This window comes from Tinamus guttatus, unplaced genomic scaffold, assembly GCF_059628265.1.
Source record: "Tinamus guttatus ecotype Peru unplaced genomic scaffold, ASM5962826v1 Tinamus_guttatus_pri_ptg000368l, whole genome shotgun sequence".
NCBI classification, from domain to species: domain Eukaryota; kingdom Metazoa; phylum Chordata; class Aves; order Tinamiformes; family Tinamidae; genus Tinamus; species Tinamus guttatus.
In genome coordinates, this window is record NW_028288902.1 from 2627348 (window position 1) to 2871140 (window position 243793).

At 41.3% G+C, this 243793-nt stretch overlaps 3 protein-coding genes across 4 annotated transcripts; 2 read left to right on the forward strand and 1 right to left on the reverse strand.

Annotated features, from left to right (window-relative positions):
• Positions 1–28488: 28488 nt before the first annotated feature.
• Positions 28489–44193, forward strand: DBX2 (developing brain homeobox 2). Its single transcript, XM_088530360.1, has 4 exons — positions 28489–28801; positions 36897–36992; positions 41113–41300; positions 43333–44193. The coding sequence occupies exons 1-4, from the start codon at positions 28489–28491 to the stop codon at positions 43651–43653; spliced, it is 918 nt and encodes a 305-aa protein (XP_088386486.1). The 3' UTR covers positions 43654–44193.
• Positions 44194–51477: 7284 nt separating this feature from the next.
• Positions 51478–55397, reverse strand: LOC104576840 (prolactin). Of its 2 annotated transcripts, XM_010224246.2 has the most exons (4): positions 55173–55397; positions 54954–55061; positions 53483–53662; positions 51478–52054 (listed from the first exon to the last, which is right to left on the reverse strand). In XM_010224246.2, exons 1-4 carry the CDS (start codon positions 55368–55370, stop codon positions 51860–51862), a joined length of 681 nt encoding a protein of 226 aa, XP_010222548.2. In that variant the 5' UTR covers positions 55371–55397; the 3' UTR covers positions 51478–51859. The 2 variants fall into 2 exon arrangements, with proteins under 2 accessions (XP_010222548.2, XP_088386489.1); XM_088530363.1 differs by lacking the exon at positions 53483–53662.
• Positions 55398–98065: 42668 nt separating this feature from the next.
• Positions 98066–235844, forward strand: NELL2 (neural EGFL like 2). Its single transcript, XM_088530377.1, has 20 exons — positions 98066–98260; positions 98331–98465; positions 115308–115458; positions 125530–125703; positions 125821–125917; positions 129765–129837; positions 130002–130084; positions 130893–131021; positions 132318–132420; positions 152297–152388; positions 154622–154724; positions 156961–157089; positions 167869–167994; positions 195051–195173; positions 197407–197502; positions 218753–218893; positions 228269–228462; positions 229437–229613; positions 231788–232012; positions 235069–235844. Exons 1-20 carry the CDS (start codon positions 98218–98220, stop codon positions 235117–235119), a joined length of 2445 nt encoding a protein of 814 aa, XP_088386503.1. The 5' UTR covers positions 98066–98217; the 3' UTR covers positions 235120–235844.
• Positions 235845–243793: the final 7949 nt, after the last annotated feature.

Genomic DNA, 243793 nt, shown 5'->3' on the forward strand with positions numbered 1-243793 from the left:
ATGGTGATATCCTTCTCCAGCAGTCTCTTTTCTGCCAGACACTTACGCAGTTACTTTAACTCATAGATGTAGGGTCCACATGGGTGAATCTCCCAAAGTTCTGTGTGTTGGAGTAGAGTTGAAGTGGATTCAAAGTGTCTTATTTCTGTATTTTGCAGTCCTTCCTCCTGGACTGCCTGCTTCTCAAAGATGTGTGATATCTCTGTTTTCTCTGTGGCTTAATCTGATTCACTGGACTCTGCAAATCCATTTGTAAATAAATGGAATTCAAACAGGATATAACCATTATGCAGGAGTAATTTAGGTGTTTGATTTTGCCTGGAAGGGAAATTATGTCTCAAGGTCTATAATAAAAGGGAAGTGGTGCTCACACGTCCTAACATTGTCTCTCTGAGTCCTAGCGAGGACTCCTCTGACCTGATACAAAACTGCAGTTATACATTGACATGCTTCTGCTTGGAGTATTGGAATATGGGACCCTTCTCACAGAATCACACAATGCTTGGAGCTGGAAGGGATCTCTAGAGATCATCTAGCCCAACCCCCCTGCTCGAGCAGGGACACCCAGAGCACGTGGCACAGGGTGGCATCCAGTCGGGTTTGGAAGATCTCCAGAGAAGAAGACTCCACAACTTCTCTGGGCAGCCTGTTCCAGGGCTCTGTCACCCTCTCAGGAAGAAAGTTATTCCGCATATGGAGGTGGAACTTCCTGTGTTTCAACTTAGCCTGTTCCCCCTTGTCCTGTCACTGGCCACCACAGAGAAGAGCCTGGCCCCATCCTCCCTACAATCACCCCTAAGGTACGTGAACATGTTGATCAAATCTCCTCTCAGCCTTTTCTCCAGACTAAACAGGCCCAGCTCGCTTAGTCTTTCCTCATAGGACAAATGGTTCAGTCCCTTAATCATCTTTGTGGCTCTCTGCTGGACGCTCTCTAGAGGCTCAATGTCCTTCTTCTACTGGGGAGCCCAGAACTGCACCCAGTACTCCAGGTGCGGCCTCACCAGAGCTGAGCAGACGGGCAGGATCCCCTCCCTCAACCTGCTGGCAACGCTCCTCCTGATGCAGGCCAGGATCCCATTGGCCTTCTCGGCCAGGAGGGCACATTGCTGACTCATGGTTAACTTGTTGTCAACCAGGAGTTCTGTACATAATCATATAGGGAAATACTGATTGTTATGTATATGGACCTTCACCCTGATCCATTATTCTTATTTCTAAAATATATTGCAATTTAGTATTACTTAAATAGTGAAAAGTTTGAGAATTTTCCTGGAATTGAGGCTTGGCATACTTATTCTTCTCCTTTTATTGCTCTTGTCTTAATTCAGTCTAAACAAATAGTTGTTAGTTTACAATTACTTGAGAGATTATCTAAATTTAGGATACTGTGACTGGGGAACAGGCAGAGATTTCTCCTGAGTTCCCTGTATTACCTCTACCCTTGAAACCTTTTGTGGGCAGAACTCATTACTGTTGTTGTACTGAAAAAACGATAGTTAGTAGAGATACCATCATACCAGTGTAGAGAAATCACCCCTCTTCCAGTCATACAACAAGCTGCTGCAGAGAAAGGATGCTGTTTTACTGTTGACACTATAGCCCTGAGCAGATGCAAACCTTTCAGTTGGGGGTCCCAGACCTGCAGCCCTCACCATTATCGGCGGAGCTGAGAGGAGCCGAGTCAGCCTGGCACTCGCTGCTCCTCTGCCAGCGGCAGCCGCGGCCCCAGATTTCCCTGCACTTGGGTGAGAGAGGGAATAAGCACCGGCCTGAGAGGCTGTTGCCAGCTGCCTTGTCTGGTGGCGTTCGTGCACTGCCTTGTGTGCGCAAGGCTGTTACTGGAAATGCACTTACTGAGCCCTGACACTGTGAGGAGTGGAGCACAAGAATAGGCTACTGCTGCATTTTCCTTCTGTCATCTTTGTCAGGCGGAAGATTGCACTATGCTTGCTGTCGGACTAGGGTAAAATGACATATGTCATTAATCTAAGTAATTAACATGAGAACATACATTAGACACTGCATCGCTTCAGAGGAGGCTTCCTATAAAGCTAGACTTTTGTGTGCTTCTGACTTTTGCATCCCTTTTCTGTTCTTTGCATCACCAGAAATCAGATGTACCATTTATGATAAGAGTAGTTCTGGACTCCGTGAGAATAGTTATAATAAAGATTTTACTGACTGCTGGGGAAGAGAAAAAAAATCAACTAAAAGCTGAATGATACACGAAATAATAGACACAACTCATTGCTGGAAGTAATCATTACAAGTATAAAAGAACTCAAGATCCAAGTTGCATGTGATCAGGCAATTCAGTACTGCATGTTCTGGAAAGTTCGCTCCAGCTGTCTGGAGGTGTCAGGCCTCTTTCATTTGTTTGTGTCAGTGTAACCCAGGTAAACAGCAGGGTTTGGGGATTTACAATAAGGCAAGGAAGGGTAGCATCTGGTTAAGTGACTGTTTTATTAAAAACAGTAGTATAAAGCTAAGGAGTGATCCAGAAGCTATGCATCTACTGAGAGAAATAAAAGAAAAGCATAATCTTTGCCTACAATTGAGATATTCTGTTTCTGTTCCATAACACACTGATTGTGTTCACATTGCACAATAGATGTTCAAAATGACTAGTTCCTTTCAAAACTTTCAGAGACATATAGGTCAAACCTTCAAATCTAAGAAAGCAGATATAACCTATACCTTGGGATATAGGCTGGAAGAAAATTTAGCATGCCTAAACTTCATATTCCTGTTCATATTCCTTGCAAAATTCATATGTTGTGAGGTTTATTATTTTTCAAAGTAGATTGCATATTTTACACACACACACACATATATACATACATATGTATAATTATTTTTTCTGAGGGATTCTTATTGCTCACAGAGAAGCTGGGAAAGAGGTAAAACAATATCTGGAGTCCTGTCTTTCAGAGTCTGTGATTTTTATATTTTTAGTGCATTTCTACTGCATTCTAGAGACACAGTTGAGCATGTGCCTCTGCATCTTGATGGCGGCCTCTTCTTCGGTTAGAAACCCCATGACACGTGGGTTTCTTGCAAAGACACTGATGTCTTACGCAAACAAGACAAGAAGAGCAAGAAGCCAAGCATCGCACTAGCCTGAAAAACCTCATGGGTAAAGAAAACTGCACGGTGGGAAGTATCAGACAGGGATTAAATTGGCTGCCACAGCTCTCATGCTCTAAAGACTCTACAAGCTGAAGATGTTATCTTTTTCCACAGTTATTGCTGGGCGCTATCCGCATCACCTGTCCTAGTTATCATGAGACACACAGACTGATCCAGGCTGTCTAAACAGACAGTAGAGACCATAGGCCCTGTTCAGTCAGGGCACCTGAAAGCCATTACTTAAAATCACACCTGAAAATTCATCTAGAATACCTGCATGATGTGAAGGAAGCTCTGTAGGACTAACACATGTTCAAGAAGTGAGAAAGCAGGGTTTAAGCCTTCCTCAGAATTTGTGTTACATAACTTCATGATTTAATTCACACAATATTTCCTTGATGCTTTCTCCCACTTCTCAGAATCATTTGTGACTTCATAACATATTTTATTTATACGTTAGTTACATTGATTCTCATTAAATTTGAATCACCGTTGGATTGTTTCTTTGTAGTCAAGTTTTCCTAAAGATGGAGTTTGAATTTTAATTCTTTTTGAATTGCTGGCTCCATAATTTGCAATAAAAAGCTGAAATTCCTGCAGAGTTGTTGCTTTCTTTCAAGAGTGCCACGTATGTTCACCAACTGTGGTTGATATGAAGTTGAAAGTCGCTTTGTTCTCCTGATCTGATAGTATCTAGGCACTTTGCTCACATTGGTGTAGGGAATAGGTAATACTGACCAGGATCTCTGGGTATTAATGCAAAGGATGAAGTCAGTTAATTCTGAAAACGGAATGGAGTCCCAAGTCAGGGAAGCAGTTTTGAAAATGTGACTTTAAGTCCACTCACTATTGATAAAATTTAAGCTCCTAAGTTGCACAAGTATTCCAGAAAATTTTAGCCTTTATGTACTGGAACGGAATTTCTGTTCAGCACGGTGGCCTAGCAGAGGCAGTTCTTCCTGGCTATAATTTGGTTGAATTGCTCCTGCTGTGCCTTGCCACGAGTGCTCATAGGAAGAAGTACCAGGTTCATCCACTGACAGCTTCTCCACCGAAGGCTTTGGGCAGAACCAGCTAAGCCTTCACCTGGGAAACCAAATTAGATGGTGTGAGTTCTGTGAGCTTTCCTCCCCACTCATGATCACTGGACTCAAAGTTTTAAAACACAGAGAGACAGATTAACAACACAAGAATAAGGATTGATGTTGCAAAATAAAATATTAAATCACAAACTTTCAAAATTAGAGGATGGAGAATATTTCTGTGAGAGCCAGCAAATACTAAGGTCAACAACAATACTGGTGAATATCAAATCACTCATGCGAAGTGTCTACACATGGGGAGTCTTCTTTATAGCCAGAGGAATATTTTATTTTTTTTGAAGTACTATTACTAATTTTACCAATATTTGATTTGCTTTTTTTTTCTGTTTCCTGTTTCAAACACCATTCATCTATGTGGAACCTTATTTCAAAAGGATGATACATGCTCGTCACAGAGTAGCTGGTTCCTAAAGTATATTATTGGAAGAGTTATGCTCTCAGAGTCAGTCATTAAAAAGGGAAAATGATTCACATGCCAACAAAAATGGTTTTTTTTAAAGCCTTTTTTGCCCCCTTCGGAGAGCTTATCAAACCACTATTTACATCTTCATTTTTATCTTTCTAACAAGATAAAGTGGAAACAATAATAAAAGCTCCTTATCTACAAATGAAGTTAAATATAGAACTATTTGAAATGCAGTGTTACGGAGAAAATAAGGCGATTTCAAACACAGTGTTAAGCAGTTCTGTCCTTACTAAAGTATGACTATGGAATAATTATTTATTAAACAAGAATTGCTGATCCCTGATGTTCCCATGTATCTCCATTCACTCCTTTGCTTTCGCTAGCACCTACTGCTTCATTGTTTCACATTAAAATGAATGTTAGAGTCAAGAAGGCTTAGGCCCCACATGGGGTCAGCATTTAGCACATTATCTAAATGAATTAGCATTTCATTTCATTACTCAGATGAAACATTATTTGTACCAATAAACATTTCAGGGCTAGATCAAAAATGAGAAATCCCATTCACTTCCCACCAAAATTGTTGTCAGGAACTGATCTGCCACTGCTGGAATCTCAGCCACAGAATGAATAAATTCTTCTTCTCATATGCAAATATTCTCTTAGTGTGAACTGACAGAGAGGTTTTCTACACATAGATTTTCCAAGGTCCAAGACTAACAAGAAACTCAGATGAATATTATTGACTAGATATGACATTTAACACACATTAATGTAATTAATCATTAACAGCATGTAGGTAACTGTGATGGTTATAATACAAGGATGCACTGCAAAGTTATTTCATACTTGGGGGACTTTCAAAGTCCCACATGATGACATTGATATAGTGCTACCACTCTGTTATAATCTCTGTATATTATTTAAGTGTAACAAATACCTCATTCATTGCCTGCCCTAAACTTTGCATTTGGTGACATTCTTGCTGCTGTGTTAATATCAGGTCTATTAAGCTGGACCTCATGGTCCATTACCCTTTCTTTAGGCCTGACCCCATGAAGTTTAAGGGTCTTGAGCACAGTGTGAAAAAGCAAAGGGTTTCACTCTCACCCAAGGAGCTCATTAGGACTTTATAGAAACACAAGAAATACTCGCACAGTAGCAACATTGGCGCTGAGGGATGCTCACCAGACCAACAGCCTGGTGTCAGGGCGCTCATTGTTCCCTCCGCGCAGGCCGCACAGCAGCTCTGCAGGCCTCGCTCCTGTGTAAGGCGGCGCGGCAGCCTTTGTACGCGAGCTTCGCCTACCAGGTCCTGTAACACCCCTTCCTGAAATCCTCGCTTCGCTTGGGACAGTAGATTGGAAATGAATTGACAGAGCTGGCTACACTTGTGGATCGCTGCGGAGCAATTTGGCGGTTGCCTTTGTTTGCTGCGTGGAGGCAAATAAACAGCCATTCACTGCACGTCTGTGAAAGGCCTTTCTGCAAATGACTTATCGACCAAGGACCAGGTTCCGCCTTGTTTGCCTACCTTGAATAATGCTTCTTTCCTCCCGGCTTTCAGTTGAGTTACTAAAGCCGAGAATTGCTCTTCTGCCATTAACAGAACAAGTTTGTTGGTCTTGGCAATTATCCACCTGCCTACCTTCCTCTACAAAGTGTCAACATCTGTGGTAAAGCTCCCGCGTACCCTCGGTGGACAGTGACAGGGTTCACCGTGGGTCTGGGCTCAGCGTAAAACATCCCCGTGTGCTCGATAAGGCCTTCGCAGTGCTCAGCCTCAGCGCCTCAGAAGGCAGGTAGTGTCCTGCCCGTGTTTTCCTCTGTGCCTTGGCATTCAAGGCTCTGAGGTGAAAACTCAAAAGTATTGATTTTTAAATCATTACGTTTTTTTGAAAGCTTGCGCTCAGTCCCTTGGGAAGTACAAGGCAGTTTGCTGGGCACTAGCCTTTAATATAATTTTCAAAATTTCCCCACCTTCTTTGCAAACCAAAGGGACTCACTTGACATCAAACTTTAAGGGCTTTTTATTTTCAAGGAAACAAGAAAGTTGTGCAGATAAATTTATCTGGCAAGGATTCCTTTTAATATTTCACCATAAAGTATATTTCCCTTTGGAGATCCTAAACAGCTTCATGATGATTTCCCACATTCACAGAACAAGATTTTGATCTAAGGGCGACTGACACTAGAAGAGCTATGGCTTGGTTCTTTGCTGGATGTGGGAAGCCGAAGTAATGAAATTACAGTTTACATATAAATAAAATCTAGATAGGGTATTCATCCTGTTATCTTAAGTTGACATACATTATGGTATTAAATCAATGAATAAATATATGACAAGTATTTTTCTCTGTTTTAATAAACCTGCAACACAAGTTTAGCACTGCATTATACCTATATATCTTCAGTGCCAGCAAAACTAGCTTTGTTAGTCAAAGTGAAATTTTTCTACTTCGGCACTGCTATGAGATTAGATAGTTTAGCCCAGTTGATGGATGCAAAGTAAAATAAATAAATAGAAACAAAATAGTATGCTAAGGAAATGTCACCTGTCCACACCAAAACAGATTTGGCACAATGCAGGAATGTTGCACATTTTCTGAAGTTTATATTTGGCTCCTGGTCAATGCGCTCTCGTTGTCTAACCAGGTCTGATTTAGTCATATCACTGTATAACTTACAAAATCCTGTGCATGGTTCATTTGATAGCCATTAAAAACCCAAATCCTGGGTCTTATATAGCCACTGTTTGGTTGGGTGTAGTCCCTATGCCATCTCCACGTAACTGCCCCCTGCACTATATTACAAATATCAGAATTGCTTAGCTCCAATGCTCAGCTTTTTTGTCACAGCTTGCTGAGCCAGATTAGTTAATGTCATTTTGCAAGGAATTATAGAGGGAGAAAGAAGTGAGAAACAATTCTGTGTCTTCGAAAGTAATTAGCAGAATTAAGAGAGATGCTGGGAAGGGCATAATTAGGGGACATGATAAAAAAGGGAAGAAATCACTGGTTTTCTGGGTCGCATTCATTGTGAACAGGGAGTTGTTGATGCCACCTAAACCTCAAAGAAGCTGAGACAACCAGGAGGGCCAAAGAATAAAATACAGAGACCATAAGCAGCAATCTCAACACACCCCAGAACAAGGGCATCCAAAACAGCTCATCTGGGGATTCCTACTGTCTTCAGGGCACAGTCAGTCAGTCAGTTTATTCTATGCAACTTTCCACCACGGACTGAATTAATCTGATGTTGCTGATACTTGGACTGAGGAAAACACTCACACAACCTATTTTTGCATCTCCGCTTTGGGGATGCAGAGAAAAAGGGCACGGGGGAGGGTGAAGCAGCATTTTAAACCAGCCCTGTCATTTCTGCAGTGAATATCTGACTGTGGCCTCGGACTTTGGCCTTTGGCCTCCAAATATAGCTAATGTGAGAGATGCGGTCAAAACACTGCAAACAGGAAGGCTCCTCAAGCCATTGCATCAATAACGGAGGATTTTGGCTTTGTTCCCTCACATGCAGTGTAAACAAACACATTCAGAAAGGGGACTCCCAGCTGCCATTTCTTTTAATTATGAGAGAGAGAAAAAGTTAAGTCAGCAGTTAATTGAACTGAACCCACTAAAAGTCATTGTTCTTTAACAGCAAAATTATATGGCTTGAGGGCTTGTTAGATAAAATCTAACATAAAAATCACCAGCAAGTCATTCACTATTTTAATGTTTCCTGAATGGTTTTATTGGCATTCTTAAATGGGCAGAGGTTGTACATTATTCTTTTAATGTTTTTCAGGGCGTAATATTTTCATATAAGACAAAATCATTACTAAAAAGAAAAAGCTACGGCTTTGCCCTGGCTTCTACTATGTTCACCAGGATTTCACTCCCATATACCCAGGAGAAGGCTTTGGTGAAAGTGGAGAAGCTATAAACAAGTGTCATATGCACACAGGCACAAATAAAGTAATAATGTATTGAAATCTTACAAACAGGATGGTCCCACCACTGCTGTGTTTCAAGGGTTTGTGCTCTACATGATAGTGCTGCTAAACTTCAAGGCTTGCATCAGACTTAATTACTTGAGATGGATCTGCAGGGTTTTAAATACTATCACTGTAATAGTCATAATGCACTTACAGCTAAATAAAACCCACGCTAATGCTTATATATACATATACAGCCCTATGCACAGTGGATCATGACCTCACCGATCCCTATATTTTCCAGTTATATTAACATCAATTATGAGAGTAATAATAATGTAATGTAATAGCATATAATGATAACAACAATAATAGGACAACTAGAATAAGTGTAGAACAGTTCGAAGCTTTCTGGGATTACCTCTAGGAAAAACAAACCATGTGCTTAGGTGCAATAAAGAATCATATAGGAAATTGAACAGACTCCAGAGAAACAGCAGAAAAACATCAAGTAACCAAGGGAATGAGATGGGCATAGAAGGCTTCATAAGAGTAATAGGCTTTGTGAAGTGGTGTCAAGTGGCAGGTAATCATAAAGGAAGATTTAACTAAGACCAAAATAAATGATCATGGCATGAGATCTGCAAAGAAAGAGAGATTTGTTTTATCAGGTGCAAGAGTCTGAGTAGGGACTCTAAAAAGCATAAATGATACTAGGATATTAAAAATATCTCTTCAAGCACCGTTGTGAAAATATAGCAGTGCACAATATGGTTTCAGTAGCCAAGCAGAAAAAAACAGAAAACAAACAAAAAAGTGTCTGGACCTCAAATCGTCAGAATAACCTTTTTGCAAGTTAGACATAGCAGTAAGAAAAAACCTACAGTGACAGCAGCTGTTGAAGTATTGTCTGTAGTTGTCAAAGAGACGATCCTGTAATAGTGATCAGCAATATCAAGTAGCTTGAGAAAATGGAAAATGGTGCTCCTGCTGAGGTTGACATGAGGACAGCCAGAAAAGCACATACTCGGAAACCCTGCAAGTAATCTATTTTGTGAGCATTTCTGATCTTTTGAAATTGCATTGCCAATTGGAATAACAAATTGCAACATCATCATTTCCTACAAAGGGAAATTTCAGAAAAGTGTTGTCCCTGAAACATGGAAATAATTTTACTGGAATAATATGTTTTGATGGGATTGATTATATTATCTATTATATGATCAAAACAGAGTATTCCTAGTAGCAAAACATAAGTTTTCTGTTTTGTTAATGAATTTTAAGACAGAAGTGATTTTTCTATTTCCAAGTGAGTGTTTTCCAACCAATAACATTTTGTCAGAAAATGTCTGGCTATCTCAATTGATTTTAATAATGGAGAAGCAACAGTTATTACATGATGTCCTAGATACATTGGGCCTTCTTTCTCAAAGTAAAATAAGCATTTTCACTTGGGTGTGCAGGGAGGAAAGAGGAGAGGAAGCAATGGCATACAAAGGAGTGGGCACTATGCAAACACCTGAGCAGATTGCAATCTCAGACCTTGAATTGAGTCATTGATCACATCCTTTTGACCTCTATTTCAATGACCTGAGAGGGTGGGTTAAATAGAGGTTACTGGGTGCAGCAATAGTGCTAGTATATGGTTAATGCAAGAGTTCTTATAGGCAGGACAGACTATCAAACAGTGCTGGCTAAATAAGACATGATAAACATGTCAGAGGCTCATTCTCTGGTGTTTGTATCTCTTTTTAACATCAGGATGTAATCCTAAATTTCTCTTGATGTTTCAGTTAACTGATTTTCTCCTTAACATGTGCTACCTAGCTATGATTTGTTAAAAAAAAAAGAACACACACACACACAAATTATTTAAGTAATTAATTAGAAGCAGAACTAGAACTAGAAACATATGAACAGATACACACTAATCAGCATGGATATATAAAGGGAAAATTGTATTTAACTAATGTGATTAACTTCTGCACAGGTAGCACAATGAAAACTGACAAGTGCAAAGTGGGAGACATCCTAAGTTGACTACAAAGAGGCTTTTTGATTTAGTATCACATAAAAGATTGATATGTACTATCATCAAAAATGGTATTAATAGTGACATTTTACTCTGGGGAAAAATGGCTTAAATGAAGTAAGAGAGCACTAGTAAGTGGGTATAAATTGAGAAGAGTCATAAGAATTGCAATTAGATATAGCATTTTTATCCAGTAATATATAAACACTCTATAGTGGATATGCATTTGTGCAACACTGAAGAAAGTGGTAAAATTTTAGTAAGATTTTAGTTGAGAGATGAAAGTATTGGAAGAATGAGCAGATAATTTTAAAGAGGTGAATCTTAGACTTTTATTGTCAAAATTTTTTCTTCCATTTCCCTGAAAATGATCAGAAAAAAGGGATTTCAGTGTAATAGCAGAAAATTGATTATGTTTGATGCCTGTAAAAAAGGAAAATATCTTGTTTGTTTACTATTTGATTGTTTGGAGAGCAAATGAGAGAGTAAATGAGCAAAATGGAGAGTATCTACAGCTTTGTACACTAATCGGGCCTCACATTAAGAAAATGCAATTGAAGAATGAAAAAAACACAGAGTGTAGCTAACAATAATAGAAATAGAGTGTATCCACATCGGTGGAGCTTCTAATGTACAAAAACAGTAACTAATTTCCTTCTAACCTGCAAGACACGAAAAGAAGAAAACCAGAACTCCTTATATCCTGTCCTATGTTTTCAACACAGCAGTTTTAAGCATACTGCCTCATGTCCTATGACAATATGAATCCCATCAATCTTAAAATATTTGAAGTATAACCTGAACCTTAAGTGAAACTTTAACAGTATTAGCATCATGTCAGGAAACAGCCGTCAGCACCTTAAGATAACAGACACTATTCTGATTTAAAAGAAGTAGTTACACAATATATGATGGTCTCTAATTTTGACTAATGGATTTTCTAAAACGAGGGCCAAAATTGGCTAAGATCCAAACAGTAAATGAGGCAGGACTTTTGTTTTTATATTTCATTTCACCAAACCTGTATAACTATGAGGTTAGGATGAAAAACACTAATGCTCTATCATAGCAGTTATAAAACAGTCACTTCCTAAAGACACAAATACCCTTGTACTGCCTACAATGCTGGCTATGAGGAACCTTAGCAGAACCCCTCTGAAGGTTAATCACATGCTTTCAACCAGATCATCATTGGATGTAAACTTTAAAGTATGGATGCAGGCACCTATGTCCAAGGAGGTGACCCAACAAGACCTCAGTTAGGCTCTTGGGCAACTGCAAAGCCGGTGTTTCCAGCAGTTTTGTCCCCTCTCATGTCCGAGCCCTTCCACGGCCTGTGCTACTGGCCGAAGCTCCTGTGCCCTGAGCCCAAGGCCTCTTGCAGCCCACATGTAGGTTTTCTTCTCACCCACGTCGCTAGAAGGGCCTGTTTTGTTTGGCAGAGTCTGTGTGTGTCCAATAGATGGACAGCTTGTAAGCTAGAGCCTGTTTTGGTCAGGCGGGACAAGCCCCAGTCCCTTGGGCCAAGTGCTCCATGCTCGGAGCAGCTTGGTGGCCCTTTACTCAACTCACTCCCACTGATCAATGTCTGCCTTGTTTTGGGGGTCCAAACCGGAGTGCGATAGCTAGACGTGGTCCAACAGGTGCTCAGAAATGGGGGATAATCACATGCTGGGACCTTCTCTTGGACATGCCCCCTGTTCGTGCAACCCCGGACGCTGCGGGTCTCCCTTGCAGGCCCAGGCCCAGCTCGCTGCTGACAGAAAGGAAGTTTTGACACAGCGAGACACCATTTTGTACAGAGGCCTCAAACACGGCGGGACAACTCGGTCCCCGGAAAGCCGGTGGCAAAGACGTCTCTGTGTCTGGAGGACAGGCAGGGCCACCCAGAGCCTCACTAGGGCTTGAGGGTTCATTTTCAGGAGCGCATCGCATCAAGGAGATGAATCTGCATTCATCAGTATTCAAAAGCAACCTTTATTTTTGACATTTACATTTCTTGTCTGTAAGCATGACTCAGCAAGACTGATATTAATGCAAAGGGTGGATTTTTTAGTGTCTACTGCATATTTTTTTAATATGCAAATTTGCACAATTAATTAACTTCCTTAATTGAGGAAAAAAAAATCAATAATCTGCAGGGAGCTCCTTCTCAGCATGCCAAGTCAGGTGGGCAAGTACTGCAGTACTCTCTGCTCTGCTGTTTTGTACTATTGTTTAATTGCAAGACAGGGGAAATTTTCAGAAGAGAGTAAGTTAAAATTGATGGAATTATTGGTCATTTTTCTCATTAATCTTAGCAAACTACGCAGATTTCATTGCTGAGGCTAAGTATATTTGTTTTACCTAGCCTAAACCCCAAAGTTACTTTAATTCGAAATTGTCTTTTCACCTGACAATCAAAGAAATCCTGGGTTCCTGGAGGGATTAAGCCAGGAAGCAGTTTTTAACAACAACAAATTGAAACGTTTACACAAGGAAGTGTTGCTTTTATAAGTGATGGGAAACTTCAAATTTGATTACAAGCAACCTTTGGCTTCCTATCTGTTCAACAATAGGCCATGTTGTTAAGGGCAATTTCCATGCACAGCATGTGGGTCCCATTTTTTCATCCTTAGACATGGTTGTTTACTGTTCAGAACTGTTTATGCATTTTAATCAGGCTTATTCAGCAGTCCTTAATAAATCACTACTAAGTGAATGTACCAAAACAAGAACTATTATGCAGGATTTGTTCCCCTTATGCAGTATTTGCTGCCCTCAGGTTCCACTGGATATAAAAATAAAGAGTAAACGGGCAATTGAGTCAAAAGAATAATTATTAGACATATGATTTTAATGCCTTTTGCTGAGCAGTTGCCTCCAGCAACTTCCGTTCGCTCCAGGAGCCTGACTTTAAATTCAGCCCAGGCAAGAATGACTTAACAACTGGAACCTGCCTGCAGCTCATAGCACTGAAAGTCCTTTTGATGGGATGAAGCTGACAGCCCAGTTCCTGCCTGGCCGGCATTCACATGCGACAACACTGTATTCGGACAGATAAGTGCTTAAACATTCAGGTATCTCAGGCTTTGGAAACAACCGAGGAGAAGGCGCTCGGTGCGCAGAAGGAAACGTGTCCTTTCTGTCATTCACATCAGCAGCAACCAGGAAAATATACTGCTTCTACAGTCGGCAAATAAAAAATTTCCAGAGGAAGTTTAATAAATGCTAATGGTTTTCTGTGTTAGCGCTCGTTCACTAAATATAACAAACTTCCAGGAAAAAAAAAAAAAAAGAAAATCTATGTGATTTTAAATAAACTATGAAAGAGCAATTAGTCTTGAAAGATTTTTCCAATCCTGCTTTCACTGGATTTTATTGGATCACTAGCTCTTCCTGTGAAAAACAGGGGAATTTTACAGACCTATAGATCATGTGCAGGAAAGATGTGACGCAAATGGCATCATGCCCTATGCATGTCAAACAGCAATGGCTGGGAAAAACAACGTAAAACACAACAACAGAAAAGGTTTGTAACACACTGAAAAGACTTTCCTGGAAAGTAGCAACTTAAATACAAAATATCATTTTGGAGAATATTTAGCAGGCTTAAATTTTCCTTGTCTAGTCTGTTATCCCCACTGAAGTCCAGGGGATAAATTAGGGTAAGTAGATTTAAGCACTGTTATCTTTGTCTGCAGAAATGCTGTTTTGCCCTGGGTCAGGGTGCTTGGTCAGCCTGCTCCCTGCATCACTCTCAGCAATAAAAGCTCTGTCAACTGCTCAGCAGGAATCCAACCTGCTCTCCTGCATGCTACAACCCTCCCTGCAGTGCTCAGCCCTCCTTCTCCCCTTCCCAAATATTGTTTGTGAAGCGCTTGTGCATAATATTGTGCACAAATATTGTTTGTGAAGCAGGGTATTTGGGAGGTTTGCTTCAGCTTCTTGTTGGTTACCATGAAAATGGAAAGTTCCTTTGTGAGCAGAAAAAGGGTGAAACAACCCCAACAGCTAAATCGTGAGATTTCCTTTGGGAAATTTTAAGGTCCAGTTCTCCAAAAGCCTAACTCTTCTGAACGGTCATCTTGACTTCAGTGGTGCTCAGCCACCATGGTCAGCAGGACGCGTAACCTGCCAGCTCGCTGGCCTGGGTGGCCTCGAGCCTTTTGAGAGTACCAGGCTGAAATACCGCTATTTTCTTCAGTGACACCTTGGCTAGACTTGCACAAAAACATTGTGAAACGTGCTCAGTTACTAATATCAAACTGGCAATTGCACCAGGCTTCCTTTGAAAATGGATGGACGTTATTCTGCTTGCAGAAAGAGAAAAGATGTTGGCTTTGGGCAAATGAATGGCTATATTCAACAGCCAATGCTTATTTATTTCATTATTTGTCATTCAGCAAAATGTTGGCACATCTCTGTTTTCTTACATATAATTTGAAAAACACATCTAGCTCAGACCCTATTGTCCTCTTTGCTCTGAATTTCAGAATCTTTTCTTCTCGTATGCCAGTAATAGGCTCTCTCAGAGAGCAGAAAAGATCCCTGATGTTAGAACATCAGGGATTAGAGCATGGTAAAGGCAGATTGCCGTAAGGAACAGCCCAGTACTTTTTATGCCGTGTCACTTGAGTGGCACTTTTTGCCTGCCTAATGGACCCTAGAAGTGGATGGTAAATGCTGGATGGAGACCTTGCTTTCAAGATTTTACTTTCTTCACAACTGAAAAAAATATTTGTGTTTTTCTTTTCCTTGAAATTTCATTATGGTACCTAACACTTCAGCTAAGAAGACGGGAGTCATCGAGGCCAGCCATTTGGGACCCAACCAAACTGTGACCCTTCACATCAGAGGGTAAAACGCTTCTGGATGCAGTGACCCATCTCCACGTGCTCCCCTGCACTGGGCTGCTAAATTTAGATCAAATCTGTAAGTCAGTGAGAGCACACAGACCAACATGTAGTCTTTTTTTTTTTCATTTTGATTCTGTGCTGTTTTGGGAAAACAAATATTTGCAATGTTTAAGGAACTTAAAAAAATAACTGAATTGGCTCTGTGTCAAAGAAAGCGCATACAGCAAAATGGCACATATTGCTCCTAACAGCCTTATCAGGGCAAGGCGAAGCATGGAGGAGCAAAGAAGCCCACGTCTATTTAACACACGAGCTGTAATGACAGTATGTCTTCTCAGCAAAGTTAAAAGCTTATAGAGAACTGGCCTCCTCTTAAAATCCTTGGGCTTGTTGGTGGAGCCCTCCATGTCCCAGGTTATACTGTAAACTTTAGAGATTCTCACCCTGCAGCCTTTATTCAGGAATAAAGGGGTAATTTTACCTGGTAATATGAAGGTGTCTGATTTCTCTTTCAGTGATGTATGTTATTGTAGGGTCCTTTTAGTTCAGTATAAAAAAAAAAAAAAAACAAACAAGCGAAAAAAACCCCACAGTATATTAATTAAAATTCTCCTCTGTCCTGAACATACTAAAGCCTTGGAAACTGTAGCAGCAGCAGAGGATAGAAAATAAGGAGAAGATGGACCATGGGAGAGAACTGGCCAAAGAAACCTCCTGGCAAGGGAGCAGGATTGAAGGAAATGGTGATTCTCACACCTTCTTTAAACTACCTAAAGCTAAAAATTGCTAGAAGAACATCTAATGATACAGTCTTTTGGTTAAAAAAAAAAAAAAAAAAAAAAGGAAAGTATGATCTGTGAGAGGATCCCGGCGCTCTGCCCACCTGGTGGTCCGGAGCACTATCGGGGTTTCAGCACACTAAGCCGATACCCCAAACCATTCCCCGTGCGCGACACTCGCACGGGTCTCCAACGCCACCACCCCCAGGAGCGCAAAGGCTCACGGAGCAAACCGGGCAAAAGGCCCGAGACCTGCAGAAAGGACCTCGCTCTGGTTTTTCCATCACCAGATTCCTCAAGTAGCAGCACTGCTGTGTGGACAGTAAATCATACCAAAGTATACAAGGCGATGCTGTACAGATTATTGGATAAGCTCTGTATTACACATCAGCAGAGTTGGAAATATGATTTATTCTTAGGAACTGTAGGGTACGGCGCTCGGAAGATCTCGCGATGTACGGGAAGAATAGGGAACTAAGGCATATGCCATATTAGGTAAAGAGCAACGCTTATTGGCTATATAGGCATGCTTCCGCCTTTGCTACCTTTATAAGGTCCAACCTGCGTATATTAAACGCCATTTGCAGCATCCTCATATTGGTGTCTGTGCTCTCTGGCCCAGGCACGGGTGGGACGTGCCTGGCCGCCTCGGCGGACGGAGTCGATTGCCAATGTCAGGCAACAAGTGGTGACCCCGACGTGATACTCCGAGGCGGCGGACCGTAGGCGGCGGACCGTAGGCGGCGGACCGTAGGCGGTCGAGGGATCCGCGGATCATGGAAGGGATAGTCAAGGTCGTATTATCGTGTGCTCGTGAATGGGGGATTTCTATGAAATCGAACGCAGTTAAGAGCTGCATTGAGCGGCTCCTTGAAGAAGGGGCGGTTAACAGTGCCGGGGAAGTTTTATTCCCTCAGCACTGGCAGAGATGTACCACCGCCTTAACGGAATATGGTATGTCTAAAGGGAGTGCGAAAGATCTAAAGACGTGGGGAGTGATACGGCAGGTCCTCCAGAGAGCAAGGGAGGAGAGGGAGACTTGGAGGGCAGCACGGGAGGCGCTCGGGAAGAGCGAAGCAGTGGGAGTGCAGACAGAGGCTGATGAACAGACCCTCTGCAAGCTTTCAATCTGGTGCAGAGAGAATGGGTTCAAAGCCGAACACCACCTAGTATTCAAACCCGATGTGAAAGCCAAAAGCAAAGTGGCCATCGGAGCCACAGCAGCCTTTGCAAGCACTTCAGGACCGGGACCACCACGCCACTGAAAACCGCTGGTGTTTGGAGATCCATCGCTAACCCCCCGGCCCGTGCCTGCCTCTGTGCCTGCACCTGCGGCGCCTACACTGTCTGTGCCCCGACTTCCGCTTGTTAGATTGCCTTGAAAAAAGGAGAAAGGGGGGCTGGGGAAGAGAAGGCGAATGAGATCAAGGAAACTTACGTTGCTGAAGGCTTGATGAAAGCCAGGAGGGAGGTGCAGAGGAATTTGATCTGTCTTTAAAAGTGGGGGTTGAAGAACTGTAATGCTTTAAGTGAGGACGGAAACCGTTATTAGGGCTATTATTTCTATTTGCTATGTTCATCTCTATTATGTGTTGTATCCTTTGTATATTGATGCCGACACGAGGTATGGTTGAAAGGTGGAAATTTGTATGATCTGTAGAGTCATAAAACTATTGTGAAAAATAGGATCCAAGACCCTGAGAAAGAAGATGTTTGCCTGCCCAGGCTGAGCGATAAGGAGTGCGGAGGCGGCTGCCCAGCCAGGCTCAGAGCCGACCTCCTCCAAAAGCAACTGAAGGCGGCTGCTCGACCGGGCTTGTAGCCAACTTAACTGCAAACATCCTCTAAATTAGTTTGAAGGTCAAACACCCGAGAGGGAGGGAGATGAGAAAGGCAGGACCCTCAGACTGACGACTGGGCCAATTTACTGACATGCGCACCTGCGCACCCAGGAGGGAAGGTTATGTGACTGAAGGCGGAGTTTGTCCGCCCCCTGGTCTGCCTGCTGGCACGTACTGGCCCTACGTGGCAGGATGCACCGGGCATAAACAGACAGTGCAGAGAGAAAGGAGGGGTGAGACTCCTAACACTGAGACCCACGTTGTCTCTGCGGGGACGCCCGCTGAGTTGGGAGCCTGTCAGCAACCCTCTCATCTGCCAACTCAAGAGAATGTTCAGTCTCAGTGTCCTGCCGACAAGTATTACCTCATGAGTAATTAGGCATACTTTGCTTCTTTAACGTGCTTTCACCTGAATAGCCGTAGCCACTTTGTTCTGTGTGATTATTGCCGAATCCCAAACCCATTCGCAACCTAATTGGTAGCGAGGATGGGATTAGGCAATTGAGACAGTGGAACTCACTAGTGGAGTGCACAGCTACGTGAGGTCGTGCCACTGGATGGAAATTGTGTTTGTGCTGTTTGTATCTGTGGTTTTTAGATCTTTATTGTGTAATATATATATCAGCAGAGAGGGCTAAATAAGCACAACAAGAAAGTCCAGAATTTGAAAGTGGGAAAGTCAGGAATAACTCAGACTACGGCGTCCCCCCCACCTCCCCCGCCCACCCACCCCACCGATGGAGGACTGGGAGCCGTACTCTGACTTGTATCCTTGGAAAGAGACTAGGGAAGTACTTCAGCATGGGAAACAAGAATGAAGCGACAGCCAAGCTCCAGTGCAACTGACACGGAAGGACCTGCAACAGTCCTTACAAATTGTAAAAGCCTCAATGCTACTGGAGCGGGGGCCTCCTTAATATACAGAAATCCCAAGCAATTTCTGGGGAGGAAACCAAATTGAAGCTATGCAAACATAAATAGAAATGGAAATCGAAAACCTTTCAAAATGATTCGGACATCTTAATAATCGATTTAAAAGATTGTTTTTTCACCATACTATTACATCCTGAGGACCATGACATAGTGGAACATATGAACCAAACGCTGAAACGCCAGCTACGAAAAACAAAAAATTGGCAAGAGCAGAATATGTTTTAAAATTTTGAGATTGCCCCAGGATAGCCTAGTCCCTCTGATGGTCAAACACAGGGCGGGGCTAAAGGGAGGCCTGACAGAAGTAAAGTCGGGTCCGTGTAAGGTGATGCTGAGAGACTGGAACACGGGAAACTGGATGGGACCCTTGGGCTTAATAACCTGGGGAAAAGGGTATGCTTGTGTCGTTACAGATACTGGAACCAGATGGGTGCCAGCAAAATGGGCGAGACCTTGGCTGGAAGCAAACTCGCATACATCAAACGTAGCAGGCAGGCAGCTGGTACCCTAGCTGTGGAAAGTGTGAGCCTGCAGAAGAACAACATGGGAGGAAGAGGTGTTACTGTTATTATTAGCGGTATATTGTGGCTTTTAGGAGGTAATATTACTTTTAACGCTATTATAGAAGCTGATGCTACTTTTAACACTAATGGATATGTTATGCTACTTAGGCGTATTGTTAATTATACCCAAATTAAGAGTTGTTGGCTTTGTGGGACAGCGGATCAATTGATGCACTGGTGTTAGGTATTCCTCAAAGCAACTGGACAGACCTGAATCCATATAGCCTACTCAATACATCATATCAGTGCACACAGGAGAATGTATGGGCGGGCACGCCAATAGCCATCATGCTGGAGGAGGCGCTGCAACAGCACAGCACCACAGCCTCCATAGTCCATGTGAGAAGTCATGCCAGTATACAGGGATATTATCAGGAAGGCAACAATAAAGCTGATGCAGCAGCCAAGGGTGTATGGACAATAACACAAGCTCGTGCTATACACGAGCACCTCCACATAGGAGCGAGAGCCCTTGCAAAGCATTGCAACATTCCCCTTGCAGCAGCCAGGGATGTGGTAGCCACTTGCCCGTATTGCCAACGATCGACTCTATGGGGTGCTGGGGTAAATCCCCGTGGCCTAAAGGCAAATCAAATCTGGCAGTCAGACTTCACATTATGCCCTTTATTCAGACCACGACCCTGGTTAGCAGTTACAGTGGATACATGCAGTGGACTGATCATAGCCACACAACACCAGAGGGTTACTGCGCGTGCAGCTCACCAGCATTGGATAACGGCTATAGCATGGTTAGGCGTTCCGCGAATAATCAAAACAGATAACGGCTCCTGCTTCACAGCCCAATCTACGCAAGACTGGGCTGACAAATGGGGAATTCAACTGCAGCACGGAATTCCCCATAATAGCCAAGGACAGGCAATTGTAGAGAGAGCAAATCAAACCCTCAAACAAAAAATCAAGATCCTTGGGGAGGGGGAAGGTCATACCCAAAGAATTCCCAGTATGAAGCAACCAGAAATTTTGATGCGAGCGCTATATTCGCTGAATCATTTCATTCGTGGAGATGAGAACAAGGCACCAGTGGATAGGCATTGGGCGGTCGCAGCTATAGAGGATGGGCCCCCAGTTCTGGTCAGGTTCCCAGAGAAAGGGATATGGGAGTCTGGGTGGAACTTGGTAACCCAGGGAAGGGGCTACGCGGCCGTAAGACAGCAGGAGGTAGTGAAATGGGTACCCGCAAGGTGGATAAGACCGAACCTCAAAACTCATGGCAACTATGAGCTTACCCCTACAGGAACAGCTGGTGGGACGACCCCCACAACCCATACACCTCAGTGATGGAGGATTCGACTGGACCCCGACCTACTAAGAAAGCACCTTGTCCGGTTGAAAAGGAAATATTGGAGAATAGCAAAACAAACGATCGACATGGCAAGACGAGGAAAGGGTCTCTTTGCGTTATCCTGCTGATACAGGTTGTATGGAGTCGACCAGGAAACACAGAATCCTAGGCCCGACAATGGGCGAGAGGCGCATCCCATTATTGCCTCCCCACCGGGGTGGAAAAAGGGGAAAGTCCTGATCTCAACCTGTGTTGAAAATGTTGCAGTTTGAAAGCCGTAGTGGTAATGGTGGTGGGGGGGGGGAAGGAGGTATCAAAAAAGGTATCGGATTCACGAACAGTCTGTCAACTGCAGGTCCAATTGCCCCCCCGCAAACAAATAGTCGAGTTCACAAACAGTGTGATTTATTCAAGTGCAGCATTTACAAAGCAGGTTTCGATGTTAGTAAAGGAAATTCTCTACTAGAGCATGGGGTTTTTAGCTAGCTCTGATGTACAAATGTGCAATCATCACTCACCCCAGAAAATGGGAGAAGACGTCCAGTCTCGAGTCTCCTCGGGCAGCGTCCCGGCACAGGGGGAGGGAAGGGGGCTCAGCCTCTCGACTGACCCAGGAGTTACGATGAATTCTTCCCTCCAGACTTTTCATCCTTAGTTCACCTTTTATACTTTCTTTACATTCAGGTGGAGCTTGAGTGACTAAAGTCATACTTAACCTTGTTGTTGATTGGTGGAAAAGTTTCTCGCTTTCATTTAAAGGTACAGTCAACCGAAAATCTAAAGCGCATGCTCAGTGAGGGGTGGTCGTACCTCGGAGGCGGGTAACTTCTGAAATGGAGGTACGGTTTTCACATTATAATGAGCAAAGTTTAAGCAAAGTTCATCATTTGCCACTTTTGCTGGCACAGCACCGGACTTATTATCGTATATCTCTCATTAGACGGCTACTGTGCAGCTTATCAGCAACCCAGCAAAGGGAGTGCAACAGAGTTTGGCCGTGGAGCTTTCATCCCGCTCCATCCTCCGTTACTCCCTTTCGCAGCTGCGAGGAGGGCAAATTGCGTTGCCCAGGGAACCGTGGAGGAGCAGAGTCCGTGCATACCAACCATCCTGGAAGTGGCAACTGTGCAGCACCCCAAGCAGGCCTCTGTAATGCCAGAGCTATGTGAGGCCCTAGTTTTCCTCTCAGTTCCTGCTTTCAAACAATTCTTCTACAAACGCTCCTTCCACACAATTCACTAACATGCTTTGCTTTTGTAAGTTTTGCGGCTCCGCTAACAGATAACGCTTTATGCAAATTAATGGCACAAAGAGCAGCAAATCTCACAATACTGCCTAGTGGGACAGTGTATGGGGAATCATGGTCACCATATGGGTCATATGTTAATGTGACATACCGCTCCCATCATGTGAATTTCATAGGGTACCTAGAGATAGTCACTCAGAAGGCTCAAAAATGGGAGGGAAAGATTACATCAGACCCCTCTGCCACCTATGAAAGTTATAATACAATAAATATAGGCAGAGGTGTGGGAAGATTTAGCTGCAGGGATGATGAAGGAAACAGGGAGTGGATTATACCCGAAGACTTGTTAGACACTCAGGTACAAGATGGACGAACGGTACTATAATTCTCCCCACCTGAAACGTTTCCTGCTCTAGAGCGCTATGCTTGCTGGCTGCTGCATACCTACCACCAGACAAAATACCCCCAACCCTTGTAAAATTTTTTGCCCCCATGTCACCTGATGTCTTTTTACCGGGTAATATGAGCGAGGCACCATTCCTCGTCCTGGTGAATGCTAATATTACTTGCCTCGGCCCGATTTTAGGATCAACAGGGCTATACAAAATTCAAAGCTCGACCCGTCACTTGTTGCGGACGAATAAAGCAGTAAACACGTTGTCTCAACAGATAGCGGCAGGTTTTAGGGATGTCAACAAGATACTCAAAGCACATCACGAGGTCATCAACGTAATCTTCGAGATTCTCCAGGTGGCGGCAGGCCGGTCCAGAACATTCAAAAACCTAAAATTTTGTTGCCTGACCACAAAAGACTACGAGAAGATCGGCAAGAGGTCGGAGGCCATTCAAAACGTAGGATCAGATCTGCTACAGGTGATAAGATGTAACCCAGGAAACTGGAGATGGCTTGAGAACATAGGCAACAGTATCTGGACATGATTACTATCCTGGCTCAATTGAATTGATTGTGGAAGCTTGGGTTGATTATCATTATGGTATTGATTGGTGTCTTTTGCAGCATGCCTATTTTGTCATGTATAATCCACTATGTATTGCATCAGCTACGACGCTCACAGAAACAAGGCAGTCACAATGTATGCTATTAGCAGCTTGTTCAAAGTAGTGATATTTAGGATATTTAGATTAACTTGGGGGGGGGGAGATGTAGGGTACGGCGCTCGGAAGATCTCGCGATGTACGGGAAGAATAGGGAACTAAGGCATATGCCATATTAGGTAAAGAGCAACGCTTATTGGCTATATAGGCATGCTTCCGCCTTTGCTACCTTTATAAGGTCCAACCTGCGTATATTAAACGCCATTTGCAGCATCCTCATATTGGTGTCTGTGCTCTCTGGCCCAGGCACGGGTGGGACGTGCCTGGCCGCCTCGGCGGACGGAGTCGATTGCCAATGTCAGGCAACAGGAACATAAGTCATCTTCTGCGAGCTCACTGTACGTTTCATGTGCTGCCTTCTTTGCATCCAGAGCAGTAGATCCTGCTGCTATCTAATTAAATGCAAATTACAAGTTGCAATATATAAGCTCTCTTTCACCTGTTCCAGTTTATTCCGTACATCATGTCACATAAGTGAAAAACTAACAAGTGTGAAAATGGAAGGCACCAAATAAAACCCCTGAGGACAGAAGCTGCCCTGTGTGGTTTCTGCGGGGGGAAGCACAGTTTCGAACACCGCAGGCACATTCCCATAGCTAGATTTCAACATGTGTTACAATCACGCCTGGAAGCCGGGGTGCGGGTTGCAGGAAGGTTTTGTGCACATCTGCAACATAACTGACAAGAAATCCATTTCTTTTCACACTTCCAACATTTCACTTCTGTGTATATTTTCTCAACTTGCTGAGAGCTAATGCCAAGCCAGATTTGAGGGAAATGATTCCAGTCATTCAAAATTGAAAAAGCTTTTTATGGACCTGGATTGAAAGATTGCTAATTCCATCTGTATTTGTCGAGAATGACGGTGTTCCTCAGCCCAGCAGTTCCCGGTGAACACTTATGTTCAGCCTGAAGTGCTGTGAAATGCTTTAAATATAAACTTCTCAAGGGCTTGTCTAACCTGGCAAAGTTTATATCGCTTTTGGAGTCTCAGGGCTATATAAAAAGCACTGAGAGGTAGGAAGAGAAGCGCCAGAGATTAAACAGAAAATTAAAAATTGACAAATTAAAATGGCAATAAAAGGATGCCCCGAATGTTCTAATCTCCTCACTTGGGTATGTCCCAGCGTGCAGGTGTGCAATTCACTTGCTGTGGGGAGGCTCTGTCCCACGCTGCATGCGCCGCGGTGCTGCCCTAAAGCATCCCCAGCCTGTGGATTGCTTGCAGGAGGACCGCAGCCTTCTTGTACAGGACTAATCTCCATGAAAACGCAGCAAGCAGCACATGTTCTCTTTCACAGCATAAGCCAGTGCTTCCAAGCCAGCTGAATGGCTAAATAACTGTCATTTGTTACAAAAGAGCATGAGAACACTCAGTAAATAGCCCAGTAAAGAAGCAACCCAACTAAAGTGTCTTGCAGACAACAGTGAAATATTCATAACCAATACATTGGCCTAACGTTTTAAGACTATCATTGTGAGCAGCATTAGTGCTGACCATTCCACTGCTATCTTCCATTTGGTAGAAGACAGCTGGAAGGAAAGGCTGCCGGGAGACGGCTTCACAGCAGGGAGAGGAAAGCAGGGAGGAAAAGCCCAGGCTGCATGTGGGACATCCAAACATAAAGTGCGCAGGCAAGTGACACCCACCAAAGTCTGCCCAGTGAAAGTTACACCAACATTTTTTTTTTTAGTGTAAACTCTGCCTAAGAAGCCAGTTTACACGAGGTGAGTGCTTTACAACACACAGGTGCTGTAAACACACAGGTACCTTCTGTCTGAGCTGTGCCCTAAGCTCCATGGTAGCTGAAGCAGCAGTTTTAGCCTACCATAGGTTGTGTTATGGTACTAAAACTTGGAAAAAAGTCCATGATCAGAACTTTAATTCCATTTGCAGACACCAGCTTTGCTCCTAGTTTGCTCCTGGGCTGCTGCTGTCGCTGTTGCTCTGTGGTGCCTGCAGTGTGGTCCTCAGCAGGGTCATCTGCACCCAGGTTGGCATAACCTGACAGGGAGCTTCCTTCTCCAGCAGTGACACTCACCCTCCTCATATATAATCATCACGATTATCACAAACATGTCATTCTTGAGTGGGAAACGGAAATTTAGAGCAATAGCTGGCTAAAAGCCTACAGCAGTTGTGCAGTGATGACACCTCTAGCCTTTGCTAGGCAAGCTTAGCATTATTTTGAAGACTGTGCTTTCACAGACTGCTGTCTGTCATGCTTAGGACAGGCAGAACAGCATGAGGCACTTCTCCAAGAGTGCAGAAAATGAGTCTCACTTGCAAAATGCCAGATGATTATGTTATTAGAAGTGCATTATGATGATGACTAAGCCCAGGGAATTTGGTGACAAAGAACTTCACGGTCACTCCCAGGAAGAGTACGTGTAAGATTCGTGCATTATTCCTTTGACTGGAATATGTCACCCCAAAGCCCACAGGCAGAAAAGGAGAAAGGGCATGGCATTTTTTTTTGCTGGAAAATCAAAGTTGGAAAAAATGAATTAAAATAGATGTCACTAAAATGTCATATGCAGAATCCACTAAAATTACGACAGGGTTAGAGCTGCCTTAGCACGCCTCAGCAAAGAGAGCATTAGAGAAGACCTGTATTCAATGACCTCATCTCTGTCTCCTGCGAATGGGTGTTTCTGTATCAAGATCCCTGTTCCTGGCTGTACAGAATAAAGTGGCAGGGGATCTGCTCGAGGGTCTCAGGCTGCCGAAGAGGAACTCGGCAGGGAAGGGCGCGGGCAGGCGGCCCCCGCCGCGTGAAGCCTTCACAGGTAGAAATGGCAGCTGTGCTCGAGCCTCTCTGTATCTGCATTTAACAGAATGTAACGAACACTGCAATGACTTAACTCGTTTTTTAATCAGTTTGGGACATTTTATCCATGCTAATTGGAGATGCCTTTTGGAAAACTCTTACAGACAGAAATAGTAAAGTGTGAATTTGCCTTGGACGAGGTAGGACTTTTCTTTGGAAACACAAGGCTTTTTAACTGCTGCTGGCACAAGGTCCTCGACTGCATCTTGCCCCTATGCTTCCAACATAGCCCATGCAGGAAAATAAAATAAAAGAGCACCCCCGCTACCCACTGAATACCCTGGAGCAATTTACTGGACTGTGGACCTAAACTTTAGCTGCTTAAGCCTTTTTCTTAGTCAGAGAGGCTCTGGTTGTTAAAATGGAAGACTGCAGGAAAATTAAATGTATATTAATTTGGCAAATAATGTAGACGATTGAATCCAGTAGAGTGTGAAATAAGGAAATGATAAAAGAGTAAAGAATGGTTTGTTTGAGTTTTGTGGTTTGACTGCTGCAGCTTATGAGTTAGCCCTAGACTTGGCAGTTTTAAAAGAAGTCAAATATGTCAACAAGCAAGCAAGAAGTTACCGGAAAGAAAGCCAGAAGAAGCATCTGACAGCGAATATGCATGCCTCCTGCTAGGCAGTGGAGAGGTTTGTAAGAAAAAGCGTGAGCTAGGGGCAGGATTCAGCTCAACATGAATTACTACAAGGAAGGAGCTGCGAGAGAGAAACCTCACAATTCAAGGATGGAAAAGCAATCAAGAAAGGACAGGGCTGATACAGAAAAGAGAGACTTTATTTGGCTGCACTTGATATGTTAAATAAACTGTCTGTCCTGGCAGTAAGATGGGATCCTGGACCCACCGTGGGGAGGCAGAACAGGGAGTGCTGGACATTTCATTAATATAGCCCATTTTGAACAATGAAATCTGAGAAATCTGCATCTTAATGTTCTCTATTCCCCCAAACAAGCCACATATCCATGCAGTTAAGGAGAACTTTTGTTCTGGTTAAGGTAAAATAAATTTAAAGGAAGTAAAAGAAAACTCATGAAACAGTCACCATTGTGAATGAGGTGGAACCGGGAACTTCATCCTGGGGAACCTGCTGTGAATTGTCAGCTCATGGTGCTGCAGATGGCTCTTCAGCAGGGCTGGGCAGTTGTCAAAGACCCTGTACAGGGTGGGAGCCCTGTATCTCAGACAGCTGCTAATCAGCTACAATTAACCAATACAGCACGTTTATGACTGGCACTACACAACAGCAGACAACTTGGGAAGGGAAATGGCTTTGAAGGAAACCAAGCTCCAAACTTGTCTTTGAAAGCTACTGTCTTTGACAACACTCTTTTGGTGGTGAATACCTTTTATTATGCCATCCAGCAGTGCAGCTGGATGGACTAACTGCACTTTTTCAAGTGTTGAATTATGGTTTTTGGTGTCTGAGTCCCTTGGGAAGTTTGTGAGAATTTGGCCAGTGAAAGAAAAGAGAATAAATCCTTAAGTGTGAATAAATTTATGAGGGGTAAATTAGAAAGCCATTGACTTGCAATGCTCAAAAACAGGTGCCCTCCGGGAATACTCACTTCTTTCCCTTAAAAAAACATAAAAACATAATAAATATATGCTTCTTCTTCATATTACAGTGGTACATACGACATGGAAAGACACTCCAGACTCCATTTAGCTGAATTCTACCCCTCGCTACAACACAGGCATCCCAAATGCTCACAGGCAAGATACGCTAATACCTTGAGTTTACAGGGAAATATTTCTTTGCGTGTCTAACTGCATGGGGCCACAGGGCAAGACAGCGCTGCTGGCCTTGCCTCCCCGGGGAAGCACTGACGGGATAACACCCAAGAGCCACCCAAAGGCACGAGAGCAAGCCTGGAACATCCAAGAGATTAAATCACTTCTCCTGTGCGACTGCCTAGAGTCTCGGGGGCAGAAACATCCTCCCCAGCTTGATTCTGACGCTTCCACCTCCCCAAGGGGCTGCAGCTGGTGAGAGCAGCACCCCGAGCAAGCGGGGCGCAGCGAGGGCCCGGCCGCCCCTGCCGCGGCGACGCCGGTGCCTCCGCCGCGCCCGGCCGTGATGGATGGCGCGGCGCCGCTCCCGCCGGGACGGACGGGCCGGCGCGGGCTCCCGCGGGAGCGCGGCCCGTGAGCTCATGGCTGCTCCTCATTACCTCATGGGAGCAGCGGGTCGCGCGGCCCCCGGCGCGGCCTCCCCGCGCGCAGGTGCGGCCCCTGCCCGCGCCGAGCCACGGAGGGAGGGCAGGAGGGAGGGAGGGAGAGAGGCGGGGGGGCGGCCGGGCCCGGCCGCTTTGTTGGCCGCGTCCCGGCCGACATAATGAGTGGGGCCGGAGCCACGTTGCGGGCCGGCAGAGCCGCTCCGCTCCGCGCATCGCCCCGCGCCGCTGCGGGGGGCGGGCGGCCCCCGCCATGCTGCCCGGCGCCCTGTACTGGCACCTGGTGGGCTCCTCCTCGGCGCTGCTCGAGCTGCCGGCCGCGCCGGGCTTCGGCAGCCTCGGCAAAAGTTTCCTCATCGAGAACTTGCTGCGCGCCGGGGCGCCGAGCGCCGCGCAGCCCCGCGCGCTGCCCGCCAGCCCCGTGCCCCTCAAGCTGTGCCCGGCGGCGGCGGCGGAGCAGCCCGGCCCCGCGCCGGGGCCCTTCGCGGCCAGATGGGCTGCCCAGGCGCTCGGCCCCGCCGCGGCGGCCGCGGGCAGAGGCGGCCCCTTCCCGCCGGCGGCCACAGGTGAGCGCGGGGCTCGCGGGGAGGCGGCGGGCGCCGGCGGCGGCTTCTTCCCCCGGCCGGAGCCCTCGCGCTCCTCGGGCGAAGCTGCCCCTGTGCTGGGAGCTTCGGCGGGGCCGATATTCGCCCCAGGGCAACAAGAGCGCAGAACTTGGCAGCTCGCGGCGGCTCCGGCGCGGTCCCCTCGGCGCGCGGGGCCCCGCTCGGCTCCGCCGCCGCGTTAACCTGCGCGCACCTGCGGGCGCGTTTGTGCGCGCGCCGGGCCCGCGTGACGGGAGATCTGCCGCAACAAAATAGTTAAAAAACACCTGTAGGCGTGCGGGTTTCCGTCACTGGTGGGCCCTCCGGGTGCCATTTAAAATTTAATTCGTAAAATTCAGTGTTAGGCTCGCGATCTGTATTGTGTTTTGCTCTTTCATTGTGGTATGTCGGTTTATTTCAGCCTCCCGTGGGACTTTTAGAGCTCTGATACGTGATCATGCAGTTTTAAATTTACTTAAATGAAAGTAGGACAGACGGAAGCGGGTTTATTGAAGTACGATTTTGAGCCATAACTCAAGAAGGCTCATTCTGAAACCAGAATTAACAGTCATTTGTTTTTCAAGCACTATTTATTTTATTTTGATTAAGCCCTACCAACTGTTCTGCAACATCCGAAAAAATACTTTGTGCCTTTTACTTGGTGTACCATTAAGATAAGCAAGACAGGGTCAAAGAAATGTACATTTCTGGATATTCCAGACCTCAGTTATTTAAGTGTATTTCTATGTATAAGCCAGTATGGGCTGGCTCCGGAAACAGGATAAGTCCCTCTTTACAGAAATCTGTACCCATTTTTTTTTTTCTCAAAAAGTTCTAAAGCTAATTCCGTGTTTCTACTTGCACAGCACCGTGGCAGATGGGAGATTCCCTGCCACTCATCTTAACAGATGAAGTTTTTCTAGTTATTATAGATGCTACTGCATGCCCGATTTTCCAAATGCCTATTTCCAGGATTAGTTCTTCTTCTTGCCCCGTGGGACAAAAGTGGGAGTTGTGAGTTCAGCGGTGCTTTGCCAGGGCAGATTTTCTCAGTGTGCGACAGTCTGATCCCGCAGCTCCCAGGGATTTCAGAGAGACTTTTCATCTGAAGGAGCAGGACCCCATATTTGAGCGGTGATAAAATCTAGGTTTCCGCATATATTGTGCACTCAGAAACAAGTCGCTAATGTACGAGATGCGCAACATATAGATAGATAGATAGATCCTGATCTGACCGAGGTGGCCAAGTACTTTATCAACTTTCATAGATATAAATTAGGTCAGAAGTGCCTTTTTGAGCGCAATTTTGTGGTTTCTAAGGCGTTTCTGTAGAGTGGGCGTGCTCTGCTGGAACTGCTCACGCTCTGGACCCTTAAACTCGTGAGTAGGCAGCGTTTCACATCTCTTGTTTGTAGTGACGGGGCAAAACTGCTTTGTCGGAATAAGAATTTTTAGGCTTTAGGGAGTAATGAAAGGTGCTTTGAATAGGGAATTAATGCTAGGTAAGGTTTGTAGTTCTCTTTGTATGAGTTTTAGGATGAACAAACATTCTCCTGTTTGGACCCTTTCCAAACCACATGGAATTTTGGAATATTTGCCCTGAGTCCTTAAGAAGACTGCTGAACATGATAAAGCATCACCATTATTATTTATCTTTTTGAACTAGCAAGTGTTTTATAAGTCATGCAGGGACTAAAAGTGCTCAAAATATCTTGGCAATATATTCAGGGTTTTTAAAAGGAAAAAAAAATAGAACTGCTATAGAAAATGGAAGTGAAAAAAGATTATTGGTTTCAGTAATCTATATTGTTGATATAGCCCAAAATTCCAGTGAGGGCACCAAAAGTTTTGAGAAAGCAAAGAATATAAAATTACACTGGGGACTGAACTGAATAAGCTAAGCCTTTTGACAGTTCCAAAAATAATATGTATCTAAAGCTTCTATCAAAGAAAAACACGAACAAATCAGTCTCTTTTTAAAATGCCTTTTAACACTCTATAAAAAGTCCTAAAGAATGAAAATCCCGTGTTCTTTTTGTAAACTGGGAAGCTCTGATCCATGGCTGCAAAGGAGGCCGGGTGGGATGGGACTCTTGATCTGTGACATCTGGCCAGGGCCGCCTTTTCCTTTGTAAGGAGCCCTGCAGCAGCGGAGTTTTATCAGCAAGTTTCCATACCCATATTTTACAAGTTTTGAGGGATTTAGTTTGATCATTTCAAGTGTTTATCTCTATAGGTATTTTAAGCACTTCTCCAAAGTTCTTCTAAAGGGAAAAACTGAGCAAGAAATACCCACAAACTCTCACACCATGAGATACCTCATATAATGAGGGCTCTTTAAAGCAATATCTCTATGCTCTTTGTAAAAGATTAAAATCATCATTTTATATTGCTACACTGATTTAAAAAAGAGAATGTAATCAAAGTATAGTCTTTTCAAATTAAATTATTCTGACTTTAGTGTATCACAGCACGTTGCAAGGAAGTGAAGACCACACAGCAGCAGCAGCAGCAGCAGGAGTGTTGCAGGGGGCAGACCCCCTTGCCTCCTGTGTCAGTTCATGCTGACCAGGATTCCTGTGCTGGGATCTCCTGCCCTGTGCTCTGAAGCAGCGTCACAAACCGGTGCTGGTGGTGGAGCGGGGAGCTGTGGGCCCAGCAGCTCCAGCGGATGGGTTAAGTTCTGTGTTTCTGCCTCCCTGAGCTGCATCTCCCCTAACTTGCATGTTGCGGGCCTGATTCTTCTCTTTCAAAGCCTTTTGCCTTAATAAATAGGTATAAAATCCTGCCTTCTGCTTTGTTGGACGTGTGTGTGCAGGGAGTATTGGCAGGCACGAGCGGGTGAGGCTGTGCGGAAGCTGCTGCTGCCCTTTGGACACGGGTGTTCCCAAGGGGGAACATGTAAAACATGTAAACATTGACATATGTAAAAACTGCCCTGTTGTAAAGCATCGCTTCGCAGCGATCCATGTTACAGCTCCCCTGGAAGGGCAAGGAAAGCTTAAGATGAAGCTTCTCACCACGCTGTCAGGCCCTGCTCTAAGTGGTGGGCTCACCAGTCCGGGATTTGATCCCTCTCCTGTACGCTGGATATCACTGCCTTCTGGATAAATTAAAAGATCTGGCAGTTTTCCTCAGTAAAATCACGCAGAGGACGTGGGATGTGGCGCGTCGTAGCATGAAGAAGGCCGCAAGAGGTCCATCCCGGACCTGGTTTCCAGAAGTGCTGCCCGACACGAGGCCACAGCGGCCTCAGTGGGAGGTGCTCAATTCCTCGGATACCTGGACACGCTTTCCGAGAACCTCTGCTCTTCCCAAGTATTGGGCCCTTGAGGAGAATGGCAGCACGTGCTTCACAGCCTCCACGTGCTCGCTGGGACGCGTGGGGCGGGAGGCCGGCGTTCTGCTGACTCTTACTGTTTTGATAAAGAAGAAAATAGAGATATAAACCTGAAAAACATAATGAAACAAATAATATGAGCACGAGTGAGATATTTGCACTGCAAAATGTGCGGAAAAATTGAGCTTACTGGATTTTGCCTACAGGAATAGAATAGAACACAGTATAGTACAGTACATGTAACAAAATGCCCCAAACATTTAGAAAAAGTTAATCTTATAAATAGGTCTTGTAATATTCAGCGTCTTTTTTACATTATGGACGTGGCGTCTGTTTCTTGGCATTGGGTGCTTTACATTTTAATGCATTTGTCATCGCAGCGTGCCAGTGAGATGGGAGAGACTCCATTGCAAAGAGGAGGCAAGAGGGCAAAAAGAAATGAAGTAACTTGCCTAAAGTTACAATGAGTAGCAGTGCAGGGAAAGGAAAGCAGGCCTTCCTCTGCAGGCCAGATCTCTGGACCAGCATCATTTTTTTTTCTCCTCAGTGCAATAATAAGGTTAATAGTCTTATTTTAGTCAATATGTTTTATTTCCCACTTCTGGTAAAACCTGATACCTTCCTGATAAAAACCAGGAGACACTTGAGTTACTGGAATTAAATGATTTCCTTCTTCATCTTGGACCCCCTTTTAGTAAATCTCGCTGCAATAAAAGCTCACTATTTCTTGGTTGCAAACCGCCTGGCAGCCAGACCGTGTCCTGAAGTGCCGTGTAACGCTGCAGCTCTCACTAAAACCAGAGGCAGAGAAGAGCTGAGTGATGTAACTCCCAGCTAGCTTGAGATTTTCACCAGTCTCTGGAACTTGTTTCCCTAAATCAATAACTTGTTGCCTAACCAGTCTCAAGACCCTCCTGTTCTGCAGGCATTTACTGGGGAAGGAGGTTTCTTATGGGGAGAGGGGCTGAGCTTTGGCTGGGCAATGCTCTCGCCTCTGGCAAAACTTGCTGCCCTGTCTGAGAAAGGAAGAGGCCTTTGGAATTGGTGCTTACTCATGTATTTAGTCAATATTTTGAGTGATGTGGACTGTGGGTCATCATTTCCCTCGTGAATCTGCCTTTTCCTGGTGTTATATTGTGTAATTCTGTAGTTTTCTGCATCTTGTTGATGCAGGTGTAAAGTTGAGGACTTTACACCTTCCTCATGAGCCTTGGGCAATTTGGTGTTCTTTGTTGAAGTCTCAGCCCCTGGAATCTGGTGCTAAGTGAAAAATCTCAGATTTCATCCTGGAAAAATATATTCCATCTCCTTAATGAGTATCATTACCTACACAAGTAAAAAGGCTAAAACCCCTATGAATGGGGTGGGGTGGGGGGGGAAGCTTTGTTTTTCTTCTTTATTTTTCTTCTCTAACTTCAGACTAGTTGGAACTAGTAGCCCTGCAGCAAGTAAACTGTGGTTCAGCTGGTAATGTTCGAGTAGGAAACGTGTAATGCTGGCAGAAATGGAGTGTTTTGACCTATGGTGAGGTTTTGAGTTAGGCTTGCAGCGATGAGCAGCCAGCGAAGAGCCCTCTTGCAGCAGGTGACCCCGCTTTCAGCTTCTTTGAGGAAACTATTTCTAAGAAAATTGTAAATTGTTGAAATTCAAAGCAAACAGTGCCCTTATGGCTGATTTCTATCGTTTCTGTTTTTACGGTGTACCTACGGCAATACTGACTGTGTTAGCTGCCATAAAAAAGTAGGTGTCTCATCACACCTAATCCAGTTGTCTAAACACCTTGTGCAATCTACAGTCAATGCAGAGAGAGGCGCTTCCAGAGGAGGGCACAACCTGTCGTCCTAAACGTCTCCTTTGTCAGACCTTCTCAGAGGCCTGAGACCTTTTGTGGCTTTGCAAAAGCCCCCATTGCCAGATGGGCAGGTGTGGGGAATGGCGGTTTTCTGGTGACAACTTCGTGGGCAGAAAAGTTTTGAAGTTTCTGGGCCTCCTGCCAGGGCTGGAGCTCGGGCATCACTGCGGAGAGCTGTTGCTTTGGGCTTAGCCAAAGCTGGAGGATTTTCAGGGCTGTTTTCACACAGCCTGAGCGCTCTCCCTAGAATATTATCCCTTCCAACTGGGTAGCACTTAGGAACTTGCTCTCAAAATGGTGGAGAATTGGCAGGAAGTCTTGCAACCCCTCTGTTAGTATGACCTTTTACTACGGAAGGATTTTTGAACTTAGACTATTTTAAGACTTGCAGTGTATTTTAAAATATCAGTGTCTGAAACATTCTCAGAGTTTTGAGTTTCAGCACTGGAGGAGCTTGCATTTGACTTGCATGTTTAGTATCCATTTATCGTGTATTTGTAAAATGGGAATTCACAACACTGAATGTAAAAGAGAATTATTACTAAAATTTTGTAAGCAGCTGCAGCATCAAGGAATTTATGTTATGCTAAAATGTGAAAATAAATTATTGATTTCATTTTAGTTATTTCATCCTCTTATGTTTATGACATGATAAATTTTATTTTAAAGCATGGAGTACTTGCTTTATAGTATATAGTATAATTTTTGGAGTGCCAAAAGGCATTTATATCATATTCCAATATCTCATTTTCATGTATCTGAGGCCAAACCTGCAAAATCTCAGTGTTTTGTGAAGTGCTTAGTACCACACGGTCTTTGTGTTTGTAAGATGGAATGCTGAGCAGAAAAAGGAGTAGATATCTTGCATATGAATTATTAGGATTTTGCCCATGGTTAATGCTTAGTCCACATGGCTTGCGGCAAAACCTACTTTTAGGTTCCTGTATGCTTCATTCTGACCAATAAATACCAAACTCACATTCTGACACTGCGGAAATTTTCAGCCTTATTTAATTAGCAAACAGTGTTTTCTGTAGATCGATGAGCAATAAATCTCGATAGAGTGGCCATGATGTATGTGCCCAGAAGATTAAAACATAGCCCATGTTAAAATCACCCTGAGTACAATTCTGAAATAGATATACTTTAAATGCATCGTTTTCCACCAGCAGTTTTCATTCCGTTAATGCGGTTTCTCACACACACTGGAAGCCATTTAATACAATGAGTGTTCTTTGCTGTGTCCATCAGAGACAAAAAATAAACTTACTGCCTGTATTGGGGTGCTGCATTAGCACTTTTCTCCACGCAGGGCTCCCAGGGCCGCTTGGTGCCCCTGTGTCTTGCCTGACTCTTTGCTCATGTAACTTCTGCAGCTCCTGCGCGTTGGTCCCGGTGCTGCTGCTCCAACAGGCATCACCTGGGGATGTGGTTCAATGTTCCCAATGCAAATTCACCTGTGCTTCTTAGGGATGTGTTAAAGAAGCTTCTAAGCTAGGTATTATGCCATAGATTTAGGGAGACATAATGCCATTGCTCATTCCACAGGACCTGGAATAAATCAATCTTCAGATTTTGCCTCAGGAGCTGCGTGGTTTGGATCTGTATGGGGGTGTCTTCTACATCTTCTTTCTTCAACAGATGTTTTCTGCTGGAGGCAAACACACCATGCAGACAGAAAACATAGCAGCTGGGAGAATTAAGGAAAATGCCCAAGAAAGACCAAAGCAAAATTCCCATCGGTTTGAGCAGACATGTCAGATCTCCATGTCCTTGGAGATCTATGCTGCTTCATCACGGTGCTCTACTAGAGCACGACACCATTCGCAGCAGCATCCATGGAAATGTGGGGCCTGTTTAGGGTTTTCTCAATGAAAATTCTCGTCTTCAGTTTCAATGCTGATCCATCTTCTTGTCTTTGTGCCTGCAGCTCTTGCATACAAGCTGGAATTCAGTGAATAGAGAAGAACCTTTCCCATTTCTCCATGTTTACACACAGGAATGTGTTCTCCCTCTGACACAGCTTATTCAATTCTTATTTACCCAGGTCTCTCTCTGGGCTATATCACATACCATTATGTACTTCTCATTCTCAACCTCAACTTGTAATTCATGAGTTCAAAAATTTCTGTGGAAATATTACCAAGTTTCACCTAATTGAATGGGATAATTTTGCAGGGGCTTTTATTTTTTATTTTTATTTTATTGTGGAGTCTTCTTCAGCAAGGTTTTTGTTTAAATTCATGAGAACACTTGTTCATCAAGATGGAGTTCAGTATCAGGATGGCAGAATATCTAGCCCTGTAGTTTGTGGAAAGGCTGACTCAATCATCTTGTTGCATTTTATGTTTTTTTTTGTTTGTTTTAAAGGTTCATTATTTTTTCAAGTCCTCATTCGTTTGAGCACAAGTAACACCACAGGAGTATAAGCCAAAGGGATAGGATTCATTTGTAGATGCTGTTTTTCTTTATCGATTCATAAGGGATATTTTCTAGGATATTATGCCTACTATAGCTATTTAAAACAACTTTCTCAGGTCCATTATGCTCATTATGCAAGTAATGTGTTCAAACCTAATATTTAGAAACAATCATAATTATAGCAACCACAGAGGTGAATTTCACATTGGCAGGGCTTCACTGTCATGACAAGTGTATTGTGAAAGTTTTGCATATTAACATTGGAGCTATATAGAGAGAATAACCGTATAAAGAGCAATTACTTGGATTAATATTGTTTACCTTAAAAATATCCCTATCTTGGAGAAAAAAAATAAAAAGAGCTTATGGGGCAGGGCTTTACGCAGTGCCTTTGTGGAGGGCCGTGGTTATGAATATCACCTCAGCTCGGTGGCTGGTCAATGAGCTCTGTGCTTTCTTTGCAGCTCTTTGCAAGCACTTCTTTCTGCGAGCGCCGCCGCTGTGCTCCGCGTGCTGCGGTGGGTCCTGTCAGCACCCGGCGTCCCCCACTGCTTTTCCAAGTAAGTTTTTATGCTTCATCAGTAATGCTTGAGTTGCTCTGTAAACCGAAGCAGCAGGATTTAATGCGTTCTGGAAAACTAATTGGTGATGCAATGGCAGCAGCTAATTCCTTAGTAAAATCACAGCAATCCTATTCAGGAGGTTTCCAAAGATTTATCAAACTTAAGTACACTGAGCAATTGTGAGAGGTTTCCAATGGCACTGAGACACCCAGACAGAGCTAGCCCAGGAAAGCTCCTTGTTTGCAGTTTGCCTGAAAAGATTCTTTAAAAATCATTAACTCTTTTTAAAATCTGTGTCAATAAACGTTTGCAAATAGGAGAAGAAAAGAGCTGGATAGATCATAAAATGGATGCTGCATTTTCTTGTCTGCTTGGCATACATGAAGATTCAGGAAGCAGTAACATTATTTAGACAAAACGGTCATTCTGGTCTTAGCAGTCAAATGCATGGTTTAAATTGATATTTTTTATTTATAATGTAAAAAAGTTGAAGACATGAATTGAAGAGAATTTGGGCTAGTATTACACGCTCAGGGTGAAGATCTGGAATACATTTCATCTAATCCGTATTTCAATTTAAACTTGATCGTGAAGTTTCTGGGCCACAGTGTAAGAGTGGTTATTAATGAATTTAGATGTTTATGGCTCCAATACGTAGGTATGTGTAAACACAAGGAGAAATATGTGTAAATACAAAGCAAGGAGGCATTTCCTGGTCATCCAAAATGAAGTAAAAGGACCAAATTGTGTGTCAAATCCAAACGAGAACTGGAGCTTATGTGTGCTCCCTCCAGCATACACTTTCTTGTCACCGTTGCATTCGAGCCCTTCCCGACGGTGTGCCTGTGTTTTATGAATGTTTCAGGAGGGCAGTTGCTAAGTGGAATGCTTCTTGACAAGTGAGGCAGCAAATGCTGGCAGTTTAATGAGCTGCAAGCTTGCGAGCCCCTCTTTAGGGGGCCGACACTTTCCCACAGAGCGTTTTACGTGGCCCCGGCGCTCCCACAATGGCTGACAGCACCATGACCAATCCCCACTTTCACTTTACTCATCCACACGCGACCTCACCACTATTTTTCACTGTGCAGATGAACTTTAGGAACCATTTCACACTGAAAAGGCCTGGGCAAGGGTCATTTGCCCTTTTGTATGGCCATAAAGCAATACTCTGTGTGCCAGTCTTTTCTCCTGTCTCACATTCCAAGAGATTTTCTGGACACCATTTAAAGCACTTGACTGAAAAATAAAGCAGTGAATGAAACTGACTTTTATAGACTCATTCTAGCTCATCTTCCCATATAACCCTGTCTACCTGAAAAGGGATTTAGTGGATGAGCTGAGTGTATACAGGGACTCGCTGAATACATAGGGCCATTATCAACTGTGGGGATTGTTTATTAACCAGGACTGATACACTACTATTTTGGAAGTGACCTATTAATTGTCCATTTAACTAGAATGTATTGAATTCCAATGAAAAAATGGAAACCATGACTAAAGCTTTTACTTGCTCCTTCAAGGTGGTCTCTGCCATGAAGGCAAATGAAGATTGTTCCACAGATTAAGAAGACATTTATCACTATATATTAGGATACGAAGGAAAGACTTAAAGAAAAAAAAACAAAACAAAGCAAAACAAAAACCAAACCAGCAACATAGGCAATAGTTGGTAGCAGATTCACATTTATGTCAGCAGAGCACTGAGCCTTTTGATGCCTGTTCAGAGTGACAGACTGCAGTAGAATTGCTGCAGCGTGTGAGCTCCTGCCTGTCCCCAGCATCTCAGAAAATCCTTTAATTCATGGGTTGGAACTTATTTTTTTGCATACAGAGTCAGAATGTATATTGAAATATGAGATACTTTTTTGAAGATCTCTGGACTTCTCCCAAACAGAAGCTGGAAGATTTTTGCCCCGGTGCTGACCTGATGGCAGGTCCCTAATACTTATCTGTGTCCTGCCTGTGATTAAGTTGGGTTTAGTTTGGCCTTACAATCCATCACGTATGTGTTACGCTGTGTAGATCCTTCACTACCCCACTGGCCTTACACAGGTTTTAAGCTGTAACCTGCATAGGAATTAATTGGAGCCTCAGTGCTCCAGCAGGAGGTTGTTTCTTAGCTGATTGACTGTGAACAACCAGCCAGGCAAGACAAATTTTAAGGGGTCACATAATGTGGCAGTCGCTGTCCTCGGGTGACAGCTCCATTGTGGAGCTCAGCCCCGCAGTCGGGACCGGCCCTGCTGAGCCGTTTCCCTGCCTTGTGTCAGCAGGGGGGATGAGAGGAAGTTTCAGTTCAAACCTCTCCATCCTCAAACTTTACCTTCCAATAATCTCTTAGAAAAAGCCTTAATGATTGATCAGGAACCACCTGGAAACCATCTGGAGAAAGGCACCTAAACTGCCCGAGAAGGATAGGAAGCATATGCTTGAGGACGAAAGGCAAAGGGAAGTTTATCCCAGCTCCCTGGACAGGAAGGAGGCTTTGGGGGGTGGCAGTTGCAGCCTTCAGGGAAATGTGAGCTCCGCTTGCAGGAATGTCCAAGGTGACATTTTGGGTTGTGTTCTTCCCACAGTCCGTTTTGACAGTCTATGTCTCACTGTGTAATATACACCAGGGCATTAACCAGTAGGCTATGATTTTAAATAAGTTTTCAGATATTATTTTAGAAGTTGAAATATATTCACATGTATTTAATTTTCTTTATATTGTAACACTTTAATTTTAAATAGTGATTTATTGCCAGATGCCGTTATGGGGACCAGATATGAAGATGGGTTCTTAAGGTTTAGCAAAATTGATGGAAGACCTGTCTAGCAGGAGCTGCTAAATCCACGGGTCTCTGAATAGGCATTGCTGGCTGCTAGGAGTGTATTTTAGGGAAAGACCATTTTGTACTTGTTCAGTTTCTGATATCCTTCCTCTTTGGCCACAGCTGGAGAGGACACATATGGGAGTAATGCTTTAAAGAGCATCGTATTTAGGGGGGTTGGACTAGATGATCTCTAGAGGTCCCTTCCAACCTCAACCATTCTGTAATATTTACTGAACAAATGTATTTGATTTCCTTCCACTACCACTGCAGCTGACTAGAACAGATAGACTTTTCATGAAAATAACGTGTAATCTTTTAGAAAATCTGCTGTAGATGGGAATTTTGCCATTGGTGCTGATCCTGAACTGCTGAGCCCCTCAACAGGAGTTGCTTGGCAGTGCACCCAAATCAGGAGGCATCTTGGAGGCAGCCAGGAGGCAGGTGTGTGGGAAGGTGCCCTCAACACCTTGCATCTTTAGAGCCCAAATTGCGGGTGACACAATGGCTTTGTTTTTTCAATGCTCCTTGTGAGGGCAATGAACAGACTCTCTGGATGCTCCCAGTTCCTCCATTCTCTAGTTCTGTCAACTTTGAGACTGTTTTCCAGGGTGGGGGATCTGCAGGAGATTCCTCTCCAGACATGGATACGGGGGATACGACTGAACTCACTGCAAACTATCCTCCCAGGGCGTGTGATGGGATGTCAAAGGATTAGAGACCAGGCTGAAAGAAATAATTTTAAGTGCTCTCCAAATCCTGTAATAAAGAAATTGCTTCAGTTTCCAGAATAAATAAGTGAATGGTCAGTGATTTTCTGAGAGCAAGTTCACCCTGACAGGCTTTTCTTAGAAAACTAAGCTATATAAAGCCTACTTAGCTCCTTTAAATCTGTGTTACAGACCACATTTATCTGGCATTTTGTTTCTTACTGGGAGAAAATAAACTCCTGGGAAAGCTTGCTGCAGTTTACTGAGTGAAGATAATATGCAAAGGAAAGGGGAGAAGTTTTTCTCTGACCATATTTGGATTTTAAAGTGGAGTGTACAGAGGCCCTGTTAATGTTCCTCTATGAACTCATCTGATTTACTTTTCACCGTGTCAAAGGGAGACTCGTGACCACTGACAACACCTCTAGATTCAGGAGAGGGTTTAGTCCTCGCTGAATGGGACTGAAGTTACCACACTTACCCCACCAACAAATCCAAAGAGGGGCTCCAGCCTGCTAGCAGCTTAACAGGCAGTGCCTAATGTTTCCCTGGTATGTGTTAGATATTAATGAAACTATCATCCATTTCCACTAGGAGAGGAAAATGTCCTGCCTCTTCTGACCCAGGAGTCTAACTCAAAAGCCCGAAGAGGTATATTAAGAAGAGCAGTGTTTTCTGAAGACCAGAGGAAAGCTTTGGAGAAGATGTTTCAGAAACAGAAGTATATCAGTAAAACAGACAGGAAGAAACTGGCCATTAACCTGGGTCTAAAGGAGTCACAGGTAAGGAGCAGTGACAGAACATCCATGACTTTCTGTCCTTTTGAAGCAAAAGTCTTTTAAATGGCTTTGCAATCGATGGAGAAGATGTTTCAGAAACAGAAGTATATCAGTAAAACAGACAGGAAGAAACTGGCCATTAATGGGTCTAAAGGAGTCACAGGTAAGGAGCAGTGACAGAACATCCATGACTTTCTGTCCTTTTGAAGCAAAAGTCTTTTAAATGGCTTTGCATTCGAAAGATTGTCCAGCCCAGGGGCAGCCCTGAGCGCCTTCCCTGAGCAAAGACGTCAGTTGATTCGTGGCAGTTTTAACCAAGGAATGTGTGAATAAGGGTCCGTCCCTAGTTTATTCCCCGAAGAGGTTCCTTGAGAAGTGGATCGCTCCATTTCAGCCCAAAGTGGGAGTAAAATGACCTTGGAATTTCATTTCCGGCTCCGTATCTGGTGCGTGGCGCAGCCCCCTCAGGGGCTTTGGGGCAGCGAGTCGCGCTCCCCTGCCCTGTGGCGCGGGCGGCGCCGCGGGCAGCGCCACGAGGAGCCCCCTGCCTCCCCGAGCAGCCTGGGCGCCCCCGCTGCCCAGCACGCTCCGAAGTCACTCAGGAAGGGCAGCCATCCCTGTGGCAACAAACGTGGCTCCACCAGGGAAAGGATCCGCAGACTTGATAGAAACCCTACAAGGAAGATTTTGCAGGGTGACCTTCCCTTCCCCACCCGCCTTACTAATTCGTATTTCGTAGGATTTTCCACGTGACTCTGACTAGGCCTACTGCAGAACTCCAGAATTTACCTGATGGCTTAACACCTCTGGCCAGTTGTTCAGACTGAAAATGTGTTAATGATGATGCCTAGAGGCAGTAGCCAAATCTGGATTCTCAGAGGCCTGAGCTATCTGCAAATGCAGGCAAAGTGCCTGGCTTGAAGAGTGCAAATTCTTCACAAAAACATTTGAGAGGGTGTGCAACAACAGCAGCAGATGAGCATGGTTTCACCTGGCAGGTGAGATTCTGGATGCGCAGAAGGAGATGCAGGTCTGCAGAGAGGGGTGAGAGAGTTACAGTACAGCTGCATTGCTATGCATGTGGCAGGAGTGAAAGTGCCAAAGAAAATCAGAGCTGAAGCGATCTGGCGAGTGTCAAAGCCTGGGAATGGTAGTGGGAGCTCTTGTCATTTTTGCCTTGGAGATATTTAGAACTTGAGAAGGCCTGAAGCAACCTGCTCTAACCTGGCACTGCAATAAGGGGATGGATCTTGTGGATTGCAGTGGTTCCTTGCAGCGTGAATGAGTCTTTGCCTCTGTCTTAAGCACTGCAGCTGTAAAGAACAAAATGCAGAATTGTGTCCCTTCTCAGCATGATGAACACAGCTGTAACTTCTGCAGGATAAACTATTTCTTTTCAATGGAAATATGTGATTGCACTCTGTGGTGAGCTGCTTAAAGAATTCCCAGTATATAGTCAAATTCTTAATATTACAACTATATCCCTGAGCTTTTTTTCTGTGTTCTCCATATTCAAGAGTGCACGGGGAAATAAGAAATAATGGAGTGAGACAGAGAGAACAACTAACATTACAGGAAAATTATTTCATGATAATGATAGACCAGATTATGCCCTCCAGAGTTTTTTTTTCATAAAGCTCTCATGAAGGTCAGTTCTTACATGTTCTGACTAGTAGAAGCAATATCTGCCATCTAAGGCTGTGATTCTCTAACCTTTTGAAAGTCTTCATGCCAAGTATCTGAATACTGGAACTTCTTAATGTAAATGTTTCAGAGAAAAATAAAAAGAACTGATTGATCTGATTGATTCACCCCAAAACACATTTCCCCAATGTAAAAAGGCTGCAAATGTTCTTAGCTATGTATTTGCCTCAGTTTTTTTCTGGCAGCCTTTGAACTCCCATATTCAAACTTAGCGATTCACAGTTTTTAGAAAATGGGTTTTATTTTAAAAGCTATTGGAAAAAAGAACACTGTTAAGACAAAATTGTTTCAACAAAACAATAGTAATAAGTTCTCATTAATTTGAAAACAGGTGAAAATTTGGTTTCAGAACCGAAGGATGAAATGGCGAAACTCCAAAGAAAAAGAAGTGCTTTCAAACAGGTGCCTCCAAGAAGAGAGTCTTCAGGAGAACTACCTCTCAAGATCCACCATGAATTTTACCTCCCCATGCCCTTCTGTGTGGGAAGTGTCTCAGGAGCAGGCAAGTACACGGTGGAGGGAGAATTCCCCAGGAACTTCTGAAAGACTGATTAGCACACAGCCACCTCCAAGAGCAAACTCGTCACAGAGCCCACTGTATCTGTATGCTGACCAAGACACTGCAAATAAGGCAGTCACATCTTCAGCCTAAGCAAATAAAGAGTCAATTTGCAAATGGAGTGAAGAGCAGAGGCTTCAGATGGGTGGTCTAACACTAACAGTATTTGGACACTGTAAAGCTAAGTAGTTTGTATTTGGATACTGTAAAGCTAACTAGTTTATACCTCATCAGTTTTCTAAAGTCTAACACCATTAAAATGACAAACAACTAATGATTCAAGAAATATTCTTGAATACTCGGTCTTCTGTCTTTTACAGTCTTATACTGACCTTAAAAGTGAACTAGGAACTGATGGTAAGTAAAATGAAGTGAAGAGCATGGAGCTGAAATTCTGCTCTGATTTATGCATCTGTGCTGTATATAGATATTCATTAAAAACCAACTGATAGAGACTCACTTTTATCTCTCATTGCAGTCAGACCAATTAATTTGTTTTGTGTACAAGGATAACGGTATCTACCCCATGATAATTTGCTTTGGGTATATTTTTGAATTTGATAAAATGACACGATAGGCTTATGTTAGATGAACATAAAAATTTTTAGTGTGTTTTCTCCTTCTGTCTTCACTTATATCCTTACCCAGTTAGTTCTAAATAACATGGCCACAAGTCAGCCCATTACCATAGTAAAGCTGCAATACAACAATGAACCAATCTTAATAAAATAACCAGCATTTAAATCATTTTGATTTGAATGAATACCAAGACATGCAATTCCCCAACTCCGTTCTTTTCTCCCGTGGATGAAATTTGCAGCATTCGTAACTCTGAATTTCAGTGGCCTTTGTCAGATTATTAGTGCAATCTCTTGTGCTCTGTTCTGTATCTCAAAATGGTGATGGTGATTTGCAGAATTATAACCCAAATGAAACAAGTAACAGAACTGTAATTGGACACATTGCCACCGTAGCCCTGACAGAGAAGAACTTGAAGAGACGCCATGCTGTAGTAGTCTTGTTCTTGACTTATTCCTATTTAAGCTGGTGCCAATGAGTGCACATTAGTATATTTCTGTGTCAAAGACAGGACAGTATTCTCTATAATACAAGTAGCCCGAAATCATATTATTAAAATTGTTTTACTTGAAGTGATTTGCTTGCTTCATCCACTAATTCCCACCTCAAAATGGGAATAGATTTTTTTTTTTTAATCATTCTTATTTGCATACATTTGTTGAGGAGAAAGACTGGAACTTTTATGCTACAGGCAAAACCTTTTGAAGAATATTTAGGGTTTTTAAAAGCTTTCCTTTCTATCAGATTGCTGTATTTTATGGCCAGAAAAGATCATTATGATAATCTAGTCTGGCTCTCCTCATCGTGCATGCCATGTTTATAATTATTCTTGCTTTGAGCTCCACAACTTTTTGAAGTGTATCATGGTCTTTCAAAAAGCCAAACAATTGTTATTTAAAGTTTTACTTTTGCAAGATTATCTACTACTTCCCAAGTAATGCAACATATCAAGGAGAATAAAGTTTAGATTGGCAGCTAAGGAATTTGAGATTGCAGCGACAAGGTCATTTTTTTGTAAATTATTAGGCCTTTTTAAAGAAAAAAAAAGAAAAATTAAGAAATCCCCTCTTCTCAAGTTCAAAACCCCTTGTTAGCACAAGCTACCTACATACCTGCCTACCCTGCGAGGGCTCTTGTGCACATTAAGCAAGCTGTTTTTTACGTGCTGTTTACTCATGTGAGCAGAAATTTATTCCTATCCAGCAGTAGAAACCCCAGAAACTGCCCATCTTCTGCATACGTTTTCTAGATGGATGGATAGACAGACTGCATATCATACATACGGATGAATTTACCTTCTAGTTGTCCGGTTGAAATTATAGAGACTAGTCTAACAGAGCAGGACTATCTGAAGAATTAGCAAGAGTTAGTGGCCCAGATTCATCTGCAGCAGCATCTGCTAGCATCCAGCTACAATGAAAAGCATGCAGATGAAAAGCATTATCGAGTGATTAAATAGATTGGACGGTTATTCATTAGGGCTTTAATTCAAAGAATTTTGGAGAGAATTAGTGTCTAGTTGGGGCAATGGGGGGGTTTTACAGTCTCACCTTCCAGGTGAAAGCGGGAAGCCCTGGGTGGAGAGTCTCCCCAGCGCTCGTGGTCCCGTGCTCAGCCTCCCGCACCGCAGCGCCGTCGAGCACAGCGCTGGGGGCAGCGCTGGCGCCGGGGTTCAGGCTGCGGGTGGGAGAGTCTCCCCAGCACTCGTGGTCCCGTGCTCAGCCTCCCGCACTGCAGCGCCGTCGAGCACAGCGCTGGGGGCAGCGCTGGCGCCGGGGTTCAGGCTGCGCATCCCGGAGCTCTCGCAGTTGATGATGCAGTTGCGAGCACCAAGTGTGAGCGGCTGTGAAACCTCTGAACTGAACAGATCGCATTTGAAGAACCTCTCACTGAGGCAAAGATCAAGGGAGGCTCATGAAGAGCTGGATTCACATTTATGATGTTATATGTGGTTGAAATTGAGCAAGTTCTGTTTTCATGGTAGCGTATTTAAAGCTACACCATTTGATGGCCCTCCAAACCTTTAAGACTTCCTATTAGAATTTTTATTTCATAGATACAAAAGAGTCTCAATATGCCAGGTTAAACCTCTCTTTACTTGAAAATGCTGATCCAGCTTTCTTCAAACCCTAGAAATAAATGAATTCTGAATTATACCTAAAAGAGTATGCTCAATTAGTTCAAATGGACTTAGGTCTGTAACACATAACAAGGCTGATTCTCTTCCTTTTAAGCTTTTTAAAAGAGAAATTTCTTCCATACCAACATACTATGAAATTTTGGTAAATGAGAAGCAGCACTCAGTATGAACGCATAAAATACGAGAGACTTTCAGTGCCAGGCTTTTCTGAGTGTGATGGATCAAGTAGTATCTATTAGTTTCTTCAGTTAATGTATGAACACTAGATATAGAAGAACAAGCAGTACACACGTGATACACAGGATCCTCAGTAGGTGTTTGAAGTACTTTGACATTCATTTTAGAGGGATGTAAGGCATATAATGCACCTGGTTTGGTATTACAGGGCAACCTAATGTATACTGATGGCTTCTTACAGTTAAAACTGGGCACATACTATTTTAACTTCAAAAATACAACTTGATAGATGATCTTGCAGCACAGTTATAGGGTATCTGAGATATATTTTTATGTATGGCATTTTGAGGCTATATAGTTCCAGCCTGCAGAATTTTGTGAAGGACATTTGCTGGGAGCCTGGGGTTTGGCAGGATTTAGGTGCCTTAAATTCAGAACCGCAACAAAAAGCCGACTGTTCCGTGTGCCATTAACAATGCAGATACTTATATGTGCTGGGCACCTCTCTGTTTAGTCTGGCAACGTATCAATGCTAATGTAATATAAAATACAACAGGGAAAGGAAGAAAGCGCTGAGAGTCAGTGCTCCCTTTGTTATCCAGGCTGTCCTGCTGACATCCCACAGGTCTTGCTGCACAGTGGAGCAGCATCAGTACCAGGAGGAGGTTTTCACACCCCACCGAGTTGAGATTGCCCAGACTAGTCTGAATGTGGATTTCCAGAATGAGACACAGATCCTCAGGCACAGCCACCGTTATGTTTTATTGCATGTAAACAACTCTGAGATCACAGACACAGAGAGAGGCAAGGTAGTTTCTCCAGGGGCTTCGTATAACATTGTTAAAACCTGGATGTAATCACCACACCTGTGTCAACACTTAAACTTTCATTGTATAGATTTACAGAATAAAATAATTTTCTGAAAGTTCTCTTGATTCTCTGAGGGCCTGTTTGAGGGAACAGGACTGCTTTGAGGCTCAGAAGTGCGTTACTACAATGTCAGAACAGTAGCACGGTGGGCAAATGTCACTCCTTAGCTGCAGTAACATACCAGATTAGCTTGCTTTCCACTGTGATTTACTATTACTAGGTTTTAATACCAGTTGCCAACACCTTATCCATGCAGATCCTCTGGCGAACATCATCTGCTCCACGGTCAAAGACTGACATGAATAATGTTTGTTCGCTCCTACACCTTGAATGAACAGTGCTGCTGCCGACCTTCGCAAACTAGAATGACATACACACATTTAAACCAAGTTCGCTGTAAACTGACTGTCCTAAGAAAGGTTCAGGGAGAGATCAGGACCCACCTAACTTTGAATTTAGTTTAGGACCACAGACCTTTGCAGGAAAAGGTTCATATTCTAAGTGGACTAATTTGCCGTTGACCACACAGGTCTACAATAACTGTGCTTCTAAGTTACGAGCCTGACAACTGCTGCTGTCAGAGAGGAACACAGGTATATCTGGATCTAAGATGTTACCCATGTAAACTTGCACCTAATTAACCATGGGACAAAAATCTGTACTTCCCAATACCTGATTTTTAACAGGTGCTGGTTGCAATTCTAAGCAATGAAGCTGGGTATGAGGGACAGGGATGTCTCAAGGCAACATTTTGATAGTGAACCCCTAGTATTGACCCAACAGTCATACAAACATCCAGCCTTTTATAAACATTCAGGAATTCTTAACATTTTAAGTCCATTTTTCTCTGCCTATCCACATTAGAATGTGATGTCAGGTATTTATGTGTATACCAGTCAAAGACAAGATACCAAGTCAAAGTTAAGATACCATCAAAGACATCTGACATGACAGTGAAAGACATTTCTTTTTGCTTTGCTGTGACATGGTTTTAGGTAAAAATATAGCAAAATTTTCTTGTAACTTATCTTTCAGTAAATTCATCATACCAAACATCAGCACAGAGCAGATGCAATCTAAATTTTAGATGCATTATCAAAGTCATTTTGTACATTGCAAAATAAACAAAAGTAATCTTTAGTCAGTGAGCATCTCTTTACTGTATCCTTCATCATCCTTAAAGAAGTGGAAAAAATACAACTAGAAAATCGTCCTGTAACATGAAGAGGTTGTCTGTATTCTGGGCATATCCTGCAATATTTCATGTAATAAAGTTCGGAGAAAAAAAGGAGATGTTCGTAATCCTTAAATTTGCTTGACCGATAAGGAAAGTTAATGGAAACATTTTGTTACAGAATCTGAAATTAGGTGATGACTTATCAATCACATATACTGCTGTATATTGCTGTGCATGAGCTGAACAATTAATTGGAAGTGAAAATATTCATTCCATTTCTTCATCAATTTGTAGACAGTTGTATCTCCTAAGTTAACATTAATATTTTCAGATGCAAATGGTGATAAATTCTCACATTTCAAAGCATTTGATCTTAGTGCCCTTTTTACATTTTCATATATTTCTTACTAGTTTCATTGCTGCCTTGAAGAAAAATTGTGCAGATGATGAACTCTTCCCCTGTGCAAAAAGCAGCCTGCAGTAACAGATCTATTTGAGGCATCAGCCACCAAGAGAAAAACCTGCCCTTTTCAACCAAGTCTTAAATTGTTTTCTCAATCAAAAGAAGATGTGATGTGTTGTGGCTTCTGTTACCAACATGCCTCCTTTTAGCCATAGGTAAATAATGGAATGAAATAATAATTTGTGATGTTAACCTAATATGAATTATTATGGATATTTTGCTACACTGTTTTTCTTTCTGCAGCACCCACTCTATCATCTTCTGTATTTTTGTATTTCTCTACAACTAACTATTTCCAGAGTTTTGCCCTTAGAAATACAGTAAAATTATTTCTGTGGTCTGATTCATTTATGCTTTCCACCTGACAGCAAGCTGCAGCTGCTGGAGGATCTTCCTGAGATCCTCGTTTCCTTCAATCCTAGTGTTTCCAGAGGCTGTGCTGGGATGCACCCGGACCTGGGCTTGGAGTGTGACCATGGTGATTCCCAGCCGTTCCCTTATGAGGAAAAAACCCTGAACAGATGCTGTGCATCACACTGCCAAAATGCAACTCACTGCCAGTGCAGAGCATGAGGTGCCCCCTGGACACCACAAGAGTGGATTTACTGGAGACTGTACGCTGCAGGTACCTTCAGTAGCCAAAATCTAGTCTGGAAACAGATTTTAAATGTGCATTTTTACATTTCAGCAATGGCTGGCACCACTGCTACACGACGTGTTCATACCGGGCTCAGGCTCAGGATGGGGCTGGAGGTGACTCCTGGGTGGCAGCGCTGAAATCTCCTGGCCCCCTCCATGCACGGACAGAGGTGCCCCACAGTACCATGGCCTCTCTTCCCGTGTAAGGAAACGTCCTGGCAGCCCAAGCCAGGGCCTCACAAAACGCCGTAGCCCCATGGGGCCCCAAACCCCACATGAAGGAAACCAGGTCCCAGCAGATCCAAGCCTCCCTGCGCATCCGTGTCCCCTTCTCTCTCCCATCCTCCCCCTCACCCCCTTCACTTCCCGCTCCCTTCATCTTCACCCCCTTCATTTCCCTCTCCCCTTCCCTCGTGCTCACCCTGCCCCTCCATTTCCTCTTTCTTCCCTTGTCCCCACCCTTGCCCCTCCATTTCCTCTTTCTTCCCTCGTCCCCACTCCATGCCTTTCCCTCTCCCTCATCCCACCCCTTTTCCGCAGCCCCACTGCGTACCGTGCCCTGTCCCTCTCCCTCACATCCACCATTTCCCACCTCAGGCCACTCAGGCAGTGGGGCTGAGGGGCCGCCAACCATGGAGGAGACGGTCGGCCTGGCTGGGAGCAGCACCAGCTTCGCCGCCCTCTGCCCTCCTCTTCCCCGGCTTCCTCCTGGGCCTGCAGGAGACTGTCCTTCATGCGGGTTACTTGGTTTCCAGATTTCTTTTCATAATTTGCATATTAATACCAACATTTTATTATCTGCATGGAGTATCTGACTGTCTAAGAAGTTATAGCTGGCCACTTTTGGTCAGGAACCCCACAGTTCAGTGCGTTTCCACCATCCCTGGCACAGTGAGCACATGTGAGCTGGGAAACCTCACATGTGAGCCTGGAAGCCTCACAGCTGCTGGCTGAAAAAGGATGTTTACTGGTCAGGTAGAACTGGAGAGATAAGTGGCAAAGCTGCTCCTTTGGTCCTCCTCTGTCCTGCACAAAGGTTTCTTTGAAATGCTTTCCTATCCCTCAGTTTCTCAAGCTCAAATCCTGCATCAATATTAAATAATCATGAGCAATTTTGCCCTCTGCGCTTGGCAACCTGAGCTCCAGCAACTGCCCACAGCCAATAAGAGTAGCAGAGGCCAGAAAAGAGCATTAGTTAAGTTTCCTCACAATAAACATGTCGCTGCATCCTACCATGGCCACAGACTTGCAAATCCAAATGAAAATACTGTGGGGAAAATTTTCAGTAGTCTAACACGTGCAGAACTGCCAGGGTCAACTAATTAAGAGTATTAAAAGTGTTAAAAGTAAATCCATGACAAATAAAAATGTTTGGGAGAAGTGACTCACACACCAGAGGGCTGTGCTGCCATTCGGAGAGACCTGGACAAGGAGAAACGTGCAGAGAGGAACCTTATGGAGAGCAGTCCCTCCCAAAGAAAAGTGCACCTGGGAAGGAATAACCACACACCCTGGGAAACACTTTTTTTGCATCGGAGGATCTGCGGGGGTCCTGCTGGACAACAATTTGAATGCGGGCCAGCAGTGTGCCTGGGCTGCATTAGGGAGAGCCAGACTCTTCACTGGAAGAGTTTAGAGTGAAATTAGTGATGCTATTACAGGTATAAAAAAACACTCAACACAAATAGAGGTGCTAAAAATCTAGATCTTACTGGATAGATGTGAAAGCCTGCAGAAATTAGTAAAAAGCATGACACGAACCTAAAGCAAGTGTACCTCAGGGTCTGCAGTGACACAGAGTGACTGACAGCAATGCCACTTCTCAGTGTTAGGCAATATTCTGTACGCAATAAATAGTGGAATAAACAAACATAACATAAAATATACTTTATTTATAGTATATAGATGTATTTTACCAAGGTTTAACAAACTGAATTTCACTTTCAACTATGTGCATAATTAAACTGTGTGAACCAGCCATACTGTAGTTTGTCAGAGTGTAATATGCAAAGATACTGATTTATCTACTGGTAGAGTGCTCTGTTTTATCTGGTATGCTTATCCACATGCACATAGTATGTTTTATTTAATATTTCAACTGTAGAGATTAACAGTGTGAAGTAGCTGCCAAAGCATTTCAAAAACACTTTCCTATTAATAATTACTGTAAATGTCATAATTTATAAATTCTATTTTTCCATTTTTTACAAACATGTAATTCTACTCCTGAAATTCCCCGAGAAGAGATTAAAGCTCAACAACTATTTTCTGGCATAATTCTACATTTAAGAATTTTTAAGTAGCTTTGTACTTTATTGGAGTCTCTCCTGAAACAATGAATAAAGTCAGAGTCACTCATCAGGTTTGCTTCATTACTAATGGATAAACCAGCTGCTTCAGATGATGCCATTCCATTTAATGAATTGCTGATGATTCCCATTGACTGCATCTGCATTGAAAACAAGAAAACTGTACATGGTGTTTTATGAGTATAAACCAGTTAGACAAATAACTATACATAGGAGAAAAAAATCCAAAAAGCTGTTAAAACACTAGTGCTGAAGTCAACTGATGCATCGCTATGTTAGGTTGTTCTACTCCATACTTTCCATGTACATATTGAGGATGCGTACAGCTCCTTACAAAGAGATAATACTGTGTTTCCTTTCAAAAAATTGCCTACATGATCTGAAGGTTAGTCTAAAATGATCTGACATGCTAGTAATGCCAATGATGCAAGAATATTATACTTGGCTTCACAAATATAAAACCATTTGAATTTAAGTAGGAATCACTGTTTGATAATAGGTACTTCCTTTCAAAGTCATAGAGCATGTCACTCTCTAGGCTCACAGCCACTTTTAATGAGTTTTGTCAAGGGAAGCTTCTAACATGAGCATTTGCCAGTGATGTTTAACCTGGTGAAATCCGAAGACTGCTACCAGCTCTCAGGAGGGCTGGCTTCACAACAGGATCAAGTTTAGAATTGGTGTCTTACGGCACCATGCAGCCACGAAATACTGCAATGCAGACCTCTCCCGCTTGATGTTGTTTGCACCATTTTTATTTATTTTACTGCACTTGTACTGTGTGACATATCCATAGTACACATAGGTCAAAGTGGACATACATGCCGAACTTCAGAGAGCCTTCCTTTATAGTAATACCTCAAATGACATTTTAGGGAGAGAAAAGACAAAAACAAAAAACCCACAAGATAACCCCCAGTTAATTCAAAATTTTATGATTGGCTTGAGCTCTACAATGAAGAAAACAAAGGTCAACTTCAAGTGATGCCACTGTTTCTTGAAGAACTTATCCATAAAATTGTTGCTTTTGGAAAATTGTTGCTTTGCAGCAGAGAGCAATATATGAATTAGTTGGATTGTGAATCAGAAAAATTGAAAACAATAAATATTTGTCATGGTGTACCCACATCTTTACTTTCCTTGGAATCTAAATCCATACTGTCTAATCTATGAAGCTATACATGGTCCTGCTCTCTGTACTCTTTCATAAATTTCATATCAACAAAATATAAATGTGATCTACTTGTCTGTCACTCCAAAGCTAAGTCATAGCCTGTGAGTCAAAAGTTACTGGATCTGTAACAGATCGACTATATTTTGTCAGCCTGACTTTTTGTCCTGGACTCAAGGAACATGGAAGAATGGATGAATCCCGTTGTTTTACCATAGAACTTTTCACATGGTTTGTGGTGTTAAGCAATTTGAGTAAGAGCAATAGGTCTAGGCCTATTGCTGAATCAGAGCCTCAGTTCATAATCAGGTTGCAGCCCAAGTGAGAGCAGACTCAGAGGTCACCGATGCCACAAGATCATGACTGATATAAATAGAAGCTACATGGAAAATCTTGCCTTTTCTGTTACTTTCTCAACTCCCGTCTTCAGCTCATGTACCATATTGCTGATTTGCTTAGCTTTGCTAAGGCTGTCATCAGATAATTCTTGATGGTGCTCAATATGCTGGTTAAAGTGAGAAAGTGGTTCTTTCCAGGCTTGCAAAAGTTTCAGTATCAAGTGTGTTAGTTCTTCTCTCTTGAAAATTAAAACAATAAAGATTTTTGTGTTAGTTTGCAGGTCATATGAACACTGTTGGAACATTCTCACTGAAATCTAGGCAGGCTTAAGATTTGCCTGGGCAATTCAGTGGTTTCCAAATATTCAGACCTTGAAGGGCACTTGGTATCTATTATTTGCTTAGATATAAGAAAAGGAAACACCAAGTTTTCACATTACTACTTCTCAGCTTAGACTACTACGCTCTATAATACCTAAAACTGAAATACAACATTAGCAAAGTTGTGGCACTTCTGTTAAAGTCATTTTCTACTGAAGTTTTCAGTAACTCCTGGGTGTCTCAAGAACCCAAGAAAGCTCATCTAGACTTATAAGTTTATTGGTGTGGAAGTGCAGGCACTTCCTCACACCTGCAGTAGGTACAGCTCTGTCAGTGAAGCTCTCATTCAGACAATTCTAAAAGGATGGTTGCTTTTCCAGAAAGAAGAGAAAGAGAAACTAGATGGCCATAACAGCTCGCTCTCTCTTGTAGGGGAAATTCAGAAAAAGAGCTGAATGGTTAAACCTTTCTATGGCAGATAAGGTCTGCTTTCCCATAGCCCTTCAAGGCGAGTTTAGGAACATCTTGGGCAAAGCCCCACACAACCAATAAAATAACATTTGTCTAAGTTTGTATCCTCCTCAAAGCAGGGGCTTCTGCTGCCGTATCTTCCGCTTTGCGGTCCCTGCTTTTCCTCTGCCTAAGGAAACTCTTGCTGCTTTCCTCTATACCAAATTTGGGATTTCCCCTTGGCCGTGACACATCTAAACCAGCCTGCTGCTCTCTCCCCTTGCCTAATTACAGACTCAAAGCGATAATTCCTGCTGTGTGCTTCTCCTGACGGCTTTTCCTGCAATGGAAGAGCTCAGTCACACTTACCTGTCGTGCACACTCTGCCAACGTTGCCTTTCCTGGGGGCTGCTATACAAGGTCAGGGGGATTCCTGTCCATAGAAATACTAGGACAACTACCACCCTGAACTAGGGACTTCTGGACATACTTATTCCCTGCAAGCAGGACCAAGCAGCAATCCATTACACCAGTGGCTGACCTGCCTGGGGTCAGTACTTGCAGCTACTTCACTCCGACCCTGTTGGGGGGCACCACAGACATAGGACCGACCCTGAGCACTTTCGGCTGAGCACTTTGGGGCTCAGCTGGAAGCCGGGGATATGGTGGGGAGGATTTTTGCTTTTCCTTGACCGTGGGCAGTGCAGGGGCGCCCCGAGCCCCCCGGGAGAGCCCAGCCCACCCCGTGCCCGGCCTTACCGGCAGGTTTTGGGCCAGCTCCTTGCCTTTGGGGGTTGGCATCCGCGACGTGTGGCACTTCCGCGCCGGCCGCCCCAGCTCGTTTCCACGGGGTGGGAAGTACTTTTCCTGCGGGGGAAGGAAGCCTGGTACAACCCCAGGCGCAACCCCCCACCCAGGGCTGCCCCGCGTTGGCCCCAGACCCCCCTCCCGGCGGAGCGGGGCTGTCGGGGCGCTCACCAGCTCGGCGTGGATCCTGCCCGAGTGCCGGATCACGCGGTCGAAGAGGTCGGAGACGGAGAGGAGGCGGCAGCCCGTGTCCCCCGGGGGGCAGGCGGCCCGCGCCGCCGCCCGCGACAGCAGCCACAGCAGCCACAGCGCCGCGGCACCTGCGGGGTCCGTCCGTCCGTCCGTCCATCCATCCGTCCATCCATCCATCCATCCATCCGTCCGTCCATCCGTCCATCCGTCCATCCATCTGCCCGCCCCCCGGTCCCTCCGCCCCCCTCTGGCGCCCTCCTCACCTGCGCGGGCCATGGCGGAGCGGGGCGCAGCGGCTGGGCCGCCCCGCGCCCTGCTCCCTATATAGGCCGCGCTGGGGCCGGGCCGGGCCGGGGGTCCCGCTCCGCCCCTACCGCGCGGAGCCGCCTCCGCGGCCGCGGGGTCCGGCAGCGCCGCAGCCTCCTCTCAGACTCCTCTCAGCCTCCCCCCGCACTGAGCGCCCCTCAGCCCCAGCCCGGGCGGCCCCCAAACCTTTCCTCGGACTGACCCCGGCCTCCCCGCGCTGGCTGTCCCCACAACTGTCCCCAGACTCCCTCCCCATGCACACCCCCAGTCCATGCCTAGGGGTCATGGCTCTCGCTTCGGGTGCCAGCCCGGGCCCCACGCTTGCCCTGAGTGCAAGGCAGCAGCTCCTCGGCCATGGGGCACGTCCTGGCCACGCTCCCGTAGGGCAGTGCCGGGGAGGAGAGGCTGTGGGGACAGGGAACCTGGCTGATGCCTGTGGTGACTGAAGATGCGTGTGACAAGGACAGCAGCGGGGCAGCCTCACAGCGTGGGAGAGGCATGGCCTGACGCTGTGAGATGGCCCTCTTGTCACCAGATGTGTAAGGTCTGGCCAGCTTTCCCCACCAGGACCACTCCAGGCCCCACAGCTGGCAAGTGCATGATTAGCCATGTAAATATGCCTGGTGGCAGCTGACAGCCCATTGGGCTAAGAAATTAAGGGGCTAGTGTGGCAAAGCACTTAAAGCAGCGTTTGTAAAAGGCTGCCAGTCCTGTGGGCTCCGTCGCTGTCCTTAAATCCTGTGTGGGACACTGGACAGCCCCACAGTGGCTGCTGCAGGGAAAGGGTCAGCCCTGCCCTTCTGGCTGAAGAGGTTTCGCTGCAAGGAAAGCAGTGCTTGGAAATGAGGATACGTTTCACAAGAAGTTATCAGTGAGGGCAGTCCTCATATGACTACAGTCACCATTACATTAAAGTCATGCATTCGTTTTCTAACCCCTGAATCCTGATTAACTTTATGGAAAATGGAACAACGATTCCTCCATGGCTTGGTGATCAGGAAACCTTCTTTGGAGGTGGGAGATGTGAATTAGATGAGCTTTCAGCCAAGGAGGAATTGACCTCTGTCACTTATATTCTGTGTAGAGGCTAAAAGAACTGGCAGAAAATGAATAGTGGCAGCCAAATCTTGAAAGTTATTGTCATCTGCCACTGCATTCAGCATGGAGATCCAAAGAATTTTTTTTTTGGAAAACACAAACTTCTACAAGGTGAGCGGTATCACTTTCCGGGCTCTGAGTAGGTGTATGCTGGGCTGTTAACAGAACTCCAAGGCCTGTTAAAGCTGACACATCTGGGGACTTGCACAGACACCACATTTTGAGAGGTGAAGACATTTTAGTGGTAAGAACCAGAAACCCTGTAGGTGACACCATTTGGCTGGTTTTGTTCTCTTCCCAGGCCCTGTTTTCCATGTTTGCATCCTTTTAGGGAGTTGGGTCTTTATTAAAAAGATAAATTTTTAGGTCAAGTAGAAAGATTTCTTTTTTGCTAAAACGTGGTGGAAAAGATTGCATGTAGGAGGACACATTCACATGTTTTTCTCACACAATCTGTACTGCTTCCATTCATGCAGCCCTCTCAAAGGCAGGTTACTTCTCTCTGAGACATACCTACAAATCTTGGGTTGTTCCCAAGACTTGTCTTGTTTCCCAAGATGGTGCACTGATTTAGCTGCATTGGATTCCAAATCTCCCCCAGTATTTACATTTTTCTTGATTCCATTTAATCAGTATAAGGAAATACCAGAACACTCACTCCTGGTCTAGGCTACACGCTCCTGAGGCTGCACTGGCAAGCCAGCCTTTCAGTATCTCTGAAATCAACAGACCAAATTCATTTCTCCAAAGTCACTTATAAATGTTTATAGAGTCAGAGGTCCATAAGATACTTTTTTCATCTAATTTTTTGGGGAATTCCAAAGTTTAGTTTTAGACTAGTTCATTAAGATCTGCTTAATGAGCTACACTATTCAGTAGAGGTTATTCTAATTTTCTTACCTTTGCTATATCTGGAATGAATAAAACTAGATGCCATTAATTTTAGTAGCTAGAATCAGAGAGAATCATACAGGAATCCTTGGCAGAAGCTATGAGCTCTTTGATAGCTGATCAAATATTGCTGGCTTGGAATATTAGTATCTAGTGGCCATCAGAAAATGAGCAATCATGCAATCTGAAAAACACTGGCTTCACACTGGAAGCGTAAGTATCAATGGCCTGTTTTTACTGACTAAAGGACTTCTTTTTCTCTTGGTTTGCACTGGCATGGAGAAATCCCATCATTCGTAAATCTTACTCTTGTAAACCTGCCCTACCTCGCATGGTGAGGCCTCAGTTACAATGCTGTGTACGGTGCTTGGCATCTCATTTTGAGAAAGGAGATGGAGTCCCAAGGAGAACAACAAGAATGATCAAAGGCTAAAAAACACATGGGCTGCAAGGAAAGACTGAAGGAGCAGGGTTGTTTAGTCTGTATCAGGGAAAGATGAGCGAGATACAGTTCTCAAATATGCAGAAGGTAGCAGCAAAGAAGAAGAGAATCAATTATTCACGGCATTCGTTGCAGATATAACGGGATTAAACTGCAGTAAGGGAGATTTAAATTGGGCATTAGCCAAAACTTCTTAATGGTTAGGAGAGTTGAGGAGTGGAACAGATTGCCCAGGGGCACTGAAATCGCCATCATTATCTAACCTTTCTTTAAAAACTTGTGGATGCAGTTTTCAGACTGCGGCAATACGGTTCATGCTGCCACGGGCAGGAGGGCGAGCAGAGGCGTCTGACCTCCTCCTTTCCAGCTTTCTGCAGGGCTCTAATGCAAGGCCAGCTGGAGTTCATTATACATTTAAAATCCCTCCTAAAGTTACAGCACGAAGGAGTAAAAGGTGAAATGAAAAGATTTGTATCAACCAAACACCGTCTGCTATTGCTTGCCCTTTCCCTGTAACATAGCAACATGCACATTTTGCAGCCGAGGAAGGGGCAAGTCAAACTCTTTTTGCTCTGAAAATTCTTGAATAAAATAATATGGAAATTATGAAGCCTGAATCTGAGAAGTGAAATGGAAAAAGGGTAGTCTACCCACCTGAAGGAGAAAGCCATTTTCTGAAGGCTAGAATACGGGTCTGTGGGTTTTTTTTTTTTCCTTCTGCTTCTCCTGGCTTTCTCCTTGTGAGGAAAAGATGTACTTGTGCTACATATATCGGCAGAGTCATAGGAAGGATTTCTAAATATGTCTGCCTATGTCTGCCCTAGACTTTCCAGAAAACTTGCAGGATGCTTGAGTAGTCTACTAAAAACATCCTTTTCTGTTGTGTGGGGCATTTTGCCAAAGTCTTTTGCCTGGAAATCACGCGCAGCTGACAGCACACAAGCACACGTGCGTGTGCACACTGTTCAGATACTGGATGAGGCCAGTTGCTTTCCTTGAAGTCCTTAAAGAAAGTCCACAAAGATTTTCATATATGTTTTTCTACAGCTCTCTTCAAACTGTTCTGGAATAGAAAAAGCCTAAACATGGGATCAATGCCTTCGCTTTTGTGATTCATGTCTGAAGGTCAAATGATCTTACAGCAAAAGTGAATAGGTTGTTCTGATACTGATGTTTGTCTTTTGAAGAACACAGTCAATTTTTCAGTCAGTTTTCCTCATACGGTCTGTTTTAACCTCTTCGTGTAGAGGTATCTGTTTTCTTTTTATTCTCACTCTGAACTTTGCTCTTCTTCCTCTCCTGTCTTGAATAGATCTGTAGCTGCCACTCTGAATTCATGTACTAGCATTTCCTAAATTCACTGATTTTGTCTTTGGGATCCCCTTTCCTCTTGCTTTTTCCCATATCCATTTGCATTTGTCCTCAGTGATTTCACCTTCCACATAAATAGGCATAAAATCTGCCTTTTGATTTGGTAGTACTGCTGTTGAAAATCCAAAGGCATAAGGCATAGGCAATACAAGGTAGGTAAGAACAAGTTGTTGCTTTCATTGGATTGATATAGCTGGGAAGAAAATGGAAACAAGAAAAGAAGACCTTTTTCAGTGTAGATCTGACAACGTGTCTGTTTTGCCAACTATTCCTTTTTTTTTTTTTTTTTTTTTGTAAAAAAATAATTCTATCTGGAAGCTTTGTCTTGCTCTGGTTATGTATTTCTTGCCGTTACAGCTCTGGCTCAGCTTACTCTGCCACAGAAAGGCCACTTCATGTACTCTTCATCAAAGACTATGATCCCTGAATTAGTGAGCGTCTCCTCATTGATTATCACCCAAGAAAGAACTTTCTCATGACTTCCAGTTGATCTTGTCCACGGATTATCTACTCCAAGCCTCCTTCCCCTAGCCTCTGGTGTGACTGTTCATTCTTAATTTGCCTCTCTCTTGAGCCCTTCTCACCCAGTATGGTCCTCTCAGTCCACCCTCATCCTGCCACACTCCCTACATCTGCTTCTTCTCCTCTTCTCTAGAGTGCATCTAATGGACGTTCTACAATTGACTTTCTACAGCACAGACTCCTGTGGTTCTGCCATTTTTCTAACCAAACAGTACCCTTGCCAATTTAAACCAATCTCACTCTCCTGACTCTCGGCTTTCAATTTCCAAGGTTCTCTTTTCAGACTTCCCTCTCTTGTGTCCTCTTTAGAGCATAGACAGTAGTAGACTGCATCTTTCCAATCTCCTCCAGAAGATCAGCAAGAGGATTCTTCATTTACCTTCGTTCCCATTTCTCCTGCTAGAGATCTTCTTGCCCCAGTGGACTCATCACTACCGCTTGCCTTTCCTCACTTCCCGCTCTTGCTTTCCAGTGCCCTGCCTTCTCCTCACGGTAGACACATTCCTTGCTCTCTCCCATCCTGCCCAAGTAATCCTTGCCTCCGTTCCTCTCTGAGTGAAATCCTTGTCCCTTATCCCTTTCTTTTAATAACTCTTCACTCACTGAATTGTTTACATTCCTGATAATGTTTACATTTACATCCTCTCCTTTTTCTATCCTTTTCAGCCATATTTCTTTGTTTTGATCTTCACTGAATCTGCTTTTGCTACAATCTACAATGACTGTTTCATAAACAAAACTCAGAATCAGCTCTTTACTGTCATCTTCCTTAAGCTTCAACTCTCTATAGCCCTATAGAAAGATTGGCAATACCTTTTTTCTTTTTTTTTTTAACTGTATCCTTGACTGGCTCTCCTGCTACTTCTCTAATTTCTCATTTTGAGAATCCTTCCATACAATTTTCTGCAGTGATGCTAGCACACAGGGAGAAAGAATTACACTATTGAAATATCTTCTCTGTTCTAGCTCTTTGGTGGGGGCTAATGATACATTTAACACTTAAAAGTGCAGCAAGCCAAAATACTTTCTTCAGCTTGTTATCAGAAATTATTTGGAGATAAATTTCAGGCAAAGTAACTCTGGTCTGAGAATGCTAAGGAGATAAAGATAATTCTGTCGTGCATCACATCTCCTCAGGGATGCCATCTTGCCTTCATCTCACTGAAGTGCGCAGTAGGCTTTGGCTGACCTTAGTAAGTATTGGGTTGGATCATTTTGTTATTTATTATATCAAATTATTATTACTTATTGGTATAGCTCCACTAGCTTTGATGAATTTGCTTCTCCCTCATACTGGTGCGTGGTGGGACTGAGGCTCCAAGTCTGTGTTATTGGTACAGACTTGGTGCAGTTCAAGCCCTTGAAGGTTAGTTCTGTAATGGCAGTTGGAAAAATGCATATTATATCCTCTGTTTAAGAATTTTAATTATCTAGAGAGTTTAGTTAAGTGGGAAATAAGACCTTGGAATTAGGTACTCTTGTTTTTATTTTATTTTTTTTTTGTAAGACTGTCCAGGGATTTGAAGAGATGTTTCATTTAAACTGTCACTTCCCTTCCAACACCATATATTGGAATCATCTTTGCAGAAGAGAAGATGGCAGGGGTACCGAAACTTCAGGCTTTTTATAACTGTAGTATGGATGCACATTAACAGCACTTCATTTAACATCTGGCTAGTGACAGCTGCTGCCAGGCTGTGTCTTTCCCGCTGGCATAATAGTATTTTACAGCATAAAGTACTTGAGGAGATTGCAAGCTTTGCAAGGCTCACAGGGGGAAATAACATAAATAAGTGTCCTCCATTTTGTTAAATTCTTTGTAATTCCTGCTACATTCTTTTCACACCTCAGTGTAAAGAAACTTATTATTTTAAGATGCTCCTTGCTCCAGTTGAAAATATTAAATATGCTGTGGAATCTTCCTTTGTATTCCTCGTGCATACGTGTGTAATGGCTTTTAATTACATGACTGAAAGGTGTTTTTTCAACAGGGTTTCTGCTTGGTTCAGTATACTGTGTTCAGCTGAATAAGCAGCTATTCAGTTTTGTTTTTCTCTTGTTGTTTACTGTCTGTTCCTATGCCTTATTCACTGCACACTATTCAATCCGTTCTGAATACATAATCATTTTCCTCCTGGATTCTCTCTATTGCTCTGGAATATCTGGCTGTTCACAAGCATTAATTAATTGATTAACACATCGTATTCCTGAGGTGAAGGACGCTTTCACTCCCCTTTTACAGATAAATGAATAAAGAGGCACAGTGAAATTATTAATCTATTTGGATGGTCAATTCGACATGCAAAGGACATGATGTGAATTTGAGGAACTTGGCAATGGAAAGCGTATACTCAAATATATGTCATTACTGAATTCAGATATTAAATCTTTTTTTTCAGATCCCTGCTCTGATGATATACACTTTTCTACTAGTGTGGGAAAAAAAAAGCCTAGCTGGGATCGCCTATTTGTACTTGGAAGCCTGAGAGCTGTTGTGAGGCCTGTGCCTTTCAAGCTAAGAAACTGATAGCAGCGATGAGTCCCCATCCCTTTGTGGGGAAGGGGACGGATACTGCCTGACAGCAACGGCTTAGCGAGACCTGGGAGCATTTGTGCTAGCTCAGGTTGTAAAGGGCGCTCTGCTTTAGTTGAGTTTAATCAATCTCCTCTTCAGTCTTGTGAAGGGATTCTCAGTGGGGATTCTCCTCACTGGATATGTCCAATATCTGGATATTTTCTGGGTATTTCCTTCAGTTCTCCACTGCCTTCTTGTTCTGACTACCTTGTTCAGCCATTTGCATCCTTTTTTTCTATCTCTTTTTGTAGTTTTTCTCCTCAGACTTAACTGCCCCTGTAATCTAACCCCAAGAAGATATATAGCATGCATGAAAATTGTTTTGCTTTTTCCAAAGGGTTACAACTTGGCCACATGAGGGTTAGATTTGCAAAAGGATAAAAGATTCATATCCTAGGTATGAAATCATCTCCTGATGCCATCTGTCAAATCTCTGCTTCAAAAGAGGAGAGTGAATAGGGAGTACTGGATTTTCTAGTGAAAGCTTATTGATTTTTGGACAACTTTTGTTTTAGGGAACCATTTAGGCTGGTCTTTCAACAAAGAACAAACCTCCACTAGATCCCAAACTTTTATGGTTTCAACCTAAAATATAAATGTTGGCAAATTACAAGGAGGTAGGGAAGTAAGGAGAAGACTTTATGATAGGCATTGTTGTCTGCCTAGATTATAATAAAACAGTTGCAGAAAAATCTGATAAATCATTTTTTGATGTGCAGTTCCCAAGTCATAGTTGAAGGCTGCCTATCCAAGGTGCTCTTTGGCCGTGATACCTTCTCTGCTTTTCTTTTGCTAAAGGGAAAGCAGCTGAGGAGTTTTTGACTTGCTTCCATGTCTTTCCTGGCCTGGCCGTACCCCTGGTGTTCCCTGTCCTGAAGCCTTGAGAAACCCGCGTCCGGCAGCTTGGAGCTCTGCTGGAGACGTTCTGCTCCCAGAGCTCCAAGGCTTTTTTTCCTAGACCCTGCTCAGCACATCAGCGGGCTAGGGAGAATCAGATCTGTTTCTAATAGGAAGTAATAACAGAATGCAATAGCCCACGTAGGAGTTTGGAGGTGTTTTTCAGTCACTTACAAATGGAAGAAAAACTGAGCAGAAACCTGCCTTATTCATGGTGGTACAAGGATTTTTCCCGGCTAGGAATAAAATCCCTTCCTTTTGCTCCCTGTGCTCTAACCTCAGGAATCCTGATCCCAAACGGATTGGGTACTCCTTGCTGAAGCAGGACTGCTGCACATACTTCTGACATTTGTGTTATGTGATTTATATGCAGTTCCAAATTACGCTTTTGTAGTTTTAAAATATATATTGTTATATTATAGAAAGTGGCAGATTATTCCTATTCAGAATAAAAATGAAAAACAAAACAAAACACTGTTGCAACTTCTTATTCTCTTAATGTTGTTTTCCTACAGTTTTTGTTTTCTTTCCAATCTCTGATGTGTATTTCCATTTATAGTCACATGCTTATGGGCTTTCTTCTTCCATCATTCCCTCACTGCAGCCACGTGACAACATAACGATAGTGAGAAAGCCTCAGGTTTTCTTACCAAACTGCTGCAAACCATTTAATAGATTGGAATAAGTGGCTAACTTTCCACTTTCTTATGTAAGATGATGAACATAGATTATTTATAGAGGCAGCTCTCTCTAAATTTGTTTACTGTCACATGGAATATGTGTCTCTTTCACGTGTCTCTGTGAGAACTCCTTGGAAAAAATCAACCTACCACCAGATGCTAAGAATTCACTGGTCTCCTCCTGTGTTTTATTTTAAAAAGATGAAAAATGACATATTTATAATAAAACAAATTGAGTAATCGTGTATATATATACATATATTTATATATATGTACATACAAATTTATCATGCTCATATGTTTACATTTAACTCATGGCAAAGGAAAATCGTTAAATGTCTAGTTAATATAATACAAGTTAAAGCTTCATTTCAGTGTTTCCTAATAATTCTTTACATTTCCAGAACAGGAAGTATTTAAAACAGGTCCAAAATGAGGAGGCAGCCATACAAGGTAAAATGCGATTTATCCTCTTTATCTGGTGTAACTAACACTGATCTAGTGCTCTCCTTGCTCCATCGGTGCTATGGCCCTGTGCCTGTGGGGACACTTGGTCTTTGCTTGGACTTCTAGGCAGTACAACAACAAGAGCCAGTGCTATTTAAATAGGTAACAGCATTTAAATTATTTTGCAAAGAAGGCCATGATTTGTTGGGAAGGGTTCTTCCCTACAAAATGTTATTCCCTAGAGAATACCTATTGCTGTCCCTGATTTATATAGCACACGCTCTATATATATAGCCTGTGCCTGGCAGGGAATGGGGAGTCACAGCTCCCACTTGTTCACAACCTAATGCAACGGAGTCCCAGAGGAGGCTCTTGCACTCTCGACTTCTTCTGCTCTGGCTGATATCCCTGACTCCAAAATAAAGTTGAAAGAGGAGCAAAGTGAACAGAGACCATGTGACCAAGAAAAAAAAAAAAAAAGTTTCTCATTAATTCTGTGTTGTTACAAGCCCCTAAGTCTAACCAGTTGTGTGTGGTTGTATGTCACGGGATCTGACCACCCCACTTGGCAACATCACTTCTGAGGCTCTCAGCAGGTGGCCCAAGGTGGCAGTTCTGCAGTGTCCAGGCATAGCTGAGCAACACCCAACTCTTCTCCTGTTGGGTGTCCCACTTGGTAAAGAACATGCTGTTGAAAGCAGGAAATGAGTTAAAAAGTGTGTGGAATGACTGTAATAAATTGGCTTGGACTAAGAGAAAACATGAGGAAGAACAAGCAATGAGCTAGTGTTACAAAAAATCTAAGTTAAGCTCAACTGGAAGGAGCTAATGAACTTTCCTGCAAAAAATGGCTCTCATTGCTTTTCCGCACGGTAACAAAATAGCCTGAACGGAATGAGATGAATGGGAAGGAGAACAGGTTTGGCAGCTGTCTCCCCTGTCGAAGGATGAGGAACCCAAGGGACCCCATTTTTTGGTATTTCCAGCTTACCACATAGGCTGCTCTGTTACTCACCAAGTGGGATGAGTGAGCAAAGGTTTCCTGAGCTCTGCGATGGGCTGGAGCAAGCTCTGTGTGCCCACCCCTTCTGAGTTACATTTCCCATTTATTTGACAAGGCTATTAAGAGATTTTATTAAAGGTCATCCAAATAGCATTTTATAGGAGGTCAAGAAAGACAAGACCATGATTTCCTCAGAGTTGTCCATGAACGTGTTGTTGGAGTTGCCCTGTCGTTCTCAGGTGTGCAGGCATTTTAGTTCACGTGCAGACATGAATGCTCTGTCACATGATCACATGGAAAACTATATATGACATTAAGAGATAATCTGTAATTGTGGGACAACAGCTATGAATGCGCTTTAAGAACTGACAATTCCTATCAGCGAAAAATTGTCCAAGACTTCATAGTGGAACATGTGAACCCTGAAGGAACCATTAGAGGCAGACTCATTAGCAAATGCTCATTTCTTTAAACTACAGACTGAATATGTTGACAGTGAAACTTAATTGCCAAGAATGTATTTGGTTTAGAATTACTGAACCAAATACCAGGAGGCTTTTACAGGGAAATACATTGTCACACCATCTTTCTTATTTAAACAGGGCCATTAATCATCATGCTACAAATCCAAAGCTTAGCAAGATCTGTTCTGTTATTTTAACTGTATATATATAATGAACTATAGCTGTTTCATTATTCATCTCTCCTAATGTGCTGTTAATATTTCCGTTCTATCTCCCACAGTTAGGTCTATCACCTAAGTGTACATTATCACTGTACAAGGCCAAACCGTGAGATTAAAGAACTGCACTGATTTATAGTAACTTAATAGCAGTAAATAGCAGTAAATGTATGACTGAATTAATGTAACTAAAATGACCTGCTTGCCTGTTTCTTTGACAGTGTGTGAGAGTGAATGCAGAGTATGTCTTCCGAAGGGAAAAAAAAATCAGAGAAAATGAATATAAAGACATCAGCTCTACAGAATATGAAACCAAATGTATGCTAGTTGCACCAATCAGTCTCACATCTGTAGGATTACTTGAAGTTACGCTCAGATACCTTCTAGAATTGAAGCCTGAAATCTTAAGGGTAGATCCCATTAAGACCTCTGCAGTTGTGGAGAAGTGAACATGGTTGTGAGAAGGACCAAAGATGCTCGGAGAACCATCTCTGGTGTTTTAGGAAGCAGCAGATGAAATTAAATACTCACAGTTGAGATTTTCTTTTGTGCATGAGATTCTTGTTCACATGCAGGGTTGGTAAAATCTAACAACTCCAGGCTAGATTTTTAAAAGAAGTTCTTCATTTCAAGTTATGACCGTTTATAATACCAGAGATGAGACAAATTGTATCAACTCGAACAAGTACTAATAAGGTCTACACTGCTAGTGAATATGTTTTTTTGTAGTTTCTCCTGGCTGAGCATTCCACATCCTTTAATGGGAGAGGTCTGTGCTTTGGGGTCACCATGTTGTTTGTTAGACACAAATAATCTACTGTTTAATACTCAATAGTCATGGGATGATTTTTCAAAGGCACTGAATATAAAAGAGATAGGAAGTCAGTGGTAGATGGTGTTAGAGACTCTCATCTTTGAAATTGTTCCTTTATTTTTGGCAATGGGTAAATATTGCCTGAGAAGTTCAGTCTATTGTTCAACAAGTTAATATTTTCCCTTTGCCCATTAGCAAATATTTGACTCATGCGGCTCAAATCATTAAAAGTGTGCTTCAAGCATGAACATGTGTGGAACTAATTCTTGACTAGTGTCCTCACCATGTGAAAGGTTTTAATGATTAGGAGGCAAAGCATGAGTCACTTCATAATGCAAGGTTAAATAAGGATGACCTTTACTGGGCTTTGTGGTCTCTTGGAGAAAAGGAGGTCCCAACACAGGGTTTTCTCTGCTGCTCTGCAAGTTGACCTTAATTTTGACCTGCAGCAGTAGCCTCTGGTTAGGCAAGAGGGAATTTCTGCTTTATACTTAATTAATTTCTAGTCATCCTTTGACCGGGGCACTGGCCTTACTACTTTTGTTGTAATTTGTGATATTGTCAGTTGCCTGACAAAGTGAAGTTGATTTGAATTAAAAGGCTACCAAAAGCCACCAAGCTCATGTCAATTATAAGCAATAAATCTAAGGATATTACAGAGTTTGTGGTTTATCTTGTTGTAACTAGATTTTTTTTTCTAAAAGCAACCATGCTTTCTATTGCATATCATATGTGCTGCCTTTCCTGGTTTTTTAGTTATAGCTCTTTGATGTACTGTGTTCTTTATAACATGACGTTTCTCCATTAAGAAGTGACTGTGAGCAAAGGCAGGGAGAGTGGCTGCATTCAGTAGCCTCAGCTGTGGTTCTGAGCAATATCATTGTTCTGAAGGCAAAATAATTCTCTCATGAAAATTCTGCTTTCAACACAGCTGTCCCTAGGTAGAATGTGTCTCGTTTGCTCACCAAACGACCGTGTCGGCACAAGTCTCGCACGATACCTTTTTTAATCCCCTCAAAGCTGGTAGAAGCTGAAGTGAGGCTGGTATAGCATGAAGCTGGAGCCGGTCATAACCAGCATCGCTGGCTTCTGCTGGGCTGGGTTTGCTTATATCAGCTTATCCTTTGAGCGTCCGTGCAGGACGATGCGAGGGCTGCCATGGCAGGGGTCGGCCTCGCTCCTCAGAGAGCTCCCCGGAATGGGACGGAGGGGACCTGGCTCACTGGAAACCCAGGGCAGGAGGATGGGATCTTCAAACAGTTTGTAACAACATTCACGGACCAGGTCGGAGAGAGGAGCAGTATTAAGAGACAGCAGATAGTAAAGGAAGTGCAGGGCTTCCTCACGAGCAGAGTGGACCACCAAGCCTGGCAGAACCGCTCTGGAGGGGCCAGGCTTGTGGGAGCCCAGAGGCCACCCGCTTTGGTGAACGCTGCATGAGAGATTGATGCAAGGGTAAAGTTACCTGAAATTACATGGTGTTCAACAACCAGAAACACATAGCACTTTTTTCCTCCTTCTGGGATAAAGAAATGAAATGAAAATAAATGTAGTAACTTCCCGATACAAAGGAAAGACTAGCTCAGTATGAGGTCTAAATATGAAACATATAGATTCACCTGGCTCAACTAAAAAGCCGTTCAAACACTGGGCCCTTAATGAAATACAAACACGTGAAACCTTCATTATATGAAGGAGAGTTTTTGGTTTAATGTGCATCTATGTTCTCTTTTTTTTTTCTTTTCTGTAGAAATTTAAAAGGTAACGTAGATGCTGGATTACTTCAAAGTAGAACTTTTGTTTTCAAATTAGTTTAGCACTTACCTAATTTTGAAAAGTCTTTAAATTATATTTCCATTCATAAAGCAGGAAAATATTAATCCAAAAATTATATACATTCTTGCTATAACCTTTCTATAACTGTGTCATTCATTGGAAAATGTCAGATTTAGGGAGGCTGTCAGCAAGACTGCCTTTTCTAGTATTCTGTGAATCAGGAAAAATAACCTGAAAGGCATTACAATATTTGCAGAGAATTTGTATTATTATAAGCTCTAAATTATGTGAACTGTTTTGGATGGGAAAAAAAAATATAGTTCAGTGCTCATATTTCACTTCAGCTAAATGGCAAAAACAACAGTGTTTTGATATGTCACTCTGCTCTGTGGTCACAGACAACACTCTCGTTTGCAATCAAGAAGCTGAATGTCAGCACTCTGCTTTTTCATTCAGATAGGAAGGCAGAGGTCCTGTTGAGGGCTCCTTGGGAATGTGACCTACATGTCTAGGATGATAGGGATAATGCATTTTTAAAGACAGAAAGGGAAAGGAGAAATTGAGATTCAAACTAAGCTATCGCAGTTAAAACATAATGGCAGATGGGAAAAGGGCCATGGTTTAATGAGTTTCTTTGGTGAAAATTCATTTCTTGCCTGTAAATATATATGTAGAAATACAGTATAAATACAATGGAGAATTGGTAAAAATACAATGTATCCCAGAGTGTTCAAAACCAAATCCAAGCCAAAACACACACAAAAATAAGGAAACTCTTCTTTCTTCAGTTCTGAGAGGTCTTATTGTTTGTTTGTTTTTGGTTTTTAGAGGTGAACACTGAAAAAAATATTGTATTTCATTCTTTCCTACTTCAAAACAAAAGATTATTTTTTCATTTGGAAAAAAACAGAATATTTAAATCAGATTTTTTTTTCTCAAATGCTGGTATTTTGTTTAAGACAATGGGTTATATTACTTTGGCCTGATAGTTGTCTATCTGAATTACACAGAGCATTGGGGACATATGTAAATATTTGAAGGGCTGGAGCTTTACTCATTGTTTTTGATTTCTTTGGGAGCAACTAGGTATTAGAGTATAAGTCTTATGTAGATAATGTAGGTATTAGAGCGTATGTTCTTATGGGAAAATTAATACACAATGGCAACCAAAAGAAAACTTTCCCTCCAAGTGTCTCAAGCTTTGCTATTACCTTGTTTATCCACCTGTTCTTTCCCCAAACTTCAGTTCCCCAAAGTTCAGTGCAGTTTTTCCTAGCCTTATTTTATCACTAGTGGATTTTCTGGGATGCCAATTTTCTAGTTCTCACTTACTTACTCAAGCCCAGCACTTTTCACATTTTCACATTTTTTCTACCTTTATTTTCTTTCCATTTTCTTTTTTTTTCTCCTTTAGCTCTTTCATTATTTAGTACTGTAATTATCTCTGCCTCTAGCACAAATTTAACCATCTCATTAAATACCTGCTAAAGGACTGCTCTAAACAACTAACATTGTGTGATGCATTTTGTCTGGTTGTGAGCATGTTGGCCTTAGATCTTGTGGTAATCAAATGCTCTCATATTATTGCACGTACAAGATGTATCTATCTAGCCTGTGTGTGCTCTGCCTTTAGAAATAACTATGGACTGTGATGATCTAGGCAGTTCTGGGTATGTGGCAGACTTGAAAAAGGCTCGAGCTGGCTGAATAGTTACAGAAAACTTCTGATCCTTTAAAATAGAGTATTCAACAATTTGCTTGAATGATTTTTCTGCTTTATGCCACAGAACTAATAATCCAGTACAACTTACTCTGCCAGACTAGTTTGGACTGCTGGAACAGTAATTATTCTTAGCAGAACTAACAGTGAACACAGACGGATGAGTTTTATTTTCCCTTTCCCTAGCGAGGGACGTACCCTGGTTGAGAATACTTCCAGTATCACGACTGACGTGGCACACCATTAAATATGAGACACTCTAGACCTCAGTGACTGGGGAACATCTGCTAGAGGAGCTCTGGGGGCTTCCCAGGGATCTGACCAGCCATATCTCTATGAGGGGGAGATGGGAGGACCTCTAGAGAGGAGAGGAAGTCCTTGCAGGAAGTCTCCAGATTTCTTCTTGGTGTCTGGACTTCCAGGCTGCACTGGGAATTTCCCTACCATGCTAGTAGCTGTTCCAACAGAATCTCCTAAACAGAAGATATGTTTATTCAAACATCATCCGGAATCCTTTCCAGCAGGAAAACTCTCAATGCTACAACAATATAGTAGTCCCTTTTTTGTAACATCTTGCATGACTTTCTGTGAAAGCGAGTGTGTGTGTTTTTTCCTGGTTAAAAGTGGAAACCAAGCATGTAATTCCCACACCCTACCCAAAGTAGTGTTTCATGTCTGCATCTGTGTGGGAGGAAGGGGTAGGGAGGTGCCGCACATGGAGAGTGAAGACAGCCTGGTTATGGGGCCAGCATGCAGAAGAGGAAGCTGAGGAACATCTGGGATATGTCAGGCCCAGATAGTGCCCGTCAGGCACCTGAGCACTTGCTTGGGGGACCAAGAGAACAGCCAAACTTCTGGTGGGTGTCATGGATGCCAAATGCACCCAAAGCTTGAGGTGGGGACTCCTGCTATAGACCACAACACCACTAGCTTGGATCATGTGAAGATGTTTGTTTGTTTCCATTCTTTATAATACAAATGATCTCTTCATGGTGGATTTGACATCCCAACTCAAGGGAAGAAATCCTTTCCTGCCAGGAAGAGGTGTTTGAATCTGGGAAATCCTTCATGGAAGTAAATGAAAAAGCACTATGATGAAAAGCGCTATTATCTTGGACCTCTTCTTAGAAAGCCTCCACTCTAGGGCAGTTATTCCTCAAGTCAGCTCATATATTTGTTTATTTTTTAAGAGATTCTATTTTTATTTAATTATCTTAATAGCCACAAATGACAGTCTGTTGGTAATTTTCAATGGCTTTTCTTCCACAAGATGGCACTACAATTCTTTCGATAATTACAAGGGACACTGGAGAACATTTTCTACACAGACTTTCACAGCAGCCATGCAAAACTGCTCTTTGAAGAGAGTTTCCTACAGCTTTTAGAGTCTAACCAAAATTGTATGATAGGTGCTTTATCTTATAGTCAAAATAATTATCCCTACACTGGAACATGCCCACTTGATAACTAATCCCAGAGCCCATAAAAAGATTCACTTAGATTTTTCTCGTAAATGAAGGATTTTTGTGGTGATACAGTTTGCATGCAGTACAGAGTGTGCAATATATAGATGGCCTGATACAGTAAATTACTTTTGAATGTGCTTAACTGAAGTCTTTGGCTGTCCAGAACAGGGTTGGATGTTTGAATGTGCTTACTTGTTTTGCTGGAGCAATGTCTTAGACCACTCTAGCTTAAATCCTGGGGCTTTTTGCTTCCCTGACAGCCCCTGATGTAAAATTAGTTTCAAAAGCATATTTTCCCAAAAAAGTTTCCAACTGGGACAAATTTGATGAAGAAATGAAGAATCAGAGATCAGAGAATGAAAGAAAGATGTCAAGGTAAGAAAATAAGATATGCCAAAGGTTGCAGTCCACTTCTCAAAGTGCTTCCATTGCAACTTTTTGGTACATTCCATAAATCAGAAACATCCATAGAGGATTTCTTTTTATATACATTCAAAGGCACTAAAATATTGTTTGAAAGGGTTATCTTAAAAAATCGTAGAACCATAGGCTCATAGAATCATTGTAGTTGGAAAAGACCTTCGAGATGACCGAGCACAGCTGTAAGCCCTTCAACACCATGCCTGCTAAACCATGTCCCCAGGTGCCTCATCTACACATTTCTTGAACACTGCCAGGGACAGTGACTCTACCACTTTCCTAGACAACCTGTCCCAATGCTTCACCACTCTTTCCATGTACAAATTCTTCTTAATGTCTAACCTGAAACTCTCCTGCTGCAACTTGAGGTCATTTCCTCTTGTCCTATCTGTAGTTATTATGGAGAAGAGACCGCCTCACTATAACCTCCTTTCAGGTACTTATAGAGAACAATAAGGTCTCCCTGGAGCCTCCTCTTCTCCAGACTAAACAACCCCAGCTCCCTCAGCTGCTCCTTGTAAGGTCTGTGCTCCAGTCCCCTCACCAGCCTCAATGCCCTTCTGTGGACACGCTCCAGCACCTCGATGTCCGTCTTGTAGAGAGGGGCCCAAAACTGAACACAGTATTCAAGATGCAGCCTCACTAGCACCGAGTACTGGGGGACGATCACTGCCCAGGTCCTGCTGGCTGCACTGATCCTGATACCAGCCAGGGGGCTGTTGGCCATCTTGGCCACCTGGCCACACTGCTGGCTCGTGTTCTTCACCCTGCTGACCAGCACCCACAGATCCTTTTCTGCCACACAGCTCTCCAGCCACTCTGCCCCAAGCCTGTGGTGTTGCATGAATGCTTTTTTGTTGTGGATTTCAGGTACAATGTCTGCCATCAGTACATAAGCAGTGTATAAAAAAGCTATTAAGATACAATTTTGTTTAATTAAGTAGAGAAATATATGCCGAAAGGTCTCATTTTTGCTGCAGCATTGATTTTCAACAGCTGCTTTAGGTAGGTTAGGGTCTGTGCTCGGCTCTCAGAAGGAGCTGAGCATGGCTGTGCTTACTGCTGCGCTTCTGCATGACCTTGGTGTTGAGGAGACGCAGAGCAGCTTCTGTCTCAGGGTCTCCAACCTCATGACCAAAAGCAGAACTGCAATTCATCCACACTTTTTCTTCTAGGTATTTTGAACATAAGTGCTTTAGATGAGGGAGTGCTTCTGATTCTGTACGTTTAATCCACTAAATCTCATCTTTCAGTTACTACTGTGGCACTGTTAACATTGTAATTAATTGCGGTGAGAAAGTAACTGGCTGTGAGTTCCCTCTTGGTCTCGTGTTAGATAAAAGATTGCCTCATATTTATTATACCAGTTCAGCATTACATGGTGTTCTTGTCTAGGTGTTTGCTAGTTGGGTGAAAGTCATTTTTTCCTCAGAATATTTTGTCTTGCCATTTCGCTCGAACAACAACACATCTCTGGCAATTGGAAGTGTTGTAAACAGGCTACTTGGGAACCTGAATTACTGGCAGCAGTAAGGATAGGAGCAAGTGAGCTGCTCTAGCGCACATACATTGCTGCATGGCAATGATTGGAGTCAACTGCATGATCTGAAACCTCCTCCAGGGCCAGGAAAAGGCAAGGAGTCGCTGTGCCTCCATCTCTGCGTTGTGCCGTCCAACCGCCCTGGGCAGCATTTGCTGTTTCAGGATTCACTGTGCATGTGTACAGGTAAATGGTGGCTAAAAATTGTTAGTAAACTGTCAAAAATTCTCCTAACAAAGTAATAAATGATCTTTTTTTTTTTTTTTTGCCAGTCACCTTGTCTCCCTGTTTTGCACCAGGCGAGGAAGAGGCTGACATGCATGAGAGCTAACGGCAAAGAGCTGAGGTACTGTCAAAAACACCTCCACTTATTGATGAAGCATGGAAAAAAATTGAACGTTGTAGCAAGAGAAAAATTGTTTTTGACCATGAAACTTCCTGTGGTATAAACTGGAGAAAGTGAAGTTACAGTGTGTCTGGTAGACTGTATTGCTTTCAATAGAACATTGTTTCAGTTATCTTGGAGAACTGAATTTTCTGTATGTCTGATATCACAGAACATGTAGCACTACATCCCACCGAGCCACCCTGATTATAAAAGGCCATTTTCACTGATTTTTGTGACCTAGCTAAAGTCTGTTTTGTTTGAAATTCTCCAAAATAGCCTCTTGGTGAAATTATTTTAACAGCTTCAACCAGAACAGTTCAGCCAGTCATTGAGAAAGAGTGTTTCGCCCTGCTGTGAAGTCCACAGAAAAAGGCTAGAAACTGGGGAGGAACCTGGAACTCACTGGACAAAGATGTTAAGAAAATTTTAGATGGCTCTAAACTGAAGACTGTGACTTGGTTTTAGCTGGTGGGAAGAGATGGACCAAAGAGAAACTGAAGGGAGGAAAAGACTTTTCTGGAAAGAGAATTGGAATGGAGATAAGAAACTTGAGATGTAGATTTGGGATTTTCTATAAAAGAAAGTACTTCACTAAACAGAGAAGAAAGACTCTGACAAAGAATCCTGAGAGCAAATTAGAAGCAGGAAAGAAACAGCAAAACCACTTGCACTTGTTAGTGAAGGACTGGGGAAGAAATAGGAGGAGGAGAGGGACAAGAGGGCAACAGTTCAGAAGGCAGATTTGGAGGGAAAGGTCAATGAAGGATGTGCATCCTTCCTCATTAATATAATTCTTTACATTAATTTCACATTAATTTCAATTATTTTCACATTAATTTCTCTTTTCCTTAAAATAAAATAAAATAAAATAAACAGATTCCAAAGGAGTGATGCCTTAGTTTGCAGAAGGAATTCTTAATCAGGTGGATGTAGGAGAAAAGTATACACACAGATGAATTCTAATGCCTGATTATCTGCAGACCTTTCTTAGAAGGAAAATACTAATTTCCTTCATGGCTTTTATTATCTAAGCAGAATTCTCCATTCCTGTTGGCTGATCACAAAAGGAAGACGTGGGGGGGTAATATGATCCTCATTTTACAGATGAATATGTTAGACATAAAGAAGACAAGGGCATTCACTAGTCCTGAGGTATTTAGGAATTGGTTTTCAGAGCACCATCTCCTTCAGTCACGCTTTGCTTAGCTAGGCTTTACTCCAGACTCTGTCTTATATTTTCTTTAGGACGTGAAGTCCCTCATGGCCTCCTTCTTTACCTGGTTCCCCTACTAGAAATAGAAACCTTGCTGTTTGGTGGGCACACATGTCCTTGTATCTGGTAGAAGATGGAAAATTTGTATCCATGTTCCAGGAATCTGACCAAAAGATGTGAGGTTGCTCATGTCTTCTCCTTCCCTTAGGTCCCTGCTGTTTCTTAGTGTCCTGCAAATTCCCCATCCATTCTGTTCCTCATGCTGTTAGTGGCTACAAAGCACTCCAAGGCACTTACCTGTGTTTTCTGAGGCTCATACTCCCCCTTTAAAAACTTCCTTGTGCAGGATTTCTGGGATGCGTTGAGCAATGTATGAGGCATGAACTGCTTACACAAGCTTGGCTCCCTCTCCAGCACCAAGTTCCTTTTCAGATATAAAAGAAAATACCCAGGCTCCCCAAAATGCACTTCTCAGATTACTCAGTATTTTTTTCCCCCCAATGCCCTGTGCATCTACATTTTATGCAGAAGATAGAGTCTAAGCAAGGATAACAAACGATCATATTTAGAAAATACATTGAGCTTTGAAAATGTTTACTGTGCATGAAAAGAAAACTCCCACGCAGAGATCATTTGATTTAAATAATGAACATTGTTTCTGCTAATGATTTTTCTTCGCTTGTGCTCCTATAACAAATATCTACCAAGCAATAATAAGTTCATCAGGGGCACAGACCATTCCCATGCATGTAATATCATTAGGTTTATTAATCATTAGGCTTTTGCATTCTTCTCTCTCACCAGAGCAGACCAAGCTGCAAGCTGTTCTGTCACCCATCAAACATTACCCTTTTGAAATATGGCTCTGTGTCACCAGCACCACACAAACTAAGAAGTGCCTGAAAAGCCCTTGTTTCGTTTTATTTCTTGTCAATCTCTGCTTTAAAAATGATAGCTCCTACAGCCCTAAAACTACATTGAACAAAGTTATTATGGCTGGAGGCTGAAAATTCATACTCAGTGACTTCAGTCAGGTTGTTGTAGCTTCTCTCATCTGTGAATGCCTTCTGTGCTACCAGGAGATCCTTTTGCCAGGAGTTTCTGGTGCTCTGATATAAATATGCAGAGACAGTGAGTAAATGTTTCTAAAATTTCAAAACATTTATTGTGTCCAATCATAAAATGGCTCCAGGAATTAATGGCTTGTTTTGCATTGCTTGGATAGATTTTGCAGGGAATGTACAAGTCTTGCTTTAATTTTTCTTTGCATTGTTTGATTAGGTCCAGGAAGGTCATTAATTCAGCTTAGCCAATTAAGTTCTGAGGAACTGCAGCTTTTCTCCCCGAACCAGAGTAATTACATTGCTGCACCACCATTTGTGGGCTCCCCTGCTAATAAAAGTCTGGGGAATACAGTGACAAAATACTTGTCGAACTTAAAATACTTGGGAATCCAGCAATCTACATACCCAGCTTTCTTCAAGAAAGGAGTGGTAAGGAGGAGGGTATTCACAAGCATGAAGTTAGTTGAGAAGCACATATTGATTCTTGCTCTCCTTTTGCTGGTCTATTAAAAATTATCCACAAACCCTCCTCTTGCATCAGGGACAAAACTAGGATCAGGATTAACCATCAGAATGAGTTGCAGCTGAAGTGGAAAGCCTGAGAAACGCATCTAAACACTTCACTTTTTCCTCAACTATTCTTTCTCTCACCTCCCACCATGACAAATTTGGAAATCCACAAAAACAAAACAAAACAAATCTGAATTTAGCACAATTATTAAAAAAAAAAAAAAAAGCAGTTGCAAAAGTACAAACCAGTCAATGTAACCACACCAGAAGGACAAGAATTAAAAGAACAGATTAGAAATTATGACATTAATTCAGCTGCAGATGTGATTATCATTTGGGGTAGTCAACTGTAATGACTGAGAGTCCTTCACTGAATGAATTATAAGTATTTGGGGTTTTCTATAGCACAGCGTTTGTGACGGCGTCTATAGGATCTGGAAATGTTCACAGTTCACGGCTGGTGTTTTCCAAAACAGGCAGCGTTGGGGAAGGGAGCACTGAGCGTGGCAAAGCGGGGACCCATGGACATGAGCAAGAAGCTGCTGCTCCCACTGCTGCAGCAGCTGCCAAGGTGAACATTCACTGCACAGCCCCAGAAGGGCAAACAGCCTGGGGGAGGTGGGTTTAACAGATCAAAATAAGTTTTAACTGATCTCCCCCGTCAGCAGGAGGGTGCAAGCTGCTCCTGCTGATCTCGTCCCTTGGGGTTTCTCAGTGGATCTGCATCTGGGGCTAAGAGAAGCTATAAATTATAGCTAAGGCTTTAGCAGTTTGGATTAGAGGAAAATAAGATCTCCGGGTGACTTTTCATTAGATTGCAGTGTGTACTCTCACATTCTCAACATTAGAGTCCAACTCTCTCACTTTCCCTGCTAGGACCTGCCTCTGCTGGGGCTCAGGGATGCCTTGGGTATACTGTAGACATATTCTTCGCCTTTTTTAAGACTTTCTTTTTAGTTTTTACTTGATTGTAAGAGGACTTCTTTGGGAAAGTGGAGCTTTTGCAGTTTCACCAAAGTGATCGGACAGAAAAAGAGGACTTCCAAGACATTAGCTTGTCTTGAAGATTTTGGTGATTTCATGGAAAGATGGAGTGAACAGTTTCACAACAACAAGTGGGCTGCAGAACTGACTGTCCAGATGATAGGGCAAAAGTGAATGGAAATAAGCTCTCATATGCAAGATCTTTGTGAACTATCACTTGGCAACAGAAGTACCGAGAAAGAAGAGAAATTGATGCTAGGAAATGAATCTTGGCACTGTATTGGTTTTTGATCTCAGTGTAAGGAAATACTGGTTCTTGAACTCATTTGATAGAATAATAAAGGCTCCAATTAAATCCCTTAAAATGACTAAGTTTTTGAGAACAGTTCCATACTTCTCTGGGAAGCACAGATGACTCACTGCACAAGGCAAAGGTGATGGTGGAGCTTGGATCAATTTTCTAACTTACTGTACACTAGGAAAAGACTTGTTCTTCCTTATGATGCACTGAGGAGTGGTAGGCAGCTATATCCAAGGTGGTCTTCTGGACTATCTTTATAGAGAGAAATGGGGTCTTCTAGGATCTTATTAAACTCGCCCTGAAGCTGACATCTAAAATAGATCAGACGATTCAACCCCTAAAAGTATCTCTTTTCAATAAAAGGAACTTAGTATGATTAGCTCAGATGTAAGAACTTTTATAGCAGATATTCTGAGTGAGGTGAAAAAAATCCTGCCTATCCACTTCTCTTTCCTGGACTGTGTAGTAGAAGACAGAGAAGATTTCTCACAAGTTGCATCCCTACTTTATGGCTAATTGCTATAGCTCAACTGCACAACATTTCCTGGCCTCTCTCTTTGAGACCATTGGTTGGCAGTGCAATAAGAACTCAGAGTTGTAGAATGAACAAATTTTCTTGAATCGTTTTCTATAAGAAGCACAAAACAGTTTATTTTGAACAATAATTTGTTGTTGAATTGTTAGTGGTGATCTATATTAATGAAAACTATGCAGATAATCAATTCTATTGTGACAAGAGTAGAGACAAAAAAAAATACATGCTTTCCAGCACAGGAAGATAAAGCCGCAGTCCGATCAAGTGCAACCAGTGGGGTTGTTTTATCTCACATGATGTTATGTCCTGGGTCTGGCAACATGGATGTTGCAGTAAGTCATGTGCATGGCAAAGTAGGGTAGTTGAAACCCCTCTCAACTTTCCCCTCTGTCCTCGCCTGCCTTAATCTTATCAGTGGAAAGTCAGGCTATGTGATAGCTGAAACAAAATAAAGCAAAAAAAAAAATTATTCATCTTGCAATGAGGGAAAATTTCTTCTTTCTGGGAAGGAATTTTGCATGTCAGCCGTTCATCTTGCTGTGCAATGTATTCATCTCCATGTCACACAAATGAAGGGCTGGTATATTTGCTTTGAATTCCAAGACGTGACACTGCGGCACCATGTACACATCAACCCATTCCAAACAGTGATTGTAATCTCATATGAAATGTTATAACTTGCACATTATAAGCCTACACAAGAATATCAACATCACCCTCACATTTTTTAATCAGTTCTCTGTCATTTTCTAAGGAACAGAAATACTCTCTATTCTCACATGTAGCGTTTACACAACTTAGAAATCTAAGCAGGTAGAAAACAGGCACATACAATGGATAACTGCAGAGACACTTAGCTGTCAGACAGGAGATCTAAGATGCAAAATTCTGGACATCTAGAAGATACTGTGATGTGGTTTTCTTAATATTTTTAGAAACAAGTGTACAGCATGTAGAATATATACTGGAAGATGAAACAAAGCTCTGCCTTCCTGAAGAAAATAGAAGTTGCACAGAATGTTAACTAAATTCTTCTTGTATTTTTTCCACATTCTGCAAAGTAAAAAAGTGCTTTTTTTTCCTGCTCTCCTAAAAATAAAAGATTGATGAAAACGATGCATGACATGCACATCAGGAAAATGCACCCTGACATTTTTGCACAGAATACGGGTTGCATGCTGACAGATATTTGCTATAAAACTAACAGTTTTAGTGCAAACTGTTCCTGCCATGACTATAGGGAATAGATAGCAAAAGGGAAAAGTATAATTTACACTATGCACACTTGAAATGAACCTGACAGGCTACAAGGTGGCTGAGTTGTTCCTTGTGAAGGCACCATAAGGTATCTAAAACTAGTTCCCTTTGCCATTTATGGCATGTTATACTTGCAATGTGGTGAACTACTTACAACAAAAACACGATCTCATTTACTGGTCTTCACGTGCACTTTATTAAGGTGTGGGTCAGTGAGCTGAATAGTCTCTCTGTGATTCCATCTCTTCCCCAAAACATTTGTAGTGCAAGACCACATTTCCTTCAAAATCTGACATGAAACAAGAACTCATTTATGAAAGGATTAATAAAGGTGACCATGCTGTGCCTGCATGGTTCTAGAGACCTTACAGGAAATAAAAATGGTAGCAGTTCTTGTAGCAAATTAAACATTTGGCCGCACAGAATGTATATCTATTAATTTTAAATGAGAGTACATCCGAAAAAATCTTTCTTGTTGTATAAAGGTTATCATCAAAGCTGCAATGCATTCAAATTCAATACAAAATGTCATTTTACTAATAAATTCCCATGCTTTGAAATTTCAAAGAAATGGAAAGATCTTTAAAAAGCAATGATTAAATATGCAAATCAATCCTTACGGCCTTTTTTTTTTTTTTTTTTTTTTAAGAAAAATGTACCTTTTAGAAACTTATCTGCAGAGAAATCTTACTTTTTCCCCTCATCTTACTTTTCTCCTCCGCCTCTTCTATTTTCAATGATGGATGGCTGTAAAGTAGACTGAACACTACGCAGCTTCAGTCTTCCCTATTTAGATTAATCTAGGGAGAACATTAGATTTCTAATCTTGGACAGTCTCACTTCCATTCTCCCGTTGCTTGAGGCTTACCTTCTGACACCTCTAGCTAAAGCCTTCTAATTTACTCACATGAACCATCCACCTTCATGAGACTGCCAAAATAAATAAGACTGGCAGGATGCTGACCTGCACTTACTTCAATAACACCATTTTTCACTGTGGTACGCAGAATGATATCAGGGTTCTGCTCTTCGCACCCACTAGTTTCCAGGGGAACAACTTGATTTTTGTTTTCTTATTGCTTCAGATATTTAGTAAAATTGCAAGAAATGGGTAAATGAAGAATATTGTCCAAATGCAATTCAGTTTTGAGGTATCTCTCTTTCCCTTGGCATTATGTTCTACCCTTGTTCTGCTCAGTTATGCTGGAGGCCGCTTTCTTTTTGAACATTCCCATGCCTGTCCCTGGTTTGGCTCTTCCCTGGAGCTCTCTCAATGGGCATTTTTGGAAGGACACTTGTCTGATGGAGGTAAGTAGAGCTAGTCTAATGAGGTAGTGAGGATCAGGACTAAAATTCTGAGGCTTACCCTGAAGCTGATTGACTGTGATTCTTCCAGTGGGAAGCTGATATTGGCAAGAATCAGAGATCAGTAAAAGGCCTGGACCTCAGCTGCATCCTTTCGGATCATCGCACCTATGTGCATGGAATGAGCCTTGAAATTATATAGCAGTTGGGATTAGACTAATAAAACAATTGAAATCTCCATGGAGCAACTTGTGATCCTGAAGATCTCACATTTTGTGGCTTCTTTATTTGAAATTAGCATTTCTCTGCATCCTGAACTTTGCCAGCACTCTATTAACCCAGGGGTCCTCCTGCACCTTGGTGGCCCAAAAGGCTACTGTGGTCCAGACATGGTGCTTGCTGCAGCCTGCAGCACAGACATCTGTGACATGGCCGGCATTATGTCTGGCCATCTTTCCCCTTCCAGCTTTGAAAACCTTAAGTCCAAAGAGGTTGTGGAGTCTCCTTCTCTGGAGATCTTCAAAACCCACTTGGACGCAGTCCTGTGCCACGTGCTCTAGGTGACCCTGCGTGTGCAGGGGGCTTGGACTAGATGATCTCTAGAGGTCCCTTCCAACCTTAAGCGTTCTATGATTCTATGAAATAGTAGAGGCAGCTATAGCCCAGGGCACAAAGGGAGGCAGAAGGGAAGCTATTCTGGGCCAAGGGCCGGCTGAGAGTCCTGGTGTTCCACCAGGCTTCTTGGTTTATTATAGAGCACTGGTTCCCACCTTCTTTAAGCAGCCCGTATGGCGTCTGCCGCCTTCTGCCCAGTGAGAGGGACCTGGGCATGACCTGTCTTCCTGCACTTTCTCCCTCCCCATCTGCACTTGCTGGAGCTGCTGTGCCAAGTGTCCCAGACTGACGCTGCCTCTTGGGGCCTCCCTTGCCACCAGGAGCAGAGTGCGGGCCCAGGGGCTGGGAAGCAGGGAGCAGCACGGGGAGGCTGCGCGGCCTACGCGTCTCGCACCGAGGGAGCCCTTGGCCTGGGAAGCTGCCGCTAGCTCCATGCAAGCAACAGCAGCGGGAACGCGAATCCTCTCCTGGTCTGCCCCGCTCCCACAGGAGATGATACAATTCGGGGGCAGCTGCGTCTTCTGATCTGCCATCTGCTTCCTACAGAGCTGCGAGAAACATATGAAAGAGCCTACTGCTGGTCAGAGCACAGATGACAGATGAGTACAAGGAAGAAAATCTGCTGAGCAACCCGAGAGAAGACAAGTTTCTCTCCTAAGGAGAGAATGCAATAATGAGCCTGAAGAAATCGAGGTCATTTAGTAAGCTGTTCAAGAGTGTTATTCTGAATGATATTGTATTACGGGATAATTCTGAGTCTGAGAGCTAGAAGACACACGCAGAAGATCATTCCTCACTTTTCTGAGCTCTATTACTCCAGCAGTTTCATCTTGGTTACTTTCTCTAGGAGGATTAGAGGGCCTGCCTGGTCCCCTTCCCTCCCCCACTGCATGTCACCCAGACGCCAGAGTTACCCGTCGTATGGCCTAGTATCTAAAAGCATCTTCAGCGTGCTACTGATCTGCTGCAGAGCCATCTATCACGAATATGAGTCAGGAGGGGCTAGAGAGAAGTGGGAGCAGAGGGGGGAGGAGGAGAGATGCTTATTGTCATGGCAACGTTTCCCCACCACGTTGCACTTTGCAGAGGTGGACAGAGCCAGGGCGGCAGCGCAGCGTGTGCCTCGGTGGACACCGGACAGGGTATTTGCAGGTTAGCTGCCTTTGCAAAGCTACCTGTGCATTGCAATCAATAAACTACTTCAGCCCAGTACTCCAGCCACTTGCAGTAACCTGGATACTACATTCCTGATGAAGACAAATGCAGGATATCTGCAGGCAGCAAAATCTGTTATCGGGGTTGCTCTGCATTCTAATGCTTGATTCTAAGTAATGTATTTTCTGACCTTGAGCTCTGCATTTATTTTTGAAGAAGCCAGAGAATCAGTTTCAAATTATTGGAGGGATAGCTGCAATCTCCATTTTCTTCCATGTGCATTGCGTTCAATTCCCATCTGTCCTCTCAGACACCTCTTCTATTAAATGGTCACAGAAGATGAATAACAGTCGTGCGAATTCTTCAAAATTGCATTACATGTTATTTTACCCCTTATTAATGTTCCATGTTGTTTTATTTACAATAACCTTGTGAACAAGAAGATGAAATGGCATCCACATGGTCTCTATAGTTCTAGCTGAAAAACTACTGAAGTGTTTTATTAACATCCACAGTAGGAAAAAAAACACAAAACAAAAACAAGGAAAAAAGGGACAGAGTACTTTTTGAAAATTATGTTAGAAACTAAATGAAGAATGTTATTGCTATATATTTGGATAAACTCTTTCTTAGTTGCCAAGGTTTTAAAGATCTCTGTAATTCATTTAATTGTCAGAAGTTCACATTCTTCCCCTATAACACCTACCATATGCTAATATGTCTTTTTCTAACAGCTTTTTTCAGAGTTATTTAATATACAGCTAAATGAACTCTGCAAATTTTGTTGTGCCTTTTCTGAATTCAAATATAGTGTATCACAGAATGCTTTGGGATGAGGGAAGGTAGCTTTTTCTCCTATATATTTGCTTTGTAGGCTGGACCATTGCAACATTTTCACTACTGAGATGGTATGTTCCATATACCATGTTCTGAGTACCTTAACATTATGGTCTTCATTAAAAAGATATATAGGAGCATATAGTAGGTGATTAAACAATTTCTGTTTTAATAATGTGTTATTGAAAGTCTGTTATGGGCAAAACTATCTTCTGTACCGCTTTTGTGAGTAATTGAGAAGAGGACTTTCAAGTTGTAAAAGCTGTTTCATCCCATAGTTCTTGGTGGCAATGATAAAAGTATATTTTCAATCTTAATACAGGAATTGTGATTCTGCAAGTCTCTTATGTGGGGGACTCCCACATTCCCTTTCTGCAGTGCACACAGGCACATCCAGCTGGCTAAAGGTGTAGTTCTCTCTCCTTTCATTTATCACAAAATTTCTACCAAGCCCAAGTCTGAGAAACCATGGCTCAGGTTCCACTATGGCTCAGGTTCCAAATATTTTGAGGTTGCTTACACTGGAGTTTTTAATAAATGAATTTCAGGTATCTACTAAATTTCTTTTTAGCTTTGCAGTGTTTACATGCATCTGAATCATATTTTCAAGCTTTTGCCAACAAACATGACTGGCAAAGCCTTTCTATTTCTTTTGTCATGAGAGCTGATAGTCTCCTGCAGTTGATTGCTGCTATCTGTGGTCTCCAGAAAAACGTCATGCATCCTGGGAATCAAAGGAAAATGTAGATGTTGCTGAGATGGCCATCACATAGCTCTTCTCTTCAGGCTTTTTAAAAGGAAGTTGCATAATCATGAAGGGCAAGAAAAAGTGTTGGTAATTCAACCAGAGATTTATGGCGAGAATAAGAGGTACAGGAACAGAAGCTTTCTGAGGAACAGAAGGCACAAAGTAGAAAATATGTTTCTATCAGAGCCATCTGTTGTGGATGTCCCCAGGCTCAGATGTGTATATGGGTGGAGATCTCTATAAGATGATGGAAGAAATATGTATTGGTGAGAAATTGTGAGAGTTTTTCACTTGCACATAGAGATTAGAAAGTTTTCTACTAATAACTGTTAGGTCCAAATATTCTTGGACATAGAGGTCTGCACATGCTTCTGCAGTTGCAGAAACCAAAGTTGCTATACCAACAAGAGATGATATTGCTTTGAATCCTTACAGAATTGGCTGTAGAAAATTATCTTTGATCGAGTGATTATAAATCAGTTAAAATAGGACTATAGCTAAGGTTTTGGATTCAGAATGGCATTTTTTTGTGTATAAAATAAGCTCAGTGGAGTGAGGAATTCAAGATTTTCCATGTTAAGGAGGCACAGAGTTAGAAGTGCTTATTATTTAATATCTTTGACTATGTATTCCAAGTACAAGGGGAAATGCTGGGAAAGGAATACTGATCAGGAACTGGCAGTTAAGAAAGTTACATCTGGAAGGTTATAAAATGCAGAGATAAAGTAAGAATGTTCAAAAGCCTTCCCACTGAGCTGAGCCTAGTGAGGAAAATTAAAATAAATAACAGGAGATACTAGAACCACTGAAATGAAAGAAGGAGAAGTGAGAGAACTGCTGTCTGACAGATGGAAACAAAAGGTTAATCCAGGTACGGCCAAACACTAGGTGAATCCTGCTCCCAGGATGTGGGAAGTGCCAGGACATGGCTGAGAATGGCAGGGTGATGGAAGGCACCCTGCCCTGAGGCACAGGCAGGATGCAGGGCGCATCTGCGTGGTGTTATTGCAGTGAGGCATGGAGCGTTTCGTTCATTTTCTTCTTTTTACTTTCTTTTTTTTTTTTTTTTTCCTTTACTTGTTCCATAAGGCAGTATATTTCTCCCTGGGAATGACAGGAGAAGAGGTGCCAGCAAGGGGCAAATATTGTCCTGGTGTCTGCTGGGGGAAAAGGAGGTGATGAGAATTTGCAGTGTCAGGCTAGACAAAAGTAATGTTCAGGACATGGCTAGTGGACTCAGCCCTACTTCTTTTTGCATTAAAATTTAATTTCATTAGAATATTTTTAGCAAGTATGCCTTTTCAATGATTTTGGGGAGAATTCCTGTCAAAGAGCCCTGAGAGACTTTTAATGAAAGGAAAGAGTGTTCAGAAAATCTCCCGGTACAGCCAAGGACTCCATCTAGGTCCTGCACATCCTTGCAGCCTTTCCGAAACAAAAGTGACCAAGGGCATGGGGAGGAGGGTCTTGAGAAAGGCAGCACGGAAGGGCAGGCTCTGCCAGAGGCAGGGTAAAACCACAGCCAGAAGGTGGATTTAGAGAGCAGGAAGGCAAAAATGATGAGTGCTGAGAACGGATAAGCTCATGAACCAAGAGAGTTGACAGGAGCAGCTCACAGCTGGCGATGAGAGCAGTGCTGGTAGGAGAGCAGCAGCAGGGACGATGAAGGGCTGGGGTAGACTGGGCCACAAGCAGCTCTGCTCATGTGCACCCAGCACGTGCTCCCGGGAGAGGGGCAGCCCCAGCAGGCTCCTCACAGGGTGTCAGAGGGATGTGGGAACCTTCTGGTTGCCTTCTGTGTGTGGGCCTAGCCCTGTTGTGTGCATGCAGTGGCTCTGACAGCCCAGGATTTACAGAAGTTTCTCTCTCTGTATTTACATACACATGTAGCTGCCTCAGTTTCTATAAAGCAGGAAGGTGTCAGCTTTCTGGGAGCCTCACTACTCCGTTTTAAGTGCCAGGCTGGTGGCCAGTGGGGCTCTCCAAGGCTGGACTCTCAGTTGCCCATGTGGAGTGTGGGATGGATGGTGCTCACCCTGCCCCACACCCAGCAAGGCAGGAGAGGATGCGGTTGGTTTTTGCAGAAAATACAGTTTGGGAGGAGGGAATCTTTGCCATATCTGTTCTGGCACATCATCAGCTCTTTTTGCCCCAGAAAAGATTTTAGGAGGGAAATAATGATGGGGAAGCAAACAAAAGGTGGGATTGAATTTACCTAGATTTAAGGAAAGTGTTGAGACAGGGCATTCCTCACAGGAACTAATATTTGAGTTAAAGATGATAGGGGATTAATTCTAAAATTGCCGATCAGAGAAACTGCAGGGTGAGGGAGGAACAGGCTAATAGCTACGCTTGTGGCAGGGCAACCTTGGGCCCAGGCCGGGCTGGTGTTTTCCCTAGTGACCTTGGTCCAAGAAGGAGATGTGCGCTTACAAATCTGCAGATGACACAAAGCCGGTACGTATTGCTACCACAGACCGGAGGAAGACTTGATTGTCATGCAGGATAAATTAGATGACCTTGTTGAATAGCAGAATAGAACAGCATGAAATTTAATAATCCAAAGTGCAAAATCATGTCCTTCAAGACTAATCACCAGAACTTTTGCTGTAGGAAAGGTGTTCACGGACCGGAGGAAGGACAGATAAATTAGTTGGTTGACCACAGGATGGCCATGAGCCCTCTTGTGCAATATGGCTGTGAAAACAACTAACGATGTTCCAGAATAGATACGGCAAATAATTCTCTGCAGAGTCAAGAAGAAATTAGTAGCAGGGGAAAATGTACTGGGTTCAGTACATCATATACATCTTGCTCACCTGTGTTCAAAAGATACTCTTAACGGTAACAAATGAAGCGCAGGGCATGTATGTGTTACAGGAAAGGTCAGACTGGGTAGCAGTGATCAGCATTTCTGTGTCGTGTGCCCTTTCTTTCCTCCCCATCAAGCTTTCATGCACTTACGATATTTGCAGCTCTATGTTTAATGTCCTGATTGAGTTATCCCATCCCCAAGGGGCAACCCTAATCACCTTAAGAGGTGAAGAAGTGGATTCTCCTTTCTACTTATGTATAACTTGCTTATGGGGAAGTAAGATTTCCTTTCTCCTGCTTCACTGGAGCTTGGGTCTGAGCAAAGAGAGGGATTTGGGGCAGGCATGCGGGGTCTCCCCATAGTCCTGCGTTAGGGATTTCCCTCCTTTTCCTCCCTTCTTTCATGCCCGCTGGCCCCATACAGGGTCAGAGGAAGGAGAGGAAACGCTTCAAGGGGTTGGCCAACGCGAACTTGCAACAAAAACCCTCCCATCATGACTGTAATCTGTGAAAAATACCCTGCAATAAAAGCTGGCTGTTCATTTTCCTCTGCGCGCAGTAAGCAGAGGCTATCTTTAACGTGTCATCAGTCTTTTTTATGAAGAAATATAAAAGCTCCCGCAGCAGGAGGGCTCTGGCTCCGAGGCCGGGCGAAGGAAGGCGGCTCTGACAGACTGCTTAGCTGGCCACACTGCTCAGGGCCATCTGCTTGCCAAGATTCCTCTTGGATATTAAGAGAGAGGCAGACAGCGACTTTCGCAGCGGTGGTACGTGATGGGGTGAAGAGAGCACCGCCAGAGACTGAGAAATACTCAGATAAAATGAAACCCAAACATGTTAAATAGATAAACACAAGACACTCGGTACTATCTGCTGCTTTGAAATTATCTGGTTAGTTCCGAGCGAGCGACAAAACACCCTGATTCTCCTCTCAGAAATGCAAACTGGGCGGGTTCCCCCATTGCTGCCTCAGGACCCGTCAGCCAGCGTGTGCAGCTTCGTTTGTAGCCGTATCTCTGCAGTCGCTCACGCCAAACATCTTTTCCTGTCCTGTTGTCAGTTTTGCAACAAGTCCCAGGAGTTGTCTGCAGACCCCTCGGTTTTATCTCATTTACCAGCTTTGCGTTGTCAGCAGTTTTGCTGTCTCATTGTACTCCCTCTCCTCCTGGTCATTAATAAATAGATGGGGGTGGAGAAAGAGTGAAATTAATCCTAGCAGTGATCCTTCAGTGCAATCCCTGTGGCATCACACTGCTGCCACTTTTCCATCCCAATGATCTGCCGTTTATCCCCATCCTTTTCTCTCGCTTTCCTTTAATCCATAACAAAGACTTTATCTCCTACCCCAGGGTTACTGAGTTTCCTTAAAAGCCTCGTGTGAATGATATTATCAAACGTCTCTGGAAATGTATATCCACTGACTCTCTTGTATTCAATATTTTGCCAACTCTTTTTATAACATCTGAACAGGCTAGGGAAGCACAATTTATCCTCATTGATAGGGGTATCAATTTATCTGTGCTGACTTGCAATTTATTCATTCTGCTTTTTTTTTTTTCTCTCTCTCTCCTACACAGGTGTTTTATAACTAGCTTAAATGATTTTCTGAACTATTTTCCCCATTACTGAATTAAGGTTTTCCAGTTTTTACTTCTCAGGGTGAGCCTTAAGAGCTTTTTTAAAGATTGCTACAATGTGGGCCATTTTCCAGTTATCCAGTGGAGTGGCTGTTTTAATGATAAATGACATACCTTTAATGATAAATTATGGTAGGTTGGAATTGTGTTTCATTCTTAGTATCCCTTCAGAATAGCCAATGAATTCCATTTGGTCCCATGAAATATTGGAATCTTTATTTCTTGAATTGCTTCACCACCATTTTAATACCTTTTATCCAACAGGCCTTCAACATCATTACATGTAACTTCAGAATAAAGATTCACCTGCACCTCCTCTTTTACAACATCCAAATAAATCGCTTAGCTTCACTGCAGTTTTTCTCTCATTCTCTGCTTTCTTCCTTTACCCCTAGCAGACTAGCAGGCCTAAGTATAATAGTCAGCTTCCCACACATGATTTTCTTGTAGCACTTATTATTACTTGTCATCATGCGATTGCCTGCTTTTGTGTACCTTCGGAGCTTCCTCTTACTGTGTGAGCTATACCTTGCCTGCCAAATGTTCCATTTTATTAGCATTGCTTTAACTGGATATCTGTGTCTGAAAGATGCTTTGGGGACCAAAATTAATTCTTGTACTCTACCATTTGATTATCCTATCTTTCTTCATTCCAACTGAGCAAATTTCCTAAAACACAGGCCATAAACAGCTCCTGTTTAAAGTTATAGATTTTGATTTTTAACTTTACTTTTCCTTTTATTTCTCCAAAAGAAAAATCCTGCTTTAAATGCTGATATTTTACATATTGCTAGATTTGCTTAGCTGGAATGTGAATGCTTATGGGGTCATCCCATAAATTTGAAGGCAGTAAAGGTATCATAGTTATTCTAATTATTGTACTTGGGACTACATTTTCTGAAACAATCCTTGTAGTTATTAGATTAATTAACTCTGTTGCTCACACTTCCTTTTCATTTTTAATCTTTTTGATCCATGGGTCTGTTGTGTCTCTATAGCACTGGATTTTTTTTTTCTAGGATATAGAATTTGTGAGATAAGAGGGTTGTTCTGGTCAGTTCCTCTGAAACACACCAATACACTTCAGTTTCTACCAACGGTTGAGGTGGGGTACTTTAATTCCTGCCTTTATTCTCGCTAGAAATAAATGACCATGTCTTGAGATTTTGTTCAAATAAAGATTATTTATTCACAATTTCTTCATTTCTTCCTCAAATGGTGCTCAACCATCAATATCTCTGCCTCTTTCTGTTGCTAATACATCTGTAATTTGTAAGCTTGGCTCCTTTTCCTCGTTCAGGAATAAGGCACGAATGCTATTTTACAGGTTTAATTTATTTTATAAAGTTATATTGCTGTTAGTAGTTTTTGCTTCAAGAATGCAAGGAATTCCCAGCTTCTAAGTTTGTTCTGCTCTCTGGGCTCAAACCCTAAAGACATTAATAGTCCTCGGTCCCCATTTACAGTGTAATTCTTATAGCTAATCAGGTATATTAAATAGGAGATTTCTGTCTTTGTGTGTGTTTGAACAAGTAAAGAGTAAAACTACAAGTGGTGATCATAAGAAATATCTAGTGCTGAAACTTTTGAAGAGCAAACTATTCAGATTAGGACTAATCAAGCAGCTATAGTGAAATAATCTTCTGCTAGGAATACCTCAAGAGCTGGGCACTCGCTGGATAGAGGCAGCCCAGACTGCAGCGCCTGCTGTAATCAGATGGAGCAGGTCCTTGAACCCAGCCCGCCCGGCCCTGCTGGCGACTCTGCTGCTAGCGCCATGAGGAGGGGGACCTAAAAGAACTGTCAGGATTTGTCCATAGATGCTGTATTTTAAGAAAATGTGAGTTCGACTCTTTCTTTTGCTTATTCAAAGGAAGGAATAATATGGTGTTTACTGTCATAGTTAGTGAGATTTTTTTTTTAATTTTGTGGCCCTAAAAGCAATATTCAAATCACACAATTTTTAAAATGCATAATGCACATTTACACTCTGGAATTGCTGATCAAATTTAACATGCTGTGGGGGTCTAGTTATTTGGAATAGGCTGTTACCTCCATAAGACCAAGCCAGCAGAGCTTGGCGTGCAAGTGGAGCGTGCAGCAGACTCGGTGAGGCCGCGCGGGGCACGTCCTCTGACAGCTGAGGTGGGTTCAGAAATGCCCAGGCTCGGCCATGCTGGAGCATGGAGCTCTCCAGACTTTCTCTCTTGGGTCCAAAAGCTGCCCAGCATGTCCCAACAGCACCGCCCCCGCACCAACAAGACTTTATTTATACAAATCTCCGAGTATTTATACAAACCTCCAAGCAGTAGAGGCAGAGGGAGCTTTGGCATGTGCTCCACAGTGGAGACAGGATCTTAGCACCTGGATCGTCCCCTCTCTTCTACATTTTTTTCATTCCAGGTAAAAGAAACCCAAGGTCATTTAAGGATCGGAATTTGATGATATAGTAATGCTACTGCAAAGTGCTGTGCTACTTAAAGACCTTTTTAATTACTTGATGGACTGATGGAATCATTGAAACTATTCCAGTTTGCCCAATAAACATGCCTTTGGGTCTGGAAGCTGCACAGATCGAGTCTGAATAGTCTATTACTTGTCAGGCAGTGTAAAAGATCCGGTGCTACTTTCTTTCCCAATACTGCAGAAGCAATTGGATGATAGTAGAGACTGTTAAATTGGTACTTCTGAGGTCACGAGCATGCTTTAAACCTTTTTTTCCCCTCTCTATACAATGCAAAAGCCAAAATGCGTCTTTGTTCAACTGAAAAGTAAATGGTTGGATGACAGGTATTAATATTCTGTTCCAGTGCAGTCCTACTCACGACACACCAGACAGATTGCTTTTTGCTTGAAATGGTCTGTGTTGGATTTGGGGAGTTTATAGGTGTGGCAGTTTGCTCACACGATGAAAAAGCAGAACCTCTTACCAGAAAGTGTCTGCCTCTCTTTCTGAGGGAGTGGGGCCTGGGAATGGGCCCTGGAAGGGAGCCCTGATCCAAAATTTCCAGGAATCTTTCCACTGATTCCAGCAGCTTTTACAAGTTATCCTTCAAGGCACGCTGGCCACTCTGGCAAGCTGCAAACATCATGTCCTAATGCCTGTGTCAAACCTGGATACCGTGTTCCCTAAAATAGCATCTGCTTTTAATGAAAATAAAAGGTGGAGAAATCACCAATGATAAACGTGTGGTCATTAGCTAGTTGTGCCATCAAGTATGGATTTCTTTAGATTTTATTCTCAGCTATTGGATATTGCCCTGCCTTTATTTTCTGCAGTACAGAGTCTCCTACTACTGGAAACCATCTCTTTACTTTGCAGGTGGAATCACTGAACTTTATTAAATTACAAAGAAAGGAAAAAGTCACACACCCTCTTTCACGGACTTCTACTCCAGCCAGTGTCTGGCTCCAATGAGGACTGTGTAGATGCATTTCTTTATTATGGAAGGAAGATATAACAAAGTAAAGTTGTCCCATGCCAACTTCGTTATCATAAATATCTGTGATGAATATGCCGATCTCTTTTTAATGGGGGGTATTATTTCAGAGGGCAAAATGATCAAATCGCAGAGCACACTTGGGTCAAAATAATTTAACTATAATCTTGATAATTGTTATGGTGGCCTGGTTTGACAGGACTGAAATAATTAAATCCTCATCATGAACTATCCTTTCCTTGCAGAAAACCATCTCCTTATGGTTTCACATGTCAAACACAATGCCAAAACTTCTAGCTGACATTTTCAATGAAAAGACAATTTAAAGCATCATAGTGTGCAAAGTCTGTCAGCAGGACAGTCTATCACTTCTACCTGACATCAAAGGGATGTGCATGTGCAGCCTGGTGGAGGAAGAAAACACAGCTGGTATAAGAATCAAGACTCTAGCAAGGAAGGTTAATGTGGACGCCTTGTAACTCTGAAGATCAAGGTTCAAATTTGGAAAAAAAACAGAACGTAGACTGCAGTCCAGCCTTTCTTCCTTGCACCTAAATCAAACAAGAATCTTTGGGAAAACTTGTGAAAAATGCCTTTATCTCTACCTCTCATTAAAGTAATCACCTTCATTTCTCTCTCAGCTGTCAGGAGACTGCATCCATAATTCTAGCTTTGCAATTCCCATCACTCTTCCCATGTTTGCATTATCCACTTCTGGCTGCACCATTCAACTTGCCAAAGCTGAAATGTAAGATGCAAGTAGTGAAGTATCCCCAAGTGAAGACCATATAAAAAAGGGTAAGATATGAAATTTAGAGAGACATAAAGTGCTTTCCTGTGGTAGCTTTATCCTTTGTCTCACAGTGCTATTTTTATGAGGGTAAGCAATTTTTGAAATTGCAAGTGAGGCAATGGCAAATTCGTATGAAACATTCATAACTTTGTAACTAAAATCAGCGGTGTGTCCCGAGCGGATGCGTGTTGGCGAGGAAGGCCGGGGAGGCTGCGGCTCTTTTGCTGGGCCGTGTTCCCAGGGCAGGCGGGCGGCTCCATCGCTTGGACAGGCCCTGCTGGGCCTTCGCCAAGGGCTAAATTTAAACCTCGAGGTCTCTGAGGCTTTCCTGGTGAGAGACACATGGCACATTTCTGAGGATGGGAAACCTGCGACATGCAAGATTTTAACACAGATATCAGCTCTGACCCAGCAGAACGTGCAAGAGTGACAAATTGCAAAGAGGGGATTAGCAGAGGAGTGCGTGTGCGTGCACAGCTGTGCATGAGAAAGAGAGGAAGAGAAAAGGGATGAGAGGGGAAGAGGGGGGAAAGCAGGCAGGAGCCAGCTGCGGAGGGCCAGGAATCATCTGGAGTCAGGGAGAAGAGACTGTGCAAGAGAGGGAACTGCACAGAGGGTAATGAAAGTGCAGAGGTACCTCTGCTGATTTATACAGATAAATAAATAATAAATAAATGATGTGTGTGCTGCAAGGAGAGACTGCCGCAGGCCAAGTTCACACTGCTGGTCATGGAGCTCGCAAACAAAGAAAATCTAGTGAACACCTGAGGTTTATTCAAGAACTGGAGAGTGTCTGAGTTTTGTTTCTGTTTCCGTTGAAACCTTTGCTTAGGAAACACGTGGGAATGAGTCTGGGGGCCTCACCTCAGGCCCGCGTGGAGCTCTGTGCATCACACGGTGGCTGCGCGTGTGCGAACACAGATGTTCGCACTACGGAGAACCTGGATTGCCATGATGTGACAGTGGAGACAGGCGCCACAGTGAGGGGCATTAGCAGGGCCTCCTCAGCGTAACTTGCCTGCATTTTCCCTGCTCTAACTAATAATAGCCCTTCTCCTCAGCAGTATCAAATTTGCTCGCATTAAAAAGCTGCTTCCCTGTGACAACAGACTATTCTCCTTATTGCACTTCAGAAAGTCTTAATTATGGAACATCACATTTTGCATTTTTTTTTCTGTACAAGTGCTGCATTAAAGCGCTATAATGTTGTGTAAACATCTACCGGGGTTTTGCAATATAAAGTTGTTTTTTATGCTCTTAGAAAAAAAGTTGCATCAGCCGCATATAAGTAGGTCAGTGACAGTTCTTTATGTATTTCTTAAATTCACATGGACTCTCCAGGTCCTGGAGTAGGAATACATGGCTAAAACTACTGTGAATAAAATATTTATGTTTTTCCTTAAAAATAAATAGACCCAGTTAAGCTGCAGCAGGAGAGGCAATGCTTTCCCGTGCAGGACTGCCATGTGCATGTTTTAAGAGCTTTACTCAGTTCAGTTTATTAGCATATAATTAACCTGAGCATAATTAATATGAGATTCCCCTTGCACAGAAATCATTCATGAATTTGGGGCTTGTAAGACATCCCTTAACGTGTCATTTATCATGGCAACTGTTATGAATATTACTCATTATTCAGAAGAGCTAATTATTTTGGGGATTCTAGTTGGGGTGGGTCCTGGGGTCAATATCATGGTATTTATTTCATCCAAAAATCTGACTTAAATAGAAACATTTAACACCTGAAGACCGTTCATAGGTACTGCAGAGCATCAGCCTGGTTTGCTCCTGTTGCCCTGCCTGCCAGTGCTGCGGGCTCACCCGCCTGGGGCAGGAACATCAGCGCCAGGGCCAGGGCACACGGTGCTACCCAGGTCCAGGGTCAGCTCCTGGGAAAGCCCTTGCGCTCATCCTTGTGTGGTGCTGTTGACAAGTTCGTTGCTGTGGAATCACAGCAGGCCATGTCATCCGGGATATTTTATAAGGAGGATTGTTTTCATTTCACTACAAGTATGGAAACGCCTCTCACCGGTTGGTAGTCAGAACCCATGAGATACCACTTATCTCACAAAAAAACAGCGCAAATGATTAGCCTTGTCACCCACTGCTCTTTCCTTGGGCAATGTTCACTCTAGTGTTTATATGGACCAGAACTCTGTTAATGCACATTAATGAAAAAAGAAGCTACACCTGAGATATCCAGGCTCAGGAGATCCTTGAATCCTGCTGAGAGCCTTGGTGGTTAATATCTGCAATGGGTTGCTTTAAGCAGGGGCCTTGTTTAATACACGAAGTTTGTGCTTTCGGCAGCATGTGGTTCTGACGGGAGCTGCATACACTGTGCCATTTTTTTCAGGCTGCTACCTTTGCTGCGCACGCAGGAGACTACAGCGAGCCTCGGTGTGAGGCATATGTAGATTTCTGGCTCAAAGACATTGTTTGCATCAAAGGGAAGAGCATTCTGTGTGTGTCAAGATGTAAAATATTTTCATTTTAGCATTTCCATAATACAAATTTACAAAGAAGTGACATGTTCAAAAATACTGTGAAACTATGTGTTTCTGGGGAGATCAGAACACGATCCCCCTGGATATGCATTCATTTTAGGCAAACTTCTGAAAGGTTACCCTCTGTTCACCAGCATCATGTTCCTTGTATTGGTAGGAATTCTTCACTTGCCTCTTGGTTAGCTGAATTACGTCACTACACATACCTCACATAACGGGAACATAGCTCTGCCTAATGGCCATAAAGTGGCTACATAGCTTTAACAGGGAACAAAGTGGGCTGGATGGAGCAGGATGAGTGACTTCTCATGTATGTGACATGAGGATGAGTGGCTGCTCCCCAGAGATGACCGCGAGAGAGGGGCGGTTGCAGAGGAGACACCGGCTAAAAAACGCTCATGTTGGCCTGTTTTATTCTGCTCATTCACATGCCTGGCTCTACTGCTGGTGGGGTGCTTTATGCACCGTTACTGCTCTGGATTATGAACCTATTTCTTTCCAAATTAATTGCCTCTGGTTTAGTTATCTGTAACCAATGTGATTTAAAGAGCATGAAAGAAGCCACATAGATGTGGCTCTTGTCCATTAATTCCCACAACGAAACAAATCTTGCACTAGCTGGCTCTGAGAGCAGGTGCATTTCCGGAGTTCAGAAGTGCAGCTCCACTTCTCCAGTGGAGACAAAGTTTTCATGCAGAAGAGGGCCCGGCTTAGAAAGAGGCTGCAACGTCACTGTCTCCTATGTCTATTTAAGACACAAAACGAGGAATACTGTGGCACTAGGCATGGTTCTCACTAGGCATGGCTCTTTTCCATGGCACTGGCGAGGTTCTCATCTGGGGTTTTGGGTCAATTGCAACGAGAAATGTCAAAGCACCTCTTATGCGACCATATTCACCCCGGGATCCAAGAGAGACATCTGCTGCTCTCCTTAGATTATGTGGGCTGTCTGAGCTGCATGCACCCGTGATGGATATTTGGGCTGACAAATGGATTTCATTTTCCCACTCTCATTTGTAGACACTCTCCCCTCCTCTTTTTTTATAGGGAAGAAGGTGACTTTCACATTAGCAGCTGATTGCTCTTTATGCTGGTTAGGACCTGCGCTGGTTGCTCCAGCCTGGAAAGGAGATTTGCTGCTGACCTCTGTGGCCTTCTTTGAGGAAAACAAACAAACAAACAAAGAAAAGCCTTCCTTCAGTCTTTGGAATTGTTTTATTATTTGTTGGGATCACAGAGAATAAATTGAGGATGGTCAGTAAATGCAACGGGAAAATCAGAAGCTGACATCAAGGTCTTACTGCCATGCATGGGAAATGAGCGTAAAACTGAAGAAAAAAAAATCTGCAAAATCTGACTATCTGGCGACAAGGCATTTTCGCCTTGCACATCAGAGTCCTTACAAAAGGGCAGGTGAGAATAAGGCTTTTCGTAGCCCATTTTGTGGGCACAGAGCCACAGCAGAGCCAGGCTCCTGGCGTGAGGGCAAAGTGCCGACACCTGCAGATGAGGGCCCTGTGTCGGAAAAAAAAAAAAAAAAAAAAGAGGAAGGAAAAAAGAAAAACTTTGTATTCCAGCTCAAAGATCAAGCCGAGATGTCGCCCGAGTCCAGGCAATATTACCCCGGCACGGCAATTAACGTGGTTGCTCCGGCAAAGCGGAGGGAGCCGCCACCACCTCGGGAGCCCGCCGGCCGCGGCGGTGCCCAACGGTTTCCCTCAAACTTCCCTCTAACGGTCCCCTCCAACGGTCGCCTCCAACGGTCGCCTCGAGCGGCCTCTCCCCGCCCGCCGCCTCAGGCGCGGCCGCCCCCGCCCGGCCTCGCCTCGCGGGGAGCGCGACACCTCCTGCCTCCCTGCCTCCCTGCTTGCCTTCCCCCCTGCCTCCCTCCGTGTCTTCCTCCCTGCCTCCCTCCGTGCCTTCCTCCCTGCCTCCCTCCGTGCCCGGCGCGGTGGGCGGCTCCGCGGCCGCCGCACGAGCTGACACCGCCCCGGGTGTCCCCGCCGGGCGGCAGGTGGTGGCGGCGGCGGCCGCCCCCTTCCCTCCCTCTCTCCGTGCGTGGCTGCCTCCCGCCCCTCGGCCGCCCGCGGGCGGAGGGCAGCGCCGCCCGCCCTGCGCTTTGTGTGCGGCGGCGGCGGCGGCGGGCGGCGCGATGCGCGCTGCGGGGCGGCGGGGGCTCCGCTCCTCCCGGTGAGAGACGGGGCGGGACCCAGCGGCTGCGCGGAGCGTTTCCCGAGAGCGGCGGCGATGGAGTGAGCGCCGCGCAGGGCCATGGAGTCCGCCGCGCTCTGCCTGCTCCTCTGCCTGCGAGCAGGTAGGTGGCGGGGACGGCGCGGCGGGCACGGAAAGTTGGCGCGGCGGCTGACGCGGAGTTTGTGTCTCAGCCGCAGGTTTCGGCGTGGACCCCTCGCTGCAGATCGACGTGCTGTCCGAGCTGCGGCTGGGCGCGGCGGCGGCGGCGGCGGGCGTGCTCCAGGTGCCCGGGCTGCACAACGGCACCAAAGCCTTCCTCTTCCCAGGTACGGCCCCCGCCTGCCCTCCTGCCCTGCCCCGCGCCGCGGGGAGGGCCCCGGGGCGGCCCCCCGCCGCAAATGCCCCCGGGAAGGCGATCCCGACGTAAGGGAGCGCTCCTCGCCTCGAAACTTGGAGCGGTGGCTGTAAAATGGCTCTCGGTGGATGGCTGAACTTGCGCTGGGCTGGGCTGCCTTCCCGTTCCCCGTCTCGGTGTGTTTTATTTTAAGTTGCACTTTGGTGATGTGTTGATGTCTTGCATGAAGCTGGAGTCGGGAATATGTTTGCAGGAAAAGTCTTCATCCTCATTTGAAAAGGAAAAGAAAGAATGCGAGTCTAAAAATGACCTTTAAGAGCAAATCTCTTATCTGACAGCTAATGAAGTGTTTTTTTTTTTTTTTTAAAAAAAAACTTGCCTGCAAGAAAGCAAGAAATACGGCTCAACATGAACACATTTGTGCATCAATTTGTAGTTTCAGAAATATGTAGATGTGGTTATCGGCTTCTTGCGTCGTGCTGGGAGTTTCAGCTCTGCTCCGGAGGAATTTCTGGTGCAACAGGCAAGAGGCTGCGCTTCCTCCACCGAGCGGTTACACTTTCGGGGAGATAAGAGCTGCAGAGAGGATTTCTTTCATGTTTGCTTTAATGAGATAATTTATCAGGAGCTAATAGTTGCCGAAGGCTTTTTCTCCTTTAAGGTGATGCCTGTAGAGGTGCGCTTCCCGCTGCCGCCAGCGTGTGTCACTGTGGGCGCTCGTGTCACCCCGGCACACGCTGTCCCCGAGCATCCACCGCGGCTGCTGCTCCTAAAGAATCCCTAGGTTTTCTTTTTCTCCAGTTGTCCTTCTTGTTTTGTAAGAACATTTATAATTCTCAAATGGCTTCCCAATTTAGTTGCAACAGAAGAAGACAGGACTTCAGATTTACACGCAAACCTGTTCTTTTGTTCAGAGGAATTGCGGAGGGGGGATAACAAGGACAAAACCGCTTTGGTCTGAGGCAGTGGTTGAAGTCAGTGTCCCTTGGGAAGTCTTTAGCACCTTGCAGGGTTCAATGCACTTTTTCTGCTACTGCATAATTGGACAGCTGACATCTGTAGGGTAAATCGAGGCCTCCCTGAGCAGAGAGATTTTCATTTTTTCAGCTTGCATTTAGGAACATAGAAATTTCCATGCTCATTCAGACCACTTCTTATTTTGCTCTTAAAGCTAACATCTTGGGATCATTGCTGCAATGTATGCTTTTTAATGTATATACTTGCAGTATGTAAATCTGAAATGTATGAACCACTGACTTCAAATTTAATTTTTTCTTTTTTTGTTTTAACGTAAGTCAAAGCATTAGTCATTAGACCCAAGTTACTTGTCTGTAAAGACACAAATGACTTTAAATGGCCTATGAACTTACTCTCAAAGCAGTGTTCCTTTTTCTTTGTTTTCTTCTGAAACTGATTATTTTTGTGTTACCTCTGTATTTTGCCCTTAGACTGTTTTGGTAGACCGTGGCATAATCCCTCATTTATAAATCCCCTTCAGATGAGTTGTTGTTGTTGTGCTTCCTACTGGCCAGGAGTTCTTGCTGGTGCTATCAGCCTGAGGAAGGTTGAAGCTCAGATTCCTGTTAAATTCCTCTCTACAAAACTCTTCCTTAAAGACACAGAAGGGCTAAAAGGAAGTCTTTATTTTAGAAAGTATCATAAGAATGGCAGTTTGAGCTCCTGGCAGGTAACAGACAATTAACCTTGTATGTATAGTTAAACCAGAATAGTCTCCTTTAGCTTTCAGGTGAAAAGTCAGTTTTGTCTGGGGAGAACTTGTTTAATTGGGTGCAGAGTCATTTTTCAATATGAGAAATTTAGTATCTTTTTTCTACTTTGATAAATTCTTCTTTCAATAATTGATTGTCCAAGGAACTTCTATTTCTAGACTGCAGAGCAGACAGAGAACACGCTTCCTCGGTGAAGGATCTCTGTCTCTGTTAGGGTCCAGACCTTAGAGCAGTCGTTACATGGTTGCTGATTTAGAAATAAATCTAGACATTTGAAATTTGCAGTCAAATTTAAATGCAAAGTAAAAGACTTGTGGAACAAGTGACTTGTGAAACAAGTCTTTTGCCTTGGTTTCAGTAGGTTTAGATATGATGGTCTTGAATCTTGAAGTTTTTTAGGTTCCTAATGCTTCTTGACTGTAGTGGATGGTAGCACCTGGATGGTACCATTGCAGTCTGGCCCTGTTTAGCTACAAGGATTTCTTTTGCTATAGAAATGTCATTTACAAAGTAATTGTAAAACATTCCAGTGTAGCTTGTGGGAGGATACAATTATGAGTACAGAATAGGAGGAAGTCTTCCAAAACGCTAGTGTCGCTGTATATGAACATCTGCCAACACTTCTAGCCAACAGATTATTATGTCAAAATATGCTGAGAATAAAATTATTCTTCTGGCCAGAGTAGAAGTAGGACAGAAGTCGGAAGATCTATGGCAAAACTTCTTTCTGCTGGTGACTCTTCCCTTAAGTGGCTGACTTTTCAATGCTTCAGTTTATTCTTTGCAAAATAGGGTTAACATTTAAAGTAACATCTAAGTCAGATAGGTAGGTGGAAGTGTAATTATTGGGTTTGAGGAGGCCTTGAATTCCTTCTGGAGGCCTGACAATTATGGTCATCCTTATACTTCTTTCTTTGTGAATATACCACATAAATATAATTTGTTTTGTAGACAGAGAAGTGGAGATGAAAGTAAATGTAGCCATTTTCTTATGAGAATGCAAAAATCCGAATGCTGCAAGAGCACTTGTTGCACATGTAACTTTGTCTCTTGAATTCTCATAAACAAAAACAACGGCTGGAGAGCATTAGGGATTTTGGAGGTATTGGGAATATGACTTAAGCCAGTCATTCCAGCTTGTAATAGGAAATTGTTCTGAAATATGTGAATATAAATAAGGGCCGAAATGGTAACTTTGTATCTTTCTGGCAGTCCTCTATGCAGCAACTTTTTTCTCAGCCCCCTTCCTGATTTCAGGCTCCATATTAAAATCTTTTTTTTTTTTTTTACAACTGCTCTTGCAAGTAAATACTATGAATGAAACTAGCCTTGTGCAAAGAATGTGTGCAGTAATAGACCCATCTTTCAACTACCTCCAGCAGCTGTGGAAAGTGGAAGGTTCCCTCTAAATCAAGCAGAGAGTCACAAAATAAACAAGCAAGGTAATGTGTAAGGAAAATATACACCCACTGAAGGCGAGAGCGTGAAGGGAGGATACACTAGTACAGTCAGACACTTCCACCTACAGGAACTTTATATCTAAGGCAAATGTAAAAAGGGCATGACAACACGGGCATGGGGGAGGTTGGGTATCTTTGCTATGAGTTGGAAATGTTGCATTCAGATGAGTGTTTTTGCCAGTTTGGATATGTAAATTTTAATGTGGTTATAAGCAGGGCTTACGTAAGCTTGATGAGGAGGGACAGCGCTGGAGGCAGTATATGGTAGATTATGATGAGGAACAAGAAGTGCTATAAGACACCAAAGAGCTGATTTAATCTGTCAGTATGAAGCATGAAAGGACTTAACAGTACTGTTTTTTTTTTTCCTTTTTTTCGTCTTCGATTTTTTTTCCTTGAATTGGATCTTGCTGGTACAAACTACAGCAGAAGAATAAAGCTAAAACAGGACACTTCATATAAATGGCTTGTTAGATATTGCTGCATAGCTAGATGATTAGCCTACTATGTAAAAAAATGCTAGTAAGACAATATTGCTACTTATATATCCAGTATCCCTTAGAAGGATCACTGGTTTCTGACCCATGGGATCATCTCTTAATATTGCTAAATGAGCTATAATAGCAGCTTTAAAATATTCTCTTCTTGTAAAAATAGGATTTAGGTTGGCTGTGCACTTCACACGCTTTTTTTTCCTTGCCACCTGTCACTGGCACCATGGACAGATGCTCTCTCCTGGTTCCAGCTGAGCCTGCTGAAAATGTTCCTGTTCCCAGCTGCTTGTCACTGCCCAGGGGCGAGAGGTTATTGTCCCCACAACTTTTGCAAAGCAAGAGGTCATATGAGCATCCCCTAATCGCAAAGGGCAGCCAGCTTCTAGAGCTACCCTGTGCTGATGTGTGTTAGTGACTCCCATAAGATCCCCTTTCTCCAGCTGTGCCAGAGGCCAGAGTCCTCTCCTAGAGGAGCCTTAACAGGCAGCGGGAGGAGAGGCCACTCCTGTGCCCAGCTGGAATAGCTGTCTGTAGAGCGAGTGTCTGTCTGCAGCAGCCTTGTTTCTCTCTCAAGATCTATGAATCCTCAAAACTTGGGACCTCCAGCATAGAGTTCATTGGTGGATATTTAATATTCTTAGAACTTTTTGAAGGGACGAAAAAAATTCCTGTCCCATAGTTTTGGGAAAGACTAAAATAACTAAAAATAACTCCAGTACTTACTAAAATGAAACTTTTTTTCTGTGCTAGAAGTGCTAGTGTGAGCAATTACTCTACGAAGTCTTAGTAGCCAGAGCTGCAGATTCTGAAATCCCCGGAGCAGCATCCATCGTGCATCCATCGCTGCCCGCTTGGCCCTTCCACCTTCTGCACCTCCCAACATTGTCCCCTGCACGTCCCCTGCACGTCCGCACTCACTGCTGTTAGTCGCCCCTGGAGTAGAGCCCAACTTGTGCCGAGGTCCCTGCTGCGGTGACAGGAGCCCTTGGAGCTGGGCGGCTCCTGCTGGAGTTGCGGAGTGGGGATGGCTGCTGCGGTCAGCCTCTCGTTCCACAACTAACAGCCAAATATTCAGCATCCGCCTTCCCTGGGTGGTGGCGACAGCGGCAGGAGCGGGTGTTTGGGCAGCCTTTGCTGCTCGGAGAGGCTCTTCAAAATGTAGGAGGTGAAATGTGAGAGTCCTGCACGCAGCTCCTCTCTTGAGCTGTGCTAATGTGCAGAGAGCTGTCACGTGGAGCTATGCAGTCGAGAAAGACACATTTTTTACTGCTGAATAATAATAAATAAACCTCATATTGGAGACTGTGTTGTGCTGTGTGCTAAATACTGCCGTGCTGGCTTATTTATAAAAGATGAGAAAGGTACTGAAGGAATTATATTGTTGACTCGGGAACAAGAAGGAAGGCTGTAGGATATGGAACTGAGAAGTGGAATGTAAATGTGGACCTAATATACTGCAGATGGCAAAGAAACTTGATTTCTAAAATGATGCCTGTAATCCCTATATGTAGTCATTAATGCCTAGTTAATGCAGAATGATGTTAGGGAATGATAGGAAACTTGGCCTGTAGCATTTAGGGATTGTAATTCTCTAATACTAGAAGTTTCAAATAATATCTTTGAGAATGTGCTTTAGTTGTATAAAGCCTTGTGAAGGCTTAAGTGTAGAGCAATAATGTTGTTTTAAGGATGGCTCTAAACCTGGTGTCACTGTTCACTGAAAAAAAAAAGCGACTTTACATAAAATTTTCTGTTTCACTCTGTATTTTTTTTTTATTTTTCTATAGTGGGCTTTTGGGGAGAGGGGAGAAGAAGAAATAAACAAAAATTAAATATTCCTTCTGAAGTCCTTGGGTTTTTTTGCAAGTGTTTGTATCTTTTGCTGTGTATCTCAATATGGGTGCTTGGCACCTTCTGGTGTATCCAAGCAGCTTAGACACCACAGGAAGACCAGACATGGGGAGAGAAGATAGGTGCTTGTTGATGTAACTTACCTGCCATGATCCTGAGGGGAATCCATGCCAAACAACAGAGATTCCATGGCTTTAGCTCAGCTTAAAAGGCCAGCTAAAACCTCCTGCCTCTGCTGCTTTGCCCTCCCCAATATACTTATACTTGTATTTAGGAATCAGCTCGTATTCAGCTCTTCTGGTTAGGAGGAATATCCTATTTTGCAGGTAGTCTCATTGACTTCAGTAGGATTTTGCTGACCCGCTATTCTCATTTAACTAAGTATCCTGGCTACTACACCCAGACTGGGGTAGAGTTTTGCCAGGGCTCATCTTGGCACGTTTCCTCAGGAGCTGGGGAGTGGGGCGAGGTGCAGCCCCTGGGCAGATGTGGAAGGAGAACACAGGAGGATGGTGCCAGGGGGCTGCGCCTGTGTCCCCGGGATGGGAGCCACCCTCTCCTGCTGCTGTAGCACAGTACAGAGCCTCAGCTGAGGCTGACTGCGATACTGACAGTGAGACCCCGTCTGTGCTGAGACCCTGGCACCTTGCTGCATGTGTGGCACAGGAGGAAGGGCACAAGGACTGTAGTGGGGAGCTGTCAAGCGTGTCTTCCCATATTGCTGGGGGAGGATTAAATTAGCAGAGAGCAGTGATGTGGGAAGGCAAGGTCTTGCTGCCCTTACATAACCGCTTTGTTGTGACATAGTTCAGGGGTTCAGAGTGGCTGAGACTAGCTGGGCAAGGTTTCAAAAATATTTTTATCTATTTATTTTTATTGTATCAATGTTTGCTCTTCAGTGAGGTCTTAGAGTGGACAGCAGCATTTCCTGCATGTTCCTTCATGTTATAGATTGGTCTTAATATCTGTTTTCCCCCTTGCTTTCACACAGCGCTAATGTTGTACAACCTGAGAAATGAGTCTCCTGCTCTCCCCTTACCCCGTGATTCTTCTAGTCCATACTCACCAGTGCACAGTGATGCTGGCTCAGAAAAGGAAGAATGGCTAATTTTGCTGCTCCCACTGTGTCTTGAGGGGGATACAGAACTGAGCTCCTAAGTTATTTAAAACCAGTGGGAAGAGCTGGAGCTTATACATAGCTGTCAGGGGTAACTTCTTCTGTGTAGTTACTTTTCAGTTCTCCACATGTTACCATGTTTGGCTAGATGTTGAAGTGCAAATCCACTGAGCAGCAATGTCTTCGTCCTTTAAATTTTAAGATAGAGCTAGGTGTGGGGTGAAGCATTAGACAAAACTCCCTCCAAATCATTGAATAGCTACTTTTCGATGTATTTTTGTGTCCATCTTTTTTATCTGTGCTTAAAATGTACTGCTTTGTCCATCCCCATATTATCCAACAACTTCTCACTGGAAAATATGAAAAGAAATATGATAAGGGTATGTCTGTTAAGTTTTTGCCTGGTCATCCAATTGTTTTTAATAATGAATATCCATTATGATTGCTCACTTGGATATTTCAGGTAGCGCTCACTGGATTTTAAAATATTTAAGACAAATTTGTCATGAGGATGTTATTTAAGTTATGGTCCCCTTCAGGGAGGAAATTTCTTCTTTTTTTTCTTTAAAATGCTTTGGAAAAAATACCGTAGCCACCTTTAGTATGCAAGATTTTTTCAGAAAAAAAACCCAATACCTATGTTAATATCTACAATATCTTTTAGTTTGCTTTTCTTTCTTCCTGCAGACTACTTTTTTGTGTTACTGATAACTTCAGACAGAAGCAGGAGTTTAGAAAACTGACTTGTGTTTTGCCATCTTGGGAGATGCTGCTCACAACTCTTATGTACTGCAGGAAGGTGCAAGTAATGAGCATGGTATAAAAATATGACTACACTAAAAGAGAATGTGGAAGACGGTGCTCAGAAGGGTTTTAGCAGATTAACATATTTGCAGCAGCAACAACATTGTTCCAGTAGACTGTAATGTTTCCAAAGGAGCCATTACAATCAATATTGCTAGTGATCCATAACTGAGAACTCTTTTAGTGGAATTTGAGTGGCAATTTTCCCTGTAAAAACATACAGACCTACAGTTTTAGAGTTATTCTCTGTTAGACTGGGTAATGTTCGTACTGTTCTCCCAGTATTAATGCTATATAAGTGTAATTCGACAATGGTAAATGTGCTTACTGTTTATCTGATTGAAAACAGTCCCTGCAAGGAAGGCACAGGCCAGCCTTGAGTCCATGGCTGGGATCTAAGAGTCTCTGAACACAACTGCATGATGAGCCAGACAGGTTCCCAAGGAGCTTTTGTGGTTTTGAGGTCAATAATCCGTGTTTTAATAGCTCCCTAAACATGTATTGGTGTAAGGGGCCGTGGCTGTTCCAAAGGCACGCTAAGATTTTCCAGAGTGCTAGCTGGCATCTCTTGAACTCGAAACAGCCCTCAACTCTGCTCTGCACCCATTCAGAGAGTGGGTTAAGTCTGAGGAGAAACTTGTTTATTCAGTAGTGCTCTTAGGAATCTCCACTCACCAAATAGGCTTTTGAAGAACAAGGAACGCTTTTTCTTCCGCTTTAACTGTGATTGTGTATGGATTATTGCATTCACTTTGCGTTTTCTGAATTTCTGTAAAATATCAAAAAGAAAATCAGGAAAACTGGTAATTCTGGGCTCCTCAGTACGAGAGGGATGTGGAACTTCTAGAGACGGTCCATCGTAGAGCAATGAAGATGAAGCATCTATCATATGAGGAAAGACTAAGCAAGTTGGGCTTGTTTAAGCTGGAGAAGAGAAGATTGAGAGAGGATCTGTTCAACATGTAAAAATACCTGAGGGGAGAATGTAAAGAGGATGGGGCCAAACTCTTTTCAGCGATAGCCAGTGATTGGACAAGGGGTAATAGGTACAAGTTGAAGCACAGGAAGTTTCGTCTCCATGTGAGGAAGAACTTCTTTCCTGTGAGGGTGACAGAGCCCTGGAACAGGCTGCCCAGAGAGGCTGTGGAGTCTCCTTCTCTGGAGATCTTCCAAACCTACCTGGATGTCACCCTGTGCCACGTGCTCTGGGTGTCCCTGCTGGAGCAGCGGGGTTGGACTACTTGATCTCTGGAGGTCCTTCCAGCCTGAACCATTCTGTGATTTTGTGGTAAGAGTAAAAAGACCTGGTTTACTGAGGCAGATTCAGAGCGCACTAAGTATGTACAGCTTGTGCAAGCAAGGACAAAAGTGCTGCGTAAGTGTGTTATATTAAAAGAATCTCGGAGATTTAGAATGAATTATCTAGTATTCAAAGAGCTGCACTAAAAGTAAAAAGATATTATAAGTGGAGAGGATTTAAGATAAAAGAAGACTTTTGTAGTGAAATAGTTTATATTGTGGAGATAATACTGAATGGAAGTGGTAGAAATCTCCATAATTTTGATTTTGTACAAGATAGCATTAAAAAAGGAGGCATTAGCCATGTTGTAATCATTGTGAGACATTCAGTTAATAAGCTGAAAGCAAAGCAGATGACCCTGGAAGTCTTCCTATAGCCTGGAAATCTGGATTGCTTTAATATAGGAGAGATTTTTTGAAGGTATGGAATATCAAGTGTATTATTAATTAAAATCAAGTCGGTGCCTTTGAATATGGAAATAAATACTAAAACTGTTCTTAGGTGCACTTGAGTTTATTTTAATGGTGCTCAGATAAAAACAAGCCTACAAGAGCAAGAAAATTGGGGTTTGGCTGCATTTCTAATTTTAAGTGATCCATGTGTTTTAAACTCCCTGACTAATTCACTGGGGTTATCAGGCACATTCATATAAAACATGAATCCACTAATATCTGGTTTTAAAATAAATTTCCTGCAGGAGAATCTGAACTTTTGGACTTGGTACCTCTAAGAATTGTAGAGTCCCCGTGTGTATCACACAGCATATGAGATATCCTTCACTTTGATATTCCCAATTCACAATTTTTCTAGCCTTTTTCTTCTCCTGGCATCAAAGCAAATATCAGATTAGGAGAGGTTTTCTTCAGTCTTGGTTATTTTGGTGGTCTGGGTGCTATTTCCCCCTTTTGTCTTGACCATTGTGTCTGCAGGCACTGAGTACCTGATTTCTGCGTAGGGTTTGCTCGCCTAACTTCCCTTTCCATTTGCTGCTGTTTGCTCAGCCCCCTGCCAGGGCCCTGTGGCTGCCAAAAGAATTGTTACATGGGTCTGGCATGGTTCCAGCATTTTACATATATATATATATATATATATATATTTCCCAATGGTTGCCTTGCTGTGCTGCTTTTGCTGTTGGGCTGGAGGTTTGGGCTTTTTTTAAAACAAACAAACAAACAAATAAGCCTGAGTTGGTGACTGATTTTGTTTTGTTTTAATAAAGATCAATTTCATATTAATGCTTTATTCCATTGTATGCATAGTGTGAAAATAATAGCAAGTTTTAATGCTTAGTTTGTTTGAGCTGCAAGTTTTTTGTACTCATCATGTGAGTGCAAAAAGTTGTACTGCAAAAGCTAGGATGAGAACCTTCCAAAATAATCCCATTGCAAAGAGGGAGAAACCATTAGGAGAAGAAAGCTAATCCTTCCAGGGCATCAGCAGCTCCAGGCTTCGGGTGGAGGCCCCTCTGGAGCAGCTACGTAGGTCCCAGGAAGAGGAACTACTGAGAGGAGATGCCTGATCAGAGGCCATGGGTAGGTCTCCGAGTCTTCGGTACTAACACCATCCTGGCTGTGACCAAGTCACACAACAAGCATGTGTTGAAATATGAAATATTTGAGAAGCCTGAATTGTGCAGTACCTGCTGGGAGGAGAGTACTTGATATAATCCAGCTTGAACTACTCCAGCAAAGTTACCTGTGTGGTTTATTACTGCTGTTAGTTTGCACTGGGTAATTGATCCCCTTCTCTAATCTTTGATAGCTGTTTCCAGGTGAAAAAAACAGGCTAAGAGCACTGCTTCCTCCTTGGGTCTGCTCCCTATGGCGTGACTTGCGAGCTTTTTAGTTCCTGACCATGCTACATACCTCGGATCTGGAAATAAACTCAGTCTCTTAGCAATGCTCATGTGTGTCGTGCCTTTATTGCAGTTCCAGGAGGGCTGGAAGACCATACATTATTTTTCAGGGCAGTGTCCCTCTGTTACTACACGCATTGCTCGCTGTGATGTTTCTGCCTGTTGCTGGGTCAGTTTGGCAGAGCTGCTCATGCAGCAGGACCAGCCCAGCAGTGCTGGCTGCGTAGCCACAGATGGCAGGAGCAAGGAAAACAAGGTGGGCTAGATTCTTCCCTGCAAGTTTCAAGGGGTTCTCAAAGCAGCTTCTAAAACACACTTTTGTTCCTACTGGGGTGCATGTGAATGTGTATGTGTGTATATACATGTATATCTGTAAAGCTGTATCAGCTGCAACCTTTTAAATGTAGCCAGAACCTAATTCAAAATGAAGAAGCAAACAGAAACACCACTCTTCATGAGTTCTGTATTCTTGTTCAAACGTAATTGGTTTTGTATTGGTGTTGGCCCCAAACAATTTAAACAACTTCATTGCAAGCAGCAGAACTTGGTGTTACTTGCCAGGGACGATATAAAAATCGTTTGGAATTTGAAGAGGGATTGATATCAGGGTTGGAAAGCAGACTGGGGAGAACTGGGAATCAAAATGTTATTGGATCTTTTAATTGATAACCCAGAAACTATGAATCACCAGAAAACTTGACAATAATAAATACCTGATGCAGAGCTTTACAACACACTTTAATTTCTGAAGAGCTAAATGTCTACAGCAAGAACAGAAGTTGTCTCTTACCTTTGTCATTTTGTTGTCATGTACCCTGTCCTCCTGGAGTTGCACCCTTTCTTGATGAGCATCTTATGTGATGACATATTTACAGCAAAAGAGATTATTTTCTGTAGGCAGGGAGCAATGGTTTTCTGTATCATGCCCAGATTTAGAGGTACCCTGTAGTACTTTTGCACGGTGCCTCTGCTGTGTTGGTGTGTGCATGACTTTCCTTTCAGAAATAAAAGCTCAGGAGCGCTCGTAGGTTGCTGCTGATTCACCGCTATAGATTTCCATGAGAATAAACCTAATCTTCGTTGTCTTTGACAGCTGGGTGGGAGTTAGTTGTTTCGGTAGCAATCCAGAATAGTAGGATCCATTTCAGCCTCCAGTGTGAGGAATACAGACTTCTAATCTGGAGCCTGAGAAATGTGAAGTTCAGGTTTTCTTAAAATGCGGTTTCTCATCCTTTTGTTTGCAAAAGGTTGAACAACTGCCTATAGAAATATGCTATTTTACATATTGCAACTGGAACTTTCTCTGTATTTATCTATCTCTATTTTTTTTTTCTGCTGAATCTGAAAGTCATGAAACCCTAAGACGTGGATCCTTCTTATTTTCGATGGGTGCACATGACCTGTTGCTGTTTCACCTGCTCCTGCTTCTGGCCCTGCTGGTAATTCCTTCCCTGCCAAAAGGACCACAGCCTGATGTTCAAATGCATTTTTTAGAGTGCGGTGGATCCAGCCACTTGATCTCTTTGAATTTATTTCCCAGCATTTTAAGTATCCACTTGCCATACAAAAGTGCTGTAGCTGTTAACACTATGATGCTGACAAAGCGAGGCTCTCCTAGGCTCAGGGAATAACGTTTCCCTGGTCTGTAATCTAGAGAGAGAATTGCCCTTAGCAGCAGCGCTGTTGTCCTGAGAGCTTCCCAGGAACAGCTGCATTCTGCTTGTGCAGTCGGTGGCTGGAGGTGGAAGAAAGGATCCACCTTCCCCGTAAGATGATCTAGTTAAATGTTTGTACCACGCGCAATTGTTTCATACAGTAAATTCCCAGGGATTTGGCCATGTTTGATTACATTTTAGTGGATGGCACCTGACAAAATGCTTTGTAGACTTGCAGGGATGTGAAGGTGGCTAATCTAGTAGTGGCGATTAGTAGCCAGACTGTGAGCAGATGATAGGCTTAGCACTGCAAAAGCAGTTGGCAGTTAGTTTCCAGAGTGGCCAGTAATAAACTCGGAGGCTCAATCTGCTCCCGAGTAGAACCAATCTCAAGCTAGTGTTGCATCATCTCTTTCCACAGAATGCTCCAAGGCAGAAACATATTTTCGGTGTTATCATTATTTTACATTGAATGCATAATATATTAAAGCTGTAGCTTGCCCTGGACAGTCTTGGTTTGCAATCTCTGTCCTGAAGTCACCCAAGGCAGTGCCAGGAGCTGGTGTAAATGACTGTGGGCTCCCTGCCGATCAATCATCAGATTCTACCATGTCAGGTAGATGGTTTCCCCTTCCCCTCTTTAAATCTGTTCTATTTCTGTTTCATTTGGTGTAGTTGACAATTTTGAATATCCTTTTAATTTTATTAAAAAAACAAAAAGCAAAACACAAACCAAGCAAAACCTACCTAGGGACTTCAAGCGTGGAGAACAAAACTTTACTAGCAAAGCAGTTTGAATGAAATCATGATTCTTTATGCAAATACACACGCTATTCCAGATTAGACGAGGTAGGTGGGTGCTTAATAATGATTTAGTAACTGCAGGCCGGGATCAAGTACACATGTCCCCGTGTGAAGTCCCCTTGCCCCTCCCTTGCCCCTTCTCCCCCACAGGACATGTCTTAAGCTATACCAAAATGGCTTTTTTTTTTTTTTTTTATATTACATGTAACATACAGTCAAATATATAGCTTGTAGTCAGAGTTTTGGCTGGAAGTAATATGACTAATCTTTTTTGGAGGCTATCAGTATAAATAGTCAATATAATTAGAGAACATGAGTTTTCAGAGACAGGTCCTTGTGCAGTCTCTTAGGTCAGGGTGTTGTTCTGAGGCTTTACATGTACAGCCTAGGCCAGCCTGTTTTAAGCTGGACCGTAACCCTTTCTGGATGACACATCCAATATGTTGATGCAGAGAAAAGGTGGTGGGAACCTCCTGCAAGAACACACCGACGCTCTTGCCATTGCTTTTATTTGATGCAATGGTTTGGCTTCAAGTCAGTCCTGTTTGTTTGGTTTTAGTCTTTTGTGGTAGCACTGAAAAAATCTTCTTCCTTCCAAGCTTCAGGTTAAGCAGTTTTGAAAAGTTACAGCTGCTCCTCTTTCGCTGTTCTTGATGAAATGTGTGGCAACATAATGGGAAAGAATGAACAAATGTTTTATCAACTAATGTCATACGCATCAGTTCCAATAGTCAGGTATATAAAGGAACTAAAGAGTCTGCAGTTGGATTGGCTTCCCATTCTGCCTCTTTAGCCGGGAGAGGCTACTTACATAAAAGCACAATGAAAACAGTCTCAGCTATTGTTGCTTCTTGTAGGCTGGGTGAATGTGCTAGTTAAGAAAACATTACCCAAAATTTTAATAAGGAGAAGTGACACTGAGTTTATGCATATGACTGTTTCCAAATACTGTAGGAAAATAAAGCAAAACCGAGCTAGCCTTGTGTTCTTGAGGCTGTTTTTACCCTGCAGCCCTTCTTTGCTCACAAAGCACTTGAATTAAATTTGGGCAATTCAGCGAACTTGGTCAGATACAGAATTGATTTATAGATGCTGCTGTTAAAAGATGGCTGTGTGCGCATGAAGCTGGAACTGTGGAGCCCAATTAATCAGAATCCCCCCTTCCGAGGTACTTCTGCAGATGTTTAAGGTCTCTGTGGTTCAGTTCATACTATGCACTTAACTTCAGATGCACTTAAAAGCATACCAGTTCTTAAGAGAAGATTCCTTTTAAAATCTTAGATTTTATCGCAATCTAGAAAATATCTGTAATGAATGACTTGCCTTTAACCTTTTTCTGTTTCCAAAAAAAAAAAAAAAGAAAAGAAAAAAAAAGAAAACTAAGAAAACTATAGCTGGCTTAGTGTGCCGATATAGTTCCTATGTTTGCAACAATCCTTGAGCTCTTATAGGTAAGAGGCAAAGGAATGACCACTTCCCAGAGCTTGTCAGCATCCCTTCTGGAACTCCATCATGGAAACTCTCCTCAACTACTGTGTTCAAACTTAGCTGAATTCATTCTTATCTTCTAATTATCTTCTAATTCCCTTCCACAAGGTAGAGCAGCCGTCTTGGACTGCAGCAAAGAAATGCTCGGGTGTTTAGTTCTGCTGAACGTGCTGTGGGGAGCTACCCTAGGGGAGCAGCAGAAACAAAGAGCTGGGGATGGAGATGAGGAGGGACAGGGCATCACAGGCAGCCTCTTCTTAGAGATTTGGCTGTAGCCTGGAGTTTAATTTCAACTGCATACTAAATGCTCCGTAAATACCTAGCACTTGCTGCATGTTGCATGCGAACACATAAAGTTTTATGACACCTCATCAGATCTTCATTCATCTATCAAAATGAGATTGTTTTAGTTTCAGTGTAAACGTGTAATTAGAGCCCTTAACACTGTCTGGTTTGGGGTTCACAACCACATTACAACAACTTGCAATGGAAAAGGAAAATGGCTGGGCTTCCTAAGGTGACAACCTGCTGACAGGCTTGGAGGATATTAAAAATTGGCCCCTATCTGCTCTCAAGTGAGTTCCATGTTTGCACTTTCCTGTATCCCCATAGGGAAGTTGCTGCTAAGAACGTGAGTGCAGAAGGTCTCGTGATAGTGATTAGAGAATATGTTCCACGTGTGTCCTTCTCTGCTCGCTCTGGTGGGAATGGACTGTTTATATTGTTGAAATTGTTAATGCAATTAAACGATCTTCCGGCATGCAAACCGATGTCATTCCACTCTGTTAGTGTCCCTTGGCTAGAAGTGAACGCTTTGATGTAATTGTATTTGAGTTGCTTTATAATTTATTAACAGTTCCATTAAAATACCATGGATGTCTGCTGCAGTGAGGGAGTTGCACAATCCACAGTAGAAAAGACGTGAAGTTTCACAAAAAAAGAGCTTTGAAGTGCTTTCTCCTTTTTTGTTTTCCCTTCACCTTTGGATTCTCCTTTGTAAAGGAAAATGGATCCAGTTCAGCCTGCGGTGATACCATGTAGGAAATCAGCTAGGGCTTCTGAGGTGTAGAACTTACTGCCTTTCTTAAACATATATTACAAAATATTCCTGTTGTATAAACCACAATAAACTGTTAGCTGTCCATACAGAATAGCATTATTATAGATATGGCTAAAGTATAAACACGTGCCTTTGGAACAGCACGTGCTGAGAGCTCAGCTCCAGCTCTGCCACGAGAAACTCACGGCTTCTATTGCGGTGAGCTCCCTGCTTGCTCCTTCCCTAGTGGCGTCCCTGGGATGGAGCTGGATGGTCAGATTGCAACGACAGGAAGCTTAGGAATTGATTTAGTTGCTACACAGCTGATTACACACTCTAATGAATTGATTTTATGCATTAAAAACATATATTATTTTTTTTCTAGTATAATGTATTGTGGAAAATCTGGGAATTGTTTTTCTTACATTTGACATCTTATTTAGTAAATGATCTCTCCAGAGAGCTGAAGGTTGCACCTTCTGTGTTCTTATCTTCTATGCAAATCCAGCAGAAGAATCGTTTCAGTCTCCTTTGTGTGGGGGCTCTTAAAAGCAAAATCGTTTTTTTGTGTGTATGCAATTACTGTGTGACAAATGTACATGACATCCTGTGCAAGCAGCAGCAACGTTATTGCACAACTGGAGTAACAGTGATTAATTTTTGACAATATATTTTGAGACATGGCGAATTTTAGAGCTCATTTATAAATCTTACTTAAAGCTGAGTAAATTGCCCCCCAAGAGATGTTGCTTTTTTTTTTAATTAATTGTGCATAGATATTAAACATAGCATTTTTGTAGATGTCATAAAATAGTTGCTGTGGTCCCATTTCAGAGTTTAGACTCATATCCAGTGTCATCACTGTGTGCAACAAGGTATAGAGGGAGCTGTGCTGCTAGACACTGTTTTGCATGGACATAAAAGGTACGTATGGCCATCCTTGGAGAGGGTAAAATGCCTACGACCTTGTCTTTAACAAAAAAAAAAAAAAAGAGAAAAGCAAAACAAAATGGATGTGTATATATATCTATATTTAATTGAAATGACTGTCATTTGATGTAAGATCTGGTGTTTAAAATACTTTTGTCTCTGCTTTTACCTGTCTGTTCATTGTACTACCAAGGTGTAGCTTGTTATTTTGTCAGTTTTTTCCGTTGATGGTGTAAAGTAAAATAATACTGTATCCTGAGTTTTTTCTGTATTGTTTTTCTTTTAGATACTTCAAGAAGTGTAAAGGCATCTCCAGAAACAGCTGAAATTTTTTTTCAGAAGTTAAGAAATAAGTATGAATTCACAGTCTTGGTGACCTTAAAGCAAGCCCATTTAAATTCAGGGGTTATTCTTTCTATTCATCATTTAGATCACAGGTAAGTACGGCTACCTGTATGCTAGTAAATGAAAGTGTATGTTTGTGCAGTCAAAAGTTGAACATAAATTAAAAAAACTGGTGTGTAGCAGGTTGCTTACAAATACTTATTCTTTGTGTGTGTATGTGTATCATACCAGTTCATAAAAATTCACATATCCAAATCTGCCCAGTAAAAGTGGAACAGCCGTCACTCTTTAGATGTCTCTTGCCACTAAGGGCATGAAAAGCCAGTTCTCTCCAGTTAAGAACCACGTTCTGGGCCGGTGTAAAACTCAGTCATATCACTGATTTGCAAAGCCTGTGGCCCTGGCCCCATCAGTGCACTTCTCACCAGCTAATTTTTAACACTGCCAAAAAGGAGTGCGTGTCAGTCTTTATTTTTCTTAATTTTTATTTTTTAATTCTTCTAAGTTGTAGGCATACACTTGCAGTAAATGGTAGAGTACTTAACTGGGAATTCTGTTGGGCTTTAAAGGACTAAGGCAAATGACACTGAGCATTGGAGGATTCATTCATTATGATAGGATAACAACTGCTAGAGATAGGAGTTATTCTTTATATATGCATCCGAGTAGCTGCTATTGAAGATAACCATCCTGTGATTCTGTAACACAGAAAAAGGAGTAAAAAAGGAGTTTAAGAATGTGCACCTTCTAAGCAGTTATCTGCACAAGCAGCAGATGATCTCTGCATTAGGTTTTAGGTCCCATAATACATTTTCTTAACAGTCTTCCTGCCAAAATAAAAGAAAAATTAAGGCAAAGGGAGGTGTTTGAGGAAAAGCAAAATAATTGTCGCTCTTATGAGTGTACAAGTTTTCATTAATAGGTGTCAGTTTTGGTCTAGATGGTACAGTAGTGTCTTTGCACTATTTCCCAGAGGTCTCATCTTCTTCAAAATCTTAAAAACCAAACAAACAAAACCCAAGGATCATTATGCCAAGTTTATAGCAGCATCTTTAAGCATTAGAGGAGTGCTCGAATGCCTCCTAGTTGATGTTTATTGATTTATTATATCACAGAAGAGCCATGTGGCTTGAGGTATCCCTTGGGAAAACAACCAGTCCTTGCAGTAAGACTGGACAAACAGACCTGCTGGCGGTCTTATGAGATTCAGAACCCATTGGATTGCAGTCGGAACAGGGAAGAGGAGAGGGTAAAGGCAGTGTTTGTTTCCAGATCACGTGGCCGTACGAACAGAACAGTTAGTGACTGGAATCTGTCCAACTGTATCATCTGCTTATGCTTATTTAAAACATGGTTGTAGAAAGGTTGACAAATAGGACTCTGAAAATCTATTGAATGCATATTGGTATACTCTTATGTTTATCACAATATAGCAATTACATCCTTTACCTTTTCAAGAAAATTCAATCAAAACTTAAATATTTGTAGGTTTTTGTGGCTACGTTTTCATTGCTTCCTCCTGTTTATCCACTTCCTTGAATTTCTAATGTTTGTAATGAAAAGCTGTAAGCCTACATTTTTTCAATGTTTCTAACTGAAACAAATGTTTGCATTGTTTAAGTAGGTATTTTATCTATGAATGAATAACTTAATGGCATCGCTGATCATTTTTGAGGCCTTTTGACTCTAAGTTTCTAAATTAAAATTATAGATGCATAAAAACTGAAGATAATACCTAGGTCAGACTCTGTTGAAAAAAAAAATCCTAGCACAATCTAGCCAGTGTGTTCTTTATCTCACTGCTATTAAGTGCTGTCCAGGTTCACAGGTTTTTTCTGGAGTTGTGTGTTTTATGTTTTGGGGCTTCTTGCAAACCTTTGGCGAGTAAAGAAAGGAGAAAAGGACCTACAAGATTATGTATGCTAATAAGGATTCGTTCTGCAGAGCAGGTTAGATAAAGTAACTAAAGAAGAATCTTTTTTGAATATTTCATTGCATTCTCTTTGAGATTATTATGTAATTTGATGAATAAGAAACCTGAATTGTTTTAAAAATGAGTTTTAGACCTACTAAAGAAAACAAAGATTTCCACTAGGCGTAATGGGATTAGATTAGACCTATCAATATCAACAAGAGTACAGTGAGAGAGAATTTGTGACTGTAAAATTAGATGTGCCCTTTAGGCTTCTAATAAACAGTTTCTACTATGCAACACTAGGATGTACAAAATACTCTCTGTGCCATAATGGTATTTGTCTAATTTACTGTGCAAAACTGAGGGCTGACTTAGTTCAGTGCTGATGATACTGTAATTAGACTAGCATCTATAACTCCTGTTTAGTATCTTTTATGGGTCCCATTTTCCTTTACGAATGAGAATAAAAGTAGCCACATTTAGGAGTTAAAAGGAAACCCTTATAAGGTTTGCACTGAGTAACTGCTGCTTCAGGGTCAGATTTTCCTCTCTTTTCATCATCTAGTTTCATTTCTCCTTGAGCTTGCCCCTTTCTGTCTTTGTGTGTAAGAGTCCTTAGTCCTTAAACAACTTCTGGAGAACTCTTTAAAAAGTCCTTGCCACAGGAAGAAGCAGCGACACAAGTGGCCTTGTACAACTGCTGTGAAGGAAAAAGTTGCACTGGTATTTAACTCTTGTGCTGCAGGATAGAGTTAGCCCACGCTGTGTTTCTTTACAAGAATCAGTACTAGGTCTTGCATTTCTGCAATGAGAATATAGGATGATAGATAGAGGATGGTGAGAAAATAGGAAGGTAAAAGGAGCTTTTTCCATATTTTATTTTACTGTGGTTCTAAAGGTTGTAATAGCTAGGTAAAGGAAAATCAAGATGTTTGTGTGAAAACTGGGCAAAGGTATGTTCATTGATTCAATGTCTTGGACAATACTTCCTCCATTTTTGCAAAATGAATGGGAGTAGAAACTCATCCTCCTTTGCATAGCTCTAGGGACTTCAGTGAAATATGCTAATTTAAGACAATTGAAGACATCTCCTAGTTACCTCTTAATTTTATAACTTAAAATAACATGCTTGATTGACAAGTAAGCTGTCTAGTATTATTGGGTTTAAATTTTTTTTTGTTCCTCTTCTTTCCTTTCAAAGATAAACCATAATGAATGCTTCCACTGAGATACAGCTATGCAGAAACTTAAGATTTGCCAGGATCACTCTTGTGAAATTCTCTCCCACTCCATGTGGTGAATACTGCCCTGGGGTGCAGAAATTGTCCAGGTAAATCTGAGGCTCAAGTGTTTGGTAGGGCCAGACTGTTGCTGTCATAAAGAGCAACTTTCTGAGGGATTTACTGGAGATATTGTCATCTTATTCTACTCCACTAAATGCTCTTATTTTTATTTCACTAATTGAATATTGAAGCGGTCTTTCTGCTTTTATCATCATTATTCTTTAACACTTTGAAAAATTTTTTAAACTGATTTTAAAGGGGAAGGACATGAAACTGTAACAATTCTTATCTACTTTACCTGTATTCTGCCATAGAGAACTTTTCCCTCACTGACCAGAGCACCCAGAGAGTGTTCAGACAGTTGTAGCTTGGATATAGCTTGGAAGAGATACTTTCAAGAAAATACTGCATGACGGTAACTGTTCAAACTGTTCAAACTGTTCAAGCTAAATATTTATTTCCAGGCACGTATGTGTATGGCATATATTTGAAACAAGGAAGTTATGAAGGTTTACTTGAAAGCATCATCTTGACTACATAGTGTACAGTCTAAAACCCATTCTACTTTCCAATAGCAGGGTAAATATTTTGAATGATGTTTACAAAGTGATGCCTTCAGTCTGAGTGCAGACACTGTGAAGCCCTGATTGCTGCATTTGGTTTAAGTTGTATTTTTATCTTCACTTCTGAATTCATCTCATCTTCTTGATAAAAGAATTGGTGGAGAGAACTTGAATCTGTGGCAAGGTTCTAGTTTGTCAGGCCCCGCTATCTCACCATATATTTTCATTTAGGTCATAACAATGGAATGACGTATCAAAGCTTTTTCCTCCTTCCATATTAGATGGCTTTATGCAGCCAATGTTATATTCATTTCTTTTTAAAATGCTGCATTTTAGGGACCTTAAAGGTAAGATCATTGGATTGTCGTTTAACCAATCTTTCCTTTAGCTAATGTGCTATTTTTCATCCTGAAATAAAGTACTAAAATCAATAAACCACTGTGGAGAGGCATTTCCTAGGTTTAATTGCATATATCTGCTAATTCATTCAATTACTGCCTTACGTAGCCTTTGTTTTCCCAACACCTCATGATTAGCTGTTGTCAAATGTGCAGTACTGTACAGTGGTTTGACTCTTTCAGTGTCTAGGAGAAAATTATCTGAAGCTATTTCCTGTATATGCAAGGAGATAAATTGCCAGAGGTAACATCTGTCCTGATGCATAAATTTCATTGTAGCATTTGACTACCATATTAGAGTAGCCCTGAAACTCTGTTCCCTGCTTTTGATATATGAGTGCTGGTATTTCTAGATTATTGCATCTCTTCTATCTGACAAACTTGCTGTGGACACATTATATTGAGGAAAATCTTCACTGCAGTTATGCTGGTTTTCTTGTGCGCTGTTCCCTGTCCCAGTAACTTGCAGCAGCGAGAACAGCATGGGATTCATTTTGGAATGTTAAGGATATGTGGCAGTTTCCTATGCCCAGAAAAGTCCCAGGGTCTTTCTGATTTCTAAACCGTTATCTGTAGACGCACCAGAGCTCTTTGAGAGAGAGTGCATGGATATAATGCTCTATTCTTTTTCTTATAGTAATTCTTAGTTGCTGTTTCTTACTATTGTAATAGTAATTAACCTTTAAACTCTCTTTAAAATATAATCAGTTGCTTTGAAATGATTTGCTCCAGCACTTTAGAGCTCTTAGTCACCCATGTTTCCTTCTGATAAAGTTTTCTTGTGTCATCACAAGTGTCCAGAAAAAAACTATTTTCTTTGCTCTTTTCATTTTCATTCTGATGTCTTTGGAGCGCTGAAGAATGAGTGAGACAAAAGACGCTTTTTGTAGCCACTGACAATTTGGCTCTTTACCCCAGAAGAGAAAGGTGCCTGGTTTTTGTTTGGGAGATTCTTCTGTCCTAAGTATGTGATTGAATGGAAATGTTTGACATGCAGTTGAAAGGCTTTGTGTTATGTTGTTTAACCTCTTCATAACATTTGGAATGACCTATTACTTAGTGCTGTTTATAAAGGAGGTTATTAAATTGATTGATGCCCTGTCACTGTAGCCTGTTTTCTTTGCTTCAGTTAGTCTATGCCTCCTGACAATACAAAACTGTTGGCAGTGAGGTGTAAATTGTTGGACTTAGTGGATGTAGCCCTGTTAGAAGTAACTTACTGTAACTTCCGCTAAGTCAAGTTAGGTCAGTCTGTCTGTTGATGTAAATTGTTACAGTACCAACTAATCCAATGTGACTTGTGTGAGGACTTGTTCCAAAACACTCCTGTGAGACCAGTCCTTGCAGTTTGTAGTCTTTAAGGCTAGTGACAGATTTACTTGAATAAGGGATGAAAGATTTGTCCTGGTCTATGACGTTGTAAGTACAGATGAAATAGAGAGTTGAAATGTGAATTTTGACAGCTCTCATCCTTCTTCTGTTGTTTGAAAGGGTTTCTATTAGCAAATAACTAACAAACAAATCTTTATTTTGTCAGGGCAGGAAAGAGGAGGAGCTGCATTGAAATTGTTTGCTTTCACTAATATATATTGGGAACTGAACAGTATACTGTTCACTGGGGTTGCAGTCATTTTGCTGTCCCTGGAGAAACTCTGCCAAGAAAAGGAGTCACAGAGGGCAAGAAAGTTTCTTCCATTTCTTCTTACAGTGTTTGATCTGAGAGACTCTCTTCACTCCTTGATTTTGGTAGAAAAGGCAAGAGAGGCAACGTTGACATTAATGAGATGGTATGATAGAACTGAAAGGGAAAAAAAGGTATTGATAAATGGGGCTAGTGAGGTAAACAGGAGGCATGAGAGCAATTGCTAAAAGAGAAGGATTCTGTTTGAAACAGAATTTCCTGAGTTTGGAATTTAATTTGATTTCATAGCCGCAGCTCAAACTGGGACAGTGTGGACAATGTGCCCCAGCACTACCTTTGAATTCTTGCAACACCAAAGCAGCATTTTTCAGGAGAATGTCTCCCCTCGGACTGCTATGGGGAGCTCAGCAGGATCCCAGCTCCTGCCTCTGGCTCCTGCAGAGTTCTTGCCAGTGCTGGGGGAAGGCTGGCTGGGAGCCCCTTGTCAGCTGTGGGATTACAGAGTCCCTGATTTCTTGCTTCTGTGACAGCCAGGGGCCTTTGGATCATAGCTCTAAGCTCAGCAGAAGCTCTGAGACTCTGCAGGTGGGAAAGGCAGGATTTTGCATCCCTGATTCAGGAGTATAGCTCAGCTGAGAATTTAGGAGGTGGCAGAAAGATCCCTCAGATGAAGGAAGCAAGTTCTTGCCTTCAATGCCAGCAAAGTTTTCTGGATCACAGCAGCCCCACTGAAGTCAGAGGAGAGGGACTGCACGATCTTGATAGACATAAGATCTTATCTGCATATTTTTTCTTCCATGTGCTTTATTAGCTTGAATCACATACAAACTTTGATTTGACAAACTTTGATGGCCAAAGATTTGAGCGACCTGGAGTGTGACTCTTTCCCAGTTCCCTCTGCCTTAAGGCATTGCAGCTCTTGCTTTCCCAACTACTGCCTGGTGCTAGGTGTTCTTTTGTGGCCAGAAAGAAGGTGCAGTGCTCTGTGGTATCCAGGAAGATTTGTGCAGGTGAACGTGTACAAACAGAGCCTCTTACATGAACAGTCTCTGTGGACAATGATCTTGGATGCATGTGCCAGCGTGGGGCTCAATCTCCTGTTCATGTCAGGAGGGAAACCTCCCATTCTCCAGCTGTCTGTGCCCCATAGATGTCCAGAGTGGCAAGTATTGTTCGAGCTGGAAGATGGTTGGCCTTTTTGGGAGAGGGAGTTGTGGCAGGGGTGGAATACACAGTGAAAGAGGTGAACACATTGGCTGGAGTACTTGGAGGTGTTTTCCTTGCACCATTAATGCATTAGTCTCTCTGATTTGGAAGAAAGACTTGGATACTTGCATCCGAGATAACTGTCCTGAGTAGCTTTATTTTCTTTAGTGCAGGAAAAAGCTTCACAGTGCTTGGCCGTGGCTATGCTAGTAAAAACAGGGCTCAAGCTTTGAGCACTGGCCTGCTGTTGTCTCGTTTGTATAAGTGTTAGCATCCTCATTGGCATGGTTTTGTCTGCCAAACCTCCTTTGGACCTTTCAAGATGATGCTAGGACATGGTTTGTGAAACAGCCTGGGTCAAGGACTGTCCCCAAAATATTGGCTTTATTTATAGCACTTGAGACCAACTTACGGAGTTTAGGTCCCTGTTTTACCTGATTTATTGTTTTTGTTTAATGATTAATGAATTCTAGGAAAGGGAAGAGCCTCATCAGGTCGATTGGTTTTACCTTCTAGTTGCAGGTCCATGTTGTGTGGGAAATACAGGTTCAAATTCTCAGCATTTCTCTGGTTTTAATAAATATTCCTTTCTGGTCACAAATCTTGCTGCTTGAACATTTGTTTCTATCAGAAGACTTGGTTTTAATGAATTTGCTTTGTTGAACAGAAGTATTTCATGTCAGAAAATTCCTGTCCAGCTCTAAAAATATGTTTGAAAAAGTAATGTACAAAAACTGAACTGGTAGTTTGCTGCTCACTGTGCATTTGGTAAATGCTACAAAGTTATCTGGAAAACTGAAGACTAGCACTGAGTCACTCTGGTTAAGCTCTCAGTCCTCTGGCTAGAGCTGTAGGGTAATCAGGGAAAAGGGCAAAGAGAGTAAAGCCAAACAGTGTAGTGAGAGACAAGGACTAGGTTTTTGCAGCTATAATGCAGGTACTGCTTAGCATTTAAAATTAATCTGAAGATAATTTGATGCCATGTTGTTTCAAAGGATGCAACACTGAGTAGAAACTCATGTTTAAAATTTTAAAACACTAGAAGTTCTAGCTTCCAATTGGTGGGGGGGGGACAGAGCCGGGGGAAGACGAGGGGAAGGCTTTGTCTCCTGAATGTCATGTTATCACACCATGAAAAAAACCATAGAATGCCTTGCTGATCATGCTGGCAGTGCAGTGCAGTGTGCTCCAACAGCTTCATCTGTACCAAGACTGCAGGATTTGCTTACTGCTGTGGTAGCCATCGTTTGCAATGGCTTGAGGTGTGAAGGAGGTTGTTGACTGATGCCCTGTTGCTATTGGATGTGTGTTTTCCTTTTGTTTTTCCTTTGCCTATTTATTTTTTATTTTTATTTATTTATTTTTGCCAATCCTTCAATTAGTTTACACTCCTTGCCAATGAAAACATTATTTTGGGAACATGATATGGTAAATTATCTCCCCTCTACTCAGGTCTGGTGAGGCCGCACCTGGAGCATTGTGTGCAGTTCTGGGCTCCACGGTACAAGAAGGACATTGAGCTTCTAGAGAGGGTCCAGTGTAGAGCGACAAAATGATTAAGGGACTGGAACATCTATCCTATGAGGAAAGACTAAGTGAGCTGGGCCTATTTAGCCTAGAGAAGAGAAGATTGAGAGGGGACCTGAACAACATGTACAAATACTTGAGGGGAGAGTGTAAAGAGGATGGGGCCAAACTCCTCTTGGTGGTGGCCAGTGATAGGACAAGGGGTAATTGGCACAAATTGAAACACAGGAAGTTCCATCTCCATGTGAGGAAGAGCTTCTTTCCTGTGAGGATGTCAGAGCCCTGGAACAGGCTGCCCAGAGAGGTTGTCTCCTTCTCTGGAGATCTTCCAAACCCATCTGGATGCCACCCTGTGCCACATGCTCTAGGTGTCCCTGCTTGAGCAGGGGGGTTGGACTACATGATCTCTGGAGGTCCCTTCCAATCTGAACCATTCTGTGATTCTGTGAAATTATCTCAGACTATAAAACTTACTGCTGAATTTACTTAACTGCTTTGTTAATACTTCAATATTAGGGAAAAAGGGGAAGCTGCCACATGCCAGTTTTGCAGAAGCCTTGTTGCTAGACTCACTTTACTGTAAAAGACCTCGAAGGCAGGACAGAGGTGCAGTGAGTCCAGCCTTCAAGAGCTAATCAAAACTATCTTATACAAGATGGCTCTTCATCTTAAGCGTCTAGTGCAAAACTGTTTTTATGTGGTGTCCTCATCTGCACACTTGACAGCTACAGTAATTTTGTCTGTTTTTTTAACAAAATGCATCATTGTAAAACCCACGTGCACACAGATTAATAACCCACCACCATGCTTGAATGAAGGTGTAGTAGCAAAACTGAAGTGTGCATTCACTGAAGTGTTTTGAAGTTCACAATGTACTGTGTTCTCCTTGCTCTTGTAGAGTTTTAGAATATTGTAGAATGCATATGATTATTGGAGAATTTCCATTTCTGTCTGTGTTTATTTTTCTTGTTTTAAAAACACTGGAGAAGGGAGGGACTTTAAAATGAGAAACTCTAGTATTTAGAAGAGATTTAGAATTTTAAATTCTTTTTGCCAGCAAAGTTTTGTTTATTGTCAACAAAGGTGGGGTATATGTTGCACCCATCTTGGTATACCCACAATATGCCTTTTAAACCTTATATGTGTACAACAAATGCCACATATGTATTGAACACTTCTTGATTTTTGGATTTCTTTGGAGAAATTTTGTTACAAAAAGAGGAGTTAGTATCCCAAAGCAAATAAGCATTTATCCTCCCTTCTTGCTTGTGTCCCCAGTAATGGCTAATGATGTCTTTACCACAGCACTTGCTGCTGACTTTAGTATGTGTTCATGCATTTGGAGTATCTCTACTGCCCTTTCAGGATATGATGCAGTTATTTTTGATAGGATAGCTATTTTTCCAGTGAGACTATGTTATGAAAAATACTGTTAAAGGGGAAAAATAATTAGCTTTGTGCTTAATGCATGTTGGATGTTATTCAGAAAGAGGTACAGGATCTGTAGAGTGTTGACTTCTGTCCTGCTCTGTTTTGACCTCCTCTGCAGTATGATAATGAGAAGTCGTGTGATGTAAAATGTCACTGTGCTGTTAAAAGTGGTTCATGAAATGTTGCATTTTGGTGTAGGTACCTGGAACTGGAAAGCAGCGGTCATCGAAATGAAATCAGGTTGCATTATCGTTCAGGCAGCCATCGCTCCCACACGGAAGTGTTCCCGTATATTTTGGCAGATGATAAGTGGCACAGGCTTTCCCTAGCAATCAGTGCCTCTCACTTGATTTTACATGTGGATTGCAATAAGTAAGTAAACAGTGTTGATTCATAATAAGTCACATTTGGGACATTGTAGCTCTGAGTAAATGAAATAACAACTTGAGGTGTTTTTTTTTTTGTTTTGTTTTCCTTGCCCTTCAACAGAATTTATGAAAGAGTTGTGGAGAAGCCCTTCATGGACTTACCTACAGGTACAACCTTTTGGTTGGGACAGAGGAATAATGCACATGGCTATTTTAAGGTATGCACTCCTTGAAAGGAAAAAAGTGAATTTGGATAAAATGACTTCAGCTTATTCTTCCCTGAGGCAAATACTCTGTGATATGAAGGATCTGTTAACTGAGGCTGGTTTGGGTTCGTTCAGCAGGGTTAAGTTTAGTCTTACTGACAAAGACAGGTAGATGGGATGCAAGGTGATGCTGGCCATGCTACTTCTGCAGCTGGGGTCTGGGTGGAACAAGGAAGGTGAGACTCATGTATGTGGAGGATTGTCTGTTGGAAGGACTCAGCAGAAATAAAGCATTCATTGGAAAGAAATGTTCAGTTTGTTAGAGTAGGTTGAAAACAACTTATTGGTAATCATATTGCACTTCTTAATGCATGGTGTGTCGTATGCAGCAAACTTCTTGTCAGCCACTCGTTCAGTTGTGTTTCCATCAAACTGGATTTCCCTAAATAGGTAAAACTAGCCAGACATATAAGGCTCAGTTTTGCCAAAAGCCATTGCCGAGAGCAATTTAAACGTTGGAAAAGTCAATGGCCAAGTGATAAAAAATCATAGGAAATAGATAGTCAGGTTATTGTCTGTTCCACAGCTAGATGCATTCCCCCACTCTAAATATTATTTCATCTGTCTGGAGGACTTAGTTTCATTATTATTATTATTATTAATTAATTAATTAATTAATGTTTTTTTAACATACCAATCGCTGTGGTGTCATAACATCTTCTGGGATTAGAAATGAATAAGATGACTAGCATCAATGAAGAGAATGCTGCTTCCCTCAGAGGAAAAAAAAGCACGAACAGGCTTTTTGCTTACTGTGTTGTCTTTAATGTGGGTATACGTAGCAAGAACCTTGTGCATAGCAAGGTTGAAGTGAATTCTCTTTGGATCGGAGTGTAAATTTTATAACTCCCGAGTCCCTTATGTAGCATTCATTGGTCACAGCCACTGTCTGTGCTTTGGCTTCAGGTGTCTCGGGAGCTGCTTTAACAAATGATGACATCCTCGTGGGTGCCTTGCAGCGCTGCACTCCCATTTACCTTCCCCCCCGGTATCCTTTACCTGAGCTGCAAAGTGTAATTGATGTCTTGTCACAGGGCCAATCACACTGTTAAATATGGCCTGCTAAATCTTTTCCAGGATAAAACACTGTGACTCCTGCTGCAAATTCTGTGCTTTTGTGCTAAAATCAGTTTTTAGGTGTTGAAATACTGTACTCTGTACTCAAATGGTACTTTATATTCCTGATCAGTAGAAGGTATGGAGATCTAGTGAAGCACACAGAATTGAAAACTGAAGCATGAGTTTGTTCTTATTTTTCACTTTAGTATGTGATTCCTTTTCCTGCGGAAGATTGAGAGGATGCATGGTAAATGAGTTGCAAAAGCATATTTCTGGCTTAAACAAACAATTGAATATCAGAATAAAATCAGCAAATATCAATTCAAATGGATGAATTGATTTCAGACACACTTCCTCTACTCTGTGTTTATAATTAATATATTGTTTAATATCACTTTTATTTGTCTTCCCAATTCTTGGCTTGATTAAATTCTTCTTTTCCATATCATAGTCACTGCAATTTGGTCACAGATGATTTAGTGTAGCAAAATAAGTACTCCACTTGTGGACGGTATTTGTTTGTTTCTTATGAAAGATAAAATGAAAGATAAAAACAGGGAGAGCTGTGCCTCAATTGCAAATACAAGTCAATTTCACAGAAATACAGTAAGGAATTGATAGTTGTTAAGATAACACTAAAAAATACAAATGTTCTAATTGATTTCTTCAGTGTAATGCGTTAAAAATGATCTGACCACATCTGAAAATGTTGTCCGTAAAGTGGCTACCAGGGAGCCCAGGTAGCCTACATGTCACAGCTCCATATGGACAACATTTTATGGACACTGTTGTCTATAAAATGCCCACAAGACTATTCTCAATCAGCCTTACTGTTTTGGAGCACCTGTATTTTTAGACACACACTGTGGGACATCTACTGATCTGCTTTTCAGAGGTCCAGGTTCTTAGATCCTTCTGAAAATCAGGCTGCTTTGAGTGCATCTCAAATGCTTGTTTGTATAGCAAGGCACCCAAAATCATTAGTCACTCTGGGAAATGTTTTATTTGGCTGTTTTTCATTTTGGACCTAATCTTTCTCCACTAAAACAGTATCCAAAGATTTTAGACATATTCACCATGCAATATATTCATATCTGTGCCATTTTTAGGTGCTTAAATCTGAGAGGGCAATTCTGGCTGCCTGCTTTATGGTACTATGTGATGTCTGTAGGTATCTGAGAGCCAGTGGTGCTTTAGCGTAGGAGCCTGTGCCCAGCCTTTCAGGTACTGTCAAAAATTCCTGATTTGGGAGCCCGGGTAGCCTAAATGTCACAGCTCTCTGTTGCTAAGGAGGATGAAGAAGAATTCCTGGTGAGTGGCAGACCCTGAGTTGCATCACAGCTGATGGGTGACAAATGAAGGTCCTTACATAGGAAAGGAACTTTACTGTTAATTAATGGATAAGTGACTCAAACACTTGACTGCGTAATTAGAAAAAGATGTGTGTTAAGCTCCTCAGGAAAGAACTTAGGGAACTTTTCAGGAAAGTTCCATCAACATAACAGTTGATGTGAGTTTGAACTTCGCTGCTGAGAAGGACAGGGAAGCAGGGTGACCACCAGGAGCTGAAAATAAGGGTGCTCATCAAAAGGTCTTTGCTCCTGATTTCCAGCCCAGGTGCTCTGGGAGGTCCTGATGTGAAGTCCTCCCGTAGCCCTACCTGTGTTACTGCTAGCTAATAACAGCACCTCCTTGTGTGGCATGGAGCAGCATCCAGTTGCCCTGAAACGTTGCTTTGCTTTTAATGGAAAAAGTAGGCTTGTCCCACAGGCCACTGAGGCTGCCCGAATCAAGCACATGAGGTCAAAAATTTGTCTCTTTGCCTTTGTAATAAGGATACTGAATCCTTTATTGGATGAAATGACCTTTTGCATTTAGTTTATATTGTTCTTTGTGTCCTGAAATATTCCTTTCATAAGCATGCTAATCAGTCTGCTTTCTCTTCTAAGAATGAGTATCAGATACAGGGAAGGAGTCATGGATGAAAGGGACCTCTGGGGCATGTATGATAGGATGGCTCATTTTTAAATGGATGTTTGGCCTTTGTTTTAAAAGAGGAGCAAAGCTAATTATATCTCAGTGTCTAAGGAGGCATGTAAATTCTGCCTGTAAGCATGTGATCTGTTCTTCTGGGTGAAATGGGGCATTTCCAGATGGCATGTTTAAATTTCATGCTGAACTTCCTATTCTCTTAAATTCTTGCCAACATGCAGCTCTGCAGCTGTGTGACAGATAGGTAGTTTCCTAGCGTTCTGCTTGCTTTATGAAGAGATCCACAACAAGGTCATAAAGGGTTTGCATGAATGTTTTTCCCAAGTCACATTTCTTTAATCTTCACTTCTATTTGACAGTTGCAGTTTAGTGAAAAATTAGCATATTATTTAAGAGTTTCAAAGTCACTGGAACTGTTTTTTAAATTACTTTTAAAGGTCATTTTCAAGCTTTCCTGCAGTGGCTAACTAAAAATAACAATGAATTCAAAACAACCAACTCTTGTCACATAATTATATCTCGACATTTAATCTTATGTCTTTAAAAATGATCCTCTATGTCTGTACATGTATATCCACCTGCTTCACTTTCTCTGTATTCTTCTATCTCTGTATTCATAAATATTACTTTTGTCAGGCAGGTTTTCTGTGTGGTTTAGTGTTTGTGGGGTTTAGTGTTTTGCGTGGTGAATGGAAAACATAATTTTGACAGATAAAAATAATACTTTTTTTTTCCTCCCTACTTACAGGGGATAATGCAAGATGTGCAATTACTTGTCATGCCTCAAGGATTTATTTCTCAATGCCCAGATCTTAATCGCAGTAAGTCTATTAATTCTTGCACTGTAAAATGAAAGGCCTCTTGACTAATTTCTGTCCTGCAAGCTTTCTTAAAATCTTGACCTTCAGTGTATTGATTGTAAACATCACCATGATTGAACTTATTGTGTATATCTATTTTGGTGAATATGTATTTGTAATTCTAGCATGTCCGACTTGTAATGACTTCCATGGACTTGTGCAGAAAATTATGGAGCTGCAAGACATTTTAGCCAAAACATCGGCTAAGGTAATGTTCCCTAGGAGGCATGGCATAGGAAAACTGAGGACTTTGAGGCTTAGTTGCCTTAATCTTAATTTTAGATGATTTGTGTGTTTGTGTGCATGTGCATGTGGGTGTATGTGCAAAATGCTATGCAATACAAGTGGACAGAAGCAGGTTGCTATGCTTACAGTGCTTATTTCAGCAAGGTTTCTTGGTCCAAGATCTTTCTAAATCTGAGCTGCCGGGGGAACTTTCAAATCAATTATATGCAAGGCAGGCAACAGAGAACCCTTCTGCTTTTGGAAGATCATGCAAAAAACATTTATGGTTGCCAGTAAGCGTATACAATTTAAAGCATTTCTTAGTGTCCATTCCAAAGATGTTTTCAGGAATGAAATCACCTGGTTAATTTGATATACAAATTACAAAAAATGTCTTGGCTCAACTGGAGGAACAATTGCTAGCATGTTAGTTTTAACTTTACCTCCAGTTTTTGAACTCACCACTCAGACTGCAATTCTTTTCTGTAAAACCTACTCCTCTAAGTAGTTTATGTAGAGCAAGATTCCTGCTCAGTTCACATAAACAAAGATGAAAAATCAGAGACCATATCATCTAAACCTTAATCCTTATGCCATGATGTCCCTGGTGTTTTTAGTGAAAGATGGAATGCATTAAATCTTTTTTTTTCTCTGAATGATCATATAATTATTTCATATTTGACAGTAACAATCTTATCATCTTTGCATATCAGACATGCATTTTCTTGTTTACACACTTGGTGAGGAGAGAGTTCCAACTAAAACCCACTTTTTGTGACCCACGTATACAGCTGTCCCAAGCTGAGCAGAGGATGAATAAGTTGGATCAGTGCTACTGCGAAAGGACCTGCACAATGAAAGGCACGACCTACAGAGAATTTGAATCATGGACAGATGGTTGTAAGAACTGCACTTGCATGGTATGGCTGCAATTGGAGTTGGAGACTCAGCAACCCTAATGCTTGCTTTAATTAGAGTTTTACTGAGTCCAAATAATGAGAAGACTTCCAGTGTGTACGCTAGGTAGAAACAGCAAAGTCATAGAAAACCTATCCTAAATCCAGAATACTATTAATTGATACATTTTCCTATCATTTCAGCAGTGCCAGCATATGTCGCTCTTCCAGATTTTATGCCTATGTAGGCAGATGCTATGCAATATATTTTTCTGTCATGTTATTCCCATGCATTGAATTGCAAACAGTTTCTCTGGGTAATTAATTCCCTGGTTCTTTTATCACTAAAAACACATCTTTGTTCTTAGCAAATGATTTAATAGATCCCTTGTGTCTGATTTCCATTTAGTTTCCTTTGGTTACATCTCAATAAGTAATAAAGAGTAAAATGTCAGGGTTGTATGCAAGTTCTAGTGTATCAAAAAAAAAAAAAAATAAATAAAAGAAAGGAAAAAAGTGAAGCATATGGAGGCCTTTCTAAAGTATCAGGACTCCAGAAATGGTTGCAACTATGCTTTCAAATACTGGGCCATGGTATCCTAGTTAATGTCCATTCATTTAAAACTCATTAATTCCATTTAGACTCATTAAGTGCCTAATCCAAAACGCATCAGAAATTGGTGGAAAGGCTTCTATTCCCTGTACTGCACTTAGATTAGCTTACTGATCTTGTCTGTGTTTTGCTAAGATATTCTCCTTGTGTCTAATTTCATTTTGGTCTGTTTCTAGAGGGGTATTAGCTTTGTTTTTAATGCTTGTAGTTGCGTAGAAGATTTCTTAGTCCCTATTATCAGACCTTGCTGAATGTCACCTAACAAATGCATTCAAAGCATTTTAAATGCATTATATATCTCGTCTCAGACTTTTCTTGCAGCCATAATAATATTTCAAAAATATACTCTTAGGTAAAAATTGGGAGACAGTATTGCTTTATGAGGCTTTTATATTTCATAATAATTTATCATTTTGCTGCTGACTAGCAGAAAAATTTTTAGCTGCAAAAAGATTTGCCTCAAACAAGAACACTAAAAACTTAAATCACTATCTTCTCAAGCACATCATACACATCTAAAACATTGTGAATGGTGTTTTAAGGATGTAGTTTCTATGCATGTCACTATTAAAAGAACCACATTAAGATATTTTTGAGGGTATTGTCAGAGTTTACTGTACTTAAAAATAGCTTGCATACTCACACCTTTGAGGAAAATCTTTTCTTGCTAAATGCAACTGTTAGTTAAGTGTCTTTTTTTCTTCTAGAATGGTACTGTGCAGTGTGAAGCTTTGGTTTGCCCCTTCTCTGATTGTCCACTCAATTCTGCCCTGGCATATGTGGATGGCAAGTGCTGCAAGGAATGTCAATGTAAGTTTTACTGTGTTTTTTCCTTCTAATGAACGTCCTGAAATCTGTAAAGACTAAAAAATGAACATTTTAGTAAAAATATCCCTGAAAGAACTGGTTAGGGAATTACATATTTGGACTGGGAAATTCTGTAAAATATTTTGGTAAATTGATAACCAAAATGCTTTCATTTTTCAGTTGAGGCTATTTTGCTTTAGTTCAGTGATTAAGCCTGCAGGCCTTTTCTTATTTATCTTCTAGTGAAATCTACCTGACAGGTAGAGACTTGAGAGTAAATGGCTTTGTTTATTTTGATGAGTTTTCCCAGTGTGTCTAAGTTGAGGAGAATGTACTTTCTGTTGTATATTACAGCACCAGAAACAGATTCAAATTTGCTTCTTGTTCTGTTGTTGATGAAAGAACAAACTTGTACAAGACTCAAGAGGCCAGCAAAAAACAGTCACCTAGAAATGTTCTTTCACAAAAGGTCAGACAGAATTATACAGGAAAGTGAACAAGAGTAATTTCATGTTGTCATTTAAGATAGGTGATTACCTTTCTCGTTTCATAGGATTTTGCATTTTTTGCAAGTAGGGTCAGAGAAGAGGAATTTGAGGTTAACTGGTATCTATCTGAATGGATCATATATAGTATTTCAGGTTGATTATGGATGTGTTACATATAATGGATATTTATTTTAAGATAGGGTGGAAACCATTCTTGAAATTCAGTTTGAGATGTGTACACTTAATTCTGTAATTGTTCAGGCTTTTCTGTGGCTTCACCACTGCCTTGTAAAACCTCTTACAAAGTAAAGAGCAATCAGCAGAACTGATTCAAATGACATATTCGGGAGGACAGTTTGTACTCCACTGGTCTTGCTTCCACAGGAGTTTTTTAATATTCACTTGGGTTAGAAATTATACAAGCCACCTCATTTTAGGAAGCCTTATTACCTCACTCTAGATTAGTTCAGAGGAAACTAGAATTTGAATGCCCCAGCTGCACAGATTTTGCACGTGTGTTCTACGACTCAGGGAACTGGTAACTCAGGGATGCACAGAATTCAGGTCTCTGCTTGAATCTTTGAGCACTGCCGCGCCATTTGAAGACTTGGTCCTTTAGGCTGTGTTTTGTAACGTACTGTGTGTGAACTGAATCGGGGAGACCTGCATCCAGATGTTAGTGGACAAGTGCTCACATCATAAAAGATTCCACATGGAGGTATTTTTATTGGGAATCTTGACAAAGGTCAAGAAACAAATGGGCATATGGACACTGACCTCATTGCGCAGTGCCAGTATTTCACTTTTGCATCTGTGACACGGCTGTGCTACATCACAGTGTACTCTGAAACCCCCCTTCTGAGGTTTTTAATATCAGCCAAAGCTTTTTAATACAGATTAAATACAGTGCTATTAATCTGTTACCAGTACATAATTCAGCTTATAACTAGCATGCATGCGTGACACTTTCAAACAAACTATCAGAAAAATGAGTAGACATAAAATAAACTTATTTTCAAAAACTCTCTCTAATTTTATCTAATTTCATCTGGAATATGTAGAGTGTTTTGGTTTAGTATGTGGCTTTTCTTTTTTTCTTTTTTTCTTATGTTTCAAGAGACTCTTGGTAAGGAAAAGACAGAGTACAAACTGACAATAACTTCCCAGTGAAAGAGTGTGAAGAGTGAAGTTAGAGGCACTGCAAACTATGGGGCCCTCATTTATTCTCCAGGTCCATTTGGTGGAAATGCTGAGTTGTCACAAGTTCATATATATGTGCCAGCTGTATCCTGTCCTCCTGGCATCATCAATTCATGTCCCGAGCCGATTGCAGTCAGTGACCACAGTTCTTGCTCAAGGGGTCAGATCTGAGTTCCTTCATTTGAGTAGTTTCTCAAAATAGCTTTTTTTAAAAAAAAATCTCATTTCTTAGAATAGTGTCAGAGGACATAGCATCTGACCAGGTCACATAGGCTGAACACAAATGGCTTATAATTGGGGAAGAAGCTAACAGGGGAGTGTTGCCTAAGCAGCCACTCTCCTTAGCATTAAATAATCATAAATGGTGAGGAAAAATAATATGCCTAATATGCTGTTCTTTGAGTTTGTTGTTTGTTGCAAGACAGAATGTGTGTGGTTATCTCTGCCTCCTTCCTGTCGCTTGTGGTACCTCGTAGCAGATGAGCTGCTTCTGCCAAACTGCCATGTGAGGAGAGCTGCCAAGGCACTGGTAGCTGTGCAGCCTTGTTCTGCTGCAGCCAGGGCAAGTCCCCTTCCCCTTCCCCTTTCCTTTTCCTCTGCTCATGTGTAAACAGAGCCACCAAACTGAGAAGAACAGGGTCTGATTTAATGGCAGGCAGTATAAAAGGCTAGAAATGTACTGCATGGAAGACACGGGGTGACCAGCAGCAGGATTCAAAGGTGGATGTGTTGTGAATGGGTTGTGGGTTTTGGGTGTGGGGTGGATGTGTTAATAAACTTCAGGATAGATTCATTTCACACAGAAACATAGAACATAGAACTTCAGACTGCAGACTGAACTTCTGAATAAAACAGGGCTAGTACAGCCCCGTGGCCCTGGGGCCAGGTGGCACTTTATGGCTCACAGCTCTATGGCTACGTTCTCCTCTCCTCCCCCGGCAGAATATCCATAGCCATATGGCCATTTGGGAAATGGTCTGTGGCCAGCGCGGTGCCCCAAACCGTGCCGAGCGTTGTCTCCAAACGTGCTAGTTGCTCCAAATGTTTCCATGAAGTAAGTGTGCTAACGCTCACACCATGGGGATGGTCCCAGGCAGGGCTTGAGCCTGCGCCCTGCCCTGCTTCTCCTGCAGCTGTGGCTACAACTGGTTTGTCTGCTGGCACCCTCAGCTGCCAGCTGGAGACTGACACCTTGGGAGGGCACCGGCGTGAGGGGTGGCTTTGGGAGGTGGCTGAATTGCTGCTGGGCTTGAGCATCTCTGGCTCCCGTGACTGCACAGGGGGCCCAGTTGATTCAGTTGAGTATCACACTTCTGGGAGGCTAAGGCCCAGTGGGATTAATCTTTCTACCAGTTAGTGACAGATATCAATGTATCAGTTGTGTGCAGGAATAGGAAATGCTGGAAAAGGCTCTTATATTAAGCAGTTGCGCTAAGATACTTATGAGAACCTATCACTCTGGAAAACTAATTTCAGCACAGTATTTTAATGATTAGAGAGAACAGTTTTGTCATATCTCCCTGGGTGCCGTTTTCGTGCTTTAGAGTATGAACTTCAGCACAACCAACCTTTCTCCCTAAATGTTTACTTAATGGAAAAACATTTAGTATGGAATTTTGTAGGGAAAAAAAAAAAGATACTCCATTGATTTGAATTCTTTGTGCGTGCTGAAAGAGAACAAAGTCAACAACAAACACTCACCTTCTCCCCAAACCCCCATAAAAGAAGTACAGTCTTTGGAGACACATAAGTTGTCCTGTGTATTGAATGTATGTTTCAGCTACAGGCAGGCTGTTCAGCAAAGCTCAGGCGAGCTACCAGAGCGTGCCAAGATCAATGGGAGCCTCCTGCAGAGATTTGTTTGGAGCCGGAAAGCAGAGAATTTTCCTTCCTATTCCCAATGCCATTTTAAGCCTACCTTAGAAGGTGTGTGCAGGACATCATTAACTTTTTCCCCCTGCAAAGACAAATAAATTGTGTGGTGATAGGCCCTGATACAAAACAGGGAGGGATTAAGCTCTATATTGATCCTATAAAATATAACTTTCCATCATGGACTTGGCTTAAAAAGAACAAGGACAAGTTCGTTTAAGTGAGTTGTGAAAGGACTGCTAATGAATTAGGGAGCTGAAGCAATTGGTACTTGGTCAGCAAATCTTTTAATGGTATCTTTCTTATTAGTTAGGGTATTAACACTATGGCATCGCTTAAGTAGCAGTGTGATGTATGCATTTCTTAAATGGAGCCAGTGTATTTTCAACAACCTAGCTGATTTTCATTTCTAATGCCAGCAGTGGTCATTGTACCAGTGTACCAGTGTCTGACACAGTAATAATTCCTAACGCCAAGAAAGGTTTCCAAGAAGAGATTGTTCTGTTCTTATCCTTGTTCTTCTTCTGGTGACACTGCAGACACTTACAGACCCAATCCCAAACTATTTAAATCCCAACCAATTTCAGAGGAGTTTAAAGTCTGGGCCATCATGTCCAAATACACAGGCTGATTTGTTTGATTGTTTTCCCCTGCAACACATATTTAATGGGTTACTGATAGACTGTGCTCTCAGGTGCACTCTAACCCAAGTATCTTAAGCAACTGTAAAAACCACAGGACTTCATTGGCTCAACTCCCACTTCCATTGCTACCAAGTACAGCATGGGTGTGGGGAGGAGAGAGAGATGTGCACATAAAAGGGGTTTGATTTGGAAAGGATTTTTAGCAAAATGGTTAAAAACATACATATGGACATGATACTTCTCAGTGGATGGAAGATGGATTTCTGATTTGGTGATCTGTCTTGATAGCTTACAGGAACACTTAATTTTATATTTAAATTGAGCGGATTTCTCCTTTCTTCTTTATGATGCCTCAGTTTTTTTCCTGGAACTACAGCCACTTCTAAACTCTCAGCTCTTTTAGCCTACTGACACGGAGAGAAGGGACTGTAGAAGTCTGTCTGCTTCTCATTTCATAGCAGTTGCACATCAGCAATAATATGAATTATTATCTAGAAAGGTAAAAAATGTATATGAAGCTTTCTAGCAAACCCACGAATGTTTGCTAGAAAACATGTGTTGCATTTAATGTGGCACAAGAGAAGAGGCTGCAGTTCAGAGAGGTATGTTTGAATGATAGGATAAGTCTGTACTTGAGTGCTGAATTAACATCTGTGCCTGCTGAAGAGGCCATCCTACCTATACCAACCAAGTCAGGGACCAGAAGCCTAGAAGGTGAAGATCAGCGCCAGCAGAGATGGTTGGCATGCAGGAGGCTTGGATTTGGGGACCAGAGCAAATACTGGAAATATACTTAAGCAGCTCATACCAAGCAGAAGAGTATGAAGCTCATACAACAAGAACATCAATACTAAACCCAGTAATAACTAGCTAACAAAGCCTGTTGGAGCAAGGCTGGCATTAGCAGTATTTATAGATGACAGTGGAGTCTGCCCTCTTTGAAAGTGGAGGAAGCAACAGAAGTCACGTGAAGAGAATTCCTTAAAAATGATGATGGGGTGAGGCATGGATCATGTTATCACTGCTTGTGCATTTCTGCTCCCTGCAATTTAATATAAGATTAATATGGGACCTGAAATGTTAAATCCTACCCGTGCTGATTTGATTGAATATGAGAGCGATTGTAGAGTGCTGGTAGCTGGATCTTCTCAGAGACACCTCAGTGAAAAAGCTGGCATCAGCTGGACTAGTCGGCACTTCTCGATGCCACTGGTCAAAGTGGTGATATTTTTTGTGTTGTATCCAAGAAAAATCAATGGCTTTAGTTTGTGCTTCCTAAGAAGCACAGGTCTCACAGTAAATCATAGCATTTGTACTTACTTCTTTCTTTCTGTGTTGAATTATGCCAGATTGCAATATTCCTCAAAGAAGATATGAACTACTAAGGGATACTGTTTACTACTAAATTATCTATTTATCTATAAGTTATCTATTTTATCTAGATTTATCTATTTACCTATTGCTACTGTAAATTCTTACATCTGAAGTCATAGCTCCTGACTCAAACATTAGTCTTATAATAACATGCACTGTAAATTATGGTAGCTTAACCTTGTGGAGGAAGAATGTCAAACGTCACTAACCCTGCACATACTCAGGATTAGATTAAAGGAAGGCTCAAGTCTATTGAAATCAGGGCTTTACTTAGGAGATTTTAGACTAAACCTTTGGACTACTGAATGGATCAAAGCTATGAACAAGCTGCATTGAGCCATCTTTCTTCAGCAGTTAATACTACTCATTCGTCACAGCTTTTTTGACACTTCAGAATATAGAGGGCAAGAAACATTCTGTCCAATGCTTTTTGATCATAAATATTAATATGTGGTTTCTTAGGTGTTGGTGCAAGAAGAGCATAAATCCTTTTATCTTGAGATAAATACATTTTGAGAAAAATCAGATAAATTCACCTACTTTCATAATACTACTAAACAAGTCAGGAATGTAGCTGGCATTGGATTATTCCCTAGGACTGTGGCAGTTTTTATGTTCTGCATTTAGTATACACGATTTCTCAATGCTAGTTAGCATTTTAGCAGAGCAATGTTCCTTCAGACTCTGCTTTTTAGATTTCCTGTGCTGAAATGGTTCACATCAGCTTTATTCCTTAGGCCTTTGAATCATGTACAACAATAGTATTACTTTATAATGACAGATGAAGAACAGTATATACAATCTTGTAATACAGGGTGAATAAGCACTGTATTTTACTGCCTGTTTACACAGGTTTATTACTTCAGTAACTATGTTTCCAAATAAAAGGCAGTGTTTTTATTAATTTAGGAATAGCACACATTTTTCTAAAGGCATTTTTGGGAGCAGAAAAATCTTTGAACTCATGAATGTTAACAAAATCAGTGGAGTAATTTTAGACATAGAAATATGTGCACAAAAGCATGACTGAGGCATCTATCACCTCTGCAGCTCCGGCACAGCCCACACGATCCCAGGAAGCTGAACCCTGAAATGCCCCCTGAACGTCCTGGGTGCCCTTCTGTGCCAAACCCAGAGCTGCCCCAATGCAGCCGAAAGCCTCTTTGGCTCCTCTAAACAGGAAAAAATAAATGGTGCAAACACCCTTGCCCCTAACTGCTCAGTCTCTGCGGTGTTTTCCCTGCTAAAGCTGCAGACCTTGTCAAACTGTTGTTATCCCCTTGCAATATGTTCAGTTTAGGGGGGCCCTGTTCCCCGTGCGGGGTTGATGGGGCTGCAGTGCAGAGCTTGTAGCCACCAGTGACCTTTGCTGTGGTAAACTGGGCCCTGTGCCCATAGCCGAGGGAAGGCATCAAGTGTCTCGCTGATGCACACATGCAGTTCCTTCCTGAGCTGGAAACCTGCTCTTCATACATCTGTTGTATTTTAAAGTAAAATGCACCTTACAGTCAGTGGCATTCTCCAGAATATCTTGCTTCAGTGTTTTTCCTCTTTACTTCCTTTGAGCTTCTTTATTTTTTCTGAGCAACGGCAGGAGAACTGCGCGGCACCTGAACTGAACCTTTTGCGTATCAAAGTGTGTGGCTCCTTCCTAGGCCACTTGCTTTTTAACTACTGCAGGCTTTGTGCATCATGGAACTGAACTGGAAGACTACAGATCTGCAGGCAGTGTGTCAGTTTATTAGGGAATTCCAGTTACTGGTAAATAATTCAGCTTTAGTGTTATTGTGTGCCTGAGGAATGAATTATAAAATGTTTAAAAATACCTTATTCATTATAATACATTAGAGTGTGTAGTGCAGAAATCTATAAAGATGAAATGGAAACATAATATTGTTAATTTTGTATTTTATCAGTAGAGAATTAAAAATAGTTTACACTGAAATCTCGCTGTAGGGCCTACTTCTTTTCATTCCTTCTACCCCATCCTAATTTGTCTAGGCAGTCTTAGAAAAGGACCTACTTTTCACAGCATCACAGAAGGGTTGAGGTTGGAAGGGACCTCTAGAGATGATCTAGTCCAACCCCCCTGCTCCAACAGGGACACCTAGAGCACGTGGCATTTTCCTTTAAATCACATTCTTACCAGGGAGCTCACAAAATGTTAAATTGTGGCAGCAGCATATTATTTTATATCTAGCGCAAATAAATCCTAACGTATGTTAGATGTGAATATTTTGGCTTTCAGACAACTGGGAATGGATAGATTGGCAGCAATGTGGTTTTAATGTGCCACTGCCTCAACTGTAGTAATGCTCATTTAATCAGAATTGACCTAGTGCGGTGGTTATGAAATAAGAAGAAAATTCTGGTTCCATTTCTAATTGCAGAAGTCGCATAGGATATTGGGGTTTTCATGTGCTGATCCTCAGTGCTGATTCCATCACTGCTGAGAAAACCACCTTGAGCTAATGTCACCCTGCACCTGCGTCATTGGAATTGCTTCTGTCCCCAACAAGGAGCACATTGACGCGTCAGCAGCTGGTAACGGATGCTGTGACCGTCTCACTTTGTGGATTTTGCATATTTCTGTACTGTCAGAAGCAGTGATTCTTAATGGGCATGTTCTTAAAGGGCAGAATTTGGCTGTAGGTGAAAACACCAGAACTGCAGCCTTGGCAGAAGGCCCCAGCACGTGCTGGAGTTGAGTATAACAGACGATGGAATAACCAAGCAAGAAAGCTCCCTGAGAGCTCTGCAGCTCTGTGGAGAAGGCTCCACGCTGCCCTGCCTGCTCCCAACAGCAGCTCTGCCTGGTGTGGAAAGCTGACCCTGAGCAGTCAGTGCACTTAGAGCCCCGGGGCTGTGAAAGGAACCGTGGACACGGCTGTCCAGCATTGCCTGGTAATGTGGCAGGGATAAATGGGAAGGAGGAGGAGACGCAAACTCATTTCAAACACAATACTATAGTGCAGCAAAACAAAAATCTTTAAGGATTGTGATTTCATTTTCTTGTGAGTATAATGAAAGGCTGGTAAAATGCATGTGAAATTAATTGAGATTAACATAAAATGATGTATAATGTTAACCTTTACTTATCTTCACAAAAATGATTTAAACTAGTGTTTTTCAGTCTTCTTGACTGTGGAAGTTTGAAAATGTTCCAGAGCATTTAACCTTCTCCTGCTTCGTTTACTGTTCCTAGTCCCTGCTTGTAGCTACCTAATAGTGCAATGGCCCTCAGGGCTGTTACGGATCACCGTTTCCTCATCCGTCTGCGCATAAAACGCATTCTGCCTCAACCCTGCCTGCTTGGCCCAGGTGAGACAGGCATTTCTTCCAAACTGGAATCTAGGCAGATACGGTGTGACAGTCTATTCTTGTGCTTCCCTCACCTATGCCCTTCCTAATCTTTGCAGCCTTCTTCAGGAGATTTAAAACTCGAGGGAATTAGAAGAACTTATGATATTTTATTTTCTTTCTTCACTGTATCCTGGCACAGGATCAATTGGAGCAATTCCCATGTTTTTTAACTGCTGTTCTGGCTCCCTGCCAATTTAGACTGTTTTTAGTGTCCTTTAATTTATTTATATATTTATTTTTTTTCAGTAAAATCTTCCATTAAGAAGAAAACTCCACTAATCTAGGGAGTTGACCAACATAAGGATTTTTATATGGTGTAGCTGACTATTACTTTGTCCTTATGCTTGTTGAAATTATATAATAACTGCTATTTGTAAATGTGTTTGAAGCCTGTGTTTGAAAATGTTTTACTTTAACAGTACGAATTTTGTCTGGTTTTCCAGGTTTCATTTTATTCTTGTTTAATTGGTAACATTTACTTCAAAATCCCCTAAGATTATTTGACTTTTTCCTAATAGATGAGCAAAACCTGAAAATACTAGTCTGGCTGATTGGCATTTTCATAAGCTATTATGGTGAAGAAGAGCATTTTTAGTGCTTAGTTCTGTGCTTAGTTTAGTTGCTTAGTTCTGATATATTTCTGATTGATAGAACAGTTAGAATCATATTACAGTGACATCACTGTTTGTAATAAACTGGGGCAGAAAACACCTGGTTGCAATTACCAGATTTTGTTTTCCTGTTTTGAAAACAAAGCAAGAAAATGTTATTAACTTATCTGGGGAATAGGCAGAAACTTGTTATTTCTAGTGAGTAATTACTTCAAATGCTTCGGAGGTAAGGAAAGTCAAACTGGCATCATTCTCCCTATATCATTTGGGGAGATGATACCACTTTGGGAAGAGCTATAAATTCTGGTATTATTTCCTTAAGCTGTCCCTTTGGTGAATGTCAATATAACTTGAAGTGCATCACGCTCTCTAGGCTGATTTTACAGGGTTGTGAAGTGGGAGTTTTTTGTACGTACTTTCATTGGGGATGCTTCTATGTCCCAGACGTTTAGCAGATCCTTGAGGCACCTAAATGAGAAATAAAATTTAAGTATAACAATGTCAAGATCAGTCTTGCAAATGGATGCTGTGAAATTCAAAGAAACTTTTTAGTAGGAGCAGAATGACTTCAGAAAGCTTGAACTTTGTCCACGGTCTCTTGTGGCTCTGTATGTATGCAGCTCCTAGTATAGCGGTAATGTGGGAATATGGGAATAAATACATGTATTTTAAATATAGAAATGGAAAATAAGTATAGAATAAAGGGATCACAACCTAATTTCTTAGTCATGCATAGATTAAAACACACTGTCCATTCCATGCATCTGCAGCCCGGGTTTTATCCCGTTTCCAGTGAGACCCCTGGAGCCCTGTGGGAGCTTGAATCTTAGCTCCTCGAGAGCAAACAAATTAGATTCTCACCTTGGCTTCTCTTGTTGTGCTTCAGAATCTAGTCTGTATGTACCTGGCAACACCTCTTTGTCATTGCCTGGGAAACTATTTACCATGGCTGTTTAAAGCAGGCCCCAATCATTCTTTTTTTTTTTTTTTTTTTTTTTTGCTGATAATTGATCATAGACCAAAAAAGCCCTGTCCTTCATTTCTTCTAATATAGCTTCATATTTTAAAGGCTAACTTCACCTAAGGGTATCTTGAAAGAGCCCAAGATCTGTTAAATAAAATCTCAAGGAAGTGATTGAAATAAAATTCTTGTAGAACAGAAGCAGCTCTCTCCCTTGGAGTGACAGCCCTTTGCCAATACTCCTTCTTTTTCCTCTCCCTTTCCCTTCCCCTCCCTCCCAAAAGCTGGAAGGTCATATTACAAAACAGACAATTCCACGTCTTAAAGTGTTACTCTTACCTGATTGTGGTTGACTTGCAAGTGATACAGTGAACAAATTCGTTTGATCGCGACAACAAGTGAAAGCAGTAATTACTTGTATGGCGGTAGCGCTACAATGCTCTGCCGGGAAGGGAGAGCCGTTACTGTAGTAACCGCACCCCAAACACAACGCGCAGCCCCGAGCCCGGAGCCGGAGCTCGGCGCGGGAGCAGGCCAGAGGCAGCTCCTGCCCGCGGTGCGGAGCCGCGCGGCGGGGCAGAGCGGGAGCACGGCCGGGAGCCGCCGTCAGGAGCCGCCGTCCTGCCCGGCCGCTCTCCTGCGTTTGAACCCGCACGTCTGGCTGCCTCGTCACGGCCTCCGAGCTGCAGCTGTTGGCGTTATGGCCTCTGCCTGGTTCTCATGCTCAGGTATCTCCTCCAAGAAGGGCACGTGCTGACTTACTGCTACTTGTTCGGGATTTAAGGGCAATATTTCCTTTTTTTTTTTTTTCTTTCTATCATCCTACCAACACTGTCTTATTTTTAACTTATGACAATAGAACTTAGAAGGGGGAGGAGAAGCCAATTTGCCTTTCTTGTATAATTCAGTATTGTAATAAAGTTATTGTATATGTTGAAAGCATATTGCCAACATTATTCTTACCTGCTGCTCACTTTTCTTGTGAAATGCTGAAGTATTGCTTGTATATGGAGGCAATGGGAGCTGAATTCATTTTCTCAGTTTCTCTAATGCTCCCTATAAGAAAGCTAGATAGCTCCAAAGGAAATTTGCTTATTCTTGCCAGGGTAATATTCCAAATTTCTTATCCATCAGCTTTATTCATCATAATTCCACTGTTCCTTTTTAATTTAATAAAATCTCCCTGTTAGACATTTGCAGCTAATGAAAACAAGGTGTTTGGTACTAAATCAAAAACACATCCAAGAACCTGCCAGTACAAACTGGTCTTTTCTTTCTGTTTATTAAGAGTTTGAAAAAATGAAAAATGGTGAGAATAGATTTCATAAAATTAATTACGCATCTTGTCTTAAGACTATTTAACCCATTTCAGTAATTACAGAGATTCTTATTGAAGAAACAAGTTTAAAGATGAACTTATTCCTCTTCTACACCATTGACACTGCAGAACTGCACTCTGTGTTCTGCAGACTTGACACTAATAGACTGTAATTAAAAATGAAATATTTTCTTAAACTGTACTTTCTGGCTCTTGGCTTCCATAGAAATGCAATTGCAATGCAACAGAAGATGAGCTGGCTAACACAGCTGTAAGACAAAAGTATTTTAGCTCTCCCAGGGCCAGACATAAGCTACAGTCCTGCACAGATGGGTGGACACACTGTACGGCCCGGGCTGCACAAGCATGCAAGGTCTCAGTCTAATACTTAGCAAGTTCCTGCTGAAACTAAAGGAAGTGTTAATGCAGATATTGCTTATTTTTTGCAGAAACAGTGACTCTAAGGCTCTCCCTCAGTGGTTTATTTCACAGACAGAAAAAAAAAATTATGAACTTCAGCTTTTTGTTTTTCTGTAAATGGGTCAGTTTTTCTGTAAATGGGTGAGAGTGGGTCAGCTTGATTCTGGAAAGTTTAGCTGTGGCAAAGAAGAGTGTGAGCATCTGGTCCAGCTACTTTTACATTTTTAAATATTTCAAATCCTGAACAGACCATATTGTTTAGGAATGCACAATAGATAATAGCAGCTTGTAACTTTTGGTAGCCTTGAGGAAAAGGGGCATCATGTCAGTCATGCATAGGTTTTTATTATTTTTTTTTCTTTTAATTTCTGACTCTTCTGGTAGCACTTACTTTTTTCATTAGTTTCATTTTGATTAAATACTACTTGATAATGAATGTTAAGAGTGAGTATATATCAAATTTGAAAAGCCAATTTGCATAACTGATTTTAATCAAGATTTCCAAGAATGTGTTTATCTTGCTGTCTGTTTTAAAAACCTATTGCTAAAGTACTGGTGAGGACTTGGCTCTGGTGCATTCAGAGGAGTTGCAGGGGTGTTGGATTATGCCCAACTAATCCTGTCGCTTCAGCTCAAGTGAGGAAGATGATGGGTCTCAGCAGGAGGAAGGGAGGGCGGGCAGGGTCATCATAAAGAAATCAAAATGGGGAGAGGAGTGTAAAATTGGGCCCTGCTCCTTGGCAGAGCCAGCTGCACAAGTGCAGGTGCTTTGGCAGAGCTATGGTCTAGCAGCAGCCTTAGACGTGGCTCCATCCGCGTACTCATCCGCTCCTCCTGGGAAGGGCACAACGTGCTGGGCTTTGAAGTTCTTCTTACTCGATTGCTCTTTTTGGGTAAACTGAGTAGCTGCTCTCATTGTGTAACTTTTTTAATGCTGTCAAATGAAACAGGCGTGTAGTGTCATGTGACTTCCGTAGGCCTTGCAGACTGTTGTGCTGTTTATAGTCTTGTAATTGAACTATTAATACAAGAGCCATATAAAAGAATGTTAACCTTAATTGCATTTTTTTTTCCTCTTGACACCCTCTTGCATTTTTGTCTCAGCATTTGCTCTTATTGTTTGATATTTTGCTGGGAATGTTGTTTGAGTACTGAACAGCCAACAGAATTAATTTGACAAGTGGGTGGCCGTTTTGATTGTATTAGTCATGCCTACGATTTCAAAATCCTCTATATGGAGTCCAAAATATCCTAGTTCTGTTTAGCAAGCAGAATATGGTCCATTACTCTAAAGCCAAAGTTTTGCATATCTGTAGGTGTCAGTGTTATTGGCTGATGTGTTTAGCTGAGTTGCTATGAAATGTTAACATATAATAAAGTTTTTAAGAGAATTTAACACCAAATACATTGTTCAGATTCCCTGTGTACAAATGCAGTAAAGTATCTAAAGGAGATATTGTTGCTTTTTCTATGAATGCAGGCAGAATATGTATTTTTGTCCTAAATATATTAGCCTGCATGTTAATAGCATTATATGCGTGTGTGTGCTGAACAGAGCAAAAAGGAAAGCAAAAGTAAAGTCAGCAAATATGAGGATGCTCTAGTCAGCCTCTCAGGACATGCGGCTCTACTGTGTGATTATAAGAGACTTCCCTAAGTATTTTGATCCTACAAGTTCAAGTGGCTGAGGCTGGAAGGAACCTCTGCAGATCATCTAGTCCAACCCCTCTGCTCAAGGTCACCTACAGCACGTGGCACAGGATTGTGTCCAGGTGACTTTTCAGTATCTGGATTGGATGACTCCAGGATGGAGACTCCAGTCTCTCTGGGCAGCCTGTAAATATAATATATTGTAAATATATAAATATATTGTAAATATATTATCAAATAGATTTTCTGTAGTAAGCAAATCATCATCTTTATTACTGAAACAGCATTTGTCATGGATATGGCTTCTTCTTTTCAAAGTATTTCTCCTACTTCATACATATGACATGATTAGCACCATCACATGCATGTGAAGGAAAAGGTAGAATCCTTTGTCTGCCCTGGATTACAACATTAAATCCCTATAAAAGAAAATTCTGGATTTCTGTTGTCACAACAGTGTGGAAAGCCAAGCACAAAAATGTACACAGCTCTGATTTGTCTACGAATTTTCCAGGTGGGAAATGTTTGGGTCTTTCTTATTTGCAGTTTACATTTAAAGTGCTGTCGCTATTTCAGCAGGGGATTACTTGTGAATATAAAAAACTGTTAGCAGTCTCCTGTTTCATCTGCTGTAGATTGGATACTTGGTTATGTAGTCTGTAGTGGTTAAATGTCAGAGCTAGTGTATAGTATAAAATCTGCAGAGAATTGTACACACTAATTGAAATATGAACAAGTTGTAGTTTTCGTTGGCTTCTCTTGTGCCATTCCAGAATGATTCCCATATGTATTTTTTTTCCATTGATCTTTCAATAGCGGTGTCTTGGATATGGACTTCATTAGAGGCAGCTACATGCTCAGTGCCGTAGGATGCCCATTAGCTTTGATCAGCTGCAAACTGCTGCCCAAACCCTCTGTCCGGCAGCCTACTTTAAAAGTTCTATTTCATCGCGGGTCAATTTGCCTTAGCTGAAGTGGCTCCAATCAAGTTTCCAGCCTGGTTGGCGTTTTCATGGGCTTCGTCCTTGTTCAGATTGCTTTTTTGGCCTTTAAGGTACCTTGAAGAATCCTCCTTATAGGGCTCAGATGAATTCTCCAAGAGACTGCCTCGCAAGAATGGATGGACAGGATGAATTATATCATTTCCCTATAACAGGTGATGGAGATATAAGAAATAGAGAAGAATTTATTATTTTAGATTGCATGTAGAAGATGCATGTAGAAAAATTTATTATTTTAGATTGACTCCTTGCCAATGGGACTAAGCAGCCCATTAGTGTGTCCACACACTTAAGAGTGCTCTAGAGCAACCACATGGAGTTTTCAAAGTAATACAGGTGTTCGGTATTTCCAGCTGAAATAAGAGACAAATGACAACCGATTCCTAATCATTGAGATGATTAGGGATGATCCTAAAGTTTTCAAACAATTTTCCAGCTTGAAATCTGGAATAATTCTGAATTGTTGAGGGAGATGGCTTGAAATGAAACAAGTCTCAAATCTCTCAAACTGGATGAAAAGAGGAGCTTGTGCTGGTCAGGAAAAGAACAAAGAAATACTGCCTGAATCCCTGGAAAGTTAAATGAGAGGAATGAGAGCATACCTAATAGTGGCAAGGCAGGCAAGGGAGGGAAATTCATGAAAGGTGAGCATTATCTCGACATGTATTTCCAAGGATAAACACACACAGAGCTTTTGCACTATGTAAGTACAAAATTGGATTAGTGGGACTTGTGTAATTCCTAAGCCTCCATCCTGAACAGTGGCAAATATAATCAAAGGAGATTCCAAGGAGGAGACTGGAAAATTAAAAGAACTAGATGAGATTTTTTTATTAGTTATGTTTTTGATGAGCCAGTGTACGTGGCCAAAGATGCAGCAACATAGAAAGAATTACAAGATTTAAAGTATGTATGCATAATTGCTCACAAATTTCACAAAACTTCAAGTTAGTTCTGTGATTCACTGAGCAGCTATGAATGCAAGAAACTAGAGTAGTTTGAGGAGTTCATCAATGTTCTAAACCTCCTGCTTTAACTTGGTGATAAGCCTGTAGCAAAATTAGCTTAGACATCACAGGAAAGCATATGTGCAATTGAGGAATGCGTAAGCAATCTAGATAGCAAAGGTGATAAATATGGAAGTGAGAAAATGTACTAAGTGACTTCCTGTAAACTTGGTGAACAGAAGGGAAGAGCTAGCTGCATCATGGATTTTGTACAGACAGCTTAAGAAATGGGAAGTGCCAGTTGAAAGAAAAAGTGGGAAAAAAAGGTTGTAAAAGAGAAGCAATGGTCAAATTATTGGTAACTTACTGAGCAAATACAAGTGGACTCCTGAAAGATTCCTTTGGCCAGATGAACTTGGAAAATGCCATATGCTTAGAGCATGTTAAATGATACTACAAGGAATATTTGTATTATCACAGCACCTGTGTAATTTAGCAGGAGAGATACAGACATACCATACTAATAATTATTAAAGCACTGTATTGATACCTATTATGTAACATTTGATAATTTTCTGTATACAAATAGACCAACATTAGTTGGACCCCCTGCCTGTACAGGTTTCATGGACTCCCTTTCTCATCTTCTTATAAAATTGTCCTTTGGACAATGTACGGTGTTTTAGGCATTGGGGGGATGTGGAAGTTTGGCAAGAGGAAATGGTTGATGTAATTCAGCTGTAGATGAAATGCTACATTGGCAATAGCTGTCAAATCCTGGAACAATGAATCATCAGGTAATTTCTTGAGTGTGACTCACTCTGTGGAATCAAAGGATGAAACATGCTATGTTTCCCCAGAGAGATACCAATCACAAACTAATCATGAAATCCTGGGAAGCATCTAGCTAGGCAGAAATTAAATCTTCAGTGGGCTTTCTAATTACAAAATTCTAGTCCAGATGTTCTTGTTGCTGAAATATCTTTATTTTTGAAGGAAAATGAAGACATGAAGCATCATGGTCATCGGATATCTACTGGCTGTGACAGCTGCTGGCAGGAGGCAGGAGAAACATTCATTTCAACATGGACTAGGATATAGGTCCCTCTGGTTTATCTGATCACTGTATAGGCAGAACCCTGATATTTGGAGGCTTTATAACCTTGATGACAAAGTGGTAGCAAAATCTAATAGTATTTAGGGAAATTAAATTAATTGGATATAATTTCCTAGCTGCAGTGTTGTGATGATTCTGCATGTGCAGACATAATTTGTGTTTCGAGCAAACTTGGCTCGTGAAATATATATACTCTCCCACAATGTCTCTGGCTTTGAGAAATGATCTCCATCGAGTGTATGAAGAGACATGGGAGAGTGGCCTGTCCTGTATGGTCAGAGCAATCCCTCCCAGCCCTAGAATTTGGGAGTCTTTTTGGTGCATCTTTTTTCAAGGCCTAATGGAAGTGAGTTGACGTTCCTGCTTTTGGCATGTGCTTATGATAATGCAGCACTGCATTACAATAATTTCAAATTCAGAGCTTCAGAGGGCTGTTGATAGGGTCAAGAAATTTCCTTCCTGATTTCATAGTAGGCTCGATGTATTCTTCTTTTGATATTTTTTTCCTGAGTTTCTCTGAAGAATTAAAAGTTTGGTGAGACTGGATTCAATGGACTCTGAGGTAGTAGAGGTACTTTTTTTTTTTTTTTTAGACCTCTGGGTAGTCTTATAGCCTTATTCACATGCCAAGAGTATTTTGGCTTCAGGGAGGGTTTTATTCCAGGGCAGAATGACAGCAGCCTTCCTGTCTTTTGCCTTTCCTATGAACAGGCAGAGTTTGCCTGCTGGAAACATGTGAAGGAGTGTTGCATTATCAGTCCCTTGCCACTGTGTTGTCCTCGGGCATTGCTATACCTTTTTTTTCCTGTTAAGTTGTTTAAACTTGAAATGCTTTTGTCTGAGGGCTTAATATTTGAGTATTCCAGTTCAGTGTACTGGCCTGCAAAATAGGTGACTGGATGATCACAGAATTACGGAATGGTTGAGGTTGGCAAGGACCTCTGGAAATCATCTAGTCCAGCCAACCCCTGCTCAAGCAGGGACACCTAGAGCACTTTGCCCAGTATTGTGCCCAGATGGGTTTTGGTCCAGAAGCTTTTCCTCATATTTCCTCATTTTCCTCATGAGAAAACTTCCTGTGTTTCAGTTTGTGCCTCTCTCATCTTGTCCTATTACTGGACACCACTGAAAAGAATCTGGCCCCACGCTCTTCATAGCCTCCCTTTAGATATTTATACACATTGATAAGATCTCCCCTCAGTCTTGTCTTCTCTGGGTTGAGTCGTCCCAGGTCTCTCAGCCAGATGCTCCAGTTCTTCTCCAGAACCTGGGATTTCTGACCTCCATCGACAGATTCAACTTTAAATGGGCTTTGGTCTTCCTAGTTCCATCCCAACATACTTGGATGATAGCCTTGTCCTTTTTGGTTTCAGGATCTCCTACTCTCTCCTAAAAGTTTATATAGACTTTTTTTAACATGCTTCTGATGTAGGAGTGTCCATCTTTTTTTCCTGAGAGAGGAAAGGGGCACTGGACTGAGGTCTTTTCACTCTTGTTTACTAGTCTTTGTGGATGTTATACAGATTTTCTGCTTTGGTTAGCCATAGAACTCTCTCTTCTGGTTCATACTTTGCTTCCATGCTGCCATTCATGAGATTTGGGGTGTTTTGGCTCACTGTGGTATTACTCCTTGAAAGTGTTGTGCAGGTTTATATTATACAAGACATCTTTTTGTCTCTATTCATTTCCTTTTCAACATTTATTCCAAGAGTTGGCTTTTCACTAGTTGGCAATGAGAAAGTTGAAAAATTAAAGCACTGCAGTTGGAAAAACATAAAGGAGAACTAAAGGTTACAGCAATAATGGTAATTAGTAAGTTCATGCAGTAAAACCATGCAGATATTTTAAAAATGTCTACAAATTTTAGTCTGTTTAAACAGAATAGATAAAAATGTATGTGAATAAATTGTAGTACAATTGGTTTACATCTGCAAATCAAAATTAACAAATTAGCCCTATAACACATAATCTAGAACTTTAAGATGGTAACCTACTTTTACTAGTTCATGATTATTCTTACGTGTTGAACCTGGACTATGTCCTAGGCAACTGAGAGAGATGTCGCATTTTGCAAACCTAGCATTTATGTGTCTCTGTCTTTATATTTTGCATGATGTAATTACAGTAACAGATCCATTTAGGAAAAACATTTGCTGTGAAGGTATGTTGTGTAACCCTTTGATCCCAAATGGGAAGTATAGTTATAGTGGGAACTACAGTTGGAACTTTTCTGGGAACTCTAGTTACAGAACTCGAGGATAGGGAGCACTGCAGTATGAGCACCCTGCTGTTACACCTGGTCCTGCCAGGATATAGGACTGGTGCGTGGTGAAGTGGCAGGGTAACATCAGGCCTTGTTAAGCTCTTCTGTCACGAGAACACTGCATGTCTGATCCTACTGCTGCTGGAGAGGGAAAAAAAAGTTGTGGAGATCAGTTCTGCACAATAAAATTCAAAAGTTTTAATGTACTTATGCATTCGTCATCGAGAAACTGGTTCTTCATTAATCTGTCGCTCACACTGCTCTCACTTCTCTGTTTTTCTCCTTACCTCTGAGCTTTTCATACAGGCTTCCAAAAACCTCTTCTAGTCCAAGCCTGTTTCTGTGCTTCATCCTTTCCAGGCTGGCAGTTCTATCTTCCTAGTCGTGACCTGAGACATATCTGTTCTGTCCTCTCAGTAGCAATCAGTACTCCATACTGCTGCACCATCCTTCACCTTTTATTTATGTGTGCTTTTGTAGTTCTTTCATCTTTTATTTCTTCTCTGAATATTTTTCTTGTGATATCCAGGCTCCTGCAAGTGGGTTCAGAATATTCGCGCAGCTGAATTGATCTTTTTATAAGTTTTTTGAACAGAGTACCAACACTTTCTGACAAAATCATTGTGATATTTTTTTATTTTCTCCTGAAGCGGTGTGCATATTTGAAGGCAGAACCTACTTTGAAGGACAAAGAGAAACTGTGTATTCAAACTCAGGGGACTGCGTTCTGTTTGAGTGCAAGGTAAGAACACTGTGGCTGGAAAATCTTCTTATTGCATGCTAGAAATATCAAAGTCTCAGTGAATGAAGCTGTTGAAATGCAGGGAAGTGTGCCTTGGGAAGTGGCGGCAGCAAAGGCACTCGAGACTCTTGTGTTTATTTTGTCTTGCAAGTTCCACAGCAAGTTTTGCAAATAAGTTTATTTTCATATATGCCAGCCTTGATTATGCAATGTGACAGTTGAGCTGTATTCTGTCCTCCCTATATATTGTGACTGTCATCAGTAATGAAGAACATCCAGCCCGTATCACCTTTCCCTTTGCACATGTGCAGTGCTGTTCAAAATTCCGTGCTCAGTTACAAGGGATGCACAAATGTAATGGGAGCATAATTTGGAATAATTGTTAGTGGCAGTGATACACGAAAAGGAAGGAAAAGGGCTGGCATAGCAGGTGTCTGAGGATGTTTCTGGTGTTGGAAATGGAGTGGAGTCACTGATTTAGGAACAGAGCATGCTGATGCTGAGGCAGCCTCACGCTGCTGTTAGCAGCGCTGCTCCTCAGGGCACAAAGGCAGTTGAAGGAGCAGGCCGGGAATGACACAGAGCGGTGCCACAAGCTCTGCCTCCCTGTGCAGGGCCCATGGTGCCCCATGGAGCTGTGTGCCTGGTGTGGGCCCAACAAGTGTGTGTTTCTAGGGCTGTGGTGCAAATCCCGCAAGTGTTCTGTGGCTGCGGAGCACCCAGACGAGTGTAACTGCCGTAGGAAATCCAGACTGTCACACCAAGGATAACTGGACTAAAGGCCTTTCTGACTGTGAAGGCCAGAAAGCTGTGTCAGATTTTGCCTTGACTTCAGAAGCAGGACTCCTCTTTCAGGCTTCCTAAAATACCTTTTCCAATCTGTAGAATAACACACTGTGCCTTTCCCATCTGGTCCTGGGGGAGGAAGTGGGTCAGAGTTACCTACTAGGCCATTTCTTTCTGGAGATTTACAAAGTGTATTTACACATCTTTGAAAAAATGTATTTTACAAATTAGAGCTGGTGACCATTGTCTTCCTGCTGTTGTTTTTTAATCTTTTTGAGCTTAATTCTCTGAGTAGGTACTTTGAAATCCATTTGAAAAAGGAGATAAGAAGCAGATCTGAAATAATTTTGGAAACAATGTTGCTTCAGTTGTACATTTTCAGGATGACACTTGGGACAGAAATGCTGTGATAATGGAAAATATATCTATATGTAGATATAGATATAATTAAGAATCATCAAAAGTTGTATGGTATTGCCTTGTGTTTCTTGCTGCTGGCTTGTATGATATTGAATGAACACAAGCCTTTGACTGTGTTAGTGTGTAGTTTTTGGATTGCTTTGGGTTTGCTGGTGGGCTGCCTGATTGTAGTGGTAGGAATACGTGGTAATTTGGGCTGATTCAAATTCTACTTTTCAAGAACTGAAATACATACAGTTTCTAACGAGCAACCTTATGAATGATGTTTCAAAGGAGAAAGTCTGTGTACTGTGAACTGTGTGGGTCAGTTAGGAACCTGTATGTGGGCAGTGTGTCACTACCCCCACAGTCTCCATAAAAGATGTAATTAATAACTCTGCTCCAGAGAGACTTGATGGGAATGGCAGAAGTATGGATTTGAAACTTAAAGGCTACTGGGGATGTTAGCAAAGCAGCACAGAGCATTCTTTTTTTTTCTTTCAGGTATGTGTAATCCAAAACATTGCTTTTCTTTTTTCTTGTTTGACTGCTGCAGTTGCATCCCATATAGCTGTGTATGCTTCTGTTTAAATACTATAAAAGAATGCTCTAAATGATACAATTTCTATTGAAGGGTTTGTTGTCTTTGGCTGGGTTTTGTGTGTTCTGGTGTAGAAACACACATCGATGACTAATTTGTTTTTCTATGTGTCCAGGTTAGGGTTGGGCTGGGTTCTGTTTGAAGTTTGTCTAAGGTAAAGTCTGAGCTGTAATTTCAGTGTTGGTTATGGTACTTGTCATGTATCATCTTTAGCCCTAAGGAACCAAAATGCTGCAGATTTGTGTGTAAACTTGGTGTTTAAATATGGGGAAATACATGATGATTTTATTGTGCTGAGTTTTCCTTTCAAACAGCTTTCAAAGGCACCTGGACTTTGGCAGAGACAACTTTTTGTTTGTAAACTGTAAAGCTAAAATCCACATAAAGTTAAAGTGTCATTCAACTTTTATTCTCTGAGAGTATTAATGAATTACCTCAATTTAACAGGGCCACAAAATGCAGCGTATTCCAAAAGACAGTTGTCCAATTTTGAACTGCGCGGAATCACAACAGATCCCCTTATCTCACAGTTGCTGCAAAATTTGTAAAGGTAAGATAACAGCAGGATCCACAAAAACTTAGTGTAATTTTCAGTTCTTAAAGGTCATATGGACTTTTTTTTTCTGAACACTTGGAATAGGATGTCCATAAACATTATAATCACCATAGACGGTGTATACTGAGTACACACTGTCTGTATCATGACATCTGAAATTTGTTTATAAAATGTCAAATAGTGTAAATTCTGTGTAAGATGTTTGTTGGCATTTGTGTTTTTCACTCTAGGCAAACATGGGTGGAAATCCAAAGAACCTTGATATATAATTATTGATTTGATACCCTTCCTCCTTTCCAGTCGCCAAACAAATTGAGACTGGAGAAACGTCAGTGTTCCCTAGTGTCTTCGATACCCCTTTCTGAAAACATTTTGTGCTGTGCAGCTGTTCATAGAGTGCTGTAAATGGCTATTGTTACTTGTTTGTGGTTCTACCTTGTACCTAGAGGTGGAAGATTTGGGGAGTATTTTTGTGTGCTATGTAGTCCTGCTATACCCCAACATATCCTTACCAAGGAGGAGAGCTTCAGAAAATGCTCTGTGTCTTGAGCCTGCTCTCCGGATCTAGACTAATAGCATTACCTTCAAAGCTATGAGCAATTGCACCTTTAAGAGGCTACATCTGTTTCTCCTGTAGTTAAATCATGATAAATTGATACCTGACATGAAATAAGACATCAAGTTCTTGGGCTGGCTTTAGATACACTTCAGTGAAGTGTGCAGCTATACTGGTTTTGGTGCTACTGAGTGGAAACACAAAGATTAATGACATCAAGCAAAGAGATAAGAGCAAAATGGAAGAAAAGAACTCAAAAATCGATAGGTCCTGAAATCTATCAATCACAATCAAAAGGGATTTTCTTGGTGGAAATTTTTCTATAAACTTTTTAGTATCTTAAAGAAAAGAATTCCATGTTTGTTCTGCCCGGTGTAGCTTGAAAGTTTTATTGTATGTGAGATTCGTGCATTCTGAACCATGCTAGTTTTGAATCTCATGAGTGTCTCATGAGTTTTAGTCTTTAATCAAAAAGCTGTTGTACACTATTCAGCAATGTGTATTTTGTTGATTAATATGGATGATAGGTGAGTGTAAAGAATCTTAAAACCCACACCATTGCTTGCATAATATGTACACTCATAATTCTGCAATAGTTATATAGTTATGGCAAATTGCAATATTCAAATGTTTGAGTCCACATTCCTCAATTCCTCTACAAGACTTTTTAGTCATCAAAGTACTTACTGGAAAGGAACACTGAAAGATTGCTGATTTACCAGTTCCTACATCTCAGTTAAAGAAGAAAACTTTAAAGTCACTGAGAAACAGTGAAGGAGAGTAGCTTCACACATTATTAAATGGTTTACTGTAACCACCTTGAATTCACCTAATGAAGGAGGATTTTGAGGTATTCATCAATGTAGCAGTATAAGATTTCATAAGAAACTGGGAATTAAGGAATTTAAAAAATTTACTCTGCTGAAAAACTCACTTAAAAATTCTAATCTGGAAAAAGTAGTTCAGAATCTCAAAAATTTGTAATTAAGGTGCAATGGAAAACAATCCCACTGGCAGGGGTCAGGGTCGGGGACGGACTGGCGAGAGGTGAACGCAAGGAAGTTATGGCTAAAAGGTCAAGTTTTAAAAGTAAATTTCTGTGAAGTGGAAAGGAGAAGGCAATCAGGGAGAGTATTCAATCTCCGGAGCTTGAAGGAAAAAGAGGAGAAAAAAGAAAAGCAAAATGTTAACTGAAGACTTTCAGTGAAGTGTGGAAGGATTTTACAAATACACTGGAGAACAAAAAGTGGTAGGAAAAAGAAGGTAATCCCATTCATAAATGCGCTCCTGAGTATCTAAGCTATTGAGCTCTATTTATAAAAAGTCCAACCATAGAAAAGAAATTGAAAAAAAATATATAATTAAGAAATGCCCTGAAAAAGTACTCAACAATGGCAAGGAGACAGGAAGGGGATTTAAGCAAGCCACCTATCTGGCTGCCTTCAGATCAATGGCATAACCTGAAATTGAATTGAAGATCTTGAGACAGTCTGTTCATGTCGCCTTTACTACTACTTTCATCTGCTGCTTGCTCGGTACAATTTATTTTTCAATATCTCATGCACAATAGATAGGTATTCTTTAACCTAAGTGAAAAAAGATAGGGCTGTCTTTGACAGGGACTTATAATGCTTAGATTCTTTTTAACCCTCAATCATATTTGTTTCTGGGCAGGCCATGACTTCTGTACTGAAGGACACAACTGCATGGAGCACTCCGTGTGCCGCAACCTGGATGACAGGGCTGTCTGCAGCTGCCGCGATGGCTTCCGAGCCCTTCGAGAGGACAATGCCTACTGTGAAGGTAGCGCGTGGGCACCGCGTGGCCTCCTGGGGGAAGAACGCGCTCCTTGGCGAGGTGTCAAAGTGATGCATCCATTGAATGATGTGAATTAAGTGGGCAGCATAGTAATCAGCTAAAATAATTATCTATCCAATTAAGTTTTGCTTTTTTTTCCTTTAATATGATCAGTGTTGAAGCTCCTAGTTGTATGGCTGAGTGTGTGAATTAGAAGCATACCTTCACAGGAAAATCTTGCCGCCTTTTCATGGGGTTGTGCAGACAAATGGCACAACTAGTGCGATATCGAGCTGTTCTCACAGTATAGCCTAAGTGTTGGCAACAGCGTGGCCTTTTACTAATATGCAGTTCCGTTCAGATTTAGCCTGCTAAATTGAACACTGAGCATCTGTGAGCTGTGTCTAAGTACCCTGTGGATCCATCTAATAACTAGATTATTCTCTGGAGATGCACAATTATATGGCGTGAGTCAAGGCCTTTTAAAATGGTTCCTTTGGCTAAATTCTGCAAAAAAATGATGCCTACAGCTCATTTGAATGAGTAGCTGCAATAACTTCAATGGGAACGCTTACGTGGAAGCTTGCATGGGAGAATTCGGGATTGTTTTCCAGAATGGAGTGTACAACTAATTCAACTTCACATACATCTCTGTTTAATGTTTATTATAAGCTTTTTGGTGGAAAGCTGTTGTCAGGAGTAGAACTAAAACCCATGCAAGACAAATCCCTTGCCCCTTGTTGTATCCAAGTGGACATGTGACACAGGGACTTGCTGTACATCTTATTATATGTTGCAGCATCAGCCTCTCTTTATCACATAGTCTTTGGAGATGAAGGTTTAGGCCTGGACCTGCATTTTTGGCAACTCATCAGGCATTTCCCTGTTGAAAAGCTCGCTAAAGCAATGGAATTAGAGTGAAATCAGCCTCCTTGAGAATGTTTTCTCATAGCTCTGTTGTTCCTCTGCTGACTGCAAAGGGGGCAAACAAGTCATACTCTTAGAGATCTTCCCATCACTCAAATCAATTAGAGCCTGTTGCTATGTGTGGAACTTACCAGGCATTTAATAAGCAAAAAGATAGAGAGCTGCTTGATCATCCTGTGATGAGATGTTTTAGATGAGGGCACAGTAGTGTCATATGTGAGATTGATGCATCCATGCAGTGAGTGAGTTGGCCTGGTTGTTCAGTACCTCAATCAATATGGTTTTGGGGGAAGGTTTCTTAGGCTGAGTGCTTTTGTATGAATATATAACATCACAATTTTTTCTTTTTTTTTTTTTTGGTGGCACTTACTAATCTGCCTAAGTACGTTCAGAAAACTTGCAGAAGTGAATAGTTGGAATATACTATTTACTTAAAGAAATGATCGCTGTGATATTGCTGTATCTCTTAATGTGTAGGGCACAGGGCCTGATTGAGAAGCACTTACTAGCACTGGAGTCAGGGAAATAATCCCTGCTAGGAAGACCATGTGAGCAAACCTGGAGATGGGGCCCTGCCAAAGGAGGCCTTGAACCAATCTGCATTATTTGTGGGGTGTGCAGCAATTTCAACAACTATGAATTTCCTACCAGATTTTCTAAAAACACATCAAACTAATTAACGTTAAAAGACTCTGGCACATCGCCAGATATGTGTCTTTGTTTTAAATTTCCACTGAATGCTACTATGCTATTTTTTCTGTTGCTCCTCATTAGTTCCTCCTTCTGTATCATGCTGTCCAGGCTCATTATACAAAGAACTGTGAATCTTGTAGAAGTCCCTCAGACTTTCCAGTGTAAAAAGACAAAGTCTGGCAAAGGTCTGTCACTGCTACAGTGTATAAGAGGGTCTGTGAAATGTGGTCTTTATTACAGAAATTCATATGATAAGGAATTCTTGAGGTGGGAAGAAAGAATACGACCAAGAGGAAATATAAAGATGACTTTATTAGTCATACTCAAGAGATTAATTTAATTTTATAGAATTAAAACTGTTAATATAAGAAATGTCGATTTATTTTTGTTGATCAACTTAACAGAATGGCTTTATTTATTTTTGTGTGTATATATGTACATGTATACATGTATCTATGTTTGTGCATACTCTTTCTACCCTTTCACATTTTCCTACCATTATTTCAGCACTCTGCCTGGCCAGAGATACCAACTTTGTTACCGAATTCTCTCCTAACTTTCTCTTGTTTTTATTCTTTTATTCCTGTTTGTTTAAAATAAAAATCAGCAACAAACCAAAACCTCAGTATGCACACAAGAGCAAAGGAGACTGGGGGAAACTCCTGAGAATTCATAAATTTGACAGTGAATTTCCTTTCACAATAATTTGAGTTGCTCTTGATGAAGACTTATTTTTGGCAAAACCAAATACACACACCAGTCATTCACTTCCCTTCTTTAGTTACTGATGGATTGATAATGGCTGTCCAACAAGTGATTGACCTTGCTGGCCCTGGAGCCCTGGGAACTTTATGCTCCATCCTCTTTAGTGTGAGAACCTGAAGTCACATCCAGCTGCTCCAGGGAACCGAAGCCCTCAGTAATTCACTGTGAGGAGACAACAGCGATCTCCTCAGTTGCATGAAGGAAATAAGGGAGTTTCAGGGCATGATTCTTCTCTTTCAAAAGTAAATGTCCATAGTGGGTTAGAAGTGTCGCTTGGCTGGGCTTCATCAGGATTCCCTTAGTTCGATGTTTGTATTTTCCTTCTGCCTGGAAAGATTAGCTAATGGAAATGCATTTGTTCACAAGTTTGGGTAGAAATACCAGTAGGCAAAGCACTGCATTTCATCCTTCACCTAATATGTAGCATCTGTTGTTAATCTTACTGCTTCCCATTGGCTTTAGCTGTAGGCTAACCCAATTAGAAAAATGAAGTAAATTTTCAGAATGAGTCTGTTTTTTACAGACTTCAATGGAAGGAATTAATCTTTTAGAATATAAAAAGAAATAATGAGAAGGATACATTCTGCGTTACATTGGCCAACAGTAATCAACAACGTTTTTTCTCTTTAGGGAACTGTAACATTGAGAAGAGCATAAATAAGTCAGAATCATTTGAAATGAAGATAAACCCCAGAATGTTTAAATGTATTATATTAAGTCCTGCAAGTCTATATGAAAGAATACTTGGCTGCCCTCTAGCATTGCGATCTTCAGAGTACTCCCCTTCCTCGGGATGTGAGTCCTCTGTACATGTGCGCTCTGCAGTATTGTCAGGATTTTACAGCTGGGAGGATTAGTTGGGCTTCTCTCTTTTTACATAAAGTCTACTTTGTAAGTGGGATGTGGCAATAGTATTGCATGTAACGACAAAATTAAGGTTTCCATCTCTGTCAGCGCTTAAATGATTATTTTGTTAATTTGGGTTAAGAAATTAATCAAGTAGAAAGAAAAGCTTTCATTCCAGAAGGGCATTATTTTTGTTATTCCAAAATTTTTGTTATATTATTTTTGTTATTCCAAACCTCTATTAAAAAGCAGATAAACAGAAAAATGCTGATTTTTCCTCTGAGTAAAGGCAGTAATTGTCAACTTATTTCCATCATTATGTAACTGAGAAATCTAAATATGATGAATTATTGGGCTGTCTTAATGCACCAGTGTGGATTATAGAGGGTGGGCCAAGTCCTTGTTTGCCTTGGCTCTAACTCAGGAGTATAATGAAGCATTTTCCTGCTCTCAGTGTACAAGTAGCAGCAGTACGTGAAGCACGGTGCTGAATCTTGTGCTCCTGGGCTGCAGGGAGCCCTGTGTCCGCGACACGGAATAGCTCGTACATGTACACATCGCAGGATGTGATCCGGTGTTGTTTGGTTTTAGCTCCTGCTACAGGAAGGATGTTCAGACTCATTCTGTCATCCGCCCATGGGCAGGTCTGGCAGTGATGTTATTAGGATGAAAACAAATTGAAACTAACCGTATCAAGGGAGCCTCGCATTAACTCTTTTAAATTCTTATGTACTCAGAGTATGTTGTAAGAAAAGTTTTCTATTTTACTGAAAACAATCATTTTGCTCAAGCAATAAAAGCATATGCGTTTTGTTTTTTAAATTAGAACTCAAGGAGATATTTTTCATAGAAATCGCCTAAAACTTTGATCATCAAGCAGAAGAATAAAGCACCTTAATTTTGTTCTTGTTTACCTGAAATTCCATTTTTCATTAGGTGATACTCAAACTAGTGCTTGACATACTCAAACTGCTGTTTGTGACATAACTGACATCATTAGCTGAGAGGCTGCATGAGTTGGGATATTGCCATTTATTCTTGTCTTCCCGAATCTGAGATTCAAAAATATATTTGTAGTTTCCTTATATAAATAGTATCTCCTTCTTCTTATTGACCTTTTTAATTTTAAAAAAGGAAAGCAAAAACATTAACAGAACAGTTGCAAGTTTTTCTAAGTTCTTGAAAATCATAATTTGAAAAATGCTGGGAAGAGTTGCTATATTAGAAAAATAAAATGTATTAAAAATATAACTTAAGCCCTAATTTCTAACCTGATTTGGTGCTGAAGGTGGGGTAAAGGTCATGAGCTGGAATTTCAGTAAGTTATTCTCAGTTTTGGAATACACTAATTAATCATAGACAGCATCCTTTTCATTCTTGTGTGCAGCTACATCAGACTGATTAGTTGGTGCATAAGGAAAGCCCCCCTGGGATGATTTCATGTCTGACAGATAACTATATATAATTACTTGTTTTACCACGTATACACTACCATATGAATTAATTATAATATATTAAATAATAAGAAGGTGCACTTTGCCAAGTAAAACATTACATGATGGCAGACAGTATTTGTTTGCAAAGATTTCCTGTGTGATGTTCTCTTTTTTTAGCTGTGTAATATCTGTGGGGTCCAGTAATGTTTCTATAAGACAGTGATGAAGATTTCGGTTTCTTTCAAGTGTGTCACGTGCCCTGGTAGCTGTTGAACCGTCTCTCTCACTTGAAACCCAAACAAAGACAGTTTTATCTCAAGTCTGTCTGCCCAGAGTGACTTTGCCTTTATTTCAATAGTATTTTCTGTCCCGGTGGTCCATTCTCATTCTGCATGAGGTAGATGGAAAAAAACATGAACTTAAGCAAAAGTCAGAAGTGTAATAATCTCTGAAGGGAAAAGCACCCAGGTATGTGCCCGTGTGTGGGTCTGTGTGTGTGTGGCTTTATTAAGGGCAAAAAAGAGAACGCACCTTATATGAAGATTCAGTATTTAGAGTTTAGTTTTAGCCTAATGAATGCTTTAGCCATCCAGTGAAGCTTTAACAACCTCTTCTTAGTCCAGTTACTGTGGTGCTAATGCTTATAATCCAACTCTCACAGTTTCTCCTAGGGTCCATTAGTGTTTCCGTAGAATCCATAGCTCCAGCAGCTGTCCCTGGTGGCACATTCTTCCCTTCCTTTGTGTCACGACAGCGCATGCGTTCCAGGTTCTTCACTGGGAGCAGCACGGTGGTGGTGCTTTTTTTTCCACGGGCTTGTGTACATTTAAAGTTATTTCTTTTTGTTTTAGCCAAATAGGTAAGGATGCATTCTTGTAATAGATTACCCTCTCTCCTTGTCTCTTGATCCACAAGGTTAGTTATGGCATGAATGGGTAGGGGTTAGTTCTTCATTTGGAGGTGGGCGGTGAATTGCACAAAGACAAGCACTCACAAGAAAAAAAAAGAGACTGAAAATAGGGTACAGAATGCAATTAAAACAAGCAGACATACATCTGACCATTGGGTAGTTTTGCTGTTACATTTAGGCCTATTACTGGCTGTTGGGAATACCAAATTAGATGAGCACAGGCCTGCATATGGAAGGAGAAGAAAGAATCAAAGATTTTTTCCAGAGGGTGTGAGCAATGACAGTGATAGTGCAATCAGCTGGGATGAATACTGTGGGAAATAGTGAGCAAAACATACAATTTTGATGTAAGTTGATTTTCACATCCTCTGTACAATATGTCAGATGGAAAAATGGCTGTTCTGAATTTGGTAGAGCAAAGTGAGACAGAAGTACCGTGATGAGTCTGTGACTCACTGGAATAAAAGTAGTAATTAAAGCATAGGTTTGCTTGGTGATGGAAAGCCTAGAAATAATAGCAGAAAGAGAGCAGGAAGGGCTTTGCCAGAGCTCTCGGGGATCTTGTCCTTACAGACAGGATTTAGGCCTCCTAGGTGAGAAGAAGGGCTTGCACCAGAAGAGACACCCAGAAACACACTGTTGGGAACCCTAAGCACATGAGGTATGGAGACAGAGTTGTAGCCAAAAGTGAAGTAGTGTGAAGAAAACAGCAGCTCTGCGATATGGCTGGGGGAAGTGAGAGCAACCCTTCTGAGAACATTGTCACTAGAGCAATGGATTGGGGAGTTTTGATGAGTTGGACACTGACGGAGTTGGAAGAGTTGGAGGAAGAGTCAGTGTGTTTGGTCAAAAGGAAAAAAACTACGAGCAGGAGTCTGTCCTTCTTCTTTTAAGAAGGAGCTGGGAAGAGGAACGGTTGAAGCCTGTGGGAGGTACAAGGTGAGCGAGTAGTAGTGAAGTAAGGCAGGTAGAAAGTGGGTGACAGAGAGGAACAGCAGAGAAAGTTTGGTGTCAGAGAGAGAGGAAAAAAACTCTTGTAGGTGAAAGGAAGATAAAGAGAAAAGACAATGTTTTTTTCTTTTTTTTTTCTTTGCGACCCTGTCCAGGGTGCATGAACTGGATGAGTTTATAGAAGAAAGTTTAGAACTGCAGGGAAGAGCCACAGATAAGATGGCAAAGCAGTGCTCTGTGGGAAGAAGTAGGGCTGATGGGACAGGGAAAAAAAGCGATCTGAAACGAAAGCTGCCTGATGGTGAGGCTTTCTTCAAAGCTGAGCAGAAGACACGGTAGAGCTGCAGTGCTGCTTTACAATTGCAGGACTGCATTTTGTCCCAGACCATGTGCAAGAGATGGGTACCAGTCAAGAGGCAAGAGGCAGGCTAGTCATGGTATGGATAGATACAGGCTTTTTTATTATTTTTATTTTTTTTCCTACCTGTATGTCCTTAGAAAGACTCATACTGCTTAGAGGGCACATTTACCCTTTTCCCTGGTAGCAGCTGCTGTGATCTGTCACTGTTCATTCTCTGCGTTTGTAGTCCCTTAGTGGGTGAGGAACATCTGCTGATTTTGTGATGTCTTTTGTCTGGGTCACGATCCAGATGAGAAGCTTTCCCCAGCCTGTCCTTTTCTATATGAATCAGGTCAGTAGTGATAGAAATTAAGAATTGAAGGAGCTTTTATATATTGCATGTTGTAACTGACATCCATCTTCGGAAATCTCAGCAGAGGCCTCAGAGGGGACAGAACGTGAGGAAACGGTCCCCTCGTGCCACGCAGCAGAGACTCCAGGCGCAGATGGAGGTGTAAATCTAATATGTTTTGCTATTGGGTTCAAGGCCCTTTCTGACACGCTTTCCAAAGAAATTTTGAAAAATACATCTGTAACTGCTTCTGTTTGCTCTCTTCAAAGGGAATTGTTGCTAGTGGTTGCTAAAATCCCGCAAAAGCATCTCCCTAGTCATCATTTGCCACGCTGGATGTGACCAGTGAGATGGCTTCTGCTAGATGCCATGGAGGGTTTGAGGAGGTGGCTGGAGGCAGGGCAGCATTCTGGAAGTAGCCTTCTCTTTACTGTGCAGCCCAGATCTATCGATGAAGTCCCGGACTCATTTGTGCTGGCAGGTTTTGTGGTTGATAAAGGTAATGATAGATAGTGAGGAGCAAGGAGGGGCTTGCTTTGTTAACATCTGTGTTAGGAGGCTTTGGCCAGTAATGATTTATATATTACAGGTTAAGTTCCTTTCTTATTAATGGGATTATAAAGCATAAATGGGTATTCCACTCCAGGGAAGCAGGAGTACAGAAGAAGGGAAACTCCTCTCGGGTTATATATCTTTAATAAATTTTGTTTAGTTATTTGGCGGGGGAATGAAGGCAGGGTTTTGCTGGTGGTGGCTTTGCAAGTATAAATAAACCAATGCCAAGTACTTCTGTGCCAACCAATTTTTCAGAAATTCCTCTTGCACCTGTTCCGCTGGGAGCAGGGCAGGTTGATCTCCGTGACCACCTTGTGTCAGTGCCGCGCAGCCGGCAGCTCCGTATCGCATCGCACTCTCAAAGCAGACAAGTTTTTATTGTTGAATGTGCAAAACCACTGGAGTGCTGCGTTCACCCTATTGAACTGAGTGACTGCAGGATCTTATTGGCTAAACACTAAGACGTTAATGTACATTAATTTGTCAGCAAGGCTTTTTGGCAGGGTAAAATTAAGATAAATGTTGTAGACTTGCTTAGATTTTGAAATGTGTCAGGTTTTCTATTGTACTGAATGCATTTGTGTCTAAAGGTGAAGAAAAGGCTAAACCAGCGTTTCAACCAATAAGCAGGGTAAAAAGGCTTTTGTTCTGGGAGCTTTTAAAGAGAACAAATGTTTGGCTCCTCCCCTGCCCGAGTTCAGTCTTCTTTGGATTGTAATGCAGAAACCTAAAAAGAAATTCTAAAAAAAGTAGAATTTTGAGTCTCCTGTGGCTTTTTATTTGCCAAAATAATCATTAGTATGATTTTCAGATTTTTTTTTGACATTTTTGAGGCTTTAGATCTTTAAATAGAATTGTCTGTGGGTGTCAAAGCTTCCTCACAGGCAGTCTGACCCCAAGAATATAAAGCCAGTAATTATTTACAGGCCAATATTATTAAATATAAATTTACACTATTAATTTAACATGGAGTTGTGAACTGGAATTGTGAACTGGAATTGTGAAAGACACAAGTTGCATCATTTAGGGTAGTAGCTTTGATGAATCTTGTAAATAATGACTGGTTTTGTGCCCTGCACATTCGTTTCTGCAGGACATTGGTACTTCGGGAGGTTTGTGCTATTTTCAGCCTTATGTGCAGAACAGCTGCCTCTCTTGGCCTCTTGGGATAGCTTTACTTTTAACTGTACTTTTAACTGTTTTAACTGTTCTTAGATAGTTTTCATAAAATGTACTTCTTTGTGAACACGTATTTGGTGCTTTTGTGTGTATGTACATGAAACCTCCACCTGCTTTATTAAACCAGCATGTCGTATTGGTTCTTCTTCCCCTCCTTCTGGCCCCCCTACATCCCCCAGGCCTGTAGGTCATTTAGAAAAAGGGCTCAAATGTGCTGGTCACGAACCTTTGGGTTTGTACCAACCACGCTGGGCCCCAGCACTGAGCACTCGCAGTCAACATGTTTGTGTCTTCTAAAACACAACATGTGCCCCCAGGTTCTGCAGCAGAATCCATGGAGCAGCGCACTGGGGGAGCTGGAGCAAACGGGGTTGCCTAAACTGGGCTGGAAAATGGAAGGGTTTTGTCAAAACTGAGAAATGAGTTTGGAATCACCCGTGTTCCATGTGCTGCGGTGTTTCGTACTGATAAGACAAATGTTCATGTGGCTGAAGGGGAAGCAGGCAGTGAGTGCGGCTGGGAAGTAGCTGGTGCTTTAAGGCAGCTGGCAAGGGGAGGAGGAACTGGGGGATGAGCTTACATAGATGGGAATAAAGTAGAGCAGGGAACATTGTTGTCATTTAGCATCTCAGCATTAAGAAAACATCCCTGAAGATGAGATTATTATAAGCCCAGGCTATTGTTTTGAACTGTTAGCAAAATCTGGAATGCAACACTTTGTTCTGGACGTTTTCTTTTTGACTCTAAAAGCTGTAAACATCATCGGGAAGAGGGAGCAAATCAAAGTTGATGAGCAGGAAAAAGGCAAAGCCAGCAGTCCACCCTTTTGATTTTTAACCCTCTTCTTTAACAAGGTTTGGTGACATGTTGCATGATGATACTACTAGTTACCTCAGTGATACTGCCTGTAGGACTATAAGACTACGGCATGCTACTAATCACTTCCAAATTAATATAGTTTTTCTTCTATGCAGCATAATAATAGAGTGCAGAAGTTACTAACTTATTTGCAGTGCCCTCTCTGTCTTTTCATTCAAGTATAACCTGTGACAAGAAGTAGGTCTGATTGTAAAGCAAAGTGAGTACCAAAACCAGGCAGGTTTTGAAGTCCATGCCTGCAGCCTGGAGTTTCCTCTGTGACTCTCACAGCACAGCAAGCGTTCCACTCCAACAAATATTTTACTATCAGAGCAGATCTTTATATAAAGCAGATTCTTTCATATTCCTTTCAGACAGGGCTATCATGTATATGTAATAAATACCCACTGGTTACTTTAGAGTTATATGAGAAATGTTTAAAAAGGTCCAGTGCCTTTTCAGAACTGAGTGTTTTCATTAGAGTTCCTTCCCAAACAGTACATCTTAGATCAAAGGTGTATGGTATGCATATAGTTCATATATAGTAGTGTGTATATAGCTGTGTATTAACAACTACATTGACTATGCAGATACACTGATTGATGATACTGCAGTGTTGAGACAGTTGGTCTGCTGTTCTGGCTCCCACTTATGCTCTGGTCTTATTTAAATCATAGGAATAACAGCACAGGCACTTCAAAAGGATTTAGGAAAGATCTGAGCCAATGTAATCTTCTTTGTAACTCCACTAACAGCTGTTCACGAAAAGCTCATGCTGCTCCTGTTGTGTGAACACTTCAAACAGTTGTTTTAAGGGAGAGCACGAAAAAATTTCCAAAATGTTTGCCTGTTCAAGTAATTTCATAGTCTAACTAATTTCATAGACATAGATGGAGTGAGTAGTACAGAGTATTGAAAGATGATGAAGAAAACAACTGAATTTGGCTCATTTTTTTTTTTGCCTTATTCACAGATATCGATGAATGTGCCGAAGGCCGACACTACTGCCGTGAGAATACCATGTGTGTGAATACCCCTGGATCCTTTATGTGCATCTGCAAAACTGGATATATCCGCATTGATGACTATTCGTGTACAGGTAAAACGTGTATATTTGTATATACACCTGGACTTATATCTGATTAATCAGAGAAAGTTAATCTCTGTTAGATTCATGCCGCCTGTCGACATTTTGTGAAATAGTCAATGCTAGAATAACTAGGCGGGTACAGTGCCTAAATGCTAATACATTTGTTGCCTGACATTGGCAATCGACTCCGTCTGCCGAGGCGGCCAGGCACGTCCAACCCGTGCCTGGGCCAAAGAGCACAGACACCAATATGAGGATGCTGCAAATGGCGTTTAATATACGCAGGCTGGATCTTATAAAGGTAGCAAAGGCGGAAGCATGCCTATATAGCCAATAAGCGTTGCTCTTTACCTAATATGGCATATGCCTTAGTTCCCTATTCTTCCCGTACATCGCGAGATCTTCCGAGCGCCGTACCCTACATACATTTTACAGATTAGAGCTATAATGAAGCATTTGCATGAAACAGCAGAGCTTGTCTCCTGGTTACATGCTTTGAGATAGTGATAGAGAAGTTAAAGGCAAGAGGCTGAGGGATAGAAGAGACCAAAAATAGTGCTATGAGGTCTCAGTTTCCAACTCATAGTTTAGTGATACTTATGCAAACCTAGGAGTTAAATTTCCTGCATATTAGGTATAGTTGGTTCCTTGCTTTGAATTCACCTATGTTGGGGAAATTCCCTGGCTGAATTCTCTGTGAGTTCAGAGGGCAAGAAATCTGTCTGCTTTGTGCCTCTGTGCTACATGGTCTGTCTTGTCCCAGTGCCTTCCCTTCTGCTCTGCTGCCACTGGATGCTCTAGAGGAAGCACTGGGTTCATGCTGACTTTCTGTGTTCTAGTCTTCTGTTCTGCAAAGTATTTTAGGTTTATGAAATGAAAATAGAACATTTAAAACTCTCTTTATCAGAGGAAGGTTGACTATAAGTGTTCCTTGGAGGAATGTGTTTTTTCATACTAGACAGATAAAGAAATATGATTCAGAGATGTGGCACATTCTCTCAGTGAAGAAAAATGTGTATGAACAAAATAATACCACTACTTTATTCTCACAGGGGAATGCATTAGCTCTTTATATAAAAGGATATATATATTCAGTAAAACTTTCTTGGAGTTCATATTCTCTCAAACTGGCTAGAAATGGATGAGAATATTCATATAGAATATACATATGAGAATATACAGCTATCACTGTATTTTTTTTTTCATTTGTGTCTATTCTGTTTTGGCAATATGGGGCCTCAGTGGCATGTCTGGATAGAGAAGCAGCTTCCTTGTAAGCCTGCGTAATTTCTTTGCCCAAACATGCACAACACTCAGGGATGTGGATTCAGAATCACCTCCGTGTGATTTATGTGCACACTGCCTTCTAGGTGCGTTACCATTGCACTCACTTGTGCTGGTGAGCATCATTTTCCCTCAGTGAGTGAAGGACCAAGTTACAGGCTGCTTGCAGCAGAGCTTTTCCAAAGCAAACATTATGTTTCTGAGCACTGCCTCCTGTTTTCCACACCCCCAGTTGAGTCAAACAGTTGTTTCACTACCTACTGAGTATGAATGTTGCTATTATTTTAGGACTGAGCTTATCTAAATCACTGTGATGACCGCGTGACTCTGCTTTGCTTCCCTCAATTTGCCATTCTGATGGAACTCTCCAAACACTAACCCAGCGTAAATACAGGGGCATTTGGTGTATCTGTAATAATAATAAAGGTGTTTTTCAATACTGTACACACAGCAACCCCCATTTTTGCTGAAATCTGCTGTTATGAAATTCAATGAACTTTAAAGGATCTCGACATGCTCTATCAAACTGATGTAAAACTTGCTGGAAATCCATTACAGACCTCACATTACAAAATGAGTTTGGCTCTGCATTTGTAAGTAATAGCTTCCAATGGAATCAGCCTGATGGATGACAAGATGATTTCTTTTCCACTTCTTCAGACAGGAAAAAAAAATAAAGTAAAATCTTAAGACATCTTCAGGCTAGGGGAATTTCTAAGCACTATAGTGCCTCCCTCTGTCTAGGCAATGCCACTTGTAATTGTTTGGAACATATTTTCTTGGCACATTTGTGCTACCTGGAATTTTTCTGGAGTTGAACTGTAGTGAATTTGGAATATTACGTAGCAGCCATGAGAAAGCAATGTCAGCTGGATGGTAGAATTTCCACTGATGAAAACCTTGCATCTGGGCATCTCCACTGCAGCCATTGGTCAGTTAGTGAAATATGGAGAGTTATGAGATTTCTGTGTGACGTTTCCACCAAATTGCAAGTGATTGAAAATATGATTACACTTTAACGACTGAGTGGAGCAGAGGATACTTTTAGAGTCATCTGCTTTGATCAATAAATGGTAGTTTGCTTCTTTTAGTCTATGTGACTGGTGCTGAGAATGTTAAATTACAGCAAGTGCATTTGAGCAAGTGGCAAGTGTATGTAAGTGCTATAGGCTTTTTTTTTTTTTTTTTTTTTTTTTTTTACCTCTGAATGAACATGTGCTTCTCATTGGCTTTGCCATCTACTAAAACTCCTAATTTCTGAGACTTTCATGTGCACCCAACTATCCAGATACAACTCTGAGAGGCAAGGCGAACGTCAATAACGCAGATATGTGGCTGTGGCTTTAACATGAACTTTATAAAAATTTCCCTATACCTAATTGCTTAATGGTGTCTATCCTGAAGAAACTTGCTGTATTCTGACAAAGAACAGCTCTTCTGCCTAGTGAGAACACTGACTTCGTTTCCATCACTTTCCTGAAAGATGTGCCTGTTAATTAATCCATGCTGAGTAATAACATGAAAGAGTTGGTGATGATGATGATAACAGTTCAGTGCCGTCCTACAGACAGTTTTATTCCAGGCAGTTACATTCGTCTATAGAATATTTTCTCCGTTTGTGCCAAAAAACAAACCAAAAGCCCTAAATGTTTGTTTGCTCCATGCAGATCCATCAGTTTCATCTGCCCCTTATGATTTGCAGAAAGCAGCGAGTAAAAGTGTTTGCATTTTGAGAATCCAGATAGTGTCCAGCTTGGCCAACACACCTGACTGGGCATCCTGACCATGGGCAGCCTGATCTTTTGGACCATTCCCCACATCTGGAAATGATTTTGACTTTGGTTTTTGTCATGATGGTGCTAGCTGTTTGGGTTAAGAGAATGAACCAAGTCTTCTGATCGGGCAAAGAAGCAGAATAGTGATGGACCAAGAGATATAGAGATCTGTGAGCTTAGGAAGTATTTTCGAAAGGTTCTGTGTAGAACCTCTTTAACTTTGCCTAGCTGTGAGAGCAGGGCTGTACTCTGTCCTTAGGAGAACTGACAGGTTTTCTGTTTCTGATTTTTTGCTCTAAAAGTAAAGCTTGTTGTATAAGCTGCACATAATAACTGGTCGTGAGTACAAAACTGTGGTGGTCACATCTGGAAAAAACGAGAAGTCAGAAAGACATTTGCATGAGGAATAATAACAAAAAAAAATCTGGAGCTGATATTAAAAATGTTTTTAATATCATTGGATCACATAGGCTTTGTTTTACATGATTCTTGCAAAAAAAATGCTTTCTCTGGGGCATAACTTTTGTATTGCTGCTTTCTGTTTTTCCCAGGATAGGTGGTGCCATGAAAGCTGATGCTTCCAGCTATCAGCTACTGTAAAAAGGCATCGTAATTTGTAGCGATGCCTGTTGCCAGCGCTGCAGGCGAGCCAAGCTGCAGAAGTGTCTGGGACATGGAGCACCCCGAGCCGTCTTGGGGGCAGCTCGGTACTAGCAGAGTGCTGGGAAAGGGGGCACAGGCCCAGTGCAAGCTGAAGAGGCAGTCCCACCCCAGTAGAGTCCAATACACTCTCTGTTTTCAGTTGTTCAGCCTTCCTCTATCTTCTACAGAGCTTGAAATATTTGACCAGTCTTAGTTTACCTCATAGGCATTTGAATTTACTGTGAAAAAGAACAAAACTTTACCGGCCCATCTTTTGGAATGCTACAAAGTAGGAAGAAAATGTTCTGTAGCTTGGTGTGAATATGTCCTTGTTTGCACAGCGTTGCTGTAGCATGGGCAGGAGATGTTGAAAAATCATAGACAAACCTTGATTAGACAGGTATTATGTGAGTGAGGCCCATGCAGCCTGCTGGCAGACTAATGTAAAATGCGGTATTGTTCCACTCTGCGCCTATATAATTTAGCAGTCACTGATCAAAATAGAAAAGAGGCATAAAAGCAGTGACATCGAGGGGGCTTTTCTCCTACGTGAGACATTTAAAAAGAAACCTGTACTGTCTATCTCTGTTCGAGTCCTGGGCAAGCGAGATGAGCTAGACCACATGTAGACTGTTGCGGAAGCAGGTAAGTCTTTTTCTTCATGGCATGTTTATTGTGAGCGTAACAATAGATCTGAATTCCATTTTGATTTTCACAACAAAGGATGTAATGAAGATGTCTATTTAAGATTTTGTTATTTGTACTCATCTTGGAAGCAAGTATTACAGGAGGGTTAGGCTGAGTTAGTCATAATTGTATTTACACAGAAATCTATTGTTTGTGAGTGATTTCTTGTTCAAAAATCAATCATAACTATGGAAGGGGAGATGAGTGCTAAGCTACACCCATACACCAAATGGGTGCACAAATGCAAATTAAAGGCATAAAAATATGCCCCAGGCTGCCATACGTCCTCTAGATTCAGCTCTGTACTTTCTCTCACAAAACTCAATGCGTTAGGGCAGGGGTTGGGGTAGGAACGCAGAAAACAGCATCCTTCTCCATCGGGGCAGTTTCGGAAGTCAGCACCACGCTGCAGCGTTGCTGAGTGGATCCAAATACCCTAGTGTTTTTCTGGAATAGTGATACTTACACCCTTATTCTGTCTAGGATTTAAAAAATGCACAGGCTCTTTTCTTGGCTAAAAAAGAAATGTTTTTCTTCAAGAAGCAAGGATTCAGGTGTCACCTCCAGGTCTTTCAGGTTGCTGGGTACTCTGCAGTGAGCAGAGCAGGGCTCTCAAGAGCATAATGCATCTTCCTTCCTGCACAATTTTTAAAAAATGGAACAAGAAAAAGATAAGGAAGTGAGAACTTTTTTTTCAGTGAGGTCTTCTAACTAGTGCAACTGGACAGCTGATGATGTCTGCTCTGAACACGTATCTTGTTTCCTGCCTTGAGACCACTCACCTAAGTAACCTCTTGAAAAGGGAATGAAAGAAAGACACTCTGTGAGATCTTTAGCGTTGTTTACTCCTTAGATCCTATTCAGGTAGAGACAGATGGATCTTCCCAGGCCCAGACACCTTGTTTAAAACTCTATTTCTGGGTAGTTTCACAGACTGCCTGCTCTGTTTTCTCACTTTGCAGCCAGCTTGAAAGGGGGTCCCATTCTGCCAGTGGTGCCTGCTGAGGGGATTGCCCCAAGGCAGCTTTGTGCTTTACCCTTAGTGGTGCTGGGTCATTGACCCGGGCTGAAATCCCCACTGACTGCCAGGCAGAGACCCCAACAGCCTCGAGCCACATCTTCACCTCATGCTCTTGCTAAAATAATGAGTAACCCAAAGCAAGGCAGACATGCAAGGTGGACTATGTGAGTACCTAAACCAGCCTCTGTAAGTCCTTCCCTTGGTACCTTGATAAGTGATGTTTGTACATGCCCTAATCAGTGGTGTTGGGCAGAGTCTTTTCCAAGCCTTCCTTTGCTATCTTGCTTGCTCTTCTGCTTGTGCCTTTTTTTCTCTATTTAACAAAAGCAGGTGATCTACAAATCTGTGCCGTGACATCAGCAAGGTTTTGAAATTACACTGCACTTTGGCAGCAAATGCTTGTGAAGTCTTAACTGATTAATTATTAAAATATATCAGGCATGTTGCAAATTGTGGCCTACTTGTTCAAAACGTGGCCAAGACACGTGACCAACCTTTCCCATCTCAGCAGTTACCCTGAACTATGTGGGACTACTCCCATGTGCAGAGTTAGTCACATAAATGTTTTAAATGCTTGCAGACTTTGCAACTCTCTTCATAACCATTTTGCTAAATCCATTCCACATGATTTTGTCTTTCCCTGTTGCTTTCATTTGAACCAACAGACGCTGAATTTTTGCTGCTACTTTCTTTTAGAAAGAAATAGCTTTGAAGTCAAAGGAAATGGCAAAATAAGGGGAGATTCTAAGTCTGTGAGGCTGCTATTTTACATTACAGCTAAGTACTGGCATGCTTTTGTTTCTGGGTATTTTTTTCTAGACCTCCAAAGAAGATTGTGAGGGGTTTTTATATGCAACTTCAAGACCGTGGTGGGAATAGTTACAGGGTACATTGTTCTTCAGTGAGGCGTGTTTGCAGAGTCTAAACAAGCAGAAGGGACAAAGCACTTCCTTGAAAATAAAAGGAATAGAGGGAATAGATTGATGACTTTTTTTTTTTTCTCCTTCCTTTCTTTCTCCCTGAATTGACCATACAGAAGGCAAAGGAAATCATATGTCAGACTCACTGGGCTTTTGCTAAGTGTATCCAGCTGGATTTCACTCTTACCTCCTTTCCCCCAGCATGTCTAAGTCATTTACATGTGTCAGAAATTATTCTAACAACCTTTCTTTTTTTTCTGCAAGTGTTGTGGAATCAGTGGATTCATAAGCATTAAATGTGTTTTGGAATGGCCTCTCCTGGTAGATGGAAGTCTAATAATTGTTTCCACATAAATTGCCAAGAAGCATGGCAGTAGCAAATTGAGTGACACCTGAAATGTTAATTCTTTGGAATGCTGGCAACTTTGCATATTTTTTTGAATCAAATTAAATCACAAATCTGTTGCAAATTGGAAGGAATTCCAAGAACAGCATTAAAACATTGAGAGTTTGGGGAGGTCGACTTGACATATGGGAAAGATTTAAAGAGAAAACAACACATTCACCTACATAACGATGACTAATGTGTGAAAAGTAGGGACGATGATAACAGTAATAGTAATCATTACTTGAAGGATGTCACTAATTCATGGCAAGTGTAGAAGAAAGGCCTACATGGTTGCAGATCAATAGACTGTACTCTTTGATCTTAATTTATTACATCTGACCCACAACACTGCTCTTTATTGTGAGTTGACTTTGAAACAAATGTGATTTGTCATAGTGAAATGTTATATATAGAAAAATAATTATCGTATCTAGCCTATTCAGTACTTGGACATTGTACCTATCTTTGTGCTTTTCTTCCCATGCAGGCCTATTACTGTATCCTCATTGAGGTTTTCTGGCATGCCAGTTCATTGTGATTTATTTTGTACACACTTTTTTTTTTTTTTCCCCGCAAAACATCCTCCTAAGCCCTCATATTTGGTTCCATTCTTAGAGCCATCTGTGGCTTGCAAATGAACAGATCTGCTTGGATTTCCACTGATGTCAGTGCTTAGTCTTCTGAAGATCTGGGGCAGGTGGTTCCTTTCCTCTAGGGCGAGAAAGGTCTTCTGAAGGTTGCACTGGAGATTGGGGGTGTCCCCTCTTAGGAAGATACCTCTTGGTGTCTTGCTAAGCATTGATAAATGCTATCTGCATGCTAGTATTGAGTCTGGCAGTGAATTATAATATCCAGAAAGTAGAAGATTGTGTTTTCTATTAGAACTATCACTACTTTTGAACATGATATGTTAGAGGTATCCTTATAGTCCTCAGTAGAAATAGGAGTTACTTTTAGAGGCTTCTCTAAAAGTAGAGAAGTCGCTACTGTCTTTGGAAGTTTCAGTATCAGTTTTGCACATATGATAGAAAATCTGCTTTATGTGGGTGCCCAGTTTTCACTATTCTTCCAGCCAAAGATAAAAGTATTATTTTTGTAATATAATCTGTAGTCAAAAGTAGGGTCTTGCTGCCTCTTTTTTACTGCATTCGTGCTTTATATACAATGTGAGCCTTCTGAGGATGTCTGTGAGAAAACAGAGCTCATGCCATTATAATGCTGGTGATGCTCATGGCTATTCCCCAAGCTCCCCAACCAGTCTGGATTAGGAGGACCTGGAAGTTGAAGCAGGTGCTCTTGATGATCTGTTTGTGACTCAGATCCCTAGACTAGAGATTTTGCTGGCTCTCTACATGCTACTTGGTGCTTCTTGCAACATAAAACCACTTTTGATATTCCAGATATCAAATGAAAAACTAACTTTTTTTTTGTTATCTTGGTATTCCAGGATGCTTGAGATGAATGGTTCAGTTTCCTTATGAAACTGGAGTTCATAAGAGTGCATCTAACCTTGGTCTTCTATGCAGGTTTCATTAGTTTATTTTTGACTTGGGAAACTGTCAATCGTTTGGGACATTAACTGTTTGAAAAATCATCTGTTTTCCTGTATTCCAAAAATGACGTTTAATGGCAAAGATACTCCAGAAAAAAAAATGTTGATTTGTTTTGTGAGGAAGCTGAAAGTAAAGTGAACATTTTAAGTCCATGGGGCAGAGGAATTCAAACAGCAGTTTTAAAAAGGGTTAAAGTTACAGACATGCAAATCTTTTCTCTCAGGTAATCAAGAAAAGTGCTACTAGTGGTTCTGATGTGACTGAACATGAATTTGTACCAATATACATTGGTAGAAAAATAATTCCAGTTAACTATGAAGTGTGAATATTTCACAATATTGTGGTTAATCCTTATGTAAAATGACGAGTAGAATTTAGTTTACCTGTGAGGAATCTCAACATCTGCATCATACTCTTGGATTGGTATAGTTGCCTGGGTCTCCATGGAGGAAAGCTGCTGTAAGACCAGTGGAATCCAGAGTTGAGTGAAAGCACCAAAATCTGTGTTTAAAGTTACACATTAAGTTGCGCTCCATGTAATTAAAGGCATAAAATTGGCCTGCTTTTTCAGACATACAAGGACAGCCACAAATCATTGTGAGCATAATAGGACTTGATAGTATTCACCACACTGGTAAACGAGGCCACATTTTAATAAGCATCTAAATTGAGGTACATGATGCAGCTGTATTCAGAACTGCTGTATAACCTTCACTGCTGCAAAGAAGCTTAAAAAAGAAAACGACTATCTTGACTTCAGATGACTGTCATATGATTATATTACAGCAACTTTGTTATTTTCAAATATAGTAATATGAGATATTATGGTAATATTAAAAACAATGGGGCTAATTTCTTCCTGTTTTTTCCTTGATATTTTTATGAAACCATCATTTCAAGTTATCTTTAAGTTCTGCAGCTTGTAGAACAGCTGAGCTCGTTGACTCTTTTTAAATAAAGACTAATAATGATGACACAGGATGGTGCAAGGGGTAGAGCAATAAATACACTTGCTGAGAGTGGCTTGTAATAACATCAGTGTAATAAAATCCTATGGCTTGAGTAAGGAAATGCTTTAGTCAGCAAACTACCAGAGAAAACAGGATAAGCAATTCTGGATTTGTAATGATGTAGGCAAGATGCACCATCTGTCTTTTCCGCCTCTGATATTGGTGATTTCTCCCACACCCACCCAACCAATGATGTTAGCAACAGTACGAATACATATGTCTTATGGAACAGCATGAATCTCTGTGTAATCTTAAACTCACTAAAGTAGTGGTGTATGGCTCTACATTCAGCATTGCTGTTAGTGATAGATGCTCCCAAAGTTGGCTTGTATGCATGGAATATTTTCAACTCAAAACCCATTTGATTCTCTGGGAACAGTTTTCCTCACTGGGCACAGTTTTCTTCTACTTTATAGAATTTTAGCTCACATGATGTGCTCAAGCCTATTTCAGGGAAAATTCTATCCTATGTTCTACAATTTTAACTTTCTAGCTGTAGGACAAATCAGAAAGCTAATAGAGGCTTGCTCACTCAGACTGAATTTATGACTATGTTATTGCATTACTAAAATAAAAGATATTATTATATGTCTCCTATACATTTATGCATTAATATGTTTGTGCTGTATTTGGATTGAATCAGGTTGTTGTTGACGTCTTAGTTGAAAGGCTGTTTTATCTTGGAACCAGACTTCTTTTCTTTTTAGAGCATACTCGATTAGGTTCCATTTCCTCCTCAGTTACTGACCCAGTTCTGAACTGTTCTTCTGACTATTCAGTTATAGCAGGATTGCTTTCTCAGCTGGTTAAAATCCAACACATTTGAAGAGTTTTTGACAGATTGTGATTTAGGTTGATAAATAGAACATGTATTCATTTGACAACTGCATGTATGAATGTATGATCTTGCATATTGGATACGTAATTCTTTTAGAGATCATTTGTTTGCAAAATATATTAAAGGGTGTTACTGGCAAGTTCAGGGACACTGAGCAATTGCACAGTAGAGCTAGATTCCATGTTGATGTTAGGAATAGTCTGTCCAGAGCATGGTAAAAATTGCCTCAGTGCAAGTTTCTAACTACTTTGCATTTACATGCCTACTATTTAAACTCAGTACTTCTTATACAGGAGCAGATATCAGAGTTAATTATTTTGTTTTGTATAGAATGTATTTCATGTTCTTAGAATGCTGAGGAAACTTTCCATTTCTAAAAGGAGGCATAGACATCTACTTGAGAAAGTAGAAACAACAGTTCAAAAAGAAATGAAGTCTTTCATTCATCTAAAACTTCCAGAGTATAACCTTTTCAAACAGTAACATTACTTAATATTTTTCTCAATGGTACCATGATGCTCATCCCATTTTTCAGTGTTCTGAAACCCTCCCCAGCTCTCAAACATCGCCTCTCCCTTGACAACTTCTACAATGCAGTGATGTGCTGTATCAGTGCATTACAATTGAAAGTTAAAAATGTAGTGAAATTAACAGAGTATATTATGAAAATAGGCAATCTAATAATACAGCACTGAATGAATTACTAATTTCCATAACTGATTGCATCGAATCCTCCTAATAGAATTTTCCTGAGAGTGACTTGAGGTAGGAATCCGTTTGAGAGTTTAAGACAGGTAAATGTAGATGTTTTCATCTAAGCTTACATAATAAGCAAGATCAAGGACACAATTCAGTTGGGCACAATTCAGCCATCCTGATACTGTGTGAGATGCTGCAGGGTAACTGAGTTGTCATCATGAGATTGCAAGATATGATACAAGACCTATAGGGTTGGCCTTGTGCTTTTCTAGAGTGACAGCTGGGTGCAAGCAGAAGATAGGCCTCTCAGGAGACTCAAGATGTGAACAACTCAATCCAGTCCTAGTTATCTATTTTAAATTTGCCGAGTTGTTGTCTAGGCAGCCCTGACTGAAGTGGTGGCTTAGAGATCTATAGATAGATTTGGTTTCCCAATCATATATCTAGTGTTTTATGAGCTGTATTCTGTTTGGTTTTAAGCTGCTGTTACAGCTTTTTTTGTAGAGTCCTCTCATTCTGCCAGCCTATATTGATGCTTTGGATAGATACCACAGGGCTCTAGATTAGGAGTGATTCAATAGATACAAGTGTGTTCAGGTGGTGGAATCCTGGCCATAACACAAGCAGACATCCAAATTTATACATCTTAATCATGAGCTGAATAGTATCCAGAATTTCTAGTAAACAAACAGTGGTGTTAAGGCCAGTAAGCGTTGGCTTTATTTCAGAGAGTTTAAGTCCAGCAGATCAAAGAGTACAGATTCACAAGAACAGATCGAGTGCTTCCTGTCTGAAAGTTATGAATTATGACATAGTTGTTGTTCTTTGTTTGCCTAAACATTGCTGCCCTGTCTTTGTTGCTGGGATAGCACATTAATCTGGACCTTTTCTGTTTTACGCCACATGAAAACTAAGGAATAAAGCTTTTTCTCCTTTCAGCATGCGCCTCTTGTTCCTTAATCTGGTCATTCCCGTGACTCAGCACTGAGAGTGACTGATCTGGGCAAAGAAGATTGGATTGGGGCTGCTGCTTGCCTCCTAGAGTGCCTTTTTCCATTGAGCCAACACTCTACTACTCTGCACTGTAAGCAGTCTGAAATAGTTCTGGTTCCTATGACGTTTAGAGAGTATCTATCAAGAAGGTATTGGTTCAGAATACCTGTAACAGTGGACTTCAAAGAGGTACCACTGTTTAGATTACTCGTGCTAGGTAAGCCATACTTCGATACTATATATCTCCAAGGATGGAGACTCTACAGCTTCTCTTGGCTACCTTTTCAGTTCTCTGTTACCCTCACAGTAAAGAAGTTCTTCCCATATTCAGACAGAACAGTGTTTCTGTTTTATCCTCATTGCTTCTTGTCCTATTAACAGGCACCTTGGAAAGGCCTCATCCTCTCGAATACCCACCCTTTGGATATTGAAAAGCATTGATAACATCCCCTTCACTCCTCTTCTAACTGAACAGTCACAGCTCTCTTATAATTTCCTTATCTAAAAGGTGCTCCAGTCCCTTAATCATCTTAGGAACCTGAATGTGCTTCAGCAGCCTCCATCTGTCTCTCTTGTAGTGGGTAGCCCAGAACTGCTCACAGTGCAGTTGTGGCCTCCAGGTGTGGCCTCACCAGGGCTGAGCAGAGGCAGAAGGATCACCCCTATCAACCTGCTGGCCATGCCCTTGCCCTTGTTAAGGTTTCTCTCTGCCCAGTTGTCCAGTCTGTCCAGGTCCCTCTGAATAGCAGCACAGCCCTCTGGGATATCAGCTACTCCTCCCAGGTTTGTATCATCTGCAAACTTGCTGAGGGTGCTCTCTGTCCCTTCATCCAGGTCCTCAGCATAAGATTGGACCCAGCATTGAGTCCTCTGCATGTTTCCAAACGCGCTCCCTGCCACTGGTCACAACTCCCCAGGCTTTGCCAGTCTTCAGTTCACCTTACTATCCATTTATCTAGCCTGTACTTCATCAGCTTGCCTATGAGGATGTTATGGGAGATAGTGTTGAAAGCCTTACTGAAGTGAAGGTAGACAACATCCACTGCTCTCCCCTCACCTACCCAGCTAGTCTTTCCATCCTAGAAGGCTGTCAGGCTGGTTAAGCAGGATTTCCCCTTTGTGAATCTGTGCTGACTACTCCTTTCCTGTGCTTGGAGATGGTGTCCAGGATGAGCTGTTCCATCCCCTTTGCAGGGATGGAGGTGGGGCTGAGTGGCCTGTAGTTCCCTGGGTCCTGCTCCTTGTGCTTTTTGAAGACTGGACTCATGCTTGCCTTCATCCAGTTCCCAAACACCTCTCCTGATCTCCTGGATCTCTCAAAGATTATAAGCATGGCTTGACAATAACATCATTCAGCTTCCTCAGCACTGGTGGGTGCATCTCCTCGTGGCCCATGGACTTCTGTGTGTCATGAATTTACATAAGTGATCCCTAACCTGATCCTCCTCCATCAAGGGAAAGTCTCCCTTTCTGCAGACTTTCTCTGTGGTCTCCAGGCCCTGGGATTTCTGAGGGAAGGTCTTAGGAGTAACGTCTGAAAGCGAAGAAGGCATTGAGGAACTCTGCATTCTCTGTATCCTCTTTCACCACATCCCCCTGTTCCAGTAAGTAGTGAGTCCACATTTTCCCTGATCTTCTCTTTTCTTGCTTATGTATTTAGAAAAGTCCTAATTGCTGTGCTTGACCTTCCTTACCATATTCAACTCCAAGGCCAGTAGTTCTTCCTACTCTCATCCCTAGGATGACATCTCTATATTCCTCCCAAGTGGTCTGTCCCTACTTCCACCTTCTGTACACTTCTTTCTATTTGAGTTTTGCCAGGAGCTCCATATCCATCCATGCAGGTCTCCTGCCCTCTTTGGTCACTGATGTCTGAAGAATTTAGGGCTTTGAGTTAGAGTATAGGAAAAGGGAGTTCACAGGCTCATTATCTATGGAGCTCAACCACAACATGTCTTTCTATCACAGATGGGTCTCTCTTGATTTATCCTTCTATGAATGATCACAGGCAAAAGACAGACTGCAAAGATCAAGAAACATTTTAGGTTGCCTTGAGGACAGGTTCTTTGAAGTGATAAGGATCTTCCTGGAGCAGGAGATGGGAGTCTGCTGCCATCTTGTTGAGCCAGCCAGGAGGGAATGCAGTTTAATAGAGGGAACTGGGATGGCTCACAGCGATTGTGTGAGGCAGCTGGTGAGCTGCTCCTGCCCGCAGAGCTTAGCTTGTCCTCAGAGGACTCCAGCCAAGGTCAGTGAGAGACTGGAGCTACTGCATGGGAAGAGAGAGTTTTTAAATAGGAATGGTGGAGTTATTTAAGGTTATGTGGTAATGTTCTATTCAAGTCAGCAGTTTTCTATGCATTCACGATAAAAATCAAGGTCACTATAGCTGTGACAGAAGTTAGCACCGGTTTTGAGGGCAGTAGATACCGGTTTTGAGGGTAGTATATGGTCATCAGGTTTTAGTCTGTTAGCACTCTGCTGTTGAAAAATATTTCCAATTGTAGCATAATGCAGTCATGAGAAAAGGCTAAGAAAGATCTACCTGTCTGTCAAGATGCATAAAAGGAGACATGATTTTTTTTAGTTTTGTCCATGGCTTCCTAGTCCTTTTCCTTTAATATTATAAGCAAAGGGATTTTCTTCTAAATGAATATAGAATCGCTGAATTATTTGTTCAGTTAATTCAGACAATTGACAAATATGGAAACTTCTAATTCCTTATAATTTGATTTCTGCTGCATGCAGCAGGTCAAGTTCAGTAAGCAGTGTCGCCTGAAACAATTTGTAACCATCCTTTGTTTTTGTGAAATTTTAAAAAGACTAACCTTGCTCTATGCTAAATGGCAATTGTTTCTTCAACTCTTGTTTTATACTGACAGTCAACACTGAAAATCATTGTAATTTAGTATTTGTCCTGTTTTGGAAATCCTGCGTAGGCTTGTTTCTGGGATAGATCTAACAGTAGTATTCCCTTTTGCTAGTCTTTGTTACTGATGATTTTTGACTTACTAAACCAAATAAACTTTACATCAAACTGATTTTTTTTTTCAAACTCATTGCTGCAGCCAAAAGAACTCAGAAGTGACCGTTAGGGCTACAAAGCTCTCTCCCTGCGTGTGTCGGAGCAGTGGCTGTGCCATGCTGTAAAGCCTGTTAACCACAGCAGCAGTTGCATATTTGCTAGTCCTTCTTTGCACATAAATTATGCTGAAATCTACCCTGAAATGTCTTGGCGCAAAAAGTAAACATATTGGGCTTATCCACTTCACTGGCTCACGTGGTATCTGTGTTCCTGTGTGTAATCCCAAAGAAAGGCTCATGTTTGTCGTTCTGCATGTTGCTTCTGTTTCACACTGAAATTTGCTGATGATCCTGCAGCCAAATGTGGCTGGTCCTGCACAAATGCACAGCGCTGGTAATTTAAAGCTAAATTGGTGCTTTTTCTGTGTTTCTATTCCTGTCTAATGTTATTTCCAGCTCCAGAACTTGCCCTATCTGAGTTTGTCGCTTCACCTGCATGAGCAAAATGCCCACGTGGCAGAAGGGCCTCTCTGTGGCAGTTGGGACAGGCAGGCTGCCAAGGAGGCCCAAATCCTGCCACGCTGAGACGAAAAATGTCAGAACCGTCCTCGGGGGGTTGTTCTGGTGATGACTGCATGGAGGAAGACTGGCCAAAGCATCATCTTTGGTTCAAAAAGTCAGGTCTGTGTAAAAGGGAGCATCACTGGGAACAGCTGCTCTCGTGCGACATAATCCCAAGGCTTTTGGGTGGCACTTCCCTTTTGTTGGTTAAGATGCATCTTGAGAGGCAGTGTTTGTGAAAACGTTGTGTCTCTAAAAGATGCTTGTTTTATATGTATTTTATACATATATATATAAAGATACGTATATGCACATATATATACATGCATATATATAGTGTGTGTATATATATGTATATATATATATATAAGGCAGTTCTCAATATACAGAAGTGTTCTATCTTCTAAATTTTTTTTTAGAAAACTGTGGATTTGAGGCCTCTTCAGGTCAAAACTAGAAAACTGCAAACAGAAATAATTTTGGAAATTGTGATTAGTCTCTGACTCACACTGCTATGAATCAAACTCACTGTTGGCCTCCACGGGTGTTCTTTAAGATATGCCTTCTCATGGCAATTTTAATGTTTTTCACATAATTTTACCTTATTTACTTCTTTATTTACATTTTTCTTTCATTTTATTTACCTTTTTCAGTGAGTGTGTCTTCCAATATATTAATAAAACAAATGACCATTTAATTTAAATGGAGAATAGATTTTAATTATAAATGCTTATTTTCTAATGCAAAGCATTAAAGGGGTGGACTGTGGTGGACTGTTTAGCCATGCTGTAGAAGATGAATTTTTACTAACCTCACCATCCCTAATATCTGTCTTGGCAGATATTGGAACTAATTCTTAAGTACTTACCAAGCTAATGTCAAAGTTGCTGCAAATGGAGATTTGGATTGGGCTGACAAAGATAAGCAGCTCTGAATCATATAAACCAATCACCAGGGAAAATATATTGTCAGCAACAGTAATTACAGCAGGTAATTGTGCCATTTACCCTGTTATGGACCACTAAACGTGACGAGTTTGGAACATAGCCGCTGTCACACAGTGTTAACTTTGATGTTCAGGGGTTTGGAAAACTGTAGCATCTTTTGGTGATGCTGCATTAAAAAGAAAGAGAAGATAAAGATTTCAATACATTTGCTAAACAGAATTCATTACTTCGAGCTTTTCTAAAGGTGGACATGGAGGTAGAATTTAATGTAACTTCTCACTGTATCATTTTAATGTTTGGAAGTAAAAAGAGAACGTGGCCAATTGCTACCTCAACAGATTTTCCATTACTTTATGAATATACTGTTATTGTTCTCTTAGTTCCCACCCTAAAGTTAGTGGGCCCCAGAGGTGTTGTCAGCATCTGAATATCTCCTTTCCAAATGGCAGACGTGTACAACATGTAGGAATGCAAAGCTAAATTCATCTTGGGATGGCAATAGTATTACAGAATGGAATATATGATCGAGTTTGCTTTGCTTCTTAACTCTGTGGTTTAATTCAAAATTCCTAATTCGTGCTTCAAACACTACTGAGTACTTAATTTCGATCTTGTCTCTGTTTAATTGGGTAATTCATGGTGCTTATGAATTCATGGGCAGTGGATTTGGTAGTAGAATTTTTCAAATATGTAAAATTTGTCAGCACGTGCTTATACAAACATTTATTTATCAATAAGAAATACAAATATACATATGTGTAAGTGCAGTGATCATTATTTGTAAGAATGCTTGGCAACAAAATACAGCATGGGCTGCAAAATCCACAGGTTAGAGGAAAAGGAAGGTGAAAACCCATTTCACTGTGCTGTGCCATGGTTGCTACCCTATAGGGTATAGATGCACCCTATGGCAGCCAAGCTGCCCAGCACCGCGGCACCCAGGGCAGTGTCTGCAGTGCCAGGGCGCTGCTTGTGGGCTCCCAGGGCAGTGTCTGCAGTGCCAGGGCGCTGCTTGTGGCTTCAGGGGCTGTGTCTGCAGTGCCAGGGCGCTGCTTGCGGGCTCCAGGGCAGTGTCTGCAGTGCCAGGGCGCTGCTTGTGGCTTCAGGGGCTGTGTCTGCAGTGCCAGGGCGCTGCTTGCAGGCTCCAGGGCAGTATCTGCAGTGCCAGGGCGCTGCTTGTGGCTTCAGGGGCTGTGTCTGCAGTGCCAGGGCGCTGCTTGCGGGCTCCAGGGCAGTGTCTGCAGTGCCAGGGTGCTGCTTGCGGGCTCCAGGGCAGTGTCTGCAGTGCCAGGGCGCTGCTTGTGGCTTCAGGGGCTGTGTCTGCAGTGCCAGGGCGCTGCTTGCGGGCTCTCAGGACTGGTGCCTGCGCTAGCGCTTGCCTGACTCGGTGGTGCTCGTGTCCCATCCTTCCCCAGGCGTGCTCATCCCAGGAAAGCTGGCTATGCCCCTGCCGCGCTGCTTTGGTGAACCTCAGGATAAGCTCGAGGGAGCATCAGCAGTGACAGGGCAGAACTGAGGGCAAAGTATCACTCTGCGGAACTTCCACTGACCCTTCGCTGGTGACGTCCCTGTCCTCATTTCCAAGTAGAGACCCCTTTCCTAAATTAGGGAGCAAAACTGCAGGAAGCCGTTTCCCTCACTGAGCTCAAGCCCTGCAGTTGCTTTATCAAAACCAGTACTGCCCTTCTAGATACCGAGTGAGGCATCTGCATTCCTGGGGCACACTGGGGAGCTAAGGGGATCCATCTCCTCTATCAGGAGCTTGCTCTGCTGCATAAGGGAACAGATTTTTTTTCCTTAGTATTTATGGTTAGTTAAATGGCACTGGAATCCCAAGGGCAGCAAGAGCAGGATCAAAGCGACATCCACCACAGTAGTGTCCCATTTTCTTCACCCATCCTCCAGTCAGGCACTATCCCCTCCAGTCATGGCAGTTGTCCTGTATGGTGAGTTCCCTGGCAGCTCAAGGTAATGATGAACGGGAATACTGAAAGGATAGAAAAGTGGCATCAGCTGTTTCCAGAGACCTTTGAGTACTTTTATAGTTTCACAAACTAGCTTTGGACAGCACTTGATTGCTGAGACATGTTTCTCTTGTCCCATCGTGTGGGCATCCAAATAAAGTGTTGCTCAAGGAGCTTTTGTGGAGCCTCTGGTCATGTAGATAATCTGCAGGTTGTGCAAGATGGAGGCAAAGCATCACAGAATCCAGTACACATATCTCTTGCTGGTAGCAGACTTCTATAACATGGAATCTCTCAGTAAAGAGTAAATTAAAAGAGCTGGCATTGGGAAAAGTACTAAAATAAGCACTTTTCAGATGGCTGAGGAAATTGGAGTAGGATATTTACAGTTCTAGGCTGGCTATTTTTCTACTAGTGATAAAGTAGCAATCACTACTATAGATGCAGAATTCGCTCTCATTGTCACTTCTGACAGTGTAATAGATGCTTGTGAAAGCCTCAGTTTATCATAAGTACCTGGGAAGTTTACAATGCAGGTTGAAATTGAAAAGGGATTATCTAGGAACAAATAATGTGTCTGCCTAGATGAAAAAAAAAAAAAAAGGAACGTATTGAGAAATACAAGCTAAATGATAATGATGAAATACTTTTTTAAATGATAGAAACACTGTTTAAAAATGTCAGTGATAAAAGAGACAAGATATTAAGAGATCAGTTTGCATTAAGGCAAGAAAGAAGTGGTTGACAAGGTCACAGACCTAATGTCTAGGCTGAAATCTCCTAAGGTGGGATTTTCAAAATCATTTTATATTTGCATTACAATTCTGCCATTGAAGTCAGTGGGAGTTATGGACTTTCCCTTAGGGAAAACAATTAGACCTTTGGTAAGTGCCTTAGAAAACGCTCCTCTTGAACTTTTCCCTTCAGGAAGGCATATAGAAAATGGCAGACATGGAGGAAATTAAAGCTTATTTTATTTTAGCTGTTATGTTACATATTCTTCAATAGTTTTCCTCTGCTTAAGTAGTTTAAAAGTGTGAAAATTCATAGGTTATCATGAGAATAAATAATGAATTAATATTAAAGTAGAACTCTCCCTGAAAGGAATGTTATTATTTTTCAAAATTGCTCCTATGAAATGAGAAATCACAATTAAAATATAAATTTTGAAGATGAGGAAACTTAAGTGGGTTTAAGTAGGTTTAAGTGAATTCCTCAAGAGCTGTGGAGATTGGTGAAAGGGAGCAGTGGTAAACCTGACTTGAAATAACGTATTTTAGCTATCACCTTGTCCATTGCAGCTGCAATGGAGAATAATTTATATTTTCCCAGAGTTCTCAGAAACCGTAGCCCCGATTTCTTGTTGAAGAGGAAGGATGGAGTAGTCTACACTCAGCTTGTATCATGGGCTTTTGTGTTTAAGGTGTGAGGGAGCATATACTCAGCTGAGAGTCACAAGAGCCAAGATTAGAGTTATATAGTTTAGAATTTCTAGTGGACAATTCAGAAAGACATACAGCTAAATTACATATTTCTTCAGTTTAGGATAAAAATCCAGAATTTCAGTTTTGGAATAACCAAAAAGATAAGAGAGATTTTATATGCAAAATCACTTGCATAATGTTCTATAAGAAAAATAAAAAACCTTAAAGTCTAACTAATGGTGTAAAAAAATGTGCATACCTCTTGCAGACTTTCATGTGTAAAATGGAACTTCTCTTTTCTAGATGAAAGTCTGTTGTTAAATAATTAATAAAAAAAAGTGAAAATCTTAGATTTTTTAAAAATCTTCTTTACTGGGATTAGAGTATCCTATTCCTTACTTTAAAAAGATGTATTTGGATTTTGACATGCAGCATTTTACTTGGATTCTGTCAGTCTCAGGAGCTTTCTTACATTCTCATATTGGTGAAGAACGAGGCGCAAGTTACAAGTTTTGGTTCTTCTAGTGAGAAAAGAACATGGTTAGAAGTGGGAAACGTTTAGGGGTTAAATTCATCACCTCCTTCAAAGTGTCAGGATTTCTGTTTATGAAACAAAATTGTCAGTTAAGGCCCATAAAGATATAACCAAAGATCGAGGTAGCAACGGCACCATTAAGAACACAGGCATAGGAGCGTGCAAGGCAAACTCTGCAGCACGGTGTTGCTTAGATGACCTCTTATGCTGAGGTAAACCTCCAAAACAAGTAGCTCTCCTCATGGTTGCCTGTCCAGCTGGTTTGTCCTTACTCAGTTGTTCTTCTGAGCAGTTACTAAAGGCTAAGGGAGAAGGCTATGCAGACATGCAAAAGTGGATTCCTTTTGATAAGCCAACAAAATATCTTCATTTGTGAATACTTCTGATTTGCCCTTCTGTGGGTGTCAGCCGCAGAGCTCCTGTGGAAGAAACCCCGTTGGTCACAGTGTTGTTCATCTGGGGACTTTGTTGCAGACCTGCTTTGACATAAATCAGTGTCCCACAGTTCCCGTTTAATTCACCTCTTTTTAAACTGAAATAGCTGAAGCTGCACACGTGCAGAGCCTGAATTCCAGCCCATTCTCGTCTGTCCTCAGGAGTCTCCGCCATGTCAGGGCTTTCTCCAGAGCACTCTTGACTGCAGAGACAGACTCAAAGAGAAGGGCACGTGTTCTTGGTATTGCTGTCTCTCAATAAGCATTTATTCAGCTTCTTTAATCCTTAATAGCTGCCAATAATATAAGTTCCCCTGTATATCTTCTTAGTATTATAAGTAAGTATAACACAATCCTGGAGCAATACGACCCCTCAGAATAGATATGAAAAGGGATACTGGGGTTTGGCCCCAACTGGATTTTTTTTTGCTAAGGTTTAGTTACAGTCTTCTTGTTTCTCTTTTTTTTTTTCCGTGCCAAAATTGGAATATATAACTAAGCTAATAAATAAAAGAGAGAAGTAGACATCTGGATGAGATGATGGCAGCTGTTCTCCCTGAAGAACAACAGTGGACTATGTAATTACAGTCAGAAACAACATTTCAGAAAGCAGGATGGTCTCTAAACAGCTCTTGAGAAAAGAACCTACACATGCCAGAGCTATTTTTATTATCATCATAATTAAGAGAAGAAAGTAGGAAAAATTTTGTACCCAAGTTCAAAAAAATAATTGTTTATATCTCCAGTGAAAAAGTAGTAAAAGAACAGCATGGGTAAGGAACATACAGGAGTGGATGAAAGTGAAAATCAATCAAGAAACAAGATTAGCAGTGAGGAGACCTTGCCTTTCAGGTCCCCAGCCTTGAACTGAGGACAACTGCTGGTGGTCACTGATGTTGAAGTCATGAATCATTAATTAATGAAGGGCAAACCATGCGGTTACTCTGAGTAGTTAAAGTACAGATTCAATTTTGTATTTAAATTGCAGACATGCAGAAAAATGAAATTTGTAAGTATACTTGTAATAGAAAAACAAACCATTTCATCAATAAATTTATTCTCTTTGAAAGCAGTGTGCGTTAACTGAGGCCTTAGATAACCCTGCTAATTAGAGTTTAAACTAGTTAATGTGAAGTCTTTAAAGAAATGAACCATCTGTCACTTCCCAAATGATCTTAATTGAATAAGTCTTCTAAACTATCAATTTAATTAATATAAATTTTTATCTTGTACAAGAACAATATGAGGAAAAAATCCTGCAATTAAGATGAACTGTGAGCAGATATTTAGGTGTAACTCTTACCTGTTGTCACTGTCAGAATAACAGCAGGTCACCATATTTCTATTGATTATACCAAATCAATCAGAAGGAGTTCAACGATTCAGAGACATCTTAAGGAGGAAATATCTAAAATATTCTGTTTTGTATACATACATATATATATGTGCATATGTATATATACTATTTATATATATATACACACATATAAATATATATACACACATATATGTAAAGTATAAATATATATATATTTAATGTAATTCTGGTTCACAAATTCCTCACTCAAAAATGAATGTCTTTTGCATGACATTACAAGAATACAATTGGAGAAGCATATTTTATTTATATATTTGTGTTCTTTTAGGCATTTCTGTGTTTTAAGTGTGGATATAGCTCTTATTCTCCCATGCTGTTAGTGAATGGCTTGGAATACCTATCAGCGTATTACTCTTTACCCGTTAGTAGCTGAATGTGCAACTCAGGTGTAATCCTGCTTGCTGCTGGATATTGGATTTTGTTTGTTGGTTTCTTTCTTTTTCTTTTTTTCTTAGATGCTTACAAAATTTGGATGCATGAGATAGATAGATAAATATTCAGGAGTTGGTAAAACCTTATGATACACAAGCAGAATAATGCATAGCAAATGCTATACAGGTTTTCTGTTTACTTTTAACCATGGAAAACACATTAGGAAGGGCAGAGAGGCTGAGCAGCACTAGGGAAATAAAAGAAGAAAGGTAATATACCTCATAGAGAGCGTGTTACCTGGTTCAGAAGGATTCTCCAGACATCTAATAAAATTGATGAGAGATGCCCAGCAGACGGGCACTGTCATCACAGAGTGTAGGAGTTAGTGGGTCTGCATCAGTTCACACCAGCAGGGTCTTTCCTTAGGATGCTGCACTTCACTGTGCATATCTTCCTGTTAACCTGGATTGTTGTGAGGAACCATTTGCTTAATTTATGTTCCACACCTTCAAGAAAGTCTCTGTCTTTTTTTTGGTATAAATTAATATCATCTTTGTCAGACAATCCACATGAAATAGTCCCAAAGTGTATTTCAAAATGAATCAAAGTAAAATAAAGCATGTGTGTGTATATTTTTAAAGATATCTAAATATATTTATATGTACACATGTGTGTGTAGGAGCTGTTTGCTGCAACATAAATGCAAATAACTGAGTCATGTGCTTTCTGCATTTCTGTAAGTCATCTGTGTCTTGAAAGCTATTTAGTGAAACATTCATATGTATTTACAGAGGAGTAATAGCATTTTTTTTTTTATTTTACATTTAGAAAGACCTTATTCAAGAGTTAGTCTAGCCAACATGAATACTGTATTTAAGTCTTCAGTCAATTCCTAAGCCAGAGATTTTATGAATTTTAATACTGTTGAGCATGGAGTCCTGGCCAGTGCAAAATGGATTTTAGATGTGTTAGATAACATTGCTTTAGAAGTAATCATGAAACAGTACATTTGGTCTTTTGGGAATATCAGTTTATGCAAATTCAGATTTGTAAATCATTAAAATCTCTCTGTGAAAGTAATTTTTTATTTCTTTGACTGTGTAATGCTATTGTACCTGGGCTCCCTATCATGGCTGTGATGTGCAGGGAAATGAGCATAAGGCTTTTGTTACATCTGTGTCAGGTTATTCCTAAAGACGCTTGAAATAAGCAGGCTCAGCATTGCTTCTTGGAGCATCAGAAATGTGTCTGAGCAGTATTTACGTTTCTAAACAATGCAGATAATGTTTCCGTACTATTTTTGAACATAAAGTAGAAGAAAGACACCATACTCATGGTTCTTTTTAAATTATTCTTTTATAAATTGCTTTTTCACTTCTTTGTAACTTATGATCACACCTGCTTATGCAATTCCTGGTTTGCTACTGAAGATTGCTGAGCTGAGTTTCTGTAATGTCCTCTTCATTTAAAGTGACTTCCAAAAGTTTTATTTGAAAGAAAAAAACAAAGTAATAGGCATGAATCTATGAACAGTTATGAACAGAGGCACCCTTTTAATTACAATTGAATACTTCTATATTTAATAAAACTGGACAGACATACGTTATAACAAACAGAGAGTTATGGAAAAGCAGTTTTGAAGATCTCTCCAAAACCGCATAGTGTACCATGTATGTTTTGTTTGCGCTGCTAGCTGGAACTGAAACAGGGAATATGAAGCAGCAATACATCTACATGTTTTTAATTGTGTGGTTAATTCACATGATAAAAGACAATAAATCTAGATAGGATGTGAAATATACTTGCTGATTCTTTTCCTATCATTTTAAAGTGTCTATTTCTTTAACAGAATTACAATTTTTCTTTTTATTCTAAGACATTTTTTCCAATTTAATGACATGTAAACTTCAATCTCAGAATCGTTTATCAAAACCATGAATTTTTCATAAGTCATTAATGCTTGATTTAAAAGAAAAATAGACCTGAAGTTTGAGCAGGTAGTCACAGTTGTAGAAGCGATGGATATTTTGATAATAGTACAGTTTTGATTACGTGCTGGGCCCTCTTGCTGAAATGGTAGCAGGCGTCCTCTGAAAGCTCTTTTACAGAAGGGTATGAGATGCTGAAGTTTCTTACTGCCAGATCAGGGAACAAGGCATTTTGCCTTTGAATCCAAGCTGTGCTACGTAGCTGCTAAAAGGTTAAAATCATCTATACCATTCCCATATATAAAAATGCACGTGCTTAATACCTTGTTGCCTTGGAAACACGAGAGCAAGTTTGGCAAAAAGGCCGCGCCAGCCTCCCTGCCTTTGGCTTTCAGAGCCCTTGCAGGCTGGTGCTTCGCGCCGTTCCCTGCCAAATGACACTTCCTCTTGATGAGCGGAGCTGCTCTGCTCTCACGCCCTTATCCACCGCAAAGAGAGGCGGTGTGTGCCAGGGATGCGCTTGCATCCCCAAGGGCTGTGGCGGCCGGTCACACTTCTTGTTCAGTGTGACACTGAATTTGCCAAATTCAGTGTTTTGAATCAAATCGATCGGTGTAATGTATTGTTGTGCGTTCCCTACCCGCTGAGACACCGGCCGTGCAGGGTCTGCTGCTGGATGCGTACTGCTTCTCGTGCCTCCACAGTTCATATTGCCTGTTGTGTGTGTAATGGAACTTTTAAAAACGAGAAAATAATCAGTATGTATTATTTAAATGGCACCACAATAGTAACACAGAAATCCAGAGTGCTATTGTAGCTATTGTAGAGACTTGTAGCTAATTTATGTAATTGTGACTTTTTTGTTGTTTTATGAAGTAATCTAACAAAAGGACTGTTTCAGCCAGCAGAACAGTTACACTGTGGCAGGGGATTAGAATAAAATATTTTAACAGGAGTCTAATCGGGCCAGATCTTTTGCTGAACATTAACAATTTTAGTTACCATTCTGAGAGTAAAGGAATTAAATCTTATGCTTCAGGATAGAGGCCTGTAGCCCAACTCTGCTGCACTCAGTAAGAGACTTGCTCAGAAGGTGTGAGGGCTGCTAACCACAATATGGTGATATAAGAGACTCTTAAGTTTATAAGAGTGGCATCAGACAAGTGTTATATAAAACAAAACAAACCCCCCCTGTGTGGTATTTAAAATTAGTTAGCTCTATTTTGATGATTTTTCATCCTTTTTAAAAACCGGTACTTGCCATTGGTAGAGGTCAGTTTACAACTTTTATTGGATTAGACATATAGGTCCATTTGGCCAGTTATATACTCGTGTAATTTATTGCTAATATTGAAATAGCAAGCTGAACATTTGCGTAGTGATTTGCAAACATCAACAAAATGATTTTCACAACCACTCTGTGAGGTATATTTAGGATTCAGCTCTTATTTGGAAGCTGGAAGATTCAGAGCAATGTGAAATAACCAAAGCCAGGCAGGAGAGAACATCCAGTACCAGATTTCAAACTTGGGTCAAATAGATAGACAGAATAAGCATAAGCTAAAGTAATAAAATCTGTTAGACCGTGGACAGAATGATGGTTGTGGAAGCCTCACTCACACTTTAGTCCATGTCTGCTGACTGAAATAGTGTAATTTTTATTTTCACCAAAATGTTCCATTTTCCTGAAATAAAAGATTCCAGAAAGTCTGAAATTATTTATGGTTAGATAAATTAGATAAAGTGCAAGGAAGATTTCCAGCAGGCCGAAACATTTCATTTTGTTGCATTAGAACTACGATATTTCATTTCAAAGATGATGGATCAGTTTATGTGACATTTTGAAATAATAACTTAGAGCATCTTATTTTTGAATTATGTCATCTTATTTTGGAATTATGTTTTGCTTTTATTTTTCAATTGCAAGCTAAAATATTAAAATGTTGAGTAACCTAAGCACTTACTATATATATATGTATTTTAATTTCCAATTAAGCAGTGCACTTCAGGTTAACGCAAAATCATACTTTCTTTCTTGTTCATTTCATCCAAAAAGTATTATTTCCCCAGTATGTCAAAATTTAGTTACCAAACTGAAGATTCAGATCCATTGAGCACTGGTGCCAGATGATGAAAGCCCCATAACCCTGAGCAGAAGGTGGATATTTGTTTTCAGTTTACTTAGTTCATCTGGATGAAGATGAGAGCTGTGCACACCACGAAGTGACGGGGAGTGTGGGCTCCATTTGGAAGTCCTGCCTTGTGCTAATGGCATTTTTTGCAGTTTGTTTGTGTGACTGACACCATGAGTCAGCTTTCTGAAAGAAACCCTGTGAATCCTGATTAAGATTAACCTGCATGAATAAATTGTATATTAGATCTAACATACGGATTTGTAGTATGCTAGTCATTTTTTGGGTGAGTGTTTACAGGTACACTGTAGCCAACATAGAAAATGTAGTGATGGTAGCTCCCCATTAATGAAGTGGAATTATGCTGCAACACACTTATACAGATGTGTGCTAAAAATGTATACCCTTGTTCATTCCAGAGTTACGTGTTCACCTAGCGCTGTCTTCAGAATCTACTGCTATTCTTGTCTCTTTTTAACACTGAAACCTATATAAATCTTTTATTTTGTTGTGTATGCAGAATTCGAGAACGTGCTATTATTGTTTCGTTTTTCAGAGCATGATGAGTGTATCACAAACCAGCACAACTGCGATGAAAACGCTCTCTGTTTCAACACCGTGGGTGGGCACAACTGCGTTTGCAAGCCGGGTTACACAGGCAACGGGACCGTGTGTAAAGGTAAGCTGGGGAGGGCCCTGCGGGCAGCAGCCTTTCAGCTGCGTGAGTTCATGCCAGTCTGTTCACAGACTTGAAGATGACAGACAAAATACCAGACATTTTGGTTCTGTGCCTCTTCATGAGTGGACATAGAAACTTTGCAATTTACCCTTCATAGTAATTTGAGGATGTTGCATATATAGACAATATGTTCTAAACTTTGGAGTCACTACTTTTCATTTCTGCCCCAAGTCAAGTTTCTATAACTGCTACCCCATTCAAACAACCCAGTGTTACCAACAAAATTACAGTTGTGCAAATATTGTCAAATCTACATTTTCCACTGTCAGTCATTTGATGTTTTGCTGGAAGATTGTTTGGTACTCTCCATAGTAAATGAGAAAAGCAGAAAAGCTGGAGCTGCTGGCTATTTTCTAACATTGCCATTCACTGGTGAAGATCAAAAAAAACTGTTAACCGTCTCAGATGTTTTTCTAAAGGTACAGTGCTGCTTTTATAATTCCTGTTGTATTTTGCATCAGAGGAGGTAATGCTTGGTAACTGGCCCCAAGTTCTCAGAAGTCTTCAGACTCCTCACACAGGATTTGGGAATATCTGACAGTACAGGTAGTACAGCTGTGATGGAACTGGCTCAGCAATGAGAAATGATCTAGCTGCAGCAGTGGCATATGCAGCATTCCCTGAAACTGCACCTCAATCCTCCCATCTCTTGGATATCAGAATCTATCTGTATTCCATAGATGCATTCTTCTGCTGTGTATTATTGAGGCTAAGCAACCCAGTATTTCTTTAATTCATAAACATAATTAAGATATTAGTACTAGCCATTCCTTCACTTTAGTCCTAGTATACCTTTTTTTTTCTTCCTGTGCATTCCTAATATATATGAGCTCTTTGTAAAACACAGTACCCTACCTACTTGCAGTCAAACACATGTCTAGAGGAGAAGCTCTCAGCCAGCACCCCTGTTTCTGCTGTTGTCTGTCTTTTGGGATGTGAGAGAAAACACCTCAGGCTGGGGAGGTTAAAATCCAGAGCCACTCGGCTCAGAGGAGCCCCCAGTCTGTGCGACTGAGCCCTGTGCTGTGCTTGGGAATAGTGCCCAGGCCTCCTGTTGAGGATGTGCCCCTTCGCACACAGGTGTTGGTTCAAAGAAGGCTGCCTAAGCATAGAGCAGCATTCAGCTCTTCCACATTCCGGCTAAGATGTGATGCAGATGTAATGTTTCAGAGGGCCCCACTGCAAAGGGAAAGCTTCCCTCCTTCTCTTCTCGGTATTGAAAAGAGAGTACACAGGGGAAGGCTCCGAGACTGTGTATCCTGTTCTGAGAAAGGTACGTCCCTATAGCCCTAGTTTGGATGCTGAAGGCTTGCAGAGAGCTGGGTGCACCTCTTGACCGCAAATGCAGGGTAACCCCAATCCTCTTGGGCAGAATTTCACTCTTCACATTGGTGATAACCTTTATCCACTTAGTTTCACCCTCAGTTTTCCTGTGTAATTTCTTGTGAACACAGCATAGCTCACTCCATAGTACAGATACAATCAAAGCAATTAAACAGCTGCCATATTTTATATCATAGCTGGTTGCATTCATGTGTCAGCAGAAGGAATTCTTGTAGGCACACACTTATTGACAGCTGTATCTGGATAATGTTTCACTTAAATATGCGAGCGCAGTTTCTTAGATTCCAATGTAAGACAAAGAACAAATCCAAGGATCGACTTCAAACTGTGAATGGTCAAAGTTCTAACCTCTTTAAAATCCCTTGAAGCAAAACTACTCTTTTTATTGTTTAGATCTAATTGCTGAATTTAGGAATCAGGTAGGCCAGATAATTTACTGCTTAATTGTGCCTGTTAAGTTCAGGCTTTTATTTGGGAAGCAGTGAAGAATAGCAGTGCCCTAAGCAGGGTCTGTTGCTATGGAAGATGTTCCCTTTCACTGCTTTCCAGTGCATGGGAAGACGCACATATGTGGGCTGTTTTCTTCAGATGATTTACTCTAATCTCCCTCTTCATCTTGTCAGACCATCTGGCCAATGAGGCAGGGGGGCTATAAACCATCTCCTCATGACCTCTATCCTTAGGTGAAAACAGCCTCTGTGCTCAGCACTACAGGACTGTGTTTTGTGTCACTCTGCTAGAAGCCCAAAAAGTTGTGCCTCTGCACAAGTTGTGGAGTGTAATTTTATTAATTCCTTCTTAATCATATATTCTGCTTTTATTATTTCAGCATTTTGCAAAGATGGGTGTAGGAATGGAGGAGCCTGCATTGCGTCCAATGTGTGTGCCTGCCCCCAAGGCTTCACTGGGCCCAGCTGTGAAACTGGTAAGATTATAATCGATTTTATGGTGAAGATAATCCTGGAAGGATGCTTGAGGTAATCCAAGAATAAAGGAATGTTTAACTGTGTGTCCCTAAAAAAAGGAGCTGCCACTATGTTTCTCACTTGTCTTATATGCCTCCAAAGAGCATGTATTACAATAGTTCTAATTAGAATCAGTGATCACAGAAATTAGAACCTGAATTACGACACCTTGAGTTCTGATATTCCATAATTAAGATTATTATATACTTGCTTTTCATCTCAAATAGCCTTTGGTATCTCCTACAAACAGCAGATAACATGCGCCTAGAAAGAAACCACAAAAAACTGATTATTTCTGTGCTTTAAACTTGCGACTGGTTCACTAGCCAATCTTCCCTTGCATTCTTATTTAAAGATATCTTTGATTAACTCAGCAGTCTTTACTTACAGCCAGATTTCAGTGTTCTTATTATTCTTCCTTTCTCTTACAGGCATTCTTTCCTCTTCTTGATAATCCTGAGAATGGCAGTATCACAGAGCCATGTTTTAAAGTTTTATTTTAAATCTTGGTTCTGTGCAAATTACAGCAGCAGGCACTCTGCCCAGTGGACTGTTAGCATACAGTGTTAATATTTAGCATCTCGAGTGCCTGTAAATAATTTCTCAAAGTTCAAATGAGCAATTTTGGCACCTTTATTTATTCCTGTAAAATTTTTGAATACATTCTAGCAGTACCTGCCTTCAGGAGGTGAAGGGAAAAAGCTCTCTCAGATTAATTGGCTTCACTATGCCTAATAAAAGGGCAGTCTGCCACCAATGATTGACTATTGTTGCCATTCTATATTGCTTTCAATAAATCTTACAAACAGAGGAAAGGAGGTCATTTCGGCAAGTATTGCTTTCATCTTACTTGTAAACATGTCTAGTTTAATGAAAAACAAACTGGTCCAATTTCTGTATTCTCTGGTCCATTTGAGAGGTGAAAAATACGATTGTTTTCATTGTTCTGTATTTGAGCGGATGTTACCTCAATGCGCAAGGGGGGTGTCATGTGAAAAGCAGCATCCTGATTGTTAATCTATTTCTAGAAATCTGTCAAAAAGGCAAGTTTTCGAGTATTTCTCACTATTTCACAGACTGGAAATGATGTGGTGCAGAATATCAGGTCACTTCACAATAGTGTTATGGTTTTGCTGGAAGACTTTTTTTTGGGCTGAGGTAATGCTGAAGTATAAAAATAGCTACCTTGTTTTAGTGGTTTGTCTTAAATGCTTCTTGCAGCTATTCTTCTGCTATCAGCCAAGCAAACTGAGCACACAGTTTTCTGGGCTAAGATTCATCTTTACTAGATTTACATGCCTATCATCTGACTTGTGTGCATGAGAAACATTCTTGCTTTGTTTAGAAGGGAACCCATGGCCGCTCTGTTCCCAATTTAGGGAGTTCAGATGAAGGCCTGAAGTACCTGAACCTGAGTAGGTTCAGGTCAAAATGACTTTCTTCACTTCTACACTTGTCAATGGTCTAACTGCCCTTCTACCCTTCATGAAATATATAGGAGGGGGACAGCGGGGTTCACTGGGCTTGAATGCCTTTGGAAACTTAACACAGTGTTTTCTGAATATCTGATTTCCATATTTACCATCACAGTTTTGACTGAGAGCTAGTGTAACCATTGTCATTTGGAGCCTGCATGACAGCACCAAACAAGTTTTGCAAGAGGAGGCCCATCTGTAGTTCAGTGGACCTTCATCCACTAAGGAAAACTTGAGCTTGAGAGAGCTCACTCCAAGTGAATATGACAGTATCCAGTTCCCATTAGGATCAACTGGTCAAGCCATTCATATTACAAATAATATTCTTTATGAGCAGTTACTTCATCTCCAAAGACATTTTTACCCTTTCTAGGCAGATATCTTTAGTTGTTAATACATACAAGGAGGGAGAAGGATTGATTTAAAGATGTCAAATCTATTTTTAAATTACATTACTTAGCTCTGTTTATGCCACATTATATTTAAGAACTGCTTAATTGAGGATTCTCGATATTCATAACTTAAGATAAAAAAAGTAATTTTCTTACATTTAAATGGAATTTCCTTTTTTTCAATTTGTTCCCATTGACTCCTGTCCTGTCACGGGGCACCACAGAGAAGAGTCTGGATCCATCTCCTTCACCTTCCCACAACCATGTATTTATATACATTGGTAGGATCCCTCCTGAGCTTTGGCTTTTTCAGGCGAAATATCCCAGCCGTCCCAGACTCTCCTCTTTCAGGTGTTCCAGTTCCTTAATTATCTTCATGGCTTTTTGCTGGACTTGTTCCAACAGATCCATGTCTCTTTTTATGGGAGAGTCCAAGACTGGAGGAAAACGTGGTCTCACCAGTGCTCAGCAGCGGGGAAGGATGACCTCCCTCAGTCTGCTGGCGATGGTCATGTTAGCACAGCCTAGGAGGTTGTTGGCCCTCTTTGACAGAAGGGCATATGGTTGGTTCACATCCAACTTGTTACCTGTCAGGACCAGCAGGACTTTCTCTGCAAAGCTGCTTTTGAGCTAGTCAGCCCCCAGTCTGCACAGGTGCATGGGGTTATTCCTTCCCAGGTGCAGGACTCCACATTTGCTTTGGCTGAACTTCATGAGGTTCCTCTCTGTCCATCTCTCCAGCCTGCTGAGGTCCCTCTAAATGGCAGCATAGTCCTCTGGCATATCAACTGCTCTTCCCAATATTGTAGCATCAGCAAACTTGCCAAGGGTGCACTTTCCCCATCATTAACGAAGACGGTAGACAGTATTGACCTCAGTCTCTGCTGCTGGGGACAACATTTGGAGCTGGTCTCCAGCTGGACTTCATGCTGCTGATTGCAGCTCCCACCCTGACAGTTCAGTTTCCAGTTCTGGTCTATGAAGATGTCATGGCAATGTCGAAAACCTTACTAAAGTCAAGGTGAGCAATATCCACTTCTCTCCCCCCATCACTGAGCCAACCTTCTCATCTGACATTTCCCCTTCATACATCCTTGCTGACTACTCCCAGTCACCTCTTTGTCCTTGATATGTTTGGAAATGGTTTCCAGGAAAATTCGCTCCATCACATTCCCAGGAAATGAAGTGAGGTTGGCCAGCCTGCAGTTCCCCAAATGCTCCTTCTTGCCCTTCTTACAGATATTAGTGACATTTGTTTTCCTCCAGTCCACAGAAATCTCTTGCTCTCAAGAACTGGAAGCTGTCATTGCAATCCCTTGACACATCCCATCAGGCCCCATGAACACATGTCTTTCCACTTTGTTTAAATGTTCCATAACTTACTCTGCTCAGGGTATGTTTTCCATGCACCAGCCTTTCCCATTTGCCTCAGGGTCCTAGGATTACTGAAAGCTGGTCTTAACAGTAAATACCAAGGCAAAGAAGACATTGACCACCTTGGCCTTTGCCAAGTCCTTTGTCACCAAATCCCTGCCCCTTTCCATGTTCTTCCTAAACCTTTTTTTTTTTTTTTTTTTTCCTTTACTGCTGAAAAGTCAGTGGAAGCCCTTCTTATTGCCTTTTACCAGATTCACCAGATTCACCTGATTTTTGACTTGCCTAACCCTGTCCCTGGATTCTTGAACAGTGTCTCTACATTCCTCCCCAGGCCTTGGAGGGTTGATGCTGTCCCTGCTTAGGTCCTGCTGATGGAGCTGGTGCTCAGATTCTGTTGTAAAATCAGGGCATTGACTTAGATCAGGAAAAAGCCAGAACTGGAAAAACTGGGGTTACTAGTGTGCAGAGCACCCCTGAAACGTTCGGTGAGGCTGAGGCCAGCAGAGACCTGGCCTGTTTCCTTAGCACAGTGTGCGTTGGGAAGATAAATCATCCATTGATGAAAAATGCATATGGGAATGGCTCGTGATAATAGACCAGTCCTTCTGGCACCAGTTCAGGTAAATAGTTGTTGAAGTCCCTACAGCTGTTGGCTTAGAAGCGAAAAGATACAGCCTTGAAATTAGATTGGGCCAGAGGTGATCAGACTAGCAGCCCCTCTGAGCTTTGCAGTGGAGCAGAGAGGAGAGGAGCCCGTGACGGATGGGGAGCAGCTGAGGGGGAAGTAGGCAGCCTGTCTCTGATGGGGAAGTCTGAAATCTTCTAGAAAAATTACCCTAAGACTGAACACAATTTCAGGGCAAGAACATCCCTCCATGACTCAAAGCAACTTCCTGCCGGATTAGCATTGGAAGCTTGTTTGTGTTATAGCTGTAACTCTTCACCCTAATGACACGTCATTTGCCACGAGAAGGGTATGCCACATTCTTAAATACAATCGTTTTTTAAAAAGAAATTAAGCCTTGTGTAAGCACTGTAATGGGCATTGCATTTCATAAAGGTTTTTGCTTCCCAGTGGATCCTTCTGAGTGTCAGAAGGAACCACTGCTTTCTCAGTAACATAAGGATTAGAATCAGCTAAGACTGTATGTTAGTCGGCTGTTATTTTTTGTGAGAAGAGGTAGTCTCTGTGAATGCCTTGCAGTTACTGCAGCTGTTGCAAAGCTTTGGAATTATTTATCTGTTGGAAATGGTTTAGATTAATCATGGCCCTTGCCTTGTTGAAATGGATCAATGGAATAAGGGAGCAGAGGCAAGAATCACATGCAGATATTTCAACCTCTGGCACTTTTTGTTTTTATTGGTAATAGAACATAAAAATGAGACATGGGAGAATTCCTGTTTCTCTTCCCAAGGGAACCAGACTGAAGTAATGTTAATGCTGGATATGCAATCACTGGCTTAGGAAAGGAGAGGGAATATGTGTAAAAAAAAAAAAAAATCAAGATCTAGAAGATACAGTAAGAGCCCAGTAGAGCACAGTCATCCTCTCTATAGAGAGCTGAGATGACCAAGGGAATCTTAAAATGTTTGTGCCTGGGGTATATTTTCAAAATACCCGACTTATTAGTGTCTTTTTTTTTTCATTACAAAACTGTGTTTTTTTCAGTAGACATTTTAGCTGTCTTAAATTGTATTTGGAAATTGTTCTATGTAAGAATCCAGCATAAAATGACTTTGCTAGAGCTGCTTGACACTGCTGTAACTCCCCTTTAATTGGATGACAGAATTTTAGCAGTGGATTTTTCTCCTACTATATATGTATATATGCCACAAGACTGCTGATTTTTTCTTTTTGGCAGCTCCTCTTTGAGTTGCCACACACATTTTATGCTTTGAGTATTCCCTGAACCATTTTTTAATTATGATGTAAAATTAAATAGTGATGTTTGACTACTAGAGTTTTGATATAGGTTGGATGGAAACATATGGCCTTTTTTTGGATTACAGGTTGCAATTTGCATTTTCAGATAGTGAACTTCCCTTGGATATCCTAGGAATCTTGTCCACCTACTACATAACAATCAGTGGCAAACTACTGAAAATAAATTGGCACACAAAACTATTATATTTGAAAAAAACCCCAACATTCAGAACAAGCCGAACTTACAGACTCTACATTCATTCAGCCATAAGTTACTAGTAACAGTTTGAATAATGAAATGGGCATCTGAATTTAAGATCACCCTCTTACCAGAAATCACCAAATTTGAAGAAAATATATTATTTGGCTCCTCTCCATGATTTTTACTTTTTCATGAATGGAAAGCTCAAACAAAAATAAGTAGGTTTTGGGAATACTTCATGGCAAGTGAAAAAAAAAATATAGCTAAAACAATTTATTGTAACTTCACTTAACATTTGTAGTTCCAAATATTAAAATACAATGCAGATGAGTGATTTGGCTAGCTGTATGCTAGCCAGCCAGACCTCTAATGATTTATGCTACTTTCTTTACCAGCTAGATGTTTCACATACATAACTGTTGCTCTTTTCAGCAAATTCCAATTCATTTCTTCATGTGCAATGACCATGATAATAGCAGGCTTTGCGTATTGCTGTTCCAAATGAAGCTTGTGAAAATCTTTTAATTCTGATACCCTAATTGTTAGAGAAATAGTTTTATTGATATTGGAACAGAAATTGATGTCAAAGTAAGCAGAAAGCTTGTTAACTTGGCTGATATTGCTAAAAGCCGATTAAATATTTTAGTATTTCTAACACCACAAGTTTAGGCCCTTGCTTGCTGGTGTTCGGCTAAAATAACCACAATCAGGTTGAGGCCAGGTAGACTCTGAAAGCTAAAAACTTTGAGACAAATGGCATTTGAAGCCATCGAACCCATTGTAAAAGATCTGGAATTACTCTTAAACTGAACTCCTAAAAGGAGAACTCTGAAAAATTCCTGGCCTCTAATCTACTGAAAACTGTCTGCAAGTTGGGAAAGTGTCATGGACAATTTCATGGATACAATGTACAAGAGCCTGCACTAATGCAGTAATAGGAGTGCCCTTAAAGAGCTGATGGGACCACTTAGGCTGCAAACTGGGATAAGGAAGTGTAACACACAAGCTGCTTGAGCAGGCTATTGGGATTCCTAATTCCTGAAATCTTCATGGGCTTGGGGGCTTTTTGATGAAGAAGAAAACAAAAGATGGGAGCAGGAGGAAGGCTTTAGAATGAATAGTAAGGTGTGGGCTGTCCAGAGCAATAGCTGTAGGAAGAAGTGTGTCAATACTCTATGCCACTGCCTGGTTGAATGTCTGCTGCAGCTCATTGGTTTTCACATCTTGTCTGACTTGCTCCCTCTGGGATTTTTGTTCCACTGATGGTGTTTACATGTGTGCTGGAGGTGGTGGTGCTTGCTTTTTACAGTGCCAGATCTGAAGTGAAAAGTGGAACTTTGGTCCTGGTGTCCTGAGAAGTCAGTTCCCAATTTGGGGGAGGCTTCTAAGTTTGAGGTATAGGATTTAGAGGATATTTTCAGCCAGTAGTGCATCAGTGGTATTTTAAAGGCCTGACTTGAATTTACAGGGGTAAGAAAATGCTGGAGTTGTCTACAGATTCTGGATACAATTTTAAAAAGCAAATAGTACTTGAGCCTCACCTGCAGTATACTTTTTGATAGATCTTAATGTTCAGTGAATTGGGATTCATCACATTCTGAAAGTCAGGCTTTTTCAAGTCTGGCATTTCAACTTACTACAAGTCACTATCAAAGCTGGTAAGCTACTTTAAACTTCTGTCCTCAGTGGAAGCAGAAACAAAACAACCCACTTTCTCCCTCCCATGAAAAACAAAGAAACAAACAAACCCCCTATAAACCTAGAACAAAACCCCCAAACTTGTGCTGTTATCAACCATGTCCAAATTGTTTGTGGGCAGCAGAGATCTGGCTCACTTGCTGGGCTGCATCCTTGATGGGCACTACAGGTGTCCTGAAGTTGTGCCATCGGGTCGCTGTGTGATGCAGGTCTCCAGCTGTGTAAATGAAGAGAGATGTTGGAGCTGACATGGCCAGGTTGTTACAGGACCTAGCTACATGCCCAGTCCAGACCTGGGAAGCTGCAGTCATTTATCATCCAGAAATTATTCCCAGAGCGCTCCTCCTTTCCTTTGTATGCCTTCTGGCTCCCTGCCCTATGGAGATTTGGGTATGTTGCATAGAAGGTCAGGAAATTTGGCCTTTTCTGCCGCAGTTCAAGTGTAGGTGCTCATCAAAGATACAAAGTTCTCAGTTTCCTGTTTAAGGTGGTGTAGCTAACACTTGTAAAGGTAAATATCTGACCATACTTTCTATTCTCAGGGGCTGAATTTCTGTAATAAAAACACTTCTGAGTTACTGCATGCACCTGCATTTAATTAGTATTTTCTGTGGTTTCCATTTCATCAGAAAGAGACAGGACCCAGCTGCTAAAAATAATTAGATGATGTTGCTGAGGATGCTGAAATATATTTTTTTTAACTTGTGTCTGAAGAATACTCTTCAGCTTTGTTACGTGGCGTCACTACCCAACTGTACAGATTGGATTTAAGATTAGGACTGGAGCAGAGCCCTGGCCTTCTCAAAGTTGGTAATTTTGTATTTCAGAGGCAGGAGCAGTGTTATTTGAGCTATCCTTGGTTTAGCAAGGTGATGCGTATCACTAGTCTGCTTAGTGATGCCCCATCTGCTCTCCACTATTCCGTTGTAAAGCTGCTTCGCTGAAGGAAAATCAGATAGTAAAAATACAGGCAAACTCATGGGAAGAATCCTATGCTATCAACTTCTCTGTCTTCTTTAAATGTAGTAGCTAATTCTAGTTCAAAAGAATGTTATCTCGTTGATAATTTTTAACACTGAGGTGCAGAACACTGATGCTGAATTTTGAAATGAATACTTTGTTTTGAGCTCCTATTACTGAACTACAATTGCGTAATGGGAAACAAGCCTCTGTAGGTTTTGTTGGCTTGAGAAAAAGTTAGGAGGAAGTGACTGCATGAGGTGTTTCCTTACAAAACCATGTCAGCCATCTGATTCATAATATTTCTGCTCATCTGGTGAGGTGGCATCTGGAGTATTGTGTCCAGTTCTGGGCTCCACAGTACAAGAGGGATGTGGAGCTGCTGGAGAGAGTCCAGCGCAGGGCTACAAGGATGATCAAAGGCCTGGAACATCTGCCCTATGAGGAGAGGCTGAGGGAGCTGGGCCTGTTCAGCCTGGAGAAGAGAAGGCTGAGAGGGGACCTGATCAGTGTCTATAAGAACCTCAAGGGAGGCAGTGAGGAGGATGGTGCTGGCCTCTTTTCAGTGGTGGCCACCGACAGAACTAGAGGAAACAGCCAGAAACTGAAGCATCAAAAGTTCCACAGGAACTGAAGGAAAAAATTCTTAACAGTGAGGGTGACAGAGCACTGGAACAGGCTGCCCAGAGAGGTTGTGGAGTCTCCTTCTCTGGAGATCTTCCAAACCCGCTTGGATGCCACCCTGTGCCACGTGCTCTAGGTGACCCTGCGTGTGCAGGGGGGTTGGACTAGATGACCTCTAGAGGTCCCTTCCAACCTTAAGCATTCTATGGTTCTATGATCTTATAGTTGCAAAATTTATAAATGCTTTCAAAATGAGAAGGAATTTTTTGTGATTTGAACAAGCACTAGCAGGGTGTGGGCTAAAATCACCATGCTGATTTACACAGTTGACTTAATGTAATTTCTCTATTGCCATAGGTGAAATGGGTGAAAACTGCTATTGGTTTATTTTCCTTACCTGTTTTTATGTAGTTAGACAAAGGTGTTTTATTAAAAGCATGAAGTTAATTCAAAATTAATATTTTGTCCTTTTTTGCCATATTCTATTTGTCTTGGATTCTTGACACACCTGATAAAAATAATTTTTTTCCCAGCCAAGCTCTCTTCTCATATCCTTGTATTCAACTGATAAAGTTCTTACTTGCATGGCCTTTTGCCTTTGCATCTGATTCATTTTCTGTTATCTGTCTCTGCCAAGAAACAATGGCAACAAGCTCTTATGTCCATTTGGACATAATGTAGATGTAGAAACAACATTTTGCACCTAATGACCACAAACTGACGCACCAAAAGTTCCACAGGAACTTAAAAATTTCTTAACAGTGAGGGTGACAGAGCCCTGGAACAGGCTGCCCAGAGAGGTTGTGGAGTCTCCTTCTCTGGAGATCTTCAAAACCCACTTGGATGCAGTCCTGTGCCACGTGCTTTAGATGACCCTGTGTGTGCAGGGGGGTTGGACTAGATGACCTCTATAGGTCCCTTCAAACCTTAAGCATTCTGTGATTCTGTGGTTCAGAGCATTCTGGTGTCTGTGACTAACCCTAAGGAAAACATGGACAGTGAAGCTTGTTGTTGTGCTTGCTCTTTAATATAGACTTGGGTAACTAGTCAGACCTTGTGTGAGCAGTAGTCCTATTAAGCAGGAATCCAGCTGAAGGAACTAAAACAATATGTTCTTAACTTTATTCATAAATAATTTTCCTTCCCCACAACTAATTAGTATTCTAGGTGAATAGCTGCCTAGTCCAACATGTATAAAAATAAAACAAGTTTCTTTTACAAAGTAGGAAATGTACCAGGGCTTAATAAAAGATATGCTAGAGCTGGTTTTCAAAGGAGACTTTACCACATAAGGACCTCAAGTGTGGTGCATTTTTCTAAGCTAATTAAAAAGTGCTCATGAAAAATATCTTGAATTTGCCTGACTCTAAAGTCACTGCAAAGCATTTAGTATATTACAACTTAAGGAACACTGCGCACTAAAGACGCAAATGCTGCAATCTCTGCTTTTTTAATTGGGCACCAGGTGCTCTTAAGAATGTGGGAGAAACTAAGTAGAGTCAAAAGTTTTAACTCTTTCCTGACTCTACTTGTCTTTTGACTGGCATCTCGGTGCTGGAGTGTAGCAGAGGCAGGGTACAGGACAGCTTGTGGGATGCATGATACAACATTAGCCTTTCTCCACTGGATGGCTGTAGGTGGCAAAGGACATGTCCCTCACACAGTCCAAAACATAAATGTGCCAACAGACAAGTATAGGTTGAAGGAAAGGCTGAAGAAGTCATCCTGACGCAAGATGAGAGCTGATGATTGCAACTGGATGATTACATTTTGCAAGAGGAACATCTCAGATTTGATGGTGGTTCTAATCATTTGGGAAGCTGGTAAGCTATGACCCCTCTGCAGAGTTTGTTAAGTAGTCTGGCAGGAAATAGGTTACAAAAAGAGGTTGTCCAGGCCTATCCTATCTATGTGCCCTGTGGCGTGTCTGAAATTTCTCCATTGATTCGTATAAAGGATGTGAACTGTTTTCTTCCCTCAGCCCAAATGAGTTTAGAAGAAGCTTTTCAGAGAGTGAAGAACAATAAACTCTTGGACAGAGTTTCTGCTGGGACTGTCCTCCGAGATTTTTTTTCTTTTTTTTCCTCGCATAAAAACTAAAGAGGATGGATTTAAAGGCTTTCATTCATAAAATGGCTTAAAACCCCCTGGCACTTACTGATCATAGTCTAAGAGTAACTTTAGATTCAAAAAGCATTGTCACTTATGAGAGAAAAATGCTGCATGTTCCACAATGCTGATAAAACACAGCCAGCTGTAAGTGTTGGCTGACAATTCCGTCACGCTTCAGCTAAATACCAGCAAGTCAAAGCAGACGTCCATATTTTCTGGGAAGTTCAAGAAACAACAAAAAGGAAAGCAAGCATGACTACCAATTCAATTGTAGGAGGGAAAAGCTCAGCTAACACTTGGAGAATGAGGCTTTACTACAAGGAATGCTATATTTCAACAAGGCTAATTAAGACTGTAGAAATATAGGTAAATGCAGGCAGTAGATGCATTACAAACATGGCATATGTGATATGTATATGCTCTATATAGGTGAAATTATGAAATTTAATGTATTGGTGTAAAAAACAGTGTCCTGTACAGAAAATATTAATTGTGATCTGCACAAGAACAAACAAACAAACAAAAGGACAAATTAGTATCAGTGAGTATCCTTGTTGCTTGTACAATATGTCTGTGCTGCTGAGCAAAGTAGGCAAGGGAGTAAGGGCTAGAGGTGCAGCCTTCATCAGTGCAAGTGAACTCTGCTCCTGTCTCCTCAGAACAGCTTTGTCTTTTCCATGGTTCCTATTCCCTGGGCTGTTGCTTTTCCCCCAGACATGCCTGGGCAACGTCACATGCGATACGTACGGAGTTAGTTTAATTACTAGAAATTATTCGCTAGAGCATTTTGTAGGCAAACAAAAACAACATAAAGGGGAAAAATGGCTGATATAAGCACTTTTTTCCTATTTCACAGATGTAGAAATCAAGACACATGGCCAAGTTGACTAGATGACAAGGTTTGTGTAAGAAAAAGTCAGTGGCAAAAGTCCAGATAAGATATAGGTCCTTCCATTTTTTGCTCCTCTTGTTCTTCTGTACAAAGAAATCAATGTCCGAGGGAAGATAAAGTGTTTTTATATAACATTACTCCAGAAGGAAAGCTCAGCCAATTCATAAAACCTTGACAAAATATGTTTCCCTTGACTTTTAGAGAGGGCATTTTCTAAAATTGTTAGCTCATTAAATTGGAGAAAAAGCTTTAAAGTTTCTATACTGTAAACAGATGAGATTTGCACCAAGCCACAGGAAAAGCCAGGGTTCTGTGAATGAGAGGCTTTTTGCCTGGCTGCAGTGTGTGGCAGGGAGGTCACGCTAATCCCAGTTATCACCTGTATTTTTCTGAGATATGAGAAATGAGTTCAAAACGAGCAGAGAGGCGATGGCTGGTGGCTTTAGAAGTTTGGAATGTTTTACCTTGCTTCCCATTTTTTATTTCTATTTACTCCTAAAACTCTGACAGTGATTAAGCAAAGGTGCCCATAAGGAATTTGGTGAACTTTCTAGATCTTTCTGCATGAACCTTGCTGCATCATCCTTTCTGTTTTGTATCCTTTCCTTTTTATTTACATTTTTCTTGCCTGACACACTTTCTTAATTGTGTATAATTATTCTTTTTTTCCCTCTCAAATTATTTGTCACTTTAAATTAAAAAAGACATATTTTTCTCTGTTGAAGAGACAAATGCCAACACTTACCTTCTTGTATCTACTTTAGCTTGTAAAGCACTACGTTCCTGTCTGTAGCAGCTTTTTAAAAAGCATTTGAGAAAACAGGAAAAGAAAAGGAGAATGCTAAAAGAGAAGTTTGAGGACAGTATTTTTTTGTTTTGTAATGCAAAAATCAAAATATATCTTGGAAGGATTTTAATGCATCCACAACTTAGCTTTTTTATTATTTTATTGTGAGAAAGAACCTCCTGTACTAAACATGCAAATTAAAAATTCAGTTAGGTTCTTAAAATACTGTTGCCTATAAATAGAATGGGAATTGTGCAGCTAGACAGTGTTATGATAAAATATCCTTCTCATATAAGGAAAATGAAGATGACCTTCATAACTCACTGTAAGCTCTCCCTTTTATGAATTATGACCCATTCAACTATTAGTGAAATTAAAATCTATAACACCGCCAATCATTGCACTGTATCCCTGTGGAGCCCTTTCTCTTCCTGTCAACTTGAGGGAGTCTGCAATCTCTGCAGATATACACCAGTGATATGTTTATAGCCCAAGCAAAGAAAGAGTGTGTTTGCTCCATTTCTCAGTGGTTTTGTACAACCTCTGCATGATTTTGTGCTTGAAGAACAGCAACGTAGATTGCTGGTCACTGGGCTGAGAGTCGTGGTGGTAGGTCACCACGTCATGACAAATGTAATTAAGCAAAGGTAGTTAAGACTGCATGACATTATGCATGCACACACATAGTATACATGACACCCTGCAGCAGAAGACCAAGCCGAAATCAGGATGTCAAATCAAATCCAAGACAAAACCTGGCTGAGTTGTTGTATGGGGGTCTAGTTTGTTCGTTTTGCTTTAATGCCCTCTGAACTTGAATCATTGTAAGTTTTGTTAATTCATATTAAAAATGAACTAAATTTTGCAAAGCTAGACTAGGTTGAATCGCTGGTTCAAAGACACAGAAGTTGCTCTTGCATCTCACAGTTATCAATGACTTGATTCCTCTGACTTGATTTTGTCCCCTGACAAAATTCTTCCTTCAGTGCACTGTACAAGGAAAGCCTTCCTCTCACTCTTCACAAAAGAAAGCACCTGACAAAACTATTTTTTCTCTTCCAAACAGATTAATCTAGCAATTTTCTTTAAAACTGATTGTTGTTATCTATTAACTGATAACATTTTTAGTGAGTAGCTCTAGTGCATTAGTCTTATTTCTAATATCTGCAGTTGGAGCTAAATAGCTTCCCAAAACTAATATGTAACTCATATGTATTTCAAATATGTATTTCAAGGCATGCAAGTGATTTTGGTATTGTGAGGTAGATAATTAGTTTTGTTTCTCAAGGCAGGGCTAACAAGGAAACATAAGCATGTACTATTTTGAGAATGAGTTGCTATCCTGAGAATTATGGCCAAACTGAAAGCAATCCCATATCTTAGTCAACATCTGAAAACAGAAACCCAGTAATGACTCAGTTTATCTAACTCTGATGGGGATTGGCATAAGCAGTTTCACAGGATCTCATGGAAAAATATATTCCTTGCAATTTTTTTTAACTATTCAAGCATGTACCTAGTTCATCATGGTTAATTAGGTGTTCTGAATTATCATCTTCAATTGTTGCAAATGTCATATCCTTTGATGGTGTTGGCTGCATAAAATAAGAAGCTGTCTTAGTTTCAGTTATCTGTGAGGTCTGTGATTGATCAATTTTTGACAAGAAAGAATTGTTAGCAGGGCTGCATGGTAAAGCAGTCAGTGGAAAAATCCCTTTCATTATGTTTCTATCTAATTTTGGAGAGCCGCCACTGCCACACATGAAATAACAACACGATTGAATTTCCTTTTGCTGGCATTTAGCAGGACCTATGGGGGTGTATAGAAATCAATGGGGGATCAGGAGTCTGGAAAATTACCTACTTGAAGAATTAATGAACTATAATTCCATATTACATCCTCAATCACATTTTGCTTCCTTTTCATTAATGGAACAAAATTAGTTTTCCATGGACAGGGTACTCAAAAAGAAAAAAAATAAAATGCAATCATGCTCTTGCTAGGATGAAAAGAAAAAAAAGACCTGCTTCAACAAAAAGTTTTCTTTTTTCGTGCAGCGTGACAGATGGAAACTTATGTTGAAGAACATACCTGCAGCATTGACACAACCTGTTGAAGTAGTTTTTAAAATTACTTTTATAGCCCTTGTTATGGGGTTCCTACCTTTGGAGCCAGATTATGGTTTTAGGCTGTTTAATCTGAACTTCTACTAGAGCCACAAAGGTACAGAGATGGGAGCAGCCAGTCCAAGGCATGCAAGAGGCATTTCTTCCTGCACTGGCCTGATCCCCTTTCCAGAGGAGCAGGGGAAGGAAAGGCCATCGTCTTCACTGCTCTTCAAAGACTTTATCTGAGATAGCTTATGTTTATCATGCTATATGGAAAAATTTATCATGCTATATGGAGCAAATTCTCATGAAATTAGCCTATGCCAGGATGAAGGAGCAGGTGACTCTTCTCTTCGCTGTACCCCACAAGCCAACTTTAGTCCTAATAATTTAAATGTAAAATTCAATGAAATATTGGAATACAAATGCAGGGAAACTCAAGAATATTCCATAGTTCAGTGGGAACTTTGTGGGTGTTCATACAGTGAAAAGCATGTTACAGTGGTCAGGGTCTGTTTTTGTATCTTTAAAGAGTTACTGGAAGCTGAACAAATCCGAATGAGAGTCTAAAGAAAATCAAGTTCCAGAACTTTTATTAACCAAGGAAGAAAATTCCTTTGGGAATCGTCAGCAGCAGCAGCAGTGTTAGAAGAAAGGAGCTCATCAGCTTTTACAAAACAGATTTAAAATGCATTCTAAACAACTTTGGTTTTATGATATAACTGATATCTCCCTGGATTGTTTCATATGTCCCAAATTCTGTATTCTTCTTTTTTATCTTTCTGCGTGATGTTTATATGCCTGCAATGTACAGGAATGTAGGGAGGCAGCAATCCCAAAGGCTGATATTTTGTTTTGGCACCGAGATAGCTCTAGTATATTGAACCAGTTTTAGGCTGTTATGTTTCTCCAGTGGGACCTGATTTTTACATAAGATCTCAAATCAAAGGTCTGATTGAACAGCAAGGTCTTCTCAAGTATTGTCATATTAGAAATCTTCTGTTACTTGAAATCCAACCAAAACACTTTTTTTTAAATGTAAAGAGATGAGGACTCTAGAATTTGCAGTAGATATAATGAACTCTTTTCACAACCACTCCAGAAAATGGAGTTATGACAGCAGATATATTACACAGTTTAGTGAACTTTGATTTGGTCCTACTGAATAAGGTTGAAGCCTTTTCCCTATTGTGTATGTACTTATTAAAATCCTATAACCCAAATATCCTGTTAATCCTACCAAGCTTGAGCGTTAAGTCTGAAAATTTGGGATGTGGTCTTTTGTACCCAGGCTGAACGTAACACCCTTGAAAGCAAACTTGATATATGCAAAAGCTTACTATGGTCTGAGTATTTCAAATATACCTATGAAAGAGCCTCGCAAGCTCATCTTTATACACAGCTTCATAGTTAGTATGTCCCATGACCACTTCCTCTTCCGTGATGTGTTTTGAAGGGATACTTCTTCCAGCATAGGCACTTTTCTTTGGGATACAGGTTTGGGATCCAGGGCTGGGGTGTGGGTGACTATGGAGGTTAGCCTTAGACTGGGAAGCTGTTGCCTTTGAAATGAGATTTCAGACTCAGCCTAATTCAGCACTGACTGAAACTATGGAGTTTGTTGGCTGCTTGTTATTCTTTAAAAATCTATCTGGTGATGATAGCACTGGGGCAGATGTTACTGCAACTGGAAGTGTCTGTTACTTGGCAGTCTTAGCAGACTACTAGATGCCATGCTGTCCCAGAAAAAACTTCCAGAAAGGAAATTACTCAATTCTAAATATTCACAACTTTGAATCAGTGGATGTTTCTTTCTTGAATGGAAAGGACTTTGAGGCTTTGGTTTAGAACTGGATAAAGAGGTTTATGAAAGAACAGATTTTAGAACTGAATTGTGCTCTCTGTAACTTTGTGCTTGATGGTGATATACAGACCTTTTAGAGAGGAGGATTTGGTGATTCATATTTCAGTCTTTAAGTGAGAGCAATGTAAAATGGTGTAACTGCCCCTCCTCTTCCCCCACACCGTGGTTCTTTGTTGAGTGCAGCTTGGCACACTAGAGAGCTTGGGCCTATCGCTGGATGAAAGAGCACAGCTATCTTTCAAATTGGCAATTTTATAGCACTTTCAATCTTCAAAAGCTCTTATTATACAAAAATTCTCTAATAATATTCATCAGACTTCTGGCTTTTCTTTTTTCATACTGTACCGGTGGATAATTTGCTAATGATCTTATTTGACTCTTCAGGGAGCAGAGTTTTCGCAGTCTCCCTCAGAGCAAGGGGTATAATAGCTATAACTGTTGCCACAGTTCAGGAAATGAGTGATTCAGAGGTGCAAAAAAGGTGATTTGGGAGAACAGGTCTTTTTTTTTTTTTTCATCTCGAGCCGAGCTAGTTGCATATCCTCCTTACTTTCAAAAAGCCCTGGGTGTTATGACTATTTTATTAGAGTGGGGCTTCAATTAGCAAAAATCTGAGGGTTTTTTTCCTGGTTGAAAAATGGGCAGCATAATATGGAAATAAGCACGTTGGCTGATTTCAGTTCAGGAAAAACACACAGAGGAAAAACTGAATAATTTAAAAGCAAACTGCATGAAACATGAATGTGTAATATTGAATTACGCTGCTTTGTGGCAGTAGGAGATGCGTGCTATTGCTTTGAGCACATTCACAAATTCTGTAACGTAGACGGAGTCCTGATGTTTTCCTGATGTTTTGTAGTGCTCACCAGTGTCATATGTGTGTGTTCTTCAGACACATGGTTTCAAGAGCGGGAATCACAAGGCTTCTGCCCTGCAAATTCCCCAGGGTGGAAATGCAGCCGGACAGGACGGGAGATGCCCAAGTGCTGTGCTGCGCTGCCCGTTGTGGAGCTACTCTCCAGCCTGGGGGGGTGCAGGTTACTTCCAGCTTGTGTCAGTTTTCCTTTTTGTTTTGAAGCTGGCTACTCAGCAGTGAGATTTGGGAGATTTGGTATGTGCAATTTTGCGTTTATACCAAAAGTAGAAAAAATGGAGAAAATAATGCCTCTGTGATAGTCAGTGGGAATTCTGCCATCAATTTTGATGAGACCGGTGTTGAAGCTGTAGACCACGCGCGTTGAACCTTCACACAGATGAGGCTCTATTTTACTTCCTCGATGAGGTGCTTTCATTTTTTTTTCTCCTTTGCCACTGCTATTTCTATCTAGTAGAAGAAAAGAGCTTGCATATGCAGAATAAGATGTCCAATTTGTGTATTTGCTTGTAAATACCTGCTACTAAAAAGGGCTGTCACTTCTTCTACTTAGAAACTTTAATTTCTTTCAAAAGTGAAAATATTTCACTTTTCAGTAACCTCCTGCTATAGAATAGTATTTCTTTTTTTTTTGTGCCTTTCTAGTACATCATCAAACAGGGACTTCATTAGTGCTGTTAATGTTCCATATAGTCACTGATATACCGTAGCCGCTGGCCAAGCAAAACTTCAGTCGTTTTTTCTTCTCCTGTCAGCTCACACCTCTGACTGAGCAGCTGCAACATGATTCATCGGAGGACGTTTCACCATAGGAAAGAGAAAAATTATTTCTGGCTGCTTTGCCCATACTAATAAGATCCTTTCAGTTGTAGATCCTTTCGCAGCACTTCCTGAGCCATGCTATGCCCATTTGAAAATAGAAATCCTTTTATCCAAATGTCAAGAAAATTTTCCATGAAATCAGTGCTTTAGCTGTACAAAACACATTTCTGCTGCATTTTCTGGTTTAGCAGATTTGCAAGAGTTATTTTGTGCCATTACAGTGCAAGTCTCTACAAGAGATAACCATCAACATTACTTGGAAGATTTAGAAATAAATTTTGTACCTAACATTTATTTTCTGAAACCCATCAGCATATGCTGTTAGATCTTTTGCATAAAAAATTAGTGGTGAGGAGGTTTGGGGGGATATCTTGTTTGCTGCATTTAAAGGAGAATGGACTATTCAACACCAGTGCAGGAGTGGTTCCGATGAAGTGGTTCGTGTGCAAACAATCTGTCAAGAATATTTCTTAAAGACCAGCAGTGTGCTGCCACCAGCACTTTTCCATAGACATTCTTACGTAACTCCACTCAGCAGCTTTGCAAGCAGCCATAACAAAGCCAGGGGAATATATTTCTTTGTTTATTGGCATCTGATGAAGTGTTTCATTCCAAGTAATATTTCTTGTGATAGAGGTTTGTCAGATAAATACAGAAGAGCTAGTTTGTTTGTCAGTTTACCAATACTGACATGACATTCAAGGTTTGTTTTCCTGAATAAGCAGTGAGTTCATCAGAATGCATTTGGCCTTTGCCTGCAGCACACTGCTCATAATTATAAAGCTTACACATTCACAAATAAATTGCTCTGAAGAGAGGAACACAAGCTTTCTTTAATTCATATCTGTTACTTTGACCTAAATAAGACTTTTTCCTCTACCTCGTCACCAATAAATAAATTCCACTTTCAAGAAGGGAAATATATGCTATCCAGTGTCCTAATGCGTTTTACGAGGGTTACAAGGCAGTGAGTATTAAGGTCTGAACAAGAGCTCTCTACTTTTTCAGTTTCAGACTACACTCTTCATCGATTTGGCCAACCTCAGCATGTTATCCTCTGTTGAGCAGATGATCTCCCACCTTTAGTGAAGTAACTTAGATCATGCCCCAACAAGGAAGCTATCTTTTTGCATATTCCCTCATGGTATGCTAAGTTCTAGATTGTAGGCTTTTCTCGCCTTGCCTTGCCTTGCCTTGCCTTGCCTTGCCTTGCCTTGCCTTGCCTTGCCTTGCCTTCCCTTCCTTTTTTTTTTTTTATTTGATTTATACACATAACAATCTATGTGTATATAAGTGAAAACTAGTAGATAAGGCTTAGACTGCAAACCCACCTTTTCTCACTCCAGCAACATAATTTTCATTGATTTTCCTCTGGGCTACTTCTGTAGCTCAGGCTCGTGCCTGCTCACAAGGAAAAGGCCCAGTTTATGCTGAGTTGTAAGGGTTTGACATTTCTTAGTCCTGCATCAGGAGTTATTATATGATTATCCTGGAAGTCACTGTCGAGTTGAAAATTCTGTGCTTTAAACCAATCAATAGCTATTAATTAATTCCTGATGCACAGAGGTAAAAATGTATCTGTTTGGTTCAGAGCTCTAACAAGAGTACTGTTGGTTTTATCATGATAAATACTGATAATTTCAACCAGAATCACCTAGCAAAGAAACTATTGACAGAAAAAGCTGTAATTACTGACACTGACACAATGAAAATTTCTTAGGAATTTACCTCAAATAACTATAACGCTTTTAAAACCCAATACAGTGACGAGATGTCTGGTCATTTTAAGATGACTGTATCTATCTTGTAATATAAAATGAAGTGTCAGAGACCTATTGGCTTGTAAATAAAATACCGCAGAACAGATTACGTCCCATTCCTCACAGTCTGTAAGAAAAACAGAACTTGAAAACAAATGCAGATGGTTGAGAAAATACCTTACAGTGTATGCAGCTGTCTCCCAAATACTTACTAACCGCTTTACCTGCAAACATGAGATGAAGCATTTTGGATAGGTGAAAAGGCTTCATTTTCTTTTAAAAGTTTGTTTTTGAATAAATATCGTAGGAGACTTGAGTGCATATATCTGTATGCTCTACCTACAAGCTAATATTCTCAGAAGAAAGAATTGTGCTTTACAATTGATTTTTGCAGCCAGTGTACACTTTCTCCTATGAAAATAGCAGATGACATAAATGGGAGCCAACAGCCACTATGAGCAGAATTCTAATGTATTTATATATATAATTTCAATGGTCATTTCATGTCTTTTCATTGTACCTGCATCCCAGAGGATACTAGATCAATGTCTGATGTACTTTTAACAATTTGAGTCTTAAATTGTTATTTTAATATCCAATTGTAAAGATTTCTGATTGAGTTCTGTCATGGCCAAAAAGGGCTTATGAAAGCGTGAGAGTTTACTCAGAATTCAAACTCAAAAAAGGGCTTTTTCGGAGATTCTTCTTTTTGAAGGAAATCTTTAGGTTATAAGTGTCTATGCTTGGAATCCTGACAGTTCTTTCTGATAGTAAGAGGAGAGGCTGATTCTTGACATAATTGGCTGCAGAGGCACTGATGTAAGACGAGAGGAGTGCCACAAGACAGGGAATTTCTAGTAACCTAAAATCAGTGTCACCACAGGCAAAAATTAGTACTAAGGATACATGGTTTTGATATGCCCAGAAACAGTCTTGGTTTATCAGGCAGCCTGCACTCATCAGTGAGTTCACCTCTGGAAACAGCCTAATGCCTTTCTATACTGTAGGCAGATAACACACAGATACAAAGATATCAGATGATCTGTTGCACAGCAAACAGAAAATCTATCATGTATTATGACAAAATGAGTTGCTAATATGTAAGCAATAAATAGGATTAACAAAACCTCCAATGTCAGACAGCCAAGTCAGCCAAGACCTTCTATGGAAAGATTCCAAAATCTATCACAACATACTTTGAAAAGTCAAGTGTTAGTAATTAAAGTACTTCTGTGAAACTGGGGAATGCTACAGACTTGCTTCTTCCATTGGGTGAAGGTAGTACTTTGCTCTAATTGAAATTTCTTTTTCTTTTCTCTTTTTGTTCTTCCTAAACAGACATTGACGAGTGCTCAGATGGCTTTGTTCAGTGTGACAGCCGTGCTAACTGCATTAATCTGCCTGGCTGGTACCACTGTGAGTGCAGGGATGGCTACCATGACAATGGGATGTTTTCACCAAGCGGAGAATCTTGTGAAGGTCAGTATCTAAAGCACAAGGGGTAGTGTTACTGCCTGCATTACAGTAACATCTACCATTTCTAATTGCTAGCAGGCACTGTATCGGGGAAATTTAAACTTTGACCTAAATAGATCATAGTCTAAAAAAGCAGTAAATGGGAGACAAAAAAAAGGAAAATATAAATATTCCTAATTTATAGGTGGAGCACTGACCCACTGGAAGATTCAGTGATTTACTAAAGATAATAAGTCAGTAGTACTTAAATCAGAATATCTCTGGCACTACCTCTGCTTCTGTGCCTGGCCCTTGCATAAGAACTGGGAAAAAGAGATCATATTCAGTGATCAATCTCCTCCCATCCTCTTTGTGCAACTGAAGTCCTAAAATAGAAAAGCCAAGGATTTTTTTTTCCCTCTTTCTCCCAAAAAGGGAGCAAAGGTTGTTTAATTTTCTCTGAAGGCTGGCTTTTATTTGCTAGATAGCTGCAAAGGAAAGCTTAGATACAAGATCAAATTACAGCATGATAGGAGGTAATCATTTGATCTGCAGTTTGTGCTGAAGGCTAAACTAATGCAGGTGACCTCGCATTTACCATGGGCTGATAGCCTGCACTGTAATCTGTCACTCCACAGTCACCCGGTCATGGGTCAGATTCTTTACATGTGGAAATGGGCCTCAATCCAGACCCCTGTTTCTCTCCTTCATTTCTTGTATACTGAAATAGCCTGTGTTGCAGATCTTTTCCATTGCAGAGGATAATTATGCAGCTCTCACAGCCCTACCCACACTCGGGTTATTACCACAGTGCTTTTCCTGTATCTAGACCAACCACTTTTAGAAAGCTGCAGAATAACCCTACAAGCTGGGAAGCTCTGTGACCTGGCAGGGGTGCCGGGGATGGGAGTGTAAGAGAGACAAGGAGACTTGAAGGTTTTCTTTGTTTTATGAATGACATGAGAAGGAGCAGTAGCTTTGTAAGTACTGAGTTATTTTCAGATGCAGATCTCTTAGTATGAAATTCTTCTGCTTTTAAGATTTTACACACTTCTACTCTAAAAAAAAGGAGATCAACCCTGTCTTTTTTTACCATGGACTAGTTAGGGCAAAATTAGTAGTCTTTCTTTCTTCTTCCTCTGAATACTTAAATGTTCAGTGCTCACGCAGCGTAAGCCTCCCCACCTTGCTGTTTAAATTCACACTGGTGGGCAATATCAATCCCAAAGGGAAGGCATTGAATTAATTTTAGTAAGGCAGACACACAGACTGTTCCCTACCGAGAGCAAGAATGACCTTTGCAGGATCCCCATCACCAACGCTTTATTTCAACACATTTTCACCACAGCTGAAAGCCTGTATTCCCAGGAGGAACCAGCGACTTGAGTCAGCGACTGCTTTTATAAGTCCGACTTTCTTTGGCAAGAACAAGCTAAACATCGGTGTTGGCTGGCCAGGTGTTAATACAGGAAGGTGCAAAGACTTCTGAAGAAGTTGTGATTCCCCTGATTGTAGGGTCACCCTTCCTTTACCCCCGACACAAGTAGTACCGTAGCCAGGCACTTGGGGAGATATTTCTCAATAGCTACCCCCAAATTTATCTTCAACTTCAAAATCCCATTTGTCTTGTGGGTTTAAGGCAGTGATGTGGCACTTGCCATCTTAAGAGATACATGATTCCTCATCCAAAGTGAAACTTTAGCAGCACATCTGTTGCTGGATGTATGCAAACATGCAAAAATCAAGCAACAATTCCTAGGCAAATGGAAAGCTGAGGCAAAATGTTGTTACATGTATGCAGAAGTGGCAATTAATAGTATGTCTTGGCCTTTTCCACAAGGCATCAGCAGCTCTTTAAAAAATACACACAGAGGCCAACAAGTGATTAGAATTAGTTCACGGATACCAAGAAACTGTCTTCAAGTTTCCAACGATGGGAAACTTTCAGTCTTATTGATTGCAGCTCTAAATTTTGGAGTATGTAACAGCTTGAGATAGGAAAAAAGTTAGATATTTTATTGATGTCTTACTATATCACTTTTTATTGGATTGAAGCCTGTGACATTGCATCTGGATCTGAAAATAAAATCTGAAAAAAAGGTATGAAGAGAAGGCTCAAATCTATTGCAGGTGAGCTTTCAGTGTCAGAACACAGGCTGCAAAGCAGTCCTTTTCTCCAGTGACCTTTCCACTGTGAAAAATTCCCCTGCTGGGTTTAAAGACAATTTGGCCACTTCTTCGGTGTCCCCTAGGAAAGAGGTGATTAGCCTGAGATGTTGGTGGGTGGCCCTTCAGACAGTTACTGTAATGGGGTAACAACTTCCATTCTATATTAATCTCAAATCTGAATTTTTCATGTCTGAATTCAAATGTTTTCTTTCTTGATTGCTGTATTGGGTCTGCCTCAAATCTGGGGCTGTCAGTGTCCCCGAAATATCTGTCTGGAGCTACAGAGAGCACTTCTGAGATCAGCGGCAGTCACCTCCTTTGTCTCCTTCAGCGAAGTCTCCATTTTTAAAAGATACAGATAGAAACACCCCTGTTAAGATCGCAGAGGCACAGGAGCATTTCTTTCAAAACCTTTAACAGGAGAACCAAATTGCCCCCTGCTACTTTTTCCAGGAAGTGGTCCCACTAGGATTCCTTGGTAGCATCAGACTTTATCCATGCTCGGTAATGAAATAAGCTGCTGATCTGCCTACTTTACACATACATTGGCCTTGGTTACTATTGCTTCTTTGGCACAACTGAGAATATCAAGTATTTAGACTAATGCTGCACTTGTGAATATGAAGAATAATGCACTTGCACTAGTGCAGCTTATAATCTTATTTCACTTGGTACGTACAAATGATCGAAGATCTAGAGATTCCTTTGCTATTAGTTTTGTTTCACATTATACTCTTTGGCAGATCTGTAGTCTCAGTAACAGTGACCAGGAGAAATGCTGTGAAAGGCGGCTGCAGGGCTTTAACGCCTCGCAACAGGGCTTGCTGTTTCTCCCTTGGAAGTAGAATTATGTCATGCATCATCTTATTTCCCAAGAAGTGGTGAAAGGTCTGCTGCTTTGCCTCGGTGTATTTCATGGGTTTGGAAAGTCTCAAATTTTATAGAGATATAAATAGGCATTTGCATTCAGCATGGTATATTTCTTTCCCTTCAGCCCCCTACGGCTTTTCTTTACACAGTCATACTGGTGCTCTAAAGCTTGTCTCTCACCTACTATTTCATAAAGAGAGGTAAGCTGAGATAATAGATTTTGCAGCCTCAAACTTCATTGTATTCAAAAACTGGAATCTCTGAGGGCAAAATCCTAGAATAAGAATATTTAGGCCCAGTTACCATTTGTTCTTCAGTTCTCTGTAAGATCCTGATTCCTTTGAATCTGTTCCCTGCAATGTCTAAAAAGCCTTCAAAATCAGTTGAAGAGAGAGGCTGTATTAGTTCATACCAGAAATAGTGCAGGATGTACCTCATCAGTTGCTGGACATCTTGCACACTTCTGTGTCAGAAGAATAGCTCACCTAATTAATTGAAGCCCCTTTGGACTTAACCAGAAGCATCTGACAGATACCAGCTGTTGTTGATATATAAGGTGGGAGCAAAATATCTTCACGCTCAGCAGGTATCAAATTCTTTAGATGAGACAGCTGCAAATGAAAGCATTGGAAAACATCAATCCAAAATGCCCAAGCTAATTCAAAAAGAGGATCCCAGTCAGAGGGGTAGGACTCTCCTTGAACAATTTTTTTTCCATAACCCAGAATAATGAGTGATGGAGGCTAATTAGAGACGCCAGCATGTTCCTCAATCTTCCTGAAAGAACAAAGTCAAAAGCGGCCACTTCAGCATTCATATCTCTGGATCTAGAGGGCAGAGGAATTGCTTACCATCAGGATGTCTGATTTTATATCACAGTACATTGAATGGGCTAGCATGTTCATGAGATTTCCCTTGTTTAAAACCACTGTCAATTCCTAACTCTACATTTAGATCTTCCTGCAGTCCATCATTCCCAAACTTACCTATTTAAAGTTTCAGTATTAGGTGTGGGAACACAATACGAACATCACCAGATAGGAGGTAAATGATTTCTATGGAAACAAATCAGTATTTAAATATTCTGGAATGTAGGCAGCAGGCCTACCACTTGGCCTACTGTAGGCAGTAGGCCTACATTCCAGAGATGAGAGAGTTTCTCATATTTTATAAAAGGACTAATGTGGACAGGGTATCTTGCCACTGTGAGGTTTGGCAATTTGAACATATTTAGTGTATCAGAAACAACACTACATGTTACTAGCATCCAAAGTCCATCTCAGCTGTTCATCCTGCACATCACCTGATCAGTCTGACATGTGACTTTTGGCAAGTCACAAGTACATTATACTCAATTGATCTGCTATTTGAAGAATGGTAACCTCAGTCAATAGATTGCTTTGGAGTAGACAAGAATAGAACCCAAACTTTCTATCTGGAAGATTTTGGGCTCCCTAACAGTTACATGTCTTGCTGTTTTGCCTTAAGCAATAAATACTCCGGGTATCCTCATAGTTGCTACCTTACTGAGGTAACACTGCTCCTCAGAGCTGAGGTATTCAGTTACCTCAGTAGTTCCAGGCTAAAGGAAGCATCCACTGCTCCAGCCCACCTAGGGAACTGTTTCTTCTTAACAAAGATGCACAGCCCTCTGACTGTTACCAGAATATATCTGTTAGGAAACCTTGTCTGGAGGAGATGCTTTCCGGCTTTATGTGAACATCATGAGTGTAAGTCTGGAAGTCTTAGAAGAGGAGGAATAGGAGAAAATTACAGTTAGTTACATCAAAGCTCTTTGTCACCACCTATAAAGGTGCAAACTTTTTTTGTTGCTGGGTTTTGTCTGCATTCCTAACAAATCTGTTGAGTTTTCTCTTTTGTAGTTATAAATATTGTTTTTTTTTGTCCCAGAGAGTACTGAATTGACCTTTTTTGAGCTATCCATGGTAACTCCAGTATCTCTTTCCAAAATAGATCTAAAAGAGTGACCTGTTTTTTGAATGGGTATTGTGCCTTGGATTTGAATCTCCCTAGCCATTTTATTGCCTATTCCATCAATATCACAAAATATTTCACAGATGATTTTTGTCCTTAATACTTCATTATCAACAACCCGTTTGAACAGCGCATGTTCAAACAGAGACTTCTGTGGAACTCCCTTGGGACAGTTGTCCATTGTAGAACTTGGCCATTTATTGCTGCCTTTTATTACTTAATAATTAACCAGTTATCAGTCTATGAGCTGACTGCCCCCTTTGTTCCATGGCAGATTATTTTCCTTAAGAGTATGTACTGTGCAAGGGAGCTCATCAAAAGTTTTTGAGTAAAAAGGTACATTATATCATCTGGAACCCCTTTTTAAAGTATTTCTTAATTAGCAGTGTGCATTTACCCTGAATCTATAATACAGTGTCTTCTTTCTAAAAGCATCTGATATTTTTGGTTGCTAGTCTCATTCATTTTTTAAAAGCTTCATCATTGTAACATAGCTCTCCTTTCAAAACTAAGCACTATCAGAGTGAATTTGTGCGGCCTATTTAATACCTTTAGGAATGCTGAACTTGCATACGTTGTGGTCATTAGTGGTCACCAGTACCGAGTGGTTGTTCAGCAGTGGCAGTTGTATTAGAGCCTGCACACTGCTCAGGGCCGAGTCAAATGTTGCTTTCTGCCTTTGGGATTCTTTGACTATATGCTCCAAGAAACAGTCATTAAATCTGTTATAATGTAGTCTTGCATGTAGTCTTGTAGGTTGCATCCTGCTGTAGCACTAACTCAGTCTATGTGGTGCTACTGATTTTTTTTTTTTTTAATGGAGTTACCTGTCTTTGCTGCTCTTAAACCGTGAAAACAGAGAGTTTCATCATTCCAGTAACTGTGACCATTTTGTATACCCCTAGTCTTGTATTTTTCCTGTTGAGCCATTAAATTACTTGGATACAGTTAACTCCTTTCTTTAGGATATAGCATTACGTTTGCATCCCTGGGTCTCTTTTGTCATTGTAATACAGTTGTTCTCTGAGATGACAGGGTTAAAAGGAAAATCCTTTAAAATGTGCCAGATAAAATTGTTGCAATTTTTAGTATGGATTAGTTAAATAAAAATTGGACCTTAATTTAGCACTAGATAACTAGTGACATTTTGGTTGTTTTTCTGAGGCAAACCTTCAGGTCTTTTGAGACTCAATGTTCTAACATCAAAATACTCAAGCTGTTTGATTCCTAGGCAATGTATTGTAAATAGCCTAAAGTGAATAGATATGTTTTTTAAAAAAATGATATGGGAGTGATAATAATAAACCTCTGTGACTCAGTATGCTGGAAATATGCAACCTGTAATACTCCCACCATTATATTCTGCAGCAGCAGATGCAGGGCCAGTGAATACTGTCTGTAAAGGTACAGAGTTTGGAGAGATGGTTCTAGCTCTAAACAAAATGTCCGTAGCATAATTCACTGTCTCATGGAAAGCCAGAGGAAAAGAGCTAGTGAAATTTTGCTTGGCATGGATGACTTGTGCATAAGTTCTTTGCAGATAATGACAGCAGCTTGTTGTGAGTGAATGATGCCACTGAGAAATTTAATGCTTGTAAGCTTGTGTTTCTGTTGGCTGTGACAGGGCTGTTTCTGATTAGCTTAGAATCAAAGCCTAAATAGCTTCTGCTTTGACCTGGGATATATAAATTATCCAATCCAGGACATTCAATTTTATCAATCAACTAAAAAACAACAGTTGGGATTTTTCAGAAGTGCTTGGACTTGTCAATGATAAAATCTTGACTATTTTCAGTATCAATACACTAACTATTACTGACTGTTCTTGAGAAACATACCCCAGAAATATTTTCCCCCCGAACAAGTTATGAAATGCGTTCGTACATAAGCACCGAACACAGATTTACAGTTTATACAGGCACTACTTGTTGTTTAAAGGAAACTGTTCTTGTTTACAGGACAGCAGAATTTTGTCCAAGTATCTCATATAATATAATTGTTCTGGGTTGAGTGGACAGTTTGTTTAGATGAGGTATTAAGTTGTTGATGACACTACATATGTGAAAGTTTTGTAAGAAAGTGTGTTTTAAAGAAATGAACACAACTATCTAAAAGCTGTTTATTAAAAATGCCTTGAATAATAAAGAGAATACTGCTGTTAATCATATTTTAAATGGGGGAGAAATTGTTGTTCTCTTTATTGTGTAACTTAAAAACAAATAGGTTGTTAAATTGTTAGATTATATCACTTTCAGTGTGGAGTTAAAAAAAAAAAAAAGGAGAGTAGATCTTCCACCCCTCAGCTCAGATCAGCACCAATCAGTCCTTCCTGTTATATGTTTGTCTAAATATCTTTAAGGCTGGAGATTGCTCAGCAGCTTCCCAGTCATTTCTTCCACTAAGTATTTTTCCTTATGGTAAGGAAGGATTTTCCCATTTAATGCATCCCTGACATTTCAGCTGCTAGGGCCTGTGTGAACTGCCACACTGAATTAAATTCATAATCCTGGTTGTCCTCTGTCCTCTTACAACAACCCCAGATGCTTCAGAGGATAATGAGGTAGGCTGTGTGGAGATGTGAGAGGATCTGCCCATTTTGGATTATCTCACTGGTAAGCAAGGTCACCCTAAACCCTAGTACAAGAAGTGTAATTTTTCTTGCAAGATCTGTTAGCCTTACAAGTCTGAATATTCTTGCTAGTTTTATGCATCTTTGAATATGAGATTTTTTTTTTCTTCTCTCTCTACAATGTCTTGTGGTGTGAGTATTATAGATTCTTTATGCATTGTATGAAAAAATAAATCCTTTTGTCAGACTTGAATTTGTTGTCTTTCACTTTTGTTTACCATCTCCTTTCTTGAATATGGAGAGCATATTCTTCCATATGGAGAACAAAAGCTCTCACCTTGTCTTCTCTGGAGTATTCTGAGGGGTTTTTTTATATATATGTATATATTGTTATTTTTGGTTATGTCCCTTCCCTGCTAATGTTCTTTTAGAGATGAACAATCCATTTCTATCCAGATCTCAAATTATACTTTTCTCATCCTTCACAGAAGCCTTGGTAGTTTTGCAATTCTTTTTTTCTCTTTTTAAAGATGGATCCGTTCTTAGTGAAGACAGTATTTGAAATAAACCCACAGTACTGATTATTTATATATGAAGTTCTAATAATTTGCATGCTGCTTTTCATCCCAATTCATATTCATGTTAGCAACCTGTTTACTTTTTTTTTTGGTCTGCAGCCGCATAGAATTGAAATAATTGAGTTGTTTTCCTTCAGACTTGAATGGAAGGAGGTTTCACTTCCATTGCTGACACCAAAACTGAATGTTGTATTAAGTTTTTGTGCTGATTGTGAAAGACACGTGTATGACTCTGCTGCTTATTTTGTCTCATATCAATCTGTTGGATAGTTAAATACCACAGTGTTACTTTTTAATGAACTCTAGTTAAAGAGCTTGGGCTGGACTGTCATGAAATCAAATTTATAATGGAACTCGGTGGAGCTACTGCTAGTTGCACTTGCCACAGACCTAGCCTCTTCTTACTCTTCTAGTGTTTTCCACATTTTATTTATATCACATATTGTTGTTTACCTCATGCCTTTTCAAAGCTAATTTTTTCTAGCTAACTTTTCTCCAGTCAGATATCTGCAAAGCTAAATGAGGGCTATTCAAGTATAAGACAGAAGATATGATGCTAGTTTGTCCTTGTTTGTCCTTTAAAGGCACTCTTGAATTCTGAGATATGATTGTTTTGAAGACTTTTTTTTTGATTGGGAACGTTAATTTTGTTCTTTATTTTCTATGCTACAGCTAGAAACTATAGCACTATAACACTGCAACTTGACTAGTTAAAATATTCCAGTTTGTATATCCTAATAGATGAGGCAGTTCTTACTTAAATGAGCCTGCAGGCCAAGCATCACCTTTCATGTTAACTTCTTAGCAGGTGAACTCTAATGTACTAGACAGAGACAGCAAAAGGTTTTGAAAGAAGTTTCTCTGGCTTTCTTGTTTAATTGAACATCTCGTATGAATACAGTTTACTGCAAACTAATGGGATTCATGAGCTAAGTATTATTTTTCATCCCGTGTTTCTTGTGATTTCCTCATTTTATCTAGCGTGCCCAGTAGCATTTGTGTAGAAAAATATAGATGAAAACTCTTTTTTGTTGTTTTTGTTTTAAGTTAATGTGACTTGAAAAATGATTTTATGAACTTGGAATTATTTCTCCCTGTACTGAAGAAGCACAAATTAATTTTCAGCTGAAATCTGAAGAATCATTTATAGTGGCTGCAGAAAGAACATTTTTGTTAATTGAATGTGGTCTGAAAGCATTGCATGGCATGTTTTTGCAGACATTGATGAATGTGGAACTGGAAGGCATAGCTGCGCCAATGACACTATTTGCTTTAATTTGGATGGTGGGTATGACTGTCGATGTCCCCATGGCAAGAACTGCACAGGAGACTGTATCCATGATGACAAAATCAAACACAATGGTCAGATTTGGGTGCTGGAGAATGACAGATGCTCTGTCTGCTCATGCCAGGTCAGTAAAGATAAAAATTAGCTGTTTCTGCAAGACGGTTGTAGGGCTGAAGAGAAAACCACAATAATTCCAGTGAAATTCCTGCCCTTTCTGCTATGCAGCTGGTGCTACATAAAATTGTTACTTTATGGGGTGTTTTGGGGAGAGCCTCCTCTCTCCAGCCTGCACAGACACAACTACCTTGGGAAGTTTATTATACAATTCTGTGAGAAGGATGTAGTGCTATTTTGTTTGTAGGGATACCAACTTGTCTTTTCTTGGTGGGAAGAAAGACATTGCCACTCATAGATACTGTCTGCCTAGACATATTGGTGCTTGTAACCAAACCCATCATCTCTAGCAGATGGCTGTAAATATAGATGGATTCCAAATGCGAAGGGTAATTTCAGCTTAACTTTCTCAAATGTCTGCTCCATGATGCTGATCCCAAGCTAAATGTAGAGGAAGTCCATGTAGAATGAAGAGCCATTATACACTGCTGACCAAGTACTGAGCATTTCAGAGACGCAAGTTTCATTAGCATAAATCTAATTTCATACTACACTTTGTTTTCCTTGTGTAAATAACTGCACAAAAGAGGACTGATCTGGAAGTTTAAAACAAGACTTCACTAGCACCTATACAAGAACAGTATAAAGCTAATGCAATCCTTTCAAATTTGACCTTGAGAGAAACACCCTTGGGTTTTATCACCATAGACAAGACTGTCTTAAGACTAGCTGCATGAAGCATTTCTGTAAGACACTGAGAATGGGCAGTGATCTATTAGTGTGCAGGGGAACTTGTGGTACTTAGGCAGAGTGCACTGTGGTTTCTGCCTCTGATTAAATTGCGTTTTAAAGAAGTTACATAGTGGAAATTGTCTTGATCTGCCAGTGGCTTAGAACCTGTGCCAACAAATCAAGTTCTTGTACACCTGCTGTTGGAGTTACACAGATTTCTGCTTTTGCTCTGTGTCTGTCTTGCAACAACAGAGCGGCTGTGTGATGTGCCGGCGAATGGTCTGTGACTGTGAGAATCCCACCGTTGACCTATTTTGCTGCCCTGAGTGTGACCCACGGCTCAGCAGTCAGTGCTTGCATCAAAGTGGAGAGCTTTCCTACAACAGCGGTGACACCTGGATACAGAACTGTCAGCAGTGTCGCTGCCTGGTAAGGCTTCTGATTACAGCACACAGACAGAAAGAAAATGAGGTAGGAGATATTTTGCTGTGTGCATTTTGGTGCATTAGCAGCCTTTTAGTTCCCTCTGGAGTATGTACATGATTAAAATGTGTTTTATTTTTTATGGATATTTGTCAGTATTATCAAGTTCCAGCCAAAAATGTGTTTGGACATAATAGAATACCCAAAATTATTTGATGATGAAGGTTGTTTTAACAGAGTGAAGGTAATTTGGATGTGGAATATGTGCAAGAACACAGGAATTAAGAGACAAGTGAGTCTTTATAAGAAAATTCTAAATACATATGAAATTATAATCACAACTAATAATTTCTAAGGTTTTGATAGACTAAAATCTATTCATTCAGACATTTCCAGTAACAGAAATATCAATAAGACTTGATGCAGTCAACAAAAAGGTATTTTTAAAGCTTGTGATCCTTTTACTAGGCATATATTTTAGATTCTGGGCAAAACCTCTTCTGCCTGATGCAGTCCAGGAAATTACTGTGACAGAAACAATCTTAAGACAAAAACAAATAGTTTTTCCCTCATGTTAATTTCCAAGGGTACAGCTTCATCCATCTAGCAGCTTTCCTGTGTCAGAACATCATGAAAAATAGCTAGAGCGTTTGTCCTGTAGACAAACGTAGCTTTCAGTGTTACCTCAACTAAAATCCAATGAAAAAGATTCCCAGGTGCTTCATTAAATATCTTCAAAACAAAACAACAAAAAAACAAAACAAAAGACAACCTACAGCTTGGGACTTCAACAGATGTCTCTTCATTATTCAAGATGCTACTTATGTAACTAAAGGCTACATTCCTCCAACTTTTTGTTTACTCTTTACAGTGTTCCTCAGTCCAAGAAATAAATTGAAAGTTCCACATCAATAGTGGATTTTAAGATTACTTTCATTCTTAGCATCATATGATTCAAAAAAAAAAAAAAAAGAGAGAGAGGAAAATTGACCCAGATGAGAATTTTTATAAAACAGAAACTTTGCAATACTTTCTGCGGCAAGAAGAGCAAAATCAGGGCTATGGCAAATTCCCAGGGATCTTTCTCACCTTTTGCTCTGGAGAAATTTAACTCACCATTATTTAACTCACCATTGCTCAGAGAATTAGATACAGTTTTGACTAACCTTCTTTCCCGGTCCAAATGTTGCTTCATTTCTTTCCTCCTTCCTTCATAAATCCTGTCTGCTCATTCTCTGCTCAAATGACCTGAGTAAGTTTTTAGGTCAGAGATAGATCTGTTCCAAAACGAGTGTTAATTTAAGAACACTCTGAAATCTTTTCTTTGACTGATAGATGTAAAAAATTGGCCCTTGTCCAGAATTGGATGCAAGTTGGTCCCAACTTCCAGTAACTGAAGTGAATAACTAGACATCTTAATATTTGTGTACAGGAGCACAGTAACTTCCCCAAAGAATATTCTGGCTCATTCCAAGTCTCTCATTTGACCTTCTCAATTTCTGGTTGAACCCATCATGTAAAGTGCAGAAAGTGGGATTTAGCTGAGAAATCAGGTGATCTGATCATAATGTCAAAAATGGGTGGTAAGTGGGCCGAGGTCCTTTCACTTTCATTCCCTGTTAAAAACTGTGTTGCTGGCAGTTTACTATCCTTACTACAATCAATAGACTTGTAAACTTAGCAGAGGAAAAAAAAAAGCAGCTCCTTCAGAACTGAACATCTGAGGGTTTCTTATGCCGAATCAACAATCTTAATAGAAGTCAGAACTAGAGGAAGGAGATGTCAAAGCACTTTTGAAACATAGTGCTGTTGCAGCTTCTGCCACTTGAAGAAGTAAGACTTAACAAGAAAAAAATCCATACTCCGTATTTCATGAAGTTTAGGTTTCAGTTGCAGAGTTCAGTTTGTTATTTCAAAATTAGTTCAGTTGCAGGGTGTATTGACATAAGTTAAATCTGATACCCTTCCTGAATAGCATGCAGCAAAAAGCACCCAACTTGCTGTTCCCCATAGGCAATGAATATTAGTGATCTCTGCACTACCTTTTGAATAGGACCAGATGGAAAAAATGGTTGGCTAAGGAACATAGTGCTGAGTCAGAGAAAGAGGTAATAAAGCAAATAATAAATCAGAACAATAACTCATAATCTTCTCATGTTCTCGAAACATTTTTTTAACAGCAAGGAGAAGTTGATTGTTGGCCCTTGTCATGTCCGGAGGTGGATTGTGAATTCAGTGTCCTCCCCGAGAATGAGTGTTGCCCACGCTGCGTCACTGACCCCTGCCAAGCGGACACCATCCGTAATGACATCACCAAAACCTGTCTGGACGAAACCAATGTCGTTCGCTTCACTGGATCTTCTTGGATTAAGCATGGCACAGAGTGCACCCTTTGCCAGTGCAAGGTAAAGAGCATAAAGTTAAGCTGCAATGTCTCTTTCCCAGTTGGTTCTGCGGCATATAAATATTAATGCATTGAGTCTGGTCAGTAGATAGTCAGTGTCTCACTTGCTTTAAAAGCAGAGGAGGTTAGAGTAAAAATGTTCAGTTTCGTGAACTTCATTCTTGCATGCACTAGAGTGATGGCTTTAATGCGCTAACAGGTCAGAAGTAGGACAAGAGCCCATGCTGCAGTGTGCTTTGAGCAAGTCACAGGGCTTGCTCTTTTCCGTGAGAATAGCTCCTTTCAGATTTGATTGCAGTACAGCTCCATGCTTTCTTGCAAATGTACACAGTAACAAACAGGTATGTAAGATTAGATCACAAAAATTGTGCTCTGTGTCATGCTACAAAATTAGCAGAACTGATTTCCTCCATCAAATACTTCACATATTAGTTACATAGGTAGTATGTTACTAATTATATAGATATATAATTTTCTTTCTTTAAAATAAATAAAATCAACATAATGTTTACAGCATCTAAGAATTTTTATAGTTAAAGGAAGTTAGTTTGAGGAGAAAAAATTACAGCTGTGGGCTAGCATGAATTCTAGCATCTTTTTTTTTTTTTAAAGATGCAAGAGAGAGAGAAGTTAAAATAAGATTTTCCTATTCAAAATAAGACTCTAAGTAAATTGGATTATATTTTTGATAATCCAGTAGAGAAGACTGACAAAGAGTGATTCCACCATAGTCAGGGAGAGAGATACAGAAGGATTAATCCAAATGATATGTCCCTCCTCTTGAAATTCAGCATTGCTTTGGTCTTTATCTAATGTCCTTCCCAAGGAGGAAACTTCCCAAACTCTAATAGGTTCTACCATAAACTATTCTGAAAAGGTGTGCATAAAAATAGTGTATTTTACTACTTGCTCCTGGGAGAGAGAGGCAGTAATTGATCATCCAGCAGAAGCTGTTAAGCACTGACACCTTTCTATGGACTGCCTGACACAACCCTGTGCACAACAGCACTTGCCACTGCTGTTGAAAGCACAGTCCTTTTACTAGGCTAGTGGTACTTGCTCGGTCAAGTGCAGAATTTGTCTCCATGTCAGAGTTGGTCTGTGGCTAGGAGAAAACTCTGTGATCTGACTTGGTGGCCAATGGTTAGAAAGCCAGCTGTTGCCCAAAGGATGTTGAGACTGGTCTACCTGCACAAACCTGGGTCAGTGAGGTCCATAACTGGTGGCATACACCAGTTGTAATGGTGAGAGTTACTTTGGAGGGAAGAAGATTAAACAAATGAGAGCTGCAACCAAGGGGATGAGGAAGAAGTGATTTTCCCACTGGTCCAGTATTTTTCTCTGTAAGGTCCTGTTTGAGCTTGGGCAAGTCACTGTGGTTTCTGTGTCTTGGTTTCCTCACTGCACAATGACTAATTATATGTGGTTCTTCTCCAAAGCACAAAGAGATTCAGTGATTCGAAATGTGTTTTTCACTCTCATACTGCTAATCGATGGCACTGCAGAAGAAATCTATTTTAGATCAGTTCTCCTGATGTTCATCTGCCTCCAGCTCCCTTTGCCCTTCTCTCTTAAGCAAAGATTGAACTGTAGGCCTGGACTAATTTGTATTCGGTGTAAACATACACATAAGGTTACTAAAATCTATTGCTGCATTGTGAACTTCTGCACAATTGAAACAGATACTCTGCTAAACTCCATACATTCAAAATGGCTCAAGTAAGAATTTGCTCTAAGAACCCATAAAAAACACCGTTGTATCAGTGTCCCGGCTACCTGGAATTAGATATTTCAGTGGGTAGTCACAAACATGAGTCCTTGATAAAAGTTATTGTGCCGTTAAATCAGATTTTCAATACGTAGCTTTGCTTTCCACATTATGGATCCTTGAATATCACAGTGCAAAACATACAACAGGGCAGTGATGCTCAACAGTGAAGATGTAGCACTTTGTCCCTCAGCAAGCAAATCTTATTCAGTTCTCTTCACAGAGTAGTATTCTTTTAGAAACACAATATCTGTTCATGTTCATGGCATTTTAATATTTTAGCTCTGCGTGCAAGCAGCCCTCTCCCTCCAGATCAGGTTGATGCTGTGCTCAGTTTGTGTAGTTCTGTCTCATTCGTCCTGTGTCATCCCACTCTTTTCTTGCAGAGCGTCACATGGAAGGTCAAAGCTCTGGGATAAGCCTCTCTAACCAAGCTACAGCAAAATAGGTTTACACAAATCCTTTAAGAATTCAGAGAGCCAGGCATGAGCTAAAGCTGCCTTAGCCACAAAACCATTTCAAATCACAAGTAAAGAAGGTGAACGGGAGGATTGTCTAACCTCCTGTCACAGAAAGAGTGAAGGAAAACATCTGAGTGATTCAGACCTTGGTCTTTAATCTGTCCTGGCAATTCAGTCATCTCACTGTGTTTGAGTTAATTTAAAAATAGTACATCCATTTTATTTGCATTGAAAAAACTGAGACTGAGGAAAGAAGTAGTGAGGATGTAGAAAACATAATTTCACCATCTTTTTTAATCATGTCTTAGGCAATCTGTTCCATTAATTGCTAATATTCTCAAAAACCAAAAAACGTCTAAACTATCAGAAAGAACCTTACAAATTAACCTTTGCCAGTGTTACTGCCTGGATGTAGTAATTTGAAGCACTTAGCGCTAAATAAAACTCTCAATCTCTTCTGTCTAAGTTAAAATAAATAAAACACAGAGTGCCCCAGTTCAACAGCCCAGTCCAGTGTGTACCCTGGGCAAAGAGCTGGTACCTTTAGAGCAGCTGAATGTCCTTCACCGATCTCAGCTTCTTTCAATTGCTGCAACTTTAGGGTGCAGACAACAGCAAACTGCACAGTTAGAAGAAGCATCACATCCCTTCCCTGGGGGGCGTGAAGGACAGGATGACAATTTCATGAATCAGATCTAAGTTTGTACATGTCTCTATTTTACAAATCTGTGTTAAAGTCTGGTGGGTGTTTGCAAATAACTAATCTTCTTAAATGGATTGAATTTGTATATGATGATATTAATTACTTTTCGTTGTTTCTTCCCTTAGAATGGCCACGTTTGTTGCTCAGTGGATCCACAGTGCCTTCAGGAACTGTGACACTAACAACCAGCTCTCACAAGCAGTTTCTGGTTAAAGAATTTCCTTCACAAAAAAAGAAAAAAAAAGTTCTTTAGACCAAAAATTTTACAAAATCAAAACTGAAATTAGATTGGTTTTGTCCATCTAAAGTGCAGGAATGTGATGAACTCAGTGAGGAGTCAGAGTGAAACTAATGGGACTCAAGAAAATCTCAGATGTATAAACCTTTGTGTGAGGTCAGGCCCAACTTCTGGCTATTTATATGTCTGAAATCATTATGCAGAATATTAGGTTAGTGTAAAATGACACACTGTAATGATGTACATAACAATGTCAAGATCAAAAATGAACTAGGAGTCTTCTGAAGCTTGAGGGTCCAACACTTGACGAGATGCAGAGATTTTTACCTAATCATATTTTGTTCTGCATAAATGTGTTTGATTGCTCACTGCAAAAATTAGCAGACATTTGAGTACAAGGATGAGGCCTTCAGGAATAAAGAACATAGCAGCTAAGATGTGTTATGTACAGTATGTGCTCTGAAAAAAAAAGATACAAGTTATTGTAAAAAAAAAACACAAAAACAAAAACTGTGATGCACAGGCATGGCTTCTTAATGTTTTCTGATGGGAAAAGTCATCAATATTTCCTTGTTTTACTGCACTTACTATTATTTCTTGATTGAATTTGTTCAGTATAAGCTCGTTATTGTGCAAATTTAAATAAATATTTCTCTTACCTTACGTTTCTTTGTGTTGCCTTTCCTTTTCAGAGAAGTTGTTGTATTGTTGTTGTTCCTCCTTTGCCAGGGCAGCTCAACAGCTATACCTTACAGATAATGCATATCTCCTGTCTAGCTCCTGTACACGTGGGAGTTTCTGCCCAGCACATTATGCCCATCATTTCCTATCTTTGCTGTTCCTCTGAGAGCACATGAATAACTTCCCATGTGGGAGACATTTCAGTGGATTGAACAAAGCAGTTTGCATAGCTGAAGATGAGACCCTGCATGCCAGGCAGATGTCCCTCAGCCTGGGGACCCGCCGTGTGTGTGACTGCGTCCGTCCTGGTTCACCTGGGCTCTTCCTCAGACCCCGGTCTCTCCAGCTGCAACACTTGGGTTGGTTTTTCTTTCTGCAAGCTCCTCGGCCTGTTCTGGCAGGATCCTTCTATGCATGAGGATCCCTCCACGGTATCTATTGGTAAAGAGGCACTCATCCATTAGGAGGGATCACTTAAATTCGCCAACCCTGTTTTCACTGTTGCACCAATAAATAAAAGCATCTACATAACCATGTTATTCTGGGAAGGAAATCAAGTATAACCAGCTGAGAGCAGGGGCTGCAAAGGCTGGATGTTTAGGGATATGGTGGAGGCATGCCCAAGAGGAGGAAAACAACTAGAAGGGCAGCAGTCTTTTAAATACTGCACTAGTAGTCCTTTCAAGGTGACTCATTTTTCTTCAGCATTTTTCTTACCAGTTTAATAGATGATCATGCAACCTGAGCGGGCAGGTTAATATTGTCTCCTTATGGTATTATGTTACAAGGGAAGTCTCTGTAAATATTTTTTCACAAGGCAGAATATTTGCTCTCAAACAGAAGCTACTTTGCGATATTTCATATACAGGAGGACATCAAAGGAGTGCCATGCAAACACATGAATCTGACAGATAACTTTTTGCACCTTTGTCCTACTGAATATTGCATGTTTTTGGACCAAAAAGTACAAGAGATGCCTGGCCAGTAAATGCAAATAATACAGATAACAATAAGCTAAAAGTCTGAAAAAACGTAAAAGAATAATTCATTATCCATATATATAATATATGTATATATATATAAAAATGAAACAAAGACTAGATACTCTATATCGGCCCATTAAAGCTATAAAGATTTTCAGTCCAAATGACCCTTTTGCCTCTTCAACACCTTGTCCATAAATAACAGCTACTCAAGGGATTTACCGTTTTGTCCAGTTCCTGGCAAGCTGCAATCAATATTCTTACAGGAGAATGTGAGCACCTTGAAAACGGGACTGCTTCCGTACGGAGGTTTCCTGCCTCCCTGTAATTGCCCAGAGGAGAAGCCCTGTCCCAGCTGCAGGGCACAGCCCGGCTGCTTTCGGTGGCAGCTGCCTACCTGCTTCCGAGGGGAGGTTTAATAGAAGATGTTACTGGCTAGGAACTGCACGTTGATTTTCACGAAGAATAGATACAAAATGGATATAGGAAATGCATGAAAAATAGTTTTTTTCTGCTTTTTTTTGAAGATACAGAAAAAAAAAAAAAAGAACAAACATTATTCAAGGACAAAATCTTCAGTTTCCTTGAGACGCTACAGAAAGCCTTGAATGCAACCACAGAGCTGGCACAAGGAAGGTCACATGCACAGCATAGCCGTAAGTATCCCCATTAATCCCGTTTTTATTCAAAACTAAAAAGATGTATGGATGGGAAACAAACATCCTTTTTCCTCTATTATCTTCACCTGAGTGTTGTAGGGTGTCTCTGCTATTGTGAGTTTATCGGGGCAGTGCAAACCACTAAGAGCAGGCTAGAAAGCAAGGACTCGAGACATAATAGTTAAACCTTGTATTAAATCCTTGGTGAGTCATTCAGTATTACATGTATGTAAAGAGAAGTTATTCTGCTGAACAAAGCTGAAATTCTCTCCTGAATAAAAAATGAGAATGGGCTGAGAGAATATTATCTAATTTATCAATGTTCAAGGTTACTAATTAATTGGGAGTTCTTCTAAAGGTCAACAAACCCCAGTGAGGCATCCTGATGACCCTCACTTTCATCCCCTTCCCATCTCCTTTCTGCTCAGTCAACCCAGTAATAAATAGTTCATGTTTCTGATTTTCCTCAGAAGGTAAATTTAAATAATATTTAAAATTTATGTCTGAATTTCAGGCCTCAGCTATCTATGGCAGCCAATATTATCCATAAAAAACAATTTGCATTTCTATCTTTCTAAAATATGTACTTAGCGTGAGACAGGTATATTGTGTTCTCTTACTAACCTTTCATTATTGATGCATTGTTTTCAGTACTAGAATTCAATAACTTCCATAAAGGAGCTGTCACCTCTCTGCAGAGTAATTGCTGTAAGTTAATAGACCAACAGATATAAAGGCAGAAATATCTTCAGTTACCCTGAATTCAATTCTGTGGTGAAACGAGTTGACAAAAGCCAGCAGCACTGTAAACAGCTGAAAAGGAGACTCTTCAGCTGCAAATTTCTGGTATTCAAAAATACCAGAACTGCTTGCCTGGCTTCTCAAGCTTCCAGGAGGCAACTGTATCAGGGCACATTCGTGAGGCTCAAAGGAAATATTCCTAGTCGCTCAGGAGGTTTTTTTTTCCAGGAACTGAATTTTGGTCACAAATATTTACCAGCATGTCCATGTGGGTGTGAGAAATGGACAATCAGGTAAGTGGCTCAGGAGGCCTCCAAAAGTTTGCATGAGTTCAAAGGGAGACCAGACCAGTTCACGCAAGGGTTGGTTTCACACGTCACTAGATCTGTAGGGACCATACCCAGCTCAGGACCCTCCCTGGTCTGAAAAGAGAGGGGGAGTAGCGTCGCAGAGACCTTGCTTTGCTCTCGTGCACTTCAGGAGGCCTCTGCTCAGGCCGCTGTGGCCAACAGGGTGGGGGCAGCAGTAGCCGCGCTGCTGTTTGACCCCAGCAGTTGTACTAATGCCCACAAATTTCACCTTAATGCAAAGCTATGAAACCTAATGGGAAGTTGTAAAATTTGAAAGATGGCAAAACAGATTTTATTCTGCCTTATTGGAAAGGGCTAGTTCAGCACCAGCGGGACTGCTTTTGGCGTTTGTTAAATATATAAAGAGCACATTTCCAGGTAGCACAGCTAAGGAGAGCAGCGTGGCCGGGCAGTGCCGGCGCGGCAGGGAGCCCCGACCTGCAGCTTCCCCCGCCGCAGCAGCCGCGTGTTCCTTGCTCTCCGTGGTCACGGCTCAGGCCATCTCTTCTGTTCCTATTTTGATTTTTAATTAAATATTTACAATCTCTTGATGCTTTGGCGTGCTGGCCAAATCTCTGACCTGGAAGGAGAAACACAGGGCACCACTGGATTTCTGTGTAGGAAGAGCCATTTTAGGAAGAGCCTGAAAAGGAAAAAGCCCATGTTGCAAATCCTGTTTCTGAGTTCTGAGCCATGTAAATGACAGGGAGCTTGTCAGTATTTCACCTTTTTGTTTCTTTCAGCAAGCTACTGATGCTAAAAAAAAACCAAATAAATTATTTAAAACCCATTTTATAGGCCACCCATACAGGCCTGCACTAAAACTTAGCAGGTAAGTCCATGCTGATTAGCATTTTCTTATTGCTGGAGTTTACACATAAGATGCCAGATCATAGAAATTGTTTAATGTAACTGGAGCTTTGCACTCTATATTCTACCAATATAGTTTCCATAGATCATTTCTATAACATAAAACTTTAACTACTAGAAAGCATAATAATCTATTGATCACATTATATTTCATCCATAAAAGAGCCAAACTCAATTACTACACTTCGTCTGAAAACCTGTTTTTGTAAGTAATATTATTTTATGATTTTAGACACGCAGTGCAACTCCCAGGATGACATTTATGTATCAGCAGTATTTATTGCATCTGTAAAATAGAAGTCTTTAAGAACTTATTTTAGGGCTGAGTCATAGCTGAAAACCAAAATAACTAGAGGTGCATCGCAGCAGCCAGAGCTTCATTTTAACCAGAAGGGCAGACGCAAGGAACTGAGACAAGGGCAATTTCCCCCCTTCCACCCCACCATGCAGCCCAAGGTGCTGCAGATCTGGCCTGGACCGATGCAGATCTGTGGCCATGAGGACCTGCGGATCTAGGTCCAAGCCTCCATGGGAGGCTCCTGTACCAGGAGGAACAGGGATCATCACCTGAAACCACATTTCTCCAGGAAAAAGCAAGAAACCAGTCTTTGAGCTGCTTTCTGAGGCAAAATCCCCCTTGTCGCCCTGCTCACACTGGCTGCGGACAAAAATTAAGCGCTTGCCACCCAGTCTCAAAGGGCGGCCCCAACCTGCAGCACTGACGTGGTCATTGGGCTCCATGGACGGACACCCGTCAGAGAGGTGGCAACGGCTGCAGCTCCGTCAAGGAGCTGACTTTGTTACCCCCCTGCTTCACAGGTTATTGAGCAAATCGTCTTTGCTTCCCTCCCGCTTCTCCCGCATGAACAGCAAGGTCGATACCCAGCAGATCCTTCCAGCACCGGTGCTTTCCGTAGCAAAGGTTGTTATTTTTGTCACACCTTCAAGCGCTAGTAAATTGAATTCATCATTTCTAGTGCTGGAGGCCATGAGACCCGCTACAGAGGTTTCAGTCAGTGTTAAACATCTCTTTACAAAAGCTAGTATGTATATATTCCCATTGCACATGGGTAAATGTTCATAAGGAGCAGTGCAATTAGCATTGCCTGATGTTTGCTACATTTAGATAGGTTTGGAATCAAATTCTTATTTTAGTCCCAATTTTCACAGTTTAGATTCATCTGTTTGTTGGTGCTTTGGGACTTGAACCGGCCTGAGAAATTGGTTTCTGAAATCTTAATTATCTTCGTGTTTTCTCCTGATGGAGGATTATAGCAAATCAAAGTTCTTTTTTTTTTTTTATTAAAAAAAAGAAACAGTTTCCAAAATTGGCAGCCAAGAAGGTCAATTTGCACTGTACTCCCACATGTCTAAATCCTTAAATCACCCCACCCCAAAGTCTGAAATGCTTCATCAATTCCAGCAAAGCTGTAGATATTCAGACTTTTATGCAGGCCACTTAGGTGATCTCTTTTATTTCTTAAAGAGCAAGTTTTCCTCAGTCATGCAGCTTTCAAATGATTTTTGCATGCTTCATGTATTTGAATTGCTTCTTATGGGTGATATCCACTTGCACATAAAGCTTCTCAGCTGTTGCATTTGGGTTTTTTAAGCTGTTAGAAGTTTAGGTTCATGTATCCTGTGCCCTGGCATATGCCTGCTCAGTAGATGCTGAAATTGGCCCATGTGCATTATAGGAAAGTCAAACTTTTGTTTGATTTAGTCTTTCAAATGGTTTCTGTGTGTTCGTCAGCTTTGTCCAAGCGTTTTCACACTAATCCACTTTACAAACGTAGGCCTGGATTTCTGAGCAATCAATCAATACAAGGTCAGCTAGAGGCATTTCTTGCATTGGGAGAGTCAAAACTTAGACACGGAGACATTTATAATAATACACAGAAGCCTAGATTTCACTGTAACCAAAATGCTTTTCATGTACAGTAAGAAATACACAGAATGGCTTCAAGGGAATAAGGTAATAATTTTTTTCCCTAGTTTAGCAAGAGCTGAGGTGTGAATTTATATTATATTTACTGAGCTGTGCTGCTCCAAAGCAGCAAATCCGGAGAAGTCACCAACCTCATAACCCAAATATTGGTCACCTGTTAAAAAAATAAACTTTCTCAGGATTAAAAGGTGTCCTGGACCAAAAGCTCCTGCTGCTGAGCTTTGAACACATTCAAGGACTCGTTAAATACACCCGAATGCATAGCATACATACATGATGATGGGGGTAAAATTAGGGGCTGACAGAGGATGCTGTCACCTTCTCTCTGCTGTGGTGCAGGTGACTCTGCTGTCCTGCACTGTTGAGGACAGGAACGTGCACATGGCAGCCACTGGATTTGACTGAAGCTCTTCAGAACATTGTTAGTCTGTACAGCTGTCACCACCTGTGACTGTCTAGCTGCACTCTTAGAATAGATATGGGTTAGATGCACCTGGTTTTGAAGGAAAACACCCGTGACAGAAACCTCCCAGTGCTAGAAGACCATGGCCACCAGTGGGAACACAAGAACTCTTCGCTCCCTAAAATCTTCCCCCAGCTGCTAAACCAGAGAGTGCTCTTCACTTAGGGAAGCCTGGGGGGGTTTGTAAGGCCTTGGGGCCCATATTCAGTGCGTTACAAATGTGCTCCTCTTCCCTTCCCTCTCCTCAAGGGTGGTGGAGGGCAGGGACGGCCGCACACAAAACCACACGCACGAAGGGGCAGCAGGACTCGGGCCGCGCCGAGAGGAGGGCTCTGCTGCGGCTACTCGTCACCTCGCTGCCCCCAATTCCACAGGCACCCTCGCTGCGCACCGCGGCGGCGGAACGGGCAGATGGCTTTGCAGAGCCTCCCTGATAAACGTCTCCCTGCTTATTAACACACCTGACATTTCCCAACTGCAGCCTCAGCTAATCCCCCTCCTATTTAGTTCATAGGCAAAAGTTCACACAGAATGCGTTTTGATCCTATTTGTACGACTACTTATAATTCCCATCCCTTCTTTTTGGTGAGAATAATAGCTTCCATCCCCGAGGAAAAAAAAAAAGAAAAGAACAGAAGTGGTGGAAAGCTCATTTATATTTATACAATATAGAGACAAAACTGCTTTCGAACTCCAAACAGATTTTTCCCTCTTAATCGCCTTTAGCTCCAAACAATAAGAGTCCTTCTGCTCTGTGGCTTTTTTTTTTCCTTCTTGGTTCGTGCTATTGTTTTGCCCATCAAAGCAAAAAGCTTTTTTTTTTTCCACGCAATTGATGAAAACATGTGTAGACAATCACTGGATAACGTGTATTGTCAGAACTGATTTTTTACACGTGATGGTGCAGGACTATGCCAGACCGTACCCTGTCCCTGCAGAACGGCTGTCCTTGGGCTGGAGTTACCCACCTGCGTGAGAGGCTGCACTCGCAGGCAGCTCCATCCCAGTGACAGGTCTCGATGCCCTTCTGCACTGCGGGATCCTGGAGCTTAGGTCCCCTCTCTGCTCCGCTGCGTCTGGGAGCTGCTCCTTCACCCCGCCACAGCAACGTGAAAAACGCTTCTCATTTAGCCTAAACCCACCATAAACGCTGGGTGCACCCAAAAACGCGCGACACGACCTCCTTGGACACAGCCTTGAACCTCCTGAGGTTTTTGTCCAGGGTGTCCAGGTGCAGCCTGCAGTGGGATGCAGGGAGACAAGGTGCCGGTGGCCTCATCTCCCTGTGGGTCAGAGCTTCCCACCCCATTTCATAGGCATCCATGGGAGATGCAGAGGGCCCAGTGCCAACAGCTTCTCAGGGCTCCCAGCCTGCATGGATGCAATCAAACACGGGAGTGACAGTTGCTCACGGAGCTGCCTGCCTCATTTATGCACTGCTAAATCTTTCTGAAAATACTGTCTTGCAGGAGAACAACATGCATAAAATGAATGATTTTTAATAATAATAATAATAAAAAACCTCACAACCCACAGGGGATGTAATCTCAGTGTCAGTTTGAACTTGCTAGATAGCTTTTACTCACTGGACTGCTCAGTCTTTTGTTAACAACCATGGAATTCAGAAATGTTAAATTAGTCACTAGAGAGTTCCCATTTTATTCCCTGTCTCCACTAGGAGCAAATAGAGAATTACAAGGGAAACATTAATAAAAAATCAACTATAATGGCTGCAAGGACTGATACAAAGTGCACTTCCTAGCACACATCAAGGTATAACAATATGAAAAATTTCATGCAATTCATGCTTAATACAGTGTGGTTTGGTTTTTCGAAAAGAACAACGTATTTTGCATTAGAGCTAAAATTGCCTCCATAAAAAATAAACATGAAAGCATAAGGTCAGTGCAGAGAGCA

Excerpts from the sequence above, each read along its gene's own strand:
- DBX2 (XM_088530360.1), top strand. The coding sequence starts at position 28,489 with ATGCTGCCCGGCGCCCTGTACTGGCACCTGGTGGGCTCCTCCTCGGCG. Across the intron at positions 28,802-36,896 it reads CTTCCCGCCGGCGGCCACAG|CTCTTTGCAAGCACTTCTTT; the intron begins GTGAGCGCGGGG and ends CTTTCTTTGCAG. Across the intron at positions 41,301-43,332 it reads TGGGTCTAAAGGAGTCACAG|GTGAAAATTTGGTTTCAGAA; the intron begins GTAAGGAGCAGT and ends ATTTGAAAACAG.
- LOC104576840 (XM_010224246.2), bottom strand. The coding sequence starts at position 55,370 with ATGGATGGATGGACGGATGGATGGACGGACGGACGGACGGACCCCGCA. Across the intron at positions 53,663-54,953 it reads AGCTGGCCCAAAACCTGCCG|AGAGAAGAACTAACACACTT; the intron begins GTAAGGCCGGGC and ends TTAATTTTCAAG. Across the intron at positions 52,055-53,482 it reads TTGAGAAAGTAACAGAAAAG|ATGCAGTCAATGGGAATCAT; the intron begins GCAAGATTTTCC and ends TTTTCAATGCAG.
- NELL2 (XM_088530377.1), top strand. The coding sequence starts at position 98,218 with ATGGAGTCCGCCGCGCTCTGCCTGCTCCTCTGCCTGCGAGCAG. Across the intron at positions 98,466-115,307 it reads CAAAGCCTTCCTCTTCCCAG|ATACTTCAAGAAGTGTAAAG; the intron begins GTACGGCCCCCG and ends TTTTTCTTTTAG. Across the intron at positions 131,022-132,317 it reads GTAAGAACTGCACTTGCATG|AATGGTACTGTGCAGTGTGA; the intron begins GTATGGCTGCAA and ends TTTTTCTTCTAG.